A 288,358-nucleotide genomic window follows, 5' to 3' on the forward strand; every position below is an offset into this window, starting at 1 on the left:
ATATTCTCATTTTATTTTCACATAACATCCTTGTCATTGAAATAGATTTATCAGCATGCATTTATCAGCATAACAATCCAACAAGGTATTCCCCATTAAAAAAAAAATATATATATATATATGGACTTGGATAATTCCAAAGCCTCTTTCCTTCCACTGTGTCCACTTATCCTACTTCTGAATCTTCCTTCCACTTTGTAGCATGTAGTGTCAGTACAAGTAGGATTTTAATCACTGAAGGGGTCCTTCCTGTTAGTGTGACTTCCTCTTGCCCTCCTGTTTGAAGGGGGCAGATATGTCAGGGTCCAGAATTTTCCAATGATTTTATCTGATAGCTAATTAATGGCCCTCTGTGGTTTCCATGGCAATGCCATGCTTTGCTACTGAGCATGATCCAAATGGGCATTCTGTTCACTCTTTTGCTTTAACATCAGCATATTAATCAGGCAGCATAGGTCCTCGGTTGCTGCATCAAACTGGTAAGACACTAATTAAATTAAAATCTCACTTGAAGGCTTCAGGTTTCTCATCCTCCCAACTAGAGGGGAACCTTCTTAGCTCAAAGGATAAAACCCAAGCAAGAGACACAAAAGTGTGTATCTTTTTATAGCATTATTTTTTTACCTTAGGATATTTTGAGTAAAACTTTCTCCTTAAAAGTGTCTCTAATTCCTGAACTTTCAAATGATTAGATAATGTGTAACAGGAAGTGTAGTACTTCATATTTTCATGGTGAAAAGAAGAGGCCTAGGCTTTTCTCTCCACCACTCCCCCCCCCCCCCACACATACAGTGAAGAACATAGACTGTAGATTTTAACTGAAATAGGGAAGGATTCAGTAGCACAGTGCCAATGAAGATTGCCTAGCAATCTGTAAAGTGATATGCAAACTCAATTGTTTATTCTGTATCTTTGAAAGCGATTGGAAGGTAAAGATGAAGGGAAAAAGGAAGTAAGGCAACTTAAAGATCAACAGTCTTAAATTCATTCTTCAGATCATAAAGCTTATGGATGATTATTTCAACTTCTCAACCGAGTCAAAAGCCTCACTAACCTTGGTTGGTGGGTCATTTAAAGTGATACCTTTTAAAAGTTATTCTGTAAACCAGCCTGCAATTATACAACTCATATTTATACATTTGTGTTTTCACATTATGGTGTTTCCTTGATCCTTGATCCTCATCTTCATGGTACTTGCCAAAGTCTGATAGTTTTTAACACTCAAAATGAACTTGTCTGTGGAAGCGTTAACAGTCATGTCAATAGAGATAACTTCTTCAAGGTTTCTCTCTGTATGTTTGACCCCACAATAGCACTCATGGTATTTATAATAATAATTATTTAATTGGTTTATATTTTTTTAAATTTAGCTTTGAGAAGCACAAACTTATGGGTCATTTTCTTATAAACTTTCATTTTTATGACATGCCTCCATTCATCTACTAGGTAATGCAGAGATGCCAGATGATATACTGATCTTCTAAAAAAAAAAACAAAATCTAGTACTCTAGTACCTGAAGAACAGGTATTATGTGACCTCTGGCATGAAGAATTTCCAACCTAACTGAACACTGACTTCTCTCAAAATTGGACATTCCAGATATAGTGTAAATGTCAATTGCATGTTATGTTTTAAGGCTGGTATCAGAATATATAAGAAGCTATGGGATATATACTCAATGGAAAACTACTTTGCAATTTAAAAAAGATATTGTATTCTGCAGGACAAAACAGATAAAACTGGAGGTGACCCTGTAAAAGAAGTGAGGGGCTAGAAGATAATTACTAGACGGTTTCATCATTTGAGGGGAATATAGATAATTAAAACACATGGATTTGCAGAGAACTGTGGTATAATATCACTATAATAATTCACTATGATGGCTGTTGGGTCCAGGAGAAGGGGCATAGAACTTTCATGTTGGTTGCCTTGTAGCACTATACTCTTGTCATCTTGTAAGCCATTACTGAATTCCCTAATAAAATCACGCTAGATTAAAAACAAGTGGTAAACCATATTAAAAGTTTGAACTACAAAGTATTGATGGTGGAGGGGCAGGTGGTAGTGCACCTGGTTAAGCACACACATTACAGTGTGCAAGGACCCAGGTGTGCAGGTGTCTCTCCCTATTTCACATTCCTCTCTCAATTTCTCTCTATCCAATAATAAAAATATAAAAAATCAAATAACTGATCACTGTTAAAGTATATTGCCCCCTCACCTTAAATCAAGTAATTATTTACCTCTTATGCACTTAAGTTCTCTCTTGCTTTCATTTTCAAATTATTATATTAAGGACAACATTCTCTTTGGTTCATTTTATCATAGACACTGGTGACCCGAAATAGTTTTTGTATTTTATCTAGGCTAGCATTACCATAAGATAGAAGTATAAATTTCAGGGGGCCAAATGCTAGTGTACTTTGTTGAGTGTTATATTGCACAGGGACCCAGGTTTGAGCCCCTGACCCCAACTGCAAGGGGAAAGCTTTGCAAGTGGTGAAGCAGGTCTACAGGTGTCTCTCTGTCTCTCTCCCTATCACCCCCATTCCTTCTTGATTTCTGGCTGTCTCTATCCAATAAATAAAAAATAAAATAAAAATTAATTTCAGCCTGGGAATGTGTCTATATATGTGTATGTCCATAAAAGTTAGTCAGTGTGTAGGTCTAGCCATAATCAAACCTTGAATGTGCACTATTCCTGCTCTTCAGTGAAAAGAGACTAGAAAGTTAATAATTTTTTTGTCCCTGAAATGTCCCAGTTAGCAAATCATAATCTCCCGTAAGATGGTAAAGAGATTTGCACTGGGCAGAAGTTTTAGATTAGAAGAGCTCTACGGGGGGGGGGGGGGGGGGGGGGGAGGGTCGGGTAGTAGTGCAGCAGGTTAAGCGCACATGGCGCAAAGCGCAAAGACAGGCATAAGGAAGGATAGGAAGGATCACGGTTCCAGCCCCAGGCTCCCCACCTGCAGGGGAGTCACTTCACAGACAGGTGGTGAAGCAGGTCTGCAGGTGTCTATCTTTCTCTCCCCCTCCTCTCTCGATTTCTCTCTGTCCTATCCAACAATGAATAACAACAACAATAATAACCACAACAAGGCTACAAGAACAAAGGCAACAAAAGGGGAAAAAAATGGCCTCTCGGTGCAGTGGATTTATGATGTGGGCACTGAGCCCCAGCAATAACCCTGGACACACACAAAAAAGAAGAGCTCTACTAATTAAAGTGTGAAACTTGTCACCCTGTTTTCCTGTAATAAAGAAATGAATATTCAGAAACACCTAGCAAGTACCTTATTAGCAAAAATAAATATAGATAAATAAATAGTAATAAATAGGTAGGCAGATGCAGAGTTCTTGGCGACTAAGTGGTATCTGCACAAACCCTTTATAGGAATGTTTTGAAATGAGCGTCTCTCACTTTTATCCCCAAGTTCTGTATAAATCTTATCAGCTTTCCTAAATGTAAAATAAATGGTGGTGGTGGTGGTGGTGGTGTGTGTGTGTGTGTGTGTAGTCTAAATTAACCAATATTTTTCAGACATTTACTTGGGGAACTCTCTCTGGCAGACAAATGCATTTGATTTTATTCATCTTATTAATTTTATTTGAACTAAAGCTATCATATGCAAAACACTTCTAGGAAATCTGCCACCATTTGGGGGCATAGAGTAGGTTGAAAGGGGTTTCTGAATAGGAAAAAAAAAGATCCAAGTCTGAAAAATAATTTGTCTTTTGGCAGTTTATGGGGAGGAGAAAAGGCAAAAGTAGCTAGCTTGATTTAAAAGAAAAGGTATTTCAGAGGAAATAGGAAGGGGTGTGTGTATGTGTATAGCCAGGGGCATGCTTTTTCTATTTAAGGCTATTTCCCAAATGGACTTAAGGAGTTTGCTGAGCTGATATCTAAGGTCCCTTAATTTCTTTAACATGTTGCAATTACGTGAATGCCCTTTGCCCCAAGCCCACCTCTTCAGTTTCAATTAATTTTAATTTATTTAGATTGAAAGGAAGTATGCATATGAGGGCACTGTCATTGGATCCCCACCTTTGTGTGAGAATTAAAAAAACAACAACAAAGAATTAAACATAAAGAGGGAAGAAATCATAACCGAAGAAATATCTTCTTTATCTATGTCCATTTCCTCCCACAAGGAAAAATGGCAGTGTCAGTTGTACATTACATATATCTCTCTTTTAGTGTTTAATCTTAGCACCTGCACAGCAGAGATCTTTACAATTCATTGCATATGCTCTCCCCCAACTCCCCCCTCAATACAGCACCTGAGGCCTAAGAAGCAACTCCACCCCCCAAGCTCCTCAAAGGCTGAGACCCTTCTTCATGACAGAGTATAGAAATAAACAAACATGCCCAACGTTTTAATACAGTTGCTAGAACGTTTTAGTTTCCAACGAGTGAAGATTTCCCCCTCCTTTTCTTTGAATATTAATTACATTTTACAAATTTGTGTTTGCTTTTGCTTTGTTTTGCTTTGTTTTGTTATGTTTGTACAACAAAAGGGAAAAGTTCATGGCAAGGAGTCCAAGTTAACAGAGTTTGGCTGTCATCTGGTCTGACTGTTTGAGGATCTCGGTGTTGTAGAGGTCCAAGGCGTGGTTCACCCGGATGATCTCACTGTTGGTCAGCTTCAGGCGGTGTTTCAGCATACAGGAGAACAAGTCCAACTGAGGCTTCCCGGGGGCCACAGGTGGGGCCAGGCGGTTAATTCGGTCCCGGATATCCAACAAGAGGAGCATCACGGATGAAGAGGAGTAGAACTGGCCGCCTTGTGTGTAGGACTGGTTGACCTGTTGTACTGCACTGCGCAGGAGGTCACCGTTGAACCTCAGGCTGTAGCCAAACACCTGCACATCTGATATCTTGATGTAGAACTGCCTCTTGGAGGGATCAGACAGGTCCACTGGGCCCTGGCCAGTCTCATTACGCAGGAGGGTGGGTAGCCGAGTCCGACTACGCAGGTAGATGTGGACCGTCTCGAAAAATGTTTTCCACCGATTACCCAGCAGGAGAGTCCAGTTGTAGCACTGGCTGTTTTGGAGACGGATCTTCTCCCAACGAGGGTAGCCAAATTCCCCAAAGGGCATATTCCAGCCCTCAGAGTGGCTCCCACTGAAGGGATTGACATAGACAAAGAACATGGGGTCCAGGCTGCTGTTACGCATCTGGCAGATGCGCATGGACATGCCGATCACCATGTGAATGAAGTCCATGCGGTTCTTGTTGCTCTTGAGAGTGAGGGACATGCGTTTGCGCCACCGGGGATCAAAGAAAGTGTCGAGGCGAATCTCATTGCTGATGAAGGTGGTGTGGACATAGAGGCGAGAGTCCATCTTCTGCAACAAGTACTTTAGCTCCAAGTCCTGGAAGTCCAGGTCGGTCTCGAAACTGATGAACTGCTCGCTCCGCTCTGAGTCCACATTTTGTGGTTCGCAGCGGCCTCGGTAGAGCTTGTAGCCCTTGTTGCAGGAGCCGCAGAGTGAGATGTTGGCCAGACTGCACATGGCACAGCTGTTGTTCCCACCTATGACGCAGGGGATGGGGCGCTGGCACAGAGTAGTGCTACCATGGCACACACAGCTTCTCTGGCTCTCCAGGAAGGTCCCCCAAAACCCATTCTCATTGCAGTAAAGAAGAGACTGGACCCTTGCAAGCCACTGTTGAATTGTTCTGGGGGAGACAGAGGAAACAGATAATATTAACTATCATGAGCAAACTGGTTTTATCCTATTGATCATACATATTGAAGCTAACTGATGAATGAATAGACTGGAAAAAAAATGTTAGTCTATGGGGGTTGTGTGTGGGGGGGGAGGCAGTTGGTGGCACACCTGGTTAAATGCACACGTCACAGTGTACAAAGACACAGTGGTTCCCACTTGCAGGGGGAAAGCTTCAAAAGTGGTGAAACAGGTCTGCAGGTGTTTCTCTATCCCTTTCCCTGTCTTCCCTTTGCCTCTCAATTTCTCTCTGTCTTTATCCAGTAATAAATAAATAAAAATATTTAGAAAAGAAATGTTAGACTAGGAAGAGGACTAAAAAAATGACAAGCACATAACTGTAACTTTGTAATGCCACAAACAAGCTATATGACCTTGTAGTTGACCCTTCCAATATACAAGGGCTTCAATCGTAAAGTGAAAAGGTTGGAGAAAATATTCTTTAGTGCCTTACTAGTGTTCTGATTCCATTATACATTAGTCCCCAAAGAAGTTTTGATCTGGAAAATAAAAGTGTCTAAACCCTAGCATCCCTGAAGAATGACAAAATATTGTTTAAAAAATCAGAAATGGAAAAAATATAAAGCTTGGGGTTGTTGCTCTTAACCTTCATCAGATAGTTCTAGCCTCTTTAAAGATCCTCCCACAAGAGTATATAAAATACACTATTTCAACAAAACAAATTATATTTTATGTTACTCTAGAGATCATGTAGTGCTCCCATATAGATTATCTTACATTATTCTTACAATGGCTTCTTAAAACTTGTTAGAGGATGCTATTAACTCAGTTTTATCCATTTTTAGTGTTTTATTTTTCCAGAAATACAATGAGGGATGTATTTTTGTGCCCCCACCCCATCACCTCCTCACAGCTATATAAACTATGTTCAGACTTGTCACCAGGCACTGAACACTCCAATGAAGATAAATACTCAAGCAGATAAGAAACAACAGAAGAATAGGTAACAATATGTAAGGCAGTCAGATAAGAAGTCCTTCATCTTTCCTCATTTCCATGCAAGTCAACTCTTGGCTGTCTTCTTTGCTACCCATAATACCTTACAGATGCTCAGCACTTTTTGCCCTACTCAGGGCACATCCACTCTCATCTTCTCACTTGAGTTTCCCAATAACACCCTGAAAATAAGCTGGGACTTGAGGTCAGTCAAACATTGCTTAAAATCCTGGCTCCTCCACATGTGAACTGAGATAATAATGGGATATTTCCTTCATCATCCTAATCATCCTTCCCATCCAGGACTGGTGAGGATTACATGCATTTTTATGTAAGCTCAGGCTCAAACTTGGTATGTTTTAAGGGCATAACAACAATTAGCTCTTATGCTTTCAAAGGTACTCTCAACTACATTATTTTTCTCTCAGACATGACAATAAAAGCTCAGAGGTGACCTGATGGTCTTCTCTATTACAACAAATACAAAATTTCTTAGCTCATAGTTATGCTTTTTTTTTTTTTTCAATTCATGCTAAGAGTCACAAAAGCTTCTTTCAGCTGTGATGTGCTGTTTTAATGTTGATGGTGATGCTTACGATGGTGACAGTAGTGCTTCATGATCCTCATGTTAGAAAGTGCAAAACAGGAGGCCCTTTGCCAATGCCTGTGGTAGAAATTATCTTCTCATTTGCAATACTGAGCCATAATCAACAAGTCAAAGAACCATGAGGTAGCAGCATAACCTAATGTTAAAAAGCATGTGTGTGGGCTCAGGCAAAACTGCAGTCAAAGCTCAATTTCTATAACCGGGAACAATTCACTTCATGTCTTCAAGTTTCAGGATCCATATCTAACGTGAGAATAATAAAGCCCATCTTATGAGGCTAGTGAGAGGATTGAGTGTGATAATATATTAAAGCACTTAGCACAGAGCCTGGCATAGACCAATTATTAAAAGGTAATAATAAGAAGGACTCTTATTTCAGAGAATAAACTATTCCTTTGAAGGTACTGAGACACTCTTAGGGATTTTGCTATCTCTCTGGAGTTTGAGGGAAACCATTTTGTTAAATGGCACATTTGAAAATAGATACTGTTGAAAGGCCATCCCAGAATGCTTTGCTCTAAATGAGTGGCTTATCAGCTGAGAGAACATGGAGGAATAATTAGAGCACTTCTTGAATTTGCTCTGCCTTTTAAATTCACAGAACCACCCAGCCGCCCGGCACTAAAGCCTCCTTCCCTCATAATCAAGCAAGGTGGTATTGAAAACCCTGGTTTCCTTGTCAGATTCCCCTCCAGGCTACAGAGAGGAGATCCCTCCTCTGCACATCTAGTCCAGAGCTCGGCTTTATATAAATGTTTGCTGAATGAGTGAATGTTTGCTGAATGAACAGATCAACAATATTCATATTTCTCTTCTTTTTCATTTAAAAGAAAACAACCTTGTTGTCTCCCTTCTGGACTGCAGTATTATTTTTCAATACCATCCACCCACACAGCTTCAGTCTTCTTCTCATCTATGTTTCGTGAGACCAATCCTATTCCAGCCTGGAGAACAGCAGCAGGCCCAGCCTTCAAGAAACAGTGCTGGAATAGTAATGAGCTCTGCAGCTCCTACCTCCCAAGCCAGAACATTGACTGAGTATTGGCTATGAGTCATCTGATATTTTTGTGAACTGCAGGGGCTCACCACATGTCTTTGATTGCATGGTTCCATCTGACGAGAGCATCATTTCAAAACACTTTTTTCAAATGCCCCACACTTGCCCCTGTCACTCCCTCTCCAAGTGACAGGACAGTACCCCCTTTAGAGCTCCTCTGTTCCCATCTGCAAGGCATTCTATAAGCCCGTAGAGCGCCCCCTTTCTCGTGTCTCATCATTGGGCCCCTTTGTCAGGACCACCGCCCCCACTCCTGGAATCAATGCTTCATTGTGGCTGAACTCTCAGAATCCTCACTGGGGGAAATAAAAAGATGAAAGTTCCTGGTGATGTTGCAACAAGCAAAGGGACTAGTGGCACATTAGAATTCCAGTCCTGTCGAACAGGAGGGATTGGGGACAGAGGCCCTCTGAGCCACATTAGCGAGCTGCAAGGCACCTGCATCTCCTGACCTCAGAATAATCATGAAGTTGTGGGCTGTATCAAAGAAGGCATTAATGATACAGGGCGAGGACTTAGAAGGAGGTGGTGTACAGGGAGGGGGTGGGTAGCAGGGAGCTTGAGGTCCAGGGAAAGAGGAAGGGAAAGGTGGGTGTGGGGAGAGTGAGTGAGAAGGAAGGACTTGGTGTTGGAGATGGTAGGGGGATGACAGAACCTGACCTAAATGAGCAGATGGGGCAATGTAGGAGGAGGCAACTGGAGAGGGAGTGTGTGAGAATGTGGGATTAGAATGGGCAGGGCAGAAATGCAGACATTCAGGCAAGTCTCCCTTTTCCTTTATCAGTTCCCAGGAATGTGTGGCTTTTGGATAGGCTCTTTGAAGGCACACTATCCTTTTCTTTTTTTCCTTTTTTCTTTTCTAATTTTTATTATCTTTATTTATTTATTGGTTAGAGCCAGCCAGAAATTGAGAGGGAAGAGTGAGACAGAGAGGGAGAAAGACAGAGAGATACCTGCAGCACTGTTTCACCACTTGTGAAGCTTTCCCCCTGTAGGTGTGGACCAGGCACTTGAACCCAGCTCCTTGTACACTGTAACATATGCGCTCAACCAGATGTGCCACCACCCAGCCCTACACCTGAAGAAGGTGGGAGGGAGGATGTTAGAATGACGGAGAGCAAGACCTAGGGACCCTTGATTCCCAAGGTTAGTGAATTCCCTTTTGCCTTTTAATATTGCATTTTGAAAGAAGTAAGACAATGGGGAAAAAATCTCATTCCAGCATTTTATGTGTCTTTTCTTAAAATAACTTCCAGTAAAGAAGAATATGCCATTATCTGATCAATCTCCTACATCTTCTCCATCTCCAGCCAGTGCTCTGGGTATCACTGAAAATCACTGGTAATTACTGATAGTCAGAAACCCCGGTGAGGTCCCTTTGCTTTCAACACCCCTAGACCCACCAAGGTAATGAGTGATTTAACCACTACTAAGCACTCAACTGAGTACCAGAAGGCTCTCTTCCAGCAGCATGATTAACTATTTACATTCCAGATGAAGATAATGAGGCCTTAAGAGGAGTCATAAATTGCTTGAGATCACATGTTTACTCCTAAGATACCATGCTCTCTAACTCTAGCATGATTGGCACACCTTTCACTCCATGCCAAGATGTAAAATTATAATGACAAGGCAAGCAAGAAGGAAAAGTTCTCAAGGAAAGAAATAAACTGAAATCACAGAAAAATACTTAAAGTTAGAGCATGTGATAGACCTATTATCACATTCCCTACTTCTTTTGGACCTGCCAGTATCCCTCTTGTCTGTTCACTAATAATTGGAGCTCACTGAGAAGTGCACAGGGAGAAGGGACCAGGGGTAGGAGGGACTGTGAGCTATAAATACCATTTCCCAGGCTAGCTGCTGACAGCCTGTCTCAACTTGGCAGCAGAAGAGCAATTTGATAGGCCAGCTCCAGAAGGGAGGGTCTCTCAAAGGGCTGACATAGTCCCTCCACAGGGCAGTCAAGTTCCATAATGGTGTTCTCTATCCTTGGGGACCCAAAGCATCTTCTCTGATTGCAATTTAAGCTCCAATACATACAAATCGGCATTTTCTGTTGAGCAGGAATTCAAAATACTGTGGTAGGAGAAGGCAATGGGTGGGTATTAAAAGCTGTTTTTCATTCTTAAAAAGCTGTGAAACTCCAGGACCTAATCAGCTCACAGAGGCTTCCTATGAGACAGATTGACCCACAGAGTCGAAAAATCTTCACAGAGAAACCCTGGACATGTTCAGCCCATTTCCCTCACATTTAGACCTGACCACTGAGATTTCAAAAAAAATTAATCTTTTTTTATTTATTGGATAGAAACAGGCAGAAATCAAGAGGGAAGGGGGTGACAGAGAGGGAGAGAGACAGAGAGATACCTGCAGGTGGGGACTGGGGGCTTGAACCTGGGTCCTTGTGCATTGTAATACATGTGCTCAACCAGATGTACCACCACCTGGCCCGACCATTGAGATTTTTTGGTGCTAAGTGGTGAAAGATCAATTTTTGCATAATTTCTGTTTTTATTAGTTTAGAGAAGAGATTGATTGCTTGATTGATTGGATTAGTGAAGCACCACTCTAACATTTTTGTTCAGTGCCTGAGACAGATCCAGGGCCTCAATGCATTCAAGATATGTGGTTTATCCTTTAGCCACCTTGCTGGTCCAAGGATGATGTTTCTTCGTTGCATTCTACATTACTATAGTTATTCTCTTATTCTTTCAATAAGTCCTAGGGATAGAATTCTCTCGGGGATTTCCATTCTACAGATGAGGACATTGAAGGGACAGAATGGATGGTGACTTTCCCATAGTCACACAACAGGAATATAGCAGACCAGAGCCCTCAATTTCTTGATCCAAACCCAGTGTGCTTTCACTTGCCTTATCCTCTGAACCCAGACTGGCAGAACAGCTAGGATCTGGGCCATGGAGACACCTCTGCTGCTCCCCTGCAGGCTCTGTCTTTGCCTCAGCCAGGATTTTTCTGGCAACCTGACAGTTCTCCTGGTGACACAGCTGGAATAACTCATCATTTGGAGGACAGAGGCTATGCCACCCAGGGCTTCCCATCAGCGATTTCAAATGCACACACCCTCCTCCCAGCACCCGCTACGTGGGGAGCACAGGCTGGGATTCCTAATTCAAGCAAACTTCCTGCTGATTTTAATTGGAGGTTTTGCCTAAGACAGAAATGCAGTGTGGGCCAGTGGCATTTTAGGGGCCAACATACAAATCTAGTGCCAAAGTGGAGTGGGGAGAGGCTAAAATAGAAAGCTGTAATCCATAACTCCCATTTAACTACAAGTAGTGTTTATTTAAGAGTGGAGAGGAAATAAAGAATAAATGAAATGGGAGTTCTGAGATTTTCTTTTATTTATGTCCCATGCTTCTTTCTTGGCATTTCCTTGACATTGTAATGGGTGTCTGAGCAATTCCATGAGCCCCTACAAAATATATATTCTATAGACTAGATGAGGTAGAGAAACAGTTGTTCTTAGGTTCTGACAATGTGCTGCTTTTTTTGGTTGTGTGAGTACATGTGTGTAGATGTGTGTGTGTGGGTGTGTGTGTGTGTGTGTGTGTTTATGTGTGCTAAAGAAATAGCACCAATAACAGACAAAAAGCATCAACGTTATCAGAATGTGTGGGTGCCAACTGAAAGAACCCTTGCTTTATGAATGTGGTGGTATGAATTAAAAGTAGCCTTCAGACCCAGTCTGTGTTCATCATTTTTCCCCAGATGAATATTCAGTTATTAATCATTCTCCTGTCTGAATTTCTGTCATTGCCTTAATAATCAGCTTTCCACTCTTTCGGTTCTTCACCTGATGCCAGAGCCACACTGAACAGCTTACAGAAAGGAAGGAATGCTAAAAGAGGGATTTGGGAGCCCCTTGGCGCAGTGAAGATGCTTTCTAGCTTGGGCTTGTGGGATACAGGTGATATGTCTTATTTGCAGAGGGCAGAGGATGAACATAAGAGGAGAAAGAAGAAAAGCAACACTGTAAAACTCCAATGGAGTCTTTAAAATTGGATTGTCAGGAGTTTAATTGGGGAGAATTATGAGACAATTTTTGCAATTACACAATTCTGTGTCTAGAAGAAGGTGACAGGCAACATCAGCTGCATATTCCAACTCAGCATTTTGCTTTTGGGTCTAGATATGCTGCGAAAAGTAACAGAAGGAGTCAGAATCTTCTTTACAATTGACAGAAAGGGTATAAGCAGCAGGCAGCTCCTGGGTAGAGGGCTGTTAAGAGCAGTAGGAAAATGACATTCAAGCCAAAAGATCAGAACATTATAAGGGGTCAGTATGGTCTACTAGACATAATTCTGAAGTGCCATATAATAATTTATGGAGTTGTTGAAAAAGTCATGATATATTTTTGCATAGAAACACGTCATAGGAGTCAGGTGGTAGTGCGCATGTTAAGCACATGTGGCGCCAAGCGCAAGGACCAGCATAAGGATCCCAGTTCGAGCCCCGGTTCCCCACCTGCAGGGGAGTCACTTCTCTGGTGACTCTCTCCCCTCTCTGTCTTCCCCTCCTCTCTCCATTTCTCTTTGTCTAACAATGACAACATCAATAACAACAACAATAAAAAAACAAGGGCAGCAAAAAGTGCAATAAAAAAATTAAAAAGAGGGGGTTCCCGGAAGATGGAGGACTGAGAAGCTGCTAGTGGGTTGAGCTCTGATCACATCTTCTGGAAATGGTAGGATTTTCTGCCTTTAGTAGGCCAGTCAATAAGGGGTCCTAGCGGTAACACCAAGGAGGTGACTATAACTTAATTTGGGTTAAGAATTAGAGTAGAGGTGGTGGGGACTAGCGGGCGGGCTGCTCCAGATTTCCCAGGCTGCGGCAGGCAAGGCGGGTGCGCCGGGCACTGTCCTCGGCCCTGGAAGGCGGCTCCTCGGCCAGTTGCAGAGCGCTGCTGGGCGGCCAGCAGAGGACAAGGAGGGAGCACTGTAGCTCGGGGGCTTTCTCTTGGGAGTATCTGGGGACCACCGTAACCCTGAGGCCGGATCTGAGGACATCCTTGAGTACAGCTCTCGTTGGATCAAAAGGACTTGGAGCTAGTTTTCATCTTTGAGAAATCCTTTAAAAAAACCTTGGGGGGGGGGGGTTCCCAGAAGATGGCAGACTGAGAAGCTGCTAGTGGCTGAGCTCTGACCACATCTCCTGGAAACGGTAGGATTTTCTGCCTTTAGCAGGCCAGCCAATAAGAGGTCCTAGCGGTGACACCAAGGAGGTGACTATAACTTAATTTGGGTTAAGAATTAGAGTAGGGAAAAAAAAATTTTTTTTTTCTTCCTTTTAATTTTCAAGCATACCTCCTTAACGCCCCCCCCCCCCCCATAACGAGTCCCTGGGGACCAGCTCCTAGCAGGATTCCCTGCTAGGAGCTCTATTTCTTTACCAAATTCCTGTCCCACCAGGGAGTATCATTAATTCTAAGTCTATACCCTTCTGACCTCTGGCCTTTTTTCTTTCTAAGAGGCCAAACCCCTCCCCACTTCACCCCACATGAGCTAATTAAATAATTAAAAATAAATACATTTAAAAAAACCCCTTTCCTTTCACTGACCTTTTATGACTGTTCTTTTTCTTATCTTTTTCTTTTCTCTCTCTCTCTCTCTCTTTTTTTCTTTTCCTCATTCTTGTCATCCCTTCTTCCTTAATCGTACAGCTTCCAAAGTCATAGCCCCCAGCCACCACACCAACAAACAGTGTGCTTTTTTGAATTCACTGATACACATTTGGGAATTTCCTTTCACTGCTCTTTAATTACAGCTCTTTTAAAAAACTTTTCCCTTTTCTCCCTCTCGTCTCTCTCTCTCTTTTTTTTTTAAATCTTGTCATACACTTCTTCCTTCTACTTTGCCTTTCTGAATTTGTGAATTATTTTGGGGAAGAAAATGGACTCTCTATGTGTCTATCTCTGCTCTAGTTCCCTTTCCCTTCTTGTTATCCCTAGAATATACAGTGGATAGTAGATTTGCACAGCTGTCTATTCTTGCTATCCTTTCTTTCTTTTCTCTTTCTTCACTGGGATTTGGTTACTATTTTTTCACGGACTGGAGAAATTGTTTGGCTAACTGTTAATGATTAAACTACTTCAATACTTGCTTCAGTTGCTACTGTAATTCCTGAGGTTGATGAGTGCAATTGTCATAAAGGTATTTAGTACAGTGTTGCTTGTAATCAAGACACAACAACTGAGGAACAACAGAGCATAAAAAAAAGAAACACATAAATCATAAAAATGGGTAGATCAAAAACAAATAAAACTGCTACTCCAATGAATGAAGACAAAAGCCCAGAAGAAACTACAAATCAGCCAGAAGCAACCATAGATAAGAAAAGTATGCAAGCAATAATAAACTTATTAATCACAGAGATGAAAAAAACATTGGCGGAAAGGAACGGCAGTATTAGGGAAACAACAGTTGAGACCCCAAGGAAAATACTGATTATCTTGAGGCAATTAGAGAACTGAAAGCTGAAATAGCTGTAATGAGGAAAGAAGCTGAGACAAGGGAAAGCAGACTTCAGAAGCAGAAAACAGAATTAGTCAGACAGAGGATGAGCTAGAGAAAACGAAGAAAGAGGTGAAAGAGCTTAAAAAGAGACTAAGAGACACTGAAAACAACAGCAGAAAATTATGGGATGATCTAAAAAGAAGTAACATTCGTATACTTGGCCTGCCAGAGGAAGAAAAAGAGAGGAAGGGGAAGCAAACATTCTAGAGGAAATAATAGAAGAAAACTTCCCAGACCTGAGTAACAGAAAGGACATCAAGATTCAAGAGGACCAGAGAGTACCAAACAGAATCAACCCAGACCTGAAGACACCAAGACACATCATAGTTACAATGAGAAGAAGTAAGGATGAAGAAAGGATCCTAAAGGCTGCAAGAGAGAAACAAAAAGTCACATACAAGGGAAACCCATAAGATTATCTGCAGACTTCTCCACTCAAACTCTAAAAGCCAGAAGGGAATGGCAAGATATCTATCGAGCCCTGAATGAAAAAGGGTTTGAACCAAGGATAATATATCCTGATAGACTTTTATTCAAACTAGATGGAGGGATCAAAACCTTCTTAGACCAACAACAGTTAAAGGAGGCAACCATCACCAAGCCGGCCCTGAAAGAGGTTCTAAAAGACCTCTTATAAACAAGAACATCACTATAATACTGGCAATATATCGGAGCAAACAAAAATTTTTTTTTGAACAATGGCACTACAATACATTAAATCCATAATATCAATAAACATCAATGGCTTAAACTCACCCATCAAAAGGCACAGGGTGGGGGGATGGATCAGAAAACATAATCCAACCATACGCTGCTTGCAAGAATCCCATCTGTCACAATAGGATAAACACAGACTTAAAGTGAAAGGATGGAAAATTAACATACAGGCTAACGGACCACAAAAAAAGGGCAGGAACAGCCATTCTCATCACAGACACGATAGATTTTAAATTAAATAAAGTAATAAAAGATAGGCAAGGACATTACATAATGATCAGAGGATCAATCAGCCAAGAAGACTTAACAATTACTAACATCTATGCACCCAATGAGGGACCATCTAAATACATTAAGCACCTACTGAAAGAATTTCAAAAATACATCAATAGTAATACAATAATAGTGGGAGACTTCAATACCCCACTCTCACACGTAGACAGATCAACAAAGCAGAGAACCAACAAAGATACAAGAGAACTGAATGAAGAGATTGACAGACTAGACCTCTTGGACATTTTCAGACTCTTCCACCACAAAAAACTGGAATACACCTTCTTTTCAAATCCACATAACACATACTCAAGGATAGACCACATGTTAGGCCACAAAGACAGCATCAATAAATTCAAGAACATTGAAATCATCCCAAGTATCTTCTCAGACCACAGTGGAGTAAAACTAACATTTAACAACAAACAGAAAATTATTAAAAGTCACAGAATTTGGAAACTAAACAACATACTCCTTAAGAACCACTGGGTCAGAGACTCACTCAAGCAGGAAATTCAAATCTTCCTGGAAACTAATGTAAATGAAGACACAACCTATCAAAATATTTGGGACACAGCTAAAGTAGTGCTGAGAGGGAAACTTATAGCCATACAATCACATATTAAACACCAAGAAGAAGCTCAAATGAAAGACCTTACTGCACACCTCAATGACTTAGAGGAAGTGGAACAAAGGAACCCTAAAGCAACCAGAAGTACAGAAATCACTAAAGTTAGAGCAGAAATAAACAACATCGAAAATAAAAGAACCATACAAAAGATCAATAAAGCCAAATGTTGGTTCATTGAAAGATTAAACAAAATTGACAATCCCCTGGCCAGACTCACCAAACAAAAAAGAGAGAAGACTCAAATTAATAGACTTGTGAACGATGGAGGAGATATCACAACTGACACCACAGAAATCCAGAGAATCCTGTGAAACTTCTGTAAAGAACTATATGCCACCAAGCTAGAGAATCTGGAAGAAATGGAACAATTCCTAGATATATATGCCCTTCCAAAACTGAACCAAGAAGAACTACAAAATCTAAATGCACCAATCACAGACAAAGAAATTGAAACCGTTATTAAGAATCTCCCCAACAACAAAAGTCCTGGACCAGATGGCTCCACAAACGAATTCTACAAAACTTTCAGGAAACAGTTAATACCCATACTTCTTAAGCTATTCCATAAGATTGAAGAAACAGGAATACTCCCTTCCACCTTCTATGAATCAACATCACCCTGATACCAAAAGCTGATAGGGACAGAACAAAAAAGGAAAACTACAGACCAATATCTCTGATGAACACAGATGCCAAAATATTAAACAAGATCTTGGCCAACAGGATACAGCAACATATCAAAAAGATTGTTCATCATGACCAAGTGGGATTCATCCCAGGAATGCAAGGCTGGTTCAACATCCATAAGTGAATCAATGTCATTCACCACATCAATAAAAACAAAGCCAAAAACCACATGATTATCTCAATAGATGCAGAGAAAGCCTTTGACAAGATCCAACACCCATTCATGCTCAAAACTCTACAAAAAATGGGAATAGATGGGAAATTCCTCAAGATAGTGGAGTCTATACATAGCTAACCTACAGCCAACATCATACTCAATGGACAGAAGCTGAAAGCATTCCCCCTCAGATCCGGGACTAGACAGGGCTGTCCACTGTCACCATTACTCTTCAACATAGTATTGGAAGTTCTTGCCTTAGCAATCAGGCAAGAGAAAGAAATCAAAGGAACACAGATTGGAAGGGAAGAAGTCAAGCTCTTACTATTTGCAGATGATATGATAGTATACATAAAAAGACCTATAGAATCCAGCAGAAAATTACTGCAAGTTATTAGGCAATATAGCAAGGTATCAGGCTACAAAATCAATGTACAAAAATCAGTGGCATTTCTTTATGCAAACACTAAATCTGAAGAAGAAGACATCCAGAAATCACTCCCATTTACTGTTTCAGCAAAATCAATCAGATACCTAGGAATAAAGTTGACCAAATAAGTGACAGACGTGTATGCTGAAAACTATGAGTCACTACTCAAGGAAATATAAACTGATACCAAGAAATGGAAAGATATCCCATGCTCATGGATTGGAAGAATAAATATCATCAAAATGAATATTCTCCCCAGAGCCATATACAAATTTAATGCAATACCCATCAAAGTTCCACCAAGCTTCTTTAAGAGAATACAACAAACACTGCAATCATTTATCTGGAACCTGAAAACACACACCTAGAATTGCCAAAACCATCTTAAGGAAAAGAAACAGAAATGGAAGCATCACACTCCCAGACCTTAAAGTATATTATAAAGCCATTATCATCAAAACAGCATGGTACTGGAACAAAAATAGACACACAGACCAGTGGAACAGAATTGAAAGCCCAGAAATAAAACCCCACACCTATGGACATCTAATCTTTGATAAAGGGGCCCAAAGGATTAAATGGAAGAAGGAGGCTCTCTTCAATAAATGGTGCTGGGAAAACTGGGTTTAACATGCAGAAGAATGAAATTGAACCACTTTGTCTCACCAGAAACAAAAATCAACTCCAAATGGATCAAAGGCCTAGATGTCAGACCAGAAACAATGAAATACTTAGAGGAAAAAATTGGTAAAAGACTTTCCCACCTACACCTCAAGGACATCTTTGATGAATCAAACCCAATTGCAAGGAAGACTAAAGCAGAAACAAACCAATGGGACTATCTCAAATTGAAAAGCTTCTGCACATCCAAAGAAACTATTAAACAAACCGAGAGACCCCTCACAGAATGGGAGAAGATCTTCACATGCCATACATCAGACAAGAAACTAATCACCAAAATATATAAAGAGCTCAGCAAACTTAGCACCAAAAAAGCAAATGACCCCATCCAAAAATGGGCAGAGGATATGAACAAAACATTCTCTACAGAGGAGATCCAAAAGGCTAACAAACATATGAAAAACTGCTCTAGGTCACTGATTGTCAGAGTAATGCAAATCAAGACAACACTAAGATACCACCTCACTCCTGTAAGAATGGCATACATCAAAAAGGACTGCAGCAACAAATGCTGGAGCTTATGTGGGGACAGAGGAACCCTTTTACATTGTTGGTGGGAATGTAAATTGGTACATCCTCTGTGGAGAGCAATCTGGAAAACTCTCAGAAGCCTAGACATGGACCTTCCATATGATCCAGTAATTCCTCTCCTGGGGTTATACCCCAAGGACTCCATAACACCCAACCAAAAAGAGGTGTGTACTGCTATGTTCATAGAAGCACAATTCATAATAGCTAAAACCTGGAAGCAACCCAGGTGCCCAACAACAGATGAGTGGCTGAGAAAGCTATGGTATATTTACAGAATGGAATACTAGGCAGCCATCAAGAACAATGAACACACCTTCCCTGACCCATCTTGGACAGAGCTAGAAGTAATTATGTTAAGTGAGCTAAGTCAGAAAGATAAAGATGAGTAAGGGATGATCCCACTCATCAACAGAAGTTAACTAAGAAGATCTGAAAGCAGGACCTGACCAAATTTTAAGTAGGGTCCAAAGTAAAAACCCTGTGGTGAGGGGTAGACATGCAGCTTCCTGGGCCAGTGGGGGGTGGGAGTGGGTGGGAGGGATGGGTCAGTGTTTTGGTGGTGGGAATGGTGTTTATGTACACTCCTAGCAAAATGTAGACATATAAATCAGTAGTTAATAAATATGAGAGGGGGAAAATCAATTGTGATTCTCAAAGATTTTCAAAACACAAACTGAATCTTTTTAATATATAGGCTGTGTATTTGATATGTGGACTCTCTCAAAACCCTAGACCAAGTAGATTAGAAGCATCCAATAGCACAGCTATATAAAAGATACTGGATACTGTACAGCAAACCCTAACAAAAGGACTTTTCAAAGTTAACGCAATTACCAAATAATGTGATGATAACATTAACTATAGATTGTCTTTTTGAACCCTAAGACAGCAGGAACCTCACATCTCCACTATAGAGCCCCTACTTCCCCCAGTCCTGGAACCCTTGGATAGGGCCCACTTTCCCGTATGCGTCTCCCAATCCATACCAAATAATATTGCATCTGCCGATCACAACCTAACCAACGCAACGATTGCCACCTCAAATGCTTCACCTCAGACTGTGTCCAGAGACTTCACGTGTGGAATGACAAGACTTTAGCTTCATTACTCGGGTGAGACCTTTCCTTTTATTGTACACTCTAATTTCATCTCAGGTGGTTCACTTTCTAACAAAGTCCCATAACCTAGATATACATCAGTTTCTGTGAGAGAGAGCTTATGTCCACACATATCCATAAACTACTGCAAAATATATAACTGAAAGCAGAAGTACACTACAGTTTGCAGTGAGTACCTCCCTAACACTTCCTCTCCACTATTCCAAGCTTTGGGTTCATGATTGCTCAACAATTTGTTTGGCTTCGTACGTTAACTCTCTTTTCAATCACCACGTTCCAGATGCCACCAGGATGCTGGCCAGGCTTCCCTGGATTGAAGACCCTACCAATGTGTCCTGGTGCTCAGCTTCCCCAGAGACTCACCCTACTAGGGAAAGAGAGAGACAGACTGGGAGTATGGACCGACCAGTCAACACCCATGTTCAGCAGGGAAGCAATTACAGAAGCCAGACCTTCCACCTTCTGCAACCCTCAATGACCCTGGGTCCATGCTCCCAGAGAGATAGAGAATGGGAAAGCTATCAGGGGAGGGGGTGGGTTAAGGAGATTGGGTGGTGGGAATTGTGTGGAGTTATACCCCTCCTACCTATGGTTTTGTTAATTAATCCTTTCTTAAATAAAAAAAAATTTTAAAAATTAAAAAGAAACACATGTCATGACTTTTCCAACCCAATAGATGATCCCAGTGTGACACAGGGTGACTCTAGGAATGGAAGTCACTTAAACTCTAGATCTGACACTAGCTGCCCTTAGATATTTCACCCTTACCCCATTCATCTTCAATTTCCTTAACTGTCAAATAGGAAATAAACTATACCAAGTTAAACTTTGTCTTTATATCTAAAATCCAAAATGTCATCCTGGTCTGTTTTCAGTGTAAGGAAATCATTACTAACCATTAACCATTAATGTTACTGAGGACAAAGAATGCCCCAGGTAAAAATATTTCTCTCAGTTACTAGAACATCCCAGTTGAATATAGCTTAATATCTAGTCTAACAGGTTACTCACCCTCCACATGTCTAATGAATGCTGTCCCTGTGATGCTTGAAGAAAGAGCCAAATTTAAACTTTCGAGTCAAAAAAGATTGGGTATTGAATTATAACGTTGCAACACATTATTTAACTTTGAGCTAATTGCTTCAGTTTTCTCAACTACAGAATGGAATAATAATACCTTACTCGCAGAGTTGTTTTGAGGATTAGAGACAATAATGTTTTTAGAGCATCTGACAAAGAGTTGGTGTATACTGTCTCTCTTAAAAATAAACTATTGTGTACACTCACTTGCAAAATGGTCCCTTACACATAAATACAGATTCAAAAGTCTAAGGAAAGCATATAATAAATGCTGTTGTGTTGGTTGAATATTGATACTAAACCAATAACAACAAACTCTCTTCTTGATATTTACTTTCTGTACCCACCAGATCATTAACAGATGGATTACAGATCTAAATGTGAGAAGTGAAAATAATAGAAGCAACATAAGCAGAAAAGAAAAGTATTTCAAGAAATTCTTGAAATGCTTTTTCTTTAAGAAAGCATTGAAGGATATTATCCTGATATTGAAGAAGGCAAAATTTTCTTAATGCAGCTTGCCATAGAAGTAAAAGGGCAAAGATTAGTAGGTTTATATAAAGACTAAAACATATCCATTAAGTGACAACATGTAGACAGTGAAAAGATAGTACTGAATGACGAGATACATTTCCAGTACCTCCAACCAAATAATGTATTTATAAGCCATAAATAAGTCCTATACTGTTTGGATACTGAGGCTAGTCAAAACATTTAATGCTACCTGATTGTTGCCCACTCTGTTCTGCATCTTTTTGTACCAGAATGGCAGTTTTCACCAGTTCTTTAAAGAAGGTTATCATTGAACTGCTCATCAAATGTTATTTGTCCCAAAAGCAAAACAATCAGAAGTAACATATATATAATAAAATCTGAAAATATTGTGAACAGACATTTGATAAAAGAAGATATTCAAAGGCCAATAAGCACAAAAAAAATTCACTTCATGAGTCACTGGGACAATGCAAATTAAAAGTGCACTAAAAAAAAATTACTGCAGCAGTATGACTAAATAAACATAAAACAGATGACACCTCTAAGTATGGGCACAGATATGGACAATTTAATATATCTCCTGTTGCTGGTGGGAGAATATTGATTTGGCAAGTTTGGAAATTCGAAGTAATCTACTGAAGAATTTATAAAACTGAACATATACTCGTGGGGGTAGATAGCATAATGGTTACACAAAGGGATCCACACGCCTGAGGCTCCAAAGTCCCAGGTTCATTCCCTTGCACTACCATAAGGCAGTGCTGACCAGTGCTCCAGTAGAAAATAAATAAATAAATTCAAAAATAAATAAATAAACAAACAATAAAACTGAACATATAAAAGCTCATGTTTGCCAATCATACTGCTTTTAGCATATATTCCAGAAGATATGTGAGGAATTTCACTCACAGATGCAGGGAAGAAGGAAGCCCCACACAGGGGCCTATGCAATTGACCATCAACTCTAAGATAGACTATTAAAAAGAAATGTTTGTTTATTTCAGATAGAGACAGAGAGATATTAAGATGGGTGGTAGAGATGGAGAGGGGGAGAGGGAGAGGAGAGAAAGAGAGAGAGAGATCTGCAGCCCCGTTTCACTGCTCATAAATCTTTCACTGCTGCAGGTAGGGACTGTAGGCTTGATCCAGATCCTTGTGCATAATGATGTGTGCACTCAACCAGGTGCACCACCACCTGCCCCCCTCTAAAATATACTTTAAAATTACCAGAGAGGGAGTCAGGCAGTAGTGCAGCAGGTTAAGCACAGGTGGTGCAAAGTGCAAGGACCAGATTAAGGATCCTGGTTGGAGCTCACAGCTCCCCACCTGCAGGGGAGTCACTTCACAGGGGGTAAAGCAGGTCAACAGGTGTCTATCTTTCTCTCTCCCTCTCTGTCTTCCCCTCCTCTCTCCATTTCTCTCTGTCCTATCCAATAACAATGATATCAACAACAACAACAATAATAACTACAACAATAAAACAACAAGGGCAACAAAAGGGAATAAACAAATAAATAAACATTAAAAAATATACCAGAGAATACTCTTGAGAGTTTGTAAGTGAGTGAGTGAGCCCTAATCCTGAGTAATATCATAGGAATCCTACAGAGGAGTGTGCAGGTGAAAGAAGTCAGACAAGGAAGAGTCCATACTACATAAAAGAAGGCAAAACTTAGCTACAGTGGGAATAGTAAGAAAATTGTAGTTCCTAATGGCAGAAATCTTATAATACCTAGAAGAGGATACTGAGCGGGTGAGGGGTGGGGGGAAGAGTGGGAGTTTGCAGAGCTAATAGTGCATTTTTTACTTTTAAAAATATTTTTGTAAGTTTCTTCTTTTTCTTTTTAATCTTTTAATTTTGTTTATTTATTATTGGATAGAGTCAGAGAGAAGTTGAGAGGGGAGGGGGAGATAGGGAAAGAGACAGAGAGACACCAGCAGCCCTACTTCACCATTTATGAAGCTTTCCCCTTGCAGGTGGGGACCCAGGGACTTCTTGAACTCTGGTCCTTGATCACTGTAGGGTGTGCCTTTAACCAGGTGCATGGCCACCTGACCACTGCATTTTTTTTTTTCAACAATGGGTTTCACAACTTGGGTGCTGGCTACATATGTGACTTTATTTTGTAAAAAAAAAAAAAATTATCTCATAGTTTTTACTTTCTCTTAAGTCAGAAAGACTTCTCTATAGTCACCCTTTAAAACAATCAGAATGATACTATTAAGAAAAGCTCAATGTTACCTTTTTTTGTAGCACTTACAAGCTTTCTAAAAATGTGTCAGCTTTGTTCTTTAATTTTGATCTTCACATCTTTTCTGTCTCATAAGCAGGGCTGAGCAGGTATCAGGAATTTCATTTTAACAGTATGAAACACTGGGGTTGGAGAGGAGATGTGACTCATTGAAGGTCACCAATGAGTTGTCACAATCATTAGGATTATAACCTAGGACACCCACATGAGAGTTTGTCTGTGGGCTTGGAGGGTGGAGGTGGGGAAGAGAATTTAGAAGTGGCTCTGAAGGAGGATAAGAAAGAGCTATCCAGAGAAATTAGAAGAACTCAGTTCTATTTCTGACTTAATCCTCTGAGCCCCTGGATTCTATTTTGAACAGGAAGCCACTTCTGAACCCCCCCCGGGGGGGCTATAAACAACAAAAAGGGTCCGGAGGTGCTTATTTTCTTACCTTATGGCAGCTGAATAAGTCAACTGTCCTACTTGCTACAAATGTAGACTGAAAAACAGTAATGGAGTTGGAGACATGGGTCCTGGTGTTGTGAGCAAATCTTGTGTTTCTCTCATGGCAAAACTCTGCTAATAGCAGGCATCTCCCTGCTCCTCACACAGATCCTTTACCCTTTGACTGCCACAGAGTGCAGCCTCTCTCTCTCTCTCTCTCTCTCTCTCCCATAAATGGAAAAGAAATGTCAAAAATATTCTTAGTAAGAGCCTCATGCCCTATATTTGGGAGAGCTGCTTGTAGGTTTCTCTGACTGACAGTCAATTGCTCCAAGCTACCCTGGGGTTATTTGTGGGCTTGTCTTTTAAAAGGACAGTTTAATAGACTCAGAATAAGTCTTTGTCAACAAATTGCTGCCCTCCCCTCTGCTTGCTCATGTACAACATATGCCACCACCACCCCTCCCCAAGCAGAGTAGCAATTTACTCTAAGGGTAGTTGTCTGGGGGTTGAGAGTGGCAGATTTTCAGAATCCTAGAGTTGAATAATGTTACATGAGGTTTGGTCCATGGGAAATAGCCCAGAGAGGTTATGCCTCATGCCTGAGGTCAGAACAGTACCCAGAAACCCAGAACCAGAAACTTCCCCTTGAGGAAGACATTTAAACAACAATAAAAAATATATATAGTTTTTTTCCCCCAAAAGGGACCAGTTATTTTACTCGGGTTACTGTATATTAAGAAGAAAGGAAATATACTTTTTGAGAATAGACATTGACTCAGAACTCATACTAATTATCAGAGACAAAATGTCCCCAGCAACTGACAAAGTCTCCTTCCTTCTCTCTTTCTACTGCCTACACTGCACATATACACATGAATAATGCAATAATAATAACAGTTCATATACCTTTAAGTAGTTTCCAAGAAAATAGAAAAACCAAACAAAATGTGCACCTAGGAAGAAGCATTTAGCAAGGTATCTACCCCTTGATAAATTCAATTTTCATTGACCAAAGTGCTACAGGGAAATTTTGTTTTTATAAAAAGTCTTCTCACAAAGTCTCTGAAGACTGTACTCCTTTTTGTACTCAAATGAGCCCACTGTAAAAAAAATATTTGTGTAACAGGTGGTTGTAGCTCCTTTGACACTCAAGCAAAAGATGGAAGGCCTGTGCTGCGTTCCCTAGATTCTGCACAGAGATCATTGTTCTGTCCAGTGCAATAAAACAAATGTGACTTGCACAGTTAGTTTATTGTGACCAAAGCTTCAACTCTCGTCTCTTGGAATTTGGAGACACTGTGCCATGCAATCTGATAACTGATAGAAAGACCATTTGGAGAGAGGTAAAGGGAGAGCTGCATAGTTGAACTGAGCCTCTGGCCACTTGTACCATGGCACCAGAAATGCTACAGAAATTTTTTGGGAAACTTCGGTCCAGTTGTTCAACTGCTAGCTATATATCAGTGACTCAGCTTCATTTAGAATAGAATAGAATTGCCTAGTCAGCCTCGGCATTTATTTGTTATAAATCCATAGATACTCAGACCAAATGAGTCTAAAAGAGAACTCAGGATCTCTTCCTCATTCTATTACTACTTGGCCTCAGAAATCTCAGAGTGTTCCTCCTTCCATAAGATTACAGACTCAGATTATTCAGATTTATGGATATAGGAAATTGCACCCATTAATCATATTCTTATATTTGACACAGTTGACCTAACATAAGGAAATGAGCTCAGTAGACCTAACTTAATCAGATGCACTCCTGTAAAAGCAGCCTTTTATTTAACTATTGGTAAAAAGAGAATGCTGAGAGATTCAGGACTTGAGGACTTCACTATTCCTTTGCAGTTGGAGGAATCTATATACAATAAATCAAGAATGACCTTTAGGAGTAAAGAGTGAGCCCTGGTCGAATACAACAAGTAGTGGTGATACCAATCCAACATTTACAAAAAGATCTGAGTTTTAGCCAATGTCCTAATTGTGCCTGTAAGTGGATTTTTCCTCAGAGCCATACTATCTTGATTTCATCCTAGAAGTCAGTTATACTATGCCCAGACTTCTGAGCCAGAAAAATAGGTAAAATAATAACTGTGGGTTGCTTTAAGTATAAACATTTTGTGGTGGTTTTCTCTCTAGTAATACAATAATAATGCTGTTACTCTGACCAAGGAACTTCTACTTTTTCTCATTTTAATTTGATTCTCAGAAAATAACAGCAGAAGATTAGATACTATTTTAGGTTCCCTGACATCCATGTCATCTTCTGATTTTATAATTTTAGGTAAAATGTGTGTGCAGGACCCTGTTTTACTTTTCTGCTGGTTTCTAAACTCTGAGAACAAAGAGATCTCTTCTCTGTTAACTACCTTACTGTTCTCCATTCTTTTGAGTTAACTATGGAAAGACTCAGTCACCACTCTACCAAGACTACTCCATAATGTGAAGCCCTTAGTAATTACTCAGTAAATATTTGTTGAATTATGAGTGACTAAGGATTCAATAACAATATGAATATAAATATGACTTGCTATAACAATGATAATAACTACAACAATAAAACAAGGACAACAAAAGGAATAAATATTAAAAATAATAATACATAAAAAATAAAATGTCTAAATATATATATATCTTGCTATAATACTTGGCACAGGCATGTCCATGTCCATGAACCTTGGTTTTCTCATTAGCAAATGGGGAGAATATATTTTATGCCAGTTTTCCTACAGGCTCCTGTAAATATCAGATAATTTTACTGGTGTGAAAACCCTTTGCAAAATAAACACTTACACATAAGGTATTTGTCTTAGTAATAGTTCACTTTTTCAGGTTAGGAATGTCTCTAAGCCAAATGGGGTAAATTTATTCCCTAATTATACCAGAGACTGAATGCTTTCCTGCTGCTCCTTTGGCTTCTGCTGGTTAGAGGCCTTGCCACCTCTCAACAGGAATGGCCCCTGCTGAGAGACAAAACTATTAGCATCTGTTTAAGCATAAGGTCCTAGAATCATGGTGCAAAGAAGATTAGCTGAAAGATGAAGACTAGTTGAAGGATGAGGATCTCTACCGACAGGGGGAGAAGCAGCAACTAGTGACATTACATCAAATAAACTAGGCCAATGCCTCTTAGTATGAGAAAGATTACTTTCAAAGGTTGTTTATTGAAAAGTCTAATCTCTCAAAAACTTCCAGACAAGCTTTATAGTCAAGTAAATTTGACATAATCAACTGACAACCACCATGGATCCATGCAGGTTAAGAACGTCAAAAATAGAGAAATCAGAAAAATATAGAGAGTTGATTTCTTTATTTTTTAATTCAGCACTTCATAATATTCATAAAATAATTCAGCCACATGTACCACTTCCTTCTACCGCCAGAACATTTTATAGGATTGATTTAGGGGAAACTTGTGCTTGATGTCAACCAAATGCAAATATAGTGAAGTGAGACCATGCTTATGGCAATGAGGGGAGTCTTCTCTAAGATTTCTTTGACCCCCATCTAGGATCTAGTATCCATACCAGAGCTACAGCAGCAGAAACTCAGCAGGTAGGGTAAAACAGTCTATGTTCAAAAGCCCTCAAGGTGATTATGATGTTCACACAAACTTAACAATTCTGGTTGTAGTGCATAGATCATGTAAAGCCTATGCCAACACAAGGAAGAAATACTTAATTCTTTTACATGTGGACTATTCCCATTGATTCTCTCTCTAGTTCATCTACTAAACTGCTACAGATAAAAAAATAAAAAAATAATTCAAGCATAGATTTCCCAATGGCTACTCATCACATGATTAATAATATTTAAATTCCTCCACAGCCAAGAATTCAATCTTTCCATAATCCTATTCCAACATATAGGTGTTATCTTATCCAATTACACAAAGGCTGATATTTACCATAGAACATTGCATATACACCTTGGGTAATCCTCACAATAACTATGTGAATAAAATATTGCCCTTGTCCTCATTGAAAAAAAAAAAGCACTTACAGTGAAAAATATCACTGAGCAGAGACTTACCACTAGACTGATTCCACAGTCTATGTACTCAATATTCGTTTATGTTTTCTCTGATATCTAATTTCCCATATCTGAATAAAATTCTTGTTACATTCAATTCTTTATATTTTATTTTCAGTGTAGTGTTAGACAGGATATCATACAGGCAATACTGCTGAGACTCCTGCTGAGAACAGCCCAATTTTTATTCTATTTAAAATGTTTTTTACATGAGAGGAGAAGAGAGAGAAATCAGTCTAGTTTTAGGTATATAGGGTATCTGAGACTATAACTTCAAGTTCATTAGCTGAGGAACTTCTCTAATCGAGTGAGAGAGATACCAAAGTATTTTGCTCCATCATCCATGGAGTTGCCTTAGCACACAATGGTGTGCTCCTAGGTGCCAGGTTTTGAACAGAGGGCCTGATGTATGGAAGGTTTGTATTCTGCTCACTGATCCAGTTCCTGGGCTTCTCCATGTTCTTTTCTGAATAGAAAATTACTTATGCCCTAATTCCAAAGCATGTCATTATTCCTCAATTCCCATCTCAAATATACTCTTACTTCAACTCAGCAGATGCTATATCATTGTGTGCTTAGCATATTACCTGTCACTGGTAGATACACTGGTGAGCAAGAACAGAATCCTAGCACTCATGGAATTTGAAGTTTTGTAAGGTAAACTGGGATTAAACATACTGTTGCACACGGGTCAAGTGTTAGAAAAAAGTGCCATGCACAATTCAAGTAGAAACATACTGCAGGGAAGTACAAACTGATGCAACATAGCAGGACAATGATCCCTAAGAAACAGGAATGAGGATTTCAACTTGAATGGAGGAATAGGGTATTCCTGATAAATACAGAAAAGAGTTCTCCAGACTTCCTAGCAGAAGTATATGCTATTTTTTTCTTTTTATATTTACTACTATTCAAATCCCACATTTATAAATAGAAAGTATAATGTAGCCTGTTTTACTGACTTATAAGAATTACATAAACAAGTGTATGTAGGACATTTACAACTGTGCCTGGTTCATTATAAATGGTCAATTTATGTTCATGGCCTCCTCCTCATTTTTTTTTTCTTACTAAATGACTCTGAGCAAGCAGTTGCAACAATGGTAACAACCTAGTAGGACAGCTTCAGGGAAGTTTCTCATACTTCCTCTATGGGAGTGACTTGCCACAGAACTGAAGCTCTCCTTTCCATCAGATAAATGTGGTGTGTGAAAATCATGGCACTCTGACTACTTGTGGCTGGTTGCTGCATTCCTACAAAACTCCCCATGCATATCTGTTCCCTCTGCATAACAAATGCATTTACATAAAATCCATTTTGTTTGCTCCCAAACCGATGTATAATATGTGCACTTGCTATTATTATATTATGAAATTAGAGTTAAAATCCATCAAAAATGTGCTCTCTTTATTGTAGAAATTCCTCTGAAGTCTGTAGAAAAATTCTGTACAGTCCTTAAAAAGTGAATATAAACATAAATCAAGGGGAAAAAAACCTAGAAAGATTGAGAAAGTTCACAAAAATCTAGAAAAGTATTGTTTGTTTTAGGTCCTAAAGTTTAAAAATAAGCCTTAAAATATTGCTCTACTGGAATAAATCAAAGCTGGAAATATATAAATTATGGGCATGGCTTATGCAAGAAAGCCAGTAGAATTTCAAATAGAATATATCTGTGACCTCAATAAAGATCGTGGTTGTTAAAAAGGATGACCAAAGGATATGCATTTTTATGTTTTAAAATTAAAATAAAGTAGTTATATATATATATGCATCATATATATGCTTTAAATTATTTTCTTTAAATTTTTTTGCCTATTTTATTTCTTGGATAGAGACAGCTAGAAATTGAAAGGGAAGGGGGTGATAGAGAGTGAGGGACAGACAGACACCTCCAACTTTGCTTCACCACTCACAAAGCTTTCCTCCTGCAGGTGGGGACTGGGGGCTCAAACTTAGGTCCTTTTGAATTGTAACATGTGTGCTCAACCAGGTGCACCACCACCTGGTCCCTAAATTACTTTCTTGAACTTAACTTTTTCTTTCTCAGGTAACTGACACTTATTTCTCTGAATGTATCTAATAATGAACCCTGTACTTAGGCTTCCTAGTGTGTGTTAGAAGTAGAACATATGCTCTCTGATTTTTCTAGTGTTAGGTAAATTATTTTTATGTCTATCATACCAAGTGCAAACATGGAGCTCGGATACATTAATACTGTGCCAAAGTACATTCTCAATAAGTAGTAGTCAGATTGGCCTGTGAAACTCCAGTGTATGAAGTCTAATTGTCTTAAATGTCATTGCTTCTCTATTTTATTATTACATTCTGCCTGAATCATGCTTTATTTTCTCCAGTAGAAACAGTTATTTCTTGGAAGCATAAATTGTATCTTTATTCAAACATCTAGAATATACTATAGCTGTTCTCTCAATTAAACTAACATTACAAGTATACATTTCTTTAGAGATTATGAAGCCCTTCCAAATATATCAGCCAGAGGGACTAGGATATTACTTCTATAGGATAGCTATATTTCTATTATTCTAATCATACAGATAAGGAAACAAAGGGTTCAGGTGGGTTTAGAAATATTTGGAGGTCACGTTTCTAATAAGTGACAGAGCTGGGGCTGTTTGTCTAATCAACTGAAACTCACTTCAGTTCAATACAGTATAAGAAGTCATATCCTTCTGCCCCACTGCAGGGGTCCATGGAGATTAAATCCAGAGGCAAGTAAGTATAGGGTTCAGAGAAAAGAATCAAAACTAGTGTGAATATTGAGGGTCATCCTAATAGAGGTAATAATTATCATCGTAACTAGATTTTTTGCAAAGACACCAATTAGACACTGAATGGAGCAGGAAATATGTTAAAAGCTGACATGGGTTCAGAAGCTATGGCCTTAGAATTGGAGCTTAAGGTGGATGTCCCCAAAAGATTTTTATCTCAACAAAGCATAATTACATTGTGCTTGGCTAAGGCCTGGACTGCTAGGTCAAGGCCATGTGAATATAAGAAGTAAAAATAAACCAAAGACCAAGAGTCATACAAAAATGCCAATAATTATACTTCCTGTCTTCAAGTTACAGTTCCATGGACATCCTTTTCTTCATGAAGCTATAACCTCTAAAAAATCAGGAGATCAAATGTAAGGAAGAAATACCAAGCAATACTGACAGTAAGAACCTACAGAATTTTACTAGGAATTTTACTAGAATTTGCTAGGAATTTTACTTGATCTCATGGAATTTAGAAGAATCTAAGAAGTCACTTTTTGTCTACTTTAAAATTTGTTAATTAAATGGACTGAGGAGGGGGCATAATGGTTCTGCAAAAGACTTTCATGCCTGAGGCTCTGAGGTCCCAAGCTCAACAACCAGCACCACCATAAACTAGAGCTGAATAGTCTTTCTCTCTCTCTCTCTCTCTCTCGTACTTTCTCTATATATTTCTCTCATTAAAATAAAATAGATAAAATATTTAAAAGATTACTAATTGGATTATTTCCCAAGGTAGCAGACCTAGTAAAAAAAAAACCTTTCAGGATTTGAATCAGCAAGATCAGATGAGAATCTTCATTTGCAGTTTCCATTTTTACCATACTGACTGAATTGTTACAATCAAGGTCCCTCCACTAGTCCCCTGAGTGTCCTTGAACAACTCCTTTAACTCTATTTGACCTTGATTTTTCATTTGTGAATGAGTAAAACAAACTAAAAATGTAAACATGTGTGGAAAATTTACAATTATTTCTATGTCAGTGGAATAAAGAGTCATGTCAACAAGCCTTTCAGACTCCATTCTACATAGAAAATAATGCACTTGTCTATTCATTAACAAACATTTTCAAACAGTTCTTTTGTGTCAATTATTGTGTGAAGAGGTTATGATGAGAGTGGCGAAGAACTGGGGGATTGCTACATGTGGGGAACAGATGGTTCCCCTGGAGAGATAGGTGTTGCTAAATAGATGAACAGAGATATAGTAATAAGTAATATTTATTTGGCATTCATTATGGAGGCCTTAGGTGCAAAGGGCACTGCCTCCTAAGCTGAGATTGGAAGGCACATGGAAGTAACTGCAGTAAAGGTAAAGGAAGACAGTTCTAATCACAGACAGCAGGATGTGTGACATTTATACAGTGCTGCAAAGTATATTTCCACTCTACATAGATAATGCTTCACCCCACACACACATTTTTTATAGATCAACCTAAGGGTATGCTTGAGGGAGGTCATTGGGTAAGACATATATCCCAGTTAGAGACCTAGCACCATGTGGAGGGAATTATGGCACCTGATGAACTTTTGATGCTGTGATATCTCTTTTTCTCCCTGTCTCACATATGTCTCACAAACTGAATGAGAAAAAAAAAAAACCATACATTTACTTAGGGGAATTAATTTTCATTTGGTTTCTGTCCACTGTATATATAGTGAAATGTGGTCATATTCATGACAATGAGGGAAGCCATCTGATCTAAATTATTTTTTGTTTGTTTTGCTTTATGTCCCTATACCTGAAATACTATTATCACTAAGAACCTAGGCCCCAGAACAGAATCACAGAACTGGATGTAAATGGAGGAAAGAAAGATTAATGGAATTGTCATTGACAGAGCCAAGAAAGGGTACAAAAGACAGCATGAATGGTAGGCAGGATTTGTTTGTAGCAGATCTGTAGGACATTGAAAGACTCTGCTCTATATTCAACAAGTAGTGATCAGTCACTGAACAGTTTTAAGTAGATATGTGACAGGATCATAGTTGCTTCTTAACTAATAATTCTGACTGCTTTGTGGAACATAATTTGCAAAATCATCAGAACAACTTCTGGATGACAGTTAAAAGGCAACGTGGCAAATAGATTGTAGTTTTGAACTATAGGCTACTCATTAAAATTGAATAATTAGCATCATCTAAATGTAATATGACTTAAAGATCAGATAGTGACCTTACACCAATATTTTGGAGTTGAACTGTTACTCTCTCATTCTTTCTGAGTTATATTTTCCTAGAGTTGGGGAGGACCTCAGGGCTAATTGAACCCAGCTGGTTTCAAATAATTTCAGCAGAGAAGAAAGCCACCTTAATTTCTCAGATGAGTTAATTCAGAATTCCCATAAAAGGAAATAATGGGGAGTCGGGCTATAGTGCAGCGGGTTAAGCGCAGGTGGCGCAAAGCACAAGGACCGGCATAAGGATCCCGGTTCGAACCCCGGCTCCCCACCTGCAGGGGAGTCGCTTCACAGGCGGTGAAGCAGGTCTGCAGGTGTCTATCTTTCTCTCCTCCTCTCTGTCTTCCCCTCCTCTCTCCATTTCTCTCTGTCCTATCCAACAACGACAACAACAATAATAACTACAACAATAAAACAACAAAGGCAACAAAAGGGAATAAATAAATTAATTAATTAAAAAAAAGAAAAAAAAAAGGAAATAATGGTACAAGGTGATACACTAGATGGTCATGCATTCAACCTGCTCACCATCTCTGCAAGGTAGGGATTTCCTGTACCTGGTCTTATTTCTCTAGAGTATCTATTGCAGAACCCTGGTGGATGTAGTCGAGCCCACGAAGGTAAAAAAACAAACAAACAAAAAAAACTTTAAACTCAGTTTCCTGTTTAAACCTAATGTCCTCTTCAGTATGCCCTCAGGCTAGATAATAATATTGTTTTTAATGAGTTCCTGTGTCTGGTGCAAGGCTAGGAATCCAGGTGATCAGTAAACATTTATAGAAATGTGCAGAAGTCAGCTGAATTCAGTATCTTCCAAACTGATTTTATGCTTCTTTTCTTCCTCCTTCTCTTTCTCTCTCCTTTCATCCTTTTCAACAAGAGAAAACTTCAATCACAATGAAGTTTAGTCATCCAGGTAGGTCATCTGAACACGCTGGGTCATTTGGAGCACTTCTTAGAGAGGCAGAATAGCCCAGACGTTACAAGAAATAAAAGGGTTTAAATCCTGTGTACTGTCCATGAGTCATTAAAATTTTCTGTTTTAATTTGCCCATTCATAAAATATGATGATTTAATGCTACCTAATAAGACTGTCATCATGATTAAGACTGGAAGTGTGTAGGATTGTGCTGATTCCTGATTAATTAATTAAAATATTGATTATTAAATGTCTACTTGGGCTTATCCTCAACTCCATACTTTTTTTGAGGAATATGGTTTTGAATTAACCTTTCTTGAATAGTCCCCTAACATAGACTACTCAGCATATACAAAATACCTCCAGGCAGAGTATCTCAGAGGAATCCATTAAGAAACTCTGAAACTGGTGCCAGGAGTTGGAGCAACAACCATGCCCAGTCAACCTCCAGAATAAGAAGAGAGGCTAATAAAGTGTTCTTTAGTGTCACTCTGTCTTGCAGTAATCTTCCATATAAACCAAAACTACCTCTACTTTCCAGATCTCTGTTAACTCTCCATGATGCCTTGAAACCAAGCTTTAATGATTAATACCTGATTTTTTTTTTTTTTTTGCTAAAATTTATAGCCAGACACATCATCCAGGTAGAGGTAGCAATAAGATAATTACCATTTATTGACCTGGTGGATTACTAAACTCTCTTTGCTGCACAGTTCTCTATCAAATAGAACTGGTCAAGATGGTAGGGTAAAACTACTACTTTGTTAAAGTCACAATGAGAAGGAAATGAGTGACTTCATATAAGACAGAACTGTACCTGACCTTTAGAATGTATATGCTAAGCATCGTTGTTTCTTTTTTTTCTTTTTTCTTTTTTTTAACTGAGTCACACAGTTTACTACATTCTAAAATCTTTTAGAACCTGAATCCTCAAGCCTAATCTGAAAGCAAATGTTATCTATCATCTTGTGTTGCAGATGTGGTACAGGAATTTACAAAACAAAAAACAAAATGGTGTGGTTTCTAAGTGGTGGATAGAGGTTCTGCACGCAATTTATGTGAAGCCCCCTGCCCCCACCTCTTTCTCTCCATATTCACAATGCCACTCTTTTATGACATAGTAAATTTTCTGGAGACACATGTGGTAGTGACATCTGCTAGTGGACTCATCTCTTATAAATTTGGAACACACACACACATGCACACACACACATACTTCAAGCCGGCAATATGCTCATTTACAAATTGCAGCTCACTCAGTTCAGGTGTCACAAGGTCTCCAGAGTTAGTGCCTCTGCCTGAAGCCTGCTTTGTGGTTGGAGGTATCTTGCCGAGGATGTGAGAGAGGCTCATTAAAGCCCCTGATGCAGATGTCAGGAAGCAACTGGGAGCTAAGGACAAGGAGGGTCAACTCTCACAGAAAGACATCAGAGGAATCAGTATATAGCACAGTTTCTAGGACTCCAACCCCCAGCACCTAGCATTCAATACTCATTAAATAAACTCGATTGAGTGACTTGCCCAGGAGGAATTTCAGAATCCTCCCAAGATGAGTAGAGAAGGGATGCTGTGATTACAGCAAGTTTGCTCATCTCAGGAAGAGTGAAAGCAACACTCTGTGTCTTTAATTTCAAAGTCGCAGTGGTAACAGGACATCTCTAGCTGTCTACACCTGACAGCTTACATAGGAAGAACAAGCAGTCCACAGATGTGGATCTTCATGCAGACTGGCAAAGCAACTTTACCGAGGTCATGATAGTAAAGCACCATCTCAACTCCAGAACCCAGACTGTTTCACGTTCATTTAATTTCCATATGTTGTCTCCCTCTCTTTTCAAACATCTATTCTACTATTCTCCTTTGTAAATTCTATGCTTCTTTCCCTAAGTATTGCATACCAAGTGTTTTGTGGTCTACTCTGGACATTTTTCTCATCTTTATTATCACTTCCCAGTGTCTTTGAGACTTTGGACACTCTACTTTATTCTCTAAGGTGACAACCAGCAAAACTTACAGACAAATGTGTTTAAACAATGGCTAGATGGTACCTTATACAATAGATTTGTATCCAATGTCATCAGTCTGTAGGGCATCTAATTTCTTTTTTTTTCTTTAGTCTCATACTGTATCATAAGTTATAGTTTATGGTTTCTAGGTTGAATTATACCATGCCTTTCTGACTTCACATGTTGTAGTTCTCATCTCCAGTACTGTGGAATGTAACTTTACTGGAATATGCAATCTAAAGAGGCCACCAAGTTAAATTAAAGTTAGTGAGGTAAGCCCAACATGACTGGGGTCCTTATAAAGAGAGAGTATTTGGGGTTGGGGAGGTAGGGATATGGTAGGTCACCTGTCTTGCAGGCAGAGAGCTCTGGGTTCAATCCTCAGCACCGAATAAAATGAAATGCAACCTCTAGTAGTTGTCTTTCATCTTTTTACTTTATTTTGCCAAGTATAATCACCTTCACCATAAACTTAAAAAAAAAAAAAAAACAGAAGCAAGCAAACTGTTTCTAAGACTTGTGAGAACTATAGTGGTTATCTTTGGAAGGTGGGAGGATGGGGATCCAGAATTTTAGTGGTGGGTATGGTGTGGAACTATACTCTGGAACCTTACAATTTTATAACCTGTCAATCACAAATTAAAAATAAATTTAAAAAATACTCCCAGAAAAGTACAGAAAAATATAGAACATCATTAAAAAATAACAGTAGCACTCTAGTCTGACTCTCTTTGGTCTATATCTCTCATAAATAAATGTATCTTTTAAATCTAAAGAGTAAGAAAAAGATAAAGAAAAGGAGAAATAATCTAGGCCACAGAATCATAGAGAAGACAGACAAGGGGAAACACAGGGAAAAGATGGTCATTCACAAGTCAGAGGGAGAAGACACAGAGGAAATCAAACCAGAAAATAGCTGAATCTTAGATTTATAACCTCTAGGACAGCAGGAAAATAAATTTCCGTTGTTTAAACAACTTGCTTGGTGACAGCCAGGCAAGCTTATATAGGGGGAGATTTCTATGCTTATCAATAGAACCTCTTCTCATACCCCTTCTAAAAGACATCTTTCATGGTACCCTTTACTGTGTTCACTTCTGAATCTACCACAGTGTTCTATTCAGGTCACATGACAGATGTCTACAGACTCTAAATGGAATTTACTTCAGATGCTCATGGTAGAAGTTTGGACATCTGTACAAATGACAAGAAAGCCATTTTGTTATTGAGCCCCTTTCTTAATTTTTATTTTTTCAGCCTTGTAAGCAACTGTCAGAATATATTCTATTTGGAGTTACACAAGAATTATCACAAACTAGGTACAAAGTAGTGTGTTCAAAGTTGGATGGAATGAAAAAGAAAATACACAGATGAGCATTGACTAATGCATAAGGGGGAAGTTTCATAATGGAAAAAAAGAGAAAGATATACTGAGGCATAGGGGTTAGATGAATGAGAACTGAAAATGAGTTGTATTGTATTATCTGATGCAATTAGATAAGACTTCATGTAGAAGGCAGAAAAATGGATGTAGAAAATAAGAAGAAAATGGGAGATATGGATAAGGGCATTTGGGTAGTAAAATGTGTGCTTAGAAGAACAGAATGATTGAAAACATGAGTTCTGGAAGAGCAGGATGATTACAAACATAATATGTAGATTTGCAGGGTCAGAAACTTCTTGTTTCTTGCTCTCAGACGAGGATTTCCAAACTTTGGTTCTACTGACTTTTGGGTCCAGATAATTTCTTGTTGAGTTCCCACCAACATTATGATAATAAAAAAAAATGTTCTGACATTTCAAAATGTTCTCTGGGGATAAAAACCACTCTTCTACTTGAAAAACACTGATTTACATTGCAGTTTTGGATCAAAGATATATCTAAGCTTCTGCTTTCTGTTCTGTACAATGTTGGGGGGGAAATACAAATCTAAATATGTGACTCACATAGAATGTGTTTCATGAACGTCACATTTTTAGTCTTTTAAAATAACCTTTTTTTTAATTGAATAAAATCGAATGTGGTGACCTTAAATATGACACAGACAGTAATCCAGCTGCTCTGTTTGAAGTAAGCCAGAGAGCTTCCATTCCTGCTTTCTTGGTGTTCTATGATACATACACTGAAACCTTGGAAGTTACTAGAAATATCCAGACACAGATCAGAAATGCCCTGGGGGTAAAGGAGATCTAAATGATCAGGCTCTAAATATTATATTCTTCTCTATGTTCCCTGATAGAAGAGATAAGCCCATATCTTATGAAGGCACAATCCCTGTTTCTCTTATTCCCCTCCTTAATTTTCCAGTGTCCATCAGAAGATATGCCACTACTAGTGCAGGGCTGGGTCATAAAATTCTTACATTCTATTTGCTCTTGAATACATAGTATTCCAGGCACTGATCAAGGACCTTCAAAAATAACTTAATTGAGCCCTGCTTCCCTAGAGCCCTGCCCCATTAGGGAAAGAGAGAAGACAGGCTTGGAGTATGGATCGACCTGACAAAGCCCATGTTCAGCGACAAAGCAATTACAGAAGCCAGACCTTCCACCTTCTGCATCCCATAATGATCCTGGGTCCATACTCCCAGAGGCATAAAGAATAGGAAAGTTATCAGGGGAGGGGAGGAGAGGGGATATGGAGTTCTGGTGGTGGGAACTGTGTGGAGTTGTACCCCTCTTATCCTATGGTTTTGTCAGTGTTTCCTTTTATGAGTAAAATTTTTTAAAAAAGAGAGAGAGAGAGACAGAGATGGACACTTAAAAAAAACTTAACTAATTACTCAGTTTCTTCACCATTAGATTGGAGATGCTAAAAGCTGTTTTTCCAATTTAATTATTTGTTCATTTTAAAAATACTTATTAACTCATCAGAGAGAGAAAGAGAGAGAAAAGGAGAGAGAGGATAAGATCATCATTCTGACATACATGATACCAGGGGAGAGAAAGGAAAAAAAAAAAGCATCTTTCTGGTACATATGATACCAGGGATTAAACCCTGCATGCCCTGCTTACAAGCTTGATATTCTATAGAATGTGACAAATTACAGGCTGCTATTTTTCCAATTAAATTAAAATCAGACATACAGTACATTTTACACAATCAGAATAATGTTGCATAGCAGTCGAGGCTACTGATAGTTCCTTCCTCAGTCTAAAATATCTGATAGAACACCAGAGGTTGGAAGCTCAGGGTATAGTCAAGTAACAGTGAGAAGTCCACTAGCAGCAGGGAGGAGGGGACCAGTCAGAGGAAATACAATGATCTGGGATGCAGGCAACTGTTGGTCTGAACCATGCAATGCAGGCTTTCCCTGCCACCTCCAAATGCACAGTGAGTGTTATATTTTCTGTTACAAGTGAGTGTCAAGGAGCAAGAAGTTCTAGCCTATCAAGCTCAGGGATGGCAGCTCTTACCTCTCTCTAGGCAGCTGGTGGTTGGGATTGTGGCGGCAGCGGACACTGAGGCCGAAGAGCTTGCGGGCAGTGCGTTGAATCTTTTGTCTCTGGGCCTCAGTGGCACTCTGCAGGAGTTTGTAACGGTTCTGAAGGTCCCAATCATTGCCCCAGTGCTGATGGATGCTCCCGATGGTCAGGAAGTGGTTGCTGGGGAGACGCTTCATAAAGGACTTAAACTCATCTAGCAAGAAACAAAGGGCAAGAGAGAGGGGCTGAATATGCCACTTCTCATCTGAGGTTGTCTTAGATGCTTAGCACCTACCAGTCAAACACACTTGCAAATAGAATGACTTTGCTCAAGCCCCAAGCCTGTGATAGTGACCTACTCTGTTCTGAGTAGGCAACGGAAGATGGTTATGATTTCAATGAAGATTCTTTCATTCTACTGCCACAGGAATAAACCTGTATCTTCGTTACATGTTAGGCTTCCCAAACATCTGTTGTTTAAACACCACCTTTGTATTTGTGTTCACTTATTATTTTCTTGGAATCAGTGAAAACAATTTAATCAAACCATGTATACATTAACTGCTTGAGAGTCTTGAGTTATAAAAATAAAGTGGAAAATATAGATATGATGAAAACAAAGTTAATGAAATTCTAGCTAGATACTGTTATCTGCTAAGTGATCAAATCCCTGTGCCTATCCTCACATTGAAATACAGAAAAGTAGCAAGTGGCAGGAAGCAGGGAGGTGTTAAAGGCTTATTGGCACCAAATAGAACATTCTCTTTGATGTAATATTCAGGTTTGGGAGAGAACTGAAATGAAGCAACCTTCTTCACTGTGTGATCCAGTTATATCTGAAGTTATATGTTTGGACAATCCTATGTCACATCACATTTTTGAGAACCTCAGCTTAATACATGGGGTCAAAACCTTGGGTCTTCTGGGTGACAGTTTTGCCCTCAATTTACTTTTTTGAAGTATCAGTACATGCTATAAATTGGTACGGCCATCCAGGTGATCCATATCAACTTTCTTCTACTGAATGTTGGTAAGCTGAACTCCAATGTGGTTAAGTGATTTAAAATAAATGCATATTTTATTTATTTTATTTTAAAGAGAGTGAGCAATACAGAGAGAAAGAAACAAAGATGCAGACCAGAGCAATGCATATCTCTGGCTTTGGTTAATGATAGAAATTGAACCTGGGAACTCAGGAATGGAAGTCTTCTGCATAACTGGTTCTTAATTATTATCTTTATTTATTCATTTATTGGATGGGGCAGTCATAAATCAAGAGGGAAGGGGGAGATAGAGAGGAAGAGAAATACCTGCAGCACTGTTTCACCACTCATGAAGCTTTCCTCCTGCAGGTGGGGACCAGGGGCTCAAACCTGGGTCCTTGAATATTGTAACACATGCGCTCAATCAGGTGTGCCACCATCTAGTCCCTCTGCATAACTATTATACTAACTCCCTTAACCTTTAAAAAGTGGTCTGAGGGTAGTACAACTCACAAGTGACAAGACTCAGGACTCAAAGATGAAGTTTTGTTCTCTGGTATAACTCTACCACCATACCCCAAACCCAACTTCAACTGTTGGGAAGATAAGTGGGTGTTTGATCATTTTGCTCAAATAAATCTGAGTATTTGAAATCTACATATCTGAAATACAGTAGTCTGTGTTAGAATTTGTAGGTTACAGAACCTACAAAGAAATTCCAGGCACAGACATAGAAATGCTTCTGTGGTTTTTAATAGTCATCTATATCACACTGATTTTATAACGATTCGTGAGGCAGATACATTTGGTGGATCCTTTTTATAGAAACTAGGGCTTAAATAACTTGCAAAGGTCAGTGGTGGATAGTGTTAAACTTCTACACTAGTACCAAATTCTATGTTCTTACTCAGCATATTATATTTAACACATAAAGGAAGATCAGAGAATAGGGAGAAATGAATAAATGGAACATGCTGGAAATAGTTGTCTCTGACTCCTAGGGAACTCAGATATCTTGTAATACACAGAAATAAATGATTTAGGGGCCAGGTGGTGGCTTTGGTTAGGCACACACACATTATAGTGTGCAATACCAGGGTTCAAGCCTCTGGTCCCCACCTTCATCGGGAAATCTTCATGAGTGGTGAATCTGGGCTGCAGGTGTCCCTATGTCTCTTTTCCTCTCTATTTCTCCTCCTCTCTCAATTTCTCTCTGTTTCTATCCAACAATAATTAAATAAATAAATAAAGATTTTGTTTTTAAATGTTTGAAATGAATCACTTAATTCAAGTTGCACCTAAGCGTACTGTGAAGTTCACAGTTGTGTGACCAGTGTTCTCTCAACATCTCAGTTTCTCTGTCTGTCAGACAGGTACAATAACATGTAATTAAAATGTTGAGAGTGCGACATAGAACTGTCTCCTTAAATTGTCCCAGTACAAAGAAGATGCTCAGTGAATGGCAGGGTAAGATTTAAAAAATAACATCTGACTGCACTGATTGACATATTCTGTGATGCAAACAGAGGAGGCAGAGGTCTGCCCATAATGATGCTGTGCTACTCTGGACAGACCCACTGGACCTTATTTCCCTATGCACCATACAACTCATTTTCTAAAGAACTCTGATCCCCCAGAGGAGATAAAAGTCCTTGCAATGAATCTGGGTCAGAAAAGAAAAAAAATTAAAATGACTTAACAGTTTCTTTTTATTTCTTGCAGCACTGTGCTTTATAAATGTGTGATTTCATTTTTTCCCATGCTAACATGTCCATTAAGAAAGAGAGAATATGAGAGAGAGAGAGACAACACTGAACCAGAGTTTCCCTAAACGGTGCTGGGACTCTAGTCTGGGCAGTATGCATGGCAAGGCACATACCCTACCCAGATGAGCTGTCTCTATGGTTCTTCACTTTATTCTTTTACAGTTTTTTATTTTTTAATATTTATTTATTTATTGGTTGGAGACATCAGAAGTCAAGATGGAAGGGGGAGATAAAGAGGGAGAAAGATAGAGAGACACCTGCAGCTCTGCTTTGCCACTTGCAAAGCTTTCCCTCTTGCAGGTGGGGATGGGGGAGGGGTTCAAACCTGGTCCTTGTACATTATAAAATGTAGACTCAACCAGGTGCACCACCACCCAGCCCCTGGTTCTTCATTTTCTTCACTAAAAGTAAAAGGGCCTTCTTATAAAAATAGGAGCTGTAGACTGCGTGTGTGTGTGTGTGTTAACTAGGTTCTATTTGACCAGCAACACTCTGAAGTCCTCAAGGAATCAATGCCTTTTTTTTCTCCTTTGGTCACTAAATCCCTCTAAATTATCTGGTGGTGACACATTTAGGGTGAGATGAAAATGAAAAGGAAGAGAATACAAATACAAACGCTGTGTGTGTGTGTGTGTGTGTGTGTATGTGTGTGTGTGTGTGTGTGTAGATTTATCTTAATGGATAACAACTATTTCAAATGGATAATTACAGGATATTTAGAACAAATGTGTGCTCTTAGGGAGAGGATGTGTGGCACATAAATCATTTATGTGACCTATTCAGCATGTTCTGTAGTATCTTACCACCTACCCACCCACTCAAAGTAGTTTCTCTTCCTTGGGAATAAAGAATAAACGTGAAAAATATCTACTGCTTATGCACACAACTTACTTTCCCCTCTGCTTTTTTAGCAATCTGTAGAATCTCTTTGCAAAAGCATTTCATCAAATGCTTCTTTTGTTTGAGACCTAATATGCACTGTAATACATTTCCAGCATGAAGCTCTCTCTCTTATGAATTCCTGGGATTTCAAATGGACTAATGGGTGCAGGTTCAGAGGCATCCCTGGCTCTATTCAGGCTGCATGACCCTGTGAGAGAAGACTTGCTGATGCATCCTGTGCTCTCAGAGCTGGATGCGGGCTTAGAGTTCATGGACCCAGTGGTTTTCAAACACTTCTCAGTAGAACTCAGCTTTTATCTGGGGTACACAGTGGCTTCAAGGTATAGTTCTGTTTGATCAAAGGGTTTCTTGACTAAAGATTTAAATAAATTCAAATATTAAAAACACAAATATGACCTCTAAGTTATCAGCTGAGGGAATTGAGGCATGGGGGTTGAGAGAAGCAGAATTAATGTTACAAAAGCTGCTATGAGCACTGGATTTGGAATCAGACTCCATTACCAACTATTATCATTTACTAACTATGTAACCCCTGGGAAGTTACTGGGTCTTAGAAATCTCTCATCCTAGAATATAAAGAGAATGCCCTCATGTAATTGTTGAAACAGATTTACAGAGTGTAGAGGTCTTTTGGAAACAGTAATGCTCTATATGTGTGTGCATTTATGACCAGCTCTCTGACCTCAAGATATATGTTAAATATCCACTCACTTGACACTTCTTAGAAGTCACTGTGATTCTTTGTTTTACATATTCCAAAACAAGTACACATTCTTCCCCCAAGTTCAGTAAACAGAGCAAGTAACATCAATTTTCCTAACAAACACACCTCAATTAAGGTTTTAAGTTCTCCATCAATACTCTACTCTTCAGCTATCACAATCTAGCATCAATCCCTGCTTTCCTTTTCCTTCAAATATCTTAGCATTTCTGCCCATTTTCCCATTTCACTACCTTTGCCATCATCATAATGCACATCACAATAGTCATCTCTCTACTAAGCACCTCTGATCCCTATGCCATGGTCAGTTACTTTGACCTTTGTTTACACTCAAGATGGCCATCCTGACACACATGACCACATTAATCCCCAATTCTGCATCATTTTCTCACAGAAGCTTCTCATTATTTACACACATACAATTAGAAAGGCATATTTCTTTGCATATTTATATAATTGGTGTTTATCTTTCTTACTAACTTGAAACTCCATAAAAACAGAGACTCAAAATTGTACTACATTCTCTTTGACTTTGGTTGGCTACTTTCCTTTTCTGAAATGTTCATTTATTAACCATAATTAGTAGGGAGTGACTAAATTACCTGAAAAATGACTTTTAGCTTGGATAATCTTTGGCTTATTTGCATATATAAATAATTACCAATGTTTTATCACCCTACCCATCTATACATAAAATACACATATATACTTATTTAGAGAAATGCAAATACACATCCACATAGAGATTCTGGAATCAGTACAACTGTTACGGATTCTTGACTAGATCTCTAGAGATTTCTTAAATGACATGTGGCATTATTTCCTGTTTTCTGAGTATGGCAGAGACAATATATTATAGGACCACAAACTTGATTATATTATTCATTATTCCATTCACTGGAGATTTGTTGAGTGCTTACTTCATGACTATGAGTAGAACAGTCTTGGGGACTTCCAAGATGAGAGAGTTGGGGGTTGGGGGGAGGGTTGGTCACTGAATATCCAACATGGCAGTCTAATTCCAACTAGACAGTGTTCTAATCTAGATATGGTTCATTCATGCAGTAGTACTGTTAGGCTCTCTACCTGAATTCTCCAGGTCCTTATAAGCTTCCGTCCAAGACTTGGCCATGTTGGCCAGTGTGTACTCCATGATCTGGATGTCGGTGATAGGACAATTGCACTGTGGGTACTCCTCTGCACAATGACATCTACACTGGCTGTTCTGGCACACATATTCTCCTTCACCGTTGCACATGATGTAGCTCAAGGCAGACTGGACAAACTTCTCTTGCAGATACTGAGGGAAGATTATCTGAAGACCTGTTTGAGAATAGCAAGGGGAGGGGGAACAGAAAGGTTAAAAAAAAAAGGTCTTTCATTAATGGTTTTGAAAGGTGATGTGTAGGAGTCAGAAGCTGTTAGTTTTTTTCTCCCTGTGCATTATAACCAGCATATTTCTAGGTCTGCTTAGATCTAGATAAGACCTAATTGGCAAGGCCTCTGGTTATACTGCTTCAATTTAAAACTTCTTAGGCCATGACCTTGGCATTCCCTGAAATGTTTACTCTATTCCGTTAGATTAGGATTGAGTCTAGAGTCAGATATGGCATATACCTTTTCCATTTGGAAAGGAAGTTCTTATTAAAAGCACAAGATTATTATTTATCCTCATTTCCTTTTCCTTTGTGCAAATATTACAGACCTTACTTATGATACACAAATCCTGGGTTAGACACCAGGGCTACAAAAAGACACCATCCTCACTCATGAGGAATTTATAATATAATCAGTAAAGACACACATGAACTCACTTCATCATAATACAGTTTTAAAAACCTGTAGCACAAATGGCCATATGGGCCAAATGGACAACAGAAGATTGCAAATAACATTGCTTGGAAAGCTTTATAAAGGAGATGGTTTTTGAACTGATTGAAAAGTGTATAAGAAAGAATCATGAATAAAGAACAGGAAGCCTATTTTCAAGAAAGTAAATAGTGAGAGCAAAGATATAACATGTCTTGGAATTGTTAGTGATTGAAATGAACTTTGATGGGTGGGAACAGTGTGCTTTAGGAAGACAAGTTTTACAGTGAATTAGACGCCAATGTGAAAAAGCTTTATTATTATTTTTTTAATTTATTGGCTAGAGACCGTCAGAAATCAAGAGAAAAGGCTTTGATACAAAAGGATAGAGACAGAGAGACATCTGAAGTCCTGCTTCATTACTTGCAAAGCTTTCCTCCAGCAGGTGGGGACCAGAGGCTCGAATCTTAGTCCTTATGCATTTTATAGCATGTGCGCTCAACCAAGTGTGCCACCCAAAGGGTTTCATTATTTAAAACATTTTGGATATTATTCTTTTACTTTTATTAGCGATTAAATATTAATTTACAAAATGATATGTATGTCAACAGGGGTACAATTTCACACTGTTCCCACCGTAAGAGTTCAGAATCCCTGATCCCTCCATTGCAGTCCACTATGGTTCTCCCAAGGTTGCAGTCATGGGCTAACTATAATCTCTACAGCAGTCATTCTACATTTGTACAACATTGCCCCCCCCCTTTCTTCCAGGTCCAGTCCTCTCTTCCCCTCCAAGCCACATAAAACCCTATTACTTCATCCAAAATATATCTCACTTTTCATCCTCTCTCTCTGGGACCTGATGGAGCTTGAGTTCAGAGCCCTTTTATTTTCTTCCTCCCATCACTTTTCCCCCACTGGAAGAATGGATCAGGATTGTTTTTGAGGTGAAGAAGGTAGGAGTTCTGCTTCTGTAGTTACTTCTCCCCAGGGTTTGGTCCATAGCTTCAGTCTGTCTCTGTTTCCCTAGTGGGGTAGAACTCTGGAGAAGCGAGTTTCCAGGATGCATTGGTAAAAATCACATTTTGGACATCATTCTATGGATCATTGATATAGTTTGGTAATTTTCTAATTTTCTTTTCTTCCTACTGCCCATCATTTAAGATAGAGAGAGAGAAGGCAGAAAAAGTAAAAGTGCTCATATCACTGAAGCTTCTTTCAGTGCAGTGGTGGCCAGACTTGAATGGGGGTCACGTGCATGGCAAAGCAGCACCCTATTCAAGAGAACTATTTCACCAGCCCTATTATGGTAGTTTTCAAGGATAAGAAGGATATAAATGGAGTGATATAATTTAATGGAGCCACTATATCATAGAAAGAAAAAAAATGTAACTGGAGAATAACTTATCAGTGTTAGTTTCCTCTTTTTTGCCTTATAATAAAGAAACCAAGGGTCACAGTGGGGAGTGACTAACTCATGGACATACACTGGGTACTCTTGACCACATCTCATATTATTTTCTCTAAACTCAACTAATCAAAGTCTTAGTCTTGAGACACAGTGACAACCAAAGATATATTTCAACAAGAGCATAAACTCTTATGCTTTTGAAATATCAGCATAGCAGGTTAGTGTACATGATTCCAGAAGGGAAGGACAACTTCTGAGTTAAATGGACTCCTTAAAGCACTTTCAAGTGGTACATTTTGCTGTATCTCATCTGGAACTGTCAATTATTTTAGCTAACATGTATATAGACATAATAGTCCAAATGCCCATTTTATAAAGAAAGAACTGTTTCTTTTCTTTTTTTTTTCTTTCTGTATTAAAGCTTCCTCCAATTTGGTGGAGGTCTGACTCAACCTAAGTTGCATGCATGGAAAAGTAAGCTATTTTAACTTATAGTTATAACTTATAATAATAACATACTATTTAATAGTTATAATATTATAATAGTTACAACTTAAAACTATCTTAATTTAGAGTATAAGAACTATATTCTTATTTGGTATTTTTTGTCATTCTTGCTTCAGGGACACTGCTTAAAACTTTTCATTGAGGGTTTGTTGAATAAGTTTACAATTTTTTCATCCTCTACTTCACAGTTGATTGTCTTTGTCTCTCTCCCTTACAGATAACACCATATATATTCTGCCAACTTTATCCTTGGGATTTATTACGTGACGGACAAATCCACTGCTCCCAACAGTCAATTGTTCTTATTTCTTTTTACTTGGTAGGCCAGAGAGAAATTAAAAGGGCAAGGGGAGATAGAGAAGAGAAAGAAAGACACTTGCAGCTTGTGAAGTTTCTTCCCTGCAGGTGGGGACTTGGAGCTTGACCCTAGGACATTGCACAATGTGACATGTGTGCTATACCAGGAGCACAACTGTTCAGCTCCTGAAAGGAGTATTTCTGTCGGAAAGGTGGTTGTGCCTAAGCATACTGTATGATAAGAAAGTCTAATACTATAGTGGGGCGGGGCTGTACATTGCCAGAGATAACCCAAGTTATCTCAAGCAAGTTTTGCAGTCTTTCTCTAAGGCTCCACTTTCTTGTCTGCAAAATTAGATGTTTGTTTGTTTTTTTTTTTTTAGAAATGAAATGAAGTAATTCTTCCAAATTATCTGCAGTACTTCCTAGGACATACCAAGTGAATGTCACAACTTTCCTGTTTCTGATGGTGGTGTTACTGCTATGATTAACATGTTTTAAAGTTCTAACAGAACCTTTAGATACATGGAGATATGGTAGAAAAAAAAAATACTCTGTGTTCAGGAGAGTTTTTATCAAAAGTGGGACCTAGGGTCCTATGTCTATTGAACCAGCACCGGTAGAACAGTTTTTAAGGAAGGTGAAGACTACACCTTCAGGATAAATGGAAGATAGTCTACCAAATGGGAATAGCTATAGAGTTTGGGCAGTGATCTCTCCAGATAACAGGTGAGCTCCACAGGAAAGAATAAAGATCTATGTGAGTTTCAGTGTTAGTTCAGAAATGCATGGAACTCCAAAAAGTTGAGCCAAATTAATCAAGCTGTAAAGACTCTTCTAAATGAAGTCTATAGTTCTTTCAGAGTATGCATTATTGAATCATTTTATCTGTATCACCATTTTTGCTTGTAAAGCAAAATATATTTTTAGCTGATCCAAATCCCCTATAGGTATCTGAGTCTATGGATTGGGGTTAAATTTCTCTTGCTTAAAGGAACTTTACAGACTATACTCTCAGTCCTATTTTTCTAGCTTGCTCATCATTTTCTTTCTCCCTTTTGTAGGGGATAAAGTATTTTATTCTTGGTCCCAACCCAAAAGGAACTTGGGGAGAGCATTTTTAGAAAATTGCGTCAAATCACTTCTCCGTTTGGCAAGGATACAAAAGGCAGTATTACCTACCCCATTTAATGCAACTGAAAACAGATGAAGTTTGGGGCTGGGGTTTTCTGGGAACAGCTGAAACGCAAAACTGGCTGCTTTTTTAAAAATGGAAAACTCGGAGTTGTCTCTGAGGCAGAATCTCCTGGGTAATTTTGAAAGAGAATAATGAAGACATAGCAATTAAAAAGCACTTTTCTGCTAAATGTCATTACTATTTAAAGTTACATAAGCATTTTTACAGCAGCGGAAGTTCACATAGCAGTCACAGCCAGAGTTGTCTCCTGATGACCTGTATCCAACAAAGAGGTCCATTGCTGACCTCCTACATGGGCTCCCGAATCCTGCCGGCTTCAATAGGAGTCATAAATAATTTGGAGGGGGACTTGGCCTGTGAAACCACTGTTGAAAGATATACAGCTACCAGCTTGAGTGAAGTCTTCTATCTTCATAGTTCCCAAAGACAAACAGACACACACACACACACACACACACACTCCCAGAAAAAATAAGAAAAGAAAGAAAGGTCACTATTAGTGCCAAGCACATAAATTTTGCCTTACAAAACCCAGGAAAGCAGTGGTTAAGAATTTCATTTGAACACCAACTCACCCACGTAGAACATATGGAATCTTCCCCCTCCCCCAATCTCATTATACTTCAAAAAATATTTTGTTCTACTTTAAAGTGGAATGTTTCATAGTTCTGCAGAGTGAGTGGGCAATGTCAATATGGGTACATTCATGTCATCTTCTCTTTTTCCAGTTCTTGCTCCATCTTTCTTAGTCCATTCTCCCACTTTATATCCAACACATAACCACACAATGCCTTTTGTAATATAAGTATAATCTCAGTGTGCTGAGATGTCATTTCTTTTTTTTTCTCTGCTACATGGCAGAGCAACTCTTCTATTGCCTCTTTCTTTTTATAGCTTCTAATATTCACTTCCTTACTCAGAACAGACCAAAGATCCTCCTTTTAAAATTCCTCTATTGTGTCAGTCTTGTTCTTCAAATTGTCTTTGCACTTGACCTTCTCTGAACCTAGAATATTCATTTCTCAGATCTTTGTGTAGCTCTCTTGTCCTAAAACACCAACCTTCTATGACCACTCAAAAATAAAATCCTTCTCTTATAATTTATAGGATTTATTGCAAACTGAAATCAGTTTTATCATTTTTTTCCTCAATTTCCTTTATTACCAAGTGAGATTTGGTACTGGGAGGGAAGGGGACTTGTTTCCCCCTCTATTGTAATCAAGGCCAAGTTCAGTGTTGAACATTTCTTTGCTGAACAAAATAACTATTCTCTTTCATCCCAATTATAAAGGTTTCCCAAATGGTTTCTAGGATTTTAGAATTGAAAAACAAGTGCTCAGAGCTTCACAAAAAAAAGAAAGAAAGAAAGAAAGAAAGAAAGAAAGAAAGAAAGAAAGAAAAGAAAGAAAGATTAGTCTTAGGATTCAAATCTAGGAATACTGACTAAAACACGTTGGAGACTGTCTGCCTTGTGGATAGGAAATGGGGAATGTGAATGGTCAGCTTCTTTGACAAGTTTGCAACTCTGAAATTCAGATTTCTTATATGAATTTAAAATTTCCAAAGCACCTTCCATGACTGTTGTGAAGATTAAATTGATGGACAAAGGGCGGGGCTTAACCAGTACCAAAGTGTAACCTTACTATGGACTGGATATTTGTTTGCTACTTCTACCTCCAAATTCATAAGTTGAAACTCTCACTCCCATGGAGGTGGGACCTTTGGGAGGTCACCAGATTTAGATTAAGTCATGAAAGCAGGACATCTATTCCAGGGTAAGTAACTATATAAGTAGATGAAAAGACAGAGGAATATTTTTGTCCATTCTTTCCCTCTTACTATGAATACACAGCAAAGAAAGGCCATTCACATACGGAATGAGTAGCTGTCCGCAAGTCAATAGAGGGCTAAATCTGATACAGTTCACCTAGCATTTGATCTTGGACTTCCCAGCCTCCAGAATCACAATGAATAAATATCTTTTGTATAACCTGTTCAGTCCATAATATTTTGCTATAGAACCCCAAGCAGATTAAGACACTGGCATAATTAAGTGTTCAATAAAAGTTAGATCCCCCCATTTATTCTAACAGACCTTCTTGGGAAAAAAGCCTCCTTGGGCGGTCTTATGTAGGACAGCAAGAAATAAGACAAGAATGCATTTTATCTGAATAGCAGCATAGTGATTGCTCTAGGTTTTTATTACTTCATTCCATTGCCTTTTCTTCATTGATTTCCTCTTTTTCCCTTCCCTTTTCAAAGCAGAAATTTGTGAGTTAATTAAAAGAGCATCATTTATAATTACAACAAAGATCAAGGCCCCTGTCTGTTACAGGCAGAACCTCTACTGCAGACTCAGGAATAGAAAAAGGGCTCACTATAATGCACATTTTTCAACCTCTGGGCTGCACTAAAGAACCAGAGTAACAGGGGCTGGGTGGTGGCACACTTGGCTGAGCGCACATGTTGCGGTGTGCAACAATTCAGGTTCCCACATGCAGAGGGAAAGCTTTGCAAGTGATGAAGCAGGGCTGTAGGTGTCTCTGGCTCTCTCCCTATCTCCTCCTACCCTCTTGATTTCTGGCTGTCTCTATCCAATAAGTAAAGATAAAAAAATTAAAGGAAGAAATAGAGTAACTTTCAGAAGAAGCCTACTGATCACTGGAGAACTTCAGTAACATTGTCCTTATTGCTATCAATAGGAGGCACCTGTTCAGTGAGATGGACAATGTCTAGAAAATAATATTCACTCCATAAAAGTAAAATGAATCCCTAAGATTATTGTAGTTCAAACTTCAACCCTGACTCTGATCCTGCTCTTCAATGGAAAGCTCTTGATCTCTTCTTTCACAAAGTAGTACATGGGGAATCAGTGGAGGAAAGAGAAGAGGTCTTATCCATGCTTTACAAGGCTACAGTGGGGCTGCCCGCAGAATGAAAAGTAAAGCAAAAAATTCAAGAAAAAAATTACCCTAATAAGTTGAGAAAAGGTGAGGGAGATAGCATAATGGTTATGCAAAGAGGCTCTCATGCCTGAGAATTCGAAGTCTCAAGTTCAATCTCCACACCATAAGCACTATAAGCCAGAAAGCAGTGCTCTGGTTAAAAAAAAAAATGGTTGGGGGTAGATAGCACAATGGTTATGCAAAGAGGTTCTAATACCTGAGGCTCCTAAGTCCCAGGTTCAATCTCCTACACTACCACAAGCCATGGCTGATCAGTGCTCAGGTAAAAAGAAAATAACATAATAACAAATAAAATAAAAGAGAATGCACACTGAGCAAGGACAGAACTCACTGTACCACACTAAACTGGAATCAAGGCAAGAACCATAGGGAAAGAAAGAAACTGGCTGGGAGTATGCACTGACCTGCTAATGCCCCTGTCCAATGGAGAAGAAATTACAGAAGCCAGACCTTCCACCTTCTGCTCCCCATAAATATCTCTGGACCATATTCCCAAAGGGATAAAGAATAGGAAAAATTCTAATGGAGGAGATGGGATATGTAACTCTGGTGGTGGGAACTGAATTGTATGGAATTGTACACTTCTTATCCCACAATCTTGCCAATCATTATTATATCACTAGTAAATAATTCCTGGATTGTTTTTCCTTAGCTTTGAAAAATAATTACATATTTTAAATACCTAGTATGGTGGTATTTTGAGGGACTTGCCCATTTCTGATCAATTTCATTAGCAATTAAGTGTGCTATCTTGCATGGTGGCAAGAGGAAGGAGGACAAATACAAATTCTATTTTGACTGAGTGGAAATATTTTCCTACCCTATTTTTGCAACACAGTGTGCCCCCCTGTAGATATCTCTGAGTCTGATAGTAGTACCAGCTGTTATCTTTTATCTGCAAAGTTCTGCTTTTCAAATTCTGTCCATTTTCAAAAAGCACAAGACAGGAAGAACAACAAAGGACTGTACCTTTTGGGAGAAAAAAAAAAAGTCAGCCTGATCCCCTTCCTTGTGGGAAGCCAAGGGATTTCAGACTGGCAGATAAAGGACTTTATGGCTCCAATAGCCATTCTGAACTCCAGTGTAATGAAGGCATGCAGGTCAATTACCCATCTGTTTGTGTTTCTATTGCTGTGAATTACAGTATCCATCGCTGACAGCTCACTGGAGTGGAATGAAAATAAGACAATAATTCACTGGGTGAAACTGTGCAGAAAGGGCGAAAAGGCTATGATCTCACTCAGAAGTTCAGTCCTATCTGTGTGATGGGTCATTTGCACTCTGGGAAATGAAGAAAGGCAGCTACATGGAGGGTTGGTGGGGGGAGTGGGAGGGCTCCCTAGATGTATGTATTAGGAAATATCTCCTCCCTTTCTTTCCAAATGGAGTAACCTTTTGCCTTCTCAAGTATCCTCATCATCTATTCTGTGGGGTCTTAAGGAGTAGACTTAGAACCCATGGATGAAATATAGGTAGATTAAATTTAGTACCATACAACAAACACAATTTCTATATCAGAAGTTCTGGAGGATAAAACAGATTAGAAGGTTAGAAATATTTAGAGAGCATTTAATTATCACAAATGAACTTGCAGAATTTAAAAGCTGACATAGCAAGGATAGTCTAGAGAACTCATGGTAAAAATAGCAAGTGATAGATTGGGTTATCATGAACTCATATTCAGTGCCCTGCCCTTTGGGGGAAAAATATATATGTATATACTCCAGCCATTTGATTTCAGATGAGTTCATATGATATGTTTAAGATTTTATTTTTTAAAAATTTGAGTGTGTCAACTTCTTTAGAATGAACTTATAGAACCACCATATTGGCTCACCAGTTCCTCTTTTCCATCAATCAAGAATAGCAATGTCCCAAATAGAGTTCAACAATGGAAACAGAGCTACTTAATGTCCACAAGACAACATTAGTTAAAACAAAAACAAAAACAAAAAAACAAAACAGCGCAATGTTTTTTCTAACTACTGAGATTCAGGATTTGTCTATTTCTATAACACAAGCTAGTAAATGTAGGCAGATACAGATACCCTCAGTCTACTTTTTTGAAAACTAGTTTTATTGGAGCATTGATGCACACATTTAAATATTGTTATGACAACATAAGAGTTAAGTAGTTATAGATCTTACATAGTCCACATTATCTAAATATTTACCATCTGGTTCTATAAAAAAAAAAAAGTTTAGTGGGACCAGAGACTCAATGTGTTAGTGAACAGTCTTGACATATCTGTGGAATATCTGAGGACCCAAAGGTCCCTGGTTCAAAGCCCTATACCACTATAAGTCTGAGCTGAACAGTACTTTGGTCTCTCCTTCAGACAAATCTTAAGATAAATAATGTTTACCAGTCCTTGAACTATTTCACAATTAAGATTCATTCACTCTTGAACTTCTTTGAGTCTACTAGCCAGACACTATTCTAAGTTATGGAGAAAAGCAAGAAACAGAAAAAAAAAAAAAAAAAAAAAAACCTCTGTATTCATGGAACTTGCTTTTGAGTGAAGGATATAAGCAATCAATGAATAAGCAAAATTAAAGAAAAGTTTACACTGGCAAAAAGGATGGGGGTAGAGAGATTTCTAAATGGTAATTTTTATTTTTAAAGAGAGAATATGGTCTAGACTAAAGTTTTCAGGTATAAGGATACTAACCTACATTTAAAAGTCAACTTCATAATAATTCAATGAATGTATTCTTGAAACTTTAAGAAGAGGTTGATTAAATTTAAATATAAACATCTTGATATAATCCATGATAAAAAAAAAAGGATCATGAAATCACTCACTTTGATAGTGTGCCACTTTGTCATCAGCATGGCCTAGGTTTGAGCCTGGTCTCTACTACACTAGAGAATGCTTCTGTATTATGGTCTTTTTTACTCTCTATCTTTCTATCCCTCTGGCTTGAACTCAAAATAACAGATAATACATCTTACGCACATTTTTTAAAAAAATCATTTATTATTAGAAAAAGACAGCTAGAAATTAGAAGGAAAGGAGATATAGTGAGGGAAAGAGACAAAGAGACATCTGCAGCACTGCTCTACCACATGTGAGGCTTTCCCCCTGCAGGTGGGGATTAGGGGCTTGAACCTAGATCATTATGTATTGTAATGTGTGCACTTAACCAGGTTCACCACCACCTGATCCCAATAATATATATATGTATACTTATCCGGAATTACGGGAGTCGGGCGGTAGTGCAGCCGGTTAAGCGCAGGTGCCACAAAGCGCAAGTACTGGCGAGAGGATCCTGGTTCGAGTCCCCGGCTTCCCACCTCCAGGGGAGTCACTTCACAGGTGGTGAAGCAGGTCTGCAAGTGTCTATCTTTCTCTCTCTACTTTGTCTTCCCCTCCTCTTTCCATTTCTCTCTGTCCTATCCAACAATGACAACATCAATAACTACAACAATAAGACAACAAGAGAAACAAAAGGAAATAAATAAAGATTTTTAAAAAATGAATTAAAAATCCAGAATTACCTGGATCCTAATTGAGGGGTAATGGACTGCAGTATAGTTGCTGACATATGGGTACAATTTCTCATCTCTACATGGTATGTGTCAGAAAAAAACATGCTAAACTTAGATCCTTGCTCACCATAATCTACCTCCCTTTCCTTACTGTCTCCTGCAAAACCATTGCCCCTGTCCTTCAAATGTGCAAGTGTTTCTGTATTCAAAATTCAGCCCCAGCTCTTACTAACTACATAACCTTGAGAAGTTAAAATTCAGAATTTCAACCGTTTCTTATTTATTCATTAAAGCTTCCATTGTGGGTCCAAGTATAAAAATTAAATGAACAATTTTATATCTTGATTGTGGTGATATTGTGATTAGATGATTGGCTATATTCATAAAATTCATAGGACTGTTAACCTCAAAAGAGTGAAAATTTTCTTTATGTAAATTATGTCTCAATGAATAGATATACATACCAATTATATAATAATCATGATGTTCTTCATACACAATAGTTTTACTAATGTTATTTTATGTTCCCATCCTATATTCTATTGATTTCCTGGAGACATTTTCTAATCTTATGTATACTTGTTGGCAACCAAAACACATTATATATCTCTTATATTCTAGTAAAACACTTATATCATTATGTGTTTCTTTTGGTCTGTGAATTCCTTAAATGCAAGAGGCAGTATCTCATTCACCTCTGTTTTCCCTCCCATCTAAACATTAACAGGCTCTTAGTAAATGTGACTGAGTGAAGTTAATTTGGGTAGAGTATGTTAGAGGACTGTGGTTCTATACTTAGTGTGTAGACTGGTCATCTCTTTAAAGTCATATCTCACAAGCAGGACGTGCATTATCTTTGCTAGATTTCTAGTTTGAAATCTGAATCTATTTTAACTTCAAGTCATGGAAAGAGAGCAATACCAGGAAACATATGAGGCAGGCATTGTACTTACTAGGAGTTAGAACAATTGCAAAAGGACAAGACAGTCTGTGGCCTCAAGGAGTGGATGGGCATGACTAGTAAGTGTCTAAATCCAATATACATGTAAACCTACACAAGTTTTAATATATAAAAAAGAAACGTAATTTTTATAGCAGTAAGAGTGCTCAGAAACATTATTTTTTCAGTATTTTGAACCCAAATGGTAGTTCAACATTTGCCAAGTATGCACTATAGAATAATAGATCAGAAAATGCATCCAGGATCAAATACACTCAGGAAATCTTGTATTTAATTTATCTCTTGAGAATCATAAAATATATTATCCTTAGTTAAGCTACTGAGGAGTTGCTAAATAAGTATGATCTATGTTGTTTAATCTATAGCTCAGTATCACTGTGCTTTTGTCAAATATCTGTGTAATGACAAATAATCTCAAGATACAAGCGGTTTACAAGTACTTATTTCTTGTTCACTATTATTCTGGTTAGACTTCGATTTTACTCCATGTGCTTTCTCCACTTTTGATTTAGGCTACAAAAGCAGTCTTCTCAGATATACCATGCTTTTGGACAGAAGGAAAAGAATAAAACACAAACCATTCTATTTTTCCAAGAAAACTTACTAAGATGACTTTTGATTGGTCAAGCTAATAGAATAGCCAAGTTGAATGCTGACTACACAGGAAGCATAAATCTTCTACAGGACTCTCTGTCAGCCACATGGCAATACACTAACTAGTACATGGAGTCCTCTCCAAGAAATGGAATGATATAATCATGCAGTCTAACACAAAGTAAGTTTATTTTTGCACCAAAGAAACATTTTAAAAATATCCTTTAACAGTTATGCGATCTATCAATTCCACTCTTAAGATACAAACCCTGCAACATGACAAATATTCAAACAAAAAAATTATCCGAATGTTCATAGAAGCAATATTTCTAAGAGTCAAAAAATGAAACAATCAATATATTCATTAACCTGAGGATGGTAAAAAATGTGTTAGAGCCTTACAATGAAATATTAATTAATCCATAAAAGAATGGCACACTAATACTTGGTACAGTGTGGGTGAATCTTGACAATGTTTTGTTGAAAGAAAGAAGCTAGGAAGTAAGGTCACATATTATATTATTCTTTTATATAAAATGCAAAATCATGAAGACAAAAAGATTAGTAGTTGCTAGGAATAGAGGGAGTAGGGAATAAATAGTGGCTGCCTAGTCCTCAGGAAATTTCTGTTTGAGGTAGTGAAAAGTTCTGGAGCTAGATGGTGATGATATTTTTGACATACTATAAATATACCTGATATTACCAAATTGTATACTTTACAATGGTTCAGATGCTACATTTGCAGTACTTTTTTTTTTCTTTAACCACAATAAAGCCCTAAGATTCAAGAAAGATAGACTTGTCAGACTGGCATAGTGTAATGATGACTCTTTAGTCACTATCAGGCCACCCCATCAGCTGGGGCCCTAGTTGAGGAGACCAAAGTTTATCACTGTGCTGCCTCCCGATCCACATGTTTCCTCCTCTTTATGAATAAAAATTATGAAAAAAAGATAGATAGACTTGCCAATCCAATCCAACTAACTTCAAATCAATAAAACTTAACAGAATACCTCCTATTAACAAAATGCAGAAATGTAGATAGCTAGTGAAAAAATTTAAGAAAAATGGTTTCAACTCTTAGGAATTGATTACAATTAATTAGAAAATATTTACAATCATACACATAAGGCAGGAGAAAATATATCTTGGGTAAAGTCATATGGAATGTGTAATTCACACCATAAAATGATAATTTATTTCTGACTCCTATGAACTCTGGGGTGGGGAAATGAGAATTATATGATTTAATAATCTTTTAAAAATTAAATATGTACTGGATTTATAGAAATTTGATGGGTGAGAGGCACGAGTGTGATGACTCTGTTATGGTCCCTGGTCAGAGGCAGCACTTTTTTAAAAAAAAATTATATTTTATTTATTTATTTTCCATTTTGTTGCCCTTGTTTTTTATTGTTGTTATAGCTATTATTGTTGTTTTATTTATGTCCTCGTTAGATAGAACAGAGCAAAATGGAGAGAGAAGGGGAATACAGAGAGGGGGAGAGAAAGAGAGACATCTGCAGACCTGTTTCATCGCCTGTGAAGCTACTCCCCCGCAGGTGGGGAACCCAGGGCTCGAACCAGGTCCTTCTGCTTCACACCATGAGTACTTAACCCACTGCACTACCATCTGACTCCCCAGGCAGCACTTATTTATTTATTTTATTTTATTTATAAAAAGGAAACACTGACAAAACCATAGGATAAGAGGGGTACAACTCCACACAGTTCCTACCACCAGAACTCTGCATCCCATCCCCTCCCTTGATAGCTTTCCTATTCTTTAACCCTCTAGGAGTATGGACCCATACTCCTAGAGGGTTAGGTTGTAGGATGCAGAAGGTGGAAGGTCTAGCTTCTGTAATTGCTTCCCGGATGAACATGGGTGTTGACAGATTGATCCATACTCCCAGCATGTCTCTCTTTCCCTAGTGGGGTGGGGATCTGGGGAATCAGATGGGGTGGGGTTGGTGGGTCTGTCTGTCCAGGGAAATGTGTTTGGCATCATGTTAGCATTTAGAACCTGGTGGCTGAAAAGAGTTAACATATAAAGCCAAACAAATTGTTGACTAATCATGAACCTAAAGGCTGGAATAGTGCAAGTGAAGAGTTTGGGGGGGGTGGTCTCTGTTTTGTAGATAGCTAGTAGGCATATTTTAGTTATATTCCAAAAGGCCTGTGGCTATATTAGGTTTTTTTTTTTTGGGGGGGGTCAAGGGGAGGAGGGATGGGACACAGTTTTTGGTGGTGGGAATGGTGTTTATGTACACTCCTATTGATTTGTAATCATATAAATCACTATTTAATTAATGAGAGGGGAAATATTGATTGAATGTCTCAAATATTTTAATGCACAGACCATAGGCTGAGTCTTTGATATGTTGACTCTCTTTAAAACTTAGACCAGGGAGAACAGAAGCAACTGGTGGCATAGCTAAATATAAGTAATGTCAAAGGACATAAATTATGGTGATGTTGTATATGATACAGCAAATCCTAACAAAGGGATATTTCAAAGTTAACCCAATTGCCAAATAATGTGATTATAGCAATAACTATCAACTGCTTTCTTAAACCCTAAGACAGTAGGAACCTCCCACTACCTCGATAAGAGCCTACATTTCCCCCAGTCCTGGAACCTCTAGGGTGGGGCTCACTTTCTTGCATGCTTCTCTCAATTCATACTAAATGACATTGCATCTGCCTATCCCAACCTAATCAACTCAGCATGCTTCACTTCAGACTGTGTCCAGAGACGTCAGGCATGGAATGTCAACCCTTCACCCTCATTACTTCGGTGAGACTTTTCCTTTCATAGGATTCCCTAATTCCATTCCAGGTGTTCACTTGATAACAAAGTTGCAAAACCTAGAGGCAGCACTTTTTATATGCATTGTACCTTGCAAAACCTTAGTTCTAAAGGTTTAGAACATCTGTTGTAAAGGTATTTGACTTTTTTTATGGACCTTGATTCATCTGAAAGTATGATAATGGTTTATATGGAAATGGCACATCTATACAAATACACAACTGAGCAAATAAGTTTAATAAAATATGACTTTCTAAAGGGAATAGTAGAACCTATCAAACAGGATTATATGACTACTTCTCATTTAAAAACCATGACTATAACTAATCTATGTGTATGGTCCAGGCTGTGAACAATATGGTATAGCTCTTAAACAAACAAACAAACAATCAGAAACTGGCAGTTAGTGGAAGGATTTGAGCTCATGTTTTTGTTCTGCCACCTATAAATTTTTTAATGGTAAAAATGAATCTCAATTTTTAAACCTAGAAAATGTTTTTGTGTTGAAGTTAAATAAACTGTTGACATAAAGAAATAAATTCTATGTGTCATCCTTGAAATTATTCAATAAATTATAGTTATATTATTTACATTGACACTTTTAGGTTTCAGGTCAAGTGCTTTCTACATGTTTTCCAATGAAATGCAAAACTAGTGACTCTGCCTTCACAATGTCAAGACAATACAATGAGGAATCTATTCCAGTTTTGTGGATTAGATTACCTAGGAAAGCTCAAAATCTTTTTTAAAAATATTTATTTATTTACTTATTTATTCCCTTTTGTTGCCCTTGTTGCTTTATTGTTGTAGTTATTATTGTTGTTATTGATGTCATTGTTGTTCAGTAGGACAGAGAGAAATGGAGAGAGGAGGGGAAGACAGAGAGGAGGAGAGAAAGACACCTGCAGACCTGCTTCATCGCTTGTGAAGCAACTCCCCTCCAGGTGGGGAGCCGGGGGCTTGAATCTGGATCCTTATGCTGGTCCTTGCATTTTGCACCACCTGCACTTAACACACTGTGCTACCACCCGACTCCCAGAAAGCTGAAAATCTTGATAAATATCAAGTCTAAAACTTGATCATTATGAAGTCTGCTCATATCCTCCACATTCTGCTTGATTTCTGATTATGGCTTTAATTGATATTTTCAACATACTTCTCAAAGGAGCTTTACTTCTCTGTCTTCTATGATGGAGAACAGGGTGCTCCTTGACTCATAAAGAAAAACCAATATTTGCTTGTAGCCGGCTGGGTGGAAATCAGCAATTCCATTTGTCATAAAGGCACTGCTCTTTTATTCAACATGCTTTATAGAAAGAGTAACAGGAAGGCAAAACATGGACTCCTACTAGTGCTTTCCAGGTTCCTGCTAATAGGACCAGAGGAGCCTTAGTCATGAGTCATTATTTGTGACGCTGGGGTAAACCTTGATAAGAACTCACTCCAAAGTTGTTGAATACAGCAGGTACTAACAACAATCCATCAGCACTCACTCTGAAATCATGAGACCAAATGGGGCCTTTAAGGATGCAGGAGAGAACAAGGACATAGTCATGCCCTTCTCTCTCTTCCTATACTACTACTGTTGAGTGGAGTCTTTGTCATTCCATCCATAAATCTGATTAGTGCAGAACTCTTCTAAGACAAGAAAATTAGTTTTGAAATCTGGGACACTATAACCCAAAACCTGAAGAACTTGGGAAAGAGATTTCACTCCTACGGGCCTCGACTTATTTATCTGTATAGTGAAGAACATGATTTTTAACTCTTAGTTGATGGGAAGGATATAGATTTTTGATATAAGCAGAATGTCTGAGGAGGAGGAGTAGCTCTCAAATCTGTTATTTTAAACATTTACATACTATTTTTTTTCTTTTACTTTTCTTTTAGCCTCTAGGGTTATAGCTGGGGTTCAGTGCCAGCACTGCTTCTGGCTGACATCTTTTTTCATTTTATTGGACAGGACAGAGAAAAATTGAGAGGGGAGGGGAAGACAGAAAGATAGACACATGCACATCTGCTTCTCTGTTACTAAAGTGGACCCCTGCAAGAGAGGAGTGGGGTTGGAACCTGGGTCCTTGTGCACTTAACTGGATGTGCCACCACCTGGCTCCTTGTTGCAAAATAATTTTTTTAAATTACTTTGACTAAGGGTATGGTAAAGTATTAATTTACCAGAGTTGGATGTCTAATGTCCCAGAGGTCCCAGGTCCAATCCCTGGCGCCACCATAAGTCAGTGCTGGGTGATATTCTGCTCTCTATCTTGTATACAATAATAAAAAGTAAAAATTATTAGGCTGGGTTTTGGCACACCTGATTGAGCACACATTACATCATGCAAGGAACTGTTCAATCTCCCAGTCCTCACCTACACAGGGAAAACTTTGCTTGTGGTGAAGCAGGTCTGCAGGTTTCTCTCTGTCTCTTTCCTTTCTATCTCACCCTTCCCTCTCAAATTTTGGTTTTCTCTGTCCAATAAATAAATATATATATAGAGAGAAATGTAAAAATAAAAAGTTATCATTATGCCATTAACATTATTACTCCTGGTTCAGACGTTCTTGTTTGGATTACTAATTTTCTCTGATCATTTCTTTTTTTTTTTTTCTCTCTGATCATTTCTATGACTCTTTCCCATTTTTAGTCTCCTTCCTGAGTGATGATCTTTATTTTTTCTATTATGCTATTTCTTCTAGTTTTGCCCATAAAATGGTTTGCAAACATTTTGTGAAAAAGCACAATGAGAATGTCAGTAGTCTTCATTTACCAAAATAGACACTAACAGAATCTCTCCCCTATCTAAGCCTCACTTAAAAAAATAAGTAGAAGATTAGAGACCAACAATACTTTGAAAAGGCAAAGTTATGAAATCAGGTTGCCTGGATTAAAATCCCAGCTCAATCATATATTGAGTAATTTCTCTCCACCCTTGTTTCCTCACCTACAAAATAGTAAACTTATTTATGCTTCCCCCGTAGGAATAACCCGAGGAATAAAATTGGAATGAATACAATTACATATAATAAAATAGGTTAAATAAAATAAATTAAAATAAATTAGCATAGCCCCTGGCACACAAGGAAGCACTGAAGAAGATATATCTATGGCTGTTTATTCTACCTGCAGCTTCTTTGCTAGCTGGGATGAACCACCTACTGTTTTATTTCATTTTTTTATCTCTCTGCTTTATTCATATAATTTCATTTTGCAGAAGGTGTCAAGATGGAGCATGTCATTAAAATTTTAATGGATATGTATTATACATACAGAAATATGTACATATAAGCAATTTGTGTCCAATTCAGAGTTTTTACAAAGTAAACACGACCATGACCACCCCAATCCAGAAACAGAAAGTAATTGTTTCCCTTATAAATCTGCTTAATATCCCTCGGCCAGATTTCCCATACAACCTTCCTAAAAGTTAAAACTCTCTGGACTTCAAAAAGATGGATTTTGTGTTTGTTTGTTTGTTTTATATCTCTAGATTTTTATGAAAATAGAATAATTCCACACTATACATTCTTTTATATTTATATCCTTCTCTTTAATGTTATGTTCAAGTTATTTTTCATATTGTTGTGAGAAAATGTTATGTCACTTTTATATTATAGTCCATTGTTGGTATGGCAGTTTTTATCCATTTTCTTGTTGATAGGCATTCAGGACTATTTCCACTTTGGAATTATTTAGAACAAAGCTGCCATGAACACTCTATCATTGAATATAAGGTACATATTTTGTGGATGTATTTCTAGGAGTTGTAAATGCTGGACTGCATAAAGACAATGCATGGAATTTTTAGTAACAATGTGAACAAAGTTTTCCAAAATGGTTATACTAACACACACAAACTGACCCCACTCCCAGAGCAATTCATATATGCTCCTAGTGCTCTTAGTGCTCCCTATCACCAATCCTTAATTTTGGAGGTTTTTTTATTTTTATTTTTACTAAGTCAGACTAATTGCCGTCCTATGATATTGAGTAGCATTTTTCACTTACATTTTCTGAGGACTAGAAAACATAAGCACTGTTTTACGTATGTATTCAGCATGGGTATTCTGGCATGAGAAGCTCCCTGTTGATGGTTCCTTACCCATTTGCTTCTCTTTTTTTTCCCCGGAATCATTTGTATTTATTTGACTTGTCTTACTTCTTTATAGACAAAAACTATTTCTTCAGTTCATATTTCACAAACATTTCCCTTCACTCTACCTTACATTTTTCATTATATAACTTGCAATTTCTGATGAGTAGATATTCTCAATGATTATCCAGCATAAATTTCAATATTTTATTTTAAAGTTGTGCTTTTGAAATCTCATCGAACAAACATCAGACTATTTTAAAGCCATGAAATAATCTTTATTATATTTAGGCACTTTTTTCTTTTACCTTCCATCAAAAAAATGTAATTCTTGGGGGTTGGGCAGTAGTAGCTCTGCAGGTTGAGCACACATGGCACAAAGCACAAGGACCAGCGTAAGGTTGAGCACACATGGCACAAAGCACAAGGACCAGCGTAAGGATCTGGGTTTGAGCTCCCCACTTACAGGGAGGTTGCTTCTCTGGTGGTGAAGCAGGTCTGCAGGTCATCTCTTGATTTCTCTCTGTCCTATCCAACAACAACAACAACAATAATAACAACAACAACAAGGGCAACAAAATGGGAAAAATGGTTTCCAGGAGCAGGGGACTGGTAGTACAGGCACCCAGCCCCAGCTATAACCCTGGAGGCAAAAGGAAAAACAAAAAAGTAATTCCTTTTTTAATACCACTTTCTTCTGGCCCCTTACTTAAACAGAATGAATTATTCCCCTTTTCTGAATATCTGTAATAATATGATTTACTTTTATTATCTCTATTAGACTTAAGATTGCCTAGATTCACATGTGTTTGAATGTCCATCCTCTCTATCTAATCCCCACAATTGGTCCATTCAATCAACTTCTTTGGATTGACTGCTCTAAAATGTGTGTGTGTGTGTGTGTGTGTGTGTGTGTGTGTGTGTGTGTGTGTGTGTGTGTGTGTGTGAGAGAGAGAGAGAGAGATCAGATAGATATTTTTTTATTTCTAAAAAGATTTCTGGATTTCTACTTCTGCTACCTTAGTGTTTGCATAAAGGAATGCCACTGACTTTTGTATGGTATCTTGGTAGCCTGACAGCTTACTATATTGCCTGATAATCTCCAATATCTTGCTGCCATATTCTTTAGGTTTTTCTATGTATACTATCATATCTTCTGCAGATAGTGAGAGTTTGACTTCTCTTCCAATCTATAATCCCTTTAATTACTTGCTCCTGCCTGACTGCTAAGGCAAGTACTTCCAACACTATGTTGAATAGTAATGGTGATAGTGGGCAGCCCTGTCGATCTGAAAGGGAATGCTTCCAGTTTTTCACCATTGAGTATGTTGGCTGTAGGGTTGCTATATATGGACTCCACTATCTTGAGGGATTTTCCATCTATTCACATTATTTGTAGTGTTTTGATCATAAAGGGATTTTGTCAAAGGCTTTCTCTTCATCTATTGATATAATCGTGGTTTTTTGGTCCTGCTTTTTTTTTTTTTTAAATTTTGATTTGTAAAAAGGAAACACTGACAAAAACCATAGGATAAGAGGGGTACAACTCCACACAATTCCCACCACCAAAACTCCGGATCCCATCCCATCCCCTCCCCTGATAGCTTTCCTTTTATCCCTCTGTGAGTGTGGACCCAGGGTCATTATGGGATGCATAAGGTGGAAGGTCTGGCTTCTGTAATTACTTCCCCACTGAACATGGGTGTTGGCAGGTCGATTCTGCTTTTTAAAAATTAATTAATTTTTTATTACTGTATAGAGGGAGCTAGAGAGGAGAGGAGGAGATAGAGAGACAGAGAGACACCTGCATCCCAGCTTCACTCGTGAAGCTTGCAAGTGGGGACCGGGGGCTTGAACTTGTGTCCTTGCACACTGTAATGCATGAGCTTAACCAGGTGTGCCACTGCCTGGCCCCCTGATCCTGCTTTTATTGATGTGTTGGATCATATTGATTGAATTATGTACATAAAAGCAACCTTGAATTTCTGGGATAAACCTCACTTGGTCATGATGAACAATCTTTTTATTATACTGCTGTTGACTAGAATTTTGTTTACTATTTTAGCATCTATGTTCATCAGAGATACTTATCTGTATTTTTCTTTTTTCGCTGCATCTCTATCTGCTTTTAGTATCAGAGTGATGTTGGCTTTATAGAAGTTTGGAAGGGAATATCCCTGTGCTTTTAATATTTTGAAAGTTTTAAAAGTAGAGGGATTAACTCTTTCTTGAAGGTTTTGTAGAATTTGTAAATCATCTGCTTCAGGACTTTTATCCTTGTTAAGGTTTTCAATAACTGTATTAATTTCTTTGGCTGTGACTGGCCTGTTCATATTTTCTAGTTCCTCTTTATTTAATTTTGGAAGTTTGTATGTATCTAGGAACTCATCCATTTCTTCCAGGTTCTTTAGTGTGGTAGCTTATTCATAGGAGCCTCCCATAATATGGTGGATTTCTGTGATATGTGTTGTGATATCTCCTCTTCCTTTTACAATCTTCGTTTTTTTTTTTTTTTTTGGCCTCCAGTGTTATCGCTGGGGCTCAGTGCCTGCAACATGAATCCACTGCTCCTGGAAGTCATTTTTCCCATTTTGTTGCCCTTGTTGTAATTGTTGCCAATGCTGCTGTTGTTAGATAGGATAGAGAGATTTCCAAAAAGGATGGTAACACAGAAAGAGGGAGAGAAAGATAGTCACCTGCAGACTTACTTCACCACACATTATGTGATCCCTCTGCAGATGGGGGAGCAGGAGGGTCGAACCGGGATCCTTATGCAAGTCCTTGAGTTTTGTGCCATGTGCACTTAACCCACTGAGCAACTGCCTAGCCCGCTACAATACTATTTATTTGAGTCTTCTGCCTTTTTTATTTTGAGAGTCTGGCTAAAGGTTTGTTGATTTTGTTTACTCTTTTGAAGAACCAACATTTAGTTTCCTTTCTCTTATTTTCAATGTTATTCATTTATGCCCTAATTTTAGTTATTTTAGTCCTTCTGGTTGCTTTAGAGTTCCTTTGTTCGTTCCTCTTCTCCTAAGTCTTTAATGTGTGCAGTCAGGTTGTTTATTTGAGCTTTTTCTTGTTTTCTAACATGTGCTTATATGGCTATGAACTTCCCTCTAAGCACTGCCTACCTGTGTCCCTATTATTTTGATAGCTGGTAACTTTATTTTCATTGAATTCTTGAAACATTTCCACTTCTTCCTTAATTTCCCCCTTTGACCAAGTAGTTGTGAAGTAGTCTACTGTTGAGTTTCCATATTTTGAAACTTTTACTAATTTTTTGTTTGTTGTTAAATATTAATTTAGATCCACTGTGGTCTGAGAAGATGGCTAGGTCTATTTCAATGCTCTTGAATTTGTTGACACTGCCTTTGTAGCCTAACATATGGTCTGTCCTTGAGAATGACCGATGTGGACTTGAATAGAATGTGTACTCCAGTTTCTTGGGGTGAATGACTCTGAAATTGTCCAATAGCTCTAGTTTATCTGTCTCTTCATTTAATTCCCTCTTTTGTTTATTAATTCTCTACCGACATGACCTGTCAAACTGAGAGACTTGGGTGTTGAAATCCACTACTATTAAGCCCCTTTCTGTGCATGAGTTACATGTGTTTGCACTCATCTATGGCTTGGAGGGTTTCCAAAGTAATCCTAGTCCTATTTTGTTGCTTTCTCAGGTGACCTTCTTTGCCATTCCTAGTTTATTGGGGAAATCAAAACATAGCTAGTGCTACTCCATAGCCACATTTCCCACCATTTAGATCATCATAACTTTTTAAGTAAGAAAATTCCCATGACTCCTTCATAAATCCAATTTCCACTTTATAATATAAAGCTTTCTTAAGTTTTCTAAATTCATTCATAACATTTATTAATTTTAACTTAATATTCTCTGTTCACATGTACTTTCTTGGGCTGGGAACAGTGGTCTGTCTTGTCTGTCGCTCTGTCCCCATTCATGGGTTCTTCAAAGAAAAAAATCAATGGTGATTTTATTTTTCTAATTAAAAAATATATATTTATTTATTTTTCCTTTTGTTGCCCTTGTTTTTTATTGTTGTTGTAGTTATTATTGTTGTTATTGATGTCGTGGTTGTTAGATAGGACAGAGAGAAATGGAGAGAGGAGAGGAAAACAGAGAGGGGGAGAGAAAGACATCTGCAGACCTGCTTCACCACCTGTGAAGTGACACCCCTGCAGTTGCGGAGCCTGGGGCTCAAACCAGGATTCTTAGATCAGTCCTTGTGCTTTGTGCCACGTGGGCTTAACCTGCTGTGCTACTGCCTGACTCCCTACAATGTTGATTTTATTTGAACTTATTTGCATTCATTACCTCAGAGTCCGCCTAGTAATGGACTTCATAAATAGACAATTTCAGTAATGATTTGATGATTAATGATCTTCATAAAATCCTAGAATTTGTACTGAAAAGGACTAATAGGTAGCCTACTTCAATCAGAAGATGAAACAATCTCTATATTCTTACCAAATTATGTTTCCTTAGAACTCTCTGAAAGAGTCAATAAAATATGCTGTTTTATATGAGGGAACTTTGGCATTGTGATTTCTTTCTCTCTTTCTCTCTGCTTCACTATTTCTTCCTCTCTTTCATTCAGCCTAGAGCTGTGAAGCTCCAATGATAGCAAAAACAAAGCAAAACAAAATAAAATAATAATATAATAAAACCTCTCTTGTAACAGAGTAACTGCATTCTTCTACTGACCAATCTAGATGTGTGTATGGGAATACATGAGAGAAATTTACTTTATACAAGATTAAAAAACTGAGGTTCTTATACTTTTCACCATTTCTACAACAAATCTGATCCATTTGGTTCCTATTGACTAAGCTGACTATTTTTTTTCAAGTATTTGTGACTGTTATTTTTGCTCTGGCAGCTATGTGTCATAAAAGACTTTCTACAGAAAACACTACAGATTTTCCACGTCATTCTGAAGTGTGATACTGAGACTTGGATGCCCCACCCACAAGTTGCCTGAACCAATCAAAAATAGGACAGATTTATAAACTCCCTTTTTGTGTGGATAACATACTTCTTTTTAAAAAATATTTATTTATTTATTTATTCCCTTTTGTTGCCCTTGTTGTTTTATATTGTTGTAGTTACTATTGCTGTTGTTACTGATGTCGTCATTGTTGGATAGGACAGAGAGAGATGGAGATAGGAAGGGAAGACAGAGAGGAGAAGAGAAAGATAGACACCAGCAGACTTGCCTCAATGCCTGTGAAGCGACCCCCTGCAGGTGGGGACTTGGGGGCTCCACCCGGATCCTTAAGCCGGTCCTTGCGCTTTGCACCACGTGCGGTTAACCCGCTGCACTACTGGCCGCCTCCCAGGATAACACACTTCTAATAATATAACCAATGACAAATCTGGAGTTTGAGGAACTAAGGATTAGACTATAGTTCTTCATTGAGAAAATAAATTTAAAATTATGTATAAAAATAAGTATCTGGAAGGATAAAAGTTGAGGACTCCGAAGGTAAGGAACCATTTTAACTTTAATTACAATTTAGCTTTTCTCTGTTCTTAAGATCTTAGTAACTTTCTTGTGAAGTCACTTCTCAATTAATTGTAGTTATTACTCAGAGATCTTTTGATTTCGGGTGTGTATGTAGGTGTGATCTAATTCAGACTGGAACTACAATTCCAGGATGCAAGTTTTACTCTGTGTTAATGTCAGTTAAATATTACAGAAACAATTTGGTTGAAAATCTTGGTATATACAGGCAAATCTGTCTTACCAACTTTCTCATTAGGCATTACAGAACTCATGTGGCTTCTTTTGCCTAGTAGTGGGTGGTGGTCACGGTGGTGGTTATTCTTAATGCATTTGAGGGTTTTGTTTTGTTTTGTTTTAACACCAAGCCACTTTCTTAACCTGAATTTTTCTATGGACTTTCCTTCATGGTCCTTGGTGACACTATCAGGTCCTCCCTGCAGCACTTTCTAACTACCTTCTATAATAAATCATAAATGAAAAAATTTTCCAAAAGAACTAGAATATGGCCTAAGGGTTCCTTACCTTCAGAATCCTCAACTTTAATCCTTACAGATACACATTTTTATACATAATTTTAAATTTATTTTCTCAATGAAAAACTATAGTCTAATCCTTAGTTCCTCAATTTCCAGATCTGTTATTGGCTATATTATTAGAAGTATGTTATCCATACAAAGTCATACTAGGCCATGCTTATATCTGTCTGCCAATCTCAACTTTCTACCCACTGACATTCAGAGTCACCTTTATCATATACCTTACTAGAAGGTTACATTTTTTAGTTTGCTCAAAATTAAAGCTTATCATTTTTTTCTGACTCTAAAGTTAATGCTTGATCAATTGTTCCTGAGATACTTAACTGACATTAAAACAGGAAAGTCAGAAATGAGAACCCTGAAATAAATCTTCTGTAACCTCACCATCTAGATACAATATCTTTTTAACATTCTCCTTATCTTTTTACATCATTCATTAAGATCACACCATACATCCAATCAGAAATCACCTGCTTTTAAATTAACATTATATGAAACCATCCTAATATATTTTTGAAAATTATTTGTAAGCAACATTTTAGGATCTTTGCAATATATTGTATGGGTTCTACAAAATTCACCATGTCTTTTCATCTGGAGATTTTTAGGGTTTTTTTTTTTTTTTGCTATTATAAATTATGCTTTATTTTAAACAGCATGATCTGCACATGAAACTTTGCCATGCTCTCTATAATCTTCCTTCTTCACTTTAATAAACTAATAAGGTAAAATCATTATATTAATGAGTATATTTCTTTAAAAATCATAAATAAATGTGACAAAAACACTGTGGTCCTGGTTTACAGTATAATTAAACAATTACAAATATATAAATGTATATATAGAGATCAGCAAATTAATTCCTATAATCGTTACATTTATTTATTTATTTATTTACTTTAGTGAGAGAACTGTAATAGGAAGTAGGTGAGGAGGGTATCTAAGTCTAAGTGGAGACTATTTCATTATGAACTTGAAACTGACTCACTAAAGACTATTGTGTATTTTTGCTTTCAGGTATATATTTTGCCCTAATTTGTAGATACATGTGAACATATGTTCTATCTTATGGGACCTGGCCTATATCTAGGTTTTGGGACTTTGTTAGGAAGTGAGCCTCCTGGAATGGAATTAAGAGACTACCAACCCGAGTGATGAGGGTAAGGGATTGGCAATCCATGCCTGAAGTCTCTGTACACAGTCTGAGGTGAAGCATGCTGACATGGTACTTGTTGCATTGATTAGGCTGGGATCAGAGGATGCAATATCACTTGGCCTGACTTGAGAGAAGCATGCAGGGAAGTGAGCCCCACCCCAGAGGTTCCAGGATTGGGAGAAACATAGGCTCTATAGAGGAAGCAGGAGATTCCTGTTGTCTTAGGGTTTAAGAAGACTATAGATAGTTATTGCAATAATCACATTGTTTGGCAATTGGGTTAACTTTGAAGAATCCCTTTGTTAGGATTTGCTGTATCATACACACCCTCACCATATTTCATGTCCTTTGACATTGTTTGCAGATAGCTATGCCACCAGTTGCTTTTGTTCTCCCTGGAACTGTTACATTTTCACCAAGGGGTATCTTTTTCCCTAAACCTCAGCCAACACTGAATAGTCTCTTTGAGAACTCTGTTGAAAGACACGCACATATGCATGGATGTGAAGACCACAAACTGATAAAAAAAATATGAAAAATGAAGATTACTCAGAAACGAAAATTCTATAAAATGCCCTATAGTTCCTGGAATTCAAATAACACCTGTCAAAATACATTGAAAATCAAACACAATAATGTAGGCAATTCAGACGGTCTGATATGAAACTTTAATATATATTAGATCTGGAACATCTATAAATAACGCTGTTTAGACATTTTCATCAAAATAATCAGATAAGGCTCACATCCTCATACTTTATATCTCAAACTTAATTAATGATCATGAATTTAGTGTCCTATAAATGTTAAAATTTTTAAAAAGACATCACATCATAGCTGTTTTAATTTCCCCACTTGTAGTTTTCATTGGCTTTTCAGTCTTTCATCTCTGTGCCCTCTCTCTCTGCATCTTGCTTCCTGATAGTCTTGATTCCCCAACCCATGCTGTTCCTCCTCAACCCTTGTACCATCATTTCCACAGACATCCTACCTTGAAGGTGCAGTTTGCTCTCCGTGCTTTGCAGAAGGACAGAACTCACAGAGTCCAGATTGTCATAGCTGTTACAGCCCAGAGGCCCAGTACGTGTTTCGGTGACCTAAAGTATGGACATGAAATATGGCAAATGTGAGATAGGTGTTATTTTCTGTGACAGAGCTTGTAGAGCTGGTCCCCAGGTAAAGAACATTGGTGAGAGAAAATCTTGTTAGAATTAGTGATCTTTTTATGAGCTCCTTATTTGCCAAGGACCATGCCTGGATAATAACATTTGATTTATATGTTATATGAGGCTTTGTTTAAAACATACGATATTTATTTCAATAATAAGTCCTAGCTGGGTATTTGGGGGTGACCTGTGGGAGTCATTTGAACTCTCTAAGCTTCCATAACACTCTGAATTTAGTAAACCCTTTTTGAGAATACTGTGAGACTAGACACAATTGTTGTGTTCCTTAGACATGCCATATGTTCAATACCAGGACATCTAATTATCAAGTGCCTCTATAAATTATAATGAGACCATATGCAATATTATTTCTCAAAAACAAAAGCATCCCCAATTTTTCAGAAAGATGGTTCAGCAATGGGCACAATCAGTGTCACTGTAAAGGAAGAATACCAATACTATGACAACAGTTTCTAAAATATTGCCTAGAATATTTGTGGTGTTAGACAACAGAAGAATATATAATTTAAAAAATATATCCTTGACAAAAAAAAGTAAAAAAGGTCTACTAGCAAAAGAGGCTGCTTAAGTCTTGGAAACTAACTTCCAACTATTTAACACAATTACTTATGGGGTTGATAGATGTTATATCTACCAATAAGGACATGGTTACAACTGGTATACTTGGAATGAAGATTTGGGAAACAAATATAGGATTTTTCTAAATGCCATTTCACTCTCATTTCTAGCTGTTTTGTAACTTTCTCATTCTAAGTCTTAACTTTCCCATTTATAAAATGATAGAAGTTGTCTTATCCACTTCAACAGGTAAAAAAGAAACAAACAAAAAAACACATTTTAAGAATTTAGCATAAAAATAAAATCAAGGAATGATTGCTAGACTTAATTTTAAAATTTAGTATTGTTTTGTACAAAACAACAACACATTATTTAATGAGACTCAGAAAAAAACAACAACTACCTATTCATTTAGCTAACATTATCCAGGAAAAGAAAACCATAGGCAAAACTTCCCCCAGCTGACTCAGTTGCCAGTCTTAAACAAAGATATTAGTGAGACCAATTCCAACCAGCTTTTCTTGAGGTAGTATCAAGAAATAGCAGAAAAAAAAAAAATCAGTTCCAGACTGAGTGTAGATGACAATGCTATACTATAAGGAAGTTTTCTTAAATGGCCTCTGTGCAGTTTATATGAGAAATTCCTTGGAAGAGACAGGCTGCCCTTCCAGGATACACAAAAGAGGATTATCTTCTGACAGTTTCAATATCTCGATTCTGCATCCCATCTAATGGAGAGAGAACAATTTGATGATAATGAAAACTAGGTATTTGTCTCACTTCAAATCTGCTGGCTTAATAAAAATTCATTTCTCAGTGCTGAGTTTCTTAACAACATAATCCTGCCAATATAGGTGATTCTTCTTGAATAAACTGGCTTTTTTTGTTTGTTTGTTCATTTGATTCTCTCTTTCCTAAATTCATCTTCTCTGGCACATATTTTTTTCCCTTTGGTCAAATTCTGATATATTTGTCTAAGTATCTTGCAGTCATATGTACACTTTCCCACTTAAAGATATCATTGAAAACATTAACATGGGACTAGGTCTGCCTCTAAGGTTAGACTAAGATTGAAAAATGAAAGGCAGGTATAATCTGCTTTAGGAAAATTTGAGGTGCAAAACTATCTTCTCTAAAACCATCAGAAGTAATCTTACATATCAAAAACATTTTATGCTCAACAATTTGTTTGGCTTTGTATGTTAACTCTCTTTTCAGTCACCAGGTTCCAGATGTCATCAGGATGCCGGCCAGGCTTCCCTGGACTGAAGACCCCACCAATGTGTCCTGGAGCTCCACTTCCCCAGAGGCCCATCCTACTGGGAAAGAGAGAGGCAGACTGGGAGTATGGATCGACCAGTCGACGCCCATGTTCAGCGGGGAAGCAATTACAGAAGCCAGGCCTTCCACCTTCTATAACCCACAATGAGCCTGGGTCCATGCTCCCAGAGGGATAGAGAGTGGGAAAGCTATCAGGGGAGGGGGTGGGATATGGAGACTGGGTGGTGGGAATTGTGTGGAGCTGTACCCCTCCTAACCTATGGTTTTGTTAATTTATCCTTTCTTAAATAAAATAAATAAATAATTTAAAAAAAAAACATTTTACCTCATTCTCTTTCATAGAGGTAACCCCAGAATGCATTACACTGAAAGTGATTTCTGTGTTCTTTTTAAAAAATATTTATTTATTTATTCCCTTTTACTGCCCTTGACTTTTTATTGTTGTAGTTATTATTGTTATTGATGTCATTGTTGTTGGATAGGACAGAGAGAAATGGAGAGAGGAGGGGGAGACAGCGAGGGGAAGAGAAAGATAGACACCTGCAGACCTGCCTCACCACTTGTGAAGCAACTCCCCTGCAGGTGGGGAGCCGGGGGCTCAAACCAGGATCCTTGTGCTCAGGGTCCTTGTGCTTTGCGCCACGTGCGCTTAACCCACTGCTACATGTTCTGTGTTATTTATAGAGGTAATCCCAGAATGTACTGCACTGAAAGTAAATTCTGTGTTCTATTTCTAAATATCTGTGATCTATGACACTATGTTGAAAGCCCACAGCTATTTTTTTCCGGTGTTGCAATTTTAATTTATTAACTAAATTTACATATAAAACTTAAATCTAGTTTTTCAGAAGCCACATATTAAATAGTACATATAGCATGCAGCTCCTGTGAGGGTCAGTGCATACACAGAGCATTTCATGTGTGAACACATGGCAGTCTTCCTGTTTTATATAAATAAAATTTTATTGGAGCGTTCAGGCAGTGGCACATCTGTTGAGCACACAAGCTACCATATTCAAGGATCTGGGTTTAAATCCCTGGTCTCCACAAGCAGAGGAGGAATTTCATGAGTGTTGTAGGTATCTCTCGTTCTCTTTCTTCTATCCCCCCCCTTCATTCTCAGTCTCCCTATTTGTATAAAAAAATAATAAATGAAATATTTTGAGTCAGATGGTGGTTCACTTGGTAGGGTAGTATAGGCACATTACAGTGTGTAAGCACCCATGTGCAAGTCCCTGGTTCCCACCTGGAGAAGGAAAGTTTCATGAGTGGTAACAATATCACTTTCTCCTTCCATCTCTATCGTTCCGTTCCTTTCCCTCTCAATCTCTCTCTCTCTTTTTTAGAGAGAGAAATGGAGAGAGGAGGGGGAGACAGAGAGAGGGAGAGAAAGATAAGACACCTGCAGATTTGCTTCACCGCTTGTGAAGCAACTCCCCTGCAGGTGAGGATCTGAGGATTCAAACTGGGATCCTTACTCCTGCCCTTGCACTTTGTGCCATGTGCACTTAATCAGCTGCACTATAGCCCAGCTCCCGCAATCTCTTTCTATCCTTGGTCAATAAATAAATTTTTTAAATTGTATTGACACACAGCTTCACATGAATTTATGTACGTACTGGCTCTGGCTGAGTATGAAACTACAGTGACAACGCAGAACTATGGCAACAGAGACCATCATAAGACCTGAAATTCCGTATGTATTTTTGGTCTTCCAGAGGAAATAATTATCTGGCTCCCACTCTATACAGTAAGTCCTAGTCCCTGTGAATTCACTCCTTAGCTTTATAACTCTTTACCTTGGACTTTAGATTTCCATTACCTTGGACTTTAGATTTCTTACATGTAAAATGGGATTAGAAAAAAAAAATGCAGGGTTAGCCTAAGCATTGGTACTTTGAACCTTGCGAGCTCTGTGACCTTGTGCAAATCAATAAATTTTTATGACTCTGGAATGACATAATCCAGAAAAAGAAGAACAAATACCAACTCATATGACCTCACTCATAGGTAGAATTTAAGAAAAAGGACAGAAAAAGAAAGTGCAAGGTGAAACCTGGACTAATTTGTGGTGTACTGAACCAAAGCAAACGAGTCTGAGGAAAGAGGGGAAGACATAGGATGGAAGGACTCTGGGGTCCTGATGTATGGTAGTGGGAAATGACTTCAGTTGAGGGAAAGAGTGCCTTGCAGACACCTATCATGGGGAAATGAGAAGTCAACAATTGTGCTATAAACCATTAACCCTCCAATAAAGTGGAGGCTTTATTAACCATAACTCGAATATGATATCAGTTTAAATGTCTGTCAATGATGACTGGCATTAAAATATATATTTATTCCGCAATAACACATGTGGGACTTACAGTAATTATGTTAAAATAAAAAAAACAACTTTGGTGTTTTAACCTAGGAAAGGTGTTTGAAATGTATCCATATAAGAAAACTTTAGAAACAAATGAGAAAATGGCTGATAATTATGCCATGGTCATGACCATAGCCAGAGATTCCCAGTATGTCAGTGTGTGTAGTTTGCCTTACAACAACACTGATGATATTAAAGGATACTGACTTTAATCACATTGGCTAGGGAATGTGGGCTGTCAGATTCATGGATATGAAGCCAGTAATTTTACGTGCCCCCTAAATCTCAGAATACAGCTATCCTAAGAAACTTCCGTCCAATCCATCCTCAAGCTATTACCTTGATTGCTCCAGTTGATATCTGGATCTCATGAAGCCTTCTCATGGTGCCATCACGGTCGACAAAGTAGGACGATGCAAGCTGGTGCAAAGCTTCAACACTTTGAGTGGCATTTCCTGACTTCCTGTCAAGTCGGCTCTTGTCCATGTACATGGTCAAGGCCTCCTCCCCTGCATGGAAAAGGAAAGATGGTCAGACAGTCTGTTGAGCTTTGGAGAAGATAAGCTGGGTAAAAGCTCTGGAGTCTGGATGCTGAAAATAGCTTCAATATTCCCACTAATAGGATGCACATACCTTTCTGCCTCTGAAAATCAAAAGCACAAAGAAAGAGAATGAGTTCAGAGGTGACAGTAAATACCAAATTATGTTAGAAGATAAGTCATTGGGAAATTTTAGTCACCCATTCAAATCCCTACTAATCTATTTTATAGTTTCACCAGTATCAATTTCAGCACAACTCACACCCCCTTTTTGATGTGCAGCAACTTCAGTAAAATGATTAATTTTCCAGTTACTTCCCATTCTTTTCTCTACCACTTAGTTCTTGTCATCTAGTTCCTTTTTTTTTCTTATACCCCAGCCCCTGCCAAACCCTTTCGCTAACCATAGACATGTGAGTGGGTGGGTGAATGGGTGGATGTATGAATAATAGGCTGATGAAAAGATAAATAGTTAGACAGGTAGGTACATAGACAGATTAAATTTACTGTAAAGAAAGAGGCAGATAGGGAAAAGCTATGTGCCAAGAAAGAGGAAAAACTAAATTGTGAGGTCTAAAGCTCTGTATAGTAGATCTATTAGTTACTTCTCTGTTCCTTGTACAGAGCCCTGTGTCTAGTATGGTAAATAGCTTATTTTTTAATTTTTTTATTATCTTTATTTATTTATTAGACAGAGACAACCAGAAATCAAGAGGGGAGGGTTGGATAGAGAGGAAGAGAGACAAAGACACCTGCAGCACTGCTTCACCACTCGTGAAGTTTTCCCCCTGCAGGTAGGGTTATTTTTTATTATTATTCATTTAAAAGTATGTTGTGAGCAATAAACTTTGGTGATATATGTAATGTGAAATTGTATGCCTGTAATAGTATAAACTTGTAAACTACTATTTTTTAAAATTTCTTTATTGGGAGATTAATGTTTTAGAGAGGACAGTAAATACAATAGTTTATACATGCATAACATTTCTCAGTTTTCTACATAACAACATAACCCCCACTAGGTCCTCTGTCATCCTTTTCCAAGACCTCTACTATTACTATTAATTCATTAACAAAAATAAACTTATTTCTAATATGCTTAAATAGGTGAAACACTATGTTTCAGAAGGTGAAATAGAGAATATGTAATATCTAGGGAAGAGGTGATATGACAAGAAGGTTAGATATAGGGAGGAAGAGATAAATATGCATCTTCATCAGATTTTTCTTAATAGTACATACATGGATTGATAATGGTGCTAACTTGTGCACCTTTTATTTTGGTGACAAATGTTTCACTATCATTTGAGAAAGGAAGCTCCAAATGTGGCAAATAATTCAGCTTGATTATGGTGCATATTATTTTACCATCTATCAGCTGAGAACTTGGGGATGTTTCTTAAGCTCCCTGCTTTGCAATTTATTCATTAATAAAACTAGGAAAGGCATAACACTTACTCCAAAGAGTTATTAAAAAAATTAAATTAATACATGTAAAGTCCTTACACCAGTGTCTGGTTTATTTTGGCAATCAAAGGCCATTTGGAGTAGTAGTAAAAAGCAGCCCCTGGAAGTAGATTGTATGAACTTGATCTGTATGATTTGTGTCAGTTTGTTCATATACAAAGTTGGTAATACTAACTCTATTTATCATAAGTTTGGCATAGTAAGTTAATTATATAAATCACTGAAATATGCCTGGCACATAGTAAGCTCTTATGGAAATATTAACTACACTCATCTGATTGCTCAAAATATTAAATGTATCAGATTTATGCTTACCTATAATAAACCAGCTATTAGATATTCAGAGCATAGACAGTATAAGGGCTTTCCAAGGACACAAGCTGGATATCTAAGCTATTGAAATTTCTGAAGTATACTGATGAAATTTTGAGATGAAGAGATTAAAAAGTGCAATTTACTTCAGGAAGACAATGGTTATCCTATGAAGTAGATACAGGCTCGCCCGCAGGTAATTACTGTGTCTCATATCTTTCTATGACTGCTTTTGGAACATACCCCCCCCCCCACCCCGTCATTCATAGTTTTCCACATGGATTCTCCAGTCTTATTTTTCATTATCATATTCCTTTCTGTGTGTTCTAGTTCTAGTCAAATAATTCCTTCTGTCACCAGGATTTGTTTGTGCCATTTTTCCTCTAAGATTTTCCTCAGACTCATTTTTCTTCACTGGAATATTATTTTTCCCTCCTTTTCCTAAGTGTCAGACTCCTATGTATCCAGATTTACAAGATGAATCCAATGTTAACGTATCATTCTCTTAGCATGATTCCCCCCCCCCTTTTTTGTTATTCCTGTTTACTGCCACCAGGATTATCATTGAGGTTTGTTGCCTGACTAACAAATTAATTAATTACCCTTAGTGGCCACTTCTCTTTTCTTTTTCTTTGCTGGATAGTATAGTGAGAAATTGAGGGTGTGTGTGTGTGGTGGGGGGGGATAAAGGAGAAAGATAGACACAGTACTTGCTTTACCATTCATGAAGCTTCCCCTTTGAGGGTGGGGAGAGGGTTTTGAACCCAGGTCTTCACACATGATAACTTGTGCACATAATTGAGTGCACTGCAGTCTGTCCTTTTCCTCTCTTTATCTTAGTAAATTTCACCTATTTTTCAAAATTTTCTCAGGTATTACCTTCCTGATAAGCTTTTCCCAAACACATTATCACCTCAAAAGCACATAATTACCTGCCCTCTATCATTCTAAGGCTGCTCTACTCTGTTTAGCTCACCATGTATGCACTGAACTTTTTGTGTTTGCTGAGCACTTTGGTAGGTGTTAGGGTGACAAAGTCAATAGCAGACTGTTCCTAAGGAGAGAGTATAATGGCCCCATGTCCACTTGGTCGATTCCAAATTATATTCCTCCATGAGGATAATTTCTGGAACCATCCGTTCCACCCCAGTTCCATGGCTGCCAGTTCTTAGCAACATCGCCCCGCCAGATATTCGTCGGGATGCGGCATCATCTAAGTTCATTTCCCACGTCTACGCTCGACCGGACCTGCCAATATATGCGGATATCTTTGCCCACCCTGTCCAACGCTTGACGTCTCGTCACCCAATCTGGTCCCCTACGCCTACACTGAACTTCTCTGTTCCAGACTCTTGGAAACAGAGTTGGCAGTCAGCTGAGGTAAAGAACAAACACCTTATCACAGACCCCTGCAAGCGTCAACCCGGCTTCGACCTAGCACGTTATGATTGGGCCCTCCTCAATCGCTATCGAACAGGCCATGGCCGGTGCGCCGCTATGTTCCATCGCTGGGGAGCCAGAGACGACCCGAACTGCCCCTGTAGCTACAGACAGACTATGACCCACATAGTCAACGACTGCCACCTCTCCAGATTCAAAGGAGGTCTCACAACTTTACATCAGGCTCAACCTGACACTGTTGACTGGCTACGGAAGAAGGGCAAATGCTAGAAGAAGAAGAGTATAATGGCTATGCAAACAAAACAAACAAACAAAGAAAAAACTTTCCTGTTTGAAGTTCAGTCCCCTGTCCCACCATAAAATGGAGTTGGGTGGTACTCTGGTGAAGGACAAAAAATTAAAAGACTGTATATTTATATCTAAAATTATATATTTCTATATCTATACTTTTTCCTCACTGTAGATTCACTAAGTAACAAAGCATGTGCTGTCCAATGCAAAAAAGAAATGAATGTATCTATTGAGCAGTCGCAGTATAGCTAGTCCCAATGAGATGTGCTCTAAGTATAATCCACACAATAGTTTCCCTTCAAGATGTGGAAAATATGGAAAAAATTCTCATGAGTAGTTCATTGATGTTGAAATGATAAAATTCTGGGCATATTATGTTAACTAAAAAAGCATACTGTTAAGTGGATTCTCCCCTTCTCCTTAAAAATAAGTTCATAATAATTCAGGACTAGCTCACTTGGATAATGCAATGCTTTGTCATGTGTGGAACTCAGGTTCAGGTCTAGCCCCTTTTGCATTAAAATTAAAACTGTTGTCTTTGTCTCTGTTTTTATCTGGAAGAAAGAAAAAAAAACAGAAACAAAAACAAAAACCACCTCAGTCCAGAGTGTTGAAGATCCAGAGATGAACAAAGAAAAATTTAAATTACTCATCCTTGTGATTCTTTTTTTTTTTTCATGCTTCCTTTTTTATTTTTACCAGAGCACTGCTCAGCTCTGTGCTTATAGTAGTGAAGGGAATTGAAACTGGGACTTTGGAGCCTCTGGCATGAGAGTCCCTTTACATAACCTTATGCCATCTCTACCTTTCCATCATCCATCACTCTTGTACTTCTTTTTTTTTTAAATAATTATTTATTTATTCACATTTGTTGCCCTTGTTTTATTGTTGTCATCGTTGTTGGATAGGGCAGAGAGAAATGGAGAGAGGAGGGGAAGAGAGAGAAAGGGAAAGATAGACACCTGCAGACCTGCTTCACCGCTTGTGAATGATTCCCCTGCTGGTGGGGAGCCAGGGACTCGAACTGGGATCCTTACCCCAGTCCTTGCATTTTGTGCAACCTGCGCTAAACCCACTGTGCTACCTACTGCCTGACTCCCGACTCTTGTACTTCTTATATTGGACAATGCTGACCTAGTATCAGAGAGACCTACTGAGATATCTGTTCAGTTAAGTCAGGTGGATAGTTCAAGGTAGAGTGATACTCAAAGTAGTCCAGAAGGATTCTTGAGTTCCTTTAAAAATGTGGGACAGAAAACACTGAGGATCTGGTCTCTCTAGCTGCATCTCTTGCAGCTCACTGGATCTGCTTTATCTTATATGTAAATGTTCCCAGTTTAAACTCATTATTAGGACTCTGTTTTTATTATTCTGCTAGAAAACTTTTTTTTTTTAATCACTGAATATCTCCTCTGGTCATTTCTCCCAGAATGCCTTATTTTTACTTAAATTAGATTAAGAACCCTAACACTGTACATGTCATCATGTACATGTATCTTCAGTACACCATCTATCATCATCATACTGTGATTCCCTGTTTATATGTCTGCTTCCCTCTCTATGAGGTCAGACATTAGTGAAAGTCTTTGCTAATTTCATAGTGACTGCCTAGTACAATGTGGTAAAATCTATCACATGGTTAACAAATGATTGGGAGGGTCTGTGGGTAAACAAATAGATATAGGTGTAACCCAGTTTTATAGTGCTAACTTCAGACTTATCTTCATCTACTAGACAGTAATCTCCAAGTATAAGCATTCATCATCTTTACAGTTAACTTCTCTGGATGACACATGCTTAGATTTGAGATGATTTCAGAATAAAACACTTGGATTTTTGCTTCTCCACATATCTTTCATTGGATGTGTAGAAGGGCATTCTTCAGACTCTAAAGCAATCTAATAAACTGGGAATAAAACCACTTTATATACAACTAGACTTTGAATTCTAGGGAAGTTAGATGGCTTGGGGTAGTAAAGACTCTTACTTGATTATTCTTTGTAATGTTTCTAAAGCTTCTAACTCAGATGAATATTTGGGTGTTCAACTATGATTTAATGGATGAATAGACAGGTGGGTGAATAGATGATTGAATGAACAGATGAGTAGATAGATGAGTGGAGAAGGGAATGATTAAATACTAGAACACACTTGAAGTTCGATCCAGGAGGCAGAAGAAATAAGTATTTTGAGTGTCAAATCAGGTTCTCAAAGGTCTCTATGAAAGAAAAGGTGAAACAAGCCCAGTTCCCACTGGACTGAGAACTTGCAGAAGAAAACTTTAGATCAAGAGGGGTTAATGGGCTTCTCACAGCATTATTAAGACTTAATCTCTTGTTTATTAAGAGAATGTTCTGTTTAGAGTTGCTTTCCCACTTGGGCATTCCTGCAAATTGCCTCTTCACCCTGCATAGGCCTTTCTTCAGTCTCTCTGTCCTCTAGGGGGCTTTACCTCACTCTCTGCAGCACTTTCCTTGAAGGGGAGCAAAGTGCGACTCAGACACACAAAAGATGAGAGATGTGGCAAGAGCTGATGTTATCTTTTTTAAAAATCTTTTTTATTTATTGGATAGAGACAGCCAGAAATTGAGAGGAAAGGGGTAGATAGAGAGGGGGAGAGACAGAGAGACACCTGCAGCACTGCTTTACCACTCACAAAGCTTTCCCTCTGTAGGTGGGGACTGGGGGCTCGAACCTCGGTCCTTGTATATTGTAAAATGTGTGCTCACCCAGGTGCACCACCACTTGGCCACCCCTGATGTTATCTTTTAATCAATAAGAGACACTATTTCCAAGTAAGGAGTGAGAACTTTGGACTCCAGGGCTCTGCAGTATCTTTAGCTTCTTCCTAAGACCCAGTGACTAAACTCAAACCTTCCCTTTATCTAAAAAAGAATTCCCAAAATTCATAATGGGAAATAATAAATACACACATGTAAGTAGAAAACCATGTGCAACCATGCATAGAAATTACACACATAATATGAAAATACGTATGTTTAAACTCCTATATATACATAATTGTATAATTGTACTTACATCCATGAGTTCTATGTGTATATGTCTGTGTGCATTATGTATGCATGTACATCTTCATATATTCTAAATTATATAAAATATAGATAGGCATTTGAGAGTGGTCAATGTTTGTTTTACAGAAGCAGCATCTTTATGTCTTAATGCTTTTCAGCTACCAGGTTTTAGATGTTACCATGATGTCAAACTGACTTCCTTGGGCATGATGACCTCACCAATGAGCCCTATAATTCCACTTCCCTAGAGCCCGGCCCCACTAGGGGATGATAGGAACAGGGTGGGAGTGTGGATCGACCTGTCAATGCCCATGGCCATCAGAGGAGAAGTACAGAAGCCTGCTGATATCTCACCTTCTGCATCCCATAATGATCCCAGGTATATACTCCAGAGGGATAACAAATAGAGAAGCTTCCAATGGATGGGATGGGATACGGAACTCTGGTGCTAGTTCTCCTTTTATTGATCATTATTGAATCACTAAAAAAAAAGGCATATTAAGGCCAACCCTATTCATTTCTTTTTTTTTTTAAGATTTTATTTATTTATTTATTTATTCCCTTTTGTTGCCCTTGTCTTTTTATTGTTGTTGTTATTGTTGTCGTCATTGTTGGACAGGACAGAGAGAAATGGAGAGAGGAGGGGAAGACAGAGAGGGGAGAGAAAGACAGACACCTGCAGACCTGCTTCACCGCCTGTGAAGCGACTCCCCTGCAGGTGGGGAGCCGGGGGCTCGAACCGGGATCCTTACGCTGGTCCCTGCGCTTTGCGCCACGTGCGCTTAACCCATTGCGCTACCGCCGACTCCCAACCCTATTCATTTCTATATACTATCCTCACATAATCAAGACTACTACCAGAGTAGAGTCAAGATGGCTGCATGAAGAAAACACCTACGCTGACTCTCCTCAAGAAATCTCTTCAAATCATGTCATTTCTGAATGGAAGCACGATATCCAGGCCAGTAGGAAAGAAACTACAAAGGAGAGGACAAACCACAGTGGAAAATTATAACCCATTTAAGAAGTGGCAAAAGGCTGCTGGAAAAGACACATTTGAATACATGTGTTCAGGCATGCAAAGTTACAAATTTAACATCACACAATCACAGACACCCAGCCTCAAAGGTGTTGACTTTGGTCCAAAATAGGATCTTCAGGGCAACAAAAGAAAACTGCAGTCCCTGTATTTCCATGCATCATTCCAGATCCAATATTTCTACCTCCCATAAGAAAATTACTCATAATGAATATTTCAGTAGCTTAGAAAATTTCAACAAAAATGTGAGGGAACTCTGGATATGTCGTAAATATCAGTCCTCCTCCTAGTTCTAATTTCTCTTTCTCAGGCTTTTTCCCTTCCTTTCCCCTCTCTCTCAGGAGTTAAGGAAATGAATTTACTTGTTCTGCAAGTAACAGGTATGGAGTAATTTTTACTGTTTGAATCTGTCCTTAAGAACCCACCAGATACCTCACACAACTTACCAAAGTATTTCTTCTAAATGAATACAGTGCACTCCTCAGCAAAGAGTGGAGTATTTTTATGCATGTTCCTATACTGAGACAGAAAACACTGTGCTCAGCACATGCAATGAATTGCTTTATTTAAATTTCACAACACACATGAAAGAAGTACTATTATTTCTAGTTAATAAAAGGGAAACTAGTACCCGAGGACCAAGTTTCTAAAGGGATATGAAACTAGTGACAGGGAGGAGTCAAGCCTGGAATCCAGTAATCAAAATCCAGAGTGTGCCTAGCATTCATTACAATTTAGTTTGTCTCTTCCCTCTCATTGCCTAAATAGTCCCTTAAGAAGCATTTTTCCATAAACATATGAATGGATGAAATGATGATGTAAGAAGAAGCTGGCACTGTTCAGTTGCATTGTTTATTTCACTGTACTACAGTGAGGGCAAGGTCCTATAGAGGTCCCCTTTGCACTCTCTACTTCCCTGTTTTGAAGACAAAAGAACCATGTAGAGTCCAAAGTCCAACACTGGAACTCAATCTAAAGTTTTGCATATTTTAAAATGTACTATAAAAATGTGAGAAACAAGGCTCTTTGAATAATTCACCACTTTGCCTTGAATTAATTAAAAATATATTTCATCATAAAATAAAGGTTTCTGCTATTGGTATTTTCAGGAATTCACACAGAAACACATTCTGAGGGAAGAACTGAATTAATCCCAATGAATATTTCTAAGTGAAATGGGAGGTAGAAAAATCTCAAAGAAAAGTATACCAGTTAATGTCACACTCAATATAGAAGCAACTCATTTTCACTTTATAGTGGAATAAATTTTCTATTACATGGTTTGGCATTCATAATTCCACTTAATTTGATGTCTGACTAGCTATATGCAATAAGTACATTCTGGTTGGTTAGTTTTGGGTGTAGGAGTGAGGGGATCTAGTAGATGAATGAGCTGATTACAGACAGTGGCTTAAAGGTAAAAGTGAATAATAGTTTGTAGTAACTCAATAAGTGCAGCAAGCAAGTAAAAGGACCTAAAAAAGATACCATAAAGTGCTTAACCAAATAGCTTCTACTTAGACCTAGATACCCTCCTCACACACTTCCTATTTCATTTCCCTAAATCACTCTAAGGCTAGCCTTGTTAGATAAAGAAAGTACTACAAAAGCTAGATAAGGGCAAGAGACCAACACACTTTCATGGTGGCCCTTTTGGTCATGACCAGGCCATCCCATCATCTGAGGCCCTAGTTAAGGAATCCTGGGGTGCCCACATAGATATGATGGGCCTAGACCTCTAACAGATCTCCTTCTCTACCATTTCTAGCAATCTCCATTAGGTATAGCATCATGGATCCTCATGGGGACCTCCATAGGACCTTGTCCTCACTGTAGTACAACAACAGTAGGGACTTCACTCTCCAAAAGGAGGCTGAGTCAAAATGCTCTATCACTCGAGGAAGATGGGTCCTCAAATAAGTACAGCCTAAAATGATTTTAGCTATGACCACTGAATGCAAGCTCAGACCTATAGGGGTGCAGAAGTTGCACAGGCTCCTGTGCTGAATATGGGTCCCTGATCAGACTGATGGGGTTGATAATTAACACTATTTATTTACTTTACCCATATTTTGGAGCTACTCTCTTCTTTGATCCAGCTTTCTAGTCCCATGTCCAACTTTGACATCCTCTCTAGAGAATACCTTTAGCCCACCTGCATGATAATTGTGGGGTTCAGGCAAAAATTAGCAAAGGCATGGGCCCCTTGGAATATACCCAAAATGGGCTTCTTCCAAAATGGAGACCCAAAATATCACCTGCTATATTCTTACCTTTAGATTTCTGATTATTAATTTGTTCTGCTTTATATCATAATGCTTTTCAGTCACCAAGTTGCAGATGCTACCATGATGCCTGACTTCCCTGGACAGATTACCTCACCAATGGATCATGGAATCCCATTTCTCCAGAGCCCTGTCTGAACAGGGAAAGATAAAAACAGTATGGCTCAAGCTGTCAATGTCTGTGTCCAGCGGAGAAACAACCAAAGAAGCCAGACCTTCTGCACCCCGTAATGATTCTAGGTCCATGCTCCCAAAGGGATAAGGAATAGGCAAGCTTCCAATGGGGAATGGGATAGGGAACTCTGGTGGCAGGAACTGTGTGGAATTGTACCCCTTTTATCCTACAGTCTTGTTGCTCATTAAATCAATAAAAAAATAGGGGAAAATGAGGGCTGGAAAAGTAGCTCACCTATATTTTGCACCATCTATGCCACATGTGCAACCCAGTTTCAAAGCTGTTACTCACAGCACTGGAGAAACCATTAGTGCTTGAAGTGCCTGGTGTCTTTCCCTCTCTGTGAGGCAGAGGCCTCACAGTATTTAATAAAATCACCTCCGAACAATGAAGCAACAGGAAAAAAAAAAGCAGAATTTTTTTTGTTTTGTTTTGTTATTCAGCAGTTACTCCCTTTCTGAGTGTTAGTTTACATTTATATAAATTGGGGAATCTGTGATATAATACTTAGTTTTTGAGTCTAAAACAATGCACAATGGCTGTCATGGGCCAGTGCTCCATGTTCAATTGCTAATATTATTATAAGAGTAAGTAAAACTGCCTTAGAATTCTCGTTACTCACAGTTGCCATTTTTACAAATTACTAATGTGGTCTTCCTTAAAATGAATACTATCCAGTCAGCTTAGAAAGCTTCACCACCTTTCTTTTACCTCTCCCTAGCTAAATTGCCATTTTCCCCATGAAATATGTACCAACCACTCTATCTTGTGGTACTCACCCCTCCTCTGAAGAAACATGCCAAGTGTTATAACTATATATCAACTCATCCACCATGTCTCCACCAATAATTTTTTTCCTGGCATCTACTATAAATAAACACAATAATGAACTTAATGAGCTGGTGAGATAGTACTCTCTCAAAAGTCAGTAGACTAGATAATCATATCACCAAACTCATGTCTAATGGATCCTAGCTTATAGTACAAAATGATACATGAAACAAAGACATAGAAGACTTTGCTTCCCCCCCCCCATAAACCAGAGAACTGCTCAGCTTAACTGTGGTTTAAGGTGGTACTAAGGATTGAATTTAGAACCCTGGAAACTCTGGCATAAAATCTTTTGCATAATCACTATAATCTCTCAGATTCCCATAAGCATTTAAATGCACTAGTCTCTACCAATTTCTAACTTCTTTCCTTTCTTATCTAATCCTTTTAACCTTGCTCCTTTATTATTAATTGATTGGACTTTATGCTATGGAAAGAGTGAAGACTGTACAGGGAGGAGCTATTATTCAACATTTCTATAAACATTCTATAAACCTGCAAAAGCTACAAATGTCAGACACACTGTCTGCAAAACAGTAACTTTAAACTACTAGATCTTATGCAGACACTGGATATATATATATATATATAGGTGATCTCTAAATAGTATCTGAAATTTAATTATTTTCTCAGATCAAAATAAGTTATAAAGGAACAAACATATTAATCGTATTAAGTAGTCCCAATGAACTGAGCTCATTCCAATGTAAAACCACATTTCTACAAAAAAATAATTACCTCAAGTTAGACTGAAAAACTAAACAGAATGTTCTGATATGAGTAAAATTCTTACTCTTATTCTCACACTTATTCTCTTGCAATCTATGCCTCTGAATGATGTATTATGTCAGATGTTTAAGCAGATTTGATCCCAGGGCATCCCACCTTTCTTCCATCCCATATGCAAAGTCATGATAAGACTGTGCTACAGCAGCTGCTGACATACCTCCCAAGGTGGCAGAGATAAGGAGGTGGGTGCCGTACTTTTTGATGATGGTATCGATGAACTGCTGAGTGGTGGGTCTCCTACCAAGCAGACGGATGCTCCTTTGAAACTCCGGCATGAGGGGGACTGGATGGCGAACCAAGTCTCTCCTCTCAATGGCTATGTTCCTCACCTTCCAACGGGCAAACTCCCTGGGGTAAGAGAGAAAAGTGTGACTCATCAGTATACTATCTCTAGCCCCAAACTGAAGTCCATCCAACCATCCCATCTGGGCAATGCTCCAGAGGCAAGTGAATAGCCATAATTAATTCATAAATATTTTTCAAGTGGTAGATCTGCAACTCTCAATCTTTCTCAGTCAACAACTTTTTGAGTAATGTTCTCTTCCCCAGCATCCTGCAGTGAACCAAACAGATACAATCATAACATGTTACTTATAAAACATCAGGGAAACAAAAATCAGTGACATTTATTAGGTTAGAGGCGCAGAGAATGAGGAAAAACAGAAAAGTAATTAAATAAGAAACTGATAGCAGTGAGAAGGATGTGAATGATACATTAGAGATAGAATCTTCTTTGGTACCTGGTGAATTGTACATAAGCTGATTCATAATAATGCTAGATGCATGAACAAATAAATCAGTAGAAAGAAGAATGTAAAGAAAGAACTAGAAATGAAACAAGGGCTAGAAAAGGAAGCTGTACATTAGAACAAAATCTAAGACATACAGAAATTCCAAAATCAAATAGTTAGCACAGAGCTCAGCTTAATTTAAATTATTAAAATGTAGTCACTGGGCAACAACTACTAGAAAGAACTTAAATGATGTTCTAAATATCATGTGGGGGGAAATCATGTTTCAATAATGATAAAGTAGATAAAAACTAAAAGCATTGAGTTTGGGACTCCAACTCAAGTTTCCATGTTGTCTCTTGCAAATTACATAGTGCCCTCTTGAACAGAGCATGTCATTTCTCCCTACCTACATTTCACTATCCAATTAGTATTATCTACTTCCTGTTGCTTGTACAAAAATGACATGAAACATGGAGTGTGAAAATACTTTTGGAAGCTGCCAGGCACTAATCCAATGTGAAAGATAGTTTTGAAAATGCATTTCCTTACAAATTCAGAGACAGGCAAACCATCAAACTTTCCTGAACAATGACCAAAGAGTATCGAAAACAAACAGTCTTGGTAACGATGATGGGCCTAGTTTGGGAGAGAGTTTTGCAGACACCTATCTTGATGAGATGAGAAAGTGTACCCACATGCCAACATCTGTACTATAAAAATTTAAGCTCTCAACAAAGAAAAATAAAGAAAAAATAATTCAAAGGGTGTTTAACTTATTTTTGCTTTAAAAATGACTTCAGTTACTACCAAAGATGGAGTTACACATGGAAAAGCCAGCTTTTCTGGCCTGCCTGAATTACAAGCTCTAAGTCTCTGGAGAAAAACAGACTAGCCAAGGAAGGGGACTGTAAGGTCAGCCTAGATAAATGATGGGAAGCAGAGTTTAATGAAAAGGTCTTTTTTGCCTGCCACAAAATGGGAGAGACAGATGAAGGAAGGGGCAGGAAGCACAAAGAAGTGGAATAGGGTAGGAGTCAGGCCAGGTTATGGCCGGTAATTCAGTAGTGAAGTTTGACCCCTGATGCAGAGAAAGCTGGATCTGATACAAAACCTTTCAAAATGGAATATACTCTCAGACCTCAGTGCTTATAGTCTGTGCCTGCTTCTGAAATCCTTGTCTATAACTCAAGAAAAAGTTCAAGTTATAAGCCAAGCAATTTACACACTGTAGGTACTTATTAAATGAATCATCTTCATGGAATGTGTTCTTTCAGGACACATCACTGGTGAAATGTATGAGGGCTTCAGTAGGTGAATGAAAACATTATAGTCTCATGTCTTTAAGAAATTTATAGTCTGGTGGGGAAGAGATTTCCAGTTTGTTGTAAATTAGAGTACAGGATACATAAACTTCTTGGGTTCCCAGGGGGTAAAAAACATACAGAGAAGGTCAGGGCAGGACTATTATTTTGGAGTTTTATTTGGATTTAGATTAGTAGAAATATGATTTTAAAAAAAGATTTTTAAAAAAGACGGCACAGTTATTAAGAACAATTAACCCACCTTCTCTGAGCCATCCTGTATGGAACTAGAAGGAATTATGGTAAGTGAGATAAACCACAAAGACAAAGATGAATATGGGGTGATCCCACTCATAAACAGAAGTTGACAAATAAGAACAGAAAGAGAAACTCAAAGCAGTATCTGACTGAGTTTGGAATATGGCACCAAAGTAAATATATCTGGGTGGAGGGTGAGCATAGATGTTCAGCTTCACTGGGGTGTGTGTGTGTGTGTGTGTGTGTGTGTGTGTGTGTGTGAGTGTGTGTGTGTGTGTGTGTGTGTGTGTGTGTGTGTGTGTGTGTGTGTGTGTGTGTGTGTGCTAGGACACAGACCTTTCATGGTGGGAATGGTGTTAATATACACTCCTACTGGGAGTCGGGCGGTGGCGCAGTGGGTTAAGCGCACGTGGCGCAAAGCGCAGGGACCGGCGTAAGGATCCCGGTTCGAGCCCCCGGCTCCCCACCTGCAGGGGAGTAGCTTCACGGGTGGTGAAGCAGGTCTGTAGGTGTCTATCTTTCTCTCCCCTCTCTCTCTGTCTTCCCCTCCTCTCTCCATTTCTCTCTGTCCTATCCAACAACAAAGCAACGTCAACAATGGCAATAATAACTGCAACAAGGCTGCAACAACTAGGGCAACAAAAAGGGGAAAAAATGGCCTCCAGGAGCGGTGGATTCATGGTGCAGGCACCGAGCCCAGCAATAACCCTGGAGGAAAAAAAAAAATATATATATATATATATATACACTCCTACTAACTTATAGTCTCACAAACCACTATTCAATTTGTATGAGAGGGGGAAAAATGGATTGAATGTCTCAAACTTTTTGATGCATAGATCATACTTTGAGTATAGATTCCTTCAGCCTAAGCACTTAAGACTTCAAATTGGTAATCAGACTGAATTTTAACAATGGACTCAAATTGTTAATACATTTCTAATAATAACTTGTTCTTTGAAATATTAAATCACCTATAAGCTTAGACCAGGGAGAACAGAAGCAACTGGTGGCATCGCTTTATAAGATCGGATCATGTCCAGATATGTCAGGCTTGGAATGTCAACCCTCTAGCTTCATTACTCTGGTGAGACTTTTACTAGCTCACAGGATACTTCAGTTCCATTTCAGGTGGCTTTTTTCCTAACAAAGTTATAGAACCTGGATGTAGATCAGGGCCCGTGAGATAGGGCTTCTGTATACATATATCCATATATTGAAGGAAAATATAATCCTTAAAAGCAATAGCACACGATAGTTTGCAGTGAGTCAATAAATGCAGTAAGTAAGTAGAAAGACCTAAAAAAAGACACCAGAAAGTACCTAGTCAAATAGTTTCTACTTGGACCTTGACATCCTCCTCACCTACTTCCTATTTCACGTCTCTCAATCACTCCAAAGCCAACTTTGTCCGACAAAGTAAGGATTATAAAAGCTGGATATGGGCAGGAAACTTGCATACTTTAATGGTGACTCTTTGGTCACTACTAGGCCACCCCATCACCTGGGCCCTGGTCAGGGAGTCCTAGGATTCCCACACAGACATGATGGGCCTAGACCTCTAACAGATCCCTCTCTCCACTGTCACTGGTCATCTCCACCAGGAACAACATAATATGTGGGGAAGGGCCCACTGTCTGGGAAGTCCAAGCCATTATTTCCATGAGAGTCTGAGAGTGTCAACCCTGAGCCCCTCCTTCCAAGAGGGATGGTAGGCAGGTCCCCACCTGAACTTGTGACCTTATGATGACTGGAATTTTCCAGACCAGGAACCTTCCTGGACATGCTTCCTCATTCCCTTTGAACAAAGGCCCTAAATTACCATATATGGCTGACTGAAACCCACCACAGATATCCTGGTCTTGCTTAACTGCCACTTCCCCTCTGCCCTGAGTTGTTCCTGATTCACCTTTAGAGAGGAGCCAGCCTATACTTGGTGAGCTCATGACCAGACCTTATATGGTAACTTCCCAGTAATGACCAAACACCTGATAGGTCAGGACTTAACCCTATATTGTGTGTGTGGCTTAATGATTATCTTAACCTTTTCCTAACCCTTAGGTATATCTGCTTGATTGTAGCCCAGGGTGGCCCCTCTTCCCCCACCTCCCCGGTTGCCAGCAGATGTGCAGAGGAGAAAAGGCCCCCACACCTGGTGCCTGAACAGGGACTCTGCGGTCATAAAATCTGGTGGGAATCGGGTGAGTGATTCCTGTGAATAGGGGTAAAATCCCTTCTAATTGCTAGTACCTGGGGCTCCAAGCACTCTTAGAGAGTGCATGGTGTGATCCTCAAGAGGGACATTGGCACTTTGCACAGAAGCCCCACCAATTAAGGTTCCCCTCCCTCTTTGACCATCCTCTTTATTTTTCCTGGGAAATGGTCCAGGGAAAATGTCGTCTGGCCAGAGCTACTCTCTTTCATGATCCAAAGGTCCCTTGCACCCTCTTCCCGGTCCCGACAGTCCATCAGGAAGGACTGATTAATTCTCTTTGCCTCTCACAATAAAAAACTGGCAACCCCCTAGGCTAGTAAATGCCATTAGGGCAGCCGCCAGTCATCTTTAAATTCCAGGAGCAGGCTTTGCTGGTAGACTCAGGTGAATCCCCTGGAGGCTCCTCCTCCAGAAACTTTGCCGTATGGTGGAGCCATTTCCTTTTCCTTTCTGTCATCATGGGAAAAGATAAGCAAGAGCTAGAGGCAGCCATAAGACCATTAAAGGCAGGTATGGAAGACCTTAAAATGAAATTGACTCCACCAGAGCCCTCTCCACACCTCCTCCAGAACCCCCTCTGCCAATTTCCTGGCCAGAACCTCCCAGGGCACTTCCCTGGTGTCACCCTCTCCTTGCGTCACTAGCAGCTTAATTTTAACACTAACAATGCGCATGAGCTCATAAATAGACTCTTCCTTAGTCTTGAGATTATAGTATAATGAAAGCAGTGACATTCAGATAATCCAAACCTAGATTTTGATCCACAGAAATTGCGAGATGATAAATATCAATCTCTTAAGCCATTAAAATGTAAGTTAGTCTGTCATGCAGTGGTAGATGATCAGTAAAATGAAATGCAAACAATAGGTGAAGTTTCTGAGGAAGGACTTCTTCTCATCAGCTCACTTTTGAATTTTACAAAATTACATGTATATACATATATATTAGCATAAATATGAGTATTTATGTACAATAAATGAATACATGCTATATGTGTGCAATTTTAAAATATAAAAAATTAGTTTATTCTCAGTTTTACATGAATATGTCTAATTTTCTCAAACTAATGTGAATATGCGCACAGACAAGTTAACTAACATGTCACAATTTATAAATTTAACTGGGAGTAGAAAACACACACTCTAACTCTTAAATAACTGTTTAATGTCTCTATTGAGAGAGTAATATAAAAACAACAGCATAACCAGTGCTGATAACAAAGGAATGATGTCACTTCAGCACCAAATTACAAGACCTTTCTTCTTGTTATTTTTCTTTTTTAGCAGCCTTACTAATCGTTACCATATTATACATCCAGAATCTGCCATCTGTGTTGTTTTACTGAAACACTAAGAGGAAGCCTATTCTGGTTCCCAGTTTCCCTTGCTAGAATACTTGTATGTTCTAAGTAAGAGGATGCATATGACTTGCTAAGTACCATGCCAAGAACCTAAGAGAATCTCAGCAGCTGGGAGGTATTCCTTTGTTAACTCCAAATTTCTGGCTGAAACTGCTTGTTCAGCACCACGGACAGAGTTCTCTATCTTAAAGAGACATCCCATTTTAAGAGGGGTGGGGAGAGCTAGTAAATAATTTGCTATTCAAAATGGCAGTTTAGTCATAAAGGAATCAGACAGGCATGTCCCTGAACAAATGTAGATGAAAGTTTGGATTGGATGTAGAATTACTTTTTTAATTACAATTATCAATTTAATATTAAAAGGGGCATAAAATTTGGTGAGACAAAGAGAAGGAAAGGTTTTGTTTGTTTTTGTTAGGAACACTGATTTTTCCTCTGCAAAAATGGAAGCTAATGAGTAGACATAAACAGTTGGAGAGTATGCATGCATGTGCATCTTATGTGTGCATTTGCAGACCCATACTATATGTCATAAGAGATAAAGAGAAACCTATGAAGTTTACATGACAAAAGCCTTTCTGTGTGCAAACTGTGTTATTAAATGTTAGCCTACATACTCTTTTCTCTTTGACCAACAATTCAGATTAAATCTTCTCAAAGGATAGATTAATGTGACTATGTGACCATCAGAAGGACAGTGGAACAAAAGCTGTAGTAGTAACAGAATTCTCTAGTGTCATACATTTTACAAAAATACATACATGAATAAGAACTGGAAGCATCTAGCACTATTTACAGATATATTTAAACAAAGTTAGTGAAGAAAAGGTTGATTTATATGTTCAAAACTTGAGCATGTGCCATTTTTCTAGTTCTAAGAATATAACAGTAAACTAATTAGGTTAAAATCTGCTAGAAAGTTTACATTCTGGTGAGAGTGGACTTAGTAAAGTGGAATTAGTAGACACATGAAGACAGAGTTAGAAGTGTTATGAAAACAAGTAAGAAAGAAAGGTCGGGAGGCCCAGGGGTGGGTTGAGTTGAGGAAAAGACTTCTTGATAATCATAACATTTAAGGAAACTTTAAGTAAATGTGGATGAGATCATAATGTCAAGAGTTTAAACAGGGATGGAGGAAGAAGAAACAGCAATGTAAATATGAAAGATAGGAATCTGTCAGATTTAAAGAATATCAAGGAGGCAGGTTCTGATGAGGAGATCAGTAGAGGAGAGAAGATGGGGGGGGGTGTTATGGGAGAAAAAAATTCATCAAAGTTTTGGATGTGCAGGGCACAGGTCCGGATAGATTAAAGACTTGATAGCAAAGCTGGGAAGACAGAATAACAGAGATGCAAAAGATTTTCATGCCTGAGGGCTCTGAGGTCCCAGATTCAATCTCCTGCATCACCATAAGCCAGAGCTGAGCAGTGTGTTCTGGCCTTTCTACATCTTTTTTTATGTCATTAAAATAAAATCTTAAAAAAAAAAGATTTGATAGCAAAGATGCTTTAATTTTGAATTCTATATAACATGTAAAGCCAAAATAATTTGAGTAATGACCCATTCTGATATATATTTTAATAGAAAAGCAAGAAATCATTTTTATTCTCTGTGAAGAGTTAATCAGTAGATGTTTTAGACTTTGCTGACATACCACAGTCTCAACTCAGCATTATCCTTGTACGGTGGGCAGCTAAAGACAACGCACAAGCAAGTAAAAATGGGAGTGTTCTAATAAAACTTCCATATGCAAACATGTGGCAAAATGGTTCTTACAGAGAAAATGAACCCTTTCTAAAAGCATCATTATTCCACTTTCACAGAAGTCACCAGGAACAATCTGCTCAGTCCATGACTGAGAAAATAAATTTCAACGATTTTTGACTTATTCACCCATGATACCCATAGCAAATGGCTGCAATCAAAGTCTAGGTTTCATGACTCCAAGCTCAGTGCAGTTTCGACTATACTAAGGCATCTTTTAATTTTTTTTTTTTAAGAAAGTCTATAAAGGAGGACTACAAAGGAGAGTGTGGAAGTCTTCCCTGAAGTGTTGTCCATCTGATGTTCGCTCAGAAACAATTTCATGTAAGTTCTTAGTGAATTGAGCACAGCACAGAGTACATCTTTCCTTCTGAGCCTACGGAGCCAGCAAATTTCTCCTTGGAGGAGAAGGCAGAACTTACAATGGTGCAAGATCAGTGGAATATGCTTATGCCCAATTAAGCATCCCAGCAGGGCAGGCAAACCAATTAGACTGAGATTAAAAAAGCATCCTGGGTGGAAGGCCTGGGGTGGCTGCAGCAAGGCCTGTCCCACTGGGCGGGTGATGACAGAGGCAGAGGGTAAATGGAGACTGGTGCCAGAGCTGTAGAACTGAACATGAAACTGGAGATAAAAGTCATAAGAACACAGCTGTTTTGGTTTTTTTTAAAAGAAATAAGTACTGTATTTATAGGAATCCCCTTTCATCTTCTTTATGAGCCATTTACATATACACACATATGATGTTGCTGTGAAGGAGGAAATACTGAGGTTGAGAACATGCAGGAGAGCTGGCTCTGTGTCCTTCAGAACATGCATTATCTCCTAGGAAATAAGCTGATGATGCCACTCACTTTCACATTTTTCAGACTGGACTTTGGATGAAGAAGCCTTAGGTTACAACTTGACTCTGCCACCAATTAGCTGTGAAATTGCGGGCACTTTTACTTACACCATAAAATGTAGATGCAACCTAGGAGAAGTGCATCTGCCATAGAAGAACGGAGTCATGTACAATTTTAATGCACAGAACCTAGAACAGAACTAAGCCATCAGTAAAATGTCAGCATTAAGTTATTATCAATATGATCTGTTCGTATAGTTATGTGAAAGGGTCTAATAGGACACTGGATAATGGCAGATGTAAAGAGAGATGTGAGAAGAGAGGAAATAATCATGCTACTGTTCAAGTTACCAGGAAGTAGTAAGTTGTGATTAGGAGGGGCTTTATTTGTGTGATGTTTGATCAAAGCAGAGAACCTGAATTTAAGTAGTGGGCTAACCATTTATAAACTCTCTCCAACTTAATTTCTACATCTACATAAGACCATAACTAGGAGTCAACTCCTAATTGTGCTGAGACTAAAACTAAATAGTTGTTAGAAAACTTTCTCTCTTCCTCTTTATCTCACCTTTTCTTCTCAATTTCTCCCTGTTTCTATCCAATAAATAAGCAAACAAATAAATGAAAATATTTGCAAAAAATAAAAAAAGTTAAGGTGCTCTTGGTTCTTCCAAAGTATTATCTGAAAAGGGCACAGTTTATGTTTTTTTTTAAGTAAATATCCTCTCTCTGCCCCCCGCCTTGGGTGAAATCAAAGTAATTTCGACTTCCATGAATTGGGAAAACACCACCAGCAGAACTGAATCAGTAGCAAAAGTTAGATAAGCGTGAGTTTTTATCATTAATTTGGAGGATTACTGAAGCTACAAATGATGGAAGAAGAGAAAGTTTCCTTCTCTCTTAACAGAGCAAGCTCTGTAGCTTGCTGTTTCCTTTTTACTTGAATTTTCTCATGCCAATACAACACAATTTATATACTTAAATATGGAAAACTAAATGGGGGGGATATAAAATGCAATTTGATTTTAAAAAAAGAAAGTGGATAGAATTCTATGAAATCCTGAATACTTTATAGGAGTAGACTATAAGTCTTTCTGAGCTTCCTTCCAGGCAAGAAAAACATAGTTTAGAAAGTGACTCAGCAGTCAGGGGGAAAAAAATGGCAGATTAGCTGTTTAAAGTTTTTTGAAGAAACAGATTTCTTAGATTTTTGATAGTACACAAAAAACTACCAATGTTTCTCATAAAGGGATAGATGCATTTGATGCCAGAGGGTAGTCTTCAAAAATACCAAAGATTGATTGGCTCAGAGTAATTGCCTATGTATGCCAAAGAAATGTTCAGTAAAGCCATTCCCTGAGAATCAAACACATTGCAGTCTAAATGTGTATTTCTCTAGTGGTCTGAATTAACTGAGGCATAAATTTCTGAGTATTTTTAGACACTGTTTCCAGAATAAATGTGCAAAGCCTAACTGGTTATAGCTAACAAAATATTTACATTGGTTTCTTTCAGAGTGGCTTACTCCACAGGTTGTATCAATGAATCTTGTTCATGTGCAATGAAAGCACACCTCTAAGTGTGTATGTGGCAGGTACTGATGAAGAGGACTTGAGGACCACCTCTCATTATTTCCAGCAGTCTAGTCAGAGGCAAAAAAAAAAAAAAAAATCACAGAGAATGGGGAGAGGAGAGGAAATAGCTGAACATATAAGATAGCAAGGGAGCTAGAGAGGGAGATTTCTTTGCCTAATGTTCCCAGTTTCCCTACACAATCCCCAGTCAGTTCAGGGAAATGTGAATTCAAGGGCACATGTGAAGTGGAAATGATGTGTCTTAACAAGTAGGGCATCTGTGACAAATTCCCTGCCTGCCTCCATGCCCCAGAACTTCTAAGTGAGAGGGCAGCTGAGGAATCAGCATCCATGAAAATCTCAAGGGCATTTTTGCCCTGGAGAGGTAAGGAGAAGAGGGAGGGAAATCTCTGAAAACATAATTAAGAATAATTTTAATTACAAGTAAAGAAATTAACTCAACTTTACATAACAAATATTTCTTGCTTGCAATTTGTGCATGTTTTTTCAATGTTCCAAAACATGTTTGCTTAATTAGCAGTATAAATAATGGTGTAAAACTTTTTTATTCCAAACCTAGTAGCATTGCTTAAGGCTGTTATGGGAATGAAGGAAAATAAAGGGAACTAATGCAAAGGAAGTGTCTTAGAATGGAGTTATGTGCTTCTCACTGAATTGAAACCTCAGAGGAAATGAAAGAAACACAGCAAACATACACATTTAGATTGGTCAAATGTTCCTATAAATGGACCATTTCCAGGAAACCAAATGGAATTCTTCCTGAAGCATGATTAGTAGGAATTCATTATGGGTCAGTCAGCTTCGAATGACCTTGCTTTATTGGACTCTTGAGCATCAGAGTTTTCTGAGATGTCCTCACCACTAAACAGTCTTGTTGTCTTGCCATTCAGAACTCAAAACAACAGGAAGAAAGAGCTTTTGAAGCAAGCATGTAATGACAGTGCTGTCATTTCATAAATAACACTGAGGCCACAGCACTACCGGTGACAAGAGGGGCTAGATTCTGGGGTCCTGATCTGCCATTCAGTACCCTCTTTACTGATCTGATACCATTGTCTCCACTTTGTGGAGCATGCTGGTCCTTGCAAAAATCTGCCACCAAAAACATCTCAAGACAACCTGCAAGATTCCCATGATTGCCATCAAAATATAGGTAATCTGAGGCCCATGCCACTTAAGACCACATCAGTGATGGGAAGTCAGTGCAGAAGAAGAACACTGTTCCTATGATTTCCTGCCAAAGCTTTCCAATGCTACTTTCTATTCCCTGTACCTCTGCCCACTCACCCAGGTGTCACCATGCCAGTCAGCTTAGGCAAGGAATTAATTCCCTCTTAACTGCCTCCTATTTCTCTGTTCTGTAGGACAATGAAATATAAGCTATCAAGAAAAAGCAAATGCTCACTTCACTGAGCACCCAAGAAAGGGAAATGGACAGGCCCTCTCTATCAGACCTAAGGAGGAGCTCAGATGCTACAATCAGAAAGGTCTGTTTTACATGAGCATAAGGCCATTCATTAGCTGAATGACTATTTACAGATTCTTCATCTTTTCTGGGCTTATCACTTCAATAGGAATCCTAGTATTTACCTTACAGTGTTGCTACAAGGATTACGCATAATGAATGCAATTAATTTGGCAGTAGTAGCTACTCAATAAATGTTATTTATTTCTCCTTTGGCAAAGCATTCTAAAAGTAGAGTTTGTCATACAACACATAACTTTTAATTGTTATTTTAAATTATCTTAATATCCCCGTGGCCTCCAGAGATTATACAAACTGCATATAAATAAAATATTTAAAATTCTGTTTTCTCAATTTGTTTTTCTGCTTATTTCCAAAGCATCTATAATTGTCAAGCATGACTCACAACTAAATATAGATTAATAAAAGTTTGGAGCAGCAATTATTTTCCAATTATCATAAATTTCATTAAACATTGCAATTACATGAATTTTTTCTTTCAGATCACAAAATCTGAGAGCTCCAAGAGAGCACAGAGAAAAGTCTCTGCAATTCTCAAATATAAATATAGCAGCTCTGAAAGGGGAGAGATTTTTCCCAGGAATACACAGCTGTCAGTGGTTGAGTTGACTTTAAAATCCAAGTCTTGTACACTTAGACCTCTGCTCATCTCCTTCTGTCAAATTACTCTTTTAAAGAGGAAAAGGAACAACTTCTTCTCCAGCAAGTACCCAGCTTATACCGCATTTAATTGCCAATTTCCCTCTTGCTAAGACATTTTAGGATTAGCAAGTATACTGCTATATCAGAGCACCCTTCAAATGAACATTCTCAGCTAGGTTCTTATATTTGTTACTCTATATAGAAAGCTTAGCTGTTCTTACTTAAACTAGTTAAGAATTATCTTTTTTTCAACTTATTAAATACATTATCTCTTAAGCCCAATCTTAACATCCGTAGTTGGGGATCTATAGTCATTCTAATCTTAAATATTCCAAAATCTCTTAAAATCTTTTCACTCAGGGACCAACTATAGTTCACAAGGGACTTTTTTTTTTCCCCACTGCTTGTTTTGTAAATAGAGCTTTTTGGGAAGAAAGTCACACTCATTTGTTTATGTGTTACTGATGACTGCTCTTGCATTGCAATGTTAAAAGTTTAATAGTTTCAGTAGAAACCACAAGAATCCACAAAAATCTAAAATATTCACTATCCAGTTCTACATAGAAAAAGTTGACTAGTTAATGTATTGATTTGGCTAACAAAAATGTATTTAGCAAAAATAGTCAAGAAATCAAAATTAAAAATGTATAGATGGAACTACTCAAAGAAAAAAAAAAAGACTGAACAGTAAATTCTATGTAAGCGCTGGCAAAAATATTGCCTTTAAATATTGGAAAACTATTGGGTCAAGGGAAATTAGAAAATGAGTATGTTTTCCCACAAGCCTTGAATGGAGTGCTATTAAGTGTAAACAACAAAGGCATTGTTGTAATACAAATTAGAAAAGACTGATAGAAAAACATACCCAGATGACATCTGAAGTGAAAAAATAAGCATGCATCCAGTTGAATTCATGATTTAATAATTAAACAAGGCAATTTGCTTGATATATGTAATAGTGGAAAAAAAACTATCAAGGGCTTAAGACATTTTAAGTTATTTGACTGCACAAACATCACAAGAAAATTAAGATACCATAAATTTTCCTAGTTGATGGTAAATGGAGGTAGACTAACTTACCTGAAAGTATAACTCTTTCGTATATTGTTTATGTTGATTAAAAGCTACTTCAGGAACAGCTGGTGCAAGAAGGACATTCTGACCCTCCTTTGTTCCCTTTTAAACAGAAAAGCCATCTTTCAGGAGGTAGACATATATTATTATTACCAAGGTCTGCAAAGTTAGGGCCAAGAAGGCTACATAAACAAATCTTATTACTTTTCAGTAGTTTACTACAAACTTGATTTCTTTGTCTTGCCAATCCATGGTATTTTTAATGTTTTTGTTTGTTTGTTTGTTTGTTTTGTAAAAAGCCTAAAAGATTTTGGCTCTAGTTGCTTCTTTATACCTCATGTGTGTGGGTTTTCCATACATACAAAATCTCCTTTTAAATCATCTTATGCCAATTAAATTATTAGACCTCTCAAAGGATCTGGAGCGAAGAAAAGTTTTATTTTCCTAAAGTGGAATCTGATGAATTGTAATCACATGAAAACAAGGGCCCTTGGACTAAACCTGGAATAACCAGGAAGAACTTAGCAAGCGAAAGCTTCAAGGAGTAAACTGAGTTCTTTCTTTCAGGACTAATCAGAATAGAATAGGCAGCCCTGTGGAAATAGGGAAAATCCTGTCTGAGAATACTGAAGCTGAGTTTCAGTAACTGATTGACAGAGATGCTTACAGAAGACACTCAGAACCCACAACATGGTTGGAAAATATTGTTGTGACCTTTACTGTATAAGGTATCCAATTTCTTCTTCTTCTTCTAGCGTTTGCCCTTCTTCCGTAGCCAGTCAACAGCATCAGGTTGAGCCTGATGTAAAGTTTCGAGACCTCCTTTGAATCTGGAGAGGTGGCAGTCATTGACTATGTGGGTCATAGTCTGTCTGTAGCCGCAGGGGCAGTTCAGGTCGTCTCTGGCTCAGCGATGGGACATAGCGGCGCACCAGCCATGGCCTGTTCAATAGTGATTGAGGAGGGCCCAATCATAACGTGCTAGGTCGAAGCCGGGTTGACGCTTGCAGGGGTCTGTGATGAGGTGTTTGTTCTTTACCTCAGCTGACTGCCAACTCTGTTTCCAAGAGTCTGGAACAGAGAAGTTCAGTGTAGGCGTAGGAGACCAGATTGGATGATGAGACATCAAGCGTTGGACAGGGTGGGCGAAGATATCCACGTATATTGGCAGGTCCGGTCGAGCGTAGACGTGGGAAATGAACTTAGATGATGCCGCATCCCGACGAATATCTGGCGGGGTGATGTTGCTAAGAACTGGCAGCCATGGAACTGGGGTGGAACGGATGGTTCCAGAAATTATCCTCATGGAGGAATATAATTTGGAATCGACCAAGTGGACATGGGGGCTACGGAACCATACAGGGGCACAGTATTCTGCAGTGGAATAGCATAATGCCAGAGATGATGATCGTAGTGTGGAAGTGCTCTCGCCCCATGAGGAGCTGGCCAGTCTTGCAGTGATGTTATTCCTCGCACCCACCTTTATATCCAATGAGTTACAGGAAAGAAAAATTAAAAAGTAGGGAACAATATATGCTCTTTTCTGAGTGTTCTGGTTAACTAGAAAGATTTTAAACATGAATTAGCAATTGTCGTCGCTACTGGAAAATAGGCACAATGATGACCATTTAAAATCAAGCAAGAGAATACAATTTTTCCATTTTTCAGCTCTGAATTCACTGGATGATACTCCAAAACACACTGAGCAATGTCAATTCCTTTTTCTCTCTCAAAATAATTCATGCTCTCTGAATTTTAATCTTGTTATTACCTCTAAAGCAAATAAGAATGGTTCTTCTCCATCAAGTTATCCTTTAGTCCCCTCCCCACCCCAGATGAGTAGCTAAAGTTATTATTTTTGGGGGGGAAACATTACAATGACCACACTTACTGAAATTCTAGCAAGAATTCTTTTGAAAATTCCAGAAGATCTTCATTCTCTCTCTTTTCCAGAAGAGCTTCATTCTCATTCTCCCTACTGAACAGAGCCTTAGCCATCTAAATCTAAATTAGTAGCCTATAAACATATTTATCTGGCATAAATATTTAATCCATTAGCTTGATCTTTTAAATGTGTTTGTTTGTAACACCTATCATGAGTCTGTTTCCATTTTAGGTGATCAGAATAAATAATATAGACAAAGAACTCACATAGTGCCTAGGGAGATAGCTCAGTAGCTAAACACAATACTTGCATACCTCAGGCATCATGTTTGAACTGCAACACATCTGCCAGAGTAGAGAGATCATATGTGTCTCTCCCAATGCCTCTCTCTATCATAAAATATGAGTAAGGAATAAATAAAACTTAAAAGAAAAAGATCTTGCATATTTCTAGGGCTCAATACCTATGATTCCACTGTTCCTACAGGTATTTTTTTTTTTACAGAGGATGAGAGAAAGAGAGGAGAGAGAGAGAGAGAGAGGAAAACACTCACAACAAAGCTCTTCAACTCATGAAGATTCACCCCAGAAGATGTGGACTGGTGGCTTGAACCTAGATCCCCATTCATGCTCTACCAGATGAACCACCACAAAGCCCCTGCCTTTACCTTTGTAACAAAGTTTCAAGTGACACTTCCATGGAATAAAGTTAAGAACCTCTGATGTTGCTGCTGATCTAGACTAGTATATTTCTATTTTTTTAATCAGTGTTTCTTGCTTTTTTAAAATCTTTTTATTTATTATTGGATAGAGACCGAGAGAAATTGAGAGGGGAAGGGGAGATAGAAAGGGAAAGAGACAAGGAGACACCTACAGCCCCGCTTCACCACTCATGAAGCTTTCTCACTGCAGGTGGGGACCAGGGCCTTAAACTCTGGTCCTTGAACATTGTGATGTGTGCACTTAACCACACATTATTAGTCTGGCCCTAGACTAATATTTCTCCCTTCTAGCAAATTACTTCTCAAATTATTGGGCTTCAATCAGAATGTCAATTCTACAGGAAACTTTTCCCTCCCTCCTCAGTCAGCTCTAGTCTCCAGGATCACTCAGAACAGTAGCAATTATGTACTGGTGTGATGATTTTACTGTGCCCCCACCCCCCTACTGGGCAATGTCTATGAAGCAGGAGGTCTATTTATTTTTGCTCAGCTCTAACACATTCCTAGAACTTTAAAGTGCCACAAACAATTCTTAGATAAATCAAGGCAGTATGAATAGGTTTATGAACAGATCTCCCCCCCCCCCCCCCCCCCCCCCGTTAAAGCAATTCTGGCTTTTAGGCATCCCCTGCAATCAAATTGCTTCACAGCCAATGCTCAACCCCTAGAGTCTGGCAAGTTACCTTCATGTCTGTTTCCAAATTACCCAGCCCTTCAGTGACTTCCTGTTTCTATTTATTACTACACCGTGTTCTACATCTAGGCAGAGGTGGCAATTTATGCCACAGAAGTGAGGGATTTTGGAATTAATCCTTAACACCTTAGTGTTTTCATTTTTCCCTTCTCTAATCAGCGGCACATCTAATAAGTCTAGAGATCTGCAGGAAAGTACTCTTGTGGGATTAAGTGAAACAAGGTTCTTAGCCAAGATACATGGGATTGCAAAAGTCGCCCACTTCATTCTTGGCTTTCACCTTGACAACCTTGCAGTTCTCAATATTATAGCTGGAATTATCTCCCTAAAGTTTGGATGGCTCATTCCATCTCCTTCACTGTGATGAGAAGCCGACAATGACTCCCCACTGTGTACACAATAATAAGGAAGCTCTCTGGATTCCCAGTTCCTCATGACCTGAGTTAAACTTAAATTTCCCAGTCTCTTCCACTAATTGCTCTATCCTTATTCCAGTTTAAGTGAACTGCCCTGTGGGCCCATTAACTAATATCACTTCCCTTCACCTGTCCTTTACATTTTTATGAACTTTCTATCTCAATTTCAAACCATGCTTCCTAGTTTTGAGGAGAATGCCTTCCATATGCTGCCCTGCCCACTGAGTTGCTGTACTGTTAGCTGTTGCTTAATTCTTAAGCTCACTGCCTCCCTTGCCCCCTACACAGGTCTATTAGTTTTTAAACCCCACAAAGTATACAAATGTGCTATGACTTCTAGAATTTTCTACTGTCATTCAGTATTTTCTAATGATTCTTCTATTTTCCCCCTGGCTCATTCTTATTCACATAAAACGCTTTGCTTCCCCAATAACAATACAAAAAAAAAAAAAAAGCCTCAGCTTTATTACAGAATTTCAACCTTCTGTATCAGCCATAACAATGGATTACATAGGTAGTTTGTTAAATTTTTTTCCTCTTCTTTTTTTTTTTTTTGGCCACCTGGGTTATTGATGGGACTCAGTGCATACAGGACAAGTCCACCTCCACAACTCCCAGAGGACTTTTTTTCTTCAACTTGTTGAGAGAGAAACAGAGAGTGGGGCTGGGGGTGGGAGGGAGAGAAGAAAGAGAGATTGAGGGGGAGGGGGAGAGAAAAGGAGAAACCTACAACATTGTTCCACCACTACTGAAATTTTCCTCTGCAGATGTGGACAGGGAACCTGAAGTCAGGTACTCATAAATGATAATATGTGCCCTCTACCAGGTGTGCCACCATGGACGAACATTCATTGCATTCTTAGCACCTCAGTAAAGGCCTGACATACACAGCAAGTTGTGTAGTAATTAAGAAAAGCATCAGCATACTTCTCATGCTTGTGACTTTCCAGTTGTTCATTCATTACTTTAGCCTACACTAGGTAAACAACTTTGTTCAATGAACACAGTAAAAGTAGGAGAAACAAGTAATGAAAATTATATGCATACTGTTGTCCATATTAAGCTAACATTCCAGAAGAACCAGTCAATAATCAATCAATACTGATGCAATGAAATGGTACACACTGTAATTCTCTTAGAAAGAAAGAAAGAAAACAGAGAGAGGACAGGAAAAGACATGGGTAAGATGAGTTCATTTTATATGGGGGCACCACAAACTTTTCCAATGAAGAGAAATATCATCATTGATCTAAGTAGGATAGAGAAGATTTAGATCTGAGCTAGGTATAACGCCCAGTGATGTGAGTGAACTTGGGGTCTTAAAAAAAAAGAAGGTCACTTGGGAGAAGTAGAGGGGTACAGAAGCAAGAAGATTCTGATGCACCAGGATGAGTACTTTGTACTAAGTGTCCTTGAAAGTCACTGAAAGAGACTGAGGTAGGTAACTTGGATTTTCATCATTTTGGATGGTTAAAGGACTCACAGAAAGCAGGAATGAGGTTAAGTGACCACTGTTCAGGTTAAGATGGGAACTGACAATATCCTTTTTTTCCCTGAAAGAGAGTGGCAGTGGCCAAGTTGAAAGTAATACTAAAAATATATTTTATGAATAATAAATAATAGTCATGAATGCTTCAACTTTGAGGACAAGCAACTTCAATAGTAGATGAAAATGGAAATGGTGGGAAAGAAACACATTTAAAAGAGGAAATCAAGAACTAAGACTTTAATATGACACACTTAATAAAGCTATTAAATAGCTGAGTATATTACATTAGAATAGAAGGATCTGGGAGTCGAGCAGCAGCCCGGTGGGTTAAGCTCAGGTGATGCAAAGTGCAAGGACCAGCTTAAGGATCCTGGTTTGAGCCCCAGGCTCCCCACCTGCAGGGGAATCCTTCACAAGCGGCGAAACAGGTCTGCAGAGGTCTATCTTTATCTACCCCTCTCTGTCTTCCCCTCCTCTCTCCATTTCTCTCTGTCCTATCCAACAACAATGACACCAGTAAAAATAATAACTACAACAATAAAACAAGAAGGGCAACAAAATGGAATATATAAATATTAAAAAAAAAAGAATAGAAGGATCTAGGCTAGGGATAATGAATACAAATGAGTAGGAAAGTTGTAAAGCAAACAGAACCAACAAGAGCAGTGGAGATCAACAAAGCTTGGGTGTAGGGACCAAGAGATAGCTCACCTTATAAAGAACATATTTTACCATTCCTAGAGTCTAGGTTTAAATTCCCAGTAGTCACAAGGAAGAACCACAGAAAGGAAGCTCCTTTCTTCCTCTTTCCCACTCTTTTTTTTGAAGAGAGAGAGAATGAAAGAAGAGAGGGAGAATGAGAAAGACAGCGATAGATAGACAGACCAACCACCGCCTTCGGAAACAATAAAATAATAAAAGTCCAGCTAAGACCTGCCAACAAAATATTTGGGGGCTGGGGAAGTGGGGTATACATATACAAAGAGTCCCACAAAAATTGAAACTGTAGGCACATGAGTATCTAGGAATTAAAGAGAAGTATAAAGAAAAAGCACACTAAGAAATTGATTATCAGTGACTAAGAAAAATCAGTGAAAGAGAACTTATAAAGATATTCTTAACATTTAAAAAATCTATAATGTAGCTAATAAAAAATAGGCTCTTTTGTCTCTCCAACTAATCTCTTTGTTTCTTCCCTTCTTCTTCTTCTTCTTCTTCTTCTTCTTCTTCTTCTTCTTCTTCTTCTTCTTCTTCTTTTCTTTTTACCTGAGCACTGATCAGTTCTGGTTTATGGTGGTTGGGGACAGAACCTGGGCCTCAGGCAAGAAAGTCCCTTTGCATAACAATTATGCTATGTCAGGCTCAAAGTGGCTTTCTTTAGTCCCTCATTAGGCCTGTATGTCTAGGTCCTCAGGGGACAATATTCCTATAAATCTCTACAACACTAAGACTTCCCTTTTCTTTCTTTTCTTTCTAAGATTTATTCAATTATTTTTGTGAGAAATACTATTTTTTTTTATTGACACAGGTTATTTCTCAGGTTCAGTGGGGTTACAGGTGGGGAGCAGGAGCACAAACCCAAGTTCCTGCATTTAGTGATATATGCTCTTAACTACCCTGAAAGATACTTCTTAATACTGGCATCTGGTAGTGGTAGAGGGAATAAAACCTGGGTCCATAACAAGAGCAACAAAAGGGAATAAATAAATATTTTAAAAAGATTAAAAAAAAAACCTGGGTCCTCTGTGGCCTTAGGTATGCAAATTGCAAACTATTTTCTTTTATATTTAATTGATTTAATTAATATTTAATTAATTTTATAATTAATTAATTTACTAGAGCACTGTTCAGCTCTGGTTTATGGTGTGTGGGGGATTAGAATTGGGACTCTGGAGCCTCAGGCAGGTGGGTCTCTGCATAAGCATCTATCACACACACTCACACCGGATTCCACACTTTTAACACACTGAGCTATCTCTCTGGCTCTACACACCTCTCTATTTCAAAGCTCCAAGTAACCAGTAGAGAGGCAATCTCTAACAACCAAAGTAAAACCAATTCCCGCTCCAAGGATACTTCATTTATGTCAACTGTGCCACTACCTATAATTATTTTATCCATTAGTTGACACTTTATTCATTTTCCCTATTAGTTTATCTTTACTCATTTTCCCCATATCCTGCCCAGATCTCAGGAGGAGGACACTGTCTTAGTCATGAAAAGATTTTTCGAAGGAGCCAATAAACTGTGCCCAGAACTTAAGTGTATGCTCAATGAAAAATTGCCAATCACATGAAAGTATTCTCCTATCCAAATTCTACCCATCAGGACCCACATAAAATCTCACCTTATGGAACCATCTCATAACAAAGTATGAGAGTCACTAAAATGTAGTTGAATGCAGATAAGATAGGAAATCAAGTCATAATGTGATTCAAATACTAAATCTGTTTCTAATCAACTGTGCTAAATGCCCCTATCACATAAATTCCCCTGCACATTGAAGACCCCAATACTTCTTCCTCAAGAATTTTTCTGCTAGAGATAATGTGCATAAAAGCATGACCACACAGAGGGGCTCATGAAGAGGGATTTACTTTTCCCCCAGCAGTTATCATTGGGCCTCAGATTATATTGTAATGCTTATCCTCCTCTTGTCTGTATTCCCAAAAGACTCTTATGACCCTGAATTATGATTTTTTTTTTTTTACATATGATTTCTGTCCCCATCAGACACTGTGAAATGGTCATCATTGATCTACTCTGCTTGAGCAGTGACTTGCAATATCTACATACTTTGTAAACAGTTGTGAAATGACTCACCTTCCCTTCTCAGGAGCACAGGCAGGTTTAGCCTGTGTGTCTACCACTTAATTTCTAAGTGTATTATCCCTCCAGTGTGTGCACTGGGATTATGGGAGTTTGATCATATACTCCCCTGCTGTATCTCATGCTTTCTGTTTCTTCTCCCCCCCGCCACTTTCCCTTTTAAAGCAAATATTTAGACAGTATCTTGTAAAGTATATTCCAATAACCTGAGTTTAATCCTCCTGGGTGCCACATAAAGAAGTGTTTACATTTTTTCACCAAAAAGTACATTAATTTGTTTCAAAAATAAACTCTATTAGTTATTACTAACATACTTTAGATATAGAGGCAAATAGTTTGTATGTTTTTTTTTAATCATTTTATTGGAAGCTTAACAGTTTACAGTACACTGTTGACAAATGGGTATCCAAACTATACTCTAACCTCCACTAGGTCCATTTTCAGAAACATGTTCCAGGACTGAACAGAGGCTTCATGCCTACCTTTCCCAGAGTCCTTTGCTTTAGGTAAGCATACCACACCCAGTACACATTTTAACTTTATGTTTTCCATTTTATTATACATTTTTAATTGAGGCAATATTGGTTTAAGGGGTACCATTTCATATCTATTCAAAATATTTGTTACTATACCATGTCTATATCCAAAATGTCAGTATCGCTCCATTATAGGCCATGGGGCTTCCTCTATCTCTCCAACCCAACCTGTCCCCTTAATATTTTCAAATCAGCAGAAGAGAATAAGAGTTTATGTTTTTGTAAGTGCCTTTCCTTTATTTATTTACATTTCTCTTCTCTCTCTCTCGTCATTACCTGGTCTGTACTTCTCTGTATTTATTTTTAATTTATTGGATAGACACAGAAAATGAGACAAAGTAAGTTAATATTTTAAAGAAATAAATTACAAGATGATAACTATTATGGGAAATAAAGCAAAGCCAGAAAGCAAAGCCAGATTGGAAGTAGGTATAATTTCCAATAATATGATCAGAATTAATCTCACTGAGAAAAGACATTAAGTAATGAGATGGGGGGAGTGCTCCTTATTTGACACCTGGTTTCAAGTAAAAGGAACACCAGACCATCTGGTGATGAGAAAGACCTGAGGGGCAGGAGGTAGAAGGAGGCAATGTCTGAAAGAAAACAGGAATCTGGTTTGCAAATTCCTACTGTTTATTATGATAATATTGATTTTCATTACAAAGTAGATGGAGGAGGTGCTATTCAGGGTATTGAACTAAATGAATGATATGACTTCACTTTTTTTTTTCTAAGATCATGTCATATTGAGAGTAGAAGATACAGAAGAGTTGAAACAGTGAAATGATATTAGAGACTACTGTCATATACAGAAGAGGGAAGACTTAAAAAGAGCATATGGAAATGGAAACTTCACAGACTGTAATTGCAGGTGGCCTTCATGACTCACCCAGCAAATATTTTTGCTGGGAACTAAGGAATTAAAGCCTCAAAAGACCAATGCTTCTTCAATTCAGTAGAGAAATGTAAACTGTAAATTCTGTAACATCAGTGACCATCAAGATTTACTATTTACTTCACCTTCACCAGAGCTTAGCCTCAATACAACAATAGATGTGAAATGATACATCTTAAATTGAAAATGGAGAATAGTGGGGACCTATATTGGTAATTCATATAGTAGTGTCAACATTACCTATTGAAGGCAGTGATAGATGAGGTCTCACAGTCAGTAGATTTGGACTTGTAGTAATTGTGGATGAGCAAAGAGATGTATAGTACTTAGGAACATTGTAATGTCAAAAATTATGGACAACTTGGGTATTCAATTGCCATCGAGGGACACTGAAATGCCTGAGGGTTTGTGTCCAGTGTGTACACGTGGGAAAAGAGGTACTGTCATGTGAAGGAATGCAAGAATATTGGTATGTTTGGCTGGATCATTTAACAGTGACATCATGAAATATCCAGGGCAAAAAATTCTATCCTGAGTCTAACCAAGACACTAGACTTAACATCCAGTTTACAGATAACTGAGTTAAGCACACCTACAAGGAAATGATCAGACAAATCCAAATATTTCTCTGAGATACTTAAAAATAAGTGTTATAAAAATAGGAGACAGGGGGTTGTGCATCTGGCTGTGAGTACACATATTGCCATATGCAAGGACCTATGTTCAAGCCCCCAGACCCAATGCTTGGGGGAAGTCGTCACAAGGAGTGAAGCAGTGTTGCAGGTGTCTCACTTTCTCTCTCCCTATCTTCCTATCAAACAGCATAAAAATCAAAATACTTTAACAAACAAAAACAGTCAAGAAATTTCACAATGGTTTGCACACCACCAATCTTTTCATACCTGAAACCCGAGAAATTCTATTTTGAATGCCTAGACCCACCATATGCAAAAGACAGAGTTGTGCAGTATTTTGTTATTTCTCTTTATCCTCTCTCTGTGCCTCTCATTGAAATAAAATATTAAACATAAATAAGTAAATGTTACTTTGTGTTAAAAGAGATTGGTGATAGGAACTTGCAAAGTGTGAATTTCAATTAGATCCTAGACAGAAAATGCAGTGAAAGTGTCTTGGAGAACATTGAAGATATCTTCATAAATATATACTAGTTATCAGGTTATATTATGAAACTACTGCTAATTTTCTTAGAGGTTTTAATGGTATAATTATTTATTTATTATGAAATTTATGTATTTATTATTTATAGCAGAATGTATTATTTATACTTAAAATTTTATGTATTATTGATGTGTGCCCTTATTTCTAGAAGAAGTGTGCTAAAATATTATTGGACTAGTGTCAGGATATCTGCATTAATATTATTTCTGAAACAGAGAGAAAGGATGTGAGAGATAGAGATAGATAGATAGAGAAAGAGAGAGAGAGAGAGAGAGAGAGAGAGAGAGAAGTAGGGCAGGGGGAGATAGCATAATGCTTATTCAAAGAGATTTTCATGCCTGAGGCTCCAAAGTACCTAATTCAATCCCCTGTACCAACATATACCAGAGATGAGCAGTGCTCTGGTAAACAAAAATGAATAAACAAACAAATAAATAAATATGATTATCTCAATAGATGTAGAGAATGCTATGACAAAATTCAACACCCATTCAAGTTCAAAGCACTGCAAAAAAAAAAAAAATGGGAAAAATCAGTGCCATTTCTTTATGCAAACACTAAATCCGAAGAAGAGGATATCCAGAAATCACTCCCATTCACTGTTACTGCAAAATCAATAAAATGCCTAGAAACAAACCTGACTAAAGAAGTGAAATCATTGAGTTAATATTCATGGAAATAAAAAATGGTACCAAGAAATGGAAAGACACCTCATGCTCATGGATTAGAAGAATTAATATCATTAAAATGAATATTCTCCCCAGAGCCATATATACATATAATGCAATACCCAGCAAAGCTCCACCAAGTTTCTTTAAGAGAATAGAACAAAAATTACAATCATTTATATGGAACTAGAAAACACCTAGAGTCACCAAAAGTATCTAGAGGAAAAGAAGCAGAAATACATCACACTCCCAGATCTCAAGCTATATTATAAGGCCATCATCATCCAGCCTGGTACTGGAACAAAAATCGGCACACAGGCCAGTGGAACAGAATTGATAGCCCAGAACTAAACCCCCACACCTATGGACATCTAATCTTTGACAAGGGGGCCCAAAGTATTAAATGGAGAAAGGAAGCTCTCTTCAATAAATTGTTCTGGGAAAACTGGGCTGTAACATACAGAAGAATGAAGCTGAATAACTTTATCTCACCAGAAACAAAAATCAATCCAAATTGACCAAGGACCTGGATGTTAGACCAGAAACTATCAAATACTTAGAGGAAAACATTGGTAGAACACTCCACCTAAACCTCAAGGACATCTTTGATGATACAAACCCAATTGCAAGGAAGACTAAAGCAGTAACAAAATAATGGGACTACATCAAATTTGAAAAGCACAGCCAAAGAAACTATTACATAATAAGGAGACTACTCAGAGAGTGGGAGATCTTCACATGCCTTACATCAGACAAAAGATATACAAAGATATATACAAAAATATACAAAATATATAACAAAAATATGCAAAGAGCTCAGCAAACTTCGTAACAAAAAAGCAAATGACCCCATCACAAAATGGGCAGAGGATATGAACAGAACATTCACTATAGAAAAGATCCAAAAGATAACAAACATATGAAAAATTGCTCCAGGTCATTGATTGTCAGAGAAATGCAAATAAAGATAACAGTGAGACACAATTTGACCCCTGTGAGAATGGCATACTTCAAAAAGGACAGCAGCAACAAATGCTGGAGAGGCTATGGGGACAGAGGAACCCTTATTCACTGCTGGGGGGAATATAAATTGCTCCAGCCTCTATAGAGAGCAGTCTGGAGAACTCTCCCAAGACTAGACATGAACCTTCCACATGACCCAGTAATTCCTCTCCTGTGGATATACCCCAAGGATTCCTTAACACCCAACCAAAAAGATATGTGTACGCATATGTTCATAGCAGCACAATTTGTAACAGCTAAAACGTGGAAGCAACCCAGGTGTCTGACAACAGATAAGTGGCTGAGAAAGCTGTGGTATATATACACAATGGAACACTATACAGCTATTAAGAACAATGAAGCCACCTTCTCTGACCCATCTTGGATGGAGCAAGAAGGAATTATGTTAAGTGAGCTAAGTCAGAAAGATAAAGATGAGTATGGGATGATCCCACTCATAAACAGAAGTTGAAAAAGAAGAACAGAAAGGGAAACTAAAAGCAGGACTTGACTAAATTTGGAGTAGGGCACCAAAGTAACAACCCTGGGTTGAGCATGCATGAATTAGGGCAAAATATATACCAGAAAGCAAAGGTATACAATGGTCTATAGTGAGTCAGTATAAAGTGCATAATGAAATAGTGTCTCCTTAGACTTAGATACTCTTCTCACCTACTTCCTATTACAGTTCTCTCACTCCAGCTAATCTTATCAAAGCAAGGACTGAAAAAACTGAATAAGGGCAAGAGACTGGTAATAGTTTAATGATGACTTTTTAGTCACTATCAGGAAATTCCATCACCTGGGGAGTCCTGAGGTTCCCAAACAGACATGATAATCTAGAACTCAAATAAATCCCTCTCTCCATTGCTACCGGTCATCTCTATCAGGAACAACAAAATGGACACTTGTGGGCCCCCACAGGACCTTGCCCTCAGCTTGGATCAACAACATTACAGAATGTTCCATCCTCTAAAGGGAGGATGGACAACATAATCTATGCTATACCTGAGGAAGATGGATTGATATTGGGGCAGCTTGGAATGTTCCAACTCATGACCACAGAATGTTTAGATCTGCAGGGATGCAGAAGTCACATAGGCTCCTAAGCAGAATATGGGCCCCAGATCACATCAAATCGATGGGGTTTAGAGCCAACAATATTTATATCCCTTTGCCATATTAAGGAGCTACTCCTTCCCCGATCCAGCTTTCTGGTCTTTTTATAGCCATGACATCATCTCCCCAGACAATAACTTGGATCCACCTGCATATCAGATTTGAGGCTCAGGGGAAAAAAGAAAAAGGAAAAAAAAAACTCACTAATATAGCCATAGGCCTTTTGGAATATAACTAAAATATGCTATCAACAAAATGGAGGACCCCCCAATTCTTCATCTGCACTATTCCTCTCTTTTCAACCACCAGGTTCCAGATGCTAGTATGATGCCAACCAGACTTCCATGGACAGACAACCCCAGCAATGTATCCTGGAGCTCCGATTCCCCAGAGCCCTGCCCCACTAGGGATAGAGAGAGACAGGCTGGGAGTATGGATCAATCTGCCAATGCCCATGTTCAGTGGGGAAGCAATTACAGAAGCCAGACCTTCCACCTTCTGCATTCCACAATGACCTTGGGTCCATACTCCCAGAGTGTTATAGAATAGGAAAGCTATCAGGGGAGGGGATGAGATACAAAGACCTGGAAGTAGGAATTGTGTGGAGTTGTATCCCTCTAATCCTATGGCTTTGTCAATGCTTTCTTTTTATAAATAAAAAATATTTTAAAAAAAGAAGCAAAAGACTTGTATATTGAAAAATATGAGTTACTATTCAAGGAAATAGACAATGATACCAAGAAATGGAAAGACATCCCATGCTCATGGATAAGAAAAATTAATATCATCAAAATGAATATTTTCCCCAGAACCATATCCAAATTTAATGTGTTATCCATCAAAATTCCACCAAGCTTCTTTAAGAGAACAGGACAAAAATTACAATCATTTATCTGGAACCAGAAAACACCTAGAATCACCAAAACTATCTTGAGAGAAAGAAACAGAAATGGAGAAATCACACTCTCAGATCTCAAGCTATATTATAAGGTCATCATCATCAAAACAGCCTGGTACTGGAACAAAAATAGGCACACAGGCCAGTGGAACAGAATTGAAAGTCCAGAACTTAACCCTCACATCTATGATCATCTAATCTTTGATAAGGGGGCCCAAAGTATTAAATGGAGGACAGAGGCTCTCTTCAATAAATGGTTCTGGGAAAACTGGGTTGAAACATGCAGAAGAATGAAGCTGAACCACTTTATCTCACCAGAAACAAGAGAGGAAACCTTGACTGAATGTCTCAAACATTTTAATGCACAGACCATAGGCTGAGTCTTTGATATGTTCTCTCTCTTAAAACCTTAGACCACAGAATGTGAACTCAGATCTACAGGGATGCAGAGGTCACACAGGCTCCTAAGCTGAATATGGGCCCTAGGCCAAATCAAATCGATGGGGTTTACAGCCAACAATATGTATACCCCTTTCCCATATTAGGGAGCTACGCTTTTCCCTGATCCAGCTTTCTGTTCTTTTTCCAGCCATGACATCGTCTCCCCAGACAATAACTTGGATCCACCTGCATATCACATTTCAGGTTCAAGGAAAAAAAAAAAAAAACTAGTATAGCCACAGGCCCTTTGGAATTTAACTGAAATATGCCTACTAGCTATCTACAAAAAGGAGGATGCCCCAATTCTTCATCTGCACTGTTCCAGCCTTTAGGTTCATGACTGTTCAGCAATTTGTTTGGTTTTGTATGTTAACTCTCTTTTCAGCCACCAGGTTCCAGATGCTAGCATGATGCCAACCAGATTTCCCTGGACAGAGAACCCCACCAATGAGAACTAGAGTTCTGCTTCCCCAGAGCCCCACCCTACTAGGGAAAGAGAGAGGCAGACTGGGAGTATGGATCGACCAGTCAATGCCCATGTTCAATGGGGAAGCAATTACAGAAGCCAGACCTCCTACCTTCTGCATCCCACAATGACCTTGGGTCCACACTCCCAGAGGGTTAAAGAACGGGAAAGCTATCAGAGGAGGTGATGGGATATGGAAATCAAGTGACAGAATTGTGTGGACTTGTACCCTTCTTATCCAAGTTGTGTCAATGTTTCCTTTTTATAAATAAATAATAGTAATAATAATAATAATAATTATAACAGAAACTTAGACCAGGGAGAACAGAAGCAACTGATGGCACAGCTATATAGAAATAATATCAAAGGACATAAATTATGGTGATGTTGTGTATGACACAGCAAATCCTAACAAAGGGATTTTTCAAAGTTAACTAAACTGCCAAATAATATGATTATAGCAATAACTATCTATTGCCTTCTTAAACCCTAAGATAGCAGCAACTTTCCACTTCCTCTATAGAGCCAATATTTCCCCCAGTCCTTGAACCTCTAGGGTAGGGCTCACTTTTCTGCATGCTTCTCTCAAGTCATACCAAATGACATTGCATCTGCCGATCCCAAATTAACCAACACAAGGACTACCACCTCAGCATGTTAACTCTCTTTTCAGCCACCAGATTCCTGATGCAACCATGATGCCAACCAGACTTCCCTGGACAGACAACCCCACCTGGAGCCCTGCTTCCCCAGAGCTCCACCCCACTAGGGAAAGAGAGAGACAGGCTGGGAGTATGGATTGACCTGCCAACACCATGTTCAGCAGAGAAGCAATTACAGAAGCCAGACCTTCCACCTTCTGTACCCCATAATGAACCTCGGTCCATATTCCCAGACAGATAAAGAATAGGAAAGCTATCAGGGGAGGAGACGTGATACAGAGTTTGATGGTGGGAATTGTGTGGAGTTGTACCTCTCTTATCTTATGGTTTTGTCAATGTTTCCTTTTTATAAATAAAAAAGGAAAATAAATAAAGATATAATTTGAAAAGAAAGTATAAAAGGCAGCAATACATTAATGATTTCCAAATATAGGTAAAAGTATATGGAATTGTTTATTTCCTTTCAAATAATTTTTTTTTTCATTTCTGGGCCAGGGAGTGATTCACCTATTTGAGTGTACATGTTACTGTGTTTAAATACCTAACTTCAAGTCCCTACGTTCAGGGGAGAAATTTCACATGAGGTGAAGTAGTCCTGTAGGTATCATTCTCTCTCCCTGTCTATCTCTTGCCCCTTCTTAATTTCTGTGTGTCCTATCAAGTAAAAAAAAAAAAAAATCTAATTGGGAAGAAATATTTCAAAAATATTTTTCAAAATAAAAAGTTGACAGTAGTTGTTCTCTAAGATGGAACTGCGCAAAATACATTTGAAAGTGGCACACTGTTGAAAAGAATTAAACTGATAGTTCATTCTGCTACAGGGAGTCTGAGAATGTGCAATGGTAATACATCGGAGGAGATAAAACTCTATCTTCCAAAGGCCTGTGGTTAATACCTCCAAGAATCAATGCAAACCCTGACAAGCTATCTTCAAGGAGAGTCAGCTACCTAGGCCTAACTTGGGCCTTGGCAACAAACCAGCGAGTACAAGGTTTTGCATGTCAAGTTTGCTACTTCTGAGCATTTTATTTCCACAACATTCCATGCTCTAAGCAACAAATAGAACAGAACTTTCTTGAATGATCAAATTGACCCTCGAGTCACACTGCAGAAGGAGGTCTTTTCCCAGGTAAATTACTTTGCCAAGTTACTTTTCTTCCTAAATTACTTTTTAACTATCCCCCATGATTTCATGTAGTGAATCAAGGTAATAAGCATTTATGCTGATTTAGTCAGGTGTATAAATAAAAAAAAAAAGGAGTAATCTGAGCTAAATATTAAAGTCCTATGTCCTTAGAGAATGTAGGCAGAAAAAACTGTGTATACAATTTCCAACAAGCAGGGGCTGGAATTATACAACCAGCAAAGATACTGGGGTTCTATGTTTTTCTAAACAGTTCTAGTTGCAGTCTACAATTCTAAAGAGGGATAAAATAAGAATAACAACACACTCCTGAGATGTTTTATCTATTTATATAGATAAAATTTTGAAAAATTTGGAGGCAAACAGAATACATCTATGACCATATCTCAGGTTCAATGTAACAAGTGTTCTGGGCACTTTGGTGGTTTTTTCCTCTCTCTTGGCTTCAGTTTCTCCATTTATAAAATGGAAGATTTGAATATTATTTCTTTGAGTAACATTTCTTCAATATTTATACTTATCAACATACCAAGATTCTCTGAAACAGAGAATGGAGTGGAGCTGCCGTATACCCAGTCCAGCACACATATTAACATATGCAAGGACCAGGGTTCAAGCACATGGCCCACACCTGTGAGTGGGAAGCTTCAAGAGCAGTGAATAATGCTGCAGGTGTCTCTCTTACTCTAACCATCTCCCACATTCTTAATTGACCTCAGTCCTATCAAATGAAAGAATGAAAGAGGGAAAGAAAGAGGAAAAAATGGCTACCAAGAGCAGTGAATTCCTCCTGAAGGCACTGAGCCCCAGTAATAACCCTCCTGGCAATAATAAAAAAGTAACAATCATTAAATAAAAATATGCTCTCAAACAACAAGAAAATAAGTAGGTAGTGCAGGACTTGTTTCTTCAGTGGAACTGTGGAATTGCAATAATAATGTCCCAACTTTGTTTTTCAATACAACTTATACCAGAGTGAAGCTCTGGTCTTTATCTGTAGGTCTATCTATCTACCTCATGAAATAAATTAATCTTTGAAAATGAAAAAAAAAGTAGATATGGGCCCTGTATACTTTTCAATTTGAATTCAATGATGTTAGAAAAGTTCAGATAGATACATAGAAGGGCAGAATTTAGGTGACATTTGAAAAGGGTGAGGATTTGAATGGTCTGTCCGGGAGGTAGCACAGTGATAAGGCTTTGGACTCTCAAGCATGAGGTCAAGAGTTTGATCCCCTGCCACTCGAAGAAGACTGATTTTGAAATGAGAGCAGCCTGCAATGTTCCCAGATGTGACCATGAGTTGGGAGCTTAGACAATAGGGACTCAGAGGTTACAGAGACTCTGGTGCTATATATATGCCCTGGGTCTAGTGGATGGTAGTAAATAGTTAATTGTATCCACAGATTTTTTTTTTTTAAGCTCCCAGTCCCCACCTGCAGGAGGGACACTTCACAAGTGGTGGAGTAGGTGTCTATCTTCCTCTCTCCCTCTCCCTCTCCCTTCTTTTTTTTTTTTAAAGAATAAGAGCTATTCACTGCCCTAATCTAACTTTCCAGTCGCTTTCTCTACTCTGACACCATTTTCCCAGGCAATATTTTTATTCAACTTCAGCCTATCTATCAAATTCCAGCAAAACTGAGAGTTGGGCGGTAGCGCAGCGGTAGTGCACGTGGATTGAAGCGCAAGAACCTGCATCAGGATCCCCATTCGAGCCCCCGGCTCCCCACCTGCAGGGGAGTCGCTTCACAGGTGGTAAAGCAGGTCTGCAGGTGTCTATCTTTCTCTCCCCCACTCTGTCTTCCCTTCCTCTATCCATTTCTCTCTGTCCTATCCAACAAGGACATCAATAATAACTACAACAATAAAAAATAACAAGGGCAACAAAAGGGAATAAAATAAACATTAATTTTTTTTTAATTCACACAAAACTGTCATAATTGTGTGTCTCCAGGAACATCCCTAAGATAGACTTTCTAGTTTTTGTCTCCCCTAAGATCCCTAATCTCAGCTGCTCTATTCCTCCTTTTTGGTCCCTGTCCATTAATAATTTTGTCTAAATTTATGTTCTGCCACCTTCCAGACACCAAATTGCAGATGCTACCATGATGCCATCCTGACTTCTCTGTGAAGATAACCTCACCAGTGTGTCCTGAAACCTCGCACCTTCAGAGCTCTGGTCCACTGTGGAAGGATAGAAACCAGCTGGGGTTATGTATCAATCTGCCAATGCCCACATCCAGTGGAGACAGAAGCTAGAACTCCTACCTTCTACACCCCAAAAGCAACCTTGATCCATACTCACAGCGGGGGAGAAGTCATAAGAGGAAGAAGATAAGAGGGCTCTGAATTCAGGCTTCATCAGCACCCAGAGTGAGAAGAGGAAAAGGAGAGGGACATATGGAGGTAGTAATGTTGTCATAAGTGGATTGGAGGGGAAGAGAGGATTGGATCAGGAATAAAAATAAGTCAATTATGTATAAATGTAGACAGATAGTTGTAGAGATGATTACTGGCCCATGTGGTGGCTTGCAGTGAGATGACTGAAGATTCAGAACTCTGGTGGTGGGGATGGAGTGGATTTATACACCTGTTGACATGCAATTTTGTGAATCAATATTAAAAAACTAATAATATTTTAAAATATATTCCTTTGGAAAATAAAATAAAAGATGCTATTAAATGCTATGGGCAAGGGACAGACTGCATGCAACAAGCTAGAAAACTAAAAGTGAAAGATGCCATGTTCAGTCAGATTCTGCTTATCCAGATTCATTCTCCAGATTTACCAGCCAAGGAAACCTTTTCCCTTCTTCCACTCATTTACTGTGGCTAATGGCAGGTATTTCCCAGCTCAGAGAAACCGTGCATTGAGTAACTCACTTGCCTCTGGTGCTGACACAGAAGCACACAAGGGAGAAACAAACTAGTAGACAAAACCAAACCAAAATAAAATAAAATAAAATAAAGAGTAAGCAGTTGGCTCTACAATGGCACAGAGTCCCTTTAACAGTTTTAGTGCTTCTGCCAATGGGTATACCTCCATGGGTCTAGACCACTTTCTCTACTTTGAATCCAAACTGGCCATGATTTAAGAAAAAGTATAGACAGAGGGAAAGAAACACACATTATTTTTACTGGACTACACTGAGAAGATTCCCTCCAAGTCCCTGTGTACCAACTATTATCTCTGTACAGTGGGAGGCATAGCTCAGCAGTGCCCACCTCACAGGTCAATCCCAGGGTAAAAATAGAAAATATACACAGAATTAATTGCATACTATTCTAAAAATTAGGAAACTTCATTTCAGAGAGGTAAATAGCTTTGTTTGGAATCATAAAAATTCAAGGGTTGGGAGTTGGATCATGGTGCAAGGTATATATGTAACATAGGTATTAAAATGTACTACAAAGACCCTGGTCAAGTCCCTGGTGCCTACCTGTGGAAAGGGTGCTTCACTAGTGGGGGGGGGGGTAGTGTTAGGAATGTCCCCTCTGTATCTGTCCTTTTCTCCCTCATTATGTCTCTATCATTATATTTATAGAAAGAGGAAGAAGAAGAAGAAAAAAAGGAGGAGAAGTAGTAGTAGTAGAAGAGGAAGAAGAAAAAGAAGAGAAAGAAGGAGGAGGAGGAGAAGGAGGAGAAGAAGAAGAAGAAGGAGAAGAAGAGGAGGAAGAAGAAAGGGAAGGAGGAGAAGAAGAAGAAGAAGAAGAAGAAGAAGAAGAAGAAGAAGAAGAAGAAGAAGAAGAAGAAGAAGAAGAAGAAGAAGAAGAAGAAGGAGAAAATGGAAAAAAGAAAGGAAACAAACAAACAAAAGAATGGGTGGAATCATTGTGCAGGCAGTCTCAGAATAACCATAATGTCAAAATTAATTAGTTAATAGAATAAAAGGGTGGTTCCAGAGTCACACAGAGCAAATTCAGCATTTGGAGTATTATCTCATATTTATACATTATTTGCATACAAAATTTTCACATATTATACATAGTTAAATACCACCCCTTTTTTTGAAGCTTCTCATTATGCCACTTCACTTTTATAAAAGACCTACTTTAGTACCTGTTTTTGCTAACCAGAAGAAATCATAAAAGGATTTTTCACTCTTAAGCTGAAATGCAAGAATAAAAATTAGCATTGCTCAGCATCTGGTTTGCAGCAGCCTTTATTGAGAGGCTGAACCCCTCAAGCCACATGAGGAAGTATTTTATATAGGCTATACATTTAGCAGATCATTCTTACTTTAACTGCACTAACAATTTTTTTTTAGATTTTTGTGCTAATTGTTATAATAAGGTAAGCTACTTTTAGTCATCTAGAAGTAAACACAATAGGAAAACATAATAAACTACAAATGTGTTCACTACCTCTCCTTTCCCTTTCTCCGGAACGAAAGCCAGATAAAACAACTTTATTCAGAGACTCTTATCTACAACAGTGATCTTAATTGGGTGCTTTTTCTAAACACATCCAAAAACAAGGGCCATAAGTTTCCAGCATAATATTTCCTAATGGCAGTTCATTCATGTTTAATTATCCAAGCAGTACAATAATATAGTTTCTTTGTTTTCACAAAGGTTTTAATTATAGATAATTGCCATGGTCATGATAAAAGCTTCCTAATTTCTACTTTTATATTTACATATGGCCCAATATACCCACAGAAAATATAAAATATTGTTAATCTGTGGAAGTATATGTGAGAAGTAGTATTATATAGTTTGGGAATTCACTATATACCTCAACAAAATCTTCTACAGGACATTTTGATTACAGTTAAAAAGCTGTGCTTTATCCTTTTCTATTACTGCTGAGTGTTATGCACTATTAACATACCAAAACATTTTTTGTTTGTTTAAATATTTATTTATTCCCTTTTGTTGCCCTTGTTGTTTTATTGTTGTAGTTATTGATGTCATTGTTGTTGGATAGGACAGAGTGAAATAGAGAGAGGAGGAGAAGACAGAGAGGGGGAGAGAAAGATAGACACCTGCAGATCTGCTTCACCACCTGTGAAGCAAGTCCCCTGCAGGTGGGGATCCGGGGGCTAGAACCAGGAATCTTCCGCAGGTCCTTGTGTTTTGCGCCACCTGTGCTTAACCTGCTGAGCTACCACCCAACTCTTACCATACCAAAACTTTTTATAAACTAGTGTATTTGTGACTATTTAGTTCACATTTAATATTTTCACTGTCTTTTACTTTATTTTTTATAGAGAAGTTAATTGCTTATAGTACAGTTGTTGGCACAAAGATAAAATTTCCCATTTGCCATTGACAGGGGCTTAAAAAACTCTCTCAACTCCAAATTAGGTCCATCATCCTGTAACAGACCCTGAAAGCCTCCGCTTCACCCTTCCACCTGCTCTCCTTCTCCAGCTTCCTTTGTTTTGGTGCAAGACTGCAAACCAGTCCACAATTATATTTTCTATTTCCCCTTTTTGTTCTTGTTCCTTAAATTTTGTCCCTAACTGAGATCAACCCATGTTTATCCTTCTTTTCTGACTTATCTCACTTAACATGATTCCTTCAAACTCTACCCAAGATGAGGTGAAGAAGGTGAATTCATTAATCTTCATAACTGAGTAGTATTCCTATGTATAGCACAACTCTCTTAGTTGTTCATCTGTTGTTGGACACCTGGGTTGCTTCTAGGTTTGTGCTATTAAAAATTGTGCTGCTATGGACATAAGTATACATAGATCTTTTTGGATGGGTGTGCTTGTTTCTTTGTAATATATCTTAAAAGAGAAATATAGATCATAGTGCAGTTCTGTTTCTCACCTATTGAGAGTTCTCCAGGCTGCTCTCCACAGGGCTGCACTAATTTACATTTTGTAAAACTTCTGCACAGCAAAAGAGAGACTTCTTACAGAATGGGAGAATATTTTATATGCTGTACATCAGACAAAAGGTTTATAAGCAAAATATATATAGAGCTCACCAAACACAGCAAAAAAAGTAAAAAAAAAAAAATACACACACACACACACAAAAAAAAAACTCCGCTCAAAAGTGGGAAGAAGATATGGATAGAATATTCAGCAAAGAAGAGATCCAAAGAACTAATAGTCATTTTTAAAAAATGTTTCAAGCCACTGATTATCAGAGAAATGCAAATAAAGATAACAATGAGATGACACTTCACTCCAGTGTGAATGTCATACATCAGAAAGAATAGTAACAACAAATGCTGGAGAGGTTGTGGGAGTAAGGGAAACCTTTGTCACAGACCTTTTTTTTTTTTAACAAATCTTCTCACAGAGAATATCACTTTACATACTTTTCAGTATATATGTTTCTTTAGAAAAGGTAATGAGAAGTCATAAATAAAACATAAAATTTACCCACTTTAAATGTTATAGGCAATGATCAATTGTCCTCCAAGCCAGCAGTGTAGTTTTTTTTAATTTCTTTCAAAATTATTTTCAGTCACATCCCATTCTGTTTCTCCATTCACCTATGAAAGGATTTTTTTTTTTCTATTTTTCCTTCCATTTCTACTCTTTTTCTTTTCTCCATTAAGTTATTTCTGCAGTAGATGAGCTGCAATGGAACTTCCACAAAGGAAGCTAGAATACAGTTTGAGGTTTGCAGGATCAGTTTCACTGTCTCATGAAAGTGAACATATGGCTGTCCTTTCAACTATACATTTAGTGACATCAATTTGATAGTGTTATGGTAGAAATATTTACAACAATGAAACTGGCAGTAAAGAGAGCGGTAAGTATCATTAGCAATTGTTAGGCATATAGAAGCACAATATTAATTCCAAGAGAAGAGCCTAAAATGACAGAATTAGGGGAGAAAGGTCACGGAAAAGGTCCCCCACAGGGCCAGGAAGATAATAGCATAGTGATTTTGCAAAAGATTTTCATGCTGAAGCTCAAAAGTTCCAGGTTTAATCTCAGGCACCACCACAAACAGGGCTGAATAATTCGCTGATCTCTCTGTTTCTCTCATTAAAATAAAATATGTTCAGAAAAGGTTCCCAAATTAGTGAGGATGAACAGTTAGGTAAGGAGTACCTGGTAGCATAACTAGGAGCCTTATGCCTTGAGCTAACACACACACATAAATAAATAAATAAATAAATAAATAAATAAATAAATAAATAAATAAATAAACATTGGTATGCTTCTAAAAACCCCTTCTGTTTCATTAGTTTAATCCCCCCTGCTTAACACTATTCTATTTACATAACCACTTCATTCTATTTACATAACCGCTGTTAACAAGCACCACCCTCCCTCCAGGGCATTGGTGGTTCAGTGGTAGAATTCTTGCCTGCTCCGCCCCCTCTCCTTGTCATACCCTGATTTTCACCAGTCACTTTTCTCTCCACCCTCTCTGCGTCACATCCTGTTCCCACCCTGCTGGGCTAGTATATTTATACGGACAAGATTGTTTGTAGTTTTTAGTTTAGCTTAGCTTGGTATAGATTGCGCTGCATCCTGCATAAATAAAGAGATACTGCGTACAGCTCAACCATGAGTCCCTGGTCGTCTGTTACCCGCCCGTGAAGCCAGCCTGGCAAAAACAACATATGGCGCCTAGAACGTGGGACTGGACCTGCGCAACTCCCAGATAAGTGAAGACTTTGCCTACCTATGCACTATGGTCTTCTCTTCTGATTATGAAGAGGTTTGCCAAAGCCTCTACTGTTTCATCATGAGATGTTACTCTGTCTCTGGAACATTTTGCTCTGGGCCACACTTTGTTTCCCTGACCGGGAACTTTGGTTTCTTGTGACCCTAATCATAGAGCTTGGGAGATGCACTGAGATTTCTCCTTGGACTTTCTGGATTCCCTCTCCCATGTTTCCTAAGGAAAAGGACTACATTTTGCTCCAGGCCACAATTTGGTTCTTTATGACCATGATCGTAGACCTTGGGATATGCATGGGGATTTCCACTGGGACTTTCTGGACTTTTTCTCGCATATTTCCCATGGAGAAGGACTACTCTAATTTGAGGAGCGTTCTCCAGTACCCTGGCAGTCCCCAAGAATGGAGACACGTGGTTAGTTCTACTCTCCTGATTGGATTCTTTCTTCGATGGGAAGGTGCTTTTAAAAGTAGATGCCTGCAGCAATACAGCAGGAACAGTCAGAAGCACCCTAAATGGAATTTTGAAGAGCTTTCTGGACTAGGATGCCCTCCGGGGACTCTTGATGCTATATGGTGAGATCTGTTTCATAAGAGAGTGATTTAGATGACTGAATTTTTGTATGACATTGACTTAAAAAAAAAACTGCTAGATGCAGCCATGATTTCTAGAGACATCCAGAAATAATCCAAAAAAATTGTTTTTTCCTCCTTTGATTTCTTTTTTTACGTCTTGGCATAAATCTGAAAAGTTTAATCCTGAAAATTGTATGAGTTATGGGCGGGGCAGATAGTGCAATGATTATGTTAATTATTCTCATGCCTGAGGCTTCTACCGTGGTTCTTCTGTTTACCTTTCCAAATTTTATTGAGTTTAAACTGTTTAAACAACCTTAAAATCATGCTAGAAAGGACTTCCAATTATAATGGAGTTATCAATTATAGTAAACTTCTAATCTGCTACAAGTTTTGTTTGACAAGTAAGTGAATTTCAGCTGTCAAGTCTTCACATGAAAAAGCATCTACTCAAATGGAACTCCTGGAAATCCATTTGGACCCCTGTTCTCTGACATCGCCCACAAGATGGAATGACTACAACACACCCCCGGAAACCAATGATGTGATCTGGCATGACCTGAAGAAACAGATTCACAGACTCCAAAGATCACTCTCTACAGAAAAGCAGAATTCTGGTGGCCGACATTCCCCATCGAGACAGACATGCAGCGTTTCATCCCTTGGCATTTTCTTCTGTGGTCAGCTACTTTGGACTGACACCTCCATCGGACTTACTGGTACACGCTGCTGTGTTTCTCAAAGACTAACTTCAGCCAATTGCCTTGAGACTTTATAGACCATGTCCCCTCGCCTGCAGGCTCTGTCCTCAGAGACAGAAAACTCTTCCTCCTTATTAGGTTATGCCCACAGAGACAGGAAACGCCCTTTGAGGCAAGAGATGCCCCCAGAGGCATGAAGCGCTCCCAGAGGCAAGAAATGCCCTTTCGCCTGCTAGGCCTTGCACTTTGAGGCAAGAAACGTTCCCCTTGGCATCACACTGGTTATTGCTGCTTGCCTATTTTGTTTTCCATGTCTTATGCCAGTTCTTTTGAAAACGCCTGTTCGATATAGGTTTCTGTTCACCCCACAATCCTAGTTAAAAAGAAAGGGGGAATTGTTGGTATGCTTCTAAAAACCCCTTCTGTTTCATTAGTTTAATCCCCCCTGCTTAACACTATTCTATTTACATAACCACTTCATTCTATTTACATAACCACTGTTAACAAGCACCACCCTCCCTCCAGGGCATTGGTGGTTCAGTGGTAGAATTCTTGCCTGCTCCGCCCCCTCTCCTTGTCATACCCTGATTTTCACCAGTCACTTTTCTCTCCACCCTCTCTGCGTCACATCCTGTTCCCACCCTGCTGGGCTAGTATATTTATAAGGACAAGATTGTTTGTAGTTTTTAGTTTAGTTTAGCTTAGCTTGGTATAGATTGCGCTGCGTCCTGCATGAATAAAGAGATACTGCGTACAACCCAGCCATGAGTCCTGGGTCGTCTGTTACCCGCCCGTGAAGCCAGCCCGTCCAAAACAACAAATAAGCAAATAAATAAGTGTCCCAAAAGTAAAGCGTAGGAGGAACAACTCAAGCCAGAAGTGTGCCATCTATGGCAATGAACTAGAAGATCACCATGAGGACATCATACCATATTCTTCTCTCCTCACATCCCAAATCCTCTGAGTGACATACTTGAAAATGAGGTCACCAAACCCCATTAAACAAAACAAAATGAAACTTATAAATGCAGAGAGTAAAATAGCATTTATCAGAGACTGGGGTACAGAATAAACCGGGGATAGGTTGTTGACTGGATCTAAAGATAGAGTTATATAAAATAAATCAATTCTATACATCTGGAATAGAGCACTGCAACAGATTACCAGCAGCCCAGTAATGATGGTTAATAATGCAGTATCATACACCTGGATTTTGTTAAGAAAATAAATTTTCACTGTTCTCATAAATAAAATATGTGCTCTGGGTGGTGTGACACATTGCTACTATGTCAGCTCTGCATATGTAAAATCCTAATGCTGATTCTGGTACTAGGTATCTCAGCATGATGCTCTGACTCTCAATAAATAAATCTTTTGAAAAAATGTTAACCATGTGAGATGATCTATATGCTAATGTGCTTGATTGTGTAATTAATTTACAGGGTATGTCTATATCAAAACAGCACATTACACACCTTAATTATTTACAGTTTGTATTGATCACTTTTATCACAGTAACTTTGGAGGTGGGAAAGGAGCATAAGAACTTTGCAGTGGGGAGGAGAATAAACACAACTCAACAGCACCTGATGATTTATTCATTCTCTTGAATGAATGAGGCTGCACCTGGTATCCTTTGCTCTGTCCTGTTCCTTAATGTTTGGGTAAGGTAGACAAATCTTAGCCAATGGCTCTCTCCTTCATTAGGACTTTCTTCTTTATAAAATGTTTTAGACTTGCACGGGATGATACCTTGGGTCTCTTCCAAGGGTCCTGACTTTCTTGAGCTCCTACTATAGTCTTTCCAAAGACCCCCTTTCAATTTCCCTGCCTCCCCTCTCCTCATCTTGCTATAATAAGGGCACTGGGCATATTTGGAGCCTAATTTTCGTGAGCAATGAACCATTCTCCACACAGTTAGCAGCAGAGCTGTCTGCCTGACTGATTGTTTGCTCATTTTGTTTGGCACTTTTTTTTTCTGGCCTCATATAAAGCTTATTAGGGAACCATTTTCACATTCCATAGATTATATCTGCAACTCCACTCCAGTGGGAAGCTTCAGACAAAGTAATGGATGAGGGAGTTCTAAAGGCCTGAGGGAGGCCCTCTATGAACACAGTAAGTAAGACAAAGTTATTCACCTTGCTTTTCTTTTTTAATCTGAAGCATTTTTCTATCAATCAAACTCTAATACCTATAATACCATGACCAAGGAAACATATATAACATTTTGTTTCCATTTTATTGAGGAGAAAACTAAGGCTTTGAGTCATGTACTGATTTGTCCATGCCCAATGTGAATGAATAACAGAGTCAAGCTTAGAATTGTGATCTCCTTAAGTTCTCCCCAGTGTTCTTTGCAGAAAAGAGAAATTAAGAAACCGTGTTTTTTTTTTTTTTGGAGAAAAATTTAGTAGTTAATGTTTGAAAACACACAAACATGGCTAATTAATTATGTTACTAAAACAAAGGTGCCCATTTAAATTCTAACTGGTAGACACGTAGTGCTTTAAAATTCAAGTCAAGCTATATGACTAGCCATGAGAGTTCAACTCAGACCATACCCTGACTGCCGAAGTTAACCCTCTGAAATGTCACAGAGCTGGCAGTTCATGTGTCCATCCATCGTTACCCTGACCCACTAACTACTTTGGTCATGGAGTTCTTAAGAGAGAATGGACTGAATCTTAGTGTCTTCAGCATCTAAAATATCACCTTGCATATAAAGGGAGCTTAATATGTGTTTATTAAATGAGACCAATGGCACATTTCAGGTAACCAATGTCTCATTCACCTCAACTGTGAAGAAAAAGGTGGAAATTAGTTAAACAAGTGTTGATCACTGAAGGTCTGCATTAATGAGCTGATGGGAATAAATTTCAATTAACATATCAATTCTGGAGGCAAGAAAAAGGTGACCACAAAAAAAAAAAAAAGCTTAAAATATTTTCATGAGAAATTGCCAACAACACCCTGGAAATTTTGCTCATATAGATTTATTACACATCAAATTTCCTTTTAAAATGAGGATAAAAGAAAGCTCACTAGCTGCAAAAATCAGTACAGATTCTGAATTAGTAGGGTCAAAATTAATGAGCCTTATAAGAATGCTCATATGCCTTGACCTAATAATCCTTCTCCTGGTACTATATCTTAGGGAAATGATTCAAAAGAAACATATTCTGTGTGCACAAGGATGATTATAACAGTCTCATTTAGAAGTTATACAAAAAATATAGCCATAAAGCAAAATATCCAACATGTGAGCCCCCAAGGAGACATTTTGGGGTCTAAGCAAGTGCTTGGTAAATCAGTTAAAACTCTGGATATATGACAACAATCAGAGAAAAATTAATAGTAGCTTTCAGTAATGGCATCACTAAGTAAAATAACTAGTACAAATAACTTCTGAATTAAGGTCCAATTAAGATTTAATAGCAACTATCAGTAGTCCTAAATGAACCTGGAATTTCTTCAATTCTATTCATTTTTACCTTATTCACGCTTTGTTTTACTCATTGAACATCTACTATGTGCACATCAGTATAGAGAGAAAGAGATCTAATTTCTGTCCTCAACAACAAACTGTTGTTCAGAATGAATACATTAAAATACGGTCCTGATAGCTAAATGAATGAGGTTTATTTAAATCAGAAAGAAAAAGAGGTGTTTGAGAAAATATTTCCCGAGAAGAAACCATTCAAAACTGCTGAGGATTCTAATATATGAAGGAAACAAGCAAAGTCTCAGAACATGTTTTTAGCAAAGCACACATTTTCTAAAAGCCACCAACATGGTAGAACAAGAAAGGGAAGCAAAGGGGGTGGGAGGGGTGGGGAGACTGCAGTTGGAGGATGGATACTGGTAGTATGTTGAGTGCCAAACCCAGGATCCCAGCCAACACTGCCTAGACTGGCTCCCATTGAGTATGAAATGAGATGATCTACCTATAGATCAGGAATTACACATATTCTCACCGCTCACTACCTTTCATGCCTGGCCTGGCAGAGACACTTTTTCTCATATAAGGTATTTTATTCTGTTTTTAAGAGCTCTTCATTTGTCACGTGGGACAGAAAGTAGGAGCTAGTTGCAATCTGCAATCAATCAGCCTGCCTTTGTGGAAGAACTACACTAGCACTCTTCCTCTGTGGGTCTTTTAGTATTGATGTAAGCATTCAAAAATCACTTATGCAGTGTGGGTGAGGAGAAACGGGGGGAATAAGAAAGAAGTGGGAGAAAGAGAGAGGAAGACAGAGTAAGAGAGCAAAAGTAAAAAGACAGCATGGGAATTTACCTGTGAGTGGGGGAAAAATTAGCATTACCAAGAAATATAAAAAAGTAGGAGAGTTCTTTTTTTGAAAAATCACACATATTTCTGCTAGCTTTATATCCTCTTACTTCTGTTTATATAAATCTAGCATATATATATACATATATATATATACACACACACATAAACTTTTTTTAAGGCAAAAATCAGGATGTATCTGTATGTGAAACTTGTTTTAGTTTTTCTTCACAATATATATACATAGATCGCCTCCATTCTTTTAGTGGCTTTTTAGTATCAGAGGGATGCACCATATTTTATTTGAGCAATCTTTGTTTATAGATTTTCAGGTCTCCATTTTTGTTCTTTTTGGATTAGTTAAAGGCTACTGGAAGTGTGTCTCTGTACACAAGGATTACTTTTTAAAATTCATTATTTTTATTGAAGTAGCATTGAAATATAACGATATCAACACTGCAGATGTGCATCATTGCTTACTAAGGTTCATTTATATTACATTAAGTTTACCACTGTTGACCATATAATTGTCCCTTGTGTCCCAATTTATTTCTTTCTTCCTTTCTGATAATCACCAATTGATCTTCTAAAATTCATTGTTGTTTTATTTAGGTCATATTTTCCCTACATATTTGAGTGGAACGATACAGTATTTATTGTTTTTCCATCTGACTTTTTTCACTAGCATTAGCCCCTTCAGGTTGATATATGGTGTTGCAATTGCCAAGATATTATGATTTTAAAGCAGGAGGATATTTTCATTGTATATTTCATTCTAATATTTCATTGTACCTATATGCATCTTTGCATTCAACTGTCAGTAGATGAACAGTTAGATTGCTTCTAGCTCTTGACTAATAGTCCTGCAAGAAGTATTAGAGCACACATATGCTTCAAATTAGAGTGGTATTTAATGTACATTTCCAGTTATGGGATTACTATCATGTATGATTCCTACTTTTTAATATTTTGAGAAATCCAAGCTATATTTCTTGAAGATAATTTCTTTTTTAAAAAATATTTATTCCCTTTTTTGTTGCCCTTGTTTTTGCTGTTGTTGTTGTAGTTATTGTTGTCATCATTGTTGGATAGGACAGAGAGAAATGGAGAAAGGAGGGGAAGACAGAGAGGGGGAGAGAAAGACAGACACCTGCAGAGCTGCTTTACCTCCTGTGAAGCGACTCCCCTGCAGGTGGGGAGCCGGGGCTCAAACCGCGATCTTTACACCAGTCCTTGCGCTTTGTGCGTCATGTGCGCTTAACCCACTGCGCTACTATTCCCTGAAAATGATTTCTAAAGTGGAATTATGGGGCCATAAAGACCCCTGAATTCTTGAAAATTAAAGTTTTATATTCAGAGCAACAAAATATGAAAGGGTTGGTCGTCTCTCTGTCCTCTGAAGGTTTAATGAAGATCTTTTGCTTAACTGTGCTATCTACAACACATACATCATCTGAGAATTATCACATATAGAAGAAATACCACATGGGAGAATGTACTAGAAAGGAAGCAACGAAGAATAATCCAAGCTTCACTGTTATTGTTACAGAACAGACTTCTTAAAAATTCAATAAGTAGCAACGCCAGGAGCTATAACCTTTGTAAGAGAATAGAATTTTGAAAGGGGAACAAGAAATGTGAGTGTTGTTCTTTTATTTTTGAAAGCCCCAAATTTAATTTTCTTTACAAACCATGCTTTCCATGTCTAGCAAAAGCAAGTGGAGAGGAAGAGTAGGTCACTGGGGAGGGTGAGGAGACAGAATGCCTTTCAAGAATGTGTCTTTATATATGTATCGCAAACACAAATGTCTTTTGCCTTTGAGAAGAAAGCCAGTTAATTTTACTACTATGCTACTTTTCAAAACTTTATCTATTTAACTTAGTTGACAGAGATAAATTGAGATGGAAAAGGGAATGGAGAGAGAGGGTGGGAGAGAGAGAGACAGAGAGAGAGAGACAGAGAGAGAGAGAGAGAGAGACTTGCAACACTACTTCACCAGTTGTGAAGCTTTCCTCGTGTTAAAAGTGGAGGCCAGAAACTTGAGCCCTGGTTCTTGCCCATGATGACACATGCACTTATGCAAGAGCACCACTATCCAGCCCCCTTACCATGTCATATCAATCACAGATGTCCAAGCTATCATCCACACTGACCATCTGACCATTGCTGCTTAGATTCCTCTCAAACCTTCATTGGGATGAACAATGCTCATAGGACTTAAGCAGCAATGAATTAACTATGGAAATGTAGAAAGGGGGCTGGACTGAGAATGTGCAAAACTTGTTGTATATATCTCTACTTGGCTGTACCTAAAACTGAATGAAGTCAATTTACCATTCTAACTGTCTTCTAATATTCTCTCTAAAATGAATGGATCGAAGAAAACAGTACACCTCAAGATCTTTGTAAATGGAATAGCAAGAAAAGTGTCACTTGAGGATATGGTGGAAAAGTGAAGTCTTTAGCTCTCTGCCTCAGACCTACTGACTCAGAAGGTCAGTAAGTGGACCTCAACAATGTGTTTTATCAACTCTAAATGAGTTTGATACATATTAAAGATCAACAATTACTAAGTCAAAGGATCACTAAAATATCTGTTACTTCTATAGGACACAAACTTAGCCCTAAAATACACACACACACACACACACACACACACACACACACACCCCAAACAACCCATTCCCCACTCCTCAATCTTCCATGTTGCCATGCCATGAATAACTTGAACACATGAAGCTACATCTACCTCTCCTATTTCCTTGGTTGCCTGTTCTTCCCATCTTGTCACTTAAATTCTAGTCTTTGAACCAGCATCAATCTCTGTGAGTTTTCTAGACATTCAGAATCAGTACCCATTCCAGACATTCTGAGTTTGAATATGCATTTTAATAAGACTCTAGCTCACTGAATGCACATTAAAATTTGAGAAGTCTAGCACCAAATGTCTTCGCACCTTTCTAAAATCCTCTTATCACTCATTTTGCATCACTTTCTCTTCTTTTTGTTGTCCATGTAAATGTTCAAGATTTTTAAGACTTAAGCTACCCGGTTTAATAAATTCTATATTACCCATTTATTTGCATATCAAATTTCCTTTCAGTCAATAAAACTGTGCTTGCCCTTTCACTTTAGGGAGGCAGTATGGTCCAGATATCAGTCAGCAGCACATCAGTGTTTTAGTCCCGGCTGTGCTGTATTTGTGTTTTTGACAAACAAAGAAGAAAACAAGCATTTAACCTTCATGAGTCTCACTTGTAAAATGGATATTGCCATGCCTTTTTCTTGGGATGGCTGGGAAAATCAAGTGACATTGTAGAAATTAATGAAAAAGATCCAATTCAAAGGCAAGAAATTTTAAGTAGTTATAACCATTGGGACTATTAAACAGCATTCTCCTCATAAAGAGAGAATTTTAAACTCTCCCACATACTGCTTAAACTTAAAGTAACCACATACTGCTGGAAATGGGCAACATTCCAAACCTGTTTCTGATGCTTTTATTAGGGAAACAGATACTGGATTGCTTCTATCTCTCAATAAATGTGCTTTCATCTTGTAAACTCCAACATATCACTAGCTTGTTACAGAGCGAAAAAGGTCACTGCCAAGAAAGATGTGTCATTCCACAGGAAATTTGGACTTAATATATACAAGGGAGCCAGCACATGGAAATTCTCTCTGGAAATGATAAAGTCCTATAATGAAAAACATCACTACAATACTAGGCTTATTTCAGCAGATAAATATTTAATATAGATCAGCCAAGATTAATTGCTGACTGAAACATGCCTGTCCTCTGGCTGTTGAAGAAAAAGAGCACATCTTTACATAAATTTATGGCTGAGTGTTTGAAACACACAAAGCTTAGCTTGTCATGTACTTACTCTGTCTGCATTGAGAAATGCGTCACACAGTTCCCAAGGCCTTCTACTCTGCTCTGGGCTCTTGCTGCAGTGTAGTGGATGGGGCTGACCACTCCCCTGCATACTAATTGAGTTCTTGAAGACATTGAAAAAAAAAAAGTTCAGAGAATCACTGAAATCAGGACATGGAACAAACCAGTGAAAAACACCATCTTGTTCCTCATGGGAGAGACATAGAATGGATCTGCACTTTCAAAATAGAACAGGAATAATAGTGGGAATTGAGGAAATGAGGAAAGTGTACCCTTGTGCTGGGCACTAAGGAATTCCACTTCAAACAGTTAGTCTGCACTGAAGCCTCATTTGAGGAAAAATTAAATATAAGTATTAGTTTTTACTGTCCTTCTAAAGATTTATTAAGTGTGTGTATGTGTTCATGTGAGTGTGTGCATGTGTGTGTGTGTGTGTGTGTGTGTATGTGTGAAAGAAAGACCAGAGAACTGTGGGAAACAGGTGGTGTTGAGAACCCAGTGAACTTGGCATCTCATTCATGCAAGTCATGTGGTCTGCCTGAAGTGACCTTCCTGGCTGGCTGCTCTGCCTATGTTACAGCTGGATCGCAATCTAGTGCAACCTGTTAACCGATAAACAAAATTCTACATAAACACCATTCCCCTCACCACAGGGTTTTTACTTTGGTGCCCTACTTTCAATTTAGTCAGATCCTGCTTTTAGTTTATGTACACTCCTAGTAAAGTGTAGTCATATAAATCACTAGTTAATTAATATGAGAGGGGGAAAATCAATTGTATGTCTCAAAGTTTTTAAAACACAGACTGAGTCTTCTTAATATATAGGCTGTGTATTTGATATGTGGACTCTCTCGAAAGCCTAGACCAAGTAGATCGGAGGCAACCAATGGCACAGCTACATACAATATACTGGGTACGATACAGCAAACCCTAACAAAAGGACTTTTCAAAGTTAACCCAATTACCAAATAATGTGATGATAACAATAAATATCTTTGAACCCTAAGACAGTCTTTTTGAACCCTAATACAGCAGGAACCTCACATCTCCACTATAGAGCTTATATTTCCCCCAGTCCTGGAACCTTAGGATAGGGGAAACTTTCCTGCATGCCTCTCCCAATTCATATCAAATAATATTGCATCAGCCGATCGCAACCTAATCAACACAATGAGTGCCACCTCAACATGCTTCAGCTCAGACTGTGTCCAGAGACTTCACGTGTGGAATGACAACCCTTCAGCTTCATTATTCGGGTGAGACCTTTCCTTTCATAGCATTCTCTAATTCCATCCCAGGTGGATCACTTTCTAACAAAGTCCCAAAACCTAGATAGACACTAGGTTCTCTGAGAGCATATGTTCACACGTATCCATAAACTACTGCAAAATATATACCTGAAAGCAGAAGTACACTAGAGTTTGCAGTGAGTACCCCCCAACACTTCCTCTACACTATTCCAACCTTTGGGTCCATGATTGTTCAACAATTTGTTTGGCTTTGTATGTTAACCCTCTTTTCAGCCACCAGGTTCCAGATGCCATCAGGATGCCAGCCAGGCTTCCCTGGATCGAAGACCCCACCAATGTGTCCTGGAGCTCCACTTCCCCAGAGACCCACCCTACTAGGGAAAGAGAGAGGCAGACTGGGAGTATGGACCAACCAGTCAATGTCCATGTTCAGCGGGGAAGCAATTACAGAAGCCAGACCTTCTACCTTCTGCAACCCACAATGACCCTGGGTCCATGCTCCCAGAGGGATAGAAAATGGGAAAGCTATCAGGGGAGAGGATGTGATATGGAGATTGGGTGGTGGGAATTGTGTGGAGCTGTACCCCTCCTACCCTATGGTTTTATTAATTTTTCCTTTCTTAAATAAAAATTAATTTTAAAAATGTCTATGTATTGCATAAATTCTGTGAGCACACTGTGAATTTAGGTATTTCTGACTCTAGAAGTCATCTCCATTAACTCTAATCTAATTACCCATCTGATTGTCCAAATTTTGTACTTAGAGATTAATAACATAAAGAGAACTTGATACTCTTATCTGTGAGTTCCAGGACTCTCTATAGCAGCACATTCTTTCTTTCTGCTTATCCATTCTCCTCTCCTCTCTCTCTGATTATCTGTTTGATGTTCCTGTGCCCCCAATATTTTTATGGTGTCTCAACTCACATTCCAAATGATTTTGGATAAAAGCACAACTTTACCTGAGGGCCTAGCATCACCCTTATCCTGATTTTCAGCTGTGGCATGCTGCTAACTTCTTATTTCAGTAGAACTAGCATTCAGCTTGTACTAAGAGGAAGAATCAAGAGGGTTTAAACAAAACCACAACTATGCCTAAGGAAAATAGTTGAACAACTTAGACACAAAGGAACACTGATGATCTACCTCCTAAATGATCTTTTCTTGAAAATCATAATTGCTGTCATCTTCACCATAACTAATATGAACTGGAATCAGTTGCAGATATTATTGTTGTCACAAAATTATTGTCACAGATCTCTCTCATCTTCACTGCATTATTATTGGCAATTTTCTTTTTTTTCTAAAGTATTTTATTTATTTTTGAGAGAGATGCAAAGAAAGACACAGGAAAACACCAAAGCACTGCTCAGCTCTGGTGAGCAGTGGTACGGGGGTACGGGGTACGGGGGATTGAACCTGGGAACTCAGAGCCTCAGGCATGACAGTCTTTTTGCATAACCACTATGCGATCTACGCCCCCACCCTATTATTGGCAATTTTCAACATAAACTATATACCCTCTGCATATCTGAGCAACACAAGAATGTCATCAACATTTTGTCTGCACCTATTATTTATTGGAAACTGATAGAGGATACATAGTTTTCATATAAAAATCTTCAATATAGTTAGGTACAATTAAATAACATTGTTAATTCAAGGATCTAATTTGAAAAAGAATAATATTTGGTATTTTCAGAGAGATAGTCAGACCTAATTAAAAAAAAAAAATCTTGGGGGTTGGGCAGTGGGGCAGTGGGTTGAGTGCACATGGCCTGAAGCCCAAGGACTAGAGAAAGGATCCCGGTTCAATCCCCGGCTCCCCAGCTGCAGGGGAGTCGCTTCGCAGGTGGTGAAGCAGGTGTCTGTCTTTCTCTCCCCCTCTCTGTCTTCCCCTTCTCTCATCATTACTCCAACAACAATCACATCAGCAACAACAATGAAACAACAAGGGCAACAAAAGGGGAAAAAAGTGGCCTCCAGGAGCAGTGGATTTGTGGTGCAGGCACCAAGCCCCAGCTATAACACTGGAGGCAAAAAAAAAAAATCTACACACACATTAGGATAAGAGGCATTTACTAGACAGAGAGATTAAGCTGAGTGTCATTGACATAAACACATTTTTTTTAATAAATTCTTATTGCTACCCTCAGTTTAGACAATAGGAAAAAAGAAGTATTAAACATTAAACTATCTGAACACTTGAGTGGCACTAACATATGATACATGTTTGGCTACATTTCTTTTCCAAATAGTCTAGTTTATATCATGTTGAATAAATCAAACGTAGAGAGAAATCTGAAATGTAAAAAAAAAAAAAGAACTACTTTGCATATTTCATTTGATTCATCTCTCTTCTTTGGAGATTCAATCTTATTATTCCAAATCCTTAACGTAAAGGGTATAGCACACTTTAGTTTTCAATAATTCATATGGTTCTTTAAAGCTTTCCCTTTTGAGAGTGTTCCATCATATAAGAAAGAATGAGCAAAGTTGTGTTCCCAATCAGGTACACACCACCCAGCCCAAGCTTTGTTTTCTGTATTGCATGTTTTTCTACTAATTACCACAGGGGATACAGTAATTGAAAGGTTAAGACCTATGTTCATGTCATGCAGTTCCCCAAAGTATTTAGCATTATATTTTGTGTATATCAGGTCTCCAGTTCATTTCTAAGGTATGGGAAATTATCAGGAAAAAAAAAGTCTGAGGGGGGGGTTCCCTGAAGATGGCGGACTGAGAAGCTGCTAGTGGCTTGAGCTCTGACCACATCTCCTGGAAACGGTAGGATTTTCTGCCTTTAGTAGGCCAGTCAATAAGGGGTCCTAGCGGTGACACCAAGGAGGTGACTATAACTTAATTTGGGTTAAGAATTAGAGTAGGAAAAAAGGGGAAAATTTTTTTTCCTATAAATTTTAAGCATACCTCCTCACCCTTGCACCCCCCCCCCCACATAACCAGTCCCTGGGGACCAGCTCCTAGCAGGCTCCCCTACTAGGAGCCTCTTTCTTTACCAAATTCCTGTCCCACCAGGGAGTATCATTCATTCTAAGTCTACACCCTTCAGAAACCTCTGGCCTTTTTTCTTTCTAAGTAGCCAACCCCCCCCACCTCACCCCACATAGCTAATTAAATAATTTAAAATAAATAAATTTAAAAAAAACCTTTCCTTTCACTGCTCTTTTATGAGTGTTCTTTTTCTTATCTTTTTTTTCTCTCTCTCTTTCTTTTTTTTTTCTCATTTTTGTCATCCTTTCTTCCTTAATCCTACAGCTTCCAAAGCCACATCCCCCAGCCCCCACACCACCAAACAGTGTGCTTTTTTGAATTCATGATACACATTTGGGAATTATTTTGGGGAAGAATTCTGACTCAGTGTGGACTCTCACTGCGAGTATCTCTGCTCAACTTCCCTTCCTCCTTTAGCCATCCCTAGAATATACAGTGGATAGTAGATTTGCATAACTGTCTATTTCAGCTATCCTTGTCTAGTCCTGAGGCTTTTTTTTTTCTCATTCTTAAGAATCAGCTGCCTCTGATCACAAAGTTTGACGTAATCTGGGACACGGTTTTATTTTATTTTATTTTATTTTACCCTGCTCTATTTTACTATTAATATTATATAAAGGCATATATCTTCCCCCCTTTAGGTTGATCAGAATTAACTCTTAGCATATATTTCAGTGCTAGGGTAGTGGGCATCTTATCTATTGTGGAAGGAACTTGTCTCCTTAACCCTACCTCCTAAATAGACTCTCCCCTCCCTCCCCCTCCTAGCTAATCAAAAAAATTAAATTAAATTAAATTAAATTAAAAATAAGGTAATAGGGGGTTTTCCGGAAGATGGCGGACTGAGAAGCTGCTAGTGGCTGAGCTCTGACCACATCTCCTGGAAACGGTAGGATTTTCTGCCTTTAGCAGGCCAGCCAATAAGGGGTCCTAGCGGCGACACCAAGGAGGTGACTATAACTTAATTTGGGTTAAGAATTAGAGTAGGGAAAAAAGGGGAAGGAAAAAAAAGGGAAAAAACATTTTTTTTTCTTCCTTTTAATTTTCAAGCATACCTCCTTCCCGCCCCCCCCCCCATAACCAGTCCTTTTCTTTACCAAATTCCTGTCCCACCAGGGAGTATCATTAATTCTAAGTCTATACCCCCTTCTGAAACCTCTGGCCTTTTTTCTTTCTAAGTAGCCAACCCCCCCCACCTCACCCCGTATAGCTAATTAAATAATTAAAAATAAATACATTTAAAAAAAACCCTTTCCTTTCACTGACCTTTTATGACTGTTCTTATTCTTATCTTTTTCTTTTTTTCTCTCTCTTTTTTTTCTTTTTCTCATTCTTGTCATCCCTTCTTCCTTAATCCTACAGCTTCCAAAGTCATAGCCCCCAGCCCCCACACCAACAAACAGTGTGCTTTTTTGAATTCACTGATACACATTTGGGAATTTCCTTTCACTGCTCTTTAATTACAGCTCTTTTTCTTATCTTTTCCCTTTTCTCCCTCTCGTCTCTCTCTCTCTCTCTTTTTTTTAATCTAGTCATACACTTCTTCCTTCTTCTTTGCCTTTCTGAATCTGTGAATGGGGAAAAAATCTGACTCAGAGTGGACTCTCTATGTGTGTATCTCTGCTCTACTTCCCTTTCCCCTCTTCTTACACCTAGAATATACAGTGGATAGTAGATTGGCATAACTGTCTATTCTTACTATCCTTTCTTTCTTTTCTCTTTCTTCTCTGGGATTTGGTTACTAATTTTTCACGGACTGGAAAAATTGTTTGGCTAACTGGTACCGATTAAACTGCTTCAATATTTGCTTCAGTTGCTACTGTAATGCCTGAGGTTGGTGAGTGCAATTGTCACAAAGGTATTCAGTACAGTGTTACTTGTACTCAAGACACAACAACTGAGGAACAACAGAGCATAAAAAAAAAGAAACGCATAAATAAAAAAAAAGGGTAGATCAAAAACAAATAAAACTGCACTCCAATGAATGAAGACAAGAGCCCGGAAGAAACTACAAATCAGCCAGAAGTAACCATAGATAAAAAAAGTATGCAAGCAATAATAAACTTATTAATCACAGAAATGAAAACAACATTGGAGGAAAGGACATCTCAGACACGATAGATTTTAAATTAAATAAAGTAAAAAAAGATAGGCAAGGACATTACATAATGATTAGTGGATCAATCAGCCAAGAAGGCTTAACAATTATCAACATCTATGCACCCAATGAGGGACCATCTAAATACATTAAGCACCTACTGAAAGAATTTCAAAAATACATCAATAGTAATACAATAATAATCCTTGATGAATCAAACCCAATTGCAAGGAAGACTAAAGCAGAAACAAACCAATGGGACTACATCAAATTGAAAAGCTTCTGCACATCCAAAGAAACAATCACACAAACAAAGAGACCTCTCACAGAATGGGAGAAGATCTTCACATGCCAGACATCAGACAAGAAACTAATCACCAAAATATATAAAGAGCTCAGCAAAGTTAGCACCAAAAAAGCAAATGACCCCATCCAAAAATGGGCAGAGGATATGAACAAAACATTCACTACAGAGGAGATCCAAAAGGCTAACAAACATATGAAAAACTGCTCTAGGTCACTGATTGTCAGAGAAATGCAAATTAAGAAAACACTAAGATGGAGAATGGGAAAGCTATCAGGGGAGGGGGTGGGATATGGAGATTGGGTGGTGGGAATTGTGTGGAGTTGTACCCCTCCTACCCTATGGTTTTGTTAATCCTTTCTTAAATAAAAAATAATTAAAAAAAAAGTCTGAGAGGTTACAATAGCCTCTTCCATATTTGGTTTTCAAGAGTCACCTACTACCACCAGTGTTCAAAGTGAATTATTCGGGGGGAATAATTGTTATCAAATAACAACTCCTTGAAACCAGTTCTATCTCTTTCTCATATGATGGGACACTTTCAAAAGGGAAAACTTTAAGGAATCATATGAATTATTGAAAACTAAAGTGTGCTGTACCCTTTAAATTAAGCATTTGGAATAATCCAAAGTTTATTCTCCAGAGAAGAGTGATACATGTTACCATGCACATGTTATCATGCACAAGGATCTGGTTTAAGTCTCCAATCCCCATCTGAAGTAGAAAGCTTTACAAATGATGAAGCAATGATGCAGGTGTCTCTTCCTCTCTCCCTCTCTATCCCTCTTCCCGTCTCAAATTCTCTTTTTTATAAAAAAAAAAAAGTGGCTGTCAGGAGTAGTGGATTTGTCATGTAGGCACAGAGTTTCAAGGATAAACCTAGTGGGAAATATAATTAACTAAAAAAGACCAAGAAAAATAGGGACATAATGAGCTAATGGGAATAGTGCATACAAGTAGAAACTATATTTTAAAAAGCAGAAATTCTAGAGATGAAAAACATAAAAATTTTTACCAACCCAAAGATAGGTATAACAGCGTATTCAAGATTGCAGAAAAATTAGTAAATGTGATATCAAATTACAAAAAAGCACACAAATGAATAAAGAAAATTGATGGGAGAAAAATGAGCTACATCTCTGAGCCATGCCACATTCAACAAACAGCATTCTAATACTATCAGAGCCCCACACACATACCCTTAAAGAGAGATCAAAATAGAAACTAAAACACTGTCTAATGGCATAATGGCTGAAAACTTCCAAAATTTTGTTAACACTTTAACTTAATGAAGTAAGTAAAATTTAAGCAGGAAGAAAATAATGGCATGGACAATAATAGACTATAGCTAGCATCACATTTAGCAGTAAAAGAGCAAATATTTTATATTCTAAGTCATTACTAAGACAAGGATTTATGTTTTCAATATGCCTAACCAGCATTTCACCAGCACAGTAAGACAGACAAAATAAATAAATAAATAAATAAATAAATAAATAAATAAATAAATGGCATACTAGAGATATAAAACACCTTACAGACCAGTGGTCTGGCCCTGAATGGTAGAAAAACCAAGAGTTCCTACAACATTACTACAGATAACTAGTAAAGAAAAGCTCGACAATATACTATGTAAAATTTAATTATATTTGTATATATAAGAAATGACAAAAGTTTAAAAAATACAAATTCAACTGTATTTGTAAAGCCAAAATCATGAAATACTAAGATAAGCTTCATAAAGTGTAACATTGAGACACTCATAACTGCAAACATTATCAAATAAAAATAATTACTTAAGTAATTGAAGAGATAAACTGTAGATATGACTTGATGTTTTTAAGGTGACAGTTTTCTCCAAATTTATAAGCAACCAAAGCTTGATTTAATTTTCAACCAGTAATCAAGATAGTATAGTATGGCTGTAAATAATGTAATATAGTGTTTACACGTAGATGGTTAATTAATTTTCAAGAAAATTGCCAAGGAGTTTAATGGATAAAGAAAATCTTTTTAACAAATACAGTTGAAGAAAATAGATGTCAATATAATGAACAAATCAAGTATTGACACTTATCTTATACCATACACAAAGGTAACTTGAAAAGAATCATTTCAGTTGCCACTGGTCTAGAATTAACTATTTTATACAGGAAGAGAGATGTTATGGGTATTTCTTATTTATCTGACCAACAAGGATGAAGGAGATAGGGTTCGTTAGTATGGATAATTTGTCTCATATTTCTGCTTTTAGTTCACTGGAAACTATTTTAGTTTACATACACACGGTAAAATGAGGCATGTAAATTCCTTACTGAACTTCAACAAGGTCAACCCTCCTAAGATGGAAACTAGTTTTAGAAATTTATTGTAGAGAAACAACCAATTGTAGACAAGTAACATTAGAAAAAGAGAAGCTGGGGGGATGGCTCAAAAGGTAGAACATCACACTAGCATGCCTGAGGTTCCCAGATTGACCCTTGGATGTACCATATGTACCAGAGTTCTGCTGTTCGTGTGTGTGTGTGTGTGTGTGTGTGTGTGTGTGTGTGTGTGTGTGTGTGTGTGTGTGTGTGGTGTGTATCCTATGGAATATAACTAAAATAGGCCTACTAGCTATCTATAAAACAGAGACCACCAAATCTTCATCTGCAAAATTCCAGCCTTTAGGTTCATGATTAGTCAATAATTTGTTTGGCTTTATATGTTAACTCTTCTTTCAGCCACCAGGTTCCAGATGCTACCATGATGCCAACCAGACTTCCCTGAGCAGACAAACCCACCAATTATGTCCTGGAACCCCACTTCCCTAGAGCCCCTTCCCCACTAGGGAGAGAGAGAGAAAGTCTGGGAGTATGGATTGACCTGTCAATGTCCATGTTCATCAGGGAAGCAATTACAGAAGCCAGACTTTCCAACTTCTGCATCCCACAATGACCTTGGGTCCATACTCCCAGAGGGTTAAAGAATAGGAAAGCTATCAGAGGAGGAGATGGGATACAGAGTTTTAGTGGTGGGAACTGTGTGAACTTGTACCCCTCTTATCCTATGGTTTTTGTCAGTGTTTCCTTTTTATAAATTAAAAACAGGATACAGATAGGTGTCGCGCACGTGCACGCGTTCACACACACATATATGTATCTTTATTGATAAATTAAATTATTAATACTATGTTAATAACTTGATAATAAAGCCACAGAAACCAGTTTCCCTCATGTGCTAATACCTGTGTCTGATCAAAATCTCCTGATCGGAATAAATTTGGTTAAAGACAGACATCCCTTCAGTTCTATCAAGGTGCTCCCTCCAGGAACACTGACCATTAAAAACTTCTTACCTAGAAGACTTTCTGCTAATAATCATTAACAATTCTTTTTTTATACCTTACCCACAAGAAACTGCCTGATCTCTTTCTGTAAAAGTTCTTTTTTTTTTTTTTTTGCACAAATAAGTATTAATCCAGTGCCAGGAGTAATATCTACTGTCTCTGGTTCTCTTCTAAAGTACCACTAAAAATAAGTAGCTAGTAATAAGAAATGAGAAAGCAGTTGGGATTCCTAAAGATAGTATTTACTGGCCTTGTCACTCAGAAGTAGGTGGGTGGTGTTGATCAAAAGAGAAAGTCTCAGAAAGAAAAGAATTACAGAAGAGGCTGAAATAAGACAGCGCAATAAATGCAGCATGTGTTTCCCCTAATCAGCAAGAGACAACCAAACCTCTCTAACACAAAGCATAATGTACAGGTTATTCTTAATGACAGCACATTAATATACTTTTACAATCTTTGATATAATGTTTTTTAAGTTTTTTTTTTTTTAACAACCAGAGTTATCACTAGGGCTTGATGCTGCACAGCACTCCTGGTGGGCCACTTTTTCCCTTTACCTTCCTTTTTTTTTTTTTCTATATCACTTAATTGGACAGAGACAAATTGCAAATTGTGAAAGAAAGAGGTGGAGGGAGAGAGGAAGGGAAAACACAAAACAAAACTTGGACTGGAGCTGGTGTGTTGCATCAAAATAAAAGACTATAGGGAAAGTCGGGCAGTAGTGCAGCGGGTTAAGAGCACGTGGTGCAAAGCACAAGGACCAGTTTAAGGATCCTGGCTCAAGGCTCCCGCTCCCCACCTGCAGGGGAGTCCCTTCACAGGCAGTGAAGCAGGTCCATAGGTGTCTATCTTTCTCTCCCCCTCTCTGTCTTCCCCTCCTGTCTTCATTTCTCTGTCTTATGTAACAATGATGACACCAATAACAACAACAATAATAACTATAACAACAATAAAAAACAAGGGCAACAAAAGGGAAAATAAGTTAAAAAAAAAAAGACTAGGATTGGGGGAAGGGCTCAGGTCCTGGAACATAATGGCAGAGAAGGACCTAGTGGGGGGTTGAATGAAAATGTGAAGCATTAAGAAACATTGCACAAGTACAAACAATCATATTTTACTGTCGACTGTAAACGACTAATCCCCCAATAAAGAAATTAAAAAGAAAAGAGAGAGAGAGAAAGAGAGGAAGAGAGACACCTACAGCCCTGCTTCACAAGTAATGAAGCTTTGCCCCCTACAGGTGAGGAACAAGGGCTTGAACCTGGGTCCTTGAACCTGGCTCCTTGAACTGTGTGCATTTATCCTTCCATGCTTACCACATACAGCCCAGTTTCCCAAAAAAAGATGTTTTCGTCTCAAATTCAGTTGATATTAGCTGAGAATGAAATCTCTGAGAAGTCACCAGAGCCACAAGATATATAAGAACTGCATATGCATTCCTCCATCTTTCAAATATCACCATGTACAAGGTGAAGGCATGTACAAGGTGAAGGGCTGCATACCTGTAAAACTATTCTCCACTCTTCCTTAAAAAGTGTTGTGGGGGGAGTCGGGCTGTAGCGCAGTGGGTTAAGCGCAGGTGGCGCAAAGCGCAAGGACTGGCATAAGAATCCTGGTTCCAGCCCTGGCTCCCCACCTACTGGGGAGCCGCTTCATGAGAGGTGAAGCAGGTCTGCAGGTGTCTTTCTCCCCTCCCCACCCCCCGTCTTCCCCTCCTCTCTCTATTTCTCTCTGTCCTATCCAACAACAACTACAACAATAAAACAACAAGGACAACAAAAAGGGAATGAATAAATAAATAAATATTTTTTTAAAAAGTGTTGTGGGGAGTCGGGTTATAGTGCAGCGCGTTAAGCGCATGTGGCGCAAAGCTCAAGGACCTGCATAAGGATTCCTGTTCGAGCCCCTGGCTCCCCACCTGAAGGGGAGTCGCTTCACAGGCAGTGAAGCAGGTCTGCAGGTGTCTATCTTTCTCTCCTCCTCTCTGTCTTCCCCTCCTCTCTCCATTTCTCTCTGTCCTATCCAACAACGATGACATCAATAACAAAAACAATAACTACAACAATAACAAGGGCAACAAAAAAGAATAAATAAATATTTTTTTAAAAGTGTTGTGATCAGTATGACTGATGTACCTGAACTAAGCAGGGTAAGAAGAGGCTCATCTAACAAACATGCTGCTGTGGGATATTTAGCATGAGTATTAAGCAGCATGTCAGAAGACTTTTTTTAAGAAAAAACCAAACAGACAAACAAACAAACAAAAAACTAAAGCAGTAGCTTATCAGTTTGCATGCCTGAGGTTTCAGAGACCTCAGCTTCTACCTCCAGTGCCACCATATAGCAGTGCTTAGCTCTGTTCTAGTTTCATTTTCTTCATTTTTATTTATTTTAAAATTAATTAATCTGTTTCTAAAGATATAACTTGAACACAAGTCAACATCAATTTACCATATATATCACACTGAAAATGATAATCAATCTGCTTAGAGATTTGGTTTACTCATCTGTAAAATGGGCTATTATTACTTAGTTCTTACAGAAAATTGATTTGTGAATTTCCATGCCTTAAATGCTGAAGTTTATTTGGATAGGATGGAATAGATTTGGAGGAGAAAGGAAATAGGAAGACCCCCCAAAAAGGAGAAATGAGACATTTGGAGTATTCAAAATGAAAAATGTGCTCTCTTCACAAAGTGATTCAATGATGAGAAAGAAATAAGACACAGATTCCCAGGAATGCACTCCCTTTACCTGCACAGAACTCTGCAAACAAATGCAGTAACTAGAACCACATTTACCTGAGTTGGAAACAAACTTATGTAACCTCCCAGCTGTGTACTTTGGGAAAAACACTTCTGAGGATTTTCTTTACCTTATATGAAAAATAGACTAAAAGTTATAAAAGTAGCTGGTAGCTGACATATAAGCCTGTTATGAGTCTTTTTCTTTTTTCTTTTTGAAGAGACAGGTGTTTACTGAAATAAAGCACAGTTAGAGAAGAGAGGAAAATCCAGGCTTTAGAAGTGTGTGTACATGTGTGTGTGTTCATTTTCAACATTAACCTTAGAGGCAGGATGCGTTTTGAGTGGATTCAGTTTTGACATTTCCCCTCATCTTGTTCATGTTAGCTTAACTTGGAACATCAAGGATGAGAGAGATACAGGCAAAGAGGATTCTGCTTCATGCACATACTCCACTTAGTAATCTCTGTTTTCTGGTGTCTCTTTCATTGCCCCTCCACAGAAGTGAAAATGGTAACAATTAAGTATTAGGTCAACTTACAGCTGTCAGAGAACCTGGTGTTGTCTAAAGAAGTACCACCTCTGTTTCTCTCATTTGATGGCAAGCATCCCAGGCCTAGATGCCCCACTGACTTTTCATAAATCAAAAGACTACTGAACACATTACAGTGGTGTACAAGTTATCCTCTCGTCAGTCAATTTGACAGGGTCAACTGTTCTTGCACATTTATACTGGACATCTAAGACATGAAATATCTCAGAGTCTGTCTCCAATATTCACAGCTCCAGTTCATTTTGTTATCCTAAAACCGTATTTCAGAATCCGGCTATTCAAATGCATTATTAGGTATGAAAGCACTATCTTCTATCAGAGCAGTGGAAGGAATTCCTGATGCCAATAAACAGGAACAATAGAGCCCATATTTACATGAAGATGCAGGATTTACCAAACACATTTACTTTCACTTCTCTTTTGAACATTACAGTCTAGTGCTCTGTAGGGGAGGAATAAGATTTTAAGAGCCTTTTTAAGGAAGAGGAAATTGAGGTTCAAAAAGGATAGATCACAATTCAAACATCTAATGGAGAGAAAAGAAAGACAGGAATACAAATGTGATACAGGTTGAGTTCTCCCTTACCTGCCCCCCACACCCCTTTTTCTTCCTATTTTCAGTCACCAATGTCTAGGATATTCTCTCACATTAATCAAACATTTCAGTACCTTAATTTCAAACCACTCATTCCATGCCCTATTATCATTCTATGTGTTGAATATATTGAGTTGTCAGAAAAGTGACATTTTCTCTATGCAAAAATATATCATCACTTTTCTAACAACCCAATATGGTACCTTCATCCCCTAAGCTCCCTGAACTACTTTACTTCAATGATCTTTACCCCCAACCAAAATTATTCCTAAAATCTGTCACTTACCAAAGTCTACCTTTGACATTTTACATTAGAACCTTCCAGCCTCTAACTTATGAAACACCTGCTCCCCACTTCTTTAAGACATCTAGGTTCAAAACAATCTTCATCCATAATCTACTGCTTCTGCTTATTTCTGGGATGAGTTTAATGCAACCAAACATCGCTCCATTTAGTTTTGGCCAACACTTTTAACGTCTTTCTCAAATGAACTTTGGATTCACTTATCTGAAAAACCTCTAGCCTATTTGGATATCCATGGTCTGTGCTCTCACTTTATTTATTTATTTATTTATTTATTTATTTGTAAAATAACATCCTAGCTAGAGATTAAGACTGTTAGGGTCACCAGTAGTATCAGAGCTCTGTTTCCTAGTGATCTTTTAATATTTCCTTGATCAGAGCTCTCTACAACCGTGAAAATTAACTATTTTACAGTTTTCTAAACATCAAGAAATTTCTGGTCTACCCTACATCTTATTCCCTTTGTTCAACAATTAATTTCATATTATACTTTCCAAGAAAGAAGAAATCACCAGAAGTCCCTTCAAATCCCTATGAGTAAAATCAATAGACTAATCTGTACCCATAACTCCTTTATTATTTTTAAGGAAATGCCTTTATTGAATTATTCTTTACTTGAATTATTACTATTTCATGCCAGTATCTTTTAAGTTTCAAAAAAGAAATATTTACAATTTTTCCACTGTATTGTGTGCATGTTCCTCTACTTTCCTCTTTTTCATTAATGATTTAACATTTTTTTTTAATTATAAAATTTCAGGAACACAATTTCACACTCATATATGTTAAGTTAAAACAACCTTCACCAAAATTCTGTCACTCAACTCCTTCAATAACCAGCATAGCTCTCACATATTCCAAGAGACAGGTTAGTTATGGTGATTTTAATTTTGTTCTTTTTGCTGTTTTGTTTTGATTTTTGCAAGAGCATTCGGTTTCACAGATAATTTTAACCATCAGGTGATTGTCAAAAAAAAAAAGTAAGATTGTGAGGGCCAGGCAGTGACGCACCGGGACAGGGGTTTAGTCCCTGCTCCCCACCTGCAGAAGGAACATTTCATTAGTGAAGCAGGTTTACCGGTGTTTATCTTTCTCTTCCTCTTGCTATCTCCCCTCTCCTCTCAACTTCTCTCTGTCCTATCAAATAAAATTAGAAAGGAAACTATTTTTGTTATTTTAAAAAAAGGGGGAAAAACGGCTGCTAGAACAGTGGATTCCTAGTACAGGTGTCTCAACAATAACTCTGGTGGCAATAAGTAAAAATAAATAAATAAATAAATAAATAAATAAATAAATAAATAAAACATTGTATTATTTGGACCAAAATGAGGGAACTGAATGTGATTATGGTACATGAAGTAAGTAAAGAGGTATAGGCCTCATACTTCTTTGAATTCTTATTTCAACTGAAAGACGTTCCTCCTTTAGTCTTCATCTATTCTTTATCCTTTCTCTTTTGGCTGCTTAAGCGGCTGTTCAATCTAAAATAACCTCTATCAGTACGGGAGCATCACTCTTATCCTCTCTCAGTGGACTTCTCACTATTAACAAAACTTGAAAACTTTTCTTTAACATTGAATTTTCATAACTATGATTCTTTTTAAAAATGGGTATCTCTGAGTATCTCTGATTTAAAACTTCTCTGTATCTTATTTTTAATAGCAGCTACATGATCTACACATGTTACTAAATTGCATAGAACTATACACACATGCTGTAACCAATTTTAGTTGCCTGGCTTTATATTGTACCATAGTTACAGAGTACGTAACCTCTAGGAAAAACTGGGTTAATGGTAGATACTATATACATATAGTCTTCACTGATGCTACTAATTAAGTCTGTTTTCTCATTTTAAGCATTTTAAGTTCTCTTTTTTTAATTTTATTTAAGAAAGGATGGGGAGACACAGAGAGGGTAAGAGCAAGAGAGACACCTGCAGCATTTCTTCAATGCTAATGAAACTTCAGCTCTAAAGATGGGGACTGGGGGTTTCAACCTGGGTCCTTTGTGCATGGTAACCTGTGTGCTCAGCCAGGTATACCACTGCTGGGAACCCTTATTTTCCTATTTTCATTTAGACATACAGAAAGAGCTGAGATTTTGAGACAGAAATAAATGGAGGGTGGGTGAGATAGCATAATGGTCATGCAAACAGACTCTCATGCCCGAGGCTCCTAAGTCCCAGGTTCCATCCCCCACACCACCATTAGCCAGAGCTGAGCAGTGCTCTGGTGTTTCTCTCTGTGTGTCTCTGTCTCTGAATTTTTCTCAAAAATAAAATAAATAAAATATTTTTAAAAAAGAAAGAAATGGAGACCATGAGATCAGAACAACTTCCCTCATTACAGCTATGGTACTGGGCCTGAACCTAGGTCATGAGCATGAACCCTGTCAAGTGAACTATCTGTTAGACCCAGGAATAATCAATTTTTTATGAGAACATTGTGAACATGCTCTGCCACTAACAATATCCCTTTTAAATTCCATGGATAGTGGAGTAATGCTTTAATGTTCCTCATTGACTGGGACTGCATACAAATATTTAACAAAAAAAAAAAAAAAAGAACTTTCTTTTGTACTTAGAATCCAGTTCCTAACTTGTATGCTGAGATGATTCACAGCACTATAGAAAAAGCACAAGAACACAGTGGAATACTTTAAATGCTCAAGGGAAACAAACTTGGCATTTATTGGGCATCAGAAAAGTTCTAACCTGAGGTAGTTTACAGTCGCACCATTCAAACACATTATATCTCTACCAGTGATGGTATGTCTTTCTGAATGTGTATTTGGGGCAGTCAATGAAATTACATCAGAGAAACTAACAAGAAACAGGAACAGAGAAAATGATATTTGGCTGTAAGGTTTGAGAATATTTGATTACCATGGCAAATTAAAAATACCATTAAAATGTCACTTTTTCTTCAGATGTGGATGGATGTATTGCTCCTTAAAAGAACAGTAAACTTGTCAGGACATAAATACTTCATTAAGTTATTTGAATCTAATAAACAGAGTTACTGATATTTCTCTGCTTTATGGGAACCATAACAAAATCATTGACTCATTAAGTTCATCTTGGAATGATAAAATATAAGAGCTGCCACATTAAGATAAGTCCAAAATATTTTATATAGAAGATATAGGGTTCCATGACCTGACCACCTACTGAATTTCCTGGCCTGTGGGTTAACATGTCCAGTCCCTATCTGTCACTGACACTAAATTACTTTTAGGTCCTAAAACAAATAGGTCCCTTTGATGGCATACCACAAAGATACACACACACCTCTATCTTCCTTTGTCTAACTCTCACTGTCCAGATCTCTGTTTAAGATAGATCTCTTATGAAAATCTCCTTTAGACTTCAAGACCAATGCCAATCACTCCTCTTTTAACACTATTCCATGTTACACTTCTTTCTCAAACTTCTGATCCTGGTAGCTCCTTGGCTGTTTTTTGTCTGTCTCTCCCCAGGAACCCTAGAGAACTCTTCAAGGATACATATGGATCAGTTATGATTTCATGTCATCTGAGGCTAACAGTCACTGCACATGGTAGGGGCTCCAAAACTTTTTGTTGAATTGAGTGTATGTGTGAGAAATTCCTTCCCTCCAAGTTAGACAATCCCAAACTGTTTCTCAGCACAGAGACTTCATTTCACCTGTATTCACCCCCTGCTTTCTCATGGAAACTACATTCCCCCCATCAATGTGCTATCCAACTCAAGCCAGAGTCACGAAGGGGCTGTCACAAGTGTTCAAGGGTAAAAGCTGACCCTTGTTAACCTTCACTGAACAAGAAACTAGCAATTTGAGAAATATCAAAGTCACCACCACTACCACACCAGCATAGCACATTCTGAAAGGCTGTTGCTGGTGTGAAAGTACTTGGATAAGGATCCATTCCTTAGGGATGAATGTTTCCTGTATATTACATCAAAGACAACCTGGTGGGTACCATGCAGTGAAAACTTGGAGACAAGCTATTACAGACTATTCCCATCACTGGACTAATTAATAAATTAAATGCTTGTAAATCATAGGGCTTGTAATGTTTGCATGAATCAATGCAAGTTGATAGCTTAAAGATGTACATATGTATGTATATAAGTATGTATGTATGTATATATATGTACGTGGTTTTTTTTTTTGTCAGTGCTTAGGTTTCTTAAATCCTAACATGTGTGCCTTGGAGCACTTTTTTTTTTCCTCCTAACAGCTGTCTTCTTAGTCAAAAAAATGTAGCTAATGTTAACCTCCATAGGATATATACTGAATCCAAAGAATTCACATCCCTCTTATTTTTGGAGATTCTTCTGCAAGTTCTTTTTCATAATCCTTGTTGCTGAATTTCTCAGGACTGTTTGACTGTTGTTTCTGATACTTGCTTTCACTGCCAGGCCTCAAACACTTATTCTGTGCTAAATATGATCATATGTTATTTTCTTACACCCTTATGACAATAATAGAATGTACTCTCATTTTACATAAGAATAAATGGAGGCTCAAAAGAAACATTTTAAGTAGGGCTGGGGTGCTATAGCCGCAGTGGTTTACATAACAGATTTTTATGCCCAAGGCACAGAAATAATCACATTCAATCCTTGGCATCACAATAAGCCAGTACTGAGCAGTGCTATAGTGAAAGTAATGATGATGATGGCAAACTACATTTAAGTAACATGCTATAGGATCTTATAGGTGAGAGGTGGCAGTGTTCAAACCAAGTTCTGCCTGAGTCTATAGACATGCATTTTCTCACTAAGCAACAGCTACTGTTTTAAAATTTACAAACATTTAGAGACTTGATTTACAGCTAGAAGTTTCCATGAAGGTGTGTAGGGTAAGTCTGGTATAAATAAAGGATAGGATGCAACACCTCCTCTGCACCAATCTGGGAATCAGTGCTGCTGAAACCCAGCAGTTCTTATGCCCAGACAAAAGGCCTGAGAGTTAACAAAGTGTTTAGAGGCAGAATTTTTTGTTTGTTTTTTTGTGTGTTGTCTATTTCCTAAGAGTTACAAACGTATGCGGCAGCCTACATGAAAGGAGACCTACAAAAGAATTCATCCTGTCATTAAGTGCTGGAGGGAAACTGAGGCAGGTAAGCCTAGATACAGTCCAGAGGAAAGGTGCCTGACTGTGAGGCTGGAGGAAGCTTTGTAGGTGTCATTAAGTAGTGCTTGGGAATAAATAAACTTTATTCCATCTTTACTTCCTTTGTCAAGGTTCCCATTGTTTCCTGCTTGTCCCTTGAATTACTGCCACAGCATTCTCACCCTTCTGCTTTGCTCTCTTTGACTTTTTTTTTTCTTAACTCTCTTTACACATCCCTTATGCTGTAGCCAGAGTGTTATTTCTAAATGTCTATCACCATGTCAGTCTCAAGTTTCAAATGCATCACTGTTGTTCTGTTGCCTACATCAGAAAGAACCCCATGTTTTAATCTGCTAAACCTGAATTCATAGAAAATCCTGCTAATCCAACACAATACATCTGTCCTCTGAGACAAAATAGTATAAACTCAAACTCAGTATTTTTTCAAACTGAAAGGCCCATCCCCTTAATGCAGAGAAAATCAACTTGTTTGATAAGCACCAGACCCCCCGACCCCAAGATAGAAATGGAGAGGCAGGGAGTCGGGCTGTAGCGCAGCGGGTTAAGCGCAGGTGGCGCAAAGCACAAGGACCGGTATAAGGATCCCGGTTCGAACCCCGGCTCCCCACCTGCAGGGGAGTCGCTTCACAGGTGGTGAAGTAGGTCTGCAGGTGTCTATCTTTCTCTCCTCCTCTCTGTCTTCCCCTCCTCTCTCCATTTCTCTCTGTCCTATCCAACAACAACAACTACAACAATAAAAAAAAAACAAGGGCAACAAAAGGGAATAAATAAATAAATAAATAAAAATATATATATATAAAAAAAAGAAATGGAGAGGCAGAGAAAGAAGACACATCACTGAAGACTCCAGTGCAGTGGGGACTGGGCTTGAACCTGGGAAGTAGAAGGGGTAAAGTAAAGCACTAAATACATGAGCTATTTTATTGACTAGCACTGCATGTTTAAAAAAGAAACAAAACTGAAAGGCATAACATATATCACACTGTACCAGACAGTATCAATAAGCATCACAAATAGCAAGTCACAGTTTCTCATTTCAAGCATTTATAATTAGCTACAGCTTTCTGTTTATACAGTGACAATACAAAATTTATTTTTTTCTTTTTCAAAATACTTAATTTTAAAGCATGACTTAGGGTCAGATAATATAAAAGCAAAATAAATTATTAATATTTCTTTGAATACTATCTAGCAATTAACTAACAATTATCTCTGGCAATTAACTCAAGATAGACAGTTGAAATCCAAGTTTAGCCAAATTTCTTCCATTGTTCATTAAAAACTATTATACAGCCTGAAGGCCGATCATCATGACTAAACATACTGAAAATGCATATAAACACAAGGAGAATTATAGTTTCAGCTTTCTTCTGTTTTTTGTCTTTGCAGAAACTCCTCCATCTGCTTGACTTCTTTTGTTCCCCACTGACCTCTCAGAAAACCCTATTTAGACTGAATTCAATATCCCTTATTTTAGGATATCTTCAAGACTTGTCTTTCTTTCCAATCCTTACCCACTTCTAATATCAAATGCTATCTGGGTCACTTTTCAGTAAGTAATTTATCACATGGCATTTTTTGATTATTTGTTTGTTTTTCCCTTTTAGGAGATTTTTCCCATAAAACTGAGTCCTTGAGGGCAGGGATCAATACTTTTCTCTCCCTTTTTTCAGGGAACTGTTGCCAATCATGAAAATAAGCAGACATTTATCAAATAAAATGGCAGGTGCTCTAGATTATGGAAAACCTTCACTATGATTTGATGGGTAGAGTCTGAAGCCCCCAGGGCTTGTCCCCATTTTCTACCATGCTTCCTCCATCATTACAAAAGCCACTATTTTATGTTCGTCTAAAGACACTGTGTCAGACTGTCCATATGAGAAAGATGTGCAAATAGCTCCATTTTGAGACACTGTTCCTGCCGAAAACTGAACAATTGATCTAGGAAGACTGCAGCAAAATATAGTTTCCAGCTCACAGGTATCAGTTCTGTAATGACCTGGGAGCAAAGAGGTGAAGTACTATAAAGGTACTGATTTAATAGCAATAAAGTGATCTCTCTTGGAAATATAAGATAACTTTTAAAAAATCAAGATGGGAGATTATCTTTGAACTAATAACAAGTGGCCCAGGTGATACTTGTTGGGTATCCCTTCCCATCCTATTGAACAACATTGATCAAAGAAATTTAAATTATGTGAGGGACATATGGACATGTTTTTTTTCTATATTATTTAATACAAAACTGTGTCATGAGTTTTCTGACAACTCAATACTTACTTTAAACAAACAATGTCATCAGACATTGCGAGCCAGAGAACTCTTTGCTGCAGAGGGCTCTCTGTTTATTATTTAGAACTACACTCCTGATTCCTGGACACTGCCCAGTAGCTGCCAGTCCCAAAGCCCTACAGGCATTGTGACAACCAGAAAGTGCCCCAGACATTTTTAAATGTCTCTTTCAGAAGCCAAACCACTCCTGATGTGTAGTCATCACCTTCAGTCAGCGCTTTTTACACCCATCAGACATTAATTAAAGTCACATATCTCAGGAAGTACTTAGGCGTGAGCATTTTTCATTCTTTAAAACATTCTGGGGGGAGAAAACCTTGGGCTACATCATCTACCCACTGAACCACTTTACTGACCACTAAGAATTTTATATTTGATTCATTTATTTATTGTGAGGCTTTTGCTGCCCACAAAATTTCACCTTTCCCAAAAGACTTTTTTTTTCCTTTTTAATAGCAGATAAAGAGAGAAAGAGACAAATGGAGCAGAGGGAGGGGACGGGCAGTGGTGCACTGTGTTAAGTGCACATAGTAGGAAGTGCAAGGACCCACCAAGGATACTGGCTCAAGCCGCCAGCTCCCCAGCTGCAGGGAGGTCACTTCACAAGTGGAGAACCAGGTATGCAGGTGTCTATCTTTCTCTCCCCATCTCTATCTTCACCTCCTCTCTCCATTTCTCTCTGTCATAGCCAATAAAAACAAACAAACAAACAAAAATTCATTGCCAGGAATAGTGGATTCATAGTGCAGACACTGAGCCCCAGAGATAACCCTGGAGGCAAAGAGAGAAAAAGACAGAGGTGGGGGGAGATTTTGGAAGGAGAGGGACACCACAGTAACACCTCATTGTTCATGATACTTCCCCTCTAAGGATGCTCTCAATTGGGGGCTCGGACCTGGGTCCTCACATATGACAAAGCATGCACTGTACTGAGTGAACTCTCTAATGATCCATCACTGTTTTAACTTCATTTTATCTTTTTATTATACTTTTTCTTTAGCAGAACACCACTCAACTCTGGCTTAAAATGGAGTAAGGGTACCCATCAAAGTTCCACCAAGCTTCTTTAAGAGAATAGAACAAACACTACAGTCATTTATCTAGAACCAGAAAACACCTAGAATTGCCAAAACCATCTTGAGGAAAAGAAACAGAAATGGAGGCATCACACTCCCAGACCTCAAACTTTATTATAAAGCCATCATCATCAAAACAGCCTGGTACTGGAACAAAAATAGGCACACAGACCAGTGGAACAGAATTGAAAGCCCAGAAGTAAACCCCACACCTATGGACATCTAATCTTTGATAAGGGGGCCAAAAGTATTAAATGGAAGAAGGGGGCTCTCTTTAATAAATGGTGCTGGAAAAACTGGGTGGAAACATGCAGAAGAATGAAACTGAACCACTTTATCCCACCAGAAACAAAAATCAAAAACAAATGGATTAGAGACCTGGATGTTAGACCAGAAACAATTAAATACTTAGAGGAAAACATTGGTAAAACACTTCCCCACCTAAACCTCAAGGGCATCTTTGATGAAACAAACCCAATTGCAAGGAAGACTAAAGCAGAAACAAACCAATGGGACTACATCAAATTGAAAATCTTCTGCACAGCCAAAGAAACTATCACACAAACAGAGACTCCTCACAGAATAGGAGAAGATCTTCACATGCCATACATCAGACAAGAGACTAATCCCCAAAATATACAAAGAGCTCAGCAAACTTAGCACCAAAAAAGCAAATGACCCCATCCAAAAATGGGCAGAGGATATGAACAGAACATTCACTACAGAGGAGATCCAAAAGACTAACAAACATATCAAAAACTGCTCCAGGTCACTGATTGTCAGAGAAATGCAAATTAAGACAACATTGAGATACCACCTCACTCCTGTAAGAATGGCATACATCAAAAAGGACAGCAGCAACAAATGCTGGAGAGGCTGTGGGGACAGAGGAAGCCTTTTGCACTGCTGGTGGGAATGTAAATTGATCCAGCCTCTGTGGAGAGCAGTCTGGAGAACTCTCACAAGGCTAGACATGAACCTTCCATATGATCCAGTAATTCCTCTCCTGGGGATCTACCCCAAGGACTCCATAACACCCAACCAAAAATATGTGTGTACTCCTATGTTCATAGCAGCACAATTCATAATAGCTAAAACCTGGAAGCAACCCAGGTGCCCAACAACAGATGAGTGGCTGAGAAAGCTGTGGTATATATACACAATGGAATACTATGCAGCTACTAAGAACAATGACTTCAACTTCTCTGACCCATCTTGGTCAGAGCTAGAAGGAATTATGTTAAGTGAGCTAAGTCAGAAAGATAAAGATGAGTATGGGATGATCCCACTCATCAACAGAAGTTGAGAAAGAAGATCAGAAAGGGAAACTAAAAGCAGGATCTGACTAAATTGAAAGTAGGGCACCAAAGTAAAAACCCTGTGGTGAGGGGGAGGATGGACATGTGGCTTCCTGGGCCAGCGGGGGGTGGAGTGGGGTGGGTATAGGGGTGGGTGGGTGGGATGGCACACAGTCTTTTGGTGGTGGGAATGGTATTTATGTACACACCTATTAAATTGTAGTCATATAAATCACTATTTAATTAATATGATGGGGGAAAATTGATTGTATGTCTAACAAAGGGACTTTTCAAAGTTAACACAATTATCAAATAATGTGATGTTAACAATAACTATCCATGGTCTTCTTGAACCCTAAGACAGCAGGAACCTCACATTTCCACTATAGAGCCTAAACTTCCCCCAGTCCTGGGACCCTAGGGTAGGGCCCACTTTCCCGTATTCTTCTCCCAATTCTTATCAAATAATACTGCATCCACTGATCGCAACATATTCAACACAATGAGTGCCACCCCAGCATGCTTCACTTCAGACTGTGTCCAGAGACTTCAGGTGTGAAATGACAACCCTTTAGCTTCATCACTCGGGTGAGACCTCTCCTTTCATAGTATTCTCTAACTCCATCCCAGGTGGTTCACTTCCTAACAAAGTCCCAAAACCTAGATATATACCAGGTTCCAGGAGATAGAGCATCCACAAGTATCCATAAACCAGGGCAAATATATACCTGAAAGCAGTAGTACACTAGAATTTGCAGTGAGTACCCCCCAACACTTTATCTCCAGTATTCCATCTTTTGGGTCCACGATTCTTCAACAATTTGTTTGGCTTTGTATGTTAACTCTCTTTTCAGGCCCCAGGTTCCAGATGCCATCAGGATGCCGGCCAGGCTTCCCTGGATTAAAGACCCCACCAATGCGTCCTGGAGCTCCGCTTCCCCAGAGACCCACCCTACTAGGGAAAGAGAGAGGCAGACTGAGAATATGGATTGCCCAGTCAACGCCCATGTTCAGCGGGGAAGCAATTACAGAAGCCAGACCTTCCACCTTCTGCAACCCACAACGACCCTGGGTCCATGCTCCCAAAGGGATAGAGAATGGGAAAGCTAGTGGGGAGGGGACGGATATAGAGATTGGGTGGCGGGAATTGTGTGGAGTTGTACCCCCCCATCCTATGATTTTGTTACTGTCTCCTTTCTTAAATAAAAAAAAAATGGAGTAAGGGATTTCACCCGGCACTTGCGGGCCTCAGACTTGATGGTCTGTTTCTATAACCATTATGTTATCTCTCCTGCCCACTGGGTGTTTTTAGGAGAGCTCTGTTGGTGATTTCAACATGCAGGCACCTCTTTCCATTCTAAATCAGTTTGGCCTTCTTCCTCATTATAACCCTTACCTCTGTTGAAGTCTGTATTCTTTTTTTTTTTAATTTATTTTTTATTTAAGAAAGGATAAATTAACAAAACCATAGGGTAGAAGGGGTACAACTCTACACAATTCCCATCACCCAATCTCCATATCCCATCCCCTCCCCTGATAGTTTTCCCATTCTCTATCCCTCTGGAAGCATGGACCCAGGGTCGTGGGTTGCAGAAGGTAGAAGGTCTGGCTTCTGTAATTGAAGTCTGTATTCTATGTTACACAGAAGAATGCCACCTTTAGGTATAAAAAAATAACCTTACAAAAGGAGCTGTTGTAGCTATGGAGGCATCTGTTAAGCGTGCTTTGACACAGTCTGCTATCTAAGAAAGCAAAACACAAACAGCCAAAGTCAGATAGAGTAAGCATATCCTATGCCTGCTGACCAGATAATCTATTACCTGTACAGAGAATATATATATGTTATTAAATAGTTTATCTGAGATCTTGAAAAGTTATGTGGTCAAGAAGTCTTGTAATTTTGTTTTGGTTTCTCATGCAACTGTATTTTAATATATATTCCATGCAGGGCATTTTAACAGGAGTATTTAACATCAAAATTATTATTGATATTATTAGTACAATGGGAGTTTGTATTCCAGAAAATAATTTCTAGCATCAAACTAAAGTTCTATGTATATACTTTACACAATATCAATTTAGATGACTTTATCTTCTTTCTTTTAATGTGGCAATATAAGTGAACCCAGTATTTCACACATGATCTCTATCACTAAGCCACCTACTTGGCTCAATTTTTAATTTTATAAGACTAAAAAAAGAGATGAGCACTGGCATACCTACCTTCCACAGAGTTCCAGGGCATTTTAGGTTCAAGACAGGTCCTCTGCCACCGAGTCACCTCTCAAGCTAGAATAATTTCCACCACACTATAGTGCTAGACTCTTTGTACCAGACACAAAAATTTTATTGAGAGGCCCACAGCTGGTGGTTTCATACTGAATCACAAGCATCACAAGTGGAAAAATGTTAGAATTCCTCTCACTACATATACCAGTAAGCACATTGAAGGCAAGAACCTATCTAAGCTATAGATAATTAACAATATGAAGCATAGCATCTGGCAGACCTAAGTTCCAAATACCTGTGATGTTTACATAAGAGCTCATCTCATTCATCTAAATACAGAAATTATTTAGTGAACCAATTTACCAAAACACTTACTAAAGGTATTTTTGTGAAGTCATGAAACATCCATCAGGAAAGTGGATGAGAACTAAGATTTATGCAAGTCTGACAAAAGCCAATCAGCTAACCAAATAAAGTTTGCCAGTGTTAGGCTTAAAATCAACTTTTAAGTACAACTGAGTGCTTAAATCAAGATGTACTATGAGCCACAAACCACATTCTCCACAACCTTCAAAGAAAACCAGGCAATTTGAAACCACCTCTTATGGAATAGTGGCCATTCATGCCTGCCCTCTTCCCTGATTCTCCAAACTTAAAAACTTCAAAGAGCACCACAATCTGCTTACTAAATCCACCTCTAAAATAACTGTCAAACGTGCATCAATGATGAAATAAGTAAGAATCAGACAGAATGAACCAAACAAAAACATACATCGAGAAAACAAAGGAGAGTGGGGACTTAGGAAATATCTTGGATCAAACTAAGTTCAAATTATCATGAGGGAAAAAATATTCTACATATGCAATTAACATTCTGATGTCAAGGAGAAAATTTGTACTTAGTATTTTTACCACATATACAAAATTCCAAGCTCCACATACTAGACGTTTAAGTGATTTCTTGCCTCTACCCCCAAAAATCACTTAATATTTATCTCCATTTTACAAGTGAGGAAACTGAGTTATAGATAAATTCCAACTTAGTGGTCCAGGAGGTGGTGCAGCAGATAAGTTTCAACTTGCCAGTAGTCAAAGAAAATCTTCTGGCACTCAATTAATAAGTCAGATAACTAAAAACCAGAGATTCAATGATAAAATTAATTAAAGGCTCATGTTGGGAGATTATAGAAATCTGCTTTGAATTCTAAGCTGTTTCACTGTCCAGATGTGGGATGTGGACAATTTGATTCATCTCTCGGTTTTCTTTTTTCTTTTTGCCTCCAGAGTTATCTCTGGGGCTCAGTGCCTGCACTACAAATCCACTGCTCCTGGTGGCCATTTTTTTCCATGTTTTATAGGATAGATAGAGAGAAATTGAGAGAGGTGGGGGAGATACATAGGGAGAAAGAAAGACACAAACCTGCAGACCTGCTTCACCATTTGTGAAGCGAACCCTCTGAAGGTGGGGAACTGAGCCCAAATGGGGGATCTTGTCCTGGCCCTTGCACCTAATACTATGTACACTTAATCCAGTGCACCACTGCCCAGCCCCAGTACCATGGTTTTCTAATTTGCAGTATGAAAATAACAGCAATTTACTCACAGAATGATTGCTCATTTCTGCTCTGGTCTGAACCTGGCCTGGGACACATGTCTCTGGGTACCTATTTGCATTGGTGCCAAGTGCAGATGATGGTAGGTAGGTGTTTCATCTAATCTCTGCACACATTAGGAGGCAAATCAATGGTTAAAATATTAATAATCTCCCAGATCAGCACATTTTTCTCTGAAGCATGTAATATATATGCATATATGTTTGTGTGTATGCACACATGGGCATATGTGTGTGTTTAATTAATAACAGTTTCAACTATGAAAGCAGAGACTATCTCTGTTTGTTTTACACATAATTATACTGTCTGCCCCAAACACAGTGCTGGGCCTGTAGCTGGCACTTAATAATTATTTAAGGATTAAATAAAGGAAGGAAGGACTAGCTAGATGACCAGGGGCTTGACTTCTGGGTTGAACTCCATCATTTAATTAACCACATGTCCTTAGTTAAATCATACACTTAATTTTAGAGCCAAAAAGGGTCTTGGAAATCAGCTTTTTGGATGATTGTTTTAGCAATGGAATCAGAAGGGAAGCAAACAGAAGTCCTGAACACAGAAACCGAGGCAAGTCTTCTCTTACATAGGAAATCTGTGGTGCCAGGGATCCTGCCTGATCACCATTTACCCCTTTCTCTCTCCCCCCACATTATAGTGGCTTCTAAAACTAATTTATCTTCAAGATCACAAAGAATTTATAAACCCTGATGGATGTCAATTCAATTATTTCATAGACTAGAACAATGTGCAACAGGGGAAGGAGCATACCTAAATCACCACACTAAAACATAGAATTGGAATTAACATTCATATGTCTTGAACCCTTCCTTCCCCCACTTTACTAGCTAGCTACCTTTCACATCTCAGTACATCTTGAAAATTACTGGAAAAATGCTTATGAAATGCCTGTAAGTAAAAATGCTTGAAAGAGCCCTTTCAGGGCACTGGGCAAATCTATGCTGGGATAGCACAGCATGGAATAGTATGAACTCTTATCATTGTAACTCTTAAGTGTCCTCAGGAAACCCAAAGCCATCTATCATTTGACAAAATCAAAACAAAATGTGATATTTGGAACTTAACTGTCTGTCTCCACCTAAATAGAACATGTCAAGCCGTTTGTTTTTTTTTCAGTATCAGGAATTTCAGATATTCCTACACCCACATTTGGTGTCTACATAGTCAAAAATATCAATTTCTGTATTCTGTTAGAAGTTTTATTTTAAGAATCTAAATTTGAAATTAAGTAGGCAACTATAATTCTTGGATGGTTTCACTATAGCTCACCCATGGCATAGATCTGTTTTAAATCAACAACTATGTTTTTGAAATGTTGATATTTTATTATAAAATAATATCCCAAAGTTCTTGTCCTTATGCTCTTTCTCTTGCACATCTAATTATCTACTGTTTTACAACATCCTGGAAAGTTCATCTATGAAATTTAAATAAATAGAAGCATCGCAATATGGAGTCACTAACAGGCCAACTTTAAAACAAAAATCAAATGTTCTACTTAAGAGTAATATTCGTTTCTAATCATGGGTATTTCAGTAGAGACTTCACAAATCACTCATGTTCAGTAATGCCATGATACATATGAAGGAGACATGTCTGTGTTTCCTGTCAAAAACATAAGAGACTAAAAACTTAAATCAATACATTCCTGACTTAAGATCAGTGTTCTTCTTCCTGAATGCTTCCTCATTCTCTTATTCTACTTTGGCCCAGACATGGTGGGGTTTATCTTCTTCTTTCATGAACTTATGATAATAACAATACCTTCAGAGAGTTTTTATTTTTTTTATTTTTGCAGTCTTCAATTTATTTAAGTCCACAAAAATTTTACGGGATTCTAATAAAAGGCAGAACAACAACAACAACAACAAAAAATCACTTTGTAGGTTTAGAAAAGAATTGTATATTACATGCAAGTCAGGTCTTCAAAGAGTTTCCAGGTAAATGAGAAAATAAACTCTTAATTTCAAGTGGTGCAATGCTATGCAGGTCTGAATATCAAGAGCTGTGGAAATACCAGCGAGAAAGCAATGACATATAGTAAAGAGAATGTAAGACAGTTCCAAAGAAGAGGAATGTGTCTCAAGTCCTTTTTGAGTAGATTTTGATGAAGGCAATCAACAGTTCAGACCTGCTCAATTAAAGGTGATTCACTGTGTACCTGTTTGTTCCCAAATGTGTATGGGGCAGAAAGACAGCTCACTAAGTTGAGGCAGGGATTTAACTTTCGGCATGTTTGGCCTATATTCAAGCCCCAGTACTATATGGAATGGGCTATGATATCAGAGGAAGTTCAGGTGCTATGGCACTTTATCCCTTTTCTCTTTCTCATTCTCTGCCATTCTACTTGAATGGGGAAAAGTGGCTTAGTTGCTAGACTGGGTAGATCAAGCCTTGTGCTTGACTCAGTTTTAAGACCTGCAAGATATTGTGGTAATAGAGGAAAATCCGGTGCTGTGAGCTCGCTCTCTCTCTCTCTCTCTCTCTCTCTCTCTCCCTCTCTCTTTCTCTCTCTCTCTCTCTCTCTCTCTCTTCACTTTCAGTCTCTTAACATGAATAAAGTATTCCACAACAGTGAAGTTGTGCATATGCAGCCCTAGTTCTATGAAATCAAGGCAGCGGGGTGGAGAGGGTAGGGAGCTTGGGGCTCAGGAGAGATGAAATTATGTGTGAATTGGCATTTGATCAGCAAAATAAATAAATATAGGTGTGAATTTGGTAGAATATTGGGTACAATAATGAAAGCAATGCTATCTTCAACAGATAAATTTGCCTTAAAATTCTAGGACTATGGAAGCAAACAAACTAGGGTTTGGATTCTAGTCCTACATACCACATATTGGTTATGCAAATTTAGATGAATTATTTCACCTAGTTGAGAATCGGCTAATTCATATGTAAAGTGGAGAGAACAGATAAACCTAACTTTTTATAGTTATGAAGTGAGAGAGAACATACAATGCATTCGGCAGTATACCTAGAACATAATGAGTGTGTAATAAATATTAGCTGGTAGACCTTCTTTGTGTTTTTGCTGATCCCTTGTGTAAAGATAAGATAGAAAAACAAGACAGAGAGAAAAACGAAAATGAAAGGAAGATAAACAGAAACAGCCTGATGAAAAATGAGTATGATCACTTGATCCAGCTGTTTCTTCATCAAGAATGAGCCATGGCAACCCTTGACCCCAAAAAAGCATTAGAAGAATGAAAAGCAAGGAAGACAGGGCTAGCTTAGCCCAAATCTTACCTGTATATTTTATATCTGGTTGTAAATCCCTGACGGTGTCTTTCCACAAAGGACAGGTAGCTCCTGGAGTGGTGGAATGGCCCCCTGTCTGAAATAAGCCAATCAAATTCCTTGGAGACATGTTGGTCTGTCCCAGCTGGTTCCTGGTGGGAGGGCTGCACTGAGATATGGCCCCATATAAACAGGAAGTAGAGGAGCTCAACAAACCTCCAGTTCATGCTTTTCTGCCGGCCTTTTTCCTCTCATTCTTGCTCCATTATGTGGAGTCCTGTAAATAGAGGAAGGGAGAAAGAGACAGAGGAAAAAGACAGAGAGAGAGAGAAGTAACAACGGTGGGAGAAGGAGAAAGTAATAAGAGAGAAAGGGGAAAAATATTAACTCAGTTTCATCATAACATCTTCAAGTAAAACATGATAAGATTCATATAAATCAAACATAATTTTAGGTAAACACATGACAGCTATGGAGATCTGGGTTCACATTCCTACATTTTGCTATTTCTGTACAAACTGATTGAACTCTTAGGAATGCAGTTTCCTTGTCTTTAAATTAAAAGTTAGGCTTAAGTACCACTGTGTTGGCTCTGAATACTTCATAGGTAATCAAGGTCTGTGCATTGAAAAAATGGAATGCAGTGAATGAATGTAGAGTTAAAGTTTCATATGGACAGAAATGGACAAGCATGCACAGCTCAAGTGTTTTTTCTATTATCTTTATAAATGGTCTGGCTCTCATTATAATGCATAATAGTGAGAACTATGTATCTGAACTAGTTATTTTTCAGATAAAAAGTTAGTGAAGGTCATCAGAGTCCACTTCTACTATACTCAGCCTGACGTCTCCTTCATTCAAAAATATATAAATAAATAAATGTAAGGAAATAATTCACAGGTTGATGACTGTGCTCGAAGATCCTCTGGCACTGGAACCAGATGGTGGTGCACCTGGTTAAGTGTGCACGTTACAATGTACACGGACCCAGGTTCAAGCCTTTGGATTCCACCTGCATGGGGAAAGTTTCATGAGTGGTAAAACAGGGCTGTAGGTGTCTCTCTGTCTCTCCCTCCTCACTATCTCCCCTACCTCAATTTCTCTCTGTCTATATCCATAAATAAATAAATAAATAAGATTTTCCGGCATCCAGAAGAAGAGAAACTAAAGACTAAGAGGTAGGAAGGGTCTTGCCTGCTTTTGGGGGGTTGGCAGCATATTACAGTGCAGTAATGCTGCAGAAAGGATTAAGAATTGGAAGTCACCTAAGTGAAGGTTTCCTGATATGGAGGAGACATGAAAAGTCACAAGGTCATGCTTCTAGGAAATTTGCAAACTGTGTGTACATCATCTTATCAGCATCCAACTTAACTAAGCAGGGCTACTTGTGTCTACTTCACTATTCTAGAAAAGCTTCTTTTACCTTCTATTGAAAAGCAGCTTTAATTACAGTTTCCATCAGTTACACATAGTATTGTTTTAGGCAAGTTATTTAACTTCTGAGTCTCAGTTTTTCATGTGTAAAATTTGGTTAGCAACAGCATCTACATCCAGAAGTAATGTGAAAATGAAATGGCACAGTTTTTGTAAGGTATTCAGACCCCTGTCTGACATTTCATAAGTACTTGATGAAATGACAATGTCACCACTACTTCAGTAACTACTTGAGGTCATAACCTCAAAAGGCATTTCCTTATTACTATTTCACTTAAAAAGTGGAATTATCCCACCTCTGGGTGCTCCCTTTAGAGAACTATGTGATAGTACTCATTGTTTTCTTCTTTTTAAGAGACATATTTATTTAGTTTGTGAAAGATAGATGATAGATAGACAGATAGGTAGATGATAGATATATAGGAAGAAAAGAGGGTAGGGGAGGGGAAGGGAGGGAAGAGGAAGAGAAGAATACAGTTCTGCTTTAGGGATCGCCTTTGTGAAGGTTCTGCACTCTGCCTGCTCAGCTAAGTCCAAAATGAAGTATTGTCTTTTTTTTTTTTTTTTGTACTTGTTGGTGTCTGTATAGATCTTGTTCATTAGGTTGAGCTTTTAAAAGACTGTCTCTACAGGACTAATTACATGACTGCCTTCACATACTCTGAAGACACAATCTTAAACTTGTGTGTCTCAGATTCTTAGGTCAGATTTTTATTTTAAAATTTGGCTAAAATACACAAATTCTATGAAGAGTAAAACCATGTATAACCATGGAGAAATATGAAGTCTTATTTGTCTACTTATCCAGCAGGAAATGGGAAGAAAGCAGTGCAAAGAAAGATGAAATCAGAGAGAGAAAGAGAGAGATGTGAATTTCCTACCCAATTGGCTATTTCCCCTGTTGCCCGATTGCACCATTTTATTCTCTGCAGATACAAAAATCTGTTTGGCATTGTAAGCCCTAGCTGTCAGGGGCAAAGGCAAGAGGCAAGTGAGCAGAGGATTGGGCTGGCAGGAGCTGTGGCCTGGAGTTTTGTTCATATGTTGAGTGCAGAACAGTAACTTCTACAGCTGCCAAAATTGTCTGCTGGAGCCCACCTGAGTGGCAAGCAGGGGGTGGAGGTGATTGTTCAGAGAACAGGATGGGGAGCTACAACACACTGAAACCACAGCATGTTACCCATCTAGACATTCTACAGGTTGTGAGGGAGTCCAAGATGGGATCCTGGGAGAGAGTTCTCAGCTGTTACAGTTTTTGTAAGGAAACAAAGTCAGAATATTGCAGCTTTTAAAAGTGAAACAGACTATGCATGAACAGTGGTGGATGTGTGTTTGTGAGTGTGTAAAAATAAGACTTCACTCCTAGAAGTAGCTTGATTCTGAAGGGTTTAATCTGCTCTTTCTCTAGTGGCAACCATTTTGACATGCTTCCCCTAACCCCCAGCAAGTCCCATAGGATGTTTTATTTTCTGTTTGTTTGTTGGCTTTTTTTTTTTTTTTTAACAAAAGTACTGCTCAGCTTTGGTGTATGGTGGTATGGGGGAACTGAACCTGGGACTTTGCTTCAACTACGGGATGTTTGTTAAAAAGACATATATTTTTTTTTTCACAAGAGAAAGAGAAACCAGAGCAACTAAGAGCCTTAAACATGTAAATTCTGTGTTCTACCCAGCAACAAAGAACATACTTTCAATGTTACATTTATGGGGGGTGTCAATGACATCTAATATGGCCAGAGATGATGGAAAAAACATACTACAGAAGTCTGGCAGTGGTACACCTGGTTGAACGCATGTGTTCCCATGTGTGAAGACACCAGTTCAGACCTCCCACTCCCCAAGTGCAGGAGAAAAGCTTTATCAGTGGTGAAGCAGGGCTATAGGTGTTTCTTTTTCTCTTCTCTCTTTCTCCCTTCAATTTCTCTCTGTCCTATGTATAAAATAAAATAAGGGGATAGTGGGCAGTAGTGCCTCAGGTTAAGCACAGGTGGCGCAAAGCACAAGGATCGGCATAAGGATCCCTGCACAAGCGGTGAAGCAGGTCTGCAGGTGTCTTTCTCTCCCCCTCTCCATCTTGCCCATCTTGCCCTCCTCTCTCCATTTCTCTCTGTCCTATCCAACAATGATGACATAAATAGTAACAACAATAATAACTACAGCAATAAAAAACAAGGGCAACAAGAGGGAATAAATAAATATTTTTAAAAGATGTATAATAATAATAATACATAAAATAAGGGAAATAACGGCCTTGAAAGTGGTAGATTCCTCATGCAGTCACCTAACCCCAGCAATGAGTCTGATGGCAATAAGAATTAAAAGTAATTTTATTTATTTACTTTTTGCCTCCAGGGTTATTACTAGGGCTCAGTGCCTGCACTACTGAATCCTCTGATCCTCGAGGCTATTTTTTCCTTTTTGTTGCCCTTGTTGTTTATCATTGTTGTGGTTATTATTATTATTATTGCTGTCATTACTGGCACTGTAATTGGATAGGACAGAGAGAAATGGAGAGAGGAGGGGGAAACAGAGATGGGGAGAGAAAGATAGACTTGTGAAGCGATGCCCCTGCAGGTGGGGAGCTGGGGCTCGAACCTGGATCCTTATACCGGTCCTTGTGCTTTGCGCCATGTACGCTTAACCCACTGTGCTACCTACCGCCAGACCCCCATAAAAGTAATTTTAAAGACTATGGTGCACAGGACAGCTCCCTGAAACACTCAATACTAGCCTGAAAGTAGCAGTGCTATAAACATGAAAACATACTTTTTACAGACTATGGCCTGAGTGGCCTATTGGGATAGACTCCTATGCAGTTTCTGGGTTGCATCCTGTCATGACATTAAAGAAGAGTGCTGGGGGTATGTAACTGCATTTGAAGTTTCTTTGGAGTTAAGAGTTTATGCTACAATCTGAATTTCAGTAAATGTTTTCATGAGTGCTTCATTGTGGAAATCTGACTATGTCTCTGTTGACTTGGAAAAGTCACAAGGCTGGAGAGTGAGTGTGAAGGAACTCTATTAATAATCAAGATGACTGAAGCCAAGGTGGGTGGAGAAAGAAAGGAGCCTTTTTATTTTCGCCAGGCCGGGATCTCAGATCATTCTGATAACTCTGGCTCCAAACAAAGGGATGGCATAAGCTTATATAGTGGGTGTAGTCTTGAGAGTAAAAAGCATCATTACAGAAGCAGAGGCTGCAAGGTTAAGGGGTGGGACTTGTACCCATTGCCTTAGTTACTGTTATCTTTCCTGCATAGCTGTTTCTGGGAAAATTTAGCCTCAGCATAAGATATACCCACTGGGAAAAAAGAAATAGTGACGCCAAATCCAACTAAAATAATAGTCATTACAACAATATACAAAATGCTAAAAGTAAAAAATTTTATGTGGAGCTTTCTAATAGAATTGGACATTTTACAGGACAAGAATAAGGAATAATCTATATTACTTAAATGTTGCTAAATAATGGCAAACATAGCAATTCCTATTTGATAAGGAAGCCCATATCGTTATATGGTTGCTATTTTTTTGAGCATCAATTGTGTGTTTTCACCTAAAAATATCTGTTTGTTTAGTGACACCCAAAGCATCTAGTTCAGAGCAGATATTAATAAAAGTATCTTCCAGAAGCTATCTCATGCAACAGATAAGTACCTTGGAACTTCGGGATGTCTGTGTCAGTTACTTTTTCTAGTACATAGCTCCTAAGTGTTAAAGTCAGGATTCTAATCTCATTGCAAAATCTGTACAATTTCTACTACATCCCTCAACCCAGTCCACCACTGATAAAATTAAGCCCTGCTCAGTAGAGATTCAAAATTAGGATGAACATAGCAGCCAAACATGAGTGAGTTACTCTAATGAGAAAGTTGTTGAATAATACTACAATGAAGAAAATAAGCTCAGTGGAAGAACAGAGTACAGAGACATTGTTTTCAACAAACAGATTTGGAACAACCTATAGAAGAAGTGATATGGCTAATTTGTCTTAAATAACATTATAAGGAGCTGGTAAAATAGTTTACTTGGATAGTGTGCCGCTTTGGAATAGACTCATTCCAGCATCAAGCCTGACTCCCATCACATTGAAGGAAATTTCAATGCTGTAGCATCTCTCTCTCTCTCTGCCTCTGTCTCTGTCTGTATCTAAAGAATTAATGATTAAATAAATAAATAACATTGTAGGATTTCATTATATAGACATGAGAAGAAATTCCAGTAAAAGAATATTATATACCATAGATATATATATGGTGTTCAGCTTCACTGGAGAGGGAGGGACACAGATCTTTGATGGTGGGAATGGTGTTAATATACAAGAAAAAACAGGAATATTATAAAACAAGTTGGGCAGGGTGCTAGGAGAAAGCAAAGTAAGGGGGTATGTACAGAGAACAACACAGAGTGTAAAGTGTGTCTTCTGTAGTATCTCCTCTTTCCTCTCATCAAACAAGAGTCATTTAATTCATTTATTTATTATACACTAAAGGTAAGGCATTGTAGATGTTTAATAAATTCATTCACCTCTACATGAACACATTTAGCAGCTAGTATATGCCAGTTACTGTTTCAGAAGCTGGAAACTCATGAAGGAAGAAAGGAGTGAAGGCCCTTAGGGGACTTATTTTTGACTGGGTTGGGAAGAACAAACAAATGCACAGTAACTATGTCTAGGTTCTAAAAAAAATCAAAGCATTGAGGATGAGAACACTACTTATAAATATAAAGTGTTCAGGAAAAGCGTCTCTCTGATAAAGAGTCTTTTGTTTGTTTGTTTTTTAGTATCAGCATACGGGCTTCACAGATCCAGACTGACTTTCTTAGGACAGCAAGAAAAAAGCAGAGACAGGGTTAGTAGAGCAGAAAAAGCATTGAAGCTTGCTCTCTCTGGCCAAGCTCAAACCTGGTTTTGCATGGCAAATACAATTCAACTGAGCTATTTGGATAGCAATAAAGGTTAAGAAATTTTACTGAGATTGAAAGGTAGCTCACCTGGGAATGTGTACGTTTTCTCATACACACAACCCAGGCTAGAGTCTGGAGCATGTTACAGGGGAAGCACCAGAAGCTTCAACACTGTGATGTCTTTCTCTCTGCCTCTCTTTCTGTCTAAAAATCTTGGCTAGTAGTGGTGAAGTTTCGGTGACAAAAACCTTTCTCTCTCTCTCTCTTTCTCTCTCTCTCTCTCTGTGTGTGTGTGTGGTGTATGTGTGTGTGGTGTGTGTGTGTGTGGGGTGTGTGTGTGTGTGTGTGTGTGTGTGTGTAAGAAATAGTTCTACTGCTATGGTATTTTTCCCTCTCTTTTCTTTTTGCTCATCTGGAGGAAAGAATGGATCAGAGCAGTGAAATCATGCTTGTGTGAGATTTTCGTTATACAAAAGACAAACAAAAATATTTATGACAGAGAAAGCATTGTTTGACTCCTGTATATTTGGTGAGTAGGTTCTAGGGATCAAACTTAACTAATACATGTCCACTACTGAGCCAGCTTCCTGATGACAAATAGTTATTTTTTTTTAGTATAATTCTGATAGAGTGAGCTAGGCAGAAACCTCTGAGGGAAAAAAAAGTCAGTGAAAGGAAGAAAAATGTTTAGAGGTCAAGTTGAATTTGTCTCTCACAATGGAGTTTCTTTGTGGGAAAAGTCATCTGAGAGAAGAATCATTGAGCACTTGGTGTGTGCCAGGAACTCAACTGTGATTCTACTATTTGACCCTGCAACAACATAGAGAGAGGATCTGGTGTGTGTGAGTGGGGGGTGGGGGGGAGGATCTTAGGTTGAGAAATATTAAATGATTGACACTTGATTTTTCAAAAAGCTTTCCCAGTGGGGAGTCACTTATCTCACATGGTTATCAAGCACTTGAAGTACAGCTAGTCCAAATAAAAATGTGCAGTAAACATAAAATATACAGCAGATAGATTTCAAAGACTTGGATGAATAATAGATGCTGAAATAGCATACTAACGTTGAGGCTAGGAGGTGATGTACCTGGTTGAGTGCACATATGGTAATCCATAAGAACCCATGTTCAAGCATCAGGTCCCATGCAAGGGGGAAGCTTCACAGTGAAGCAGGGCTGCAGGTCTCTCTCTTTCTCTCCCTCTCTGTCTCTCCCTCATTTCTCAATATCTCTCTGTTCTATCAAGATAGAAGTGGAGAGGAGAAAAGAGAGGAGAGGAGAGGAGAGGAGAGGAGAGGAGAGGAGAGGAGAGGAGAGGAGAGGAGAGGAGAGGAGAGGAGAGGAGAGGAGAGAGGAGAAGAAAAAATGACTACCAGGAGTTGTGGATTCATAGTGAGAAGGCACTGAGCCCTGGTGATAACCTTGGTGACAATTAAAATATGTATATAAATATCTCACTGGTGCTTTATATCCGTTACATGTGAGATACTACTTTTTCAAATGCACTGAATTAAATAAATCATTCATTGCACCTGTTTCATTTCCATTGTTTTAAAGTGAGTACAAAATACTTTATAAATATGCATGCAGATGGTATCCTATTTTTTATTGGACAATACAGAGCTAGAATGAGCCTTTTCTGTTCTGTGACACTGCGTAGGAAGTTCACTTGTCCATCTCTGAGTTTTTATTAACAACTGGAGAAACAAATCTATGATGGTTTGGCTGAATCACTGTCCACTTGCCATCTCCCTTCAAAATCAACAAACACATAGACAAGAAATATATTGCAAATAAACACTCCCAAATGCAAGGGCCAAGTCTCTCAACCCTTGGGTCCTAGATATAGCCTTGCATCCTCTGATCATTCACTGCAAAGCTGTTGCTTTTCCAAAAGACTCATAAATGGAATTTCCTGTCACTTGGGTTTAGAGACTGAGAGACTGGTTCTATTCCAAGCACTGTCCTTGAACTTGACAACTTTCTGTGAGTCACAGGCTTTCAGCTGACACACTGTGGCAGAGATAGCATATGAGACCCTTGGCTGAACTGTGCTATATATAAGTCTGCCGTGTTATTAAGGGAATTGGGTTCATCCCACACAAAGCACACTTTCTAATTGTTGCCACTGTAAAATATTTACCTCTGAGGAGCACATTTAGAATACAAACATGAAGAGAAAGAGGCCTTCTAGCAGCAGGGCCACCAAGTTCCTCCTCTAAAGCTCTCTGAAGGGACTGCGGAGCTATTGCCTCTATTGTGGGCTATCTTCTAGGAAAGTCTTCTCTCCTGACTCTCCTCTTCAGAATACTTGAAAATGGCCTCAGGATCTGAGGTCACCACAGTACCCTCTTCTTGAGCCTATGCCAAATTATGATCTAATCAGACTCAGACCTTAACCTACAAACCTGGATCTCCAGAGAAGACACTTCACAGGGGCTAGACAGGTAGACAACCAGACAGCCAGGTGCACTGCTTCAGCTTCAGTAAAATCTAGGCATTCATAGGAGGATATGAATAATTTAGTGAAGCACATATAAGAATTAAGATTAAGCACACATAGTACAAAGTGTGAGGATCCCAGTTTGAGCCCCTGACTCCCTACCCAAAGGGATGTTGCTTCATAAGCTGTAAAGCAGGTCTGCAGGTGTTTGTCTTTCTCACGCCTTCTCTGTCTCCCCCCCCCCCCCCCCCCGCCCTCAATTTCTCTCTGTCCTATCCAACAACAACAAAAGTAACAACAATGGGGAAAAAAGATAGCCTCCAGGAGCAGTGGATTCATAGTGCAGGCACAGAGCCCCAGAGATAACCCCTGCAGGCAAAAAAAAAAAAAACAATTAAATAGTGTGTGTATAAGTAAGAAAGAGAAAGAGAGTGTGTGAATGTGCAACTGGACCTCACATATGTTCCATTTCAGTATTTTGGGTTGACATTTGTTCCTTTTCATTTTTGATGCAGAAAGACAGGCAGAAAGGAAGAGACTGAGAGAAAGACTTCATCACCCTAGGGCTTGCCTCTATGCTGATGATATGATACTCCCTTGAGATTCTGGGGCTACAACCCAGGGTTTTGCACTCAGTAAGATACATGCCTTGTCAGGTGAACTATCTCCTGGACACTAGAGAGAATTTTGAATAGAACTGATTCTAATTACTGATTTTGGCCAAAGTTAAATCAAAAACAACAACAACAACAACAAAATATATATATATATATGATTATAGAGAGGAGTATGTATTTGGTATAGGACTTACTGAATTTGATGCAATATTGGGGGTGGATGTTTAGATTCTTGCCCTCATCACATAAACTATCAGACATTTAGATCATGATAGGAATTTGAATGAGAACTGATACTGTGGATTTTTATGCCAAGACCAAACAACTCATGAGGACAGTTGGAAATAAAGCTCCTTGCTTTAAGATTCAACATGAGCACTCAGAGAGCAAATAAATGTCACCAAATATTTAGGGAAATATTGTGGCTTGGTGTCTGACTCTGACTTCTCCTCATGGACAAATCTAAAAAAAAGGAGGAGGAGGAGGTGGAGACGACAAAGGAGAAGAAGGAGAATTCAAATTTAAAAAAATCTAAGGAGTATGCAAACTGAAAGCCGGAAACAGAGAAGGGCTGCAATTTGGAACATGACTGCACTTAGCTCATGTGTAAAAGGAAAGTGTCCCCCGTGGAACAGAGGCATTGTTATCCTGACCTGGAAGGAAAGGAGAAAGTAGAAAAAGAAAACTGAAACCAGCTCACATTTACCAAGGAAATAGAAGGGAGTAAAGGAGATGAAAAGTGATACATTTCTCACTCTCAAATAAATCTATTTAGAGTAGTAAAAATAAGATAATACACAGAAGGAAGACTGAAGTCTTGTTCTGTGCTCATTTACTATCTGTGGAATCTTGGGCAAACCCTGGTTTCATTTTTCATAAAATGAAGCAGCTGGACTTCTCTGTAAGGACTATGCAACATAAAATAGTTCAAGGGGGGGTGGCAGGTGGTGCTACACCTGGTTGAGCACACATGTTATAATGCACAAGGACCCAGGTTTGAGTCCCCTTATCCCCACCTGAAGGGAGAAAGCTTTGTAAGTAGTGAAGCAATGTTAGAGGCCTCTCTCTCTCTCCCTCTCCCTCTCCCTCTCTCTCTCTTTACCAGAGCATTGCTCAGCTCTGGCTTATGGTGGTGGTGGGGATTGAACCTGGGACTTTAGAACCTCAGGCATGAGAGTCTTTTTGTATAACCATTATGCTATCTACCCCTGCCCTCTTTCTTTCTTTCTCTCTCTCTCCCCCCCTTTCCCTCTTGATTTCTGGATGTCTCTACCAATAAATAAATAAAGGTCATTAATTTAAAAAAAAAAGAACTACCAGTGTACATGTTTATTACCTACTTTCAACATTCATGCCAAATATCAAAGAGTCACAAGTCACAACTAGTCTTAAAGTCAAGTGAGTGATATATTTTAGCACGCAGATTATGTGTTCATCTCCACTGATGTTCACTAATGTCTAGTAATGAAGCATTTAAAACTATGTAGATGATTTTTTTTCCTACCAGAGCACTGCTCAACTCTGGCTTATGTTGGTCCTGGGGATTGAACTGGGTGCATTAGAGCCTCTCTCACAGAAAGCTTTTTGCATAATTATTATCCTATTGCCCCAGGTGCTATATAAATGAGTTTAACTAAAGTAACTATCACAGGATGGTAAAGAAACTATCAATGATAGGGAGTCGGGAGGTAGTGCAGTGGGTGCGAAGCACAAGGGCCAGCATAAGAATGCAGGTTTGAGCCTCCAGCTCCCCACCTGTAGGGGCATCCCTTCACAGGTGGTGAAGCAGGTCTGCAGGTGTAAATCTTTCTCTCCCCCTCTCTGTCTTCCCCTCCTCTCTCCATTTCTCTCTGTCCTATCTAACAATAACATCAAGTACAACAATAACTACAACAACAATAAAAAAACAAGGGCAACAAAAAGGGAAAATAAGTAAATAAATATAAAAAAGACTATCAATGACAATGACAAAAATCAAACTCATCATATGCAAGAAAATGGCAAAAATCCAGACATACAATAATGCCAACCCAAAACTTTGAGGGCATACTTAGGATTTGGTAAAAATTGGCTAAAGCAATTCAAGGTGATTAAAGACTAATTAAAATATAGATTTAAGTAGATAGTAGTTAAAACAGATGCTTTTATGAGTAAACATTGAGAACTGAGGAATAATAGTATTACCTAGTGAAAGTAAACCTGTATTAAGTGATCTATACATTTACATTTACTTACATAGGGAAACTAAGAATCAAAGGGTTTTGATAATTAGCATGTGTCTGATTAATAAAAAGTCTAGAAACCACTGGTATGAATGTTGATTAGAATTTTTTAAATTGGGGGTCGGGCGGTAGCACAGAGGGTTAAGCGTATGTAGTGCAAAGCACAAGGACCGGTGTAAGGATCCCGGTTCTAGCCCCCAATCCCCACCTGCAGGGGAGTCACTTCACAGGAGGTGAAGCAGGTCTGCAGGTATCTGTCTTTCTCTCCCCCCTCTGTCTTCCCCTCCTCTTTCCATTTCTCTCTGTCCTATCCAACAATGAATGACATCAACAACAATAATAATCACAATAAGGCTACAACAACAAGGACAACAAAAGGGGGAAAAAATGGCCTCCAGGAGCAGTGGATTCATGATGCACTGAGCCCCAGCAACAACCCTGGAGGAAAAATAAATAAATAATAAATTTTAAAAAATTAAAAAGAATTTTTTACATTAGGATATTGTTTTCATCAAAATATTCAAGAAATCCCAGATTTCTCAACATATTTTATACTAAATCTATTATCATTCTCTCAAACTTTCTCATCTCCCAGTATTTACCACTCAAATAAATCACCCAATCTTGCAAATCACAACTTGGGGACTTCCTAAAATTCTGTCCTCTACCTGCTTCAGTGAACTCCACCACAAACATCAACTCCACACATTGTCAGTTTACGTTGTTTTCATATTCACCCACTTTTGCCAATTTTATCTTTCTCTTTGCTTCTGTGTAAAACTAGCTGCAATTCTGTACTTTTCCTGCTACCCCCCCCTTATATACTTTCTATTAGATGCATAACTTTTAGACTTATTTCTTCTTGGTATGTGTCATTTGAAACATTTTTTTCTCTCACTAGGACTGTCACAGTCATCTAACTACTAGTCTTATTTTTTGGTGTGTATCTCCACACCTACATCCTAATCACCACTTTAGTTGTCAGGATGATCTGTCTAAATACAGATAAAAACATGACACTCTCTTAGTTAAACAGACTCAATAGTCATTTCCTATTGATTCTCTTACCTCTTTGCCATACATTTAGTAATATTTATGAGCTGCATCTTTTGGATGCTTACTTTTTACTTCTTTACACTCTCCCACATACTGCCTTCAACTTACTCTGTTCTCTAGACTCTCTTCAGCTGGACTGAGAACAATATATATACTGTCATATATATATAAACTTTTTATGCCTAGTTGCCTTTGTGTATGCTGCTTTCTTTCTTGAATATCTAGCTTTATACCCAACTTTATAATGGGCTATCCATGTTTCCATTTATATTTTGAATGCATTAGTAAACATGAGTATAAGACTACTATGCGGGAGTCGGGCAGTAGCGCAGCGGGTTAAGCGCAGGTGGTGCAAAGCGCAAGGACCTGCGTAAGGATCCCAGTTCGAGCCCCCGGCTCCCCAACTGCAGGGGAGTTGCTTCACAGGCAGTGAAGCAGGTCTGCAGGTGTCTATCTTTCTATCCCCCTCTGTCTTCTCCTCCTCTCTCCATGTCTCTCTCCAACAACGACGACATCAAGAACACCAACTACAGCAACAATGAAAAGACAACAAGGGCAACAAAAGGGTAAATAAATAAATAAAATTAAAAAAAAAAAAGACTACTATGCATCCACTCTATGCTGGATGTCACGCCAGACTTTTTTTTCTCATGTACAATGATACTAAGGAACAGGCCTATAAATAGATGTCATTATTTCTGTTTTTCAGATGACAAAACTGAGACTCCATAAAAACTTCTGGCTATTTTTTTCTATGACACATTATTTTAAAATGCAGAAATAAATTTAGCCCAAAGTCAGCTCAACTAAATTGTATAAAGCATAATTGTTGTTAGTTATAGTTGTCTTGTTTTAACAAACATGAAAAACCACAAATTAGCTGTAAAGATGCTAATGATGAGAAAAGCTAATAACTCAATTTGAGGTGTAAAATTTCTGGAAGTGCCAAATCTAGGAGAGTCATGACAATCTTTTTTTTTTTTTCCTTCCATTTTGTTATTTATTTATTTATTTATTTATTTATTTATTTTATTTAAATTTTTAATTTAAGAAAGGATTAGTGAACAAAAGCATAAGGTAGGAGGGGTACAACTCCACACAATTCCCACCACCCAATCCCCATAACCCACCCTCTCCCATGATAGCCTTCCCATTCTCTAGCCCTCTGGGAGCATGGACCCAGGGTCGTTGAGGGTTGCAGAAGGTAGAGGGTCTGGCTTCTGTAATTGCTTCCCCGCTGAACATGGGCGTTGACTGGTCGGTCCATACTCCCAGTCTGCCTCTCTCTTTCCCTAGTAAGGTGTGTCTCTGGGGAAGCTGAGCTCCAGGACACATTGGTGGGGTCTTCAATCCAGGGAAGCCTAGCCAGCATCCTGGTGGCATCTGGAACCTGGTGATTGAAAAGAGAGTTAACATACAAAGCCAAACAATTTGTTGAGCAAACATGGATCCCAAGATTGGAATAGTGGAGAGGAAGTGTTGGGGAGGTACTCACTGCAAACTCTAGTGTAATCCTGCTTTCAGGTATATATTTTGCAGTAGTTTATGGATACGTGTGCGCATACGCTCTCTCTCACAGAAACTGGTGTATGTCTAGGTTATGGGACTTTGTTAGAAAGTGAACTACCTGAGATGAAATTAGAGTGTACTATAAAAAGGAAAGGTCAATCTTTTTAAAAAGTGAATTATGGGTTGGTCAGATAGCATTGTATTTATGCAAAAAGGCTTTCATGCTTGAGGCTCCAAAATCCTAGGTTCAATCTCCTGCACCATCATAAACCAAAGTTGTGCTTTGACTCTCTCTCTCTCTCTCCCTCTCTCTTGAAAACAAGACAAACAAAATTTTAAAAAAAATTAAAAAGTGAAACACAAGCTGAAGAGATACATAGTCATAGCACAAAGTACTTGCATATGAGAAGTTCCAGGTAGTTTCATAGTACCATCAGAGTTGAGCAACATTCAGGTTACAAAACAAAAACTGAAATACATATAATACTAATGTTTTGTAAGTTCAGAAGAATACTAAGCAATGTGTGTGTGTGTGTGTGTGTGTGTGTGTGTATTTGTTTATTCAATAAATATTTCATTTGAAGCCACAGAAAAATGAAGATTTGGGGCAATGGACTTTTAAGTTCACACTCAAAATTAGAAGCAGTCTCTATGGGAAATTTACTTTTTAAAAAATGACATGTTAGATGGCCTTTTCTGAGTTATATTTTAAGCTTCAAGTATTTATTGAGTTGCAACTATTTCAGGTGTAATAGATACCATCGTCCAGGGTAGGCAATAGTCACAAAACTATAAAAACTGGCTACACTCAGTGTTCTGTGAAGCATGGACCTAATCTAGGTTCTCTGAGAATGTTTCCTAGAGGCAATATTCAGGTGAAGCCCTAAAAAATATAGAGATATTTCAGATGTCGCAAATACTGGTCATACATTTCAGACCCAAGAAAGCACAGGAATCATTTCAGAGTGACTATGGTGGAAATTTTGAAACAAGGAGTGGCAAAAGTAAAATAGGAGAGCTTCCTAGGGTCATTGATCTTATAATTTTATTTGTAGACACAACTAACAGTTTGCTAAAGACATAAATCTTCCCATTTACCACGGTTTCGTTTTTGTTAATTTTATTTATGTATGTATTATTGGACAGGGACACAGAGAAATTGAGATGGGAGGAAGGAGACAGAGAGACAACTGCAGCTCTACTTCACCACTTGTGAATATTTTCCCCTGCAGGTAGGGACTAGGGGCTTGAACCCAGGTCCTAGAACACTGTAGTGTGTGCTTAACCAGGTGTGCCATGACCTAGCCCCCCACCACTATTTCAATATATGCCCAAGATACAATATTTTGACAGGCACTAAGTCAATATTTATTAAGCAAAAGGACAGAAAAAAATCAAGAATTAGAATTAGTTACATTGGATCACAAAAAGTTTTGAAGCTATTTAAACAGAGGAGTTGCATGTTAGCATTTCATTTTAAATGAATCACTGCTTCAGATTTAGGAGGTAGAGGATTGATTTGAGAAGGTGGTCAAGATAAAATTAAGGAATGATTTACAAAAGTTTAGACTGATACAGTCTGAAAAAGATATTTTATAGTTGGCAAAATTAAACAGTGTGAAATGAAATTAGTAAGTCGGCTAAGTCTAAGTGTATTGTGAAAAGTAAGGGGTCTAGATGTCTCTGAAGTCTAATTTCATGATGGGATTAAAGATGGTACAATTTTCTATAACAAACAATAATGAAAATGTAGGGAATTTAGAGTGAATTCTGGTAAGTTTTCCCCTGACTTAATGGGTATCAAAGGTAAATTGAACATCCAAACCAGTACTTTCAGTGGCCTCTATAAATATCAAGTAAAAACAAAAAGGTATGACAGTGTTAGAAATGCATATTTGTACATGAATATCAGCTAGTTATAGTGAAAATTCTAGATGTGGTTGAGTTCACCAAATGAATGCATGTGTGAGTCATGGAAATGAAAATGGAGCAATACTCATAATCAGGCAGGATAAAGAGGTGATGATTCTATAAAGTAAAAGCAGAAAACACTGTGACAAGGACAGAGGGGAAATGAAAGGGTAAGATACATGAAAAAATAATGTCAACAAAACTAAAGAAGCAGACATATTTTACTGGAGAAGGTGCTTAAGTTTTAAAAAGCTAGAGTAATCCAACAAGATGACTCAAAATGCCTATCTAACTTTAAGAATACAATTGGCAATTTTGACGGCTTAATAGAAACTGAAACAACTTAAAGAAATTAAGGTATGAATGGCATATAAATACACAGAGGAAGAGTGTAGAGTGCTTGACTAAGAAGGAAAGATGGGAAGAACTGTAGCTAAAACCAAAACTTCTTTCTCTCCAGATAAGAAAAAGGTAAATAATCAATGGACGATTTTCTTTTTCACGAAAACATAAAATTACTTTTAAACTCAGAAGATGTACAGAGAATTAAACATGAACAAACATGAGAGAGAAACAGAAAATTAGAATTGATGGACTAGCACAGGATTTGGGGTTGGGGGTAGAATGTCAAACTCTGTAGAAGTCATAGGGGAATCAAAGAAAAATAAGAAACTATTCATGGCCCTAGCTAAGGGCAATAAATCCACACAGTGAAGATTGTCAAACAGTAGATTTATAAGATATTTGAAAAAGTTTGAACAAAAGAAGGGAAAAAGTATTTCACACAGAGACAGTTTCAAAGACTTCTTGGGGAGCAGTGGTTTTACTTAAACATTAATGGTTCAAGCAGTGATTTTAACTGAAAAATCTGTTAAATCATAATTGAAGAAATTCAGTATCTGGATAGTGACCCACACAGTAAAACACACAGGTTACCAAGCTCAGAGAATTAGGGAGACTTTCTTCAGAGGTATAATGAAGACCCTGAAGTTAATGACAGATGCCTGATATGGAAACTGGCATTGTACAGGTGCTCAATATATAATTGCTTAATAAACAGTGTTCAGGTGAGCTCAAGTATTTTAATTCTTCCCTGAGGCTTAATATAATCTAAGCCACTGTTGAGATGCATAGAATATAGACATACACTTTTCATTCCAGAGATGAGTAAATGAGTGTTTAGTAAGGTAACACCAGTAGATTATTTTCATAACACATACACTATTTTAGTACTGAAAATTACTCTAGCCGCCATTTGGGGGGGTCCTTACTATACGTGCAATGACTATACTTTATGAACGTTCTGTACATGTCAAGATCTGCCAACAACAGTACAAACATGAGGCTAGGGAAGCAGATAAGTTGACAGAGCACAGGACTTGCATAAATGTGAGGTTCCAGTTTCAATCTTAGGAGTGCATATGGTGGAAAGAGTGTTTTGATCTCACCTTTCAATCTTTCCTTTTCTCTCTCATAAAAATAAGTAATCTTAAAATACATTTTGACAAAATTACGGGGTGGGGCAGGTGGTGACGCACCTGATTGAGTTCACACCGTACAATGCACAAGGACCCTGTTCAAGCCTCCAGTCCCCACCTGCGGGGGGAAAGCTTTGTGAGTGGTGAAGCAGTGCTGCAGGTGTCTCTGTCTCTCTCCCCCTCTATCTCCCCCTTCACTCTTAATTTCTGACTATATCTATCCAATAATGATAATATTTTAAAAAATTAAAAGCTGCAAAACTTAGTCCAGTTGATCTCTACAACAACTTGTAGTACAGTTGTGGTAAATTACTATAATGTCCCCAAAGCATTATCTTTACCTGAAGTCAAATACTCTGTTATGTAGTTCCCCCAGCTTTGCTGCTAAAGAGGTGAGGTTAGCTTTCTTATTAAATTTTGGCTCATCTTTTTCTTCTAAAAAGAAAAAACCATTATGAATAAGCAAACAATGGTGTGACTACACTGAACCTGTTCTTTAATGCATCTTGTATTCCTTCACCTCTTGTGCTCTGGCTCCTTTCACAAGGATTATGTGACTTGCCTTTCAGGAGAAAGACTAAAACAAACAAAACAGAACAAAATAAAAATGGGGAGCTGACTGTCAAGCCAGGTTTAAGACAAGAGTCCCCAGCTGAACTGGAGGAACAAGGGCAGCCTTACATAGATAGGGTTAGAGCTGCTGGTCATTAAGGGGATGCATTGGATCGACCTTCTCGTGGTGCATCCCGTGAGTACCCACTCATTGGGGAAACTGACGATCCTTCCTAGCCGACTGAATCCACATGGATCCCAGTTACTTTCAAAGCCAGCAACAAGCAGCTCCTGACAGCTTTCAACCTGACCTGTTGACTGGCTACGGAAGAAGGGCAAACGCTAGAAGAAGAAGAAGAAGGGGAAACCATAGAAGTATGGCTATAACACTAAATGCCACCTGTTTAAAGCTACTGAACAGATGGTGAAGAGTGGGAACAATGTGGTCCAGGAGGTGGCACAGTAGATAAAGCATTGGATTCTCAACCATGAGGTCCTGAGATCGATCCCCGGCAGCACATGTACCAGAGTGATGTCTGGTTCCTTCTCTCTTCTTATCTCATGAATAAATAACTAAATTTAAAAAATACAGTGGGAACAACTAAGAGAGATAGTTGGTAAAACCGGTTTTATAGATGATGAAACAGAGGGCCATTAAGTAATATATTTATCTAGTTGCTTATTATTTATTATCATGCAAAAGGACCCAGATCCAAGCCCCTCTTTGCCACCTGCAGGGGGCGGGGGGCACTCATAAGTGCTGGAACAGTGCTGCAGCTGTCTCTCTTCCCCCTTACTACTGTCTTTATCAGGAAAATGGGGGGCACTAAAAGCAGTAAAGTCATACCATAAGCCCAAGACAGCCTCAGTGGCAATAACAAAGCAAACAAACAAAAGAATCTGAGTACAAGTTTGATTGTTGGTTTATCCAAACTCACCCCCCACCCCTTCACTAGAGGAGCTTTCCTGCTCTGGGCTGACTTTTATTTGCTTGTTTGCTTTTACCAGAGCACTGATCACCTCTGGCTAGTGGTGGTGTAGAGGACTGAGCCTGGGACCTCAGAGGCTCAAGCATGAGAGGCTTTTTGCATAACTACTATGTTATCTTTCTCACCTTCCTGGGCTGACTTTTTTAGAGTGTGGGCAGCAGGGGTGGGTGTGTAGGGACAGTAGGGAGATTAGAGAAGGGAGTAGATCACAGCCCTGAGGCTTCCTCCAATTCAGTGGGGTCCAGGTTCAAATCTGAGTCCTGAGATAAAGGAGGCATACTAATATTTAACATTTTTATTTATTCATTATTGGATAGAGACAGAGAGAAACTGAAAGGGGGGAGATAGAGAGGAACAGATATGGAGATATACCTGCAGCTCTGCTTCACCACTCATGTAACTTTCCCCTGCAGGTGGGGACCAGGGGCTTGAACCTGGGTCCTTGAGCATTGCAATGTATATGCTTAACCAGGTGTGCCACCACCAAGGCCCCAAAGCAGGCATACTATTTAGGTGAGTGATTTTGTCTTCCCTAACACATCACACTGTCAATTACTTGGTGAAAGATTCTATTCTCAATCAGGTGACTTTAAAATAATGTCGCTTTTGAGTCTCAGTCAGTCTTCATTTGTTTGTTTATTGACATTGCTGGGCCTTCAGGAATCCAGAATGCCTTTTTCAGATAGAGACAGAGAGAGAGTAAAAGAGACCACAACAGGGAATTTTCCTCTAATGCAGTGGGGGTCCAGCTCAAACCTGGGCTGTGCACAGGGCAAAGCAGTACATTATCCAAGTGAGCTATTTTGGATGTGAGGGTGATCTGTCACCCCATTGATCTGCAGGGTTGATTCTGCTCAATTGGCTGGCTAGGCAGGTGTCCCTTTCCTCTCCCACCATTCCATATGAATCCCTTGGAAGCTGCATGCTCTGTAAAAGAGGAAAGGCCTTCCCTGAATAGAGATAATACTAGTCTTCTAGTGTTCCCCTAACCACCAAACACCACCAAACAAGCTCCCAAATGAGCTATTTTACTAGCCTTCTATCTTTGCTACTAAAATGCATTTTCCAGGGGCCGGATGGTGACGCATCTGGTTGAGCGCACATATTACAATGTGCAAGGACACAGGTTCGAGCCCCCATACCCCACCTGCAGCGGGAAAGTTTTGCGAGTGGTGAAGCAGTGCTGCAGGTGTCTCTCTGTCTCTCTTCCCCTCTACCACTCCCCTTCCCTCTTGATTTCTAACTGTCTCTATCCAATTAATAAAGCTTAAAAAAAAAATTAAAATGCATTTTCTTTCCCAGACTTCATCAGAAACACTAATGGTGAGATCCTAGAATCTGTAGTCTTAGTACATTTCCAGATGATTTCAGTGCATTTGTGGACATGAGAGGTTCATAGAGAAGGAAAGAGAGGAAACCCCCCCTTTTTTTTTGGTGGGGAGTGGATTAAATGTTCACTGAGTTTATTTTCTTCTCATGAGCTGTAGATATGACTGTAAACTAATCCTTCTATGCATAGGAAAGGAGGTTTGCAGTTTTTAAACCAGAAAGGAACAAGGTGTTTTACCCGAAGCTTGAGGGAAGAAGAAAAATTGCATCTTTAGGATGAAAGGACCCTTAATCTTCAAAACACAAACCATTTTTTTTTCCAAAACCAAAGCCCCTTCAAGCTTAGGAAGTCTGCTGAGGCCTTAAGTCAAGCAAACAGCTTGTGTTTTGCAGATTAAGGAGCCTTTGACCCAAAGGATCCATTTTTGTGAAACTCCAAAGGAAAAGCCTGGTCTATTTCTAGCCAACACACTCCCTGACAGAGGCAGTTTTTAAATACAGCACAAAAAGGCTCCTTCCCTGCTGGGACTAGGCCCAGCACACAGTAGGCAGCTGGATGAATGGGAGAACACGTAAAAGAAATCCTTTGCCCCAAAATATCATTCCTGCTTCCTTTCCAGGATGCCCCAAATGCTCATTATAGATTAAATACAACTTTGAAATATTGAAAGTTACCAACTAAGTAAGAGGGTTTTAATACTCAATAGCAAGGGCAGACACATAGCTAGCATTCCAGAAGAGAAGGTGCCCAAGACCTCACAAAACCTCACAATAATGCTTTGTTGCTTGCAGGATAAGAAAACCAAGTCTTCACTTCTTCTGTGAGAAATCTGAGTTCTGAAGAATTCAAGTAGTGACACTAAAATAATAAAAATAAAAATGGGTTTATGTGCCTTTCTAGGTCTGACTCCAGCACCAGGGAAATCCACAAAGATAAAGCCTAAAGCAAAGCTATTTCTGGAGGACAAGCATGAAGATGGCATAAGGTTTAACTGACACTGGACTAGGTCAAACCAGGACACCTACATTCTAGCCCCATTCTTAATACCACTGCACAGGTAAGAAGAAGCAATTGAAAGACTCATCTCTGTGGAATCTGGTCTTTGAACATGTAGAATAAGGGAATTTGACTTGGTAGTTGTTTTAGAATTCCCCTAAATTCAACATTGTTTGGGGGCTATGGTTCCATAATGTTGAAATAAGAAACTTATGGACCAAGTAGAGAGCACAGTAGTTAAGCAAAAGACTCATGCCTGAGGCTCCAAAGTCCCAGGTTCAGTCTCCAGCCCCACAATAAGCCAAAGCTGAGCAGTGCTCTAATCTCTGTCTCTCTCTCTCTCTCTAAAATAAATAAACAAATTCTTTTTAAAAACAAATAGAAAATATATGTTATTAGAGGGGAGAAGAAAGGAAAGAGGAAAAAGAAGCAGAAGACTATAGTGAAGAGAGGGGGGGGGAAGGAAAGAAAGGAGGGTAAGAAAGAGAAAGTTAATGAAGTAAAGAGAGAGAGGGAGAGGGAAAGAGAGGATCCTGTACATTCTTGGCATGACTTGGATGAGAAGAAACTGTGCCAGACAAAAGGAATAGAGTCTGAGGAAGTGAATGAACTTGTTTTGTCTAAGCCTTAGGAAAGCAAATATTACTGAAATGTTGGCTGACCGCCACTGACTTTCACACAGAAAATGGCTTCCAGATACACTGTGGGTGCTCAGCAGGGTCTGTTAGCATGAATGATGGGGTGGCCCTGCACTGCTGGAGAGCAGGAAAAAAAATATGATGTGTCTCTGACAGAGACCAACAGAAAGAGCCAGCTCAGGAGAAGGAGGGAAGACACCAGATGGGTCTCGCCCAAAAGTCTCAGATAATTTACATAAAACCCAGAACACCCTTGAGAAATGGTTAACCTAAGATTGAGCCAACTTACATTGCTGAGTGCAATGGGGGTTGGTTCAGTGGAACAAGTGTTGGGTTTGGGAGTCAGGAGGGCAGGGCTTCAGACCATTTGGTCTCTAATTCAGGTCAAGGCTCATTCTTTCCATGAAGCTTAGTGTATTCTTATAAAAACATAGTTGGGGGTTTTAAGTGATCAGTAAGGGCCTAACTCAGACAGGCATTCAATAACATATACCTGTCCAATATCAGTGAATTTCACTCACTCAACAGGTAGTTATCAGGCACTTTTCACATGCCAGACATTATACCAGCAGTAATGTAACTGATACTCATAAGGCAAAATCTGTATGATTATCAATTCTCTTCTGTGGTGAGGAATGGCTGAAAGGTGTCATCTGATATACCCTGGATTTCCAGAAAGTAAAGAATCTTGATGCATGGCTATGGTTCATCATATTTCTGATGACCCTGAGTGAAAGAAAAATGTCTTCCTTAAGAACCACTAAGATCTCAAGCAATCAGTAAATTCTTTTTCTGAGTCTCACCAGAGTCTTGCTTACTTTCCAGAGAGGTAGTTCTTAAGCCTGAAACATGGTCAGAGGCCTCTGGTTTGTATGTTAATATGCCTTACTAGCCGCATCATATATGTGCCACATATTGGTTTTTAAAAAAAAATAGAAATGCCCTACCACTACTGTAAACTATTTTTTAAAAAAATATTTATTATCTTTATATATTGGATGAAGATAGTCAGAAATCTTGAGGGAATGGGGGGATAGAGAGGAGCAGAGACAGAGACACCTGCAGTACAGCTTCACGACTTAGAAAGCTTTCTCCCTGCTGGTGGGCATCAAGGGACTCAAACCTGGGTCCATGTGCATTATAACATGTGTGCTCAACCAGTTGTGCCACCACCTGCCCTCCTCCCATGAACTATTTTATATTGCATAGTCCTTACAGAGAAGTCCAGCTGCTTCATTTTATGAAAAAGGAAACCAAGGTTTGCCCAAGATTCCACAGCTAGTAAATGAGTACAGACCAAGTCTTCAGGCTTCGTCCTGTATATTATTTTTACTACTCCAAGCATCTTCTCCTGCTCCTACAAGTATTGATTTTATTTTTAGTAAGGCTTTATTTTTATTTTAACATAAGGACCACTTACAGTAAAGCCAACACCCCAATTCAGTTCATTACTCTATGAGCAATCGCCCTGTACCTGAATAAGGATGGAGAGACACTGGGTCTTTGGGATCACACTGGAGAAGTGAGAAGAGAGGGTGGCTGTGAAGCATTAGGAGAAAAGGGAAGGAGAAGAGTGTTTGCCTGGAGCAGAGGGAAAAGGGATACTGCAGTGACATGCAGAGGTGAAAAACAAAGCAGCTGTATTGATTTGGACATGCAGCTCCCTGAAGTTGATGCTGCCTGTCAGCTCTTTAAGGTCTGCTCAGCAGGTCTGTGAAGGCACATAGCCACCCTAAGAGGTTTAGAACCAGCTACTATGTACACAGAGGGTGAGTGGCAAGGAATGGAGATCAGATGGGCTATATTCACCAGAAAAATATAAAGAGAAAGGAGAATAGGAAATGAAGGAAGATTGATCCCATTCCCTCAGATGAATATAATGTAAAAATAAATAAACAAATAAGGTGAAAAGTACCCCAAAAGGCAGGAACTTAATTTTATGGAAATGGGACAGGGCATTTTCAAGGATAGATTTATGGTGCCTGTAAGATAGTTCATCTGGGAAGACACTGTGACTGCCATGATTAAAGCCTGGTCCCTACTGTACTGGGAGACTCCTATGGTGTCTTCCTTTTGTTTCTTCAATCTAAAAAGAAAAAAAAAAAAAGGAGTCGGGCAGTAGCATAGTGTGTAAAGCGCAGGTGTCGCAAAGCTCAAGGACCTGTGTAAGGATCCTGGTTTGAGCCCCCAGCTCCCCACCTTCAAGGGAGTTGCTTCACAGGAAATGAAGCAGGTCTGCAGGTGTCTTTCTGTCTTCCCCTCCTCTCTCCATTTCTCTTTGTTCTATCCAACAACAATAACTACAACAATAAAACAACAAGGGAGGAAATAAATAAAACAAAGATTTTAAAAATATCTTTTAAAAAAGGCTGACTTGAAGCAGTTAAGTTCAATGACAAAAGAGAAATATGTAAATAAATAAAAAGGGAGTATTATGGAGATAGAGGGAGAAGAGGAAGAGTCCAACTTTATCTCAATCTAGAAACTTGGTCCTCTCTCGTCTGAACTGCTGCATCACACTCCCAATTCATCTTCTGCACCCAAGCCCTCCCTTTGTGTAATAATATATATAATAGTGGTTTAGAAAATTGTATGTTTCAGAAGTATAGTATTGCACTCGTATATGTGTATGTATAATTCACTTTAACCACCACAAAAGTTCTGTGCCCCCCAACTATATAATCTTCACAAAGTATACAGTCTGATTACCCTTTTTTTGCAAGTTAATTTGTTTTAATTATCTATAGTCCACACATGAGTGAAACCAACCAGTAATCATTTGATAAGCTGATATGCAACTTCTAACATTGATTTCATCATGTCAATGGTGACAGATTTTTCTAGCATGACTACTTACTTGCTCAGGGAATGTAAGAAAAGTCCTGACTGTTGGCATGAGGAAATGAAGTAGCCAGGTATAGAGTTTAAGAACAGATTATGACACCAAACAATAAGCAAATGCCCAGACCCAGAGTAGCATATTGCTTTCACTTAAAAAGTGACATCTCTCGATTGCCAGGTTACATGATTCCTCAGGAGAAGCCACAAGTAAATTCAGAATTGTATATGACATCTTTCCATTTTTAAGCATTGACATCTGTTCTGCTACACCTGTCTTGTGTGGGTCAAATACAACCTATTTGTGCCAACAGTTATATTTGTTTGTAACCCTGAACTGCCAAGATAGAGTCCAAGATTCTTAATAAACACCACAGCCTTTTCCTTAACTAGAGCTAACCTAATTCCATACTTTGCTTTTTGCTTTCTATATATCAATGTACACTATAACCACAGTTAAGTTCAATTCCCTAACTTTGGAAAACAGGCCCAGAACATTTTCTCTAGTTCCCTACCCTGCTCTCTAGTTCCCCACCCTGTACTCACAGTGCAAGCTCCACCTAAATTCTGTCTCCTCCAGAAGGTCTTTCTTGACAGCATCTGATTCATCTCAAATCCTACAGTTTGGAAGGGATGTTATTGTTCTTTACCCTTTAAAACATATGCCTCCATTCCATGGTTATTTAACAGAACTCTGCAGCAGAAATAGGTTTTGAATTGAAGCCTAGGATGCCTTGTTCAAATCCTAGCTGTCTCCTCACCTTACTGCCTGCCTAACTTTGGCAAAATTAACTCTATACTTTGGCACTGAATATGTACCACTTTTAAAAATAAGAATGCTGGTTTAAAAATGAGCTCAGAGAAGAAAAAAGGTGCTGAGGAGCAGGGGAGGTCAATCCTCAAAATTGACTAATTTCTGACATTCAGATTTCTTTCTTTGCTCTGCAATTAGATCTTTTTTTTTTCTCTTCTCACCATTTTCTTGTAACATCTAACTTTGCTGAATATGTACTATGTTCCAAGCACTGTGTCAAATGGATTTCCTGTATTTTAGTAGTTTTTATCACCTCTGAGGTCCTAAAAATTTCCTGTGTACATGATGAAAGATACAAGATCATTAATTAGAAGTCCTTGTCCTCCATGACTACTCTCTGGTCACCTTATCTTGGTAATCACCTCTAATCTCTAAGGCTCAATGTTCTCTTCATAAATGAAAAAGTATAGACTAGAATGTCTTTCATTTTAAAAAATAGAAAGAGTGGGGGTGAAGAAAGGAGACACGAGAAAGAAGGAAGGAAAGAGTCAAAGTGGGGAGGGAGGGTTTATAGAAAAATAAGTGGAAGGGGAAAAAAATAAAAGAGAAAAGGAAAAATGAGGTAATAAATGAAACAGACTGATAGAGAAAACCTTGAAAGCGGCTTCTTAAAATTATTACTTTTCTGTAAACTAGAATAGAGAACTTTTTTCATAAATACTTTAAGTTTTATGAATATAATCTCCAAGTCACAATTATTCACCCTGCAGTTACAGTGTAAAAGCAGTCATAGACAATAAGTGAATGAATGAGCATGGCTGTTTCAATAAAACTTTACTCATAAAAGCAGGTATACAGTGAGATTTGGATCATGGGCCATTATTAGGAGACTCCTGTGCTATATACTAATTGGATTTTTTCTTTTATATAATTTACAACAACTACATGTTTTATTTTTATATCTATTGCTAACTTCTCTGCTGGTATAGCAGCACGAGGAAGGCAGAGATTTCATCATTTGGGTCAATCCCGTGTCCTTTACTTCAATAGCAATGCCTAGCATATCGCATTACATAAACTCATTGAATATTTCTAGAATTAATAAGTGAGTACCATGAGGTAATCTCTAGCACATACCAGGTACTGGACTTATAGTTTTGCCTCATTTAGTCTGTTTGCTTTATAGGAATCACCACTTGAATTACACAGATTAGAAAACAATTCTCAGAGAGGTTAAAATGACATATTCACAAAACTCACTTTAAGATTCAAATCCAAGGCTACCACACTACAGCACAGCAAACGTAAACTTGTTCTTTAACATCCTCTTTCAGGGTTACACTCTACATTCCCCCCAGCAACCCCAACACACTACACACTACACACACACACACACACACACACACACACACACACACTCACTTCTGAGTGGCTTTGGGTTCCCTAAGGAGTTCTTACTCCCAATCTTGCTCCACTTTTAAGCTTTACTCACTGCCTCATGTGGGTATAGTTTCCCTGCCCAGCTATTCTGACACTATTGCCTCCCCAAGTGCCTCCAGACAGGATTCACCTCCCCCGAAGGTGCTACACCATCTGAGGAACAACCTGGTTTTTTCAAGCAGAAAAAGGACAGGAGAGCTGTTCCTCCCTCTCCAGAGACAGCACTAAAGTGATCTGACTTATTTATTTAGACTCCATATCCGGCAGACCCCCAGACACTGCTAACATGATATTACCAAGTTCAATAAGATATAAATCGGGACAATTAAAAATAAAAATGGAACAAAGAACAGTTAACATGAGTGGAAAGAAGAGATGCTACCAGGCACCTGGGAAGAGCTAATTGATCTGGATTTAGTTCTGAGATTCCTGGCAGCTGAAGTAAAGTGAAGTTAATTGGCCCCCAAGGGGCTAAAATCCTTGAGTAGGGTCTCATTAGCATTATACATCTATCAACTAAGTAAGGAAGGCTGAGGTGAGAAAGTACGACAGTGTGCCCCAATCCCAGGGTGCAGAGGCAGATCCAAGTACTTCCCCCAATGCAAGAACCACTTATTTTTTTCCCCAACCAACGCAAGCGTATCACAAGAGGAAGAAAGCACACAGGGTCTGGGAACATTTGGACTCTAGGTCTCAGACGCTGAGATTTAATTGAGTTACTGATACTCTCCATATCTCATCCCCTGATGTGTTAAATGAGACACTAACCTTTGCTTACTTCATTGAGTTGCTGCAGGAAATGGAATTAAATATGCCAAATGCCCAGCCAATGACAGGGACAGAGTAAACTCATGATTCTTGTTAATTCCTCCTGCAGAATTGCTAAAAGGCACTAGACACAGCTTTTAAAATTACTATCAGCCCTTTATATTCTCTGGCAAACAAGGGAAAGACAAGAAAGTAAGAATTATGGGATGTGTCATAGTGAACTGGGAGTTAATAGGCATAAAATGTAGAAACGAAAAGGTTAGAATGGGAGGATGTGGTTCTGGCCACAGACTTGAAGCACTCAGTATTTGATAAACTCTAATCACTGCCTTATTTTCCAAATAGCTATCACATAGCAATGGTTTTGTTTCTATTTGCACTTTCAGTATAGACCCATGTTTTCCAATGTATCATATAATCAAGTCTGCATTTTTCAAACTGCATTTCTGAATATGTGGGGGAGCTTAAAAGATTCTTGCAGAATATAGGAGCTGTGGGAAGATGTGATAGATCTTCAGGCTCAGCATGTCACAGAACAAGGGTTCTCTACATTGGTTGGCAGAGACATGGCTCTAAGTGAGAATCTGATTTGTCATTAAAAAAAAAAGTTTAAATCAGATTGATTGTTTTACAAATGTCCCTTTTCTATTCTCTCTCAAGTTTGATTAAGTCAAGAAGAATTATTCTGGTACTACCATATCCATAGGTTCTCTCTAGCATTTGGAAACATTTTATTTTAACACAAAATGGTATACCTAAAGACTAGTTATTGGGGTAGGCAAGATTATAGCTAAATGGCTGGGGGGACATTGTAATGATTGTGTGAAAGACTTTCATGCCTGAGGCTCCAAGGCCCTAGGTTCCATCACAAGCCAGAGCTAGGCAATCTTTTGGTTTCTTTCTCTGTAGTTCTGTCTTTAAAATGAATAAGATGAGACTGTATGGTGGTGCACATAGTTAAGTGCATATGTTACAATGCACAAAGACCCAAGTTCAAGCCCCCAGTCCCCACCTGCAGGGGGGGAGCTTCACAAGTGGTAAAAATGTGCTGCAGATGACTCTCCCTCTCTGTCCCACCCCACCCCCCAGTTTATGGCTGTCTCTAACCAATAAATAAATAAAGGTAATACAATATTTTTTAAAGTTTAGAAAAAATAAATAATATGTTTAAAAACAAAAGATTACAGCTTAACATATAAGGTAGAAGTTAAACTAAATGTCAAATATGCCTTCTGATCAATGCAAATTTTGATTTTTTTAAATAAATAGTGGTAATGATGTAAGGTTTCCTCTGTAAATGCATGTATTTAAATCATAGAGATAGGCCCAGTCTCCTAAGGGCCTGCCATTCGAGAAAGACAGGTCCGGAAATATGTATAGCCTACAATGTTCCTAGCTGTGACCATGAGCTGTGAGTTCAGACCAATAGGGACTTAGAGGTTACAGAGGCTCTGGTGCTGTGTGTGTGTGTGTACACACATGTATGTGTGCATGTATGTATACATGTGTGTATGTGTGTACATGTGTGTGTACGTGTGTGTGTATGGGCCCTGGGCCAGGTGGATAGAAGTAGTTAATTTTATCCACAGATTTTTTTTTTTTTAATAATAGGACCTACTCTCTACCCTAATCCAGCTTTATAGCCATCTGACACCATTTTCTCAAACAATATTCTTATCCAACTTTAGGTTAGTTATCAAACTCAAACAAAACTACCATAAGTGTGTGCAACCAGGAACATACCTAAAATGGACTTCCTAAATTTCTTCTGTCCTAAAATCCCTAATCTCTTCTCTCTAATCCTACTTCTTGGTTCCTCTTCATTAATCATTTTGTCTCAATGTATGTCTTGCCACCTTCCAGACACCAAATTACAGTTGCTACCATGATTCCATGCTGACTTCTCTGGGCAGATGGCCTCACCAATGTTTCCTGGATCCTCTCACTTCCAGAGCTCTGGCCCAATAGGAAAAGATAAAACAGTCTGGGTATATGGATCGACCTGCCAATGCCTATGTTCAGTGGAGAAGTAACTACAGAAGCCAGAACTCCTACCTTCTGCACCCCCAAAACAACCTTGATCCATATTCCCAGTGGAGGAGAAGTGATAGGACGAAGATAAAAGGTCTCTGAACTCCAGCTCCATCAGCACCCAGAGACAAAAGGAAAAGGAGGGGGACATATGGAGGCAGTAACGCTATCATAAGTGGCTTGGAGGGGAAGACAGTATTGGATCCTTTCTAAATGTAGACAAATAGTTGTAGAGATGATGGCTGGCCCATGTCTGCAACATTAGGGGAACTGTGGTGGACTGCAATGGGGCAACTAAAGATTCCGAACCCTGGTGGCAGTAATGGTATGGATTTAAACCCCTGTTGATATGTAATTTTGTAAAATGAAAAATAATAATAAAAAAAGAAAAGAGAAAAAAGAAATAAATAAAATAAAATAGTAAATGCATGAATTTATATAAATGTGGGTTAAAGAAAAATCTTAAGTAGTACAAATAGATTGGGAAAATGGCGAAAATCATTAAGGTGATACCTGAAAGACTAATATTTCAGAAACACTGATCCAATCCAAGACTTTTGTTTTTGGAGAAAAAAACTGAGATTAAAAAAAAAGAAGAAAAAGAAGAAGAAATGAATGAATGAATGAATGAATGAATGAATGAATGAATGAATGAATGAATTGGCCTGCATAAAGTCTCATACAAAAACAAAGACTTTGGAGGCAAGTCAGCCTCATTTTGAACCTCAAAGCTGACAGCTACCACAATTATTGAAGGACCATTCAACTACTTGCCTAAATCTCCATTTTAATCTCTATACAATGGGAACTTTATTTGCATTTGCATTATGGCCCAGGAGCTAGACCCAGAGTTAAGGAGTCCAGCCCTGAGAAAGTGCTAAAATGGAGACAAGTGAGTATCACCCTACGAGTAACACTATGAGTGATCTGCAAGCAAAATGAACTCAGTTATATAGGCGCAAAGCTGATCTTAACCATCATCCTTTCTTATGGCCAGCACAAAACTATCATTATAGCACTGCCCCCAGAGTGCCACTATGCTTATACTAGAAAATCTATGCACAAATCAAGCAATCAGCATGCTACAGAGGTTCAGAACAGGGCTGTGCAACTGAGACATCCCTCAGTCCTATTGTCATTAATTATGCAACCTTGACAAGTCTCTTGAGTTCCCTTTGCCTCAGTTTACAGAAGCATAAAATGAGGACAAATATTATGTATGTTGATAGGGCTGTTTAATATAACATCCTAGATTAACTGATATCTAATGCAAAGCAATTTAACAGTGTGTCTTTAACACAGGAAGCATGCTGTAAGTGCTCCTTATTTTTTTCAGGGATCAGTGTCAACAACAGCTTCCTCCAAGTCATTCAATGCAAGGGTACTTTGGCTGTTGTGCTGTGTCCAAGATGTGACCCGCCAGGTGTGACGGGAGAAGGGCCCACAGTTGTATAAAGTGCAGATGCAAACAGATTGCTCCACATTGCCTCTGGAGAATGAGATATGGAGTCAGTGAAGGGTGAATTTTAGAACATCCGATTAAAAACACATCAGTAAGAGAAAGCTGGCTATATGGGTCAAGTCATAAACGCTGAATTTAACAAATGCTCCATACCTGCCTGACACCTAACAGCACTCCTCCCCTACCCACCCACCTGCCTTTACCACCATCACTGCATTCATTTTAACTTTATGAACTTGGATTTTTCAAAATGTTTCCTCCTCCTACATGGCATCCAATTTGAAAGCCTTCCCTGCCCCTCAAAGGAGTTCTTAAACCTGGAAGCCCATCTTTCTACATTTAATACCTGCTACCTCATTCTTTATTTCTATCTCTGTAGGCTGCCTTGTAACCAGGTAGGTCAATGAATCCTGCCTCCTCCCATCCCTAAAAAGTAAGTGATCCTTGGCTGGTACAGAAATCTAAAACACTGCTCCCCGCCCTGGGCTGTGCTATGGAAAGGACTAAAATGTCTCTTATTTGCCTAGACTTCCTAGCCACCCCGAACCTTGCTCAGCAAGCACTACTATGTTTCCATGGTCTGTAACGGTACAGATTCAGGCCTCCATTAGTTCCCACGTTTCCAGACATGCTCTCCTGATGAACATTTCCCTGACCTGAGGCATGCAATTTAAGCACATTTCTTTGCTTCAGAGCCCCTATAGGCAATCTTGAGGAGATGGAACAGACAGAAACCAGTAAAACAGCTTTATAATCTGAAGACTTTAGTTTGTTTCCCACTTTGTTAGCAACTAATTTAGTGCCCCCCAAGTCTGCTTTTGCAATAGTAATGCTATTGCAACAGAGAATTATTTGAGTCAGTACAGATAAAATGTTTTAGTAGTATGCCTCAAACATAGTAAATGCTCAATAAATATGCATAGTCATTATTTGGAAATTATATATATATAATGTTAGCATTAATGCATTATATTTATACTTGTGAATATTAAATTTTCAAATAATTTAAGTCCCATAAAAGTAAATGTTATATTTTCTCATTCACTTTTATTTCACTAGTACTAGCACACAATAGGTACCAATTTACTTCTCCAGAGTAGGGACATAACTAACACTTTAGTCAGAGACCAGTAAAAGAGAAGCTTTTCCACACATATTCAATGTCCAGATCTGCAAAATACTCTAGTTAAAATTCACTCCTGACATCTAGAGCTGAGGTCATGAACCTAACTTTGCCTTCCAGTTTTTTTGATAAACACTCAACTTCAAATGACACAAGCACTACCCAATTGTTCAACTGCTTTTTTAAATTTTATTTATTTACTCCCTTTTGTTGCCCTTTTTTTTATTGTTGTAGTTATTATTGTTTTTGTTACTGATGTCATTGTTGGATAGGACAGCGAGAAATCGAAAGAGGAGGGGAAGACAGAGAGGGGAAGAGAAAGATAGACACCTGCAGACCTGCATCACCACCTGTGAAGGGACTCCCCTGCAGGTGGGGAGCTGGGGGCCCAAACAGGGATCCTTATGCAGGTCCTTGTGCTTTGCACCACCTGGGCTTAGGTTAACTCGCTGTGCTACAGCTGGACTCCCTTGTTTTTCTAATAGAGAGAAACATCAGATTATCTATTCAGCATCCTCTGATCAAGCTTGTTTTTCTTTTAAACTCAGCCATTGCTATTATTTATCAAGCTCAGCCAAACACATCAAAATCAGATCGCCAGACTTCCTGTGTCACCCTGCTCACATCAACAGCTCCTCTCACAACCTTAATATTTCAACATTTCTTCTCTGCATGAAAATAAACAAAAGCACTATTGACAAACTTTTTGAAAATCAGCAAGAATCCATGCAACATCTTGAATGCAGGTATTATCCATGCAGGTATTATCCATGCAGGTATTATCTCTAGCAACAAGCAAAAAATCCATAGAGCCGGAAGTACCCACAATCTGGATATCATTACACACACACACACACACACACACACACACACACACACACACACACACACACACACACACACACTAGAGTCCATGAACATCATGCAACAATTCTTCCAGATTGATCTCATGTTATGCATTTCTCTCTGTCCTATCCAACAACAATGACATCAGCAACAATATAACTCTTAAAGGAAAACAGGAGGCTTCACCTTTTCAGCAACACACCTCACTGCCTGCTCATAACAGTTTTCTGCTCATCCTTTAAAGTTTCCTTTTATGGAAGTCTTTTCAACTTAAGTTCTATGCACCTTGGCTTTCTCTGAAGCCTTATTCACTGTTTGCTTTGAATCTGGTTTAAACAAAGAGGTTAAGTGATTGTTAGTTTATTCAACTAATAAGTAGCTAAGCAACCTTTATTTCAGTCTTCTGATCCAGATGAATCTGGGCTGCCTAGTCTATGAATTAAATCTAAGTCTTAATGATGAGGGACCTGCAATATAGCTCATTTGAATAATGCAATTGTTTTGCCCTGGGCAAGACTCAGGGTGAAGCCCAACCCCCATCACGCTGAGGAAAGCTTTCAGTGTGGGGGCTAGGCAGTGGTGCACCCAGTTAAATGCACATATTACCTTCAGGAGAGACAGCTTTATAAGAGGTGAAGCAGATCTGCAAGCATCTATCTTTCCTTCTCCCTCTCAACCTCCTCTCCCCTCTCAATCTCTTTCTGCCCTGTCAAATAAAATTAAAAGAAAAGAAAATGGAAAAAATGGTAACCCAGAGTAGTGGATTCATAGTGCTAGGACTGAGCCTCAGCAGTAACCCTGGTGGCAATAAATAAAACAAAAAATGAAAAGAGAGAAAGGAAGAAAGAAAAAATGAAAGAAAAAGAAAGCTTTAGTGTTTTATTGTCTTTATCTTTGTCTTTCTATCTGAAAAAGTCAGCCTGAAGCAGTGAAGTCCCAGTGACAACAAAAAAAAGTTCTTAATGTTGAAAACTAACACTGTTCACCTCTTGCTTTGCATCAGGCATTGTGCCAAAACTTTACCTGGGAAAATACAAGTAGTAACCACAACTATCTATATATTAATATATAATAAAGCAATATATAGTATGTCCAGTTTATACGCACGTGGCGCAAAGCGCAGGGACCGGCATAAGGATCCTGGTTCGAGCCCCCGGCTCCCCACTTGCAGGGGAGTCGCTTCACAGGCGGTGAAGCAGGTCTGCAGGTGTCTATCTTTCTCTCCCCTCTCTCTCTATCTTCCCCTCCTCTCTCCATTTCTCTCTGTCCTATCCAACAACAAAGCAACGTCAACAATGGCAATAATAACCACTATGAGGCTGCAACAACTAGGGCAACAAAAAGGGGGAAAAAAAAAAAAAAAAGAAAGTTAGTGAGGTGGTTGTGAACTACATAAAGTTAAAGACAGCTAGTTAGTAAGACTAATAACCAGGTAACCTGGCACTAGATCCTAAGCCCTTAGTTACTGAGATTGCTAAATTCTGAGATTTAGTTACAAAATGCATACCCGAGGAAACTTATTTATACTTGGAGTAAATACTTTACAACTAATATTCCTGAACGTGGAAAAAATATGTTTTTAGTTATGCAGATATTTACTTGCTTATCATATAATTAAGAATGACCTTGTATGGGCAAGATACTACCAGTCTCTTATAGGAGATAAATGAAGTCCACAAAGATACATTAATACTGTTTTCAATGTAATGTGGAATGGGAGACAGATGGTGCAGTCCACAGTTTCAATCATCAGACTAAACAGCCAATTGATAATTTATAATTATTTTTAAACTATGTTAACTTATGAAAACATTTTTCTAGGAAAAGGCATTTAACTAAACAGAAATTACAATAACTATTGCCATCACTGTGACGAAGATAATACATTTTAACCAGTAACATAAGAGAAATGGCATAATCTCGAGACAGAAAACAATCCTTTACATGTATTTATTTACTATTCAGTGACACAGTAGAGGTGGGGGGCAGGGCTTACACATGCACAATTCCACAGCTCTTGGGTCAATATTTTATCATTGCTCTTTTTATTTTGGATTGAAAGAAAGGAGAAATACCATTGTGCTGCCCCATCATCAGTAAAGCATTCCACTGGTGCTGCCCATGGTGGCCCCATGGAGTGCTGGGGCTGAAATGCAGTCCCCCTGCATTACCAGGCTTGCACTCTACAGGGTGAACCATTACCCAGCCAGCGTTTCACACTTAGACACTATGTTTTAGACAAGCATTTGCAATCTGCACTACTATGCCAAAGGAGAATAGTAGAGAAAGACGCATACATGTGTAAAACCACAAGAGTCGAGCGTTTGCGGTGATACAGTGAAGGAAAACCAAACAAGTGCCCATGACATCCACAAACTAAGAAAGAGGTTGGAAATCTCAGAGAAATTTTAGACCACAGAGATTATGATTCTATCCATGGCTCTTCCTTTGAGGATTTTTTTAATACCATAAAATGAAATTTTGGAAGACAAAAAGAGACTAGTGTGTGGGCTGTTTTATGACTTTTTCCTGTAGTAGAACAGGAGTCGGGTGGTAGTGCAGCGGTTAACACACATGGCGCAGAGCGCAAGGATTGGCGTTGGGAACTGGGGTTTGAGCCCCCAGCTCCCCACCTGCAGGGGAGTCACTTCACAAGCAGTGAAGCAGATCTGCAGGTGTCTATTTTTCTCTCCCCTTCTCTGTCTTCCCCTCCTCTTTCGATTTCTCTCTGTCCTACCTAATGGCAATGACATCAATGATGACTACAACAATAAAACAATAAGGGCAACAAAAAAGGGAATAAAAAATAAATAAATATATTTTTAAAAAGTTAAAAAAAAGAACTTATGCAAAAATCAAAGAACCGGATTTCCCCCAGTTTCCCTTCTTTCTCATAGCTCCACCAAGAAGGTTCACATACACACTCTCCTCCTGGGCACAAAATATCTCCATTAGAAGGCCTGGAATTCCAAAGTGACTTTCTTTCATCCTTAGTGGGGTAGCACTGCTTTAACAAACTTTTTCAAATAAGAAGTAGGAAGAGGAAGAGGAAGAAGAGACAGAGACAGAGACAGAAATATACCACAGCATCAAAGCCTCCTTCAGTGCTGCAGAATCTGAGCTTGAACCTGGGCCATGTGCATCATGGCCTATGTACTATCCAAGTGGGCTATTTTGCCAACTCCAGAGTGACTTCTTTTTATAGTAGTAAGGAATTTTCTTTCTCTCAGGGGGCAACCACAAATCTGATACAAGCACAGCTTTCTCTCTATTAGCTCCTCTCTGGAGATAACCAGATGGTAAGGCAATACCAGTCTAATCAGTAAGATGAAGAATAGAGACTATAGGTCTGACTAGACCTGACTTCTGCTCAAGTTGTAGGATCCATTGGTCTATATGGATAAGACATATCAAAACCCATAAACTTTTGTGCCAATATGGGTTAAACTGTACCTTTTCTGTAGCACTTTTCACTGAAATGATGAATGTAAACCAAGCACAGGGATTAGTAAAAGGCAGCTATCATTATTATTCGCCTACTTCCTTGATTATATCTATAGGCAGCTGCCTCCCATCTCTAGGTGTCAATTATCAACTCTAGTCACATCCCCATCATTCTTGTTATGCTCCCCATGCCTCTTTCTAGCATGTATGCCTTTGCTCTCAAGATTTCCTGCAGATATTTTCAGCATGCATCAATCTGTTCTATCTCTCTACTATTTTTACCAAGCTAATGTCTCTACCAAGAATGTTCTTCCGACCCTGCCCCCACTCTCAACATAATGAAACCTTTTATTCTTTAAGGATTCACTTCAAGGTCATGTCCTCTTTGAAAAAAATGATCTGATCCCCCAAGGAGAGGAAACCAAAGCCTATTCATGTCTCTATACTAACACATATTATACTACTACATATGCGGGATAATGCAGGGTAGATACTTTGTCTTATCCAGGTCACCATCTCCATACCAAAGCAGGATTTGGTACATGGCATTGGTCCAGCAAATGATCCATAAGTAAATACATTAATTTAAAAAAAAAGGGAACAAACAAAATGAAACAACAAAGAAATAGTAGGACTACGTGTACACAACACTTTACAGTTCACCAGCCACATGGACTTTAAACCACCGGCACATACACTATCAAGCGGTACAGAGAACATTGGTGTTTTGCATAAAAAATTGAGGCAAAGCAAGGACTTGCATTGAAGTCTTCTGAGGTCAAGTTTAGCAACTCTTTTTTTTAAAACATTGTTGTGGTTATTATCATTGTTGTCATTGATGTCCTTGTTGGATACGACAGAGAGAAATCGAGAGAGGAGGGGAAGACAGAGGGAAAGAGAGAAAGACAGACACCTGCAGACCTGCTTCACTGCCTGTGAAGCAACCCCCCTGAAGGTGGGGAGTCAGGGGCTCAAACATGGATCCTTACACTGGTCCTTTCACTCTGCACCACATGCGATTAACCCTCTGCTCTACCGCCCTACTCACTCAACAACTCTTTATACCTTTGCTATTAAGAATTGATGATAGAAGAGAAATCCCAACAAAGTTTCTAACTTTGATAGAGGGTATACAAAATTGAGGTTAAAACTGACAGCTTATTCTAAAGAAGATTATGAACACTTTATAGTAGTGTGTTCCAGTATTCTCCCAGATACACAAAGGGGAACACAAGAGCACTGGTGGGGCATATGGGTGAGTCTACAGAGAAATAATCATAAAGATACTAGAATCGAGTGCTGTCTTTTTCTTGATTTCATTCTAGATCAGCTTCACCTCCTGCACTGCATTCCTTGCTACAACAGAAGTTTTAGCCCTTGGAGAGAAGCCAAGAGATTTTTTGCAAATGTTTTCTCTTCAACAGATGGAGCAGAAACCGAGAAGAATTACAAGGAAGATGGACTGGGGAATCACGTTTGCAACAATAAAGAAAAAAAAAAAAAGCAATGGGTAAAAGTAGTCACAGTTAAATAAAACTGGGAACCCAGGGTTGACTTAAATCTTTTGTTAATTAAAAGTGAAGGAGAAATTCAAAGTTCTATCTCAGACCCTCAGAGCAGTGAATTTGGAATGTTTATGCAGCTTGGCTGGTTGTCAGATGGGTTAAATGTATGTGGGTTCAAGTCAAAGTCTGAGGGGAAAAAAAACAAGAGTCCAGCATAAGAAACAGGGAGTGGAGTGAAAGGTGAGAGAAAGAATAAGGCAAGAAAAATCTAGGTTCAAGTACACCTTGTGACTTTAAGGAAATAATTTAACTCAGAGTGTTAATCATGTCATATGCAAAACAGCAAAACAGGGTCTGCAGGCTTTTATTAACATAATGTGAGCAGAACACAGGGAAAACCACCCATGTAAGATTTAAGTCTTCCTAAACCTTTAAACCTGACTTTACAGGGTGTCCTGGTCATTTCCTCTTGTCCTACATTATTCCCAATTATTTTTCCTACCAAAGTTTCTATGTCATCAACAGGCATTTGCTCTGCTGGCTCCTATCTCTTCCATCTTCGAAGCCCTCTTGAGTATCTTGATGAGTATGTCACATTGAGATTTCAGGATTGCCTGAAATTGACAAACTGGGTACTTCTGAAGACAGTGAGTCCTAAATATGGGCTTACTAATTCTCCAGAACCATGGGAGCTGAGCTCCTGATCTCAGTCAGTGGCTTCAGAGGCCATGACACATGCATGCATCGGTGAACAGATGTTCTGGGTGAATGTTATCAGGGTAAAGGGTTTTAATTAGGAGCACTCTCCAAAACATCTGGAGATTTTCTTTTTTTCTTTTTTTCAGCCCTGGCTTGTGCTAATATAGGGGGTTGAATTTAGGACCTTGGAGCTTCAGGTTCATAAGAAAGTCTTTTGGGGGTCCAAGTGGTGGTGTGTCTGGTTAAGCAAATACATTAAAGAAAGTCTTTTTGCATAAGCATTATGTTATTTGGCCCTCCCTGAATTTTTTTTTAATACTGAAATCAAAGGCCTCACAAGAATATATTATTTATTTGGTATGGTTGAGCTTGTATATATGAATTACAAAAAAAAAAAAAAACTTTCTCAGATGTTAATGAAAAAGATATCTCTGCAATCATCTTATACTAAGATGTTCATTTTCAACTCTCAAGTGTTCTTTCCACTACATCTCATACAATCCTCACCTCCCTAGCCTTCAGAACTAGCCACACAGTTCTGCTTGACTGGGTAACTATGTGCTCAGCTGTTGAATATTCATATACTTCCATGTTCACTCATGCAAAATCACATAAGGGAAAGAGGAATATCTGTGAGCCCAGATACTCATGAGCATATGTGTGCTTCTGAGCATATATGTGAGCATACTCACACAAAAAAACTATAAACAAAAAGGTTTCAACATCAAAAATTCAATTCAGATTCTGAGTCTGGTTAAAAACAAAAGTCTTATTTGATGCATCTTCAAAATAGAAACTGTAATAACTATTGTATAGTTGTAAGATAAAATTTATTGACTCCTATGGAAGTTCTTACTTAGGGGGTTGAAGGTGGCACACCCCACTGAGTGCACATATTATAATGCTGAAGGGGCCACGTGAAGCCTGGTACCCACTTGCAGGATGGAAGCTTCCTAAGAGGTGAAGCTGTGGTACAAGTCTCTCTCCATCTGTCTCTCTCTCCATCTCTGTCTCTCTCCATCTCTCTATGACCCTTCCCTCTTGATTTCTCTCTGTCTCTATCCAATCAATAAATAAAATAAACATTTAATAAAATAAGCATTTAAAAAAATGCTTATTTCTACTTCTACAGTATTTATCCCCATTATGTCAGAAACAGTAGTTACTTAACAAATCTATGTCACTTACACATAATCAACTACACACCGTATCTATCCATAAGCACACATTTCTCCCCGTGCAAATGAACAGAGGAATCTAAGAATGTATTAGAATGCAACTGCATATTATTGTTAACTATCCAAAGTCACATTTTATGTGAGCAGCATACAGAGAGAGAGAGAGTAAGAAAAGAGAGAAGAAAGCACTTCATAGAGAGTAAAAAGCTCTATACCCTTGATGTAACTTGTTTAAGCCAGGTTATTCTTTACCTGTCAAAACATGCCATGGGATCCTATCAGAAAATATGGAAGAAGCAAATACAACACATAAAACACATTCCAAGTTTAAAAACACAGATGCTTTGGGGGCTGGGTGATGGCTCGCCAGGTACTGTCCACATTAACATGCATCAAGGCTCTGGTTCAAGCCCCTGGCCCCTACCTGCATGGAATGGAGCTTCACAGAGAGTAGAACAATGCTGTAGGTATCTGTCCTTTTCTCTGTCTTTCCCTCTCACTAACTTTCTCTGTCCCTTACCTCTATAAGAAATATAAAAAGGGGCCCTGGGTAGTCTGGCAGTAGAGCAGCAGGTTAAGCACTCCTGGTGCAAAGCGCAAGGACCAGCTTAAGATCCCGGTTCAAGGCCCCAGCTCCCCACCTGCAGGGGAGTCGCTTCACAAGCGGTGAAGCAGGTCTACAGGTGTCTATCTTTCTCTCCCCCTCTGTCTTCCCCTCCTCTCTCCATTTCTCTGTGTCCTATCCAACAATGATGACATCAACAACAATAATAACTACAACAACAATTAAAAAAAAATAAACCAGCAACAAGGGCAACAAAAGGGAATTAAAAAAAAAAAAACAGGGGCCCCGGTTGGAGGCACACACAATTGAACACACATATTGTCATACAAGGGAGTGTGTTCAAACTGCTGTACCCCACCTTCAGGGTAGATAGTTCACAAGTGGTGAACAGGTCTGCAGATGACTGTCTGTCTATCTATCTATCTTTCTCTATCTTCCCCTCCCCTCTTAACTTTTCTTTGTTATATCAAATTTGGAAAAAAAAAAAAAAAAAAAAAAAGAAAGAAATGGAGGAAGGAAGGAATTAAAAAGGAAAAAAAAACAAGGAAAAATTAGCTGCAAGAAGCAGTGGATTCATAGTGTCAGCACTGAGCCCCAGCGATAACCCTAGTGGCAATAAATAAAAAAATAAAAATACATATAAAAGGAAAAAATGCATGACTGTACCAAGCTCCAGTGATAACCCTGGCGGCAATAAATAAAATAATATATGTGGAAATGAATCACTTTGGGGAGTGGTGGAATAGTTGTGCAGGCACCAAGGTTCAGCAATAACCCTAGTAGCTAAATAAATAAAATTTAATTTAATTTAAAAAGCCCTACCTAATACTTCAGAGGAACTACAAGCAAGAGCACAGATCAAAAATAGTTTCCTTGATGGGCCTAAACCTCTTGAGGACTTTGTCTTCAGTGTAGAACAGCATTGGTAGGAACTGCCCCACTCTCCAAAGGGAGCATGGTCAACCTACAAATGCCACTCAAGGAATACTGGTCCTTAAATGAGTGCAGCAGAGACTGTTCCTAGCTATGGCCATGTAAACTCAGATCAATGGAGTGTACAGTATTTATATACTGCTACTTAATATGGTATTTATATCATTTCCTCATATTTGGGAGCAACTCTCTCCCTGATTCAGCTTTCTAGGGCTATACTCAATGCTGACACCATCTTCCCAGACAATATTTTAGTTCACCTGCATGTTATCTATTGGGCTCAGGGAAAAATTACTAAAGCCACAGGCCTCTTGGAGCACACCTAAAATAGACTTCCTAGCTTCTTCCCACATGAAGACCCCTAGTTTCATCTGTTCTATTCTAACCTCTGGGTTCCTGTTTATTAAACTATTTTCCTGATTTATATTTTTACCCCCTTTCAACCACCGATTTGCAGATGCTACCATGATGCCATTCTGACTTCCCTACGCAGATGACCTCACCTCTCCAGAGCCCTACCGAACTAGGGAAAGACAGAAACAGGCTAAGGGTATGGATCGACCTGCCAACTCCCATGTCCAGTGGAGAAGCAATTATAGAAGCTAGACTTTCCACCTTCTGCAAACCAAACAGAATTCTGGTCAACACTCCCTAAGGAATAAATAGGGAAACTTCTAATAGAGAGCATGAACACAGAACTCTGGTGGTGGGAGCTGTATGGAATTATTGTACCCCTGTTATCTTACAATCTTGTTAATCATTATTAAATCACTAAAAATAAAATAAAATAATAGTTTCCTACATTTAAACAAAATAAAATTCTGAAGGAAAAGATCCTGTTGAAGAGTCTTGCTACAAGCTTTCCAAGAAATTTTATAGAAATCACATATAGTAACATATCAAATCCTATAAACCTGGAAATTTTGATACCAAAACAAGACCAGTATTTGGGTAACTGTTTTACTAAAATATCATCATAGCTAAGCCTGACCAATATAAATGATAATAAGAGTGAATAAAGTAAATAATTCCTATTTTGCATTACGTCTGCAAGTACTTAAGGTATTTATCACTGGTGTCAGTTAAGTCAATGATCACCCACCAGTAGCATTTTTAACATTCAAAAACCCAAACTTTTCTTGACCACCCATGTACTTTGGAGAATATATTTATTATTCATGTTAATAAATATCATACTTACTTAATGAATATGTTTTAGTGTAAATATTCTCAAGAATGTTTGTATTCTATTATTATATTCTACTAGCATTTTTCTTTTATTTGAAAGGCAGGTAGACCAAATGACCATAAACTGCCATCCTCTTCTAAAAGAGTCTAATTTCATGATTCTATTGTTTCTTAAGATTGGTTATAATAAGAAGGTGATGATATTTATATTCCAGAAATATTGCAGACTATGAGTCTATGTGTCCATGAGACTCAGATTCTGAGTTTTTATTCTTGTAAAGTTATCTGACCTCAAGGTTTGACAGATCTTAATATTCTACAATAATGATTACTAGATACCAGTACTATAAAAATGTTAACAAAAGTTACAATTTTGTGTCACCATCACATGGATGAAAATGTGGTTATCAGATATGTGGAACCTAAATCAAAGCATTTGTACTTGAATCGAGATGGCAGAAAAGTAATAAAGAAAGAAAATGGACCAACTGAGATTAAGAATTCTCAAAACCAACATCTCAAGGGTTTCTGAAAGCTTCCTTTTTTCTTTTGGATTCCATTCTATGGTCTAGAGACTAAGAATATGCATCACTAGACTATAGGTGCCATAGGAAAAAAAAAAAAAAAAAAACAGCAGCTGTTTCTTGTCATTTTATGCCTGGCCATATGGCAAAAGGCTTAAACAAGAACAAGAAGGCTCTCATAAATATTGCCTGACTGAATGAGTCACTGGGACTCACTGTAATATCCATCCTATTTCAGCCTTCTAGACTCCCTTCACCTTCTCCTCTTACTTCTCTATTATTTTCCTCCTCATCTTTTAATAAGACATTATATTTTCAGTGGGTATGAGTTATATATTTCTCAGAGTAATCTAGTGATCTATAGATGATCCTGCTTATTTTACAGATGAGGAGCCCAGGGCCAGGAGCCCAGGGCCAAGAAATGAGACAACTTATCAAATAGTGCACAATTAAAATAATAATGAAAAGATCAAACTCAAAATTGGCGCAAAGTTCAGTTTTCCTTTCTTCTTTTTATATCTTATTTTAATTTATTTATTTATGAGAGAGATAGGAGAGAAAGAACCAGACATCACTCTGGCATATGTACTGCCGGGGATCGAACTCAGGACCTCATGCTTGAGAGTTCAATGCTCCTCTGCGCCACCTCCCAAACCACCAGTTTTCCTTTCTTATTCTACAACTGCCATATACTGTTCCTAATAATAAAGCTACAACCTCAGTAGGCATTTAGAAAACCAATGGCAAGAGAGAAGACTTACACTTCCGATTCCTGAATTTAACTGAATTCATTTTCTCAATCAATATCAATTCTCATTTTAGGATTTACTATAATTAAAGGTCTACCACACCCAATTGTTCATTTCATTTTATAGTTTTTTTCTTCTCCTGAGAGTGTTGTACATGGAATGTGTTTATTTTTCAATTAAAGCAAATTAAACTTAATTTTGTTTTGAGAACTTTTTCTTTTTTTTTTAGAATTCCACAGCCCATGGTGAGATAATTGAGATCCTGCTGTTTCTAGAAGCACTATTTAAAGAAATCAGGCCTAACTATGGCACAACCTGAAGGATGTCAGCATTAACACCTCCCTCACCCTTATCCTGCCATCCTGGTGTTTCTCCAATCCACCCATTCCTCTATCATTGCCCTGGCCTAGAAAGGCATCTTATTCCTGTCATATGAGTCATTAGCATGACCTGCTAGAGAGTCACCAGACCCTCTTCTCCTGACCTCTCATCTTTTGCTTGTCTTTCTTAATCAATTCTTAGTCAAGAATTTTCTAAGAGCTATCGATAATTTTTCAAATGAATTTTAAGAATTTATCTGTCCCATTCTAGATCCCTTGAATATCTGTCTCTTTGAGACAGAAGAACATCAAATCAGGAAAATACTCCATTCATTGTACATTTCTCAGAATCTGGAACATAGAAACTATTTAAAAAGTGATTAGGGGAGAAATAAGAATCGAGAGGAAGTAGGAACAAACTATAGGTAATAAAAGAAGAGATATGAAAATCAGGAAATAGAATGGCAAAGAAAAAATAAGAAAAGGAAAAGGAAAAAGGATGAGTGCAAAGTGAAATTTATATGAAATCTAGTAAAGCTATAAAATTCTTTGATAATAATTTTCTTTATATAACCACATTTCCAAAATGATACATATTATATGAATTTTTCATAAAAATTTCTACTCATATACTAGTCTCATTTTTTCTATGAAAGTTAGTTTTGTCTGGTATTGATATTCCTAAAGACAGCAGGTAGGACATTAATGAGATTTTTAAAAATTTTTTATTTATAAAAAGGAAACATTGACAAAACCATAGGGTAAGAGGGATACAACTTCACACAATTCCCACCACCAAAACTCTGTATCCCCTCCCCTCCCATGATAGTTTTCCTATTCTTTAACCCCCTGGGAGGATGAACCCAAGGTCATTGTGGGATGCAGAAGGTGGAAGGTCTGGCTTCTGTAATTGCTTCCCCGCTGAACATGGTCATTGACAGGTAGATCTATACTCGCAGCCCGTCTCTCTATTTCCCTAGTGGAGAAGGGCTCTGAGGAAGCAGAGCTCCAGGACACATTGGTGGGTTGTCTGTCCAGGGAAGTCTGGCCGACATTTTTTTGAAAATACAGAATATTGAATTTCTTTGGCCAAAATTTTTAAGAAATTCTGAATTACACTTAAAATGTCCCCTATATTACAGGAGTTCGTAGAACCCAGACTGTGTGTGTGTGTGTGTGTGTGTGTGTGTGTGTGTGTGTGTGTGTGATTTTTTTTTTTTAAGAAAACAAAAGCTGGACAACATATTCTATGCTCCACCTGAGAAAAATGGGTCCTGAAATTGGGGCAGCTTAGAACATTCCTACTCATGACCACAGAATGTGAGCTCAGGTCTATAGGGATGCAGAGGTCACATAGGCTCCTAAGCTGAATACGGGCCCCAGATCAAATCAAATTGATGAGGTTTACAGTCAACAATATTTATACACCTTTCACATATTTGGGAGCTACTCTCTTCACTGATCCAGCTTTCTGGCCCTTTTCCAGCCATGACATCATCTCCCCAGACAATAACTTGGATCCACTTGCATATCAGATGTAAGGCTCAGGAAAAAAAAAAAAAAACTAGTATACACATGGGCTCTTTATAATATAACTAAATTAGGACTATAGAACTACTATCTACAAAACAGAGAACCTCCCTCCCCCAACTCTTCATATTAACTATTCCAGCCATTAGGTTCATGATTAGTCAACTATTTGTTTGGCTTTATATGCTAACTCTCTTTTCAGCCACCAGGTTCCAGATGTTAAGATGATGCCAAGCAGACCTCACTGGACAGACAACCCCACCAATGTATCCTAAAGCTCTGATTCCCCAGAACCCCACCCCACTAGGCAAAGAGAGAGACAGGCTGGGAGTTCGGATTGACCTGTCAATGCCAATGTTCAGCTGGGAAGCAATTACAGAAGCCAGACCTTCCACCTTCTGCATCACACAATGACCTTGGGTCCATACTCCAGAGGGTCAAAGAATAGGAAAGCTAACAGGGGAGAGGATGGGATATGGAGTTCTGGTGGTGGGAATTGTGTGGAGTTGTACCTCTCTTATCCTATGGTTTTTGTCAGTGTTTCCTTTTTATAGATAAAAATTTAAAAAAGGAAAAAGAAAAAGAAAAGCACAGATATGAACTGTTGCGCAGATTTATTTCTGATAGAACTAGTATATTGTGGAAGTTTTTATTAAAAAATAAACTGCTGGGAGTTGGGCAGTGGCACAGCGGGTTAAGCATACGTGGTGCAAAGCACAAGGACCAAAGTAAGGATTCCGGTTCAAGTCCAGGCTCCCCACCTGCAGGGGAGTCGCTTCACAAGTGGTGAAGCAGGTCTGTAGGTGTCTATCTTTCTCTCCTCTTATCTGTCTTCCCCTCCTCTTCTCATTTCTCTCTGTCTTATCCAACAACAAGGACATCAATAACCACAACAATGTTAAACAACAAGGGCAACAAAAGGGAAAATAAATAAAATTTAAAAAATAATAATAAACTGCTGCCATCAGAATGTTTGGGAAGCAGAAGTCTAGGGTTCTAGGATTAACATCACTATCAATAAAGAATACGATCTTTGTAAACACCCTCATCTTGACCGTCATAAATTCTTCTTGTGACACAAAAGATATAGATCAAATATTATTGATCTTAAGGCTTCTCTTAATTTAGCTACAACATTCTATGATGGAAATCAGGTGGAATTCTGAAGTCATGCATTCATCCCTGCCATTTCCTCTAGTGGAAATGCATATTGGAGGTCCTACCCTACAATGCTATCAACTAGCATAAAACTTTCCTGGATGAGGGTTGGGTGGTAGCTCAGTGGGTTACGTACACATGGCACAAAGCACAAGGACCCGCGCAAGGATCCTGGTCACAGCCCTGGACTCCCCACCTGCAAGGGGTTCACTTCACAGGCAGTGAAGCAGGTCTGTAAGTGTCTATCTTTCTCTCCCACTCTGTCTCCCCTCCTCTCTCCATTTCTCTCTGTCCTATCCAACAAAGGCAACATCAATAACAACAATAATAATAACAACAATAAAAACAACAAGGGCAACAAAAGGGAAAATAAATATATATGTAAAAAATTTCCTGGGTGGGGGCCAGGTTGTGACACACCTGGTTAAGCACACACATTACAGTGTAGTGCACAAGGAACCAGGTTCAAGCTCCTTGTCCCCACCTGCAGAGGGAAAGCTTCATGAGTGGTGAAGCAGGTCTATAGGTGTCTCTCTCTGTGTCTTTTCCTCTATATTTCCCTGTTCCTCCTCAATTTCTCTCTGTCTTTATCTAGTAAAAATAAATAGAAAGAAATTTATTTTTTAAAAAGCTAGTATAGGGAGTCGGGCTGTAGCACAGCGGGTTAAGTGCAGGTGGCGCAAAGCACAAGGACCGGCATAAGGATCCCGGTTCGAACCCCGGCTCCCCACCTGCAGGGGAGTCGCTTCACAGGCGGTGAAGCAGGTCTGCAGGTGTCTATCTTTCTCTCCTCCTCTCTGTCTTCCCCTCCTCTCTCCATTTCTCTCTGTCCTATCCAACAACGACAACAACAATAATAACTACAACAATAAAACAACAAGGGCAACAAAAGGGAATAAATAAATAAAATAAAATAAATTAAAAAAAAAAAAGCTAGTATAGTCAGAGACCCTTTGGAATATAACTAAAATATGCCTACTAGCCATCTATAAAATGGTGACCCCTCCCCTGCACTATTCCAGTCTTTAGGTTCATGATTAGTCAACAACTTGTTTGGCTTTGTATGTTAACTCTCTTTTCAGCCACCGAGTTCCAGATGCTAGCATGATGCCCACCAAACTTCCCTAAACAGACAACCCAACCAATGTGTCCTGGAGCCCTATTCTCCATAGGCCCGCCCCACTAGGCAAAGAGAGACAGGCTGGGAGTATGGATCGACTTGTCAACGCCCATGTTCAATGGGGAAGCAATTACAGAAGCAAGACCTTCCACCTTCTGCATCCCACAAAGACCCTGGATCCATACTCCCAGAGGAATAAAGAATAGGAAAGCTATCAGGGGAGGGGATGGGATACAGGGTTCTGGTGGTGGGAATTGTAAGGAGTTGTACCCCTCTTATCCTAAGGTTTTGTCAATGTTTCCTTTTTATAAATAAAAAGAAAAAAAAAACCCTGGGCAACATTAACTATCAAGTTTTCACTGCTGAAGTTACCCATGAAAAGTGCCATTTCTATAGGTGATTGCCTTGAATGTAGCTAATATGTTACTGAATAAATTGTTGGCAATTATCTGCCATGATTATGATTATATAGGTTACCAACAGTTTTATGCATTTCTCCTCTTCAAACTCTTGAAAATATCATAGGGAATATATATATATATATATATATATATATATGCCCAGAGCTCACTACAGTGACTTTATTTAGGACAAACTTTGTTAGTACACTTTAGAAAGTATTTGAAGCTTAAATCAATCAAAAGTTTAAAAACTTTTTTAACCCTAGGAATATTTATTCAGATCTTATACAAAAGAACAATAAAGCACAGCAGATAAAGTGAAACTGCTCTGATGTAGATGCCAAGCTGAGAGTGAATGAACTCTAAAGCAGTCTCACTGACTCAGCCCCTCCCTACACCCCTGGTGCCCACGCCTCACCAAGGGTTCTATGAACTTCCACTAAATCATGAGCATTTATTTCAACAGGTGAGGAAACTAAGATCCAAATAAAGGATGAAATTGGTCCAAGATCAAAACTAAAACTGGGATCAAATTTAAATTTCTTTGATGCATGTTTGTCACTAACTCTGCTTTTCAAATGTTCATGCATGATTACAACAGGTAGGTGAACACAACTGCAAATGATAAAAAAGTGGAATGACTTTCTTTTTAAAGGTATATTTTTAAGGAGAATTGAAAAAGCATAAATCACTTATTAAACATTCACATATTATATCATTTATCAAGCTTAGATCAGGTAAAATGGCTTTTTTAAACGGAGTTCATTTAAACTTGATATAGGACAAATGACTTCAAAATTTAGCAAATTGCATTAAGGCATAAACATCTCCTTTGATGCTTTCTTACAAAACTTAACCTCTGATCCTCTACATCTTACTATTTAAAATAGTCACTATCTAAGTAATACAAAGAAATAGTAGAAAACATGTAAGAGGTCCAGAAATGCCTCACCTACTAGAGTGCATGGTTTACTACATGCAAGTACCCAGGGTCTGAGTCTCTGGCCACCACATAAGAACACCACATAACCACACAACAAGAAAACTTCGTCTGCAGTGGCACAGTGCTATCTATGGTGACTCTCTTCCTTCTCTCTTTCCCTCTCTCATTCTACCTCTCCTCTCTCTGACCTTCTCTCCCCGCACCCCCCACCTCCCTTTCATCCAATAACTATGAAAAAACAATGCCTACCACCCTCAGAAGTAGAATCATAAAGGTATTATGTCTCATAGAAGACCTAGCAGCAAGGAAAAAAAATGAAAACACAGGTAAGATGAAAGAGAATTAATTGTATCTATTATCCAAGATAATATCCACTCAAACGTTATGGTACATTCTATAAAAAAGTCACGGGGTTTTATATATTTTATATTTCATTAATTTATACCCTCTGTTTTAAGTTAGTAGTTTGATTAAATTACACTCCTGTGGGTTAGTTAATGCTACAGTGAGAACTGTTTATTATCTAACATAGTGTAGCATATTGTTAGATGCCTTAAATATAAGGGAACAGTGCCTGGATGAATATGACACAATGTTTGATTTCTAGAACTGCATATCCCTAAGCTGATATTTGAGGTTTCTCTCTATCTCTCTGTGTGTCTCTGTCTCTCTCTCTCCATCTCATAAAACAAGCTCTCTCTCTCCATCCCATAAAACAAGCTCCCTGCCCCTCTCTCCATCTCATAAGACAAGCTCTCTTTCTCTCTCTCTCTCTTTGCTACGCAACATTTCTATCACTCATTTGCCTTTTACACACTCTATGTCAACTTAGCTATATGTTTTATCTTCTCCCTCATTAGAATACTAGAATGTCAATGTCTCCTTCTTATAAATAAAAAACAAAAATAAAATAAAAATAAAATAGAATACTAGAATGTCAAATCCAAGAAGGGAGAGACTCAGCTTTGCTCATTCCTGTATTTTCACTGTGTGTGTGTGTGTGTGTGTGTGTGTATGTGTTCCTTTAAATGAAAGAAGCAAAAGCTACACTTTAGTAAATAGCCGTATTTAATGTAAATTTTCACCAATGCCACAAGAACAGGTCTTTTTTCTGGAAAGCTTGCCAAGAATAAACGTTGTTATTAAAAAAGAAAAAAGAAAGGTTATTTTGGTGATGCTATATGGCATTACATTGCTATTGTGCTGATCTGACTACTAGGAATTCTGAATATTGAGTGTTTTTGAATTGATTTATCAGCCACATGTATTCCCCATTCTATTTTTCACTGGAGGTTCTAGGCCCAGATCACATTCTGATTGTAGACAATTTTGTAATACCAGTTCACATTCCATTAATAGAGAAGAACTCTTCCTTGGACATCAACATTTTGTCTTGGAGCCACTGCTATCCTCTTTCCTATTTATCCTGTGTTTAACCACTCTTTCTTTATACATGTGTGTGTGCTAGGAAGATCCCATATATACATATATTACATATTTTCCAAAAAAGCAAGATCTTGATTTTTCTCTCTAGCCTAGAGTTAAAAAGTAACTTACTCTATGACTATTGGTGCTGGTCTCAACAGCATTTGAAGGTGCAAATAAACAAGCTAAGCTAAGGTTTCCTGCATAGACATTGTAACATTAAATTCCTATTTTAAGAGGCTTTGAATTTGGCAGCCAGTAAGCACTGAAAGAGTGAGGGATATTCACGATGCTGACAAAGAAAGAAAAAAAAAAGGAAAATGTGGGTTATTATGTAGATTTTAGTGGTGTCATCTAAACATCTCATGGATCATGTTAAATAGACATCAGCATTTAGACTTGTACAAAGGCAGGACTGAAGGCAGGAACTTCATAACAGAATGACTAAAAGTTTGCAAAGGATGCCTGATGGAGATAATAATTTTTAACCCTGATTTGAAGATGCAATCAAAATGCTGAGGGTTGCTCTGCACCGTAAATGGGTGGAATAATTGAGGACAGGTCAGTGAGAAAAGGCTGTACTGAGTATCTGATGACGTGAGTTTAAGGTTTGAATGATGAAACAGTGCTTTAGAGTATCTCCCCTCTCTCATTTTCTCCTCTCTCATCCCCTCTCTCTTAAAAAAACAAAACAGGAAAACCAAGGGGGGTCCGGCAGTGGTACACCTGGTTAAGTGCACACATTACAGTGTGCAAGGACATGGGTTCGAGCCCCTGGTCACCACCTGGAGGGGGAAGCTACACAAGTGGTGAAGTAGGGCTGCAAATGTCTCTCTGTGCCTTTCCCTCTATTTCCCCCTTCCCCTCTCTGTCAGATGTGAGGGCGATCTGGCTGCAACAGATGTCATCCCATTGATCGCCCGGGCTGATTTAGCTGATCTGGCTGGTTAGGTGGGTGTCCCCTTCCTCTCTCACCATTCCATGTGCATCCCTCTGGAAGCTGCGGGCTGAGTCGAAGAGGAAGGCTTTCCTGGAATAGAGATGGTCCGATCTTTGGTCAAGGGTATCTAAGTAGCTGTGCTCCCCTGACAGAACTTCCAAACAAGCTCTCAATTTATCTCAGTTTCTATTCAATAATAAATTAATTAATTAAAATATTTTTAAAAAGAAAAACCAGGCCTGGGTGGCACAGTGATAGAGGACATGCTTGAGGCCCCTGGGCTTGTTCCTTAGGGCTAATTTTTCAAAACATTTTCCTTTGTTCTTCTGCATCTTGCTGTGTCTACTGTTATTCTCCCCCCACCCAGCCCCGCACCCGCCCCAAGCTCCCCAGCCCTTCTCTCTCACTTCCTTCTCACTACTGGCATCACATGGACACACTGACTAAGACATTTCATAAAAATGAGCACATGCTAGTCTGCAAAGGTACCTACTTTTCACTCAAGAGATGCAGGTTCTGGTTGGCCTCCATCACACTGAAGGAAGTTGCAGTATTATGATCTGCCTGCCTACTAGCTATCTATCTGAAAAATCAGTCTATCTATATCTATCTATCTATCTAACTGAAAATGTTGGCCTAGAATGGTGAAATCCTAGAGAAGACAGAAAAAAAATGTATGTGTGTGTGTATATATATATATATATATATATACATATATACACATTTTTTAAATGAGCAAATGTATTTGTAAAATACACTCTCAAATCTTTGCTTGATTTAGTTGTGGGCATTTTTTTTCTTTCTATTTTTTTTTCTAGTTTCAGGGTCTTGTGCATATGCATATCCACAGTGGCCTGCTAAACCTTTTTCTTTCTTTCTTTTTTTTTTTTTAAGAAATTTCAAGTGGAAGTAGGGAGCATCAACACACACAGCACCATGCAGTCTATGGTGATTCTCTGTGGAACCAGGAATGGAACTCTGTTCTCAGTCATGGCTAGGATCAACTCTATTGCATGTGCCATTTCCCAGCCCTCAGTGATCTCTTTCCTAAAAGACCTTTCCATGTGGTGAACATACTTGGGAACATTAGCATGTTTAATCAAATGTAACAGGATGTAGTAACAATAAAAGTAATAATAGTTAAAGCTTGCACAGCATTGATGATCTTCCAGGCACTGTTGAAAATGACTATCACAGAACCTCATTAAATCCCCACAATACATTAAGAGAAGTTACTATTATCATCGTCATTTTACAGCTGAGCACACTGGCATAGGAACATTAGGTAATCCAGCCAAGGTCACAGAGCTCACTCATAGAAAACCTGGGATTCAAATGTCAATGTCTAAGCTTTCAGTCACTACATTTTCTTTTTTTTTTTAATTTTTAATTATCTTTATTTATTTATTTATTTATTTATTTACTGGGTAGAGGCAGCCAGAAATCAAGAGGGAAGGGGAAATAGAGAGGAAGAGAGACAGAGAGACACCTGCAGCACTGCTTCACCACTCGTGAAGCTTTCCCCCTGCAGGTGGGGAAAGGGGACTCGAACCAGGGTCCTTGCTCTTTGTAACATGTGCACTCAATCAGGTGCACCACCACCCAGCCCCCAGTCACTACATTTTCAAGTCAGGCAGAAATAATCCAAATTCTCTACTCACTGCTGACTTGGACTGTAGCCTTGGATAGATGGTACCAAGGTGGTGAGCTTATGTTTCCTCATCTCTCGAATGGGGAGGTGATACTACTTTGGTAACAACTACTGAACCTTAATGTAGACAGGTCCTTCCATTTTATATCAAGTACCCATCACAACACAATGCATACGTGACATGTTTGGCACATATACTTTCCAGTTCCATCAATGGTTTTATAACTGACAAGTCAGCCACCTCTAAATACCGTGGGTGGAGAATCTTACAGAACCCCCACAGATGCCATTTGACACTCTGCTAGATGTGTATTTTCCAGTGCCAGCAAATGAGTGAGATGAGGGCAAGTAAATATTGCAGCAGAGCTGGTACTGTTTTCTGGAATCATTTATAAGGTTTCACTGGACTTTGAATTGTGATGTCCTATTGCTATGCATTCAGAACACATTTCTTTATGACTTCTCTCAGTTCTCCTTTGCTTCGACCATCTCTAACAAAGGCATTTGATGAGGGGCCACTTCATCTCAAAGAGCTGTAGCTCCAAAGTTTGACCCAGAAGAAAAACTACATTACCGGCCCCTGCCTAGTAATCTATTTTCTATGTTTCTATTTCCCCCACACGCACCTAAATATATCAGAACACTTATTCTATTTTTTAATACACAATGTATTCTGCACAGATGCTTTTATAGTGCCAGTCAAGGTTCCTTGTGGGACCTTCCCTATCATCATGTGTCTAAACTCAAAACCCATCAAATTCCCTCAGAAATCCCATTTATAGAAACTGACCTGTATGGAAGAGGTTTCTGTCACAGTTCTTAGAATGATCTTTCAGGGTTATCTTAGGGTTTCTAGAGTTTCTAAGAATTCCACAGTGCACCGGTATCTCATCTACTTGTGAAGATTGTTAGTTCTCACAATTGGAACTTGAGAAGGAACCAAATTCAATCCTCAGACCTCTATAAAGCATATCCTTAATGCTCATCCTTTCTCTATCCAAACACGCATATGCACTCTGTAACTCAGCTGTTCCACATTACTCCCAAGACCCATTACTTCTCACAGAATTTCCCACCAGTTCATCTGCAGAATCTTTGAAAGGATAAATTATATTTCGAACCCCCTCTGGGCCAATCTTGGGCTAACCCTTACAAAGGTTTCTAGCTGTTCTGATAGACCATTTACTTGAAGCCCTGCTGCTCCGAACTTTACAGTTCACACAAAAATGACTGCAACTTATTTTTGTTAATTGCATTATGAATCTCTTTGCTCACCCCTGGGGGCATACTGTCTCTGAGTTGTTCCCAACATGTCCCCCACATCATTGTATGCAGATCTGTACTCTGGGAGAAAAATCCCTGGACAATGAGAAAAGGTTTGCCTTGAATATTTGGTGTCCTCTCCAGGCTTTTTATTTCTTTCTATGCATGTCCTCCACTGGCAAGCAGACAGTCCTGGCAATTCACCACTGATAACTTTCTCACACCCAGTCTTCCTCAGACTATTGTCCTTAAAGTCATCTGCTATCCTCTAAAGAGAGTTCCTTTGAGAAACAAAGATACTACCACCCTTCACCCCTCCCATGAAAAGAAAAAGAAAGAAAAGAAATTAATTTCACTTTTCCTCAGCTTCATTATCTCCTTAATTGTCTTCTTTGCCCCCTCAGTAGCAAGTACTATCTGTGGATTTCTAGGCAGAAGGAGTGTTTTCATGCTACCACTTAAACATGCTGATAAGAAGAGTTACAAGAGCAGCACATTTATCCACTCAGCCACCCTGTCCTGAATCACCATCTATGCCCTGAGGTATGATTTGTTTCAGACTTGCTCATTTCTGAGAAGACGACTAAACCTTAGGATGAAGACTAGGGATCATACATTTGTCTTCTCTTTATTTGAGACAGAACTCCATCATGCAGCATTTCCAAATATCAGGCTCGCTTTCTTTCTCTCTTTCTCTCTTGATTTATTTATTGACAAAGAAGAAAGACCCAGAGCATCATTCTGGCACAGGTGATGCCACGTGTGGAACTCACAACCTCATGCTTGCCTGTCTAACATTTTATCCACTGGACATTTCCCAGGCTGCTGGGCACACTTCATACATGAGACCGGCTGTTCCTTCTCATTTGCAAAATGTTAAATTCAGAGAGGATTTGATATGTGCTTAGGGAGGTCCAATATATACATCAATAGGACACAAGGCACCAGTTCAAATCTTGGATCATATTCAAACAGGTGCCTTGTGTCCTCATGTTTGTCTTATATAACATTTGGAATGTGCAGAGAAAAACTAAAAAGATATAATCTCTGCTTTGTAAGACCTTATAACCATTACCACCCTCTTTCCTTTCTCCTCACCACCACCTCTGTGTCTTCCTCTAATATTCTCTTCTCCCAAACTCTCATAAAACTTCTGAAATTATAATTATTAGTCTACTACAAATTATAAATAATGTATGGATGTGCAGAGCTCCTCTATTAGATTGCCAGCACCTAGTGAAATTCAGCCCCATACCTCCTGAGTTGTTTTGTCCAAGGACTCTTTCAGACAAAGTATGCAAGAAATATTTGCTGATCCAAATGGATTCCATCTTTCATCCATTTTTCACCAATCTTCGTTTCAATTACCCTCTCCCCAGGTGTTCATTCATTTCCTTCTTGTCTCTCTCTTTACTTTTTTTTTTCTCCTATAGCCCTCTCTCCCCTATAGATTTGGGTATTTTAGAGCGTATGCAGCACTCAGATCTGGACTATAAAATGAGATTTTAGAAGAATTTGTTGACATGGACAAGAGGGAAACCCACTGAGGGCACTTAAGTGATGGGTGTCTGTCAAACTCCAAATCATCATCTCAGTCTCCAGGCCCATGCTGCCTCCAAATAGGTGTTTATCCTCACATCCCCTCATCTTTTCCAAAGCCTTTATGATGTGGTTTATGCTAGCCATTATTATTTTCATCTGGTGGCATTCTTCTCATTCAAAATCTTCAGTTACACTATCCCTTTGATTTTCTAAGCTTTCCCCTGCCTAGTGACTTGACCTTTGTTGTTCTTTCCACCTCTAATAATCTTCTTTCACATAACCACATGTCTGGTCCTTCTTATTTAAATCTAAGCTTCAAAACTACTCCCTCAGCACACTGTTCTCCTGATTTCCCTATCTAAAGTTAAAACATGTATAACCCATGACAGCTTAATACCATTTACATGACAGTTATGATCATGTGTGAAAAAATTCTTATCCATTTGTTCATTTGGATAACTCTCCTTTCTAGATTATGAGTGCCATGAGAAGAGCCATTAAATATAATAACCACTAATTTAGATATCTATATCTGTATTATTTAATGCAATAACCACTAGCGAGGGGGTATGGATCAACCTGTAAACACCCATGTCCAGCAGAGAAGCAATTACAGAAGCCAGAACTCCTACCTTCTGCACTACTCTGATCCATACTCCCAGTGAGGGAGAAGTGACAGGAGGAAGAGGATAAGAGTGCTCTGAACATCAACTCCATCAGGACCCAGAAAGAGGACTGGACTTGGAAGAAAAAAGGAGCGTACATTTGTTGACAGATAGCTGTAGAGATGATAGTTAACCCATTTCTGCAACCTTGGGAGAACTATAGTGACTTGTAATGGGGACTGGGGATTCAGAACTCTGGTGTTGGGAATAGTGTGGAATTATATCCCTACTGACATGTAATTATGTAAATAAATATTAAATCATTAATAAAATAATAAAGTAAAAAAAAGATAACCACTAGTCATCATATATTGCTATTAATCTAAAATCATTTCAAACAAAAGAAGACTGAAAGATCAGTTTCTCAGTGGCACTAGACACATTTTAAACGGTCAACAATCATGTGTGGTTAGTGTGATGTTGAAGACTATGGACAGAAGACAGAATTAGAATCAAGGTACTGAAAGTATTCCAACAAATCTCTTACACACAGAACATTGTCTAATTTATGTAGTAATTGGGTCACTGATGCTAAAAACATTAAAGAGTGAGTGAGACTGAGCAACCATGTGTTATAAATACTATGAAAAGGGACTTACGAATAAGAATGGTTTGGTTATTCAGGAACCTTAGCCTCATGGAAGGTGGCTCAGTGGTAGAACATGTGACTTGTATGCACCCTGAATTTGATCCTCAGCATTAACACACACAAACTTGCATAAACACACATGGCAAAAACAAACAGAACATCATAAATAATATAATGCTGCTCTAGTATCTTTGCCCCTTCTCTCTTATGGTCAGGCAAACATCAAGCTGAGACTGAGATTCTTTGGCTCAATGACTCAATGACTACTTGTCTCCTTTATCACATCCATTTCAAAGAGTTACTCATATGTCCACAGTTACTCCTAGAATCCACTGAAAAACCACCACTTCTGTCATCCCCAATATTCACCACTAAATTAGGTGTATGATAGAAAGAGTGGAGATGCTAAAACCTGAAAGATTTTTGTTTCAAATTCTAGCTCTGTTCATTTTGTGACCTTGGGCAATGGACTTGGTTCTCAGGAGTTCACCTTTCTCTTCTACAAAAGGGATGGATTCTCCCTTACTAGGTATAAAGGAAGATCAAGTGAATGAACAAAACAAAAACACCAAAAGAACATACTTGAAACACAGCGGGATAATGTCCATTTTCAAGTGGGGCATTGTTCATCCTAAATATTGGTATGTAAGTGGCACAATTTTGAAGCCAAGGTTGCAGGGCTTTAAATACAAAACAAGAGGGAGATTACAACAATTAGACAAGGTCAAATTGCAAGCTTATTTAAGAGTAATTATTATGTATCAGTCCTTGAGAAAAATATTAACTTTAAGAAGGCTATATTAAAGAAGGAAAGCTGGGCATATATGCAAGAGTCATAAAACAGGACAAACAGAAACCTAAGCTGAAAAAGCATCTAAGACAAATTTATATAAAAGAACAAGGGAGTAGGAGACTATTTCCAAGATATAATTTGGGGTAGTTTTCTTGGATATGTTATTTGAGCTGGATGTTGAAATATGGAAAAAATATTTTAAAAGTAGACACTAAAGGGATACCTTGTGGGAGGGTTTGGATGAAGACTAAAGAGAGGAATTACTTGAAGAATCTTTCCTCTTTGTAAAACCCTTATCTAGTCTTTAATAAGATTACTCCGAGTTCAGTGGCCACTTTGCTTTTATTTGGATTTTAGCAAAAGGGCTGCAAGGAGAGAAATGTATGCTATATCTAACTTAAGAGGTATTTTCTAGTGGTATATTCTGTGACTTAATGGAAGGAATTGGAAAAGATCAAGTTAGAACAGACACATCAGAAAATGTCTCCTCCACAATTGGAGGCCCGTTGGGCAAAGACTCTCCTAGACAAAAGGAGGACATTGTGGTCAATAATATAAGCTCCTGACAGCACTAAGAAGATGATTTATTTAGACTTAACGGGTGAAAGTGTTGTTTAGGTTTCTTTTCCCCAGTTTTAAATATAATCATTCCAGCCTCTGCTGGGTCTTCTCAATTCAAAGGGGGCCAACAACTGATTTGTAATCTCTGAATTGCTTCTTCTCCACTGAAATGGAGTCACAGCTCCCCCTTCTGGGAACTAACATACCATCCAGTCTGGGAAAAACTGCTTAGAAAAGATGGGCCTGAAATCCCCATGTATTTTTCCCAATTGCTCGCCTGCAGCCCAAAACAAACATCCAGGAGTCTGGGAGCACACTTTCCCAGTGAATTGATTCTGTTGTCTCAAGGGTCTGTCACAAGCCTTGATGTTTCCCCTTCCCCAGGATAGTGATTTCTAGTCTTGTGTGGTCAGCCTTTTTGTAGGAGGACAAATTTTGGTATGGAAGCTGCAGTTCTTTGGGGGTAGGTATAGCAAGGCTTCTGGATCTGTTTATGCATATTTGTGTAGCAGTACATATATGTATGTGTGCTTACACATGCTCTTGTAACTACAGTTATAACTATGTATAATTGCATAGGAGAAAGAGTTTTGTTAATATAAAGAGATTAATTTTCCTGAAGTATTTGTATTGGTGAATGGGTGTACATTTTGCCCTCTAGAACACAGAACATTTTATAATTAAGAGATTGAGCATGATCTGGAGCTTTGGTTAATTCTGTATATTAGTCATTTTCACTATCACATCCCTGTTTACCTGAAATTTTCTTAGAGTTGTAGAACCTATGTTCCGTATGTATCTGTCAGTGTTGCATGTGCATGTGCACTCAGTGTGTGTGTGTGTGTGTGTGTGTGTGTGTGTGTGTGTGTGTGGTGAGTAACTGAGATCTTGGGTCCTTTCTGTCTGGGTCATGTTGGAGCAGTTTTGAAATACATCTCTAGATTGGAAAGTATGATGAGGAAAGACAAATGATTGTCTTGAAGGGGCAACAAGGGGCAGGCTTGAGACAGACAACAGTATATAATCCTTGCAAAGCATGACAGAGTGGAAAGAATCTTGATTTGGATGTCAGACACCATAGGTTCTTGCACTGAGTGTGCCACCCAACTCACAAGGAAACTGTAGGTAGTCCATGCCTCCTCTCTGGGCCACAGAGTCCTAACTGTCTCCTCTTTAATATCTGCCCAAGCTTTAGTTGTTTATGATTTGAGAAACAAATAAAACAAGAGCAATTCCTAATAGAGAATCTCTTTTAGCCATATTAACCCCCCCCAGCCCCCGCATCCCAGCCAACATGACGAAGGAGCTCTGCTCTGACATGAATTTTCCAGAGCAGATTCCTGGTAGGCATGTGAAGGCTTCAGCCTGAGGCCAGAAAACGGGGTGTCTACAAGTGCCTGCAAGTAGCATCATCTCCCTCCTGTTAGGGCAGGTTTCCTGCAAACACGTTTGCTTTTACCTCTTCCCAGAAAATAAACAAACACACATATATTTTTAAGACAAATATATATTCACTCTTCTCTCTCCTGAAAAGACTTTTTGGGCAGCCTCTTCTAAAAAGACTTTTTGGGCAGCCTGAGATAGACAGGCTATGTCCCATCCCAGTATCACAACCCTTGTCCTCTCTTTGCCTCCCTGCCTAAAAGCAGAACGGCTTCCTCTTACCTTGGAAAAGTAACAGCTGCTGAGTCTGGAAGCCATGCTAAACAGCAGTAAAACTCAGCATTTTTTTGCTGAGTAGGGCAAGCCTTTAAAAGGCAGTCAGGAATGAAATCAATGGCCGGCCCCAGAGTCTAAACCCAGTCAGACCAAGGTGGGATAGCCAAGGGACTTACCAAAGACAATCATAGGAGATGGAGGAAAAAAGAAAGACTGGACTTAACTAGAATTGCTGTCCTCTCTGAGAATCTTCCCACCCTGTGCCCTTGGCAAAATGTTGTAGTGAAGCAAGAGATGTGTATGACGTGTAAATCAACAGCAGTTTAAGTAAATTACTGACATATTCTGCCATGAATTACCCACCCACAATCCATTCGGAAACTGCAGGTCTCCCTCAGTATTGAAGCACAGGCATAAATGCCACCTCTTCTCCCAGTGCCTTCTCCCAGTATCCTCCTAAGTCCAAAGGAGCCATGAGGAAGCCCTTTAGGGATTCTCAGGGGTTTTCCCAAGACAGTCTAAAATGGGAACCAGAGGGAGGAAATCTATCTTAGGGACAGCCCCATACTCAGGGACAGCCCCAGCCCTCTCCTTCTCTACTACCCAGATCTAATCCCTTAAACAAAATTTCTGTGGTATTACATAGCTATGATAGATGAGCAATCCCTAAGGACTCTTTTCGTCTTTCCCTTAAGGGAGAATTCATGCAAACTTGCCCATACCTCCTCCTCCCCTCTCCCACCAACCTCCCCCACCCCCCACAAAGCGCCACAAGCAAAAGGAACTGCTTTCAGCTGTTGTGATTACAAGCCTAAAGGCTAGCTAGGTAGATTACAAGCCTAAAGGTAGGTGACTTATGAAGCCCTAGATAAGAAGCCCAATGCTGACTTCTTCCTTTTGCTGTCATCCCACCATCCAAGTGACTTCAAATTCCCATTAGAATCCTGGAGTCTACCCAGGGTAGAATTTAAAGTGACAGCGTCTCATTGCCTCAAGGCTTGGCCATTGCTCTTTCATATTGAACTGTGAACTGTGAGTCCAAGTGTAGAATGTTTCCATGATTGGAGGAATTTTCCTTCAGAGGGTACCGATATTGAACTAAAATATGGTGCATTCTCTATGCCCATAATCTTCCCCAGCCCATAAACCCAGGGCCCCAAGGTAAAGTCCACAGCGGGTTTCTCGATGGCTACAAAATCCTTATAGTAAGGATCCCATTTCATGTAAGTGAGAGAGACCTAGTGAAAAAGGCACACAGGCACATACGTATACAACCACATGCATACAAATACGCACACACATCACTCCTTAAGTAGGTTACAGGACTTCTCTTCAAAATCCCTCCCCTCCACGCACGCACACACATCCTTCTTCCTCTCTCCCTCTCCCTCTCCCTCTCTCTCTCTCTCTCTCTCTCTCTCTCTCTCTCTCACACACACACACACACACACACACACACACACACACACACACACACGCCAACGAGGCCGCACACGCAAACACACACTAGCACCACATCAAGTTCCCAACATGGTACACACGTCGGGAGCGCGAGAGGAGCACACACGCCACTTGCTAAAACCCGCGTTTAACCCTTCCAGTCCCGGGGAGGCACGGACCCCCTACCTACTCCGGCACCTGAGAAGACTCCCGGGCGGACTGGGGTGCAAGGAGGGGGCAGGGCCAGCAGGGCTTGAGGACGGGGCCGCCCCCCACGCAGTCCGAGGCCATCTCCAAGGGCAGTGGGGCTGCTGGGGGCTCTGCGCCCCGGATCCACCTTACCTGGGGTCAATGTCCGTCTTTGGCGGAGAGCTTCGGGCCGACGCTTTTTACTCGGTTCGGTGGGAACTTGGGAGAGCCCTGCGTCCAGCTCGCATACCGGGAACGGCGCGGGGACTGCAGGCGTGGGGGTACCTGGCTCCTAGCAGCCTGGCTCATACTCAGCCGTCAAGTCCCCTTCGCTGGTCCCGAGGACAGGCATGAATCCGGGCTCCGGAAGACAGTCGCTACTCCCTGTGCCTCCCGGCTCTCTGGCTGTCTCGCTCGCTCTCTCGCCTGCTCTGCCCTCCTCCTCCCCTTCCTCCTCCTCCTTCCTCCTTCTCCTCCCCCCCCCCCGCGCCAGATCAGTTCGCAGCCCCGGGGACCGGAGCGAGGCGGCGAGCGAATGGAGAGGGAAGTCCAAGTGCGCCGCGATCTCGGGGCGGGCGGGCGGGCGGGGAGCGGCGGAGGCTGGGCTACGCGGGAGGAGGGACTTACCCTGGGACCGGCGATAATGAATGGGGGAGCGGCTGCCCGGGGGCGAGGAGGGAGGAGCCGAGAGCCCGGCTTGATTCCGAGGTGTGTTTTGTACATCTTTAGGCCAAGGAGGAGAAGAAGCGACCGGAGAGAAGGGAGGCCTCCGGGGCGGGAGGGGCGGCCTGGGTGGGCTGAAGCTGAGCCACTGGGGAGTTTCTAAGGCCGGGGAATGGGGCGCTGTGTCTCAGTGGATGAGCACCTCAAGGAACTGTGTGTGATACTTGTGCGCAAGCCCCGCATCGTGGTGCGCTTATGCGTGTATGAAGCTGTGTGCGTCTGAGTGTCTGAGTGTCTCTGGGTATGTGAATGCTCATACATTTATCCGAGTGTGGTTTTTATCTGGAGAGGTGTTCCTGAGCGTCCGTTTGTGTCTGTGTGTCTCTCTGTGAGTATTTTAAACACTTCACTATTATTAATAATATTAATATTATGACCACCATTATCATCACCATCATTGTATGTATTTGTAGAATAAACCCGCATAACTACCCAGAATGAGGCAAGTGTTTCACTACGTGGGCAGGATGTGAGAGTGCAAGCCCAGGGACTTAAAGTTCTCCATACTAACAGAGGCAAGGAAGGGGTTAGGGTAGAAGGACCAAATCGCTAATATAGAAATAAAAACTGGGGGGTGCTGAACCAGCGCCTCTCACTGAAGCAGAAAAGGCCTACACACAATCTGAATTCTCACACAGTGTACATTTTGTACGTTTGCTTATTTTGTTTCTCTGTCTTTTATTTAAACCAAAGGAGCAACGCAGATCCCTAGTCCCCTGGAATCTTAGGCAAGAGTAGGAAGCTTCAGTGTACCCAAGAGATGGAAAGGCAGGGAACCATAAGGAAAAAGAAATATGACATTTAAAAGAGCCTATAATTAGTGAAAGTGCAGTTTGAAAGATGTTAGACTCCTGTAGCTATGCTACACCAAATCTTCACCAAATTCTTGTCTCCTATGTCACAATTCCTCACCTGTGTAGTAAGAATATATAAAACCTACCCATACAATATTGACATAAGGTTTTAATTTGTTAATTATGCAAAACCACTTCAGAACATTCTCTAAGATTAGTGGATGTACCAAGTATATATATATATATACTTTTTAAACCATGACTGGCTTTATATTAACACCAATATTAATCAAAGAGTGATAGGAAAGAAATGTAACTAGGGAGACCTATAAACATAAAGAAATCTGGACTAGTTAGAGAAAGATGTATCTCAAAACAAAACAAAAAAATGGTAGAAATGCTTAAGGAATCAAGAATGGGAGGGGTATTTAATTATAAAGTAGAAAGGGAAAATGGAGGGGGATAGAGAAAGAGAGAGAATATTAGCCAGAGAGAAACTGGTTCTGAAAAGTACAGAATTAAGGAAGGGTGAGAGAAGGGAGGAGCAAAGCAAGTATTAATTCAAACCTCCTCATAACTTCTCTCTAATATAAGTAGCAGGTAGGCAGCACCATGGACAGCTCTCTAGCCACTGACCAGAAGGGTTTCTTTGTAGGGAAACCTCTTTTTGCTGGTTCTCACCTCAGTTTCTGGAGCAAATTTAGATCAAGGCATCCTGAGATAGTTCTGATTCTAACCACAAAGAAATACAGTTCCCCCCAACTTCATCCCCCCACACACAGACAGCTTCTCTCATTCATCTTAGGAGGCTAACCACTCTTATTCCTTTCTCTCTCTCTCCCTTTTTTTTTAACTTTTTTTCTCTGTATCTCTCCACTTCATCCCTTTCCTCTACTTTCATATCACCCTCCAACCATGATATAAATCCTTAAATGATAATAGGTAACAGACATCCTGCTGGGAACACAGTTCTGAAATTAGTCTAAAAATCTAGTTTGGCATCTCCAGTGGTTGGTGCAGAATGAATCTCTTAGTTCATCTGTCTTAATCTATCTACCCAGATGGGGTTTTGTCAAGATGTCTTACAAAGTAGAGACTTAACACAATGAAATGTATTGCTATCTTCCTTTCCTAGAGTTCATACAGTCAATATTTAATTGAGGAAACAACCTTTCCAACCTCCAACTACACTTAGAAAGAAACAGAATCCCCAAACTTGTTACCATGCACCCAACATTTTGTTTGAGATATTCCTATTATTATCCTTCATACATTTTTAAGGCTATAAGATATATGATAGATGATCTTTCATTTTTATATCATGATCAAGTTGGAGCTTGGAAAATCTGAGTAGTATACCAAGGTACAGGAGTTCTGTGCCCAAAGTTAAATCCATGATCTTTACTGTGAACTCTGGAAATAGCTAGGGGAGTCTGTGGTGTTTAAAATAATTTAGATCCCAATATGGCCATAACATCCAACCCTAAATATCAAATAGATGAGTAAGTCTGTTGCATCTTCTGTGACAATGTACTATTTTTCAGTTCCTAGAGAAATTAAAGCCATTACATAGATTTGGTACTCACCAGAGTCTTATGTTTCTGAATTTTGAATAAAACAACCTTTCCAGGATTTAGTTAATTTGCATTTGGCACTTTTTAGTTTCCCCATTCCCCATGAAGAAAGGCTAAGAGGACCATTTTTAAGTCTCCAAAAGAATCTTGGGTCATCACAAAATTTCTCAGAGCGAAGGATTCCTAATGACTTAAGGTGAAAGCAATTGAAACCATATGGATAAGATTTTTTGCAGAAATATACATTGGGTGGGAAAAGGTTTAGAGACATATATATATTTTTTTTTTTTCTTTGCCAAAGAAAAAACATTTAAGTCAGCTTGAGATATGTGAGAAATGTCTTGTTCTTTCCTTGGGGTGGGTGTTGGTGAGCAGCTGTTTGCTATTTCCACTGAATTTTCCAAGAGTTTGCATAGGGAGATGATGCAACAAGATTAGGGTAGACTTAAGAAAGAACTTCCTGTCTCGAGATTTTGGGTGTTACTAGAAAAGAGCCTTTCCCTGAGGGCATTAGATAAAACAATGGGCTGCTTTATTTTTAGTCTTCACAGTCATATGGTTTGATAAATATTATATCATGTTTTTAGAGTTAACAAACCATTTGAAAACCTAAAAATATATCTGGGCTTTTACTTTTCTGGAAAATATATTTGTGAAAATACTCAAGCAGGGCAGCAAGATAAACCACATGGTAGGGTGTTTGCCTTGCCATGTACTCAACACCAGTTTGAACCCCTCAGAACACTGCATGGGAGTATTATGGAATTAAGGAAAGCTTCAGTGCTTTGATGTCTCTCACTGTCTCCTGTTTTGCCTGTCTTTCTCTGTATATGCATACATGTAAAAATGGCCCAGAACAATGAAATTGTGCATTCAAGAAACCTCAGCTTCTTTTTGGTTCTCTTTTACTCATTCATTCATTCACTCACTCACTCACTCACACACACTCACTCACTCTTTTTCTCTCTCCCTCTCCCTCCCTTGTTCTCTCTCTCTCTCTCTCTCTCCACACACACACACACACACACACACACACACATTTGCATAGAATTTCATTAAATTCATCTTCAACTTTCTTATTCATGTCTGTGTACTCTAGACCCCAGCATTAGGACCTCTAAAGTAGATGGCTTTTCAGTTCTCCAGCCTGACCTTATATTTTATAGGTTGCTTTATTTAGATTTGAGCTTAAGAAATGGTAAAGGGGAAGCCAACAGGGAAATCAATAAGCAGGTAAACACTTTTTTTTTTTTACTAGAGATAGACAAGAAATATAGATAAGTACTCCATGATGAAATGGAGGTTCTACTCCCCCCTCCTTAAATAAAGATAAGGTTTAGCCCTATTTGTGCTGGACTCTGAGACACCTGCTGCTGCCTCAAAAGCTTAAGTTTACCACTCCTATCAAATCTCAAAGGAGTTAAAATCCCTTAATCTGGTGTGCTTTGGGTTCAGAACAGACTGAGAAGCTGCAGACAGAAGCCTGTATTTGTTAAGTGTCTACTGAATCTGAGGCAATGTGAGAAATGCAGAACTAAATATCTTCCCAGTCTTTGTCTTTTAGGAGTCTAAAGTCAACTGCTGAGGTTTGTTTAACCTTAAATAATTACAAAGTGCCATGGAATGCAGTTGGCATGTACTAGGTCTACAGAAAATGCCTCAAGAGCTAAGAGGAGGGAAAGTTTTCCCCTCTTTGAATATACCATTTTGCATCTATTGAGAGCTGTGTTTTTGTTTTTAAAAGCAGTTAAATTAATAAGAACTAGAAATTTATTGAGCGATTGCTATGAATGAACAGCATTCAGACTTTCATGTCTCACATTTAAGTTTTTATGAGGATTTCCTAACTGAACAAAAATAGAGTATACTGGGCTCTCAGTGGTGACATGATTGATTGAGCACACACATTACCTTGCACATGGCCCTGGTCCCCATCAACATTGCTGTAGATGTTTTTCTTTCCCTTCCTATCTTCCCTTCCCTCCAATTTCTCTCTACCCTAAAGAAAAAGGGGAAATGGCCAAAATTAATCTATATTACTCTCTCTTTCTCTTGTCTTGTTGCCTCTCTCCTTACCTTCTATTTTTCCTTTCACTTGCTTCCCTTTTTGCTCAGTCACTCCTATGCTTGCTAGGGCAGCATACTTAAAACACATATATCATTTTTTAATGAGAATTTATAGTTGTATATCAGTATCAAAAATGTTCTGCCCAGAATCCAGTGTCCTTTAGCATCCAAAATTTGTTCTTTACTACCCTGTTTATACTAAGATAATCACGTCTATATTTTTCTGCTAGCAATAGTTAACTGGTCTTAGGTACACAGGTTCCTCTTTCCTTGTTATAGGCTTCCACTATTATTTCCATGCCCCCCCCCCAATTTCTATCCAGTAACATCACCAAAGATAACCACTTCTTAGATATTTAGTTCCCATGCTTTGTCCTCTACCTCCTTCAATTGGGATTAAACATATTCTGACAATCAGTACACAGGTTCTGCATGATCTTTCTACTTCAGTATCATATTCCCTTCTCTGTTCCAGCCACATTGGCCCTCTTCCAATTGATAGCATTTACAAAGTTCCTTTATGCCTCTAGGCCTATATGTTATCTGTTCCCTCTGTGAGAAGTCACTCTAGAGCCATTTAGATAGTCAAGTCCTGCAGGCCCTCTAAGGATCAGGATAAATGCCATTTCCTCAGCCCCACCAGACAAATGCAAGACCTTACTATTAGTTCACTCATAATCCTTTATAATATGTGTCAACAGTATAACTAAACATTTATCAGTAGTTTTATTAATTCAATACATGTGTCCTGAGCTAGAGCTAAAGTTCAAAACCATAAATGCTATCTTCCTAATCTGTGAACATGTATTAACCAAGCATGCATCTCAGGATTTACTCCACAATTGTCTGCACTCCCATGAGGTGAAGTCCAACAGGAAGGCAAACTGACCAGTTCTCCCTCGCCTGTTCAAGGGATGACACGAAATAGAGACAAGAGAAACCAGGGAGAATGGAGGCACTCTCAACTCTCAACTCTCCTTTATTCAGGGGTGGGCTTGGATATATATAGAGAAAGTTAAACAAAGAACATTTTTCAAATACATCAGAAATTACAGGTTTCTTAAAGGTCAGCTTGCCCCTATGGTAGGGGGCTGGTGTGACAAGAATTGATACAGATACATAAGGGTCAAGATAATTAGTCTCCTGATGCAGACATTTAATTACCCAAAGGAGTTTAAGGGAAGAAAAGGGGTTGAACCAGTTAAGGCGAGATAGAGAGAAGATAAGCAAGCTTTGATGCAAATTAAGGACACTGCTAGGAGTGTGTGATAAGGTGTGTTCTCCTCTGTGATCAGAAGGTGAGGTGAACTTTGAGTGAATGAACCTTAAAGCAGGCAGCCATGTGGCCTGCAGTTAGCAAGGAGAAACTGTGAGATCTCTGTGGGCAAGCTTAGTCTGGGAGACTTTTTCCCTCTTGGCCCACCTCTATGATGAGAGAGACTAACAAGCCGGGTATCTATCCAGACCTCCATCCAAGGATGGGAGAGCTCCCTTAAGCTCTACCAAGCTATCACATATACCCACACACAAGTTTCATTAAAATTATTCCATTTAGTCCTTCAAACAGTCTTGCTACATTCATACAATTATTAAAAGTGTATCCCCTTTTAAAATGAAAAGAAGCTGAGGCTCAGAGAAGTTTAAATAAATTACCCAGCCTCACATACCAGAGACAGGATTCAAATCCAGGTCACCCTGTTAAGTACTTTAATCAAATACATACTCAGGACGCTACCTAGCATGGGAGGAACTCAGTATATATTCATTGAATAAGTTCTTTTTTCTGTAATTCCTTTAGCTGTAAGTTTATTGATACCTTTTACTTTTAAGGCACTTGTTTTTTCATATACAAAACTTACTGAGTATCACCAGCAAGGAGCTCTGATTTTTCAGGTTTACACTGATATTCTAAAACTATGTTATTACTTGATAACTTCCTGAGTAGGAGTTACTCTCTTTCTTCTCCCCCAGCAGATGTCCCTAGCCATGAAAATGAATTTATTTGACCTTGAATCACAAGTAGATAGATTTTTCTACACATACCCATTTCCATATACCTCCCTCTCCCTGCAAATTCCAATTCTAGATTCCTTAATCCAACAGCTTGCTCAGATCATGGCCCTCCCTGATGGCATATGATTCCTATTTTAAAAAATTAAAAGTTTGTCTTATGTTGTGACCCCAACAGGAGTTTGGGGCTATTAGCATATGAATGACGTCAGCCTGAGGCGGGACACACGGAGAAGGGAATGTGTAAAAGGCACAGACTTGGAGCAGGCCTAGCTTTTGGCTGCTGCTTCTTCTCCTAGTCAGAAGCATCTCGACAGAGGTGCTCCAGGTATCCGACATGGCTACTTCTCCTAGGAACTGAACACATGTGATTCAGCAAGCCGGTAAACTTTTAGACCCCTCTACAGCCATGAGCAACCTTTTACCAGAGCTGATAATTATTTATCTTATGGGACTAAACTTTGGATAACTATACTCAGACTTTATGGACCTAGCATACTCTTAACCCTTGATGATAATTGCTTATTTTGCATTTTACCTGTTTCACCCTAATAAACCGTGTATTGTTTAAATCTGTTCCCAGCTCCCTGGTGTGAATCCTTAAGCTCCTCAGCCCCATAAACCCTTTATAAGTTAAATTACAACAGTCTTATTTTGTTTTAATTTTTCTCACTTCCAGGCTTCACTACTCAGGGTCAAAATTTCCACACAGAGAAAAAAGGAGACAATGAAAGATACCACAGCACAGAAGCTCCCCCCCCCCCGTGAAGAATATTATTCCCATGGTAAACACAGGCCTCCAGGAACCCCAAATGGCACCCTCAGTTAAGAGCACATGTTATTATCACAAAGACCCTGTTTCAAGCACCCTGGTCCCCACCTTTAGGGGAAAATCTCATGCTTTCTGAAGCAGTGCTACAGGTGTCTCTCCTCTCTCCCTCTACCTCTCCATTCTCTTGCTAAATCTCTCTGTCCTATCAAATAAACCAAAACTAAAAATAAAATATATAAAACAGCAGGCCTCTATGGTGAGTTATCTTGCTCGCCCTACAAAGGGTTTTTAAAAGGTGTCCAGAAAGATATTATCCTGTTGGCTCATTCTGAAGAGATATCTCTATTTCAAGTTTCTTAATTACAACTATTACTATAGTTGAATTAGGAATTTGGCACCTTCCGTCTTCTACACCCCATAATGATCCTGGGTCTATACTCCCAAAGGAATAAAGAACAGGAAAGCTTTCAAGAGAGGGGGTGGGATACAGAGTTTTGGTGGTGGGAATTGTGTGGAATTATACCCCTCCTATTTTATGGTCTTGCCAAAATTTCCATTTTATAAATAAAAAAATAAAATACAAACAAAAAGAGAATTTAGTAAATATGTAAGCCTTCAAAAATATCTAATAGTATTCCCACACTTGATTTATTTGGATGAGAATCAATGATGGAAAGATAAATTAGACACAGAAGATAGCCCTTTTTCACAAAAACTTAGGGGTATAGTATGATTTGAATGCCTTGTAATGTTGAACACACACTTGAATATAAGTAATCAAACCTTGTAATATTGAACCCACACTTGAATATAAGTAATGTTGTAATGTTGAACCCAAACTTGAATATAAGTAATCAAACTCTTAGAGGTTAGTGTATTATTCCCTTCTTTCTCTTTTAAACAATGTTTTGATGGTTAAACATCCTGTTTTCCCTGGGTACTTCTCTTTTTCTAAAAAAAAAAAAAAAAAAAAGGTCCGGTAACCTCTACTCTCACCTAACTTTGACACATCCCACTAGGTGGGGGATCCCTCAGTAGGTTATTGGTAGCCTTTGTTTTAGACCCATTTTCCTCTTCAGCTAACAGGAACTTCATTTTCCAAAAAGAAGCAATATTTTCTCTGTCCATTTTATCCTAAGAGTACTCTTCATATCCCTGGCTCTAAAACATATACATCAACTGCCCAGAGAGTTCTATCTACCCGTCAGTTGTGATTGTCTTGCAAATAGATGTAAATAAATACTGCTACAAAGTCAACCATAAGACTTTTGCTGGAGCCATGTTAAAAAGAATTCCTAAAAAACATAGAGCTATATATTTGGCAGAATAAAAGTCTGAATTTGAGAAAGTACACTGGTCATTTCAATGAGTCTTAATGTAGTGAAAGTAATATAATCTAAGACTGTACACAGAGAAATTATAATGAACATCCATGGTTGTGTGATATCATACAGCAAAAGTGAATGACTTCTAGGAGTCAAGAATAGTTCCAAGATGACAGTGAGCTGGAATAGGCAATCACATTCTTGAAACTGCAAAGAAATTAATAGTATGAAACTATAAGGACATCAAGTCCCAGGTGGCAATCACAGCCTTAGCTGAGTCCTCAGTTTCAATCTGATGGGACCCTGAATGACAGTCCCACTCAGTCCATGCCTGGATTTCAGGCTTACAGAATAATGGAAACAGTAAGTGTTCTCCAAAATAATTTGTAAGAATTCTGTCATCAATAAAAAATGTATGTAATCTATAAACTAGGTAGTTAGATAAAAAAATCGCTGTAGTTCTTCCATATAGTTCAGAAGCTGCCTTATAAGGTGGTAGTGACAGCTGGTGTTAAATAATTGGGATCTTCTTTTTTTTTAATATTTTTAAAATTTTATTTGTTTATTACCTTTTGTTGCCCTTTTTATTGTTGTAGTTATTATTGTTGTTGTTATTGATGTCATTGTTGTTGAATAGGACAGAGAGAAATGGAGAGAGGAGGGGAAGACAGGGAGGGGAAGACAGAGAAGGGAAGAGAAAGACAGACACCTGCAGACCTACTAAACCGCCTGTGAAGCAACTCCCCTGCAGGTGGAGAACAGGGGGCTCCAACTAGTCCTTGAGCTTTGAGCCTCATGCGCTTAACCTGCTGTGCTACCGCCATATCTGGGGTTTTCCATACTGCATTTTGATTCCTGACAATTCACTTCAGGCTCATTCATGCATACCTGTAAGCTTAGGGAGTGAAAAAATCCTCCCATTCAGTGTGCAAATTTATACCATCTAGTGGCTTTTCTTCTTTTTTTTTTCACTCCCTCCCTCCTCACCTCCTTCCCTTACTTATTCCTTTGCTTTTTCTTTCTTTCCCTTTCTTTCTTTCTTTCTTTCTTTCTTTCTTTCTTTCTTTCTTTCTTCTTTTTTCTTTTTTTTTGTCACTGGAGCCTTACAACTCTGAATTGACATTCTCATAAAAAGAGATACAGAAGGAGAGATAAAAAGATACCAGAAGATATACCTATGTATGTACCTGTGTATACTTATGTTCAAAGCAGCACACTTTGTAATAGCCAATGCCGGGAAACAACCCAGGTGTCCAACAATAGATGAATGCCTGAATCTGAGTAAGCTGTGGTCTATATACCCAATGGAACACTACTCATCTATTAAAAATGTTAAAAATGTTGAATTCACCTCATCTTGGATGGAGCTTAGATGAATAGTGAGATCAGTCAGAAAAACAAGGAGTAATATGGGATGATCTCACTCATAGACAGAAGTTGAAAAATAAAATCAGAAAGGAAAATGCAAAGCAGAACTTGGACTGGAGAGTTGGTGTATTGCACCAAAGTAAAAGACTTTGTGGTAGGAGAAGGTTCAGGTTCTGGAATACAGAGGAGGACCTAGTGTGGTTTTAATTATTATGTGGAAAACTAAGAAATGTTATATATGTACAAACTATTGTATTTGACTGTAAACCATTAATCCCCTAATAAAGATAATATATATTATATATATAATATATATAATATATAATATATAATAATATATAATATATATATATATATTACAGCACAAGTGCTTTTCCCAATTGGGACTGGACTTGAAGGACATAAACCTGGGTCATGAATTTGGCAAAGCAGGCATCCTCCAAGGTAAGTTATCTTGCTGTCCCTCACCTCTCTTCTATATAAAACCGTCACCTGATACTGTATAATTTTGAAGTAATTCCATCTAAATAATCATGATTATTGAATTTAGAGGATTTGAAATAATTTCTCTTTGCCCCAGAAGTTGCTCTTAATAAAACAATCTCCTGCTGTGGTGACATTATTTTTTTTCAGAGGTATGCACAAAACATGAATAATTTTCAAGTCAATGAACATGGCAATAAGAGAAAGATGCTTTTAAGTCAGATAGATTTGAACCCAATTCTTACATCTCCACATACTTGAAAGACACAATATGCTGACCTGGGACCTGCACACATAATACTAACTCTTTTAAATCTCTGTGTCCTCAATTGCAAAATGCTAATTCAGTAATTTATGGGACTTGTTTGTTTGAAGATTTAATTTATTTATTTATATAAGCTAGGGAATTTCACATAAGGAAGAAAGAGGAAGACAGAGAAGCTAGAGCACCACTCTAGTATATGTTGGACCACAATAATAGAACCGCAAGTCTTAGGCTTGGAACTCCTGCACTCTATAAGCTCAAGCTAGTTCCCTATCTGCAAGCCAGAACTTTCTTACTGAGTGCCTTTTGTGAACCAGATATCTAGTCTATGGTAGTGAAAGGACCATTCCCATTGGCAGCATATAGTCTCACTAGAGATGAACACTTCCTGTGTCTGTCTGTGGCACATCAAGCAGATTGCACATGATGTCATGTGTGAGAAAACCTGGGTTCAAGTCCCAGGTTCCCACCTGCAAGAAGAAAGCTATAAGAGCAATGGAACAGTGCTGCAGGTGTCTTTCCTTCTTTCTTTATCCCATTCTACTATTAAAAAGAATAGGAAAAAAAGAGAGGTTGCTGGGGATGTTAGTGTTGTTTTTCAGGCATGGAGACCCAGAGATAACCCTGGTGGCAAAAATAAAAAATAAATAAAAATGAAAGACGCATGCATCCCAGTAAAATTGCTGTAGGGACTAAATGAAAAGGCATTTAACATAAATTTGATTGTGCATGAATCCTTAATCAATGGAAGTCATACTTAAAGAATATAACTATAACTGTATAATAATGATTAATAACATTTATTGAGTAGTTACTTTATTTAGGCCAGACATTACTCTACCACACTGCATATATTGACTTATGCTATCTTCACAAAATACCAATAGGTATTATTGTCCCCAGTGAGTAAAGATTTAGTACGATTTAAATTCAAATAGTTCAATGCACTTAACCATTATTTTTTTGCCACCTCTAAAGGCATCTAGCCTTTAGAGCAAAAGGGATAACACAGGGAAGATGAATTTGTTTTAATGTTTGTTTTCTGAGTGACTAAATGTTGCCCAGTCAAATCATGCATACAGACTCCATACTACATATAGATGAGAAATTCTGACCAAATTACACAAACAACTCATAAAATTCTGACACTACTACTGATATCTACCTTTCTTGCGTCCTTGTTTCCTTCTCTTCTTCCTCTTTTCCTTTCTTTTTGCCACCAGTATTATTGCTAGGACTTAGTGCTTACCCAGCTCCGTCACTCTCAGTAGCCATATATATATTTTTTTCCTCCAGGGTTATTGCTGGGCTGGGTGCCTGCACCATGAATCCACCGCTCCTGGAGGCCACTTTTTCCCCTTTTGTTGCCCTTGTTGTTGTAGCCTTGTTGTGGTTATTATTTTTAACATTGTTGATGTTGTTCATTGTTGGATAGGACAGAGAGAAATGGAGAGAGGAGGGGAAGACAGAGAGAGGGGGAGAGAAAGATTTTTTTTCTTTTCTGTAGATTGATGAGAGAGAGAGAGCGAGAGCGAGAGCAAGAGAGAGAGAGAGAGAGAGACAGGGAGAATAGAAGAGACATATGCAGTTCCACTGTTGGTGAACTCTCCTCCCTGCAGATGCTCCTTCGTGGTGTCTTTTTTTATTTTTTATTTTTTATATTTATTTATTCCCTTTTGTCACCCTTGTTGGTTTATTGTAGTTATTATTATTGTTATTGATGTCATCATTGCTGGATAGGATAGAGAGAAATGGAGAGAGGGTGAGAGAAAGACAGACACCTGCAAACCTGCTTCACTGCCTGTGAAGTGACTCCTATGCAGGTAGGGAGCCGGGGGTTTGAACTGGGACCCTTAGGCAGGTCCTTGCGCTTTGCGTCACATGCACTTAACCCACTGCACTACCACCCAACTCCCTGTGGTATTTTATAAGTCTAGTGCTCATGTCCTTGCATATGGTAATGTGTGCACTCTACCAGATGAGCTCCCTACTACCCCTACTGTTATTTTTCTCTGTTTCGTGTTTACAATGGACCAATTTGATAAGTTTTTCATACAAACATTATTTAATTTAACTAAGTTAATTATTTTATTTAACTAAGCAAATCACAGTAAACTTCAAACTGAATGAATAGTCCTTAAACAAATAAAAATTGAATTACATTATGTTCTAGCAATAAAACTTTCAGGCATTTATCCCAAGGACACTCAAATTCTAATTTGAAGGGACATATGGATCCCTATGTTCATAGCTCCATTATTCATAATAGCCAATGAGTAGAAGCAGCCTGAACACCCACCAACTGAGGCTTGCTAAAGATTAAAGACATTATGAGATATAGATTCCATAGAATACTACTCTGCAATACTCTGCAATTTAAAAAGATGATATTGTGTCCTTTGGGACAAAATGGATGGAACTGAAGGTAATTATGCTCACCAAAATAAGTAAAGAGATGAAAGACAGCTACTGGATGGTATCACTCATAGGTGGAATCTAAAGATCTGATATACATTATCTTGCAAAAGACTCTCTCTCTCTCTCTCTCTCTCTTCTAGATGGAGAAACAAAGAAACTGTTTCTAAGACATGTATTAACTATGGTACTTATCTTTAGGTGTTTGGAGGGTGGGAACACAGAGTCTTGGTGGTGGGATGTGTTATGCATTGTAATCTTAAAATATTGTGACCCACTATTAATCACAAATTGTTGTTAAAAATTCGGTAGGCTCTTGCCGGCCGGGCTAGCTTCATGGGCAGGTAACAGAGACACAGAGATAACGGCTGGGCAGGGAAGCTGTATTTCTTTATTCAGGAACAATGATTCATAAACTAAGACAAACTAATCACCAAACAGAACTCTGCTGTCTCTTTGCGGCGGCACAAGCACTCTCTCTAACTCGAACTCTCCAACTCTCTCTATGGAACTCAGGAACCCTTTCTCGGGGTTCCTTGGGGCGGGGCCAAGCGGGCCCGTGAAATTAACTGGACTGATCTAATTCTCTTGGCAGGGGAGAACTACCCAATGTAAAGCATACAACAATTCCCCCTTTTCTTTTTAACTAAATGACTATAGTATCAAGGGTGTGGGGTGAACAGAAACATATATCATACAGGCATTTTTTAAAAAGAAACTGGCATAAACATGGAGAAACATGTAAGCAAGTAACAAGAACCAGTGTGTTGCCAAGGAAAGGCCTGAGGGGGCCGGCCATTTTTTGCCTCTGTGGGCAAAACTTTATCAGCTTAAAAAAAAACATTTCTTGCCTCTGGGGGGCGGACTTTCTCGATGGACATTTGCATGGGGGCGGGGAATGGCCTAGAGTCCCAAAGGCAGCTGGCTGCAATTTACTTACTATGAAACAAAAATTGTTATTAGCATATCCACAGCACAATCTAATGTTTTAATAGAGAAGGAATTTGAGACTTTTACATAGCGACAACGTCTTTTTAACCTTTTGTTACACCTATTCAAGATGGAGTCACGTTGTACTCAGGAAAGGAAACCTCAGGCATGAGAATAATTAGCATAGCCATTGTGCGATCTACTATTTCTAATAGAGAAGGTAAGGGAGAGTTTTACATATCAACAAGTCTATTTAACCTTTTGTTTAGACCAACTTAGTTAAAATATATTGATTGTTAACTAATTTTTACCTCAGACTTTAAATGTAAGTTAATTTTTATCTTTATGAGAATTACGTTGAAAACCTTTTTCATTTAACTTTGACTAGTAAGAATTTAGCCTTAAAGTTACTGTTTACCAAACTTTAAACATACACATAAACATGGTCATTAATACACTAGGAGAGAAACCTTTGTTACGAAGACATGTCATTTTAAACACGAATTTAAATCTGTACTGTCTTAGTTGTTGGGGGGGGGGGGTTCACCATCCGGAGGTGGCTTCCCGCGCAGCTTCACTTCTAGGAATTGCAGGTTGCGATCTCTGCACAAATCTCTGCGTACTCCAGCTTGTCTGCTTTCAGACCGGACCGGCGGCTGGAGATCTCATGTGCCCAGTTTCGGCAGGGAGCCCGGGGGTCCGGGAGGTCCGGGATCGTTCCAGAATTCATAGCAAGAGGGCAGGCGGGCCAGTTTTGTAGAAGGCGTGGGCCTAGGTGCCCAGGGGTGGCGGCCATGATAGGCCACCGCGGCCCTGCCCCATGGCCCTGCCATGTCTGCTGCCCTGCTCGCAGTGGCCGAGCAGCATGGAGGGATCACGCGTCCAGTGCCCTGCGCCATGCAGTGGAGAGCCGGCTTCTGTGGGCTGGCCTGCGTGCTGGCATCGGGCTCCTGCGTGGTGGAATTGGGCTCCAGCGTGTTGGCATCGGGCTCCAGCGTGTTGGCATCGGGCTCCAGCGTGCTGGCATTGGGCTCCTGCATGCTGGCATCGGGCTCCTGTGTGCTGGCGTAGGGCTCTTGGGGCTCTTGTGTCCTGGCGTCGGCCTCCTGCGGGCTGCAGGGCTGCGGAGCTGCGGGCACGGTGCGCGGGGTTGTCTGGGTGCAGCCGGCTGGCTGGCTGTTTAACCAGGTGGAAACAGCAGCTCCGCGCCTCACCTCCCGCCTGCTGGCTATTCTCGCTGGCTGTTCTGAGTTTGCCCGAGCGAGTGGAAACCACAGAGTGGTCCAGACATAAATGTTCCAGAAACAGCAAAACAGTCTCGTGAAGAAAGAGCAGAGGCCTTTGGAGATCTCTTTACAAGCAGAAGAGAAGGCCATAGTACATAGGTAGCCAAATTGTCTTTACGTATCTTCGAGATGTGTAGGTCAGGTCCACGTGGGTGCCATTTGTTATTAAAATTTTCGGGTGGCTCTAGCTGGCCGGGCTAGCTTCACGGGCAGGTAACAGAGACGCGGAAACAACGGCTGGGCAGGCAAGCTGTATTTCTTTATTCAGGAACAATGATTCATAAACTAAGACAAACTAATCACCAAACAGAACTCTGCTGTCTCTTTGCGGCAGCAAGCACTCTCTTTTACTCTTGAACTCTGCAACTCTCTCTCTGGAACTCAGGAACCCTCTCTCGGGGTTCCTTGGGGCAGGGCCAAGCGGGCCCGCGAAACTAACTGGACTGATCTAATTCTCTCGGCGGGGGAGAACTACCCAATGTAAAGCATACAACAACAAATAAAGGTGAGGAAATAAATAAAATAAACTTCAAGAAAAGCCTGTAAATCATAGGTTAGTTTCATCATCGTTGATGAAGAAACTGAGGAGCTGAGAGATAAAGCAATTTGAGTAGGGAGTTGGGAGATAGTTGACCTAGTAGAGCCTGTGTCTTACTATGGTTTTGAGTGCATAAGGGTACCACAGCACAAGAGAAAGATCCATGGTGCTGTGGTGTCTCTACTTATTTTTCTGTGTGAATTTTTTTTTAAATGAGTGAATTAAAAAATGTCTTGAGAACAGTGAGATCACACATGCTCAAGACCTTGATGTTGCTATCCCCACAAAAATATTTTAAGAATAGGTATGACTTGAAACCAAACCCTAAAGTCTCTGTTTTGATCATGATATCTTCTGGTCTGAGCTGTACTGCACTTTTCAAATGAGTCTGCAAATTCTGTCTTTTTGAGTCAATAGTGATATCAGAAGCTTCATTTATTATCTATAAGCTCCTTATACATAAAACTGGCATGAAAATACATTAACTTGCCAGCTTTAGGGTCACTGCTTTTTGAAAAAGTGTGACTGGCTTGTTATTTTATGACCAAAACATATCCATTTTCACTGTTTATAATTGATTCCCATTACAGTTAACTTGAGTTTATCTGCTTAATCTTTATTTTATTTCAAACCACCAAGTATTCAATATCTTCTAACTGTTGTCCATCTCTTGCTTGGAAGAATCATTGCTAATTGATCATAGAACCCTCTCTCACAAAAACCCAAAACACTTTTTAGCACAGCCCTCTAGGCATAAACCACTGATCAATTAGATTTGTGAAGGGAGATGAAACCAAGCTTTAGTCCTGCATGGCTTCACTTCATGGAGACAGGTGAAGGTCCTCTGTAGATGTTCAAGTTAAGAGCATGCCTGTCTGATTGCAAGATAAAATAGAATTATCTAAATTGTGAATTAAAGATATCTTTTCCTTTCTACCTTGAATGTCAAAATACATAACATCTTTATTCTTATGCTTATTAGAGACAAAGAGGCAGAAAGGCACAGTGAGAATGAGAAAGACAATACTGAAGCTTCCTCCAATGCAGAAGGGGTCGAATTTTAACCTGAGTGATGCACATGGCAAATTAGTACACTCTCCAAGCAGGCCCACAATACAAAACTGTCTTCACTCTTTGTATTTTATTATATATATCAGCACATACACACATACACATACACTCATACAGAACCTTATCCTCCCACTAAAACAAATCTATAGCCTGTTTAAAGAAAGCTATATTTAATAAATTCTGTCACTGTTCTCTTCTACTAGGACATTCGCCCATATTAGATCTAACTGAAAATAACACTGTTAAGTAATCAGACCATGATACAACCAAGCCATACACTTTTCTATGCTAATCATCTTGCAGGATTGCTACACTCTCCAGGGGGTTATAACAGCTTCAGGCAGACTTTGAATGGGAGCAGTTAATCAAACTTGCTTTATCAATTAGCATTTTCTTCCTTACATATGACAAGAAACTGGCTATGGCTGAGAGAGGGGAAGAGATAAGGGAAAGGAGAGGGAGCAAATGAGAGAGAGAGAGAGAGAGAGAGAGAGAGAACATTCACTCTTGTAACTGAAAAATCTAGAAGTAGAACTCACTTCAACTTTTGGTTCCATGTTACTAATACCCATTCTGCCCCTCCCATTTCCTTTTCTGTCTAGATTGACTTAACCCTAAGGCAAATTTCTCACAAGTGTAACTTGAATATGAATGTGTACTGTTCTTAACTGTCCCAAAATTTTAAGATTATGCTGGGGTGAGGATAGTTAAGCAAAGATAATTTAGTGCTTGAAAATCCGAAGCCCCAGGTTAAATCCCCTGCACCAACATAAGCCAGAGCTAAGCAGCACTCTAGTTAAAAAAAAAAAAAGATACCCAAGTATCTGTGACAAACTATATTCTCATAGCTGAATCTCTCTCAGGGTCCTTGAGTCCAAGAAAATTACCTTAAGCAGATACAGTACGCAGAAAAAGTAGCATCACCAAAGACAACTGGGGTGCCACTACCAGGAATGAGGAAATAAGTGATATAAAACAATATAAATGTCACTGACCTGTTTGATCGTGATTATAGCTGATTTAAAAAGGTAAACACAATTACTCTTAAATTTTGAGTACTGAAAAAAATCTTTCATTTAAAAAATGTTGGTTGAAATTCAGAACATTCATCTTTATTAACTGTAATATCCTTATCAACCTCTTAAAATTTCTATCTTTTTTTTGTTGTAGTTATTGTTGCTCTTATTGATGTCATCGTTTTTGGATAGGACAGAGAGAAAAGGAGAGAAGAGGGAAAGACAGAGAAGGTGAGAGAAAGATAGACAGTTGCAGACCTGCTTCATCACTTGTGAAGTGACTCCCCTGCAGGTGGGGAGCCAGGGGCTGGAACCAGGATCCTTATGCCAGTCCTTGCGCTTCATGCCACATGTGCTTAACCTGCTCTGCTATGGCCCGACTCCCTTAAAATTTGTATCTTTGTCAACAAAATGAAATTAATAATTTTCTTTGGTCTTTCTCAAGATTGTTTCAGAATCACAGACTATCAGAGATTTTTAGATACTGCTGAACCTTATACATTTTACAATTCAGTCATCAGTGTTAATTTTGAAAGTTTTTTTTTCATATTTATTTTCCCTTTTGTTACCCTTATTTTTTATTGTTGTTGTAGTTGTTATGGTTGTTGTTATTGATGTTGTTGATGTTAGATTGGACAGAGAGAAATGGAGAGAAGAGGGGAAGACAGAGAGGGAGAGAGAAAGACACCTGCAGACCTGCTTCACCGCTTGTAAAGCGACCCCCTGAGGGCAAGTGGGGGGGGGGGGCTAGAACCAGGATCCTTATGCCGGTCCTTGCGCTTTGTGCCACTGTGTGCTTAACCCTCTGTGTTACCACCCAACTCCCACAGATATTCAGTTCTTTTTTGTTGGTTTGTTTGTTTGTTTTTATTTTTTTATTTATAAAAAGGAAACATTGACAAAATCATAGAGTAAGAGGGGTACAACTTCACACAATTGCCACTACCAGAACTCCGTATCTCATCTCCTCCCCTGATAGCTTTTCTATTCTTTTTAAAAAATATTTTATTTATTCATTTATTTATTTTCCCTTTTGTTGCCATTGTTGTTTTATTGTTGTAGTTATTATTGTTGTTGTTGATGTCTTTCGTTGTTGGATAGTACAGAGAGAAATGGAGAGAGGAGGGGAAGACAGAGAAGGGGAGAGAAAGATAGACAACTGCAGGCCTGTGAAACGACTCCCCTGCAGCTTGTCTCTCTCTTTCCCTAGTGTGACAGGGCTCTGGGAAGCAGGGCTCCAGGACACATTGGTGGGGTTGTCTGTCCAGAGAAGTCTGGTTGGCATCATGGAACCTGATGGTTGAAAAGAGAGTTAATATATAAAGCCAAACAAGTTGTTGACTAATGATGAACCTAAAGGCTGGAATAGTGCAGATTAAGAGTTGGGGGGGTCTCTGTTTTGTTGATACCTAGCAGGCATGTTTTAGCTATATTCCAAAGGGCCTATGACTATGCTAGGTTTTTTTTTTTCCCTGAGCCTGGAATCCGATATGCAGGTGGATTCAAGTTATTATCTGGGGAGATGGTGTCATGGCTGGAAAAACATGGTGAGACATTGGTGTTACCAGCTTGTAAAGAAAAGAACCTAGAAATTTAATCCAGAGACCCATGTTCTCCTTGGAAGTTATCCACTTCTTCAACAGTGTGATCCATGGTGACTAATTTTATGTCTTTTGATTGAATCACAAGTTCTTTAAATATTGGTCAAGCATTATGCTAGGAATTTCTGTGATATTTCTTTTGGATGTGATTAACATTTAAAACAATGAAGCGAGTAAAGCAAATTATTTCCCTAGTGTCTGAACTTCATCCAGTCAGTTGGTGACCCTCAGAGCAAAGCCAAAGACTGGTGGTATGGGAGGGAGAATTGGGAACATAGTGTAAAAGATGGTGAAGGAGAATTTAAGTTGGTAGAAGTGGTATGCTTGACCCAATCATGAGGAAATAAAAAGTTGAGTCCATGTGATAACTGTTTTGAAAGTCACTATTTGCCTAATAAACATAATTAACTAAATAAATAATAAAATATGTAATTTTTCCTACAAAGAAAGAATAATACCACTTTATTTCTTAAGAAAATTAAATGAAAATATTTCTAGTTTTCAGTCATTGAGGTGATAAGCTCTGATGTATAGGTACATGGAACCTACTAGGAACATGACAGCCTGCTGGATTAAGCTGGAGCTATTAACCCCAGATCAGATACAGTATAGATTTTAATATCCATGTCTCAGCTCTATGGTTACAGAAACTCAGTAGATAAATTGTTCTGATGAACTGGACACAAGGGTTAGAAAACAGTTCATTTTCTGTCCTGTCAAGTTATCTTGAACATTCTAAAAGCTGGTTGAAGTTCCTAGTCTATCATGAAAAACAATTAGGGTTAATATATGAAACTATCTTGTAGTAGAACATTATAGAAAAAAATTCTGTGTCATTGTGAAGACTTTCACATAGTAATAAAGAGTATAGACCCTAGAATTGGATAGCCTTAGGGAATTCAAATGCCACCTCAGCCATTGGTTCAACTGGACTGAATTGCTTTTTTTTTCTGTGGTTTTCTTTCTCCCTATACAGAATTGGACTCATACTATTAAACTTGAACACCTTAACAGGGATTTGAAATAACAGTGCTTGGTCTAATGTCTTCTATATTAATCCTCAGTCTAGTTCATGACAAAATAAGATTGTGTTTTTTCACCATCAAGGGAATTAGTGTTGAGAAAGGAGTTTGTAAATGATAGATACTGGATTAAAATTCAGAACCTAGACTAGCGTCTGACACAAATCATGCATTCAGGACATGTCTGATGAGTGAGTTAACAGAAAAATCAGAACACCTAGGTTCATGAATACCTAATCCAATTTCCTTCCTTCCTCCCTTCCTCCTTTTCTTCTCTCCTTCCTTTCTTCCTTCCTTCTTCCATCTCTTCCTGCCTGTCTTCCTTCTTTCCTACCTTCCTTCCTGCCTGCCTTTCTTTCTCTTTCTTCCTTCCCTTCCTTCCTTCCTTCCTTCCTTCCTTCCTTCCTTCCTTCCTTCCTCCCTGCCTTTCTTTCTCTTTCTCCCTTCCTTCCTTTCTTTCTAAGACAAAGATATTCAATGTTGCTATACATTGTGTGGTACATTAATCTGAACGCTGATAACTATGAAACCAATTTTATCATACATGGTCAGGAAGGCCAGGGAGACAAAGAGTATTCTGTGAATAAAATTACTTAACCAGTGGCTCAAGAAATACCATGATGTATAAAGTGTAGGACTCTTAGTGATGAAGTTCAGAAGTTTTGAGTTCAAGCCCCAGGATTATATATGCCAGAGTGATTCTCTGGTTCTCATTTCCTTTTTCTCATTCTCTTCTCTTTTTTAAAATATTTATTTATTTATTCCCTTTTGTTGCCCTTGTTTTTTTTTATTGTTGTAGTTATGATTGATGTCATTGTTGTTGGGTAGGACAGAGAGAAATGGAGAGAGGTGGAAAAAGACAGAGGGGGGAGACAAAGACAGACACTTGGAGACCTGCTTTACTGCTTGTGAAGCGACTCACCTGTAGGTGGGGAGCCAAGGGCTCAAGCAGGATCCTTAAGTCAGTCCTTGCTTTGCGTGCTTAACCCACTGAGCTACCGCCCAACTTCCTATTCTCTTCTTTTTCACAGGTAAGTACATAAATCTTTATGAAATCACATAAACTCCACATTGAAGTAACCTGCAAGCTGATGAAAGTTCCAGCAAGTAACCCAGCACTAGATTGTTCCCCAAATTCCCAACAGGTTGTTTGTAATTGGCCAAGATATGGCCTGCCTACTATGAAAATATATGAATGTAGACAATGAATTCCAGGGACACAAAACTCTTCATTTTCTATTGCTGTTCTATGGGCAAGGCTTGCTGTGAAGTCGCTCTATCAATGAACTGATATCAGACTCAATTCATTACTACTTTCAGTATTTTCAAAAAGTGTAACTTGTGAACTAAGAAAAGAAGAGACAGGGAACAGTGTTCCAAATACATTTAAATATATATTTAATTTAACAGGACAAAGAGAAATTGGGAGCAGTGAGGGAGATAGAGAGGACAAGAAACACCTACAGCACTGTTTCATTGATTGTAAAGCTTCCCCCCCTGCAAGTGGGGACTAGGGACTTGCACACAGTAATGTGTGGTAATGTGTGTGCTCAAGCAAGTGTGCCCCCACCCAGCCCCTCCAATCCATTTTTAAATGTTTGCAGCCAACATTATTGTCAAAATAGTTATATATATCACAACCTCAAACCAGGTTGAATGTGCTCCTCGAGGACTGTGCTGATATTCCACTCTTCGAGGTTTCTGGTGGGATGTAAATGCATCTCTCCTCTGCAAACAAATACTCTCCTAAGTGGAGATCCTGTTTGAATATACCCAGAATTCACAGCGTGAACAGCCATCTTCTGGGACTGTTGCCATCAATCTTAGGTAAGATCAGTGGATCTGAGCCTTCTAATCAAATGTCATAGATCTGTAACCTACTTAAAGACTGATGTGGCACCATAGGGAATTCACTTCCCTTTCAGGACTTCAGTGTTCCTAAAAACAATATGGAATTTTTCCCCCATAACGTTAATTGATACAATTAGGATCAATATGTTCTGTTGAATCTCTCTAGTTCTCTCTAGTTTATAGCCTTACCATAAAGTTTATTTTGGCAGACTATTGAGATAACACTGTATTAATGCACTGGACTGGCATACGTGAGGCTCCAGATAAACCAGAACTGAGCCATGCTCTAGTTTATCTCTTTTTCTCTCTTTCTCCTATTAAAATAAATGAATAAGGGGCTGGATGGTGGTACACCTAGTTGACCTCACATGCTACAGTGCACAAGTTTCTGGGTTCAAGCTCTCAATCTCTACCTGCAGGAGGAAAAAATTCCTAAGCAACGAAGCAGTGCTATAGGTGTCTCTCTGTCTTTCTCACTTTTTATCTCTCCTTCACTCTTGATTTCTCTCTGTCTTCACATAGTAAATAAATAAAATACCAAAAAAGTAAAATAAATCAATGAATTCTATAAATGTATTTGGATTCAAATGATTATTTGCTATCCAGTGTTCATAGCTGTGCTAGTTATAATCACCAAAATATGGGAGCAATCTAACTGCCCAGTGACAGATGGCTGCATAAAGAAATTATGAGATATACATTTAGTGGGATACTACTCCACCATAAAACATTATGAGACTGTACTACTTGGGGAGAAAAAATGAGGATGAAACTTGACATGCAAACTGTGAAGGACAACTACCAGATGAGTTTGCTTATATGTGGTATATAGAGGACTAAAACAAATGAATTTGCACCCCCAAAAAATAATAACTAGATGATTTCTTGGACTTTTTAAAAAAATTATTATTACTATTATTTTTTTGTTTGCCACCATGGTTATCACTGGCACTTGATGCTTATATAACAAATCAACTGCTTCTATTGACCATGTTATTCTTTTTTTTTTTTTAATACTTTATTTATTTATTTATTTTTAATGATGGAAAGATGAAAACAGAGAGAGCACTGCTCAGCTCTGGCTTATGGTGGTACTGGGGACTGAACCTGGGATTTTGGAGCCTTAGGCATGAAAGTCCTTTGCATGACCATTATGCTGTCCTCCCAGCCCCATTTTTTTCCTTTAATAAATTAAAAAATTGATAGAACAGTGAGAAATTGAGATGAGAGAGAGAGAGAGAGAGAGAGAGAGAGAGAGACCTGCAGCCCTGCTTTACTATTCCTGAAGCTTCCTCCCTCTAGGTGAAGACAGGGGGCTTGAATCTTGGTCATCCCACATAGCAATGTGTGCATTCAACTAGATGTGCAACTGCCAGGCCCTCATCTCTTGAACTTAGTGATAACTATATTAGTTATGTTGGTTATGGAGTTGGGGCGGTGGCAAGCAGAACTCTGATAGAGGGTATGGCAACTGACATATACTAGATGTGGATTTTAAATTAGTCCCTTGAAATCACTAATAAAATGTGGAAAAAAGAAAAATAAATTAAAATAAAAAAAGGTGATCTCCAGTGTGAAAAAAAAAAAGGTTTTTTTGGTAAATGGTAAAGTTTTCTTTTTTTTTTTTTTTGCTGCCACTGTATTTATATATGTTTAAGTTTAATGTATTTATTTTCTTACTTACTTATTTATTGTAAGAGAGAAGGGAGAGAAAGTGGGACCGAATAACTGCTAAGCTTGGGCGCAGATACTGCCAGGGATTGAACTTGCTACATCTACAGCTTCAGGCATGCAGTTAATGATTTATTAGGCAGAGCTAATTTTCTTGTTCTTACTGTACATATACTTAAATAACTATATCACCATTCTTATCCAATTTAAACTAAATAATCTTCCATTCATTACTAAGTCTGCCAAGGATAGAACATGGTAGACTGAACAAAGGCCTCAAGCACTTGGGCATACCTACATTTTTTTTTCCTGGGTAGAATCTCTTGGAATTCAAAGGCATTCAAACTCCTGAACTTGGTTTAATAGGAAAAAAGAGGGCAATGACATTCTAGCCTAGTCTGACCAGCTTATTTACAAGCTTAGGCTTTTTTCTCAGTAGTGGAAGGTGGCTTTTAACTCTTTGTCATCTAAATTTTATAGGCATCTTTAATGATACAAGCCCAATTGCAAAGAAGACAAAAACAGAAATGAGCCAATGGGACTACATCAAATTGTAAAGCTTTACCATAGCAAAAGAAACCACCACACAAACAAATAGACCACTTACACAATGGAAGATCTTTACATTTCATGCATTAAGTAAAAGAATAATAACATATATGAAGAACTCACCAAACTCACCAACAGAAAAAAAAATGACCCCATTCAAAACTGGGGAGAAGATATAAACAGAATATTCACCACAGAAGAGATCCAAAAGGCCAACAGACATATGAAAAACTGCTCCAAGTCATTGACTGCCAGAGAAATACAAATAAAGACAATAATGAGATACCACTTCACCCCTATGAGAATGTCATATATCAGAAATGATAGCAACAACAAATGCTAGAGAGGTTGTGGGTGGGGACAAAGGAACCCACCTTTGGGAATGTAAATTGGTTCAACCCCTGTGGAGTGCAGTCTGGATAACTAACACAAGGCTAGAAATGGATCTACCCTTGACCTGGTAATTCCTCTCCTGGAGATACACCTCAAGGAACTAAACACATACCCATCCAAAAAGATGTGTATATACCTAAGTCCATAGCAGCACAATTTGCAATAGTCAAGTTTGATGAGTGGTGTAACAGTGCTGTTGGTGTCTTTCTGCCTCTACTTCTCTATCATCTATCTGTCTGTCTTTCTCTGTCTATCATCTATCTATTTATCTATCATCTACCTATCTCTATACTGTCAATTTCTCTCTGTTTCTATCCAAAAGAAATAGATAAAATATGTAAAAAGAAGTAAATCAAAGCATTAAAAAAATGGTACCACAGCACTGAAATTTCCTTTAGTGGAAAAAGGTTAGCATCAAATCAAGGTTCAATGCATGACAAAAACAGATGTGCTGTCCAGGTGAACCTATCCTACTAGCCTGATTGTTTTATTTTTTTAAATACAACTTTAATGAAATAACATTGGTATATAATATTATGTAAGTCTCAGGTATAAGGTCTTTGTAATCAGTCATCTACATATACAGCATCGTGATTACCATCAAAAATGCGCTTCCTTCTATAACTATAAAATAATGTCGTTTATCAATTTCATAATCTACCCTCCTCCCCTCTGTTAATTATCAGACTGTTCTCCGTATCTACCAAAAATTCAGTTTGTTGTACTTATTGTTGTTGTGGTGATATAAGATAAAATTAATTGTAATACCAGGTCTTAAAAGGCCATTTAATCATGACCATAAAGACCGAGTTAAAGGAAAGGAAAGTAATAATTTCTAACTAAATACTTTCATGTTAATTCTCACATTAATAGACTGATAATCCTTATGGTGATATCAATAATCATGTTCCCATTGGCATTGTTAACTAACTGAGGCCAATAATGTGGAGATAGAATGCAGAAAATCTAGCCACAGGAAATTACAAAACAGGGAGTATAAACACAGGTCTTTCTACTGTCAAATCAAAGCTCTTTCTCCTATACCAAACTGTGCCTCTCTAAAATGTACTTATTTTGCTATAGCCAGTGGGCTGGAGATTTTCAGTTCTGATTCTTTGTCTTCTCTTTTTATCTCCCTTTCCCCATCACTCACAGGACTGCGAACAGGATTTAATATTGTTATTTTATTTACTACAACTATTTCTGGCCCCTGCACTCTGCTTGACGCTGTACAAATAGTTTGCCCTTTGGGAAGATAGAGCTGGGTTTGTGTACCTCCATGCTTGTATCTGTGTTTATGAACCAGGCAGGGAAGAGGGAGATAGCAAGTTGGCTAAGTATGGCTCCAGGGGGAGTGGATTTCTGGCCGAGTTGATAATGGAAAATGGAGAATTTCATCTCCAGGTTAGTGACTGAATCTGATCCAGTCTTTTACTGCCTATTGTATATGACTAATTGGCATATAGAAGCTGTAATTTGGGACTTCCGCCAAATTCTCTATATTCTGCAAATATCACCCCCCCCTTCTTTTTAGCCCACATCCATAGAATTCTTTTAGGCCTATATCCCTTCCTCAAAACTCCTTCTTATTAATTACAAATGAAAAGTTAATTCCCACTCAACCCTCTGTCTGAAATAAGATAAACTACCAAGAATAAATGACATAAAGCACATGATTGTCAACTCTACATATGCTAATGTGCTCATTATTAGTATCATTAAATAATATACCATTAATAACTATCTTATGTGATATTTAAAAAACTAAAGTTTGAATGACATTATGAAGAATTGTTGAATTAATGGTAGTTATTAGGCTACTTGATAATATTGTTTATATAGATTGGGCACATAGCATCATTATTCAAGGGCTGAATGGCAGTAGTACAAAGGGAAGATAATTAATACAAAGACATTTAGACTTGCATTTAGAATGGACTCTGTTTCCTTGTGTATAAATGTCAGTGATAATTTTGTCACTTCTTGGAGTCATCATATGTCAATTCAATAAATTGGTTATCTTGTCTGCTCACATCATATTTTATTTTTATAAGATCTTTATTTATTATTTATTTATTATTGTATAGAAACAGAGAGAGAAATTGAAAGGGTGGGGGAGATAGAGGGAGAAAGACAGAGATACCTGCAACTCTACTTCACCACTTGTGAAGCTCTCTCTCTACAAGTGGGGATGAGGGGCTTGAACTCAGGTCCCTGTGCACTTGTAGTGTGTAGGATTAACCAGATGAACCACCACCTGGAACACTCACATCATATTTTATACTGTTTTACGTTTACAGACATAAGTAGTGGTGCCAGGAGATAACTCATCCAGTAGAACTCAGAGTGCATGGTGCACTGGAAGTTAGGTTCAAGCATCTTGTAACTGTATCGGAGTACCTGTAAAGGAAGTGTCATGAGTGGTGGAGCAGTTCTGTGGTGTCTCTCCTTCTCTCTCTTTCACTATCTAAGATTACTGAGAGCAGAGGAATCATGCAGACCCATATCTCCAATGATAATCCTCATGTTGAAGAATTACCGCCTATATCTTAGAAATATAGTGCCCTAGGAGATGGTACAGTGAATAAGTTGTTGGACTTTCAAGCATGAAGTTCTAAGTTCATTCCCTGAGCATCACATGCGCCAGAGTAATGTTCTGGTAATATTTTTTAAAGAAAGAAATGTAAATATACTCCATCACACATTCTGAGTAGCAAATACTAAACTTTAATTTCTTTTTTTCTCATCTTTCAGAGTTTGTTTTCATATGTGATGAAAAATGTGCTACATATGTGTAGTAATGTATAACATTTATGAATCAATGTATTATGCAAATTTTTCACTTCCGATAAATTCCCTTCTGGGGAGGCATTATCAAAAGTACTACCAAGGTAATTGTTTACTTTTATTTTTTGAAGTTTTTTTTAAATCTATTTATTTTTATGACATAGAGCCCAGAGTTTTCTATGGAAATTGAATTGGCAACTTCAGGCAAGAAATTCTTGTGTTCTAATAGGCTGAGTTACAAGGACATTGTTTTAGTAAGATCCTTCACAGTTTTCTATGCTGCGGAAGTTAAAACCAAGAAAAGTTAAGGTAGCCTATCAAATAAATTATAATACAAAGTCACATGATAGAATATAACTTTTGAAATGGCCAAATCATGTAGATTTAATTAGCTCTCTTCTCTCCTCATAGTGTTAAATTTAGAACTATACAGCCTCTGCTCAAGACCCTTTTCAAAAGAAGCCTAGTAATAAAAACCTTCAATGATATTTTCCACTGTGTACTATAATTCTCTATTATAAGACTCCTCAACAAGTCAATTAAATAATCCAGCTTTTGACCATTAAAACCCCTGGTAAAGAATCCCTAACCTTGGGAGCCAAGCAGTGGCACACCTGGTTTAGTGTACATTACAGTGCACAAGGACCCAGGTTCAAGCCTTCACCTGCAGGGGTAAAGCTTCATGAGTGGTGAGGCAGGGCTGGAGATGTTTCTCTGTCTCTTTTTCTCTCTAGGTCTCCTCTACCCCCTCTCAATTTCTTTCTGTCTCTATGCAATAATTTCTCTATCCAATAATAAAAATAAATAAGTAAATAAAGCTTCATGAGTGGTGAGGCAGAGCTGGAGATATTTCTCTGTCTCTTTTTCTCTCTAGGTCTCCTCTACCCCTCTCAATTTCTTTCTGTCTCTATGCAATAATTTCTCCATCCAATAATAAAAATAAATAAGTAAATATATTTTAATAAATATTTAAAAATAATCCATAATTTTTCACTATTTATCCAATCTGGCAGTAGAGATAATCAAATATAAAACTGTGAGAATATCAATTATAGTTTGTGTTTTTAAAAAGCTGCTTAAATATGCCAAATATCCTCTGTCATTGCTTGAAACACTGTCTAGGTTATAGTCTGAGTTAGGAACCTGGACCTAAAAACTGCAGTGGAGAAAAGTCAATATAACAACAATTTGCAGAATAGAGTGCTTAAAATAATAAACAACATAAAAATAACTGCTGTAGAGATCTGCATTGGACTCTTGTGCACTCTTTGGTTAGGTATAGCCAAAGATATTTGTGTGATAAAATTAATTGACACTAAAGAAAAATTTCTTGTAAAAGTAGGTTGAACTAGTTCTAGGATCAAAAAATAGGAATAATTCAACATTTTATTTATTCATTTAGTTATTTATTTGTGTATCTATTTTTACTTTACTGGGACCTCATAAAAGTATGATCTCACCATTCTTAGTAAACTTTTTCATATATATATGCTTAGGTAGCTATCTATATCTATATCTGTATCTAGATATGAGAGAGAAATGAGGATATTGAAAAGCACCTGGGGGCTGTCTGGATGTATGGGAGGAGAAATTCATTCACATCTCAGAGCTGAGAAATAAACTTCATTATACCATTAGCAGTGAGCGAAAAGAAAGGATATGTAATGGCAAACACAAGGTGTCCATCTAAAACTGAGGTACTGGCAAAATGCCTCATGCAGTCTGCTCCCTTCTTATATTAGTTGGATATGGGTGCATATCCCAGCTGTGCAAATAAATAGCAGTGCAAAGTTCCAAGAAACAAAATATCAGTAAACCTGAGACATAATAATGGGAACTAGCCAAAATGAAGCACTAAAAGAAATCAGAAAAGACAGGAAAAATTAAATCAATCTCAGAGTGATCTCTGAAACAACAGAAAACTAACATGTTTGTGATCATAATATAAGAAACAAAATCTTTGGAACATCTATTCCATAACCAGGTATATTATAGTTATGTTTCTTAAAATAAATAATGAAATGGAAGAAGGGGAAAAAGATACATTATTATCAAAAAACACAAAAGCAAGTATTACATCAGATATTAGAAATCTTATAGCAGAAGACAATGGAATGTTGTTTTGCTTCCTTTTTTGTTTGTTTTTTTCCCACTGGTGTTATGGCTGGGGTTCAACCATGTTTTCCCTTGCTCTTTCTTTTTGGTAGAGGGTGAGAGATAGAATTGGTGAGATAGAGAGAAGGAGAGTCATACTACTATCCCACCATCTGTGAAGCTTCTCCTGCAGGGGTGACCAAATGCTTGTACTAGTCTTTGATCACGGTAGTATATGTGCTCTACTAGTACAACAATATATGGCCTCCTGGAGTGCATTTTTAAAGTGCTAAAAGCAAATCATGAGCAAATAATAATTATGCTTTTAACAAAAACTGCTTTGAAAATGCAAAAGAAAAATGAAATGAATCAAAGAAAGTTAAGATAATTTGTTCTAAAAAGATTTCACAATAAGAAATAGTAATGGAATTATTTCACACTGAATAGATATAATGCCACATAGAAATTGAATATCTGCAAAGGAGTAAAGAGTGCTTCAAAATAAATATGTGGGTAATATAAAGTATATTATTATAATCTTAATTATTATTTATTTATTTTTTGCTCTTTTTTATTAGGGAATTAATGTTTTACATTGAACAGTAAGTACAATAGTTTGTACATGCATAACATTCCCCAGTTTCCCATATAACAATACAACCCCCACTAGGTCCTCTGAATCCTTCTTGGACCTGTATTCTCTCACCCACCCACCCCAGAGTCTTTTACTTTGGTGCAATATTATTATTATTTATTTTTTATTTAAGAAAGGAGACATTAAGAAAACCATAGGATAAGAGGGGTACAGTTCCACACAATTCCCACCACCCTATCTCCATATCCCATCCCCTCCCCTGATAGCTTTCCCATTCTCTATCCCTCTGGGAGTATGGACCAAGTCATTGTGGGTTGCAGAAGGTGGAAGGTCTCCTGTAATTGCTTCCCCACTGAACATGGGCGTTGACTGGTCGATCTATACTTCCAGTCTGCCTCTCTCTTTCCCTAGTAGGATGGGTCTCTGGGGAAGTGGAGCTCCAGTACACATTGGTGGGGTAGTCTTTCCAGGGAAGTCTGGTCGGCATCGTGCTGGCATCTGGAACCTGGTGGCTGAAAAGAAAGTTAACATGCAAAGCCAAATAAATTGTTGAACAAACATGACCTAAAGACTGGAATAGTGCAGATGAAGTGTTGGGGGGTATTCCCTGCAGGCTCTTGTGTACTTCAGCTTTCAGGTATATATTTTTCCCTAGTTTATGGACATGTGTGAATATATGCTCTATCTCAGGGGACCTGGACTATATCTAGGTTTGGGGACTTTATTGGGGAGTGGAACACCTAGAATAGAATTAGAGAATATTATGAAAGGAAAGGTCTCACCCAAGTGATGAAGCTGAAGGGATATCATTCCATACCTGAAGTCTCTGGAGACAATCTGAAGTGAAGTATGCTAGGGTGGCACTCATTGCGTTGATTGGGTTGTGGTCTGCGGATGCAATATTATTTGATTTGGATTGAGAGAAACATGCAGGAAGCTGGGCCCCACCCTAAGGTTCCAGGACTGGGGGAAATATAGGCTCTATAGTGGAAATGTGAGGCTCCTGCTGTCTTAGGGTTCAAGAAGACAATGGATAGTTATTGTTATCATCACATTATATGGTGATTGAGTTAACTTTGAAAAGTCCCTTTGTTAGGGTTTGGGGTATAATACCCAATATCTTGATCTTGTATATAGCTGTGACACCCATTGCTTCTGTTCTCCCTGTTCTTTTGAGAGAGTCAACATATCAAAGATACCCTATGTATTAAAAAGACTCAGTCTGTATTTTAAGAAGTTCTAGACATATGATCAATTTTTCCCCTCATATTAATTAGTGGTTTATATGTCTACACGTTAATAGGAGTGTACATAAACACCATTCCCACCACCAAAAGACTGTGTCCCATCCCAACAACCCCCCCACCCCCTGCTGCACCAGGAAGCCCAATGGCCACCCTCCCCTTCACCACAGGGTTTTTATTTTGGTGCCCTGCTCTCGATTTAATCAGATCCTGTTTTTAGTTTCCCTTTCTGTTCTTCTTTCTCAACTTCTGTTGATGAGTGGGGACATCCCATACTCATCTTTATCTTTCTGACTTAGCTCACTTGACATAATTCCTTCTAGCTCTGTCCAAAATGGGTCAGAAAAGGTGGGTTCATTGTTCTTAATAGCTGCATAGTATTCCATTGTGTATATGTACCACAGCTTTCTCAGCCACTCATCTGTTGTTGGGCACCTGGGTTGCTTCCAGGTTTTAGCTATTATGATTTGTGCTGCTAAGAACATAGATGTACACATATCTTTTTGGCAGGGCATTATGGAATCCTTGCGGTATATCCCCAGGAGAGGAATTACTGGATCATATGGAAGGTCTATGTCTAGCCTTGTGAGAGTTCTCCAGACTGCTCTCCACAGAGGATGGACCAATTTACATTCCCACCACCAGTGCACAAGGGTTCCTCTGTCCCCACAGCCTCTCCAGCATTTGTTGCTGCTGTCTTTTTTGATGTATGCCATTCTCACAGGAGTGAGGTGGTATCTCAATGTTATCTTTATTTGCATTTCTCTGACAATCAGTGACCTGGAGCAGTTTTTCATGTGTTTGTAAGCCTTTTGCATCTCCTCTGAAGTGAATATCTTGTTCATATCCTCTGCCCATTTTTGGATGGGGTCATTTGCTTTTTTGGTGCTAAGTTTGCTGAGTTCTTTGTATATTTTAGTGATTAGTCTCTTGTCTGATGTATGGCATGTGAAGATCTTCTCCCATTCTGTGAGGGGTCTCTTTGTGTGACAGTTTCTTTGGCTGTGCAGAAGTTTTTCAATTTGATGTAACCCCATTGGTTTGTTTCTGCTTTAGTCTTCCTTGCAATTGGGTTTGTTGAGGTTTAGGTGGGAAAGTGTTCCACCAATGTTTTCCTCTAAGTATTTGATAGTTTCCGGTCTGACATCCAGGTCCTTGATCCATTTGGAGTTGATTTTTGTTTCTGGTGAGATAAGGTGTTTCAATTTCATTCTTCTGCATGTTACAACCCAGTTTTCCCAGCATCATTTATTGAAGAGAGCCTCCTTCTTCCATTTAATCCTTTGGGCCCCCTTATCAAAGATTAGACATCCACATGTGTGGGGTTTTAGATCTGGGCTTTCAATTCTGTTCCACTGGTCTGTGTGACTATTTTTGTTCCAGTACCAAGCTGTTTTGATGATGATGGCCTTATAATATAGTTTGAGATCTGGGAGTGTGATGTCTCCATCTCTGTTTCTTTTCCTCAAGATGGTTTTGGCAATTCTAGGTGTTTTCTGGTTCCAGATAAATGATTGTAATTTTTGTTCTATTCTCTTAAAGAAGCTTGTTGGAACTTTGATTGGAATCATATTAAATTTGTGTATGGCTCTGGGGAGAGTATTAATTTTGATGATATTTATTTTTCCCACCCATGAGCATGGGATGTCTTTCCATTTCTTGGTATCATTGTCTATTTCCTTGAATAGTGACTCATAGTTTCCAGTATACAAGTCTTTCACTTATTTGGTCAGCTTTATTCCTAGGTATTTTATTGATTTTGCTGCAACAGTGAATGGGAGTGATTTCTGGATGTCTTCTTCTTAAGATTTATTGTTTACATAGAGAACTGCCACTGATTTTTGTAGATTGATTTTGTAGCCTGACACCTTGCTATATTGCCTAATAACTTCCAGTAGTTTTCTACTGGATTCTTTAGGGTTTTTTTTATGTATACTATCATATCATCTGCAAATAGTGAGAGTTTGACTTTTTCCCTTCCAATCTGTATTCCTTTGATTTCTTTCTCTTGTCTGATTGTTATGGCAAGAACTTCCAATACTATGTTGAAGAGTAATGGTAATAGTGGATAGCCCTGTCTGAGTAATGGTGATAGTGGACAGCCCTGTCTAGTCCCCAATCTGAGGGGAAATGCTTTCAGCTTCTGTCCATTGAGTATGATGTTGGCTGTAGGTTTGTTATAGATGGATTCCACTATCTTGAAGAATTTCCCATCTATTTCCATTTTTTGTAGAGTTTTGAGCATGATTGGGTGTTGGAATTTGTTAGCGGCTTTCTCTGCATCTATTAAGATAATCATGTGGTTTTTGGCTTTGCTTTTATTGATGTGGTGAATGACATTGATTGACAATCTTAATTATTATTAAAGGATAATGGATATTTAAAACAAAATGTTAACACTGGTCTATAGTGTTTATAACATATATTAATGTAAAAATGTATGGAAAATGACGGCATGAAGGCCAGAATAAAAAAATATATATATTCTATTACTATAATATTTTTGTACAATATAGGATTTGATACATAAATATTTAAACATAGACTAGATAATAAATCCTAGATGCACACAATAATTGTTAGAGCAACCTAAATAAAAACCTTCAAATAGGGAATATGTATGAAAAAATAACAAATATCTAATTAATAAAAATAAGGACAGTGAGAAACAAAAAATGAACAAAGACCATATGTTATAAACAAAAATAACAAGCTAGAAACCCATTTATATAATACCTAAATTTAACTATAACTAATAGGAATAATAGACATTCTGAGGTATCAAAACTTAACTATATGATATTTATAACCACTTAAGTAAAAATATAAGAAAAAGTAGAAAGGATAATGCTTAGTTTATAGAAGCTTATAGTTTTATAAACTTATTTTAGAAACTCATAAAAGTCAATGATCTATATAAAAACAAAAATGAAGAATAAGTTAATTCTAATATAAGTAAGAAAAAAACATGAGAAAAGAAATTAAAGAAATAGCAAGCAAACTTTTATGAAAAGTGAGTAAAAAAGATATGATTCAGAAAAAGTTTACAAAAAATCTGATAAATCTCTAAAAATAGACTTAAAAGAATAGAAAAAAATGCAAATTATCCATACCATAGATTAAAAAAAAAGTGGACTGTCCTGTATATTTTATGGATCAGAAAAGAATAATAAGAGAATGTAACATTATAAACTACTTACTTTGTCATAAAAGTTCTGATCACTAATATAGAATATATTGTGTATTTAAAGAAACTGTCAAGGCTCAAAGAAAAGAAAAAGTTAAACTCATTTCTATCAAAATTAGTGACTTCATACTTACAGACAAACCACAAAAGAAAATCTCAGTTCCACATGTCTTTGGTGAAAATTTTAACACAGCATTTAAGGAAGAAAATATATCAATGCTATACAACATGTCAGGTAAATATAAAAGCAAAACCTATATTTTTTATTGCTAAGAAAACCACACCATTGGTGGTTTCTAGCACCAATAAAGAATAAAAACACTGAACCAAGAATGTTGCTTGGTTGTAATGTGTATACAGGAGGTAATGCTTCTGAAACAATCATTATTTGCCAAATTTATTTGTTCTTATTTATTAACAAAAGAGAACTGGAGCACCACTCTATCATATTTGTTACTGGATATCTAACATGAGATTTCTCAGCTGAGAGTCCAACAATATACATTGCACCAGCTCATGGGTCACCACCTATTCTCATCTATATTGATCAAGGAATATCAGCTACAACTGAAGACTTTGGAGGTGTATCTATGGAGTAGGAGCCATTTTGCACTCTTTCCTGTGAGAAAAAAAAACACACACACTCACAACAAAATAGTATCTAAAAACTCAATAAAATTCAACTAGGGTTTCTTCAGAAATTCACCTCTCTAAACCACAGGCACTTTTAGAATAACAGCTCCAGAAATTCCTGAGACAAACCAAAGGTGAAAATCTTGAGGAAATTAGAGAGGTAAAAGCTGAAATACCTGATTTAAGACACCAACTAACTGAACAAACTAATACAATAACTGACAAGAATAATAAAATAGTTGAACTAATGAAAATAGCTGAGGGAATTGAGAGCAGAATAACTGAGGCATAAAATACAATTAGCAAGATCACGGATGAATTAGAGATAACTAAGAAATAAGAGAATTAAAAACACGATTAAGAGACACTGAAAACAACAACATATGGGATGACCTCAAAAGAAATAATATATGCATTATTGACAACACAGAGAAGAGAGGAAGAAGAACAAAGCTTACTAGAGGAAAAAATAGACAAAAACACCCTTATTATTTATTTATTTTCTTTTTTTGTTGCTCTTGTTGTTTTTATCATTGTTGTTATTATTATTGTTATTATTGATGTTGTTGTTGCCAGATAGGACAGAGAGAAATGGAGAAAGGAGGGGAAAACATAGAGGGGGAGAGAAAGATAAACACCTGCAGACCTGCTTCACTGCTTGTGAAGTGACCCCCGTGCAGGTGGGGAGCCGAGAGCTCTAACCGGGATCCTTACACTGGTCCTCGAGTTTCACACCATATTTGCTTAACACACTTCGCTACAGCTGACCCCTGAAAACACCCCATTCTAAACAATTTAAAGATTAAAGAAACAAGAGAATCCCAAAGATAATGAATCCATACATCATAGCAAATAAAGAGGAATAATAATGAATAATGAATCCACATCATAGCAAATAAAAAGAAATAATGATAAAGGATTCTGAAGGCTGCAAGAGAAATCTCATAAGATTATCAGCAGGTTTCTCCACACAAATTCTAAAAGCCAGAAGAGAATGGCAAGATATATGTTGACCACTCAATGTGAAACTCTTTCAACCAAGCCTATTGTTTAAAGAAGTAAATATTTTTAGCCCGTGTTCATGTTAGCTGTTAGACTCAGGCAAAAACTACTAAAGTCATAGGTCCCTTGAAATCTACCTAAAATAGACTTCCTAGTTTCTTCCCATATGAAGACCCTTAGTCCCATTTGTTCTAATCTTACCTTCAGGTTCCTGTTTATTAAACAATTTCCCATGCTTTATATTTTACTAATTTTCAGCCACCAAGTTGCAGATGTTGCCACAAAGTCATCCTGATTTCCCTGGGCAGATGACCTCACCAATGAGTCCTGGATCCTCACCTCTCCAGAGCCCTATCCCACCAGGGTAAGATCTTGGAAGGGTACAGAAGAATATGGAAGTTCTCTGTCTTCTGTCTGTTATAAATTAGTGTGTCAATCACCCAGGCAACTCGGACTTTGTGCCCAGAGTTTTTACTAGTATTTTATTGTATAGAAATTAATTAAGTCTTTAAATATGTGATTAAACTCAATCGTTACCCTGCTATTTCCCCAGATTGTCAGGTTGATGTGCTCTGACTTAAACAGTAACTATCCAATAGCGTGGTTGGTCTTTCCAGAAAAGTCATTCTCCATGATGAAAATATATAGAAATCTTTCATAAATCACTCAGGTAGCATAAACTCTGAGGAGCCCATCATGAATAACAAAACATTTCTATGTGTTGGGAAATTACAAGGGCTTAGATACTGCACCCAAGGAACTAGGACAAAAATGATAGCAATTCATGGTTTTTTTTGTTTTTTTAATATTTATTTTATTTATTTATTCCCTTTTGTTGCCCTTGTTGTTTTATTGTTGTAGTTATTATTGTTGTTGTCGTTGCTGGATAGGACTGGAGAAATGGAGAGAGGAGGGGAAGACAGAGAGGAGGAGAGAAAGATAGACACCTGCAGACCTGCTTCACCGCCTGTGAAGCGACTCCCCTGCAGGTTGGGAGCCAGGGTTCGAACCAGGATCCTTATGTCGGTCCTTGTGCTTTGCGCCATCTGCGCTTAACCCACTGTGCTACAGCCCGACTCCCAATTCATGGTTTTTTAACACCATTTGAAAAATCTCTCAGAGACCAGGAAGTGACTCACCCAGCAGAATGCACATGTCATCATGTGTGAGTACCTTGGCTTAACTCCACAGCTTCTGTCTGCAGATAGGAAGCTTCATGAGTGATGGAAGAGTGCTACAACTATTAGGCTTGCCTTCTCTGTTAAAAAAAAAGAGAGAGAAGAAAAGAAAAGGAAAGAAAAGAAAGAAAAGAAAAGAAAAGAAAGAAAAGAAAAAAAAAAGAAAGGAAAAAAGAAAGAGTGGGCTGGGCAGTAGTAGTGCAGCCGGTTAAGCGCACATGGAGTGAAGCACAAGGACCAGTGTAAGGATCCTGGTTTAAGCCACAGGCTCCCCACATGCAGGGGGGTAGTGAAGCAGGTCTGCAGGTGACTGTCTTTCTCTCCCCCTCTCTGTTTTTCCCTTCTCTCTCATGTTCTTTCTGTCCTATCCAACAACAACATCAATAACAATAATAACAACAACAAGGGCAACAAAAATGGGAAAAATGGTCTCCAGGAGCTGTGGATTCGAGTGCAGGCACTGAGCTCCAGTGATAACCCTGGAGGCAAACACACAAAAAAGAATCGTAATATTAAAATAAAGTAACAAAAAAAGTTGCAAAAATATGTTCAACAATAGCATCAAAGTGTAATCACTGAAGAGACAATATCTGTACAATGAATATTAGAAGGGATGCTGAAGTAATTTGAAGATGTGACTAAAAGCCATATTCATGAATTAGAAAATATTATTTTTTATTATCACCCATCAAACCAAACAGTTGATTTATACAAACCTTAACTAGCACACCTATAAAATTGTTGTGAACTCAAAATGTTGATCATAAAGTATATGTGACAATGCAAATTCAAATAACCTGGATTGATATCCAAGTAATTCTGGAAAAGGACAAAGCTAGAAGATTTAAATTATAGGCTTGGGAGACTTATAAAACTACAGAATTAAGACAAGTTTGTTTTCATATAAGGGCAATTTATAAATCAATGGAAGTGAATAAAATATTAGAAATGGATTCAAGAATAATTGGATAATTGATTTTTGACAGAGGAACCAAGGTAATTCAATGGAGGAAGGACATTATTCTTTTGTATAAATGGTACTGGCATAATTGAGTATGCACATATTTAGAAATGAACTTCAACCTTTGCCTCATACCAGTCACAAAAATTAACTCAGAATGTAACACAAAATTAAATGTTAGATATAAAAAATAATTCCATTAGCTAATATAGGAGAAAATCCCCATGACCTGAATTTAGGAAACTATTTTATCCATATGATAACTTAAGGAGAAGCCATAAAGAATTTTCAAATTGTGCTTCATAAAAATTAAATTCCTTTACTCTTCAATAGAAACTATAATAAAAATGAAAAGGCAGATTATACACTAAGAAAAATATATAAGTACATCAGATAAAAGACTTGTAAACCAGTTTATATAAATAACCAGTTTTTCTCCATAACAAAATTATAAGCTAGATTTAAAAGAGAGAAAAAAATAAAGGGATATTGTGAACAGATACTTCACAAGAATAAAAATCACATGAATAAAAGCCACAAGAATAAAATTAAACACAGAGCAACAGATTCAATATTATTATTCATTAGTTAAATACAGTTTTAAACCATGATGAGATACTTCTCCACACCCCTTTAGAGTGACTAAAATTAAAAAAAGGCAACAGCAAGCTTTCCCAGAACACACGATTGATGAGAATGCAAAATGATACTACCACTTTGGAAGGCAGTGAAAATTTAACTGCGCTTCCAATCCTAGATATTTACTAAACAGAAAAGAAAGCATACTTGTACATGAAATACTAATAGCTTCATAGCAATAGGGACACTTAGAAAGATAAATCTCCACCAACTGCAGGCCAGCAAAATAGCTCACCTAGATAATGTGACTGTTTTGTTATGCGTGAGTTGAGCCCAGTCTCCACATTAATAAACTTTTCGTGTTGTAGTTTTGTCTCTGTCTCTCACTCTCAGGAAAAAAAAGTTGGTGTGGAGTGGCAAAGCCCAAGTCCATGAAATGATGAGTTGATAAGTTGTTGCTTAGCTATACAAAAAATTAGAATCAAATGAATGATACTCAACAATAAAGGTGAACATTTGTGGTGTGAGACAGAAGCTAAACACAAAAGACTATGTGCAATTTGATTCCAGATGGGTTTGAAATCAGATCAATAATTGTAAAGGACTGTGGGTGGGAAGAAGATACTGACCACAGGCCAGGCAGTGACACATTGAGTTGAGTGCATATATTATTATGCATAACAACCTTATGAAATAAAATAAAATAAAATGGAATAAATAGGCATAGTCTTTTGTGTTTAGCTTCTGTCAAAAAAAAAAAGAGAGAGAGAGACAGAGAGAGAGAGAGACAGAGAGACAGAGAAAGAGATTGAAAGATTGACTACAAAATCCATAGGGATTTATTGAGAGTGCAGAAAATGTTTTAGTGATATGTTTTAATTTTGTGTTAGCAAGGAGAAAAAAAATCCCCTATAACTTTATGACATAGAAAATTTTCATCTTTCTCTCTGTTTCTTTTACAAACCTACTGGCCACAGATGGTCATAGATAACAATTAACAAAATTGTCATACTGTATAAGTAAATATTCTAAGTCATCTAAAGCACTGAAAGCAAATAAGAAAAATATATCGATGTACCAGAATGAAATGTGTCATTATATTAAAGTGTGCAAGGTTTAATAATATCGCCATTATAAACTCCCCAATAATCAATTTGCTTATTGGTGTCAGAACCAGGTATAGTGAAATGGATTTGTGCCAATTCCTTTGATTTTAGGATTTCTCTTCCACTACATACAATTAAGAGAAAATAACCATAAAAATGGGAGCTGAATAATATACTTTTTGAAAGAATAATAATGCAAAAACATGTATATATCATGGTTTGTAAACCTCAAACACTGCTATTTGAAGTGAGTACAGACCACTGTAATAACCCCAAACCATTTCTGCAACCTTTATGCATCTAAGAATATTCTCCAGGAGTTCCTACTATAAATTCAATTTTACTTCTAAGATTTTACTCCAATGGTAAGAGGACTAAACAATTAAACTACAATTTAAAAAGCACATATTAAAGAGATTCAAATGAAACAATATTAAATAAAGTATGTGAGAATGGCATACATCATACAAGTAATGACAGGTGTTGGTTAGGCTGTGGAGAAAAAGGGACCCTTCTTCATAGCTTGTGGGAGTGTAAACTGGTACAAACCCTTACTGTATGACTTGGAAATACCACTCTTAGCATTTACCCAAAGAACACGCAAACACTTATGCTAAGGGACATATGTAGCCCTGTATTCTTAGTTGCATTATTCATAGTAGACAGAGTGCACTCAGTATAAAACAACAATGGTAGGGACTGCCCCGTTCTTTGAAGAGAGGCTGGGTCATACTACTCTGCCATTTAAGGAAGACTGGTCCTGAAATGAGTGTAACCTAGAATGTTTCCATCTGTGGACATGAACTTTGAGCTCAGACTGACAGGGACGCAGAGGTTACACAGTTTCCTGTGGTAAATAAAAATATATATGAGCCTTAGGTCAGATTGATGGGGTAAACAGTTATATATATATTCTTCATGTTTGGGAGCTACTCTCTGCCCTAGTCCAGCTTTATAGTCCTGTTCTCAACTCTGATACAATCTTCCCAGACAATATTTTTAGGTCACCTGCATATTAACTATCAAGCTCAAGTAAAAATTACTGAACTCATGGGCCTCTAGGAAGGCACCTAAAACAGACTTTCTAGCTTCTTACCACACTAAAATCCCCATTTTCACCTGATATACTCCTAATTTATGGTTCCTGTTTATTAAGCATTTTGTCTTGCTTCATATCTTAACTGCCTTTCAGCCACAAAGTTGCAGATGCTACTATAATTTCATCCTGACTTCCCTGGGTAGACAACCTTGCCAATGTGTCCTAGAACCTCACCTCTCCAGATCCCTACCCCACTAGGGAAATATATAAATAGACTGAGGGAATGATTGACCTGCTAATGCCCATGTCCAGGAAGAAGCAATTATATAAGCCAGAACTCCCACCTTCTGCATCCCAGAAAGAAGTTTGGTCCATACTCCTGAGGGGGACAAATGTTAGGGGAAGATGACCAGTGGACTCTGAGCTCCAATTCCATCAAGACCCAGAAAGAAAAAAGGAGGGAAAAAAGGAAGGGCATTCAGAAGTAGTAATAGGTATAAGTGAGAAGGCAGGGTCACTGAGTAATTGGGCAAATATATGTAAATATAGATAGATATGTAAATATAGATAGTTATAGAAATAGTAGTCAACTCTTATCTGTAACCTTGGGCGAATTACTGCAGTTTCAAATGGAGAGAATGGGGACACAGAACTCTGGTCGTGGGAATGGTGTGGAATTATACCCCTGTTATCTCATAATTTTATAAACCAATATTCAATCATTAATAAAAAAAAAACCTTTAAAAGGGATGTATGCAGCCTAAATGCTCATCAACATAAGCTATGGGATATAAATATTCCATGGAATATTACTCAGTAATCAAAAATATGATATTGTGTCCTTTGGAGTAAGAAGGGAATTAGAAGTGATTATACTTGGTCAAATAAGTAAAGAAATAAAAGACAATAATGCAGGGAGTAGGTGGTGGCACACTTGGTTGAGCACACATGTTAATAGCGCTCAAGGACCTGAGTTCGAGCCCCGGGTCTCCATCTGCAGAGGAAAATCTTCACGCATTGTGAAGCAAGACTACAGGTGGCTCTCTGTTTCTCTTCCTCTCTATCTACCCTTCCCCTTTCAATTTCTCTATCTATATCTGTAAAAGAATTTTTAAAAAAGAAAGAAATTGCATAATAGGGTGGCAGGCAGTGTTGTACCTAATGGCGTACACACATTACCATGTGCAAAAACCTGAGTTCAAGCCCTTGGTGAGCATTGAAGCAATGTTACAGGCCTCTCTGTTTTCTCCATGATGTCACACTCCCCTCTTTACTTCTATCTGTTTCTATTCAATAAATAAGTAAATAAAATATTTAAAATAATAAAACACAGAATGTTAAGGTAGGTAGCTTGAATGATTTGGGTGAGAGATTTATAGTATTGGAGATGAGGCAGAGAATTATTATTTCAGTGGGAATTCACCCAAAATGGTAGGTGCTTAGGTTATATCCTCTAAATTGCTACATAAGTATTTTGTACAGTTAGTAAAAGCTATCCTTTAGTCATAGAGAGTAGAAACAGGAGAAAGGAGTTGTTGTTGTTATTGTTGTTTTTTATGCAAATAGTTTGGCTTGTCTGCAGTACTGCAGTGAGAGTAACAGCCCCTCATCCAACATCACTGGTTTGAACCCACTAGGTTTGTGTGGCCTCCCCATAATCACATGGAAATGTAGACACATAAATAAACATCACTTCTTTTCTTCTAACAAGGTCTGTGCTACCTTCACCAGAAGGCTTGGCTTAGCTCAGAGGCGATTAATTGTAGCAGCTCTGAGGACAGGGAATGTTGTAAGTGAATTAATGTGCTTCAAGAGCCCTGTGTATCTGACTTTTTATGTTGTCTAAATTTGTAACCTGTAAGGTTGAATTTCCATAAGTTTTGAAATGCAATGTGTTCTCTGGTGCTCCAAACTCGATCAAGATGAAAAGAGCTTTAGAAGGTAAGATGTTATTATTGTATTTGCCTTCACAAGAGAAAATAGTCAAAGGAAGACAAACAGAGGAGGAAGAAAAAAGAAGATCCTATATAGATTAGCACTCCCACACACCCTGAAACCTGGAGGGGAAAGAAAAGAGAAAGAAAAATCAGAAAACCTAGTATAAGAATAAACCTTATCAAAGACTCAGCCCTGCAATCAGGCCTCTGTTCAGGGAAAGTCTTTGCCTTTCTGAACCCTAGAGAAGAAAATTATGCTCAGTCGAGGAAGAAAAAGAGTTATTAACAAATCAGTTATCTGATGCTTAAATAATACACCTGCTAAAATGAGGCTTCCAAGTAAATGTACAGTGGAGCTAATTAGCTCCGCATTTTGGCAATAACCTCATTTCCCTTTTTCTCTAGCTCAAAAAATGACGAGCTGAAACTATTAACACATAGCAGAAACTGTGTGATGAAACAAGCGTTTTTAAGGCATAAACGTGGTAGGTTGGTCTTCAAATATGACTTGCTTTTCAAAGAGTTGGTGAACTTGAAATTTTTATTGAAGATGCTGAGAAGAGAAGCTTGTTTAGGAAATTAGCAACCCTGGGTGGGGAGAATACAGGTCCAAGAAGGATTCAGAGGACCTAGTGGGGGTTGTATTGTTATATGGGAAACTGGGGAATGTTATGCATGTACAAACTATTGTACTTACTGTTGAATGTAAAACATTAATTCCCCAATTAAAAAAAAATCAGAGAGAAAAAAATAATAAAGTTATAAATACCTTTAAAGAAAGAAAATTAGCAACCCTGAGTACAGGCCTGACTCTTTAAGTCAATCAGCACTACTATGACACTGGCTTGGTCACTTAGCCTCTGTGAGCATTAGTTCTGTTTCTACAATGAAGGAATTAATACCTATTGATCTGGTCTTACTGGTATTTGTGACAATCAAACAAACCATAATAGGTATAAGTTCTTGAAGCTGTCCAAGTTTAACAACATACAATGATTTTCTTAGAAGGAAAAATATATTTGAAGCTGTCTTAAGTTTAACAACATATAATGGCTTCTCTAAAGAAGGAAAAAAGTAGGGATCAGGTGGTGCACCTGACTGAGGGCACATGCTACAATGTGCAAGGTGGAGACCAGGTTCAAGACCCTGGTTCCCACTTGCAGGGGGAAAGCTTTGCAAGTGGTGAAGCAGTGCTGCAGATGTCTTTCTTTTTTCCTATCTCCCTATGCCCTCTTGATTTCTGGCTGTCTCTATCCAAGAAATAAATAAAGATAGTAAAAAAAATGTAAAAGATGGAAAAATATAAAAACCTGGTATAAATGTAGACGTAATGTTGTCTTATAATGTAGCCAGTCTCACAGTATTGGGCAATGTAATATGAAATTAATTCATTTTATTTAATTTTGTATAAGTTACACTTAAACTTGAAAAGATTTTACTTGATTCTTTTAGTAGAATGATTGTGAGTGTGCTTAGAAATCTGTAGTGCAACGGGTTAAGCGCACATGGTACAAAGCACAGGAAGCACAGGGGACCAGTACAAGGATCCTGGTTCGAGCCCCCAGCTCCTCACCTGCAAAAGGGGGTTACTTCAAAAGCAGTGGAGCAAATCCATAGGTGTCTATCTCTTCCCCCCTCCTCAATTTCTTTCCATCCTATCCAACAACAATAGCAAATGCAACAATAATGACAACAATAACAAATCACAAGGGCAATAAAATGGAGAAAATGGCCTCCCAGAGCAGTGGATTCATAGTGTAGGCACCCAGCCCCAGCAATAACCCTGGAAACAGAAAAAAACATGAATTAAAAATAAGAAATCTCAGGCTTAGTAATCCACTATTTTTTTCTGGACTGATCCTTTTTTAAATTCACACCAAATTTTAAAAATTTGCATATGAAAACGGCAGCTTTCATTAATAATTTTATATTTATCACCTATTGACATGAACAATGGGTTTCATAATCCGAAAAATATATTATTAATATCAATTTCACCTGATTCTTTTGGCTCCTTTTTTAGTGTGGCCTCAACAATGTTTTAAGGGTTCTATGAATCTTGCTTTACATTTCTACTGTAAATTTTATATTTCTACTTTACATTTTGAACCTAATATGTTAAGGAGCATTCAATGAGTCAGGCTAGAAAGGTAGATGTTCCCATAACTCCAAAATATGCACATCCTCCTTTCTTGAAAGGACATAGACTGGGAGGACTAAATATATGGCATAAGCTCATGCAGCTACAAATGTGTAGCTGGGATTTGAACCTATGACCTAAAATGATTTTTTTTCTGATAACATCATACAGGCATAATGTTCACTGTTCTGCTGGCAGGAGTGAAGCTTCAGAAGTGGTGAAGCTGGGCTAAAGGGGTCTCTCTGTCTCTTTCCCTGCCTGTCTCCCTCTCCCCTCTCAATTTCTCTCTGTCTGTAACCAATTAAAAAAAAAAGTTTTGGGGCCAGGTGGTGGTGCACCTGGTTGAGTACACGTGACAATGCACAAGGACCCAGGTTTGAGCCCCTGGTCCTCACCTGCAGGGGGGAGGCTTCACAAGTGTTGAAGCAGTACTGCAGGTGTCTCTCTCCCTCTCTGTCACCCCCTTCCCTCTTGATTTCTGGCTGTTTCTATCCAATAAATAAATAAAGATCAAAATAAATAAATAAAGTTTTGTTTGAGGGTTGGGTGGTGGCATAGCCAGTTGGGCAAAATGTCACAATATAGAAGGACACCAGTTCAGGTCTCCCAGGGCTGGGGAGATAGCATAGTGGTTCTGCAAAAGACTCTCATGCCTGAGACTCTGAGGTCTCAGGTTCAATCCCTACCACAACCATAAGCCAGAGCTGAGCAGGGCTCTGGTGTAAAAGTAAAAAAGAAATCAATAAATCAATTTTAAAAAATGGGCTATGGGAAGAAGAGAGGTAGAGAGACAGTACAATATAACATGATAATGTGCTTCTCATCTTTACCAAGTATTTACTAAACAAGCAATGAGAAAGAACAACCTGTCAACATGTTACCTTTGGTAGAAAATGAAATTAAATGCAACAGAACAACATACATTTCACCAGCCATTGCTTAGCAAAAACAGTGATTGCTATGCAGTGGTGATGAATCTCATACTGGGTACAGAAGAGCTACAAATACAACAACACAGTCTAAAGGATTCTCATTCCCTTCGAATATTTGACGTTTCTGACAACAAGGCCCTAGGGAATTGCTTCCAAAGGGGTTTATACTTGCAGACATTCAAAAGACAGATAAAACTTTTTTTCTATCTTGAAAAGAGAAAGACCCAGAGGTCTTTACTTGCAGTCAAACACTCAAATATTACACTAACCAGTAATTTTATAATACTGAGCACCATAATGCTGGTATGCTTTGGGAGAAAGGGGCCTAAGACCACTGTAATTATTGTGAATTGGAGAGAAAAGGCCATGGTGAAGAAATACCTCAATCATAACTATCTTTAAAATTGATCTTATGGTCAACCTGGTGGGATGTTTCCCATCATCACTGAACCAGTAATGGCTCTAAAAGTCTTGTGTATCCACATGGTATTAGACTTTCTTTTACAGATTGTATTAACTTGCAAGCTTAGGTAGTATTTTTCTTTTCTTTTATTTATAAAATAAAAATATCGACAAAACCATGGGATGAGAGGGGGTACAATTCCCACCACCAGAGTTCTATATCCCATCCAGTCCATTGGAAGCTTTCCTATTCTTTATCCCTCTGGAAGTATGGACCCGGGATAATCATGGGGCGCAGGTTGTGGAAGGTCTGGTTTCTGTAGTTGCTTCTTGATAAACATAGGCATTGATAGGTTGATTCATACTCCTAGCCTCTCTCTCTTCCTCTAGTAGGGCAAGGATCTGGGGAGGTAGGGTTCCAGGTCACTTTGCTAAGTTTGTCTACCCAGGGAAGTCAGGTTGGATTCATGGTAGCATCTGCAACTTGGTAGCTGAAAAAGCATTAAGACAAAGGTAGAACAAATTGTTTAGTAATCAGGAAACTAAAGGCAAGAATATAGCAGATGAGATTTGGGTCTCCATTTTGGAAATTGCTAGTAGGTTTATTTTAGGTATATTCCAAGGGGCCCAGGACTTTACTAACTTTTGCCTGAGCCTAACAGTTAATATGCAAGTGGAGCCAAGGTATTGTCTGGGGAAATGGTGTCATAGTTGGAAAAAGGACCAGAAAGCTGGATCAGGGAAGAGAGTAGTTCCCAAATATGGGGAAAGTATATAAATATTGTTAACTGTAAACCCCATCAATTTGATCTGAGTTCCATACTCATCACAGGAGCCTATGCATCCCTGTAGATCTGAGCTCGCATGCTTAAGAGCACAGTGACTGAACGTATAGCAAAGTGTTTACTTTAACCAGTTCTGTAACAGCTCTTTGTGATTCTAGTGACTTCAGAGGAAGAGTTTTCATGCTTGTAGGGTGATATGATTTCTTTTTTTCCCAATAAAATCAGTGCAGGTGAGTAGCTAAAAAATGCTATTTTTTAACTAGCAATGATAGGTGTACTTGGGTGAGTGGGAGGTTGTATTTCTTTATGAATCTTGGATAATACTGTCCATTAGCTGTCATGCCTGATCACCAAAGTGCTATTGTTTTTTAGGTGTAGGAGACACTACTCAAGTGAGTTTTTGTTTTAAGAAGGTAAATGTGGAACTGGGGATTTATAGGCATTTTATGTTGCTTCATGTTAGAATGATTTAAACCTATTTATTTTTTACTTATTTTTATTTATCTTTTTGGTCTGCTCAAGGTGTCCATTCAAGACATGACTTAAACCTGTCACCAGGCTCGCTGACTGCCTATTGTCACATTTAAAAGTTGATACTGTAATGGTGGTACAAAAGCCATCAAATAAGTGTGGGGAGTGAAAAACCAAAGATTGTCTTTCCACAAACTTTTCAAGTGGGTTTTTCTATGGAGTGGATGGTTTTTGGCTTTTGTTTCTTCCTCTTTAAATCTTTTAAATTTTTAGATGCTAACGATTATACTGTAGGCCACAGGCATGACAGGCAATGAGCAGGTGAAGAACTAGTGGAAAAGTGTCCAAAAACTCCTGTGTTAACGAACAGTCTTCTGAATGTATCACTGTGGTCCACAAAAAAAGGCTGGAGAAGGTAGCAAGAAGATGCTGTATCAGCTATGACAGCCTTAAAATAAAGTTGGTATCTCTTTGGATTTTAAAATTGTTCCTATGCAGCTTATTTTATTTTTATTTAATCAAATAAATAAGAGTTTTTTTCCCCCCATAGGAAAAAAGTCTCCAGTTCTCAACAGCAGGAAGGATGTTTTTTTAAAAATATTTTATTTATTTATTTATGAGAAAGATAGGAGGAGAAAGAAGAACCAGTTATCACTCTGGTACATATGCTGCCGGGGACTGAACTCAGGACCTCATGCTTGAGAGTCCGATGCTTTATTCACTGTGCCACCTCCCGGACCACGTGGGAAGGATGTTTTATAAATGGTGAAGCAGTGCTACCGGTGTCTTTCTGTCTCCCTGTCTATCTTCTTTTCCCTCTTGGATTCTCTCGATTTTTCTCCAATAAATAAATAAAATATTTTTTTAAAAAAGGTTTGGTTGAGGGCCAAGCCACCTTAGTCACTGTAAGACACATCTGGGGAAAAAACAAAAACCAAGCAAACAAAAACCTAAAAAACCTATCTTTCCATGAGCCTCAACTTTCTTTTAATGAGGGTGATCCCCAAGGGGAAAATATTTTAATAGTCTAAGACATGTTACTAGGAGATGCATAATGGATTTTAGGAGATCCATGGAGCTTTTCTCAATCTCTCTCTCTCCCCCCCCATTTCTCTCGCCATATACATACATATGTTGCTTATAGTAAAACAGCTATCTATGAAAATTATTTAATGCTCAAATCAGTTTCTTATTTCCAAAAAAAAAAATAATTGTTTCCCTTCCAAAATAAATTTGTTTGACTTCAGATAGTAGAAAGATTCCAAGAAAATAAATCACAGTGTATGCAATAGCAACAACAAAGATCATGAGGTGATATGCTAATGCATGAAATTTGGTAAACTGCTTTAGAAACAATGCAAGACTTCTTTGAACCACCCTCGCATTCTTTTAAGTATCTATGGGTTATTTGATTGTAGGGGACAACTTCTCCCTGGGAATGAACTCTCTCTAAAAGACAAAGTGGAAAGCAGTAAGTATAGATAGGCAGATAGAAACTGACCTGTGAGCAGAGGAGGCACTGAGTATGTACAGGGCTGACATAGGATGGGATCACAGACATTATTCTTAGCTAGGTTCTGAGGATAGGGAGAATGGAGATTTATAATCCCAAAGGGACAGGGGTTTTCAGAGGCACACTTTTCTGCTCTGATGCTCTGTGACTTAAGAGAGAAGGTCTGGAATTCAATGAGCCCCAGGCACATCCCAAACCACATGATTTTTTGAACAGAACCTAGGTAGCAGGTGCCTGTCTTCTACTATGTAAATGGCATCCAGCATACATCATACTGCAGGTGAATTCAGATTACAACAAAAAGAGTTCCAACTGTGCTCACTGCACACCTATTCATAAGGAATTTCAAACAGTAACAAGGCCTCAGCATCCACATCCTACTAGCAAGATCTTAGTATAATTGTTACACATACTCTAATGTCCTAGAAGTAAATCAGTTTTCATGGCAGCAGGTATGGTGAAAGGAGTCCTGAGCAAGAGACAGGACCCCCCCGGTTCCTCACCCTGCTCTCTTATCAGCTAGTAAGTTGACCTTTCCCTGGAGTGGACAATTCAATAGAGACATATTCTATGTTAGTTATACTGAGCGCTGTAATAACTATGGTCCAGGTTGACTAGGGGAATTCTTTGGCTGAATACTGTACTGGAGGAAGGTAATTAAGTGAGCCACTATAGAATAAATCACTGTGAATCTCTGGCCTTGTTTACCCTTCTCTACTCAAATAGTGGTCTAAACTGGATAATCTAGAATGTGAACCATTTCAGTACATTAATTCATCCATTCACACATTCCTTTTTTTTTTCTTTTTGATTCTTTACCTTGTATTGAACAATTCTCTTAAGTCCTAGAGCTGAAGTATCCAATAGTAGCCACTAACCATAGGTGATTTGGGTACATTGATAAGCAACTATGATGAATTATATTCTAAGTATAAGATATGCACTGAATTTCAAACATTTCATACTGTTAAAAGATTCACTACTAAAAATGCTAAATAACTCAATAATACTACTTGTGACTCACATTGTTTTTCTATGGAACAGAAATGTTACAGAGATACAATTGTTACAGAGAAACAAAAAGGTGCAGATCCTTCAAGGGCGAGTCTATATGGTCAGATAATTAAAAAAATATATACTAATAACAAGAATCACCAATAACCATAAGTCGCACTAAAAAACTTACACTGAACTAAGCTCGTTGAGTTTAATTTTGTCATCCGTTTGATTGAGAAACAATGGTGCACTATTTATCTAAACCTTCTATCAGTATTATTGCATCTGGCTGGGGGTAATGACCTTAGGTAGAATTAAAAAATGAGACTCTTTCCTGCTCATTTTTTTGTAAGGTTGACTATGTCACAATAAGAGAATTAGACTCAATGGCTTTTGATCATCTCCAAGCTCTACAATTGTGTGAAATTGACATGGTGAAGTCCAGGCACGAACTGCCCAATCACATGCCAGCTTCTGATTTATTAGGCATCATTAAGTATCATCTCTACAAACCCTTTCTTCTGTTCAGAACAATATTTAAGAAAAATTAAAATTAATGAAGGATCCTCTAAATATATTGTGGCAAGCTTTACAATATAATTCCATAGAATAAGGGGGAGTGGGATGCTACTCCAACTAAGTGAAGATGGGAGTTGCTGTTCTGCTACCAGAGCTACCTAGAGATCTGTCTACATTCCTCAGGGGATTATAAATTAGGGTAATCTCTCAGAGATCATCCTAAGAAGCTAAGGGGAATTCAGTTAACAAGAGGGCAGTTTTGTGAATGAACTGCAGCTAAAACTGGGCTTTTGCTAAACAGTATGAAAAGTGGTGTCAGGAGCCCCAAGTAAGCCCTGGTCCTCTCAACAATTTCACACTAGGTGTAAATTCTATTGATCTGACCTAGGGCCTGTATCTATTCGTATTTATCACAAGGGCCTGTGTAACTTCTGTATCCCTGGCAATCTGAGTATGCAGTCCATGATCACAGCCAGATTTTGGGCTGCACTCATTTCAGGACCAGTCTTCCTTGAGTAGTATAGTAGGTTGATCCAGCCTCCCTTGGGAGTGTGGGGCAGTCCCTACCACTGCTGTTCTACTTTGAAAGCAAGGTACTATACAGGCCCACAGAGGGTTTATGATGATGTTCCTGATGGAAGTAACCAGTGATGGTGGAGAGAGGGATCTATTTGAGGTCTAGGTCCATCATATCTTTGTGGAAATCCAAGGATTCCCTGACTAGAGCCCCAGATGATGGGGTGGCCTGGTAGTGACCACAGAAAGACCATCATTAAAGTATGCCAATCTCTTGCCCTTATCCAGCTTTTGAAGTCCTTAATTTATCTGATGAAGTTAGACTTAAAGAGATTGAGGGAAGTGAAATAGACGGTAGGAGAGGAAGGTGTCTAGGCCTAAGTTGTAAATATTTGATTAGGTACTTTATGTTGTCTTCTTTAGACCTTCTAACTGCTTGCTGCACTTACTGAATCTAAGTCTAAGTCTATTCACTGTAGACTACTGAGCACTTTTACTTTGTGGTATATATTTTCCCCTAACTTACAGATACGTGGACACATTACCCTGTCCCTTAGACCCTGGTCTATATCTAGGGTCTGTATCTTTGTTACGCAGTGCACCATTTGAAATGGAACTAGGGAGTCCCATCTGTTAGGAAAGGCCTCGTTCGATTATTGGAGCTAGAGGGTTGACATCTCAGGCTTGGAGTCTCTGGATACTATCTGCAGTGAAATGTGGCATGGTGGCACTGATTATACTGATTTGATTGAGGTCAGCAGCAGCAGTATTATTGGATAAGCAGAAACTTGGATGGGAGTTGGTGTATTGCACCAAAGTAAAAGACTCTGGGGTGGGGAGAGTTCAGGTCCTGGGACATGATGGCAGAGGACTTAGTGGGGGTTGTATTGTTATGTGAAAAACTGAAAAATGTTATGCATGTATAAACTATTGTATTTACCATTGACTGTAAAATATTAATCCCCCAAAAGGAAAAGAGAAGAAGAAAGATGAAGGAAGAAGAAGAAGAAGAAGAAGAAGAAGAAGAAGAAGAAGAAGAAGAAGAAGAAGAAGAAGAAGAAGAAAAAGAAGAAGAAGAAGAAGGAAGAACAAGAAGGAGAAGAAGGTGAAGAAGAAAGAAGAAGAAGAAGAAGACAGACAACCTCACAAATGTGTTTTGGAACCTCACCTCTCCAGAGCCCTACCCCACTAAGGAAAGACAGAAACAGGCTGGGGGTATGTATTGACCTGTCAAGGTCCATGTTCAGCAGAGAAGCAATTACAGAAGTCAGACCTTTCACTTTCTATACTCCATAAAGAATGTTGGTCCATACTCCCAGAGGGATAAATAATAGGGAAGCTTCCAATGGAGAGGATGGGACATGGAATTCTGGTGGTGGAAACTGTATGGAATTATACTCCTGCTATCTTATCATCTTTTTAATAATTATTAAATCACTAATAAAAATTAAAAACAGAAAAACAGTCTCATATTTATGAAGGATCCCAGGTTTTACTTAACCTTCAAATGAATGTCTTCTCTCTATCTCACTGCCACCAGGGTTATTATTGGGGCTTCGTGACTGCACTATGAATTCATCAATTTCAGTGGCCACTATTTCTTTCCTTTTCTTTTTTAATAGGACATTGAGAGAGGACAAGGAGATAGAGGGGAGAGAAAGAGCGACACCTGCAGACCTGCTTCACCACTCAAACCTGGGTCCTTACACTTGGTAATATATGCACTTTATAGTGTGTGCCACTGCATGCCTCTTCTTTCTTTCTCTCTTTCTGTATGTGTGTTAGAAGCATTTGGAGATCTATATATTTGGTATATAACTTTGGTATAGGCCACTCATTACCACTCAGAGATGGTGATCTTAGAATAAGGATTTTTTTTTTTTGCCATTTTTATTAGTGATTTAATGTTGATTTACAAAATTATAATAGGGGCATAATTTCAACATAGTTATGTGTCCACATACCCTCAACTGGAAGCTACATTACTTCTTCCAAGATCACTGATATTGGTTGATTGTTATTTCTTTAACTATCTATCTACATTTATATATATTTACCCATCTTTTTTTTTTTAATCTATGGCCTTGCCTTCTCTTCTTTCCTAAGCCACACCTACACCAGTTACTACTTCTGAATATCCTTCCTTTTTTTCTTCTTCTCTCTCTGGATCCTAATGGAACTGAGTTTCAGAGCCTTCTGGTCCTCTGCTGGCTCACTCCTGTTTCTCCCTGGATCCGTTGGGAGAAGGAGGTCAAAAGCAGCTCCCACAGATCCTGGAACAGCTCAACATGTCAATGGTGACATGCATGGGAAGACAAACAGCCAGTTTTTCAGCCCCGGGAAAAGCCTCAGAGGGCGATTCTTTTATTTGGGAAAGGAAGCAAGTACATATACCCATTGCTTAGGTAGAAGGTCTAGGTAATCATTAACCCAAGCACAGATAAACACAATGCATAGCCACATGTTGACTTATAAACTATTTGATCACAGATGAAGAATTACCATACAAGGTTTGATCCAAAGCTTCACAATGCATATTTCCCCTGGGATAATTTACAGGTACCTCGGGGTAAATTACAGGCACTTCAGAAGAAGAGGGAGTAAGAGGGGCAGTTGAGCAAAAACATACATGGTAGCTTTCAAGTTAGGCCAAACATAATGTACAGTAATCCATGGCCTTTTTTTTAAGGGGAGAGAAGAGACATGTGCAGAAAGATAGCCACTCTTCCAGGGAAGCAATCCACCATTAGTTCAAGAGGTCATGGGAACCTGCCCTTCTCTCAAGCTAAAGGGAGAGTTGGGTGCCAACCCACTTGAACCTCGTGGAAATAATAACCTGAACTTCCCGGGACAGTGGACCCTATTCTCCAACAGTCCTCTTCCCCTAACATTTCCTCCTCTTTAGGAGCATGGACCAAAATTCTTTATGGGCTAGAGAAGGTGGGAGTTCTGGCTTCTGTAATTGCTTCTCCACTGGGCACTGGTGTTGTCAGGTTAAAGCATACACCCAAGCTATTTATATATTTCCCTAGTGGGGCATAAGGCTCTGGAGAGGTGAGGTTCCTGGACACATTAATGAGATAATCTGCCCAGGGAAGTTGGTATAGAATCATGATAACACCTGCAATTTGGTGGCTGAAAAGTAGTAAGATATAAAGCAGGATAAAATGTTTAATAAAAAGGAACCAAAAGGTAGGAATAGAACAGCTGAGAATAGAGATTTTAGGGTGAAAAGCAGCTAGGAAGCTTGTTTTAGGTATGTTTCTAGGGGCCTGTAACTGGTAATATTTCCTTGAGCTTCTTGATAGTTACTGTGGAGGTGGACTAAAAATATTGTCTGGGAAGATGGTGTCAGAGTTGAGAATAGGACTAGAAAGCTGAATTAGAGCAGAGAGTAGCTCCCAAACATAAAGATAATAGATAGATGCAATCAACTTTTTACCACATTGATCTGACCCAGGGTATTTTTACACCTCTCTGAGTCCACATGACACAATTTCCTTCCAAGTATGAGAGACTCAAAGGAAGCTGCCCTTAAAGACATAGCCCATGGCAGGACAGAACGAACTATGTTTTTACCAACCTACAAAGGAGAGATTGATTAGTGATAAGAATCAAGAAACCTGGGTAGCTAGGCGGACCATAAATAAATATCTCCAAGTCTTGATTTCACTATTTGCAAAATAAGGGTTGCATTGTCTAAATGCCTACTGATAGTAATAGTCCTTTCATGCATTTGCCTTGAATACACAGTGGAGTCACCTGACATGAAGCATTTAAATCAGAACCTCTTAGAATTTGATCACCAGGTCATCTGGTGATTCTGTTATTAGGAACCTCTACACTATTGGTGAGCTAACACTTTTTAGTCAACCAGTTAGCTACTAAGAGTAATTAGGAAAGGAGAGCAGTAGGCATAGATCTCAGGGCAGAAAGATGTTCTTCATATTCAAACAATAGTCAAGAAATTGAACATGACTGAGAAATAGTATAGTAGGCTGCACTGCAATAGAAATGTTATTCAAGCCATATATAGAACCTAATGTTTTCTATAAAAGCAAAGTGAAAGTGAAAGTAAAAGTAAGCAGGTAGCTCACTTAGAAAGCTCACCAGGGAGGGTTCAAGGTGTAACACATAGGGTCACTAAAGTGCTGGGGGAAGCTGTACTACTGTGGTTCCTTTCTCCATCCCTTCCTCCTTCCTTCTCTCTCTCTCTCTCTCTCTCTCTCCATTTCCATTTCCTTTCCCCACTCTTCCCTTCCTCCTTCCCTCTCTCTGAAAAATAATCCTGGACTGGTGAAGCCTGGCAACAATAACAACAAAACAGGTAGAATCAAATTTAATGATCATGTTATTTAAACCAATGCATTTTAACTAGGAAAACTTCCAACCAATATATATAATTAAAAATTGTGTAGCTGCATTTAAAAGTAAAAGCAAAAGTCACCTTAATTATGTATTTCATTAAGAGGCAGTGGGGGTAGGGGTGTTTGGGAGCAGTTAATCAACTAGGGACAGAAACAAGGGAGGAAGATAAAAACCAGGAGGAGGAAAGTTGGTTGCCCCGATGTGAAATCATATTTCAACTCAGCTCTTTCCATCCCTTCCCTTTCCTTTCCATCCTCTCCATTTCCTTTCCATCCTCTCCCTTTCCTTCCCTTTCCATCCTCTCCCTTTCCTTTCCATCCTCTCCCTTTCCTTCCCTTTCCATCCTCTCCCTTTCCTTCCCTTTCCATCCTCTCCCTTTCCTTCCCTTTCCATCCTCTCCCTTTCCTTCCCTTTCCATCCTCTCCCTTTCCTTTCCATCCTCTCCCTTTCCTTCCCTTTCCATCCGCTCCCTTTCCTTCCCTTTCCATCCTCTCCCTTTTTTTCCCTTCCCTTCCCTTCCCTTCCCTTCCCTTCCCTTCCCTTCCCTTCCCTTCCCTTCCCTTCCCTTCCCTTCCCTTCCCTCCCCTCCCCTCCCCTCCCCTCCCCTCCCCTCCCCTGCCCTGCCCTGCCCTGCCTTGCCCTGCCCTGCCCTGCCCTGCCCTGCCCTTCCCTTCCCTTCCCTTCCCTTCCCTTCCCTTCCCTCCCCTCCCCTCCCCTCCCCTCCCCTCCCCTCCCCTGCCCTGCCCTGCCCTGCCCTGCCTTGCCCTTCCCTTCCCTTCCCTTCCCTTCCCTTCCCTTCCCTTCCCTTCCCTTCCCTTCCCTTCCCTTCCTTTCCCTTCCCTTCCCTTTTTGTCTCTTCTCTTCTACCAGAGCTATCTCGGGACTCTGGGACTGCAAGGCAAATCCAACACTTAGAGTGTGTTGGAAGCAATTACAGAAGCCAGACCTTCCACCTTCCACCTTCTGTACCCCACAATGACCTTGGGTCCATACTCCCAGAGGGTTAAAGAATAGGAAAGAGCTATCAGGGGAGGGGATGAGATATGGAGTTCTGATGGTGGAAATTGTGTGGAGTTGTACCCCTCTTATCCTATGTCAATGTTTCCTATTTATAATTTTTTTAATGGAGAAAACAGAAAAAAAGGGGGTGGCTGTAGCTCATAGAAGATTGACTGTGGGGTGCTGAGAATGGGTTTAAACAATTAGAGTTTTATTTGGGTGAAACACATAAAAGGCAAATATCTAGGTACTGCAAAAAAAAGCGACTTGATTTAAAATTAAGCAAAAGAGAGGTTTATTAAAAAAAAATCACTGAGAAAGTGAGGGGAGAAGTCTAGCTCAGAAAACAGGCAAAAGTCCAAAGTCTACAAACTAAGTTACCCAAAAGCACCATGTGAAGAGATCAGGATCAATCAGGAACCATGGCAAATGGAGAGTCCACAGTAATCTAATCAAGAGAACAATCCATCCTTAAATACATCCCCTTGTCAGTCCGCTCAGCCTCAGGCTGATGTCATTCTGTGCTAATTGTCCCAAACTCCTGTTGGGGTCACAACAAGAGTGATCATTTATTTGTCCCTTCCCCTTCTTTTCTTTGATAGGTCAGAGAGAAAATGAGGGAGGGTAGGAGATAGAGAGAAAAGAGATAGAAAGACATGTGCAGAACTGCTTTACCATTTGCAAAGATTTCCCTCTGTAGATGGGAACTGGAGACTTGAACCTGAGTCCTTGTGCATTATAACATCTATGATCAACCAGGTGTTCTACCATGTAGCCCTTATTTAGACAAATTAAAAAAAATACTGAAAGTTTGTGTCAGAGGCTAGTTAAAAATAGGGTTAGGGCAAACACAACTGCCTGGAAT

General features: G+C 38.6%; 1 protein-coding gene across 2 annotated transcripts; it reads right to left on the bottom strand.

The window, feature by feature from the left end:
* Window positions 1-879: 879 nt before the first annotated feature.
* On the bottom strand, window positions 880-230,324 carry BRINP1 (BMP/retinoic acid inducible neural specific 1). 2 transcript variants are annotated; one of them, XM_007528939.2, is made up of 8 exons: window positions 229,940-230,324; window positions 167,480-167,747; window positions 89,161-89,351; window positions 77,182-77,351; window positions 72,443-72,548; window positions 45,182-45,418; window positions 39,714-39,936; window positions 880-5,687 (listed from the first exon to the last, which is right to left on the bottom strand). In XM_007528939.2, exons 2-8 carry the CDS (start codon window positions 167,695-167,697, stop codon window positions 4,547-4,549), a joined length of 2,286 nt encoding a protein of 761 aa, XP_007529001.1. In that variant the 5' UTR covers window positions 167,698-167,747; window positions 229,940-230,324; the 3' UTR covers window positions 880-4,546. The 2 variants fall into 2 exon arrangements, with proteins under 2 accessions (XP_007529001.1, XP_060056035.1); XM_060200052.1 differs by lacking the exon at window positions 45,182-45,418 and having other exon boundaries at window positions 229,940-230,321.
* Between the last annotated feature and the right edge of the window lie 58,034 nt (window positions 230,325-288,358).

Source organism: Erinaceus europaeus, chromosome 10 (assembly GCF_950295315.1).
Source record: "Erinaceus europaeus chromosome 10, mEriEur2.1, whole genome shotgun sequence".
NCBI classification, from domain to species: domain Eukaryota; kingdom Metazoa; phylum Chordata; class Mammalia; order Eulipotyphla; family Erinaceidae; genus Erinaceus; species Erinaceus europaeus.

Bases quoted from the DNA above. Each gene is read 5' to 3' on its own strand.
- BRINP1 (XM_007528939.2), bottom strand. From the start codon at position 167,697: ATGAACTGGAGGTTTGTTGAGCTCCTCTACTTCCTGTTTATATGGGGC. The intron at 77,352-89,160 runs GTATGTCAGCAG...TTTTCCATGCAG, and splicing joins TATCTCTGCCACCTTGGGAG to GGGAGGAGGCCTTGACCATG. The intron at 5,688-39,713 runs GTAAGAGCTGCC...TGTCTCCCCCAG, and splicing joins CACCAGCTGCCTAGAGAGAG to AACAATTCAACAGTGGCTTG.